This window comes from Planococcus citri, chromosome 3 (genome assembly GCF_950023065.1).
Source record: "Planococcus citri chromosome 3, ihPlaCitr1.1, whole genome shotgun sequence".
Taxonomy (NCBI): domain Eukaryota; kingdom Metazoa; phylum Arthropoda; class Insecta; order Hemiptera; family Pseudococcidae; genus Planococcus; species Planococcus citri.
The window spans coordinates 40,249,230-40,493,022 of NC_088679.1; the positions used below are offsets into that span (position 1 = coordinate 40,249,230).

Consider the following 243,793-nt stretch of genomic DNA (forward strand, 5'->3'; position numbering starts at 1 on the left):
GCAAATTGCAGAATTTGAAACTGACCTTCCTACTGGAAGAGTAACATTCAATGCCAAATATCATTTACGCAAATTACTGGAGAAGAAAGAACGTCAAGATTTACCATCTATCACCAGCGAAGATTTAATGAACTCGAAACTTGACCTACTCAACAATGTTTACACTTCTGTTGATAACGTTGTTTGGGTATCGATCGATGGCGCATGCGCTAATAACGGTTCAGATGACGCTATCGCTGGAATTGGCATATGCTGGCATCCTGAGGGTAAACAAAATGTTTCCGAAAGAATCAAGCACGAAGATTATTCACCTACTAATAACTTAGCTGAGGCTATCGCTCTACTTACCGCAATGAAAATTGCTATTAAGCAAGGAATTACTCGATTACACGTAATTTCTGATTCCCGGTACCTGACATCAGCTGTAAATGATACTTTTTCTAAATGGACAGATAATGACTGGAAAAACTCTGCAAAGAAGCCGGTTCATCATCAAGAAATATTTAAAGAAATCATTCAGCTGAAATCTCAATTTGACTTATTCGAACTTACTCATGTTTATGCGCGAGAGACTGATTTTGGTAACTTCACCGCTGATAGACTCGCTCGTAAAGCTGTATATACTACCGAATTTGACATCGCAGCAGCTGAGAAACTTACGAATCATCAAGCTCTTATCAGATATATCAAGGAGCAGCGTGAGCTAGATTTTCAATCCCGGGAGCAAAAACATAATAAGCGTTTTGGTGACCCGCGAATATTTAAACCAGGTGAACTTGTTATGATAACCAATCACAGGCTATCATCCGCAGACAAGGGAGCTTCAGCTAAACTTTTTCCAAAAAGGTTTGGGCCATATGTAGTGGTGGCTCACGCGGGGAAAAATTGTTACGAAGTTCAAAAAATTGCTGACAAGACTGATAAGAGGCTTATCAATGTACGTCAAATTACGACCTACCTCAACCTACATCATCTTAAGCAGCTACGTGAAGAACCAAAATTGCGCTCCAAATACGATGATCGCTCCTTACAGAAAAGAATGAAGCAATTTGCTGAGCATCGAGATTTACTGGAAAACTTCATTAAAGAGCTAGAAGCTCCACCAAAGAAGAAAACTCGTAAATTCAGCGAAATGAACGATGAGGAAAAACTAGATCAATTTACTCAGATTCGCAAGCGGTTTCGTAAGAAAAATAATGACTATGATTCCAAGCAATTTGATGCTGTTTTATCTCAGGTAGTTCCAGATGAAAAATCTCGTGAAAATATTCTACAGCAAGCTAATTTGCGATATAATATGCGCAAGCGCGAAAATATCAATTACAACGAAGGTACTGACGCACCTGAAGACGGGCCGCGGACAGGTAGAAGGCGTTTTAAACACGTTAATTCTTTGATTCTGAACCTGCTCGACCATGAGCAGCGAATGAAATTCGTTGAGTTGTTATCCGAGCTTCCTGATTGGTCGCAAATGCTCTCCGACCCTCCGGTCCTAACATGTTGATTATTTTTCTACCTACCTTGCAAGTTTCATTTCAAAAGCTGTTCATTATATTTTTGAACCGACTTCAGCTAACATCTCTTGCTCACGAATGTCCCAATACAAATAAATATTGATTCTACCACTATTTATTCTATTCATTCTATTGATTCGTACGAATTTACTCGTTGCTGCAGACCTGTGTAAATATCATTTCATCTAAGAAGAAAAATTTTAATTCATTCTATTATTTCTATTTTTTCTATTATTTCAATTTATACCTGGAAAAATGTACCCATTGGACAACTGTTATCCGCTTCGCTACGTAAATAAAGCCGAAAATATCATCAGAATTCGTCGCTTTGATGGCAGCTACCAAGATGTTTTTCTCCCAATTACATGGGATAATTTAGAAGACAAATTGGTCAGCGAAAATTGCGATTACGGGCCAATCATGCCGCCAGATTATCAAGACCATTACACTTACGCTCAGCAGCATTTCTACATAAGCCGCTACATTTCATTAAGCAGGTACGACGGTATGCACATTATGCATTGTTTCATTAACGGCTGGTGGCTGATTGGCGACGGCATCGCGCATGCAATTGCAAGATATGCTGTCAAAGAAGAAAAAAGAGTTATAAAGATGTGGGATAATTCAAAGGTGTCCGGTACGAATATTTCAGCGAAGCGTTTGATGCATAATATCAAGCATCATAAAATCCTAGTTCCAAAAAGAATCATCCTATCTATAGGCTGCCATGATATACTGAAAGAAACGTTCAATAAATGTTGCTATAACACAAAGGAGCTGATTGCTTTTCTATTAGATCAAGGCGTCGAAGACATTTTAATTCTACCTAATATTAATTCAAATATGCTACCAGATCATTCGCTACGTGGGAAATTTCGAAAGTGGCTTCGTACCGATTTAATTGAAATGGACCCACAGATTTTGAAATATGCAACCAGCCTTGAAGAAATTTCAGATAGAGCAGATCCTTTCTACAAAGATGGAGCTGGAAATTATTATTCAAACCCGCTGATCTACGCTGAAATGGCGTACCGTATCGTAAAATTCACTCAATCTTTAGAAGAAGCTAACCAACTATGAATTCGACCGATATTTGCGTAATTTCCGGTTGATTGATATTTGTTCAATTTATTCATGATGTACATAACGTATATTTTTTCCAGACAGAGAAGTGTCATTTCATTTCATTTTATTAATCGTGTATTATTTCTATTTTAATCTATCAAATAAAATCAACAAAAATTCGACCTTGTACATATTTCTTCTATTTATATCCACGAACCGAGCTACGCCTAACCATCATCGACAAGCAAATCTTTGCTTAGTATATGAAAATAGACAGTCGCAGACCGATAATATACATACAGAGGGAAGGGGGTTGCGATAAGAAGCAAGCTTCGATTAACAATGATCCTTATCGGTTCCTAGAAAAACCCAGCAATAGCAGCGACAGCCTAAGCCTACACATCAAACCTACCATTTCATCATTCGACTTTTGCTTCTCTTTGTGTTTAGTGCGTACATCTCTAACGTGGTGAAATTTTTTCTATTCTTTCAAAGTTTAATTTCGTTCTTATTATTTCTATAATCGGTAAGATTTACGCAGTGCTGTATTTTCTTGGTTCGTCTACCCTATTTTTTTTTTTTTTACATTTGTTCGATCGTTTAAACCATTTTGAAAATTCCAGCTATTTGTTTACGACCTCATTATGATCAAGGTGGATAATACGACGTATTGATTGGAGAATTATTTGTTCTATAGAATCGTAAGTACAAGTGTTGATTTCATCATTAATAATTTGCATGATTTACCGATTCTGCTGTAAAACACACGTACATTCGTACCTACCATCTCACCACGTGCTTTAGGCTACCTAGACAGCCATTGTTTTAATATTGAAGATAATTACGAAATTTTCACGTGCTATTTATTCTATTTGTTCTATTTGAAGTAAACTTTCAAATTCGGGAAAGAATAAATCAAAATTCAACATTTACTTCGGTTCTGTATGTGTGTTTTTACCTGCTAGCCTAAGTACATTGCTGTTTTCATCGTCAATTTACTAATCTGAGTGTTTCATCGCAGATTTTCGTTGATTGGTGAACCGAATTGTTTCAAGAATTTATTCACGATATGATCCAGCTTTGTTTTGTTACTGGTACGACATATTGATTCTATCTCAACGATTAATCCTGACAAACGATTAATTCTATTCATTCTACTTTGTTCATCTAGCATAATTGTTTCAATTTACGAAGATATTAATTTGTTTGACGATTATTGAACCGGAATTTGCGGAAAGGTAAATTGACCAGCAATTTATTCATATTATTTCTATTTTGCTCGTGAAACTTGTACTTACGCACTGCTATTTCTCCAGTTTATTCGTTCCGCTATATCGTTGGCTGTTTTGCTGAGATTTGTTCGTTTGTTCGCTACGATTCTCGTGAAAAAGGTATTGATTATTTCCATTAATTCTATTACTTCTATTAGTTCTATTTTTTCGATATGAATATCCATAAATTTATCACATGGAATGGCAATCAATACTCATTCAAGAAGCCAAACTCTACCTCCATGAGATTGAGACGATCATCGATAGACAAGATCCGGCTGAAAATAATCTTCCAATTCTATCGCAGAGTTTCCATCTCGAAATCTTGCTGGGATTAATTCCATATCTAGCTGATAAGCGACTACGAAAACCATACCTCAAGCGACCGAACTCTCCGAGCTTTAGAAGAGCTGAAAAACGACGTTAATGATTTGTATTAATTACCATGTGTTACTAATTCTATCGATATTTTCGCAATTATCATTTTTTCTAAAATAGATAAATACAGTTCGGTGATTGATAACGCTGGTTACGTCATAAAAAAATAGTTCAATTTTCAAGCCAATCAGAAGCTAGTATTATTTCTTCAATTTTTTCTTTTTATTTTTCCCGACGACGAGATTTATTTTTTATTTATTATTTCAAAGAATATGTATATTATTTCTATTTTCTAGTCATTTGTTCATTTACAACGAGTACAATCTTTTAGTTGAAACCTGATTTATTATTCTATTTATTCTATTATTTCTATTAATTTTGAAGAAATGGCTGATTTACATGAAAATACTTATTCATATTTATTCTATGCTGCAAATGAGCAAATCAACATTTGGTACCAAAATTCTATTTTAGCACTGTGGAATGCCAGCATTATTCATTCTAGCTGCGAAAATTCAGAAAAATTAACTCTACCTAAATTTGACTTGGGAATCTACGATATCAATTCTAATAAATTTACTCAAACACCTCGACATAGTAATTACAAATACGCCTGTGATGGAATTAATTTAATCAAATTTTCAGATATTAATTCTAATTCGTTCAACATTAATTCTAATAAACTGGTAGTTACGCAAGATACTCGAATTCTCAGCGATTATGATTTATTCTTTGCATGCAAAAATATTAATCTTCAACATTTATTAATTCCTCAGTTCAAATTAGTTCAAGGCGTACCAGGCTGCGGGAAAACTACCTACATTTTAGATAATACCCAAAGCATTGGTGATTTGGTTTTATTCCCAACGAAAGACAGTGCAGAGAATTTTCGCAGGCGTTATAATGAGAAAAATGGATTTTCAATTGATGAAGTTATTCTACGACGAAATTACCGAACTATTGATTCTTATTTGATGAGCCAAAATACATCTCACTACTCCCGAATATTTATTGATGAAGCTTTCTTAATTCACTTTGGCCAAATTATATTTGCAGTAGAGAAAGCTCGAGCTTCAGAAGTAATTTTAGTCGGAGACAGACATCAAATACAGTACATCAATCGTTCGCCATTACCATCAATCCATTTTCCCTGCATTCCTGAGTACTTAATTGCGGAAATAGAATTTTTGAACATTTCATTTCGATGCAGTCTTACCACCACAGCATTATTATCAGAATTTTATCAACACGGAATGCTGTCTACTTCACAAGTATACGACGAAATGAACCTGCATACGTTGAAAAACGTCAATAATTTGCCTCATTCTATTGATTCTCATTACCTAGTATTTACGCAAAACGAAAAGCAAATACTAGCCAGCAGAGGATTTCCTGTAAGCACCATACACGAGTACCAGGGAAAACAAGCCGAAAATATTATATTAGTTCGATTAATTCATCATCAGAATTCAATTTATGATAGCCTACCACATATCATAGTGGCTTTCAGTCAACACACCAAGAAGCTAGATTATTACACAGTAAATAATTTGGACCTACCTTCTTCATTGATTCTGCATTCACGTAAATTGACTCTGCACGATTTCAATGCGGTATGTATTCTTCCCATTGGTACTCCTAAATAAAAAAAAAAAAAAAAAAAAAGATGTCTAATTAATAATGAGTTTTTAAAATTTTATTCTCATACATGGAAATGAATTTTTTACATACGTTTGAATATTTCCAGTTCATATCTTTCTATTGTATTTTCAAGTTTCAACTTTTATTTACGAAAATACCTGATATTCTTTTTTCATTTTTCATACTGTAAATATTTTTGTTATTTTTTACTTTAGCTACTTTTGCATTTTTCACTTACTGTATTTTGTAACTTTTTATGCATTTTTCTACTTTGTATTTTTTACTCTTGAGTTTAATTTTCCACGTACCTTTCTTCTATCTTTATCCCTGGAATATCTTGGTTGAGTTGTAGGGATTATTAATTCTATTACTTCCGGTACACACTTCACAAGCACGTAAATATGCTACATAATTCGGGGCAGTGGGCGCGGATGATCATCATTGATTCTATTAATTCTATTGATTAGCGGATTAGCGGATAGGTTGGGCACGCAGATTACTGATGCTGAATGTGAAGATTATTGATTCTATTGATTCTATTCTCCCGCTTCTTTTTGATTTACGTACCATATTTCTCCCTTGTTCATCTGTCACCTAAATCGGGGCATTTGTAGAGGGAGAAAAAACAGCTTTTTCTGCTACCTAACTAGGAGAAAAAACATTTCTTATATTGCCCAACCTGACGCGAATATTCAGCTCGCGGATACTATCAATAAGTGGGTATTTCCGCGATCTCATGACATAATATTTAACCAATCATAGCCCAGAAACGCGCGCATCCGCTGCCTCTGCTGCTTGGTCCAGACTCATTTTTACCCTTAGCTCATAGTTGCTAGTTCCACTGTACAGTCAGTATCCAATGTAATACCGAACTACCTGGTCAGCTCTCCTAGACTCTCCGAGGCTTGGGGGCTACCAGTGTGGATTCGGGGGTCAGAATACTCATTCTACTAATTCTATTCGTTCTATAACGCAGTGGATAAAACTAGCCAAGTACGTGGAGCTCAGGGGTCACTATTTACGGAAGTGCCTCTTATTTACGTGTCCAATTTAATTGGATAGGGAATCTTTTCACACTGACTTGTGATACTCCCTATAATTATTAATTCTATAAAGTCAGGTGTATTGGAACTTCCGGAAGTGTAAACCATTCAACAAGCAATTTTTAATTAATTTCTGGTATGGTTGGAATTAATTATATTATCTTCCCAACTCAACACAGTCCCAGGTATTTATCCCAGAGTTGGCGCGATTCGAATCGCGTGAAAGAATCGAGAAAGAATCCGATTCTCACGATTCGAATCGGATTTGAATCGCGGTTCCCCAAGTCAAAAGAATCGGGAAATGCAGGAATCCGATTCCCTTTTATAGAGAATCACACCGCCTCGATTCCCTGCGATTCCTTGCAGATGTTTTTCACGTGTTAAAACAGTGAAATGTACTGTTTTTAATGACTTTTAAGTGATGCATTTGCATTTTGTAGCTCGGGACTGATGACATTTTTTTAAAGGTTAGCTGTTGTGTGAAAATATCTTGAATCATCGATTCTATACAGTGAAGGAATCGCGCAACGTAAGAATCGGATTCAATTTAATGGAGAATCGCGCCTTCTCGATTCCCTGCGATTCCCTGTTCACAGCAACAAACGAAAGAATAGAACATGCAAAATGAGCATATACCAAGTTGGGGAAATTACTCATTTCATTTCAGATTCATTTGTAAAGTCCTGAAGTTGAGAAAAATTAGTATTTGGGAATCGGAATCGGAGGGAATCGAGAACCGCTAAAGAATCTGATTCAGAACCGGATTCGCTTTGTGAAAGAATCGAGACTGGAGAATCGCGATTCTCCCAAGTATGAGAATCGTAATTCAGGAATCCGATTCTGACGAACCAAGGAATCGCGCCAACTCTGATTTATCCTTTTTCTTTTACCAATTTTTTATCCAAAAAATACCAATCCGAGAATAGGCTACGAATTTGTAGTAATTCTCAACCTCCCTTTCCTTCTCCAATAATTACTCTCAAGAGATATCAACTTCATGTTGTTCTTTTCTCGTAATTTGAGATAATTAGATGTACTTGAAGAAGATCTGTGTTCTTATTTACGTATTTAATATTCGTTTCCCAACATTCAAATTCGTCCTATGATAATATTGGTTGTGCGGTCACTTGCCCAGAGGAAATAACAAGGAGTAAATTCCCAATTTACAAGTTTTTATTTATTCTGGACCAATACCCAACTCGTATTTAGGGTTGGACCCCCGTGAGGTTCTCGGTCTGAACCAATGGTACTCAGAGGGTCCTGATCATGTAGAGAGATTCGTTACTTTCGTCAATCCTTTCCTAGAAGCTCAGGATCGAAGTAACCAGCACCCCAGTTATGCATAATCTCCCCCTACAAAATTTCAAAAAATGAGTCGAACTACTTTCTTATCTATTCGCACAGCGAAAGAAATCGACATTTTGTAATAACTACCCACAGGGTACTTTATTAATCAAAATTTTTCAACAGCAATCGTCGAAGTACCATCGTAGTCGCCACTGACTTGGCATCATCGCAACCAAGGCGAGGTAACATTCCGCCAACGTTTTATTTCAACGTCGTTATCTGTATTCGAAGAAGTCAATTTTATCATCCGACGATAATCATCTGTATTTTGGTTCGATAATACATTGTTTTCGATTGATTATTTTGATGATTGTTGTAATTTGATTACATGTAAGTTTATTCGGTCACAGACTGATTAATTTTTGTTTATCTATAAGATTTTTATTTTCGAAAGGACTGATTAGATTTAGTTTTATTTTGTAAGATTTGACAAATTTGTTTTTACGATGCGTATTTTTGGACAGTTGTTTTATTTTTAAGATTTGTATTCTCGACGCATCGATACAGTCCTATTTTCTATTGTATTTTGTAAACTTTTTGTAAATTTTTAGAAGTTCTAAGTTTTTTGTAATTTTTTCACACTCGAGTTACGACACGACTCACTACCACAGGTAGACGACAAGTACCTTCAACTTTGATGCACAGCATCCAACTTTCGGTTCGCTTCTTCGACTTTGTCTTTTCTATCCGTTTTGATTCGGGAGTTTAAAAAAATTAGTAGAATAGGGAAAAAGTCTTTATTTTTGTATTCTGTCGCTAGATAGTTCATACTTACCCGATGTTTTCAACTTCGCGTATTCTGTCCTTATTCGCTGCTCGTATCTTCGGATGCGACAGCGGGTGGTGCAGGGTCGCGAAGGGGAGCTTTGGGGGTATTGCTACGCGCACAGTGGGCTAAATTTGGATTTACTCTGCCTCGAATTTCCCACAGTGGAACACCACGAGGGGCAGAGACTGCTCCCACAGGGACCAGCCTTACAGCTTCGACATATCTTTCTCTCTCTTATCCGTGCTTTCCACGACTGGTTATACTCATTGAGTAAAGCCACGAAGGGGCATATGATAGAGGGGAGATATGCCGGACCTGTAAGGGTTATATAGGATTAAGTACTAATTACTAGAGACTAAGGATACTTTTCGGCATCGTGTGCTGTCGAGTGCTTTCGGCTACCCTCGTTTGACTTTATTCTTTGTAATGATTCAAGTTCCCTGTTCCTGTTGATGAGATTATTGAGATTTTGATATTTTTAATTTTAATTATAATATTCGAATATTATATTGTCTTTTACATATTCTTCATTGTCTTTCTTGTAGAATACAATAATTTTTTGTTGCTTAATAATATACTTTGGGTTAAATGCCTGGTGAGCAGTTGGAAATCTGATTATTAGATTTTTTTTTTCAACTTTGACTTTGACTGATCATGATGTGATATCAATCTTCTTTTGAAAAACTTCCAAGTTCCAAATGTTTGTACAACAACGTCACTTCTGTTAAAGTTTTACATTTTCTTCAAATTGAATTCGAAAGACTAGTATCATCACAGCTGTTTTTTCTTTATATTTGGTAATGTTCGGATTGGAAACTAAGTTGTCTAACAAGAGTACAAGACTGTCGACGAAATATGAAACAGATTAAAATTCAAAAGAAACAGGACTAACACGAGTTTTATCATTAAAATACGTATAATATTTGTATTAAATAATATGATTATGAAAAAGAAAGATTTGAACAAAAAGGAAACAGTAGTTTCATCTTTGATAAGGAGAATATTTCATTTTCATGGAGACAAGTCAAACGAGTGTAGCCGAAAGCACTCGACAGCACACGATGCCGAAAAGTATCCTTAGTCTCTAGTAATTAGTGGATTAAGTATATGTGTTGGTAACACTGATCACGCGTCGCGACACAGGGCTACAAGCCCACGGAGCGGCGCTGCGGCCGATTGTTATATTGTTGAGGTATGTAGTGATCGGACGTGTCGACGCGGTATAATCTCGGTGGTGTATCATAGCCATAATTGGCAAGAGAGCGTATTATATTAGTTTTAATTGTGTTTTATTGTTTAATTAGTTTAAGTGTAAGTATCGTGTTGATACATATAAACCTTCTTAAAAGGTATTTAATTGTGTTTATTCTTTATGTGTTTAATACAAAGTATTCACACGTGATCTCTTTTACTTATTGTGTGATATAATTGGTATAGCCTCCAGCCGGGGTAAGTGATATATTCTTTGAGTATTCAGCTTATGCAAGTATCATCTAGTGGTACTTAATATCATTATATTTACAATTCAAAAATGAATTTTTGAATCAAAAATAGCCTATTGGTAACGGAGTAAAAATAAAGACTACATATTCGTAAGAGAAAACAGTTATGCGATCATCAGGGAAAGTCTTCAAGGACATGGCCTGGGCGGTGTTCTGGTCCCAAAAAATGAGTTAAAATTTGAAATCTGTTTCCCTGTACACCCTTCCTCACGCTCTAGCGAAAAAATGATAAAAATCAGGGACCAATGTGACCAGGGAATAGGTAAATCGCTCCCAAAATTGGATGGTTTTACCAAAAATCATGCATTGTGACTATGCAGTATGCAAGTTGGAGAAAACGTAAATAGTTCCTGTTTCTTAGTTAAGAGAGGGGAACATAACGTCGGTTTCCAATACAAGGGTGCTATGTCCACTTTCATTAGTTTTGAGTAAATCGAAAATGAAGTTTTCAAACAGTGGCAAAATTTTAATCAGAGCAAGTTGATATTTGAAATTTTGAAAATTATGACAATTAGACTGTCCTAAAACGGTTATTCATTAGAATTAATTAAAATTAGGCGTTTTAATACTTGAAACATTGATTTGAAACAAAACGAAATGGACATTAACCTCTTTATAAAATTTTCGGCATTCTTAGCAATTTAGTTGGACTGAAAGGACCGCTTAGTAAATATTTTAATTTAGCTCTTCTTAAGGAGGTCAGGAAGTGGATGGTAAGTAATTTAAAAATTTTAGGACGTAGTTTTCAGACCATGAGGATCAACTTCGAATGGTTGGTCTCGAAATGCCAGCTGAGGATCATTTCACTATTGTTACCTACCTCTCGATGCTCCTAGAATGAATTATTCCTACTCTACACCGTCTCGTTGTCTCATTCGTGAGTGACACTGAGATGGCAAACGTCGTGAAAGGGTTCAGGGTGATTGATTTTATCATATTCTTGACGGAATAAAAATGAAATTTTAATTTTCTCGTTATTAGGATATTCGAGCCATTCCAAGTAATTAATTTATTTTCAATCTCAATTTAAATCTGCGAAATTTAAATAAAATTCTTTTTAAAAAAGAGAATTAGAAGAGAGCAGGGATAAAATTTGAAAGATTTTCATGAAATGTGTTGTACTTTCAAACGTGTGTTTCATCTTTTTCTCATATTATATTGACCCTATACACGACCGGAAACCCTCTTTTTTTTTCATATTGTTCTTATTTACGCACCTACACAATGTCAACGTATATAGTCTCAAAGAAATATAATTAGGTATCTCAAAAATTTCTAAATGGTCTCACAAAAAACATGTAGGTATCTTTTGTAGCCGCGACGACAAATTTCACATTTTATAAAAAACACGCTGCCATTTCACCTGTTTTATATATTCGAGTTCTTCTTACACAATTTGAGAGTGAAAAAAATGTTTACGTGTAAGAAATTCGAAAAAATTTTCACGACGACGTTCCTAATCGTTGGAGGAAAAAGAGATAACAAGCGTTGAAAACTAGTATGGGGTTCCAAAAACATGCCACAATCAAGGTACTACAAACGAACAGATGAAATTTCAGCCTTATTAAGGAAGTTATATGATTCAGCCGCTTTAAACATCCTTTTACTATTACGTCAATATTGAAGGAAGGAAGACAGAAATAAACGAAAAGCAGATGATTATCGATTAAGAACATCAATTCCCTTGTCAGCATAGCTGGAAGGTATATGCGGAGAAAAGGGATCTTTTATTATGACAATTTTGTGAAATCGACGAATGAAAAAAAGAACACGATTTTTCTGATTAAAATGCAGCTCATCTTTTAAAAACTTATAGGTATACTAACGAGTTTTGACGTTACGTTTTCGTGTTCTCGTATATTAAAAAGAACATAGCCATCGCATCAACACAGCAAAACACTGCATCGAGAGTTTTTAATTTTTGTCGCTAATTTGCTCGATCATCCTGCTAGAAGTATCTTCCATCCGGAAGTATATGCGGGGGAAAATAACAAACTGTGTTATAAAACTTTTTTCATTAATAAAACAAGTTTTTAATGCTTAATTTGCTTCTCTCTTGGCACAAAGAATTTGCATAATAAAGTAATTAGGATGCTCTTAAAATAAATTTATCAAAATTCTTTAATGCTTTTCAAAACAAAAGATCGGTTGATATAAACTTAACGCGATTGTTTCCACGGAAAATAATTTTCATTCGGATTTATTATCGGGGAGTTGAAGTCGTATTGTTCTCATAGTATAAAAATAGGTACCTATATCTGTTGCGATTTGGGTTCCGAAGCAGAATTTTTATAACTGTTATAGACAAGGCTATCTATCGCAGATACTCGAATCGATGGAAATTAATGAAAATAAATAATTATAATGACGATGTTTACCTACTTCGAGTATAGGTATAGTCTTAATGAATCATCAGTATTAGGTACCTAAAAAAAGTACCTGAATATTCTTTTGATATTTTCAAAATTCATCCACGCATACGTAATCTTTTTAGAAATTATGTCATGTTTTTGGGTAGGTAAGTAGGTAGGTAAGTAAGTAAGTAGACAGGAGCTGGGTACCTGACACTGTGGAAGGTTGTAGGTATAGAACTGTAGATGATTTCGTTTGATACAAAAGCGAGCAAACAAACGTGCGGGTTTATTTTCAACGTTTGAAGAATGTTTCTACTGGTGAACATTTTGGCTCCGTAGGTTCCATTATGGATTATTCGTGTACATTGTCAAACACATGTAAACTAGTGACTTTTTTTCATCGGATTTCATTCAATGAATAAAATCTACCTACTCGTATGTAGATCGAATATACGTGAGTGATTCGAGTTCCTCTTTTTACCTGCTTCCTCTCTCTAGGGTTTTAGTTTTTATCAAAAAAACAGCGAACACATTTTTAGCGTTGTCGTTAAGTTATAAAGAGGTTTTCCAATCTGGATTGGTTTTAATTCTCGAGTGACGATGAAAAAGTGAAATTGAGCAGGGTGCATCGGTTTTATCTTCGATAGAAGAGCGTTTTTCTAATTTTAAAGAACATTCATCTGTTGCTTCAGTAAGTGATGGTATACTTGACGAGAATACGAACTTATCGCAAGGGCTTTCAGACTACTTTCATCATTCTTTGTTGTTATTTATATATTTTTCAAATTACTTATTGGTCAACTCTTTCAAGTTCTGGTGTAATTCAACACCCGAATTTCAAATTTGTTTTCCATTACCTACCTGCTTACTTCGGTAGTATATTTATTATTTTCCAGTTAAAAGTTTTATGTAATACCCGCGCCTTTTGATTTTTAGCCTCGAGGTGGGCTACGTTTCTATTTCGAATAGGTGGTAAAATAATAAAAAGTGGGTATCCAACACGATTTGGGGTATTTCATTTTCTTTCTTTAATTTCAAAAAACCCAACTTCGAAAACTCGATGTTTTATAATTTGTTCTTTGTTTCAGAATTTCCTCCAGACAGCGTTCAAATTACAATATATATCTAAGACATTTTCGAAATTCAATGGAATTTTTCCACGTTGGTAAGTACCTAATTCTACAGATAATACGTATTTTGTTGTTTTAAAATTTTCAAAGCATTTAAAAAATCCTAATTAACTCGGCAGCTCAGATGACCTTAATTAAAATAAAATTGAGAGAATATCGGAAAACCTTGAATATTATTGGAAAAATTCGACTACAAGTCGAAAATTTAAGAAGGTCGCGTACCCGTTTTCTTCCGTTTTCAAAGGTTTCAAAGGTAGCATCATTGTTTCATGGAAAACATCAAATGTTCAGTTCCTTATATCGTAGAAGATGATACACCATGTTTAAAATTTTTTTAAATTTACAAAATAATATCCCTAAATTGTAAATTAGAGTCCTTCATGCATGAATAGAAAAATTTAAGTTGCTACGTCTCGAAAAATTTTAGCATTTTATGGGTCATTTTTTTTTTTTAGAATCTCAAATAGGTATATTTATTTTTTACACCCTCAAAATTACATATGTGCTCCCGTAGAAAGTATTTTCGAATTTCGAAATCCCATTCCACGACTTTTGTAATCCTCCAAAGAGGACTTTTTTTTTACACAAACCCATCGAAAGATTCAAAAATAAAAATGTCGTTTTGCTTTTCGTACGTAATAAGTATCGGGTAGATATCACGTACCTAGGTAGGTAATTTAAAACGTTGAATTTTTTACAACCCATTAATTGCTTTAGGATCAAAGTAGGTGCAACGCTCGTTGTGCGTGTACCTAATTTTCGAAAAAAGCCACGATCCGATTCACCGCACCGTTTCGAAGTCAGCGATTTATGACGCTTACCTAAAAGTAACCCATTCAGGTACCTATACCTACTTATTTTAAAACTGTGTTAAGTGAAAAATACAATCCAACCGGGCTTATTTAAAACACGTCATTAGCTATCGCAGCACTTGTAACCGCGCGACGCAGCTCAGGCGAGAGCCGAAAAAGTAAATTAAGCTTAGGTTTGCTTCGTCGTTCATCTATACTCAGTTGTTATTAAGATAATGGGTCCTAGATTCAATGCTTGTAAATTGGGTTTTAAAATGAAAACGTTTCAAGATGCTAGAAATAATGCAACTTAAATACTTACCGTAGTAGAATACAACGCTACGTACCTTCCTACTATAATACAGATACAAATTCTGTCTTGCTTTTCATTTATATGTTATGTACCTACCATAAACGTTATAAATTTAAACGTATGCAAAATCTTTGTAACCATAAACAGGCGTTTATGTGGAGTAGATGTTGGAAGGTTGCCGAAATCTTTCTTACAGGTGAAAAATCTTCTGTATGTGATACAGTGGGTGGTAAATTGTTGTTTACGAGATTTTTCCCTTTTAATTAAACGGCGAGGCTTCGTTTTAGTATCACTGCTTCTTACGTAGTTAAGTATTATTTTCTCAAATTGTAAAATACATGTTGTAAATTTATTACTCCCAGTGCCCTTAGGATATCGTATACCTCTAGCCGATTAAAAAACCAATTTTTCTGAACCCAGTTTGGTATAATTTGGAAACTGAAACGGACTTGCGGTAATTTTCAGGGTTATTTTCTAGCCGCCACGTAATAACGATGTAAAAATTTTCAAGAGATATAAACTTCTTTGTGAGAGGCAGGTACTTCAAAAGGTACAAAGCTTATGTTAATAAAATGGAAATTTTATACCTTTATTATATCTTAACATAAGATGTACTTACTTATTTGAAATACTGCTCGAGTAAATTAGGTACCTACCTAGCTAGAAGTATCAAGTATCTCGACGTATTAGTCTCGTGGAATTTTTGGTCATTGCCACGATGGTGGGTAGCTGCAGGGTAAACTGTAAACGTAGGTTCACCAATTATGACACCCTGTATTCGAATCTGCTATGTCTACGTAGGTACTTAGATAAAATTCTACTTTTCTTAGCTACTTCTTACCTACGTTATCTTTACAGAATTTAATTTTTCGCTGCAGTTTCATGTAGTACCTACAAAGCGGTTTCCTAATACCCAAATTCACGGTATAAGATACCTAATGATAATAGGTCTACGACTAATTGTGATCTTTGGTGAATTAATTTCTACGAGAACGCTCACAAAAGGAATAATAAGGATTAAAAAGAATCGACTCGAAACAAAATTACTCTTTGATACTGGAATTTGTACTTCATAACTTCGCTATAATACTGTTACGTATATTCTGAGGCGAAAGAACGTCCTTTCTCTAAGAAATACCCCGTATTCGGCTAATTTTTTGATTTTCACGGTCTAAAAATATTTACATATTTTTGCGAACGCTTTTTGTCAATTTTTTGATACAGTTGAATATATTTGCATAGATATTAGTTTCAATACCACATGTACTCGCGAAATATCGACGTATATTATATTACAATTCGATATACGTATATGAGAAAAAAGGAATTATGTCGAAGAATTCGTTTGTAATGAAATCCGTATTGTGTATGATTTTTGCATAATTCGCAAGTGATGGAAAGAAACATATCAATCAGTAATATTTTATAGAATTGATTTTCTTTTTCGTTATGTACGATGTTGACTCTTGACAAGTTCTTATATATTTTGAAAATTCAATATCCAATGTACCAGTGCATTTCATAAACGAATTGGTAATAGATACGTTTATATACTTGTACTTATCCTATTCACTCGTATGGCCATGCAAAGTTTGCACTAAAGGGTATTTGAAATCTTCGTTTTGTTGAATATCTAATAAAAAATTTCAAAACAGAATAGGTAATGTTATATTACAGAACAATATCTGGGAAATCAGTATGCAAGCTGAAAATTGACATAATATGTAACCGAGTTACCACTGAAAAAAACCTCGAAATAAGCATGCAAACATTATTTTAAGAAAATTTATTTTTTAAAATAACGTTTCCAAAATCAATACTTAATAAAAAAGAAAATAACAAATTTTGATCGAAGCTTAACAATATCAATTCCAATCTCCCTACACCAATAGGTACTTTTTTTCAAAATTGTTTCGAAAATCTAAAATTTTATTTATTTTTTGTTGTAAAAATAAGCATAAAAATCTCTTTGGAACTAGTAAAATAGGTACCTAGTACGTTGTGTTGGGGAGGGAAGGGGGGATTATTCCAATATGTTTATGAAAGGCTAACGCAAATCAGTTTTTAAAAATCAAAGCATACCTATAGTCACCTACGTGTAACCTACCTCCCTCCTCAAACGATTAATGTACGTATTTCCAGGTTTCACACCAACTTATAAGTACGTAGTACGTATGTATGTACTAGAGCTGAAAACGGTTACGCTACCCGCTGACCGGTATCTGGTTAAAATACCGGCTAAACCCGCTAGTGGTTGTATCGGGTTGATTCGGATATATGATAGATAGTAGCGTATAGCGAGTACAACCCGAATTTTTTGCACTTGGTCTGCGCACGCACCCCAAAATTTGATAATGCGTAAGTGGGAGGAGTTACGCTTCGACACCTGTCGTTCGTATGTGTGATTGACGTTTGACATGATTGATGACAATGATGATGTCATGCCGGTACACCAGCTACGCATTCAATGCGCTACTAGTTATATCCTGAACCAGTGCGACATTTTTTCAATTCGCTACTCGCTACTACTGAGTAGCGAGAATTTACGATATGGATACGATAGTTACCCGCTGTCAGCAAGTACCATTTTCAGCTCTAGTATGTACCTAGACCTATGCTAAAATAGGTACGTTAATAGATTTGCATAACCAGTTCGCCGTAAATACAGCCAGATTCATTCATATCAATATCTGCTGAACTATAGTACCTATGTATTACTCTTAACTTACTTACCTAATTTACTTCACATCATCAACTTAAACCAAAATGATATGGGTCCTCCCCAGTGTTGAAAACCGTTTGGAACCACAACAGTTTGGAACCACCACAACCGCTTTTTTAGGTCAATTGAAACGGGACCCAGTACCGAAAGAACAACCATATAAAATGATTTTGAAACAATTTAGAACCATTTAGAACCAATTGAGTTTTTTAAGGAAAGAACAGCCAGAACAAGAACCAGAACAAGTTTCAAATAAGAAGAACCATCAGAACCCTTTTCAGGAATCGGTTCTTTTTGGTCCTCTCATCATTGAAACTTCGTTTTTTTTACCAAAGTGAAATAAGAATTCATGTTTTTCATGCAAAATAAGCGAGGTAAAGGGGAATTTTCACAAATTTTCAATTTTTTGCCAATTTTTTGCATCTGGAACCATTTGGAACCATTTTTTAATTGGTGAACAACCAGTACCACCAGCAAAATATCAAAGGAGGAGTAAAAGGAACCACCAGAACCGTTTGAGTTTGAGAAGAACTGAGAACCATTTTGGAAGAACAATGTGAAAGGTATCTTTTGGAACCAAAACAAAACCGTTTCAAAGCCACAACTAGGAACCTTTTGAGAACCGAAACCAGAACCACTTATTTTCAAAGATTCTGAAAACCACAACCATCACAACCAATTCAAATCCAAACGGTTCTCAACACTGGTCCCCTCCGATCTCGCTTGAATTTTGTTTACAAATTTCTTTTGACGATTTGAGTAGCAATTTTCTTGCATTAGATTTCTGATGAGACTATTAAACGTATGAAGGCTAGGGGGTAGGTGCCTTATTTATAGGTATATTATGGTAGACATTTTTTTCCGTTTTTTTTTTCGCTCCCACTTCCTGAAGTTCTTACCTCGGGTGAGAAAATCACGCCATGAAATTTTCAGCCTCCTCGGTGAAAAATAAATGGTGCCGGTGAGTTTCCCAATTTTACAATAGGTACAAATATATGAAAAAATCGAAGCACTGTTATCTTAAAAATAGTAATGATCAGCGATGGTTGATAGTTTAGAACTTGAATGTGTTAATGGTTTCTCTCATAAATATCACCTAAGGGGGGACATTTATTCGACTCCTAGCTAGCTCAGATGGGAATTCTCTTGAGTAATCAAACTGATCTCTAAGTCATTGAGTACATAAATAATCAACATTTAAATACCATTTATGTACATAGGGTTTATTCTGTCAAGATATTTACTACATTCACGTTATTTATAACATATTGTGATATGTTATTTATTCACTAAAAAATATGCTCTATCTAGACAAATAGGACAGTACTTAAGGTACTTTTCCTGGCATATCATGGCAATTATACTTGAAATTGACACCTTACTAACTAAGCAATTTACAATAGTTATGTATGCAAAATAGGTTCATTAATGTGTAAGTGAGGAACCCTTGTTCCATCCCTTACGGCGAATGACGTCATCTATTAATTATGAAAAAGCTATAATTAATACAGTGGAGACACCACCATGTAAGTACCCACTTACCCAACACTGCTGATCATCTCTCCACCTCTTTTCCTTAGCCTACCAGGAATATCTTGAAATGGCCACAAAAGGTATAATTGTCGGATTGTCACCTTGATGTACTAATTAATTAATACCAACGATTACGATTAAATCAAAATATCATCTTAAACACACGCGGAGTGGGTTAACTAAAAATAATATTACTTAGGCATACGCCTATTTTCATATACAAATTACTCCTTGACCACATACTTTGACGAGGATCTTGCCACGGCTGATTGCAAAAACCAAGTGAAGATACATTTCTATAAGGTGCACCGGGGGAAGTTGGAATTCGGGGTAAGTTAGAAAACTTGCTCTAGCGCCTAGAGGTTTATATCTGACAAAGTGCCACTAAAGGTGACTTGAGGGTACTACCCCTACTTCATCACAGCATACAAATTTTCGCGATTCAGTTCCATTTTAGATGTCTTTGGTTCAATTGTATTTTGTTGTTGTTTTGAACTTATTTTGAATTTGGTCTAAAATACAGACTTTCTATTTCTTAGTTTTTCGCATATAGCGGACGAACCGTGCGTCCTAGTGAAAATCTGATGAGAGTGATCTCAAAGAGAATTAAATTCTCTACAAGTTTGGTTGTATGCAATTTTTCTAGGACGCTCGGTTTGTGATCTACGCCTCTGCAAAGTTTAGCCTGTTCTGACTTCCCCTCAATTGGGGTAAGTCAGGACAGTTTATATTTTATTCCACTGAGCGAAAACTACTGTGTCAATCGCGCTCAAATTTTTACCATAGGTTAAGAACCCTTATGGGAACCTACATAATAAATTTGATCCATATTGGTTCATTAGAAGGGGAGTAACAGCTGGTCAAAGTTGAAATTGCGAAAAATCATTCTGACTTGCCCCGGTGCACCTTATCTAGAAGCTCGTGCCGCCTTGACTATAGAAATGTCTCATTCACACCCAGGCTATTATTATAATATTTTCCCTTGTTACTGGTAAACCCTTTTTACTAAATAGCAATAAATCACATCGCGTAAAGGGTTACCCTAAGATCTATCACCTAGCAGGTGGAGGCAGATTGAACGACAACATTTTTAAAATTGTGAACTTTACTGGTTCCAAACACCTCAGTCCAGTTTCTACTTTGGTGAAATCAACTTATATGTATGTATACCAATTTTAGACCCCTATCTCCACCCATGATGACAAACCTGCGGATTAGAAAGAAGAGCTTTCATTTATAGCTACCTACTTGTAAAAAAATATTTGTTAACGCCCTAAAATTGTCCGATTTCACGAGAAAAATTTCTCCTAGGTACCATATTAGTAAAAGACGTCGTGCCAGGAAACTCCCTCCCCCCTCCCCAGTTCTCAAAATATTTATGAGAAAACTGAAAATTTTGAAATTTCTACATTTTTTTACCCTCTAATCTTAAGATTTGGCGCATTTTTATTAGAAAAACGGGTAATAGATATTGTATTTTCTGTAAAAATGTGGATTTTTTGACAATTTACCTATTGGTAAAAAAGTGATACTTTTTCACAATTATTGTCCAAAAAGTACAAATTTTTTACAAGGTTTTGTAAAAAAAAAAACACGAAATTTTTAGCAGTTTTTAGCCAACAGTAGGAATTTTTTGTAATTTTTCGTCAAAAAAAATTACATACGATTTTTATCAATATTTGACAAGAAACAAGACTTAATTGGCGAAGTCGACAAATAAAGTTGATATGGTGCAATCTGCCTCCACCGCTTAGGTGATTATTCTCATAGTACCTCTACGTGATTCTATTTATAACTAATACGTAAAGGAGGTACTGATAACGTGGGAAATTATATAGGGTATGATGATGAGGACATACTGAAAGTCAAGGCAGCATGAGCTTTTTACTAAAAGTATGTACCATCAGAACTCCCATCTGAGCTAGTGAGGAGTCGGATAAATCTCCCCCCTACCTAAGGTGATATTTATTAGATGAACCATTGAGGCAGTAGTTACTACATCTCCCTTCAACACCGATCATTCTTATCCCTAAGACAAGAAGGTGAGACTTCTTGCAATTGGCAGAAAGCGAGAGTTGGACAATTTAAGATTTATTGATTTTTGGTTGATTTTAAAACAATCAATAAAATTTAATCAAATAGACGTAGAGAGCTGAAATTCGGCGTGCATCCTATTTTTGAACCATAAAATTGATTGGAATCGGTTTTGAACTGTTTTCAGCAGTGCTGGAGCCTCCAGCAAATTTATAATAGTTGAAATTTCCATAAAATTTTACCAAACCAAGTTGGAAAACTATAATTCACTCTGTAAACCTATCCTAATTTCAACATACTGATTCGACTAGAGAAGGTTTCTAGCCATTCTTAAGGCTCTAGCGACGTTTTGGAGATTTTAGTTTTCCACAAAAACGCACATGTATGCTTGCGACTGATACTTTTAGTGACCCACTTGTCCTGTTACGGAACACCTTTTAAACCACACTTGCGGCCTTCTAACTTGATCAAATGCAATTCGAATATGTGCATACGTGAGTCCATTCACCTTATATAAAAATACGTTCGTACATAAAAGTTTGAAAATTTTTGTACAGCTTGTAGGTACATAGTACGTACATTGACATTGGCCTTGAAAACTGACAACGAAAAATATAAGGAAAAAGATAAAACCAATTTAAAAAATCTTTTGCTAAAAGATGTTTAGGAATAACGTCGAAATCAAATTTATCAACTTATAAAACGAATCTCGCGTTCAGAATTTAAAAGAAAGAGAACGAAAAAATATCAAATAAAAACTTCTTCAAAATATACCTACCTACGTGCGAAGGATTTTTTAGTTATCAACAGCTGAGGTGCGAGGGAGAGTACAAGGAGACGTAGGTAGAAAACATAAAAACTGGAAGTAACGTGGTAAAAGGGTAGTTGAGATAAGTTTACTGCGAAATTTACGCCTGAAGTGAACAAGTCTCATTCTACGGTGGTTTTGAATATTGTTGAGGTACGTCTACGTATGTGGCACATTACATACCCGGCACAGGCAGTCAGGCACCACGTAGCATACGCGTGGTTCTTCATTTTTGACAACGATGAAATATATACCTACGCCAAGTTTACTCTCTACTTATCGTTATCTATGTCAAATAATCAACCGCACATAAGAAAACATTTAAAATTTATCGTTAGATGTGGCATTTGTTAAACACGGTATATGAATTGACTTTTGCTGTTTTGTTTGCGGTTACACGAGTACCTACCTACCCTACCTATTCTCAGACAAATGATGAAAAATTTTTGAAATTGAGAATATCACCTAACAAATATCTCGAACAAAGTTACGGAAAGTTCTCGTTTATCGCCTTAAAAGTAATTTTAGCAACGTACCGAATAAAACATAATATCGTTTTTCTTCTAGGCACCTACCAGGCACCTACTTGCAAATGATAAAATGTCTGAGAAGACCATTTTTAATAATCTTATTTCATAAACAGTTACATCCTTGTACATTATACAATATACAATGTAAGCTCGCAGCATAAATTTATGTACCTAAAATTTGAAAATTTCTCATCATGCGAAGTGACAGCAAAACTTGATAACGTCGTTGTAAATGAGAAAACGTAATATTGTCAAAAAATAAAAAATATATCGCCTCGAGACTTTAATTAGGTAAGTAAGTAGGTCTATTTATTCGATTCGAGGAATAAAATTCATGAATATTTTAATCGAACTAACTGGGAATTTTGTCGATCAAAGACAACTCTCGTAACTTTTTTTTCCTAAAGTCATTCAAGTACGTACTTATCCCAGCTTTCGTATTACTTAGCAATTTAACAACCTGTTCTTTTTTCTCAGGCTAAAACAAAATGAAACAAAAACAAAACTCAACTTTTAGATAAATACAAAAGAAGTTGCTGAAAAAAATTGGGCTTCTGTTACTTACAAATTTTTTTGCTGCTTGATTGTACGTATGTTTTATCATATGAAAAAAAGTATATCAACTGCGAAAGTAATCACGTCGGATCTTCCTTCCTTGCTTCACATTCTTCTTTGAAATGTTACATTGTTAGAAAAAAACTACGATAAACGTATTCTCAAAGATGTTATAAAAAGGATAACGTTTTCAAAGTGCGCGCGTAGCAAAAACTTGTTGTTAAATTTCTTGGGTAATTTGAAATAAAAAAAGTTTGTCAAGTCCTTACTTTGACTTTTTCTACGATCGTGCGTAGGCTTTATAAGTAGATAGTGGGTGAACATAGTACCTATAATATACCTAAGTATACATACCTGGTACCTGGTGCTTGAATGTATTATTAGGTTAACTTGAACCAAAAATATTTCCATTGAAAAATCGTCACAAGAGTCAATTGATGGTGATGGTATATCGAGAAAATTTTTTCGTTATGTACTACTGATATTGCATAGATATCTAATTAGTATACTATGGTCAAATTGGCCACCATTGATATTATGTAAAATTATGTAGGTAGTATGTACGTCTCACTATTTGACGAAACAAATGATACGTGAAATATTAGCTTTATTTATTGGTTGTAAATTACGGTGATTTTACTCAAAAATTTCACATATCTATATCAAAGTAGGTACCCATTCATAAATTGTGTTTTATTTGTCGAACATTCATTCGATGCACGATAAACGAGACGAATTAAAGCGACCTAGATAGGTAGGTACTACATATTGAAATATGGACATTGGTTTTGATATTTTTAAATATTATATGTTTGAAATATTTTCCTCTCACGTCTCCACTTTAATGGGATACATACTTTATTCGTTGCTTTTATCGCTATCAAAATTTTCCATTGTCATGTTCAATTTTCGTAACGTAAACCTTGATTTATTTCACTACAATACTAAAAAATCCGCTATAATGCATTTTTTTGGAGAATTTCCTGTAGGTACCTACCTTATAAAACAAACGAATGTTGCTTATATTTTCAAGCTAAGATTTTGTAAAATAGGAAACTTCGTCTGATTGTTGTTTACATTCGTATACTGTGTAGTGTTTGTTTTCAAGTTAGATCAGTATCATTGTCGTTTTGAGGTAGGTAGGTAGAGGTACATATAAACCTATTATCCGTACGAGTAGATACATTTAAATGATGTTACTCGAGATTTAAATATCAATTTTTGTCAACGCTTTCATATTGAGATATTGTACATCCATATTATGTGTATGTGTATTTTTGCTCTTGATAGAAAAAAATGTATCAAGATGATTGATTGCGCCGTGATTATGTTTATTGAAAGATTTGTTTAAAATGTGATCGATTTTGTTTGAAGATGTGTCGGAAAAGCTTTTAGCAAAAAGGGTTCGTTTTGACGAGTAATTTCTAAATTGATTGAGTTGATAGGTCATGCCAATAATGTGATTGTACTGGGTGTTTTAAGGTAGAAGTAAGGCGTCTACCTGGTAACTATGCAACACGTATTCACTTTACGTGTGTGTAGTTGCCTAACCTTCGAGCTGCTAAAACAAGCGTATGTTCGTTCATTAGAAAATTTTCGCTTTCAATTTTGTTTTCCAACTCTTCAGTTTTTATTACCTATATGTTATTGATATTTTGTGTGGTGTAAAAAGTATTTTAATAATAAGGTTTTAAACTACAAGACAATATGAGTAAAAAAATTTATCTACAGTTTTATGAATTTTGGATAATTTTTAAAACAGGGTTTTTTTTTTACAGTGAATAATTAAAATAATTTACAAAAGTATTCACTTTTTGCCAAAAATAGCAAAAAGTGCCGTATTTTGTCAAAATTGCCAAAAAGTATTGTTTGTTACCAAGAATTGCTAAAAATTAAAAAATTCCAAATGTTTCACTTTTTTTCAAAAATTGCCCAAAAGTCTCACTACCTTGTATTTTTGCTTTAATTGTCAAACATTTTACAAAAAAGTCGCAACGAAGCTTCACTTTTCTGGCAAAAATTGCAAAATCCAAAAGTTACCGAAATACCTCTTGTTTTGCTAAAAATTAAAAATTGTTGTAATTATCACTATTTCAACAAGAAATCCCAAAAGTCACATATTTTCCAAAAATTGTTCAAAAGTCACAATTTTTTGCCAAAAATTCTCACTTTTATTGTGTATTAAAAACTACCTACTACTTGTGTTTTTTTTTTACATTTTTAAGTAATTGAAAAATGTTTCAATTTGTTTGGTGATTTTTACTACGTTAAATGGTTACTTTCTCAACTGTTTCTGGTTACAAACGTTTTTTTTTTTTTTTTTGATAAAAACTCTGCATAACTTTTTAAATGCACTTAATTAAAAGTGTGAAATGAACGTTGCACCTCTACAAAAAATGATGAATTTTTTTCTTCAAGAGACATTCGATAATTCATAATAATGACAAGGGAGACATCTATTTAAAATTTCAAAGAAAAATAGTGGATTAAAGTGTAGGTACCTACTAACTGTTCTGTGACGTGACGGTACTGAGAAGGAACTCCCGAGACCATTGCTCTTATGTTCATGGTACCTAGCATAAAAATTTAGCAAAATCCCCGTCGATTGGAAGGAGTAGTAGCGTATAAAATTCAAAATTACTGTTTATGGAATTGTGAAATTGAAAGACCAAAAAAGGTTATGGGCATTACAAGTGGATGCGAAGGACGAATTTGTCCTCGAAAGCATTTGGGTGGGTTTGTTATTTAACTACGCGTAATACATATATACCGCCGAAAAACCTCTTCGTAAAGTGAGTTATAGTTTCAGACCCCCCCCCTCCCACCAAAAAACCTAAAACCTCAATCCACATGGGGCTAAACAAAATTCTTGTTATAAATTTGCAAAAAAAAAAAAACGAAAAATGAAAAAAATGACATCTCTAAAACTGGGTCCTGTGGAGCTGAAACTATTCACAGTGATTGGTACCTACTTACCAATCGACTCGAAAGTTGAAAGCTTTGGTGAACAAATCCACTCTGCTAGTCTAGCCATGGCTTTTATCAACCCCAAAATTCAGACTTGAATGGATAGTTTTCTTTCATGTGCTCTCTTCTCATACTGAATCACATTATGCTTGAAGCCTGAAGTTCGAATTTTTCAAATGAAATATTGGAATCTACATAGGTACTTACTATTTATTGGAATCCATAAAACTAAACTTCATGTTCAATCACTCAATCAGGAATTCGGAAGTAGATTTGGGAAATATGGTGAAGTGGTGCTGCCAACCATGATGGTGAAGAAAAATAATGATTTTGTGTTGTATGTATGTAGGTAGATGCATCAAAATTGTAAAGTTTTATCTCTGAAAATGTGCTTACAACTAGATCGCTTCGAAATTAAAATCAGATTTCCGGAAAGTGCACTTTTTTGCACACTCATCTCAGCTTACAAGTTCCTAGTTCTAAAATAATTTGAAAAATTTCACAGAAAAGGAATACCGGTGTCACTTCTTTTCGTAAAATTTTTTTAATGAATTATTGAAGTTGAAAATCTTGACATTTTAATGGGTTTTGTCTTGAAACAAAGACGCTCCGTTGTATTCGTAAGCTTCTACTGAGGATTGCAAGTACAAAAAACAGCTGAGAAGTACTTAATTGTTTTTCCTTTTTAGTTCAAGAATTAATTAAAGTCATAGGTATACAGCGTAGGTAATATACATCACTTCTGAGTTTTTTCAAAGTTTTGTTTTTGTATGCAATTCCAATTCCAAATGTCGTAGTATCCTACATTATTGTACCTACGACTTCGGCGATTATCTAGTCATAATACCCATGTTCTTATAGGATCAATTTTGAATAAATTAATTTCATTCCAATTGCTGAAATGGCATTTAATGCAGCAGTAAATTTTTTAATGGAAAAGTATTGGTAGGTACTCAATTGTCGCGTATTTATAAAAGTTAAAAGCAGTAAAAACTTTGGTACCTGCTGATATTTTGTAATTAGATATTCGCTTTTCCCTGGGGTAAAAGTTGAAATGAATTGAAAATTATGTTATTTCAGCATTCACTTGTTCGATGTCGCATGAGTAATAGGCAGGTACGAGATCCTCGACATTTTTTATTACAAAGAGTTAGGTGATTAATTTAATGGTAAGTTGATGGGTATCTACGTTTGTCTTTTTATTACTCGTACCGATGTACTGATTAACTGATTATTTTATTATTACACTGCTCAGTTTATGCGCGTGTATTTTCTTTCTTATTCATCTGAAGCAGATAAGGTACGGATTATTACGAGTACATTGCCATAAGTGCGGTTTCCTAATCAGTTTTGGTCCATCATTTATTAGAATATGGATGGGGTATTGTTCATTTTGTAGTATGTTAAATGTTAAGTTGAGTCTACTGTGTAATGATGTGTTAATTTCTACTACCTACACGTACCACCAAATTTCACCGTTTGAATATTTAAAGACTGCTTTACGCGCTTTTATACTTAATCAATTTGCGATTGGTAGAATTATTTAGTTTTGGGAAATGGAGATGTTTTCTTTCGGAAGTTTCCCATGATGTGGGATTATTTCAATTTTACTTAGATATTTATTACCTAAGTATGCACGAGCCAGTTCTCTTCGGATGATTTTCAAACAAGAATCGGTTTATTTCTATTCTCAGACTTGTCTGATGTATTTTAAATCCAATATGGTTCATTGAAATATTATGTACCTACTTTTCAGTTACAGAGCTATTTTTATATTTTTACGTCGAATTGTAAGATGGATAGTTCACTGATTGAAAAGATCTGAAAAATTCTTCTTCAGTTGCATAGAGTTACGTACCTAACACCTACCCAGTCGTACTTTTGCGTCAGATTTCAAAGAAATCATATTATGCAAAGTATGTTTGAAAATCGATGAATATACTTATTAATGATAAGGTACCTAGCTACCTACTAGATATCTACCTATTTTAATCGAGCACCGTTTATACACCTCAATATTGTACCTATCGTTAGAATAAATAATATAATTCTCTCAAGACACATATCGAGTAGGTAGTTGGACAACTTACATTTAGTAAAAGTAGTAGATTGGTTCTGTATACCACCTGCGTCTTGAAAAAGGAAACGATTTTTATGCATTTGTGTAACATTAGGTGGACTCGTGATTTATGAAACTATTTCCATGTTTTGGAAAGCTTCCATTTATTGAATTTTTAGACATTCTAATTCGTTTACGAAATAGAACACTTAGCTCGTAAATTATTATGGAAAAATATATACACCGAACGGGAATGCAATTTCATAGATTTTTTATTTTACATAAATACATCATAAAGAAAATATCAATCTTCGTATAAAATCTGTATAAAATTATACGTTCATCTATCGCAAAGTGAAATTTTCACGTCAAATACGACGCAGCAATGAAAACACCATTCGTCGTTCGATAATATTACATGTGGCGGAAATTTCACGAGGAATAAACATTTTTTTTTGAAATGGAGATTTTTTTATTGTTTGTGTTTATCTTGACAAAAGGAAAAGCGCAAGTAGGTGTAAAATAGCATTTTTGTGATTTGTAAATCTATAAAAAAGCAATATTAAAAGTGTAAATTCCGCGACATCGAACGTAGATATCTGTCTTGTACATGGCAAAATGCCTCAATGTTGTGGTTTCATTTCACTAAAACGTATTTTGAAATGATATCAAACGTTTCGCATATACTTGAGCGTACTTACCTACATTTTTCATCTTCCGATTGACTATATAGGTACCTACTGGTACGTCCTAGGTATTGAGAACAATTTGAAAGATTTGAGTCGAGACCTAACCTCGCCGAAAATTTTATAGGTACAATTTTGTTCTAGGGAGATAAATTTATTACATTTTGTTGCCAAATAAATGACGACGAGATTTCGAGGAATAAATCTAAAAAACAGGTGCTTCTCGGTATAATTTTCAATTAGTAAACACGACTTGTTGCTAGTGTAATAAAATTAAGCGTACTGGGTGCAGTAAAATTTAATACTTTGGATGATTTATGTGTACAGGTAGGTTGGTAACAAAAGTTAATTTTTTTATTTTGAAAAATTCGTTTCGATTTGAAATTTAAAGTCATAGGTAGGTATACATATACATACCTACCTATCTAAACACCATCAAAAAAAAAGTAGATGAAAACTTAATTTTTAGTTGCCCAAATGATTACATATTTATTGTACGTGTGATTCCAAAGATTCATAAAGAAAATAAGAGTGTTGATTGAACAACATAATTTTAAAAATTCGTTCGCGATATATTAATGTTTCAAACTTGGTGGAATTTCTTTCATTTGAAAACTGCTCGAAAACACCAGAAAGGATATGACTTAAAGGGAGATGATTTTCAATATTTTTAAGAACGTAACGAAATCTTGACCAAATTTCCAAAAGCGTTCGGTTGAGATTTTCGCCGATGATAAATTTCTAAAGATACTGTCATGTACTCTAGAGGTCTGAAGTGTTTATAAATGACCGTTATTTATTCGATTATCGCGCTAAAGGCTGTAGATTTTTATCGCTAAAATTGAATTGAACGAGTAATACTCGAATACATACATCCGACGGTATCGTTTTATTTATTAACTTTGTGTTGTTTAACAATAGCCCCGACATCGAGAAATACAAAGTTTTACTTAATTATTATAAATAAAGTGTATCAGTACCGCACTGTTTTCAGTGGGACAAATGACACTTTACCGTTCAGTTTTTACTTACCAGTACCACACACCTTTTCAGTGAAATAAAACGGAAACACAATTCTTACGTATATTTATTCACTCTTGTATTTTTTGAACATTATTTTAACAAAAAAAAAAAAAAAATGAATACGTAACGAAATCAATGACGCATTTTTAACAAAAAAAATATAAGAAAACGAAAAACAAAACATCCTTGCATTATAAATACCACGAATGAGAAAACGAGGAGGAACTCAATAAAGCTGAAAAACTATGAATACGAGTACATAAGTACCTATGAAATCAAGGACGCATTTTTAACCTAAAAAAAAAAAAATGAAAAACAAAACGTCCTTGCAATGAATACCATGAATGAAAAAAGTAAAAAACGATGACGAACTTAATAAAACTGAAAAACTATGAATACATATTACATACCTATGAAAACGACACATTTTTCACCAAAAAAAAATGAAAAAAAAAACATTCTTGCAGTATGGAATACCACGAATGGAAAACTGACGACGAACGTAATAATCAAAACTGAAAACTATAATACATAATTACAACGACGCATTTTTAACAAAAAAAAAAAAACAAAAACATCCTTTCAGTATGAATACGAATACCACGAATGAAAAAACGACAACGAACTTAATAAAACTGAAAATATGAACACGTAATTACATACCTACGAAAACAACGACGCATTTTTAACAAAAAAAAAAAACAAAAACAAAACATCTTTGCATTACGAATAACATGAAGGAGAAAACAACGACGAACTTAATGATTAATAGTTACATGACAATTTTTGAACTTGTACAATACCGGCGTTTTGTATTTGAATTTCTTTGGTTTTTGCACCACAGTTTCGTCAGAAATAACCTGTGATTGTGTAATTTTATATTCATCTTTGACTATATAAGCACTTAACTGAGAATCATTGATAACAGTACCTGATTCATTCTGATTGAAAATTGAATCTATAGTTACATCGGATCCATTTGGAGTCAAAATTGGAATGAATTCAGGGTTACAAACGTTATTTTCTATTTCAGAATCTTTAGTTTCATTTTCATCTAGATTGAAATAAGGAATATCTTCGATACGAGCAAAATCAGAGTGTACAGGTACAGATGGTTCCGTAGATGTGTGAGTAGACTGTCCGAGAACTGCAGATGCAATGATATTAGCTGTTTTGGCTTTGTGTTGGATTGACTCATTAACGTAACGATTCGGAGTGCTATCGCTCTTCCAGCCACCGTGGAGTTTGATAGTCTGAGCGTTGGCTCCCGCATTGGCTAGTATTGAAGTAGACGTCCGACGAAAGGAATGGCCTATACATAAAATAGTACAACAAAATTAGAATTTCAACAATATTTTAACTATTAAGTACTATGTTTGTGTGACGTGTTCTGTGGCTCACCTGTATATTTTCCCGCATCCGGTAGACTCAAGTATTTAGCAATTAGTTTTGGTATGCCTCGGAGTTTATTAATACCGATTGGTTGCCGACTGCACGTTCCTTCGTGATATTGAATAAAAAATTGGTCTGTTTTTTCGTTTGTATTTGGAGGACGCAACTCCATGTACTTCCTAACCAAACCTAAGTATTTTCCTTGGATCACAAAGCTTTTTTTTGCGTTGTTTTTCGTGTTTGAGCTTGGTATATTTACTAATAAAAGATCGCCATGTTGCTGAACGTCGTCTACTTTTATATCATGCAATTCACACATTCGTAGCGCACCCATAAGGCCAAAAACAAGCATCACCTATCAATAACAGTACATAAAAATTATTGTAAAAGATATAGAATATGATCGTTCATAGGTGAACTGAATTTACTTACTTTGATTGCCAAGTATTCAAAATCAGTTGCAAGTTCAAGAAACGTTTTCACTTCTTCCTCAGATAATGGCTTAGCTTGAACAGGCTCATAGCCCACAGATTTACGTTTAAGAAGAGACTTTACTTTCGAATAAGTGCCAATATCGATTTCATGATTAAGCATGATCATAGCCTTCAAACGGGAGTACATCGACCAAAGAGTACTTGACTTTTTTGTAGCAGATAGTTCGTTGAAATATATTAGCAATGTTTTCTCAGAAGTTGGAGGCCACTTCTTACCTCGCGCCCAAGAGAGTAGATTATCGTAACACAACATGTATTTTTTTTTTGAAGCTACCGGCAAGAGTTCTTTCTCAGTTTTCTTAGAAGCTTCAGCAAGGTCCGGCGGCGTTAGAACAATTAATTCGTTTTCATTATTAACATCCATTATTTTACGTAATTGAACAACAGAACAGGTGAACAACTTTTTTAAAAACTGAGCACTTGACAAATTATCAATCGAAATTCGCAAAATTAAAACAAATCAATCAAGAACAGACAGAACGTAAACTCAACCAAAATGCACCGCCAACACATGGAAAGAAGCAAGTTACGGTTAGTTCAAATATTGTAGCAGTGTTACCAATTCAGAAATAATCATGTAACAACTAAAATGATACGACCAAGGACCAATTTATTGGTATGTTTTAAATTATTTTGGGCAATTTTTTTTAATTAATAGAACCTCCCTTGAAACAGTGCGGTACTGATACACTTTTTATTTATATTAATTAAGTAAAGTGCATTACTTAGCAAGCGGAACAAGTGTACGAACACTTGTCCCACTTGTTAAGTAATATACTAAGATTCTTATTTGAGCACTGAATAAATATTTTTGTAATGCTTTAGGGACTTAAAGGTCGTCTTCTTTCGCCTCATTTATTGTTTGATTCAAATAGCGAAAATAAAAGTGTGTACCTACTCGTTTAAAATAAAACATGTATCCGCTACGCAAAAAATTAGCCTACCTAGGTATACCTACTTGGGTATTAGTCTTCTTTTATGCAGGTATACTCGTACCTAATTAACTACCTGTACCTACGTATTCTACATACTTATTATCAATTTGTATTTTATTTAATAGGCATAGTTTTGAATTAACGAAGGATACTCTTTTAAACTTTTTCTTTCCAGGCAAAAAGGCGAAAGAGCCATAAGCTTTCAAAGTAGGTCGCTCATTTTTTTTGGCGCAATTTTTATTAAAATTATTCTGGAACACTCCTTTCTCCTCACCTCCGCAAAGTACATTGTTTATCGTAGACCATACCTACTTACTTATCTGTATTTTTATAATTGCTCGTAGATTTTTTTTGGCATCAGATTATGTCTGTATTTTCATTCATTAAATTAATTTTCATGTGAATTTTTTTATAATTTTTTTGGAATTACTGAATTCAATTTTTTTCAAATCAATTTGAAAACAGTAGGTATAGGTTGAGTAAGTAATGCTGTGAGATTAGTACGGTATTTTGAAAATTTTAGATTCCAAATTTGTCTTTATTTGTGTTATTTTATGAAATTATTAAATTACATTAAATTACATTTTTTGAGATTATTAATCAATTGTAAATAGGTATGGAAAATTTTAAAATAATTTGAGTTTGATTTTTTTGGAATTATTGAACTAATTACGAATATTTTCAAGATGAATAAGAAATCAGCTAATCTGTAAAGCAATCTGAAAAATTTCAAAAAAAAACACTCAGTTGCTAAATGCATTTTTCCAACTTAGCTATCTAATTTTGCGATTTGAGTAGGTGCGAACATAATTGGCTAATTTACTTGAATTTTTGTAGAGCCAATCATTCGATTTCTTCTTATTGAAATTACTTTCACATTTGACGTAAACATGTAAATCTTTTGTCTACGTCGACAGAAACAAAAATAACTCGAGTCAGTAAATACGTACGAGTAGCTTCAAGGTTATCTATTTGTACCTACCTAAACATCTACATTCTATGCTTTTTTCAACTCAGTTCCGTAAAAAGGAAATACCTACACAAAATTTTTGCTACGTGATTATTTTAGTTCACCAAGACTCGATCTAGATGTGTAATTTCATCCGGAAGCTTTTGGAAATGGTGTAGGTAGTAGATGTACATGTTAAAGACTCTAGCAAAAGTATTACATCGATTGCTTTTTCAAATGTGCTACCACGTTATACACTAAATTCGATTCAGAGGAATAAAAATAACCGTGAAAAGTTATACTATCGTTATGGAAAAGGATATTCAACGAGTGCAGGTTCAAGTGAAAAGTTAGATAACGATATTGGTGTTTTATCTTTTTAACAAATCATAGTGTATTTATGTATTAGGTTTTCCGGGCAGCGATTTATTTTACGATAAACGGTCGAGTTTTTGATTTAATGTATTGACAAAAATGCTCTCTTCTCGTTATCATAATTTTTACTATAACTTTAACCTTTTACTTATACTTATCTGTATACTGAAAATTACATTATATCCAGCGTATACCTACCTAAAATATTTTCACGTTAGGAAAGTTTATATATGTACTTGAGTATTCAAAAGCAATGGTTGAACTTTTTCCAGGCGTTTTCACATTTATTTTAGTTAATATAAAAGTTATTTTTATATTAAGGATTTAGTGTATAGGTAGGTGCGTGCGACATGTGTTATCGCATTTTTCATGATGTTCGAATCGAAATCTACCTATTAAGAAATGTCCTTCGTAGCTTTTTCATAGGGATTTTTATTGGAAATTTCCACTTGAATTTTTTTTCCAGTACCCAAGTCGAAATTGACTTATTGATTTTGGTGGCCGACCAGTTAAGTAATCCTAAAAAATGTTCAGCTTTTTTTGGTGAATCTTGGGTTGGTTTTACTGACCGTGATCTGTGAAAGGTTAAGGTCTTATTTCGTTGAATAAGAAAATTACTGATAGAAATTGGAACAGGCGACGAAATAAGCAGCTTTAAAAACAGATGATTTTCAAGAACGATTTTTTTTTCTTAGACGCAAGGTTGATTGATGTTTTTCTACGAAGCAAATTATTTTGGCCCATATTTTTATCCGTTTATTTTTTCAAATATTTGCCTTACTGACCAACGTGCGAACTTTAGAATATTTTCTCACTTCATCATACGCAACACAATCGTACACAATTAACTCAAATCTAAATCTTGAACTTGAACTTATTCAAATGAAAAAATAAATAAATAAAAATAATGGATTATGCGATTTAACAACGCTGTTTTCAACGATAACGGCTCATCATTTGTCTCATAAACACTTTTTCCTGCACTTCAAATTTCATTTTCAAGTAAACATTTGTCAGACGGATATGCCTTAATGCTAACAACACTTATGTAAATAGGTAATTTAACCCTTCCGGCACCGTTCGGTGATGTGGTTGGTAACAATGACGTGGTCAGGGTGCCAAATAAGCCTTCCAGCTTCTTTGGCAACTGGACCAACTCGTAGTTCGATTTCGCGAGTCTTTGTGCTTCCAAGTTAATGTGTCCTTAAACAACGTGAGCTCTGGACCACAGCTGAAGGGGTGGGGGAGGGGGTGCCCAATTCGTACTAGGCGGTAAGGGTTTTTTATTCAACAATATATTTACACTTAAAATCTAGTATTAAGACTAAATCCATGTTTTCATTCACGTTCACAATCGCAATCCTAGATTCGAGAGGGAGGGGGAGGGGAGACAGGTTGTCTATCACGACTCATAAGTCATAACTCCCTAGGATACTTGAAGAGAAGACATTCTTGAAAAAATATTTTTTTTTTACTCCAACCACTACTCAATCTGTTTAGGGAAATATGGCCCCTTCCTGTCTGACCTTTTGAGGTCACTGACTTACCTATGTACCTGTCCAGCCTTTCGCGGTTGTTCAAGTGCCTGTCTGGCTGTCAAGGTAGTTTGTCTGCCTGTCTAGCCTCTCAAGGTCATTGACTCGTCTGTCCGAAATTTTGAAGTCACTTATGTACCTTCCTGTCTAGCTTCCCAAGGTCGCATGTCTGTTCGTCTGGCCTCCAAACGTACAGGAACCATTACAATACCAGAAGTGTTTCAAGTCGTTTCATAAAATAAAGTTTCAAAACGGTTCCAAAACATGTAGCTCATCTTCAGTGACCGGAAAATAAATGAATTCAAAAATGCATCAGCACACTAAATTTCAGGTTCTGAATTTCATTTTTCAATTTTCTATAAAATTAAAAAAATTCAACCACGAAAAACGTCCAAATTTTATTCAATTGAAGCACCAAACTAAAGTTGAGTTTGTACTTAATTCGTTTTTGACTTTTTGAATCGATAGTTAGAAAGTGGTTTTACTCTCTCCATAAACTCTCAGAAGTCATTATAAGGGAAATGAGGAAGTACATTTTACAAAACCATCGAAGGAAATTCGTAAAAAATGAGCGAAATCGAAGAATCCCACTTTATTTTTAGTTCAAGATGTTATAACTCGTGTAGGTAGGTACCTACTTTGTGAGAAGTGTTCATTTAAATTTGTTTCCTACTCTGCCTTACTCATATGTATTTATTCTGAATTATAGTACTTATGTAGTTATATTAACGATGTATCGAATATCAATGTGAGGGAGAAAAAACTGTAACTCTATAGGCGGCGAGGCCCGTTATAAACAGATTACACTTTTGGCACGTTGGATTTTCGTTATGCGTTTACGTGATCTATATAATTTGGTGAAAACATACGTGCTAATATATTAGTTTCAAAACACATAAAATACATTTAATCTGCAAGCAGCTCGTTTGATATAAAAAAGAAAAAAGTTTTTGTCATTTTGATGGTCAAAAAAAAAATTAAAACTTTTGTTCTTGCTTCGAAAATAAATATCTATTACCTGCGTAAAAATTTCGTCGAAAAAAATTAATATCTTCCAACAGTTGTTACGCGTTAACTTTCAGTATTAACGTAACGAATAAACTGTATCAAATGTTTTATCCTGGTGTTTTCGCAGCAACTTCTAGTTACCAAATCCAAACCTTCATTCAATGGATAATAAATTGTCGAATGAACTGGCACCACGTTGAAAATTATGTGCATGTATCGTTTAAACAGGTGTCTTCGCTCTTCGCACTTCTGCTACTTTCAGTTCAACGAATTGACTTGTCCTAATGTGAAAATAAGTGATCCCTCGAATGAAGGAATCATACTTAGGTACTTGTTGGAAAAACTTGAAGCTTGTTAAAATGGGACCTTCGCTCGTAACAGCCATTTTATTATTAGGTAGTTAAACATTGTATAATCTCAAAAGGCATTACGTAATTTATCTTTCAGCAAAATTTTCTACTCGTTTTTTCATTAAAAACCCATCGTACGTTATAAGTTGTTGAAAGCTGAACAAATATTTGAAATAAATTACCGTCATTATGAGCTTTTTTTCGTCTTTTGCGTCACCTACCTTTTTTAACTGCTGTCAATTTTTATCAATGGTTTCTTAATGTGAGAAAAGAAACCGCATACTTTCCTTAGGTGCGTACCTACTGTTAAACATGAATAGATACCTAATCTAAATTTAGGTAGACATGATAAGCGCTATGTCCATTTATTTGTAGAAAATTGTACCTAATGAAAATTTTTTAAAAAATGTTTTTTTTTCACTTTTCTTCATTCCCAACAATTAATAGGTATGTACTCACTACTCCCACATATGAATTCGAAGTCAGATTGACTTCGAAATCGACCAACAAAGTCGTATTTATTGGCCAAAAAGTAAGCTAGCTCTTATAAAAAGTCGAATTAGTTCCGCGACATTCGATTTTATTTCTACTAATTTTCCCCGAAAATTGGCGTCGATTATTGGCCAATTACGAGTAAATCTAATTTAATAGGCTTTATTATTAACAGTGGCCCACACATTACGCAAAGATCAGGCGAAGCGTGGGTGAGTGACATAATACCCTTGAAGATGGTTGAAGAAACCCGACCTGAAAATTATATAGGTACCTACGTAGGTACTTATTTTTGATTTTTTAATTTTTTAAATCATCACGAAAAAAACATTTGTAAGTTGTAAATAAATTGTATAAAAATCAAAACATTTGCTAAAACTCAATCATAAAATAAAACCTATCGTCAAGAACTTTGAACTTTATTTTTATTGACAGCTTGGAAAACCCCAGCTTGTTAAAATCCTATTTTGGGAATGAGTTTAAAAAATAAAAACCTATGGCCTTTGCTGTTTTTTTTTTTTTTAATTTCCAAAAGACAGCGTTGAATTTTAAATCTTTCCTGTTTTATTTTTTATTTCCAAACATTGCGAATGAATTTACTGCGAGTTCAACCAGTCTTGAGGTATAAGTCTTCATGGTTGGTACGTTTGAGGATACAGGGTACTGATTATATGAGTTTGAGTATAAGGGTATTGCACGGCGCCTAATTTTTTCAATTAGATCTTTCTAAACTCCCTTTCCTTCACCAATGCTCGTTCAGAACACTGATGAGATAGAGCTCGGTAAGAATAAAATATGTGGAAATGCATGTTTTTTTTTCGTGATATCTGATCACGATAACAACGAAATAGTTCCACTTTTTATAAAAACTCCTGCACTTTGAGCTCTATTTCATCTTACATATTTATCATACCTATTAGAGGATTTCATCTGCAAAATGATACGTGTAGTGATAGGTACTTTGTATTAAAGACATGAGACATAAGCACAGTTAGCTAACACATAAATAACTCCGTTTTTTTCCTTTTTTTTTTTTGAGATAGGTAGAAAAAATACAGCCAAATATTGTCTGCAGGGTATTTTTATATTTCAGTATTACCTACCTACCGTTCTTTTAGACGAAATAATTTCAAATAATCCTGTCAGAAAATTTATTCGATTGATTCGCAACCTCGCCTGAAGAAATCAAACGTCATAATATAGGAAATCGGGAAAAAACAGGATGGAAATAAAAATGTTATACATTTAAAGATTCGTTTTCATCATTACTTTTTAATCTCATTGATGAATTTTTAACCAATATTAATTGGCAATCTGTTTTCTTTCTGTTTAGTATTGATGAAATAGGAAATGCTATATACAAATTTTGATGTAATGGAAACGATTGTTTGTGTAATCTGATGTCATAAAAAAGGTGAACTAAGTTTGCATACTTGATTCAATAGAGTTGAAACTTTTAAATTACCGTGGAACTTTTAAAATAGATTCGTTTTTTTACTCGAGGAATGAGAAAAAAAAGAATAAAGTTGTGCACAGGGTGTTCTGTAATTTCTGTGTTTCAAATTCATAGAATGACAGTCTGTATATAGGTACCTAGCTATATAATATGTGATGGTTCATACATGTAGATATTTGGATGAAAGGATTAATTTTTATACCTACTGAATAGTTGTGATTATGAGGGATCAGCTTTCTAATATGCTTTAAGAGTGAAGGAGGAGGGCGTGAAATAAGTCTATAAAAATCGCAATTTCGAAAAGTACCTACCTATAGTAGTTATGTAAAAGTATGCAAGTGCCTTATACTCGAAAAGAATCGTTGTGGGTAGATATGAGCCGTTGAAAAACAGCTGCTCAGCTGAAAATTTGAATTTTAGTATATTTTTATACTTCCGTTTATTTTTCTGGCTCCAGTAATCTCTTATGAATACTTAATTCTAAAGAATACGGTTTTCAATTTTCCCAGTAATATCAATGCGCATGAGAGATACTCTTAGGGTAAAAGCCAATGTCCTTAGATCCATGCACAGGATGTTCAAAAACTCACAGACTTTCTTATGTAGGTACTAACAACAATTCGAATCAAGAATAAAATCGTATATTTCAATTTCGCTCAATTTTTCACGATTAAGTATTTATTTTTCGATGTTCTAGTGAAATATCAAAAGTTGGAATTTAAAAAGCTCTGAATATTCGCATGGTAAAAGCTTGACACTTGATGATAGACTAAATATTTGTAAATTTGTTGTGAGGATCTTTTTTAAATTTCTTGTTCAACAAATGAATAAACTAATTTCCAAAATTAGATCTTAATATCTCGTGCAGAAGACACTTAATCAAAATTCCAAAGTAATTAAAATAGGTACAGTACAGAACTTACAGAGCACCCTGTTATGTGCTCGCGTACATTCGCGTCAGCTGTAACAAACAATTACCCATAAAGTTTGGTAGTTACTTACCTGTTCGTGACAAAAAAAGTTCATATTTAAAATATAAATCATTTGTTCGTGAGAGATAACTTACTTTTCGCAATCGACCATAATACGGATGATTTTGGATAGGTACCTACTTAATTTTTCTCACAATTTTTTTTTAAAGAGAATTATATTTACGCAACTTTTCTTTACTCTGAAAATCGAACAGTCATCGAACTATAAAGATTTCAAAATTACCTCCAACGGCATCTCGGAAAAAGTTTCCCTAAAAAATTATACGCGGTTAATTTTATTGTAGCTACGTGGCGATGGAAAATTTTCATAACGCTTGGCAGAAAGCTTAATATTTCTGTCGTTGGATTTTTGCGCGCAATTTTCAATTGGTTTTTAAGAATTTGTTATGAGCGAGTCGTCGCTAATACTTAACGAACTACTTAGTTTGAAAGGCTAAAATTCGTTTAATAGCTTCTTTTCCTTTATAAAATTATACTTTGAACGCTTTTGGTGGATTTGTCTATAATCATTAATTAGGAGGGAAGAACGTAATAAGATTTTTAATCCGACCACTGAAGATAATTATGGGTATGTTGCATACTTGCCTACAACTTCAAGTTTACAATAAACGACTCCATTAAACTTTTGCCATATAATTTACGACTTTTATGTATCATGCTAAAGGCTGTGGTGGCTAGTGTTTTGTTGATTTCAACGTTCTTACGGTTTGTTCCCTTCGGCTTGATTCGAGTGAAATTTGTACGAAATTTATTTCAAATATGGTCACACTGGTCGGACATAAAGTAATTTCAACGTTTTGATTGTTTTCTCGTGTAAATAAAATACAAGTATTTGAGGTTTTGTACTTTCTGAAGCAACGTAGTATTCATGTTTTAACACTCGTGGCAATTTCTAAACGTAGTTACAAGTGAACCTCATGTAACTATTATAGGCTCATATTTACCTCGGTCTTTTTTTTTCAAAATAAGAACCTGAAGGATTTGTACGGCTGTCTAGTGTCTAGACTTATTAGTAAAACTTTCAACCACTCATTTGCAAAACTCGAGACGCATCAGACATTCTGGTTATTTTTTCAAAATTTCTTTGGTGAAAAAAATGTTCTTTTTTTCCTTCTGATTTTCCTCAATGTAAGAAAATAGTGCTAGCAGGTCCACAGCTGAAAAAAATTTTAAAAAATGTTCCTGAAAATTCTCTGTTTCTGTATCAGAAACCCTCTGAATAACTCTTTTCGAGGCATCTTCGTGCAGTCCCGTAAACAATGTTGGCCTCATATCTCGAGTTGAAAAAAGTTTTTTAAAAAAACAATCCGATGGTTTCACGATAAAATAGAACAGATCTGTATCAAATGTTTTGTAATCATTTTCCCAAATTATCAACCAAATGAAATTTAAAAAGAACATGCGGGCTCAGGGCTGTCACCTTTAGCACGTTCATTAAAACCTATCATTGTCAAATCAAAAAACACTTTTGTAAGTAACACAGATCGTCACCACGCGAAAAAGAGTACCAGATATGTATGTTGGTCTGTAATTTTCTTGCTCAAAACACCCTCTGTGTTTAGAATTCAGATTCAAATTCACGACCCTACGTTGTATATGTATAGGTTGTTTTAACAAGAACATTCTCTAGTATAGTTTTTACAAAGAAATGAACCAGCATCGCATTAAGTTTTCTAGTCAAGTGTAAAACTTATTAAAAATACTTACACCTACCTAATACTAAAAAAAAATCACTCGAATTCATGCCTAAATAATTTTTTGAAACATTTCTTTGTTGAAAATGTTGAATTCTGATTGCCTTATGGTGCAGTGATGCTTATATTGGTGAACATTAATTTTAATTGAAAATTATTCCAACCGTAGTTTATTTTCTTTTTAAATAAATGTTTCGCCCGTAACTGGCTTAAAAAATGAATGCAAAATAAATTGTAAACATCGCAGTTGTATTAAATTACATAAAAGAAAATTAATTAATAATAAAAACACGAAAACTTATTTAATTTACTGATAGGAAAAAACTTGATGATAATAATTTGATGTGGCCTCATCATTTAGATGCGAAAAGTTGCGAACAGTAAGTATCACCAAAATTTATAAAATAGGTAGGTACCAGAAAATATAGATAGGTAAGTAGACCTACTACGTAGATTTTTTATTTGTTGTTTATGCAAAACACCACTTCATAAATAATTTCTGATCAATATTCGCAGAACAATTAAAACCATTATATGCTTTGAAAAGTGGGTTGATAGTATAGGGAGATATAGTAGTTAGATAGTCATATTTCAACGATCGGTGTTTTTTTTTTTGTTTTTTTTTTTTCACACCCACCTAAGTTTTTATGGACATCATTTTGGTAGCTATATTTAGCGAGAAATTCGAATAAGGTAGATTGGATCTTGGCAACAAAATTACGTCAGTAGGCCTGTGAATTTGCATGTTTTGGCTTCTGTTTTTTCATCAAGTACCATATTGCTTCATTACCAATTTACCCAAATCGATATTTTTTGTGTTAGAAGATCAATTAAAATTTCAAGCTTCACGTTCAGTAAGTAGCTCTTAATTATAGAGCTAGGTACCTTCGTAAAAATGATTTTTAAATAACTGACATCCAAGTTGAAGAAATGAGCATAAAAAAATTAACATAAATTTACGTAGTGAACATGAAACGTGCTCTTTTCTCAGTTCGAGAGAGCAAGACTATCATTTGCAACTTATGAATAAAAAAGAATACGAGTATAGATGCTTTGTTTTTTAACGAATGATCGTTAAGTAAGTATCGTAGTACCTACCTAATCGTACCCATTTGTAAAATTTACGTACTTATAATAAATTAGGTACCTGCGAGTAAAAAAATACCCAGGGAATGATGGGCGGCGCACGATGCTCGAGAAAGAAGTGGCTATTAACGAAAGAAATTCAACACTGGACTGGATATTTTTAAAGCAGGTATTTTCACCGGGATAACGATTCCGTTGGCGAATCCATCATTCGATTTGACTTGTAAAAGTAATTTTAACTCGTGGGAATGAAAAAATTACATTTTTTGTTGATACTTGTTTTGAAGTAAACGAAAATGTCGAAGCGAATACAATATGCCATTATTATAATTTATTGCCGAAGTCAATCCCTTCTTTTTTCTCTATGAATTGAAGATGGATTATTTCTCACTTTAAAGACGTTAAAGGTAGTTATGCTAGCTTAGGTGCGAGTGATACGAAATTTTGCTATTATACCGGGCCAGATAATTCGGTGAAACATGATTTGGGTTTTGGCTCTATTCGCTTTTCGTACGTATTTTAATGGAAAAAACTTATATAGGAAAGTTTTCATGGCATACTTATTACTTTCCATGAGATTTTACTGCCGATAAGCGAGGCATTTTATTGAGAAACTTCAGTGTTTATTTGCATCGATATGTTTTAAAGGCTGAAGGTCATTCAACAAAATGCCAGTAAATTGGTTTTTAAAAATAAAATTTTGAATTATGAAAGTAGGTACAAGCCAGATTAACCCGTCTTTCAGGTAGAGAAAAAAATTGTTTAAACAATTCAACAAAAATTGCACAGAAAGCTTTATTTCTTATTCAGAAAATAATATTAAGACATTGAAAAAGCTCAATAAGAACTTGCAATATAAGTAGGTAGATATGAAAGCATAATTTTAAAAAGTTGACAAATTTTTTTTAAAAAATTGAACTTTGCTTAAAATTTGCAAATTTTACAATTTGGATGAAATTCTCCGAAAAAATGAAAAAAAAATCAGACATTTCAAAGTAACACATGTAGCCAAAGGAGTGGGTACTTATTTATTCCACCATCTTTATGCACGTAGCAGAGCCTATCCACTATCCACTATATTTTTTTCAGGCAAGTACTATCGTGAGAAAAATAAAAACAACAAGCCAAAAAAAAAACGAGTTAAAAGTCGTTTGAAGTTCTTTTGTTAGAATGTAAGAGCAGTCAAAGGGTATTGGAATGTCTAAAGAAAGCCGCCATTGCCATTTCAATAGAAACCGAGTAGAATAAATTTAACGAACAGCTTTCAACTTGTTTCTCTTTAACTGCCCGTTAAACTTTAGGTTAAATTGTACATTTTTTCGCCATCAAGTACGATCTGTGTGGCTGTAGCAGAGATGAAATGTCGATCAAAATTGTTGGTTATTTTTTTCCCCCAGATATAATTTCATTGGAAACATTTCATGTGTAAACGGTTCTTCTTTCTTTGGATTGCTTCGATAATCGAGCACCATATAACTTGAGCGCGGAAATGAATTCGTAATAAATTAAAACCTTTTGAGAAAGCTTTGAACTGCGGTACGGAGAAAAAAATCTCCTTAACCTCAATAGTGTTTAATTTGTGGTTGAAGAAGGGGCCGTTTTTACCTCTTTTTCTTTCTTTTTGTAAATATTTCGTAGGTACCCTTTTGGGTATATGATGAAGAAGTTTTCGTATTACAGGGCTAAAAATAGGTATAGTATAAAGGTTGGGTGTTATACGCCTACATTTTATTATACATATATAAGTTGAAAGTGTTGTTTTAAACGTTATAAAAGAGAAAGAAAGTTTCTCAACGTGCATCGTGTGGTGTAATTTGGCGTATGTCATCGCTTTATTAATTTTTAGCATAATCTGTCGGTAAACTTGAACGTTTTTTCCTCTATTTGTCAGAAAATTTAAATAGGTACCTATATGTAGAGACGTACATCGTAGGTGTACCTCAACTTTCTTTGTGAAACGTTTCCATGACAGGAATGTCGTAATCTTGGATTACCTACACCAGTATTGTATCCCATAGTATCTTGAAAACCTTTGTTTGGAATTTCGTGAAAGACCATCAGCACGATACCTATATCTCATTTCAAGCACCATACATTCACAATTTTCAGCTTATCATTAATGAAACCTTGGTCAAAGTAGAAAATATCTACAAGTTTGTTGCGAAGGATAGTTGTAAATTATTGCGGACTTTCGCATAATCGGGCCAACTTTTCAAGGCTACTATGAAAAACCCGTCGCGTCGTTTAAATTTTAACCGGGCTGGCAAAATGTTGGCAAAAATTCATACTATTTCACTTGACCAAGTGATCCATGTCAAAGAACACGCCAATCGAGTTTTTAACCCTGTTTAATAATTTCTGATGAAAGCTTTCTCTTGTAAAATAATTTTTAAATGCTCGAGTACATAATTTAGTGTCGAAATTTTGGAGTTAGGTATATTTTGTTAATGTGTGGTGGATCTTACCCACACGTTGTCAAATTTTTTTGAAAAAGTTGGTCCGCATTTTGAAAAATTAAGTGTTTATTGAAGTGCCTACTTAATGGATTTTGTAAGCTACCTACTTATACCTATCTTTTTAACTTGAATCATGAATGCGTATTTCACTATTTTTGGATATTCGTCAAAATGTTTCAGTCATTTGACCGATGCAGTTTTGAAAATCTCACGTAGACTTTTTTTTTTTTTTTCTAGCGAGATTCCAAAATTTATTAACATATTTTTTAACATTTAAAGATCCATCTGTGTCTTCTTTAGCTCCCTAAGCACCTATATTTAAAAAAAAATTTAATTTTTAAAAAGTGATATCTATGGCAGGCTTAGGATACTGAGGAATCAAATTAGAGAAGCATTGTTGGGCTATGACATCTCACGCTCTCGTTTCGCTCGGGCTGCTCGTAGAACCCAACTTTCCTCACTCATACCAAATATGTACTTGATTTTTTCAACATGAATTTTCTAAATCTTCCAATCCCTGAAATCATGAAAATAGGTAAAAATTCTCACAAAAGCATCAGAAAAATCTTCCTTCCCTCTCAATTTGAATTTCCAACGGTCAGTAGATTGCGACAATCTGAACTGAACTCTTAATTCGCTATCTAGATATGTAGCAAACTGAGGCACAGGCCGTAGCCACACCCACTACAGAGTACAGAGAACTGGAAAACGAATTTTATGCGGCAACACGTGTCTACCGCTTTCTTTTAACGGATTTTTTTCAAAAATTTCGCACAAAAACAATCAAAATCTCGCGATGTAATCAATTTATTGCTAAACAGTTTACACCATTTTAAAGAGCATGGAATTTTGAACATTTCCCTCGCTTACAGTACCCATCTAGCAGTTTTAGTTTTAGAGATAATCTAACTCAAAAATTGGATTCAAATAGCTCAAAAAATAAAAACCCTAGAGGGGTAATGTAAGCGAGGGAAATGTTCAGAACTTGATGCTCTTTAATAGTATACTATTTTAATTTCATATGAGAGGAAAATAAATGCTAAAATTTAAAAAAATGGCTGATTTCGAATTTGTAAACATGTGCGGAAAACAGTTACTTTCCTCCCTAGGGAGGAAAGTAACTGTTTTCCGCACATGTTTTGATAGATGCGTTAAAGACGTATTTTCCAAACACAAAACTGTCTAGGAAACTACTCATTTTCCGATCATGTGAAATTAAAATGATATATTAACCACCTTTCTAGCTTTTTCTGTACTTGATATTTTTTAATTATACTTATTTGAAAATAATGGAAAAAACAGCAAAAACAGCCCAAACTCAAAATTTGGGCTCTTTAATTTCAAAATTTTTGCCCCCGCGTATTTCCCCTATATTTCAGAGGCGTTAAGCTGTCGATTTAAAAAAAATAAGCTCTCTAGGTGCCATAGATCAGGCTCAGGACTTTGTTCCGATTTTTTGGGTATTTTTTAATTCATTTTTTTCGTATTTTCCGCGTACTTTTTGGGAAATTTATCTTGCAGCTTTGTACAAGTGAACTCAAGGGAAGTACTTATCCCAACTGGCAAAAACATTTTTAAACCATGATACAAGAGAGTCGATAGAAGGACCTTAAAGTACGCCACCAGTCAAAATTTCTGGCGCTGAAATTCATTTTTTGATTCTAAGAAAATTTTTGAAAATTCAACTTTAGGCCAAAAAGTAGAAAAAATCAAAATTTTACCAAAATGATTTAGGAAGCTGAAATTTTGTTTCCGTCTGTATTCTCAATCTTCAGTTGATTGGTGATCGTATAGAATCGTTCTGGAGCTTACAGTGGATTCAATCAACTCGTGGGGTCGAAAATAGGACGAAAACCAAATTTCAGAATTCTAGGACAATGCGGTAAATTTTTAATTTTTTCTCATTTTTGGCTCTTGCTGGTGGCGTATTTTAAAGAACCTATTCTATCGATTCTCTTATATGTCCAGTTCAAACATTTTTGTGCCAGTTGGGGTACTTTCCTTGTTAAGGACCTCAAATTAGCGAGTTTCGATTTCGATTTTTTTTAAATTGGGAAAGGGGCTGAAGCGGCACTCACGAGTCGTACACCAAAAATAATTGAATTAGGTAGGTACCTACTTGAACTCAGTTTCCTTGGAAATCTGTGTTGTAAATGGCGAAGATCGTCGAGAGCCCTCGTTCCCTTCGAGCAATGTTGAGATCCGTTTTTGAAAATTTGTAGAAATCTCAACAAAAAAAGGTGAATTCGGGCAATTTGCTCAAAATGTTCGTAAAAAACGTGGTAAATGGTAATCGCGATATTTTCAACCTGCTGAGCGCGAATTCGGCATCAGTGTTTTTTAAATGGAATTTTTAATTGCCAAAAATGCTACAATTAAAATTGATGAGAAATTGTGATTTTTTGTGATTTGCCTATCAAAGAGCAGTTTTTTGGGAGGTCAGGTTGAGCATCTCACAAATTCTCTACAAATAATATCAGCTTATTTTTTGGAACATGTTTAAATTTCATCCTAATATTCGTACACTCGTTATCTAAACTTAATTTATTCTAATTATCACCCACCGAGAAACCACATGCTGCGCTTATAGTCTAATTTATGCAGCCTATTACTAGCCAAAGGGCGCTACAAATTGAGAAAACATGATAAGAGTAAAATGATAGTAGGTACCTGCTGAATAAAAACGAAAATTCTACTAAAATTGAAAGTAAGGGAGGCAAACGGAAGTGTAAAATACAAACAAATAAATGTAGCGGTAAAATTAAACAAAGCGATCTTTATCTTTCATCATATAACTTTTATTGTAACACTAAAATAAAATGAAATTGGGAAAATTACAATATTTCTCGCCCTTTCTCAATGTGTAGGACTAAACGTGTTCCTAGTAGGTATCTAAAATAAGTAAATATTCCGTGGAAAATGTTATCCCTTATTCAAAAGCAGTCATAAAAACAAATCATAAATATGACTATGTCGTCAAAAAATAAGTAGGTAGGTACAAATTATTGTACAGTAAGTAATCTGATGGAAATTTTTTTACTTTCTACTTTACAACATTTTTCAAAATTCATCTTCAATTTTGAACTTTTGCAAAGCTTTGACATTCAAAAAATACTTACAAATTAATGCGCAGTACCTACTTTCATTAAGGTAAACACACTGTTATTCTCTTTATCATGTTTACTGTATTACATTTTAGAATGCCTATGAGCCCATCTGCTTACATGCTTATTTAAGTAGGTATTGAATTATCAACTTACCTATTCACCTACGTATTTGCCAAGTCTCCAAAAAGAAGAAGAATTCGTGGGAATAGCTTGTGAGAATAAATTGGATTCGAGCAATTAGATATTTGTTCATTTTATCCTTAGCTTTCAAAAAGAAACGATGTTAACTCGATTATTTAAGTAAGTACTCAATAGTTTTCTATATATATTTTCGTATGAAAGAAGAAAATTTCGAAATCGCTGCGCTTTGCGAAATTCTTAATTGACGTGAAATGAAAATATTTGTTCTCTCTGACGTTTTTTCTCTACTTGAAAATTACATAAAACAAGCTTATGATGAAATTGGAATCTTTGATGTTGAAATAGATGTTCATCTTTTTTTTCGCGTCGCTTGTAGTACCATTTACGATTTGTAAATATTTGTCAAACAATTTTAACGAGCCATTGGCACTTTTTATTTATTTTTTTTATCGACGAAAAGATAAAAAACACCTTGCAAGTAGGTTTGAGGTTTCTAGTTGTTGTTGTTGGTTTTTTTTTGTTGGTTGCTCGCGAAAAAGGAAAGAAACACGTACAAATTCTATTTCATGATCCCAAACCATTTACATCATATTTGTCTGATGTACCTAGTGATGTAGTGATATCCTTTTCTCTTTCCTTTCCTCGCATCCTTCCCATGGAAGGTTACAAAGGCACTTTTTAGAGTAATTCAGAAATCGAAATTGATGAAGAATAGTCAGGTTTTAGGTTTTCCTGGTAGCTCCAGAAATGTCACTTTACGGGATAAAAGAAGCTTTGAGTATTTTTCTGTACAAATTAGTGATAGTAGAATTTTTCTGAAAGAGGTTTTCTCTCAGGAAATAATGCCTATATACACTTCCAATTTGAATTTATGATTCACGTAGGTAGGTATCGCAATCAATTGGGTGCCGGGGGGGGGGGGGTTTAGACTTTGAAAGGTAAAGGAAGTCTTGAGTAATTTTCAACTGAAGTAAGCAATTCTGGAATTTTTTAAAATTATAGCTTTTCGACTCATAAAAAGACCTTACATTTTCCACCGCAATTGTTGTTTTTAAAAAAACGTCCTATCACACTTCATGTAAAGTTCGGTTTATTTTTTAAGTTAGGTAGGTACGATAGTTTTTCAAAATCTGATAATGGCTTCATAAATTTGCAAAGTGGCTGACAAAACCTCATTTATAATCAAATTTGTCATACTCTCCATTTTCAAATGTACCAACCTTTCTCTTTTCAATTTTGATTAGATCTTCCACTTTCAATTTCTAACATAGGCAATAGGTATATTTTTAACTATTTGATTTTTTTCAGTGATCTTAGCCACGTTAAAAGATCTCGTTGTTTCATTCATTGGATTCTTGGACACCCTGTATAAACCTATCTACCAAGGTCCTAAAAATAAGCGTTCGTATAAAACTCGACAATCACAATGAAATAAGTTACGCAAAGTCAACATTTTTTTCAGTTCTACAGGTGCTTTTCATGTAGGTACGTACCTAGCTACTGCAAAAATGCTAGTAGATCACATTTGAAAAGTAATTCGAAGAATTTAAATTAAAATTCGTACAGAAAATACTACGAAAAAGATATTTAACGAGTTGAAAACATGTATTCTTTGATCTTCAGTGAATCTACGTAGCTGGGAAAAAAATATGCTCATTCCCAGCATGGTATAATATAGTATTCCTTCATGGTAATTTTTTCCCTTAAATTTGAGCTATTTGTCTGTGAAATTACGGAGCACTTATTCTCCGGAGGTTTCATAGTAGAGAAGAAGAATCAGCGTTGAAGAATTTGCTGCTTTCTGTGGTATTTCAACTTGTCAGCATTAAAGTTTAGGATAAAAATTAGACTTGGCGCTGTATAAAGTTGGCGTTTATTCTGCGCGATGACAGTGCAGTAAAAATCACTCAATAAACTTTACTAATGAACTTTTTAAAAAATACCAACTTTCAAACTTGGCGATATTTTTCAAATAGTATTATTCGCGTTTCAACGGTTGATAGCTTTGTTTTTCACGTTGAGAAGTTTTCATTTGAGATTATAAGTCCAAAGTTGGTAGGTCTAGGTACTCGCGGTGATATATATCCGGTCGTATTTTCCAATCGAATTAACAAACGAGGTGATGCGGGGTACCTCACCGTTGAGTTTTCCCAAAGCTGATGCACATATTTTGTTGGAATAATATGGGATTTTTTCGCCACTATCTTATCGATCATTGATTTGATACTGATGTTGGTTCATTTTTCTTGAATTTTCCGCGTGCTAGGAACCCGTGTCCGATAAAATAGCACCATTGTATGTACAAAATGTAGTACATATCGCGGTGTGCGAAAGATGTTTGCGGTTTTTGTACACGTCGTAATGTATTTCGGCTAACTATAAATTACCCATCTTCAAATAATTCTCTATGCTATTCCCATTTCTATTGTACGGTTCGTTACCGAACTACTCATTCGTTTTTGTTGCCGCGAGACCGTGTTTATTTACGACTAGGTTACATTCAAATCCCATTGTAATCGAATCCTTCAATAAAGGATACTTTTCCGGCGCACAATGTTGATTTAATACGATCTTGTAGCATTTGTATGATGTGTTGGAATACACGAGTCGTAAATTATGTTAAAATAGGTGAATACACGCGCATAAATACATCGTCGCGAGGAGTAGTTTTTAAATCTATGCATGTACATAGGTACCTACGATTCAGCTCATGATTGTACTGAGCGATAAATTCTGGAGAAAAGTTTTCCACTGATAGTGAGAAGTAGCAGCAGCGACATGGTTCGATTGTTAGTTTGCAAAGAAATTCCAAGTTGGATGCGTGATCAATGCTCTTGTTGCCATTGGCTTCGTCTGTCTGCTAATTTTTCATGCCTTTTGTATCTGAAAACTTGCCAGTCAAATTTCGTGACTAGCAAAGTTATCCGGGATTCCGAGTGCAATTTAAAAACAACACCAGAAGGCAGCCATCGTGCGTAGGCGTCTTTGTATCAGTTCGTCTTTTTAAAATATGTAATGTTGCACGTTCCTGCAACAAATTGGCTATTCTTGTGGCGTTTGAAAGCATAATGTTTGAATTTTGTAATTTTGCACGTTTCGGTGCGACAATCACGGTTGAAAGCATTAGTTCTTTTTAGGCAAATATTATAAAATCAGTCTTAGAATTTTGTATACTTAGAGCGGATCGCTAAATAATTTTGGTGGGTGAAAAAAACCTAGCAGTAGCAGAAAGACGGATTAAGTACAGGGTCATTCCACGTCAATTCCACCAAGAAGTGGTAGGGGGGGGTCAGCAATTTTTTTGAAATTTTTCCTGTGGAAAGACCTTTTGAAGGGATAACCAATGGTGCAAATCACAGCCCTCTAGCCCTTTTCAAAAGTCTGCTAGGGGGTGTCAAAATTTTCAGGGAACTTAAAATATCATCCATTTCGGCAATAGATTACTCGATAACCACGATACCTACTAAAATGGAAGTTTTTCGAATTGTTAGAGGTTTTGAAAGGCATTTTGGCGATATAAAAATCAGTGTTGCCGTTTTTTTTTCGTATGAAAAATTAGCTCGAAAGGTATCAAAACGTAGTTTTCATATCGTTCCGACACTCAAAAATTCTAGAAAAAATGTATCATGGACAACTTTCCATGTTGAACAACATAGAAAAATTGGGATGGTGTTATTGTTCATAAAGTTGATTTAAAATAATTGAAAGTTTGCGAAAAAATGCGATTTTTTGATATAAAACATAGAAAAAAGTTTTGACTGGTAATGTTGACCCATTTGACCCCTATTTTTCCGCATCCGTTGAAAAAGTTGAAAAACCCCTTTCACTGGCTGTGTTACTCAGTTGCAGTGTACGCTTGCTCAGCATGTCCCGATCAGCACATGCTAAAAAAAGTAGATGTGCCCCTGAATGAAGCCTGTCGTTTGGTGACAGAATGCCTCAGACTAACTCCACTTACAGCTCTGCATTGCCTCGCAGGGATCGCACCACCGGAGGTACGTAGGAAGGTGGTTGCCAGAGCAGAGAAAACTAAAGCAACACACACCCCCATGCATCCCATACACCCCATGCATGGCTACAACGAATTACCAGAGAGCAGACTAAAATCCAGACACAGCTTCCTGAGAACAGCCAATGAATTAACTGCTCCTACTGAAGTTGAATGCTGTCAAATCTGGAACACAGCATCAGGTAGCAATAATACATATGAACGAATCATTACCCCAAGGCAACCAACTGAAGTACAGCCTCTGAAAAACCCTGAATAGAATTGGAAGCAGGACAACATGCTCGAAATCCAACTTATACTCGTACAGATGGCATTTGGCTGATGACGATCTATGCGAATGTCGCGAGGTACAAGACGACAGACACCTTTTCAGGTGTTGATTATAATATGGTGACTTCGACGCAGACAAACTGGACCGGACAATTGATGACGAGGGGGTGAAGTTCTTCGAATATTGGGACAAGAAGGGAATTTAGATAGATAGTATTGCCGACCGGACAAGAGAAAAAAAATAATAAAATCAAAATTCGAAAAAATGCACTTTTCAATTCTAAACATCAAAAACAGTTTATATTTATTCAGTTGTCTTATTTTGACCTCTTTCTGACGTATTTCGTGAAAAAGTTGATAAAAATCACACTCATAGTAGAAAAATTAAAATTCGTTTATTTTTTGAATTTTTTTCGAATTTTTATTTTTTTTGCGAGTACCTAGGTAAATTCAACCAAGTTGAAAACCAACAAAACATTATTTTATATTTTTTGCTATTGCTACGTATCTAGCAGAAAGTGAAGGAATGTGGTCCATTTAATTCCTTTCATTCTTTCGCATATTTGGTACCAACCTAAATTTTTTTTATTCCTTACCGCGTATGCTTCCTACAAAAATATGAAACAGCTTGGTAAAAAAATAAATAAATAAAGTTTCGGCACAGTTACGAAAACCAAACCATTAGTACATTTTTGCTAGAGGAAAATTCAAAAATTTTCTATAAAAGTAAAGACTACATTTTATTCTTACAATATGGTCGCAAAAAAATATAGGAAAGTTCCGCCTCGCCTGTCCGAATTCCGCTCGCTACCTAATGTGTTTCTGAACTTTTTTTTTTACTGATTGTGAGGTTGACAACGTCGTTATCTTTTCAAAATCCAGAAATATTTCATTTGAAAAAAATTACCGATGCGTAAAATTTTGTGGTAAAAAAATCAATTTTTCGACATAAATCTGCGAATATTTCAGATACTTGAAATATCTTCCCATATTTGTGTTGAATTTTTGCGTTGAAAATATTTGGCAATGTTACCTGCGCAACGGCTGTCCGAAATCTCTCAATATGCGTACCTATAGTCAGTTTCCTTTGTTAATCTAAACTGTGTTGAATAAATTTATTTTAGCAAATCCAGATTTTAAAAAAATTTGGATTAGAATAGATAGGTACCTATCTGAGTGTTTATTTTCAATTTTCAATAGAATTTTCAAATGTTTTACTTGATATACGTAGTTACTTTAGTATCTACATCCAAGCCCCGGTGTAACAATTTCTCTACCTGTATGCAATTTAAAAATATAGAAACGCCAAATCGAAAAACTTTATTCCTTCGATTCCCAAAATCAAGAAGTCTGCGTAGATACCTACCTCTAGTTTGAATTTCCGCATCGTAATGCGGAAGCAAGTTTAGTGCAATTTTACTTTTGAAAAAGTTGTTAATTTTAGTAAAAAGTCTTTTGAAGGGAATTTGTTTGAAACATACTTAAGCCGAATTCCACGAGTATTATCTCGGGCCAATGTGTGCCCATATGTGTAGCTTAGGTCTATACGATGAGTGTGACGCTCATGCTGCCGTTGTGTAGCACTCGTAGGTATAACTTTCTAGTCTTTTAAATTTTTCCTCATAAATAAGTACGAGTATAATGATATAAATACCATGCGGATACATCAAACAATGTTTTTAATTCTGCTGGGGTGTATATACGTGAAGTAGTTTGAGAACGCCGAAAAAGTTTTCTTATATTAACCTACAAAAGGGAAAGTTTTCCAATTTAAAATTGGTTCGTTTTATGACAATTTTTGGCAAAGGTTGAACATTTTCCATTGTTGTGTTTGTATCGAATAGTAAATAATGATGTATTCAATTACTTTGCGGTATGCTTTTGTCTTTAAGACTTTTTAATAACGTTCGCGAGCACGTGTCCAAAAAGAAACACCAGAAACCAGAATGCTGGTCGTATATAAGTTATAAAGTGTATTTAAAAACGTTTGCTGTTTAAAATCCAGTTTTTGATAAGGACTATTCACTGGCAAAGCACTAGGTACGCGGCATATCTACATATGTAGGTACCTACTTTACTTTTCTCGAATAAGATTCCTACAAAATTATAGATTCTTTCTTCATTCATAACACATTTTTTGTATAAATTTTATAAAACGAATAATAAATGCGATACTTTTGGGAATTTTCGAGATGTCCTTGAATGTCGAAATATCAGTCCGAAGATACTCTCTGTAAAGGTTTAATGGAGCTTTTGCAGCTCTCTACTATATACTCGTAGTTCATCGTTCGCGTTCACTCTAACCTTGTGCAAATATAAACACCCAGCTTTTGTCGGAAAAAATCATTTTAACTTACAGCACGCTTGCTTTATAAATATTCATGCTTAATTTGATAATGCAGGTCACTTTAGCGAACTGAGAATTGAGAGGTGTCTGTGCAATATGGATTGCACAACGAAACGTTTAATTTTCATTCTTGTTGCGCTTAAAGTTCTGCTAAATGTTCACCTAATAGATTAGTTATTTCCAGTTAAATAAGATATTCCAAACGTGTATTCTAGATTGGTGGATTAATTAATTTATATTGATTTCGTACGAGCGATGGTAAAATTAATAGCGTATCTTAGAATTATCCAGATAAGCTCATCTAGATTATATCGTGCAAGATGACTATAAATTTCTCAAATGATATAGGTAGGTAGTTATAGATATATGAATCTTCGTTTGTGTTGCTTTTTTTTTTTTTGGTAAAATTGTTCTTATTTCGTTTTCTTGTTCCATTTAAAGATTTTGATAGGACTATCTAATATGGTGAACTTTAAATACTTAGCCTGTTTTCCTTTTTATTCGTTCCTTTCGCGATAATTTCGTCTTGAATTATTTTATTTTAGAATAACGTTCGGACTTTTAGATGGCATCATCTATTACGTCGAAATAAAAATCAACCAATTAAAACGAATTTTTGAGGCCTGCCTAAGTCTAACGATGTTTCTGTTTACATTTTACGTACAATTCTACGGTATCAATTACGCTAAGGGAAAGTAGTTCAATTTTGATGTTGTTATACTGATTCGAGTCACTGTCATTCGTTCGTTAGAATAGGCCTATCTTGTACAAGTTCTATGTTTTTGTCTTCATTATAATACTGTGGATCTCTTGCTCTAACATTGGTATTTTGCCTCGATTGCTTGTATATACAATATGGATAAGTGGATATGATAATCGTATCTTATTCATATACGGTTTATCTCTCAACTGACGTGTTTATGTAAATTAATTATGTGTATTTACGTCAGTTCGAGTGTTCTAATAAAACAAAAAAAAAAAAACGATTACCTACTCAACTTCAACATTGAAAATTTTCATAAGAGTAGTAGTCCAGTCATTTTAAGTTTTTTATTCGGACTAATTCCTACAAAAGGTTTTTTTGCGGGATACTGTAGTGGAAGGGGTCCTATTCAACATACTAAAAGTCTCACCCCGTACCCCGCGTGCGACGCGTGCTAGAGCGTGAAAAGTGTCCCGCCGCGGCGTTTTTTGCGATTTTCTCGCGAGGAGTTCATTTTACGTCAAAAATAACTTCATTTTTGTGTTCTACGTCAAATTTCCGAGCTAGTGATATGTCAACTGTCCTTCTACCCCCAAAGGGGGTGGGGCTAGAACCATTCAAAAAAGGGGGGTTTCCTGAAAAATACATAAAGACTATGGGGGCCTAAGAGGGGTGAAATGGTCTCCAAAAGCGTTCGAGTTGATATGAGCATGGAAGATGGGTACCATTGAGAAACTTCCGCGTGAAAAATTTCAGATCCACATCCCCTCCCCTTTTTGAGGAACCCCCCTTTTCTGAAATTTCAATAACACTTTTCTCGGCCCCATTTCGGCCAATTTTGAAAATTTTTCAGTATGTTATGTATATCCTTGGTAGGTATCCCCATAAAAATTTTCAACCCCCTCCCCTCATATTTACCCCTCAAAATAGCGTTTTTCAACTTATTCTATGCTTTTCAACAATAGTAAAACTTGAGGAGGCCAAGTGCTCTGGAGAGGGCCAGATGCGTGTAGCAAAAAATCTGACGTCATATTCGTGCTCAGCGGTATCGAATCATAAGAAAACGACACCCTGTTCATTAATATTTAGTTATTTTCCTCAAAATTACCATTTCACCCCAACCCTCTCTAAGACACGTTTTTACACCATTTTGAGGAGTAAATATGAGGGGAGGGGGTTGAAAATTTTTGTGGGAATACCTATCAAGGATATACATAACATACTGAAAAATTTTCAAAATTGGCCGAAATAGGGCCGAGAAAAGTGTTATTGAAATTTCAGAAAAGGGGGGTTCCTCAAAAAGGGGAGGGGATATGGATCTGAAATTTTTCACGCGGAAGATTCTCAATGGTACCCATCTTCCATGCTAATATCAACTCGAACGCTTTTGGAGACCATTTCACCCCTCTTAGGCCCCCATAGTCTTTATGTATTTTTCAGGAAACCCCCCTTTTTTGAATGGTTCTAGCCCCACCCCCCTTGGGGGTAGAAGGACAGTTGACATATCACTAGATCGGAAATTTGACGTAGAACACAAAAATGAAGTCATTTTTGACGTAAAATGAACTCCTCGCGAGAAAATCGCAAAAAACGCCGCGGCGGGACACTTTTCACACTCTAGCACGCGACGCACGCGGGGTACGGGGTGAGACTTTTAGTATGTTGAATAGGACCCCTTCCACTACAGTATCCCGCAAAAAAACCTTTTGTAGGAATTAGTCCGAATAAATCTTCCCATATCATCTAAAATTCCTGTACTATAGTACATACCTAGTACCTACATGTACATATACTAGTGTTAGTGTATGTGATTTTAATTCAACGGCCATACGAAGTGTTCTGATGTTTGACATACCTAGATGTGTATTAGGGTGGATCGCGAAAAAAAAAGTCAGAGGATTTTGACCAAATTCAGCAGAGACCTTCACTTTGAGTTGAAAGTTATCCACAAAAAATGTCAACTCCTAAGGTGCCTTTGGAGAGAAGATTTGGCCTCTCAGGGATAGTTTTCGAAAAAATGATGGTTTTTCGCTCTTGTCACTACACAACCTGCTTTGGGAAAAATAGCCCAGTTTCAAATAAAAGTATTTGAGATTCTGCGTCGATCTATGCTATTGCCGTCAAAATCCAAGACCACTTTTAGGGTTCTGCTGAGCGGTTGAAAATGTGCAAATCGCTTATTTTTGCATAAATTCGTGTACCTATTGAAAATTGTTACCTTACAAATATGTCGCATTAATCATGCCAAAATATTGAAATATGTCTATATCATATCTGAAGCTGAAGAAATACGAATTTTTGAACACAGAAGTGTCATTTTTTGTTATCATTTTCAACATTTTAAAAAATCGAAAAAATTATGATTTTTTTTTTTTCTTTAAAATTGGCAAAAATGATTGAAAAATTTACACGTCTGCTTTCCAAAATATTTCTTCAGTTTCAGGAATGGTATCTTTCTATATTTTAGCATAATTAATGCGAAATAATTTCCAAAAAATTTGAAATGATTAGGTTTTTTTAGAAAAAAAATCAAGTTTACTTATACGTACCTACTACCTACCTACCTAATTGCCAGGTAAATTATCAGCAACTGATAGGGGGGATATTTTGACATGAATAAGTTTGTTCGAAGGGTAGGAGGTTCTGTCCAAGTAGCGCTGACTTCTAAAAACTGTTGACTTTTTCATACTGTCAGACTTTTATGGCATTTTGTTAAAACCATGAAAAAATGGATGTTAGGTCTCCTCTCGATCAAAGGAAAGTTTAAAATCATGGTACGGTTTTTGCTTCAACTTAGATTTTTTTGAAGTCAGTATCACATGAACCCGAATCACGAGAATTTCGAAGGAATCCCCTTCACTATTTCCAAATTTTTTAAAAATCTGATATAATATCAGAAAATGACGAATTGTTCCTAAATTTTCAAAAAAGTCGGTTGATTTTCTCCAATGTTTTTAAAACCTGACACAATTATGCCAGGAAGTCAGCCAATTGCTTTTAGATCTTAAATCAGACTTTTGGGAATCTTGGAAAAATTCAATAAATTGCCATGTCGCACTTACAAAAAAGAATTTCTGGTATTTTGTCAGGCTTTTGAGAACTGGAAAAAATCGCGTTGGGTTACTATCAATGACATTTTCGTAATCAAGCTTCAGTCAGAAAACATATCCACGATCGATTCAAAACTTTCTTTCTGAAAAGGACTTTACCTCCAACGAATATCTCTTTGAACTTCAGAGAGGGGGGTGAGGGAGTTTAGACGAGATCATTAGGGTGGATCGCAAACAAAAAAAATATATCGAAGGATTTTGACTAAATTCAATGAAGGCTTTCATTTTGAGTTTAAAGTTATCCAGAATTGTTTCGCATTAATTATGAAAACTTCAAAAAATATCACATTTGTGAAACTAAGAGAATATTTTCGAATATCCTACAGTGCTGTAAATTTTTTGGTCATTATTAACGATTTCAAAAAATTGAATTGATAAAAATGACAAAAAACAAATAGGTGTTTCTTCCAGTTTCAGAAATGATACCGACTCACTGAGTTGAGATAAGTACCTATATACCTAGCTAGGTATGCTTTAATTTCAACCTTCGTCCTTCATGAATTTGTTTTGCGCTAAAAATACATACTAAACTATCCACGATATTTCTAAAACGAAATGTTCAAATAAATTGGTAAATAGAAATACATCGAACGAAATATCTTCAGATTTCATTCAAATGTTACGGTTAGGTACAACTTTACCATGAATTCCGAGCATTCTTTTTTCGATTGCGATTTTTCGCTCGAATGTGTAAAATACTGTCCCTAATTTTCGAGTTAGGTATTTCATTTAGTACGTTGTATGTACATTATACGGTTTTTTGCGTGGTCGTTGAAAGAATTTCTGTTCTCTGTGATTTTTCAGATGTATTAAAAGATGATGCATGCTCGCAAATAGATTCCGAAATGAAAAACAATAATTGGAGCCGAGTTGAAATTTTACGAATGTAACACGACGACACAGAACCGAAGGACTTTCCGAGATCTAATTACAAAATTACTTACATAGTTCGTGAGTATTTTATAAAAGAATGGATTTTTCGCGGTTATAAGAAATCGTCTAGCTTAATACGAATCAACGTTGCGTGTAACTTGTTAGCATTTTCTTTATTATAAGGTTTAATTTGATTTTTTTTTTCTTCAGGAGCGTTTCAGCATTCTCTCAATGAAATATTAAGAAGATACGGCTCGCTGGATAAAATCTCCACTTTGAACAGATGCAATATTTGAGTTTAAGGCGTTCTTTGACAATTGATTTATTTTTACTGTTGGTATTTTACCAATATAATGAACTGTGTGTGGTGAATTCGACATCAAATTATTCAACGACGTCGATAGAAGGTGAGTAAAGTAATCAGTAACCTCGACGCGTAGTGCGTAGGTATTCTTAAATGGGTAGTTATCAGATCTCTCTAAAAATAATTACGTCAGAAATTAGGTATTGATTTTGATTTCGCGCGTTTAACTGTAGATGTTTTATGCCAGACTATTGGATGGTGTTTATGTGCGGTATAATAAGTTCCTTGATATTTTACTTACACCTATCTACATTTACCTAAGTATATTTATTTCAGAAATACGTAAATTCCCTTGTAACATTAGTAAGGATGAAGAGGTGTTTCACTGTGATGATTCGAACTGCATTCGGCTGAAGAATCGTTGTGATAATGTTCGTGATTGCGACAACGGCGAAGATGAAAGCGTTCAGAATTGCGGTAAATATTACGCTTGTCTTTCTTAAGTAATGTTTTATGGAAGAAGTAAGGCTTTTCAATTTATGTTTGCCTAATCCTCCAACCTGAAATTGCCCACATTCTCGACCATATCCTGACATTCCTTCCCACTAAGAATAAGTTATGGAAGGTACACTTACTGTTCATATTTGTTCAGAGACACTCACAAAGGAACCTCTCAAACTTGCACTCTTCGATTTGTACGAAACAAAGCTAGATCGAAAGAGCATGTTCTAAAACTCCCGTAACTATAATATTTTAAGTTCTAAAGTTCATTTTTGAACTTTTAGTAAATTTTTTAAAATTGAAATCAAAAACTCAACAAATTGTTTCAAGGGTGATTTTTGAATTGTTTCATGAGATATAATTTTTTATTCAAGCAAAGTGAATCAATGTGAATAATTCCTTTAATTTAACTCTCACACAACAACGAGTACCTAGTATGTACCTATCTGTATCTAGTTTTGTACTGTTCTGGTGCCTCTGGCAATTTTTCAAATTTCTCCAGGAATTTCAATAAATCGCTTTGAAATGGCCAAAAATGAACTTTAGAATGTATAACTTTGGTTGGTGCTTATTGGGTATACCCCCTCAACCGTTTTAAGTGGTGACCGCAAAATTCCAGGAAGTGTGAACTCAAAAGGTAATTTTTGACCATGACCAATTTGTAAATTCCAAAAAAATGGGGGAAAATCAAATCTTCAAACAAGGCATACCACGAGCGACTTTTTCGAAAAGATTTCATCTGGCGTGTCTCTTTGATCGTAGGACTCGGGAAACAGTCGTATTTTTACCTTTTTGAAGCCTCGAGCGAATTTTCAAATTTCTCCAGAAATTTCGAAATTGTTCTGAAAGTGTCAAAAATGAACTTTAGAATGTATAACTTTGGTTGGTGATTATTGGGCATCCTTTCAACCGTTGTAGTTGATTACCACGAAGTTCCAGATGCGCGTGTTCAAAAGTCAATTTTTGACCTTTCCAGAGAGATTTAAACTTCCTGGAAAAATTTGAAAAATCGCTAGAGGCTTCAGAATAGTGCAAAACTACTAGGTAAGTAGTTGTTGTTGTATGAGAGTTGAATTGTTCACTTCTCTCAAGAAGGAAAAAAAAGCATTATAGGTAAGTATGTACCTCATAAAACAGTTTCAAAAATTCGCCACATGTCCAAAAAAGAAATTTAGAACTTGAAATTTTGGTTACGGGAGTTTAGGACAAATTCTCTTTCGATCAAACTTAGAGTATTTCCTGAATTTACGAGTAATTTTGAGAGTTACTTAGACACTTCTATCAACACAATATATCCACCAAGCAGTAATACGTACGACGTGAGGTTTCGAAATTTTTACGAAACAAAAAATTGAAGACATTTTGCGTGGTAGTTTTTTGGTTGACTTGCTTTGGAATTTACAATAAAGAAACCATTTTAGAAATTTGTCATTTTTGTTTTGTTTTGTATGTCTATGTATTAAAGCAAAAAAAAAAAAAAAAAACTGTAGGCTGAGCTGTTTACGTCTACTCTGAAACATCTCACATGTAATAATGACGCTATTGAACTGACATCAATGTACGAGTACTTATTGCCTATCGTTTATCACCCTATCAATGTATTTTTTTGTGTACTCAGGATGCCTGCCTAATGAATTCCGTTGCAGTAACAGTTGCATCGATTTGTTAAGCAGATGTGATCGAAATACAGACTGTCCCAACGGCGAAGACGAAGAAAATTGCGGTAATTTCCATATTTATTTTTCTCGACTATAGGTAGTATACCTACTCATAGATATAGCTTAATGGGTCTATAAAGTATAGGCTACCAGTTGGTTCGATTTTCGCCATGTCAAATGATAGCTAGGTAGAGGTACTAGAGGTAAACTATACATGTACGTATAACACATGTTCCGCAAAGGGTTACGTTTCATTATGATGGAGTGATTATAGGCAACTCGTATTACAACGTATTGTAAAATACGATATGCTTAGTGGTTTCTTAATTGGAGAATAAAGATTTTCCAACAATTTATAACGTCCTATACTCCTACGAGAAAATGTTATCAATTAAAAATTGAGTAATTGGTATAACGTGATCGTAAAATTTTGCAAACGTGCGAAAATTATTCATATTTTTTATACCATAAAATAAAATCTCGCTTAAATTACAGCGTTGAGAGTGAGGTTTTTCAATATTAACTACCTATAATTTTTTTTCTGTTCCTAAATTTTAGCTGGATTACTTATTTCGTACTTAGTTATTTTTTGAATCGAGTACCAAAAAAAATTGCGATAATATATGAATAGGTAATGAATTTTGCGTAAAAATTATTTTCTCTGGAGACCTAATGCGGCTCTCAAGCAGCTTTTTCCGACAAAGTACCTACGTAAAAGTTGTCAAAATAAAAAATTCAAATACTGCTCTGTTTCGCTCTTTTAGTATTCGTGACATTGAAAAAATGTTTCGGTTCAAGAAGGTACTTAATTAATGTGTACTTAAGCATACCTTGCACGTTTTGCGACAAAAAATATTTAATCTTATAGTAGGTAAGTAAGTAGTTAGGTACCTATATAAAGGTACAATGAATTTATGTATCGCCTTCGATGATTTTAATTTAACGACGAGGTAAATTTTAATCGACTTGGAGAGTACACGCGATCACGATTGGAAATAAATATTCCTCATTGTCTTCCAAAAAACAACAAATTTTAGTACCTACCGGTAAAATGTACCTACGTATCTAACTAAGCCCATCTACTTGTACCTATTGAAAATTTATATATCGAGAAAATTTTCAACACGAAACCTTAACCATCGATTTAAATGTTTCAGTATTTCAAACGAGATACTCCATCATTTAAAACAATTTTGTGCCGCTATAAATTACCTTTGATAGGTTATCATAGTAATAACTAATTCACGTTTGCGTTCAGATGGTATCATTATTCACGTAGGTGTCTATCTATCCTTTGTAAGCGGGCATCTAATGATATTGTATCCCATTCAATGTACCTAAGTAATTCTTTGGTTAAAAAAAGACCCTTGGTTTTTATTTTATTGAACAAGAAAAAACTTATACGAAGTATTCACTTCATTGTAAGTGTTATTTCCTTCCATAGTAAGACATGAATGGGCTATTATCAAATCTCTCATTCAAAAATTACATATATGTATTTAAAAATTAAAAATATTTTGAATTCTTACATCTTTTCTAGACTGCTAAAAACTTTAAAAAATAAGCCCCCTGATGAATCAACTTGAGATACTCACCTGGTTTAAATTTTTAAAAATCAAAATACTGCGTACAGTACAAAATTTTTAAAAATTTCTCATAAACTGTTAATTTCTTCATTTAAATTTTTTCTTATTTCTAATTTTTTTTTTGGTGGAAGAAACAACAGATAACTCTGAAACGATTTCAGCTTCCTCGTTTGTAAGAAAAACAACAGAAAAGTAGGATTGACGTTTTCTATTCTCGCAAAATAACTAATATTTTGCACCGAAAAGGGAGGAGAAATTTCACGTATAGAACAAAACTGCAATATTTTGCGGAGCCAATTTTTGTTGAAAATGAGAACGTGAAATGTTTACCTGGTTATTTTGCGGACGAAGTAAAAATATTATTTATTGCATTGACCTTCTCTCTGTTAATCAACGCTGAAGGCTGAAAAAATGTTCGTGACAATCACTTGCATTGTTTGCTTTACACGTCTTACAGCCTTCGAAAACTGCATTTGATACGTCGCATCTACCTACATGTTAATAAAATTGCCTAACTAGTTTGCCGTAAATACGAACGAATACGATACATAAAATATGCCCGTATGTAGAAGTAGACAGTAGATATCTTCAAGTCAAATCGGACCAAAAATGAATTTTGATCTGATCTGTTAATTTTCCCAATCAGCTCTTGACTACTGCTCTAAAACCAGTGCTCAAAAATAAGCATATTGAAAACAAAAAAAAAACACAAAAAAAAATTACAATTTGTTAAACAAATTTCAGAACTTTCCTTTTTATCTTGTTTAAACAATAACAAGGTATTTGGGTGCTTTATAGGCAAGCACCTACGTTTTGAAAAAATACGTATTTCGGTGTTTTTCGAACGAATGAAAATATTGTAACGCTGAAAAATGAAATCTGACGTTTTCAATTTGAAAATGATAAATTCACACGCTTATTGTAAAGTTAGGTCTATATTAAAAAATAGCTAGAGAAGGATAGGACGAGAGAGAAAAAGGCGGTAGACGACGGTATTTTGAAATAAATTACCCCTATTTACTCACGTATTCGATGCGTTAGATGTTTCTTATTCGAATACCTAATACGTTCAAATGCCACGCTATAAAATAATAAGGAACTTATACCTACCAACCGACTATACTAAACGGGAAAACATTTGGTGATATTTTAATTAGAGAAAAAATTAATTTTAATCTTATTAGAATTAGTAAAAGAGCTGGAATTAATTACGCAGATTCAACTCGACTGTACCATCAATAAAATACGTTGGTGGTAGGTAACTTGAGTACATTTTGTTGAAAAAATGTTCCCCTAACAAAAAGAACATCGCTAATGGCACCGGAAAAATATAGCCAACAAACGCGAAACGGTGTATTATTTAATTAAACACACAAAAAATCACAAATGAAACCATTTTGGTTAAATGTAAGTATAACTTGATGGATGTTTAAAAATTAAGTTTATAGACGAGGCTACGTTTTTGTTAACCCAGTTACGTGAACCATTCGGAATTAATTTTTCTTCTTTACATTTTCATAGTGGATAAAAAAAAACCTACGAATTGTAATTTTGTTCGTATAAAAGGTTGAAAATGATCGACAATGAATTTTTTCACGTTTTTATAGAATATTTCGATTAATCTAATTTATATTCAACGATATGGTGGTGTATTTTGAAGGTATTGAAACTTTCGCCACGCCAGTTTTATGTATAATATATTTTCTCAAAAAAAAAAAAAAAAAAAAAAAAATTGAAAAATGCTTATCCATCAACGAACGGTATTATGCAAGTTAAACCCTTCCAAACTGATAACCCGTTTTAAATTATTATAATATGAATCGAAATATATTAACTGGATAAAAAATGTGCCTATATGATTAACGTAGTTTACCATAACATCGTGACAAGAATTCTTTCAAAAATTTTTCATTTTGCTACGCTAATATTGCAGCATGAAGCTGAGAAAGCTGCTGTTTTGTTTTTGTTTATTGAATTTGATTTGTATTTTAATGTACAATGGTATAGGCACAGCGCGTAACCGTATAACGACGCATTTTCTGAAAATACCATTTTGTCCGCTTTTAATTTTCAAATTAATGTCACGGAATTAGCTGTTTATTGAATTCTTTCGCTTAGTTTTCCTGTATTAGCACAACTTTCCTTCGGTTTGAAATTTAAAGCAATAAAATTTAAAAACTTTTCCGCCAAATCTGTAGCACGCAATCTTATGCAAAGTTGCAAAATTTTAATACTTATTTGTCACCCAATACGTCCCACGAATTTCTATAAATACGAAATAGGTACCTACCTACCTACCTGTACAATGTTTCGAGTAAATGGAACAATGGAAAAATGATATTTACAGCTGTCGCTTTTGAAAATACATTTTTGGTATTTGCCATTCTAAACGTTTATATTTCTTTGCGATTCTTTTACAATGTAGGTTTGCATTCAAGTTTGACAAATTTAATCATGTGTATCAAATTTTACACGCTTCAATAATTGCAGCGTTTAAAAAAAACTTGCAAATTGTAACGATAACTAGGTTTTGGAAGAGTAGGTATGCTTGCTTATTTATAATTTTCTCAGAAATTTACCAAAAAATCTTTTACCACCTCCGTTTAGCGTGAAGGGAATCGTCTCCCCTTTTTAATAAGTTTCACGTTTCACAGGTAGAATTTTGACCAGTCAAAAAAAATGAAATCCCGCGTATAAGGAAGGGTGTGTAACGATTTGAAATAAAACTATGCACTCTCTTTATCGCTCTATGTCCAATAAGAATGAGCCAGTAGTATCTATTGTTCGGATTAAAACTCTATAAAAATTGAATTATGTTCAAAAGCTCTTGTACGTAACCAAATTTCAACAACTCTAATTGATTTTTCGATTTTTGGCAAACTTGATATTAACCTCTTGAAAATAAATGTCATCATTTTCCAAGAATCTTGAACAATTCACTGTGAAAAGTACTTCATATTAAAACATTCCACGAAATAAAATGGCCTTATTTGTTTTTTTCTAGACATTCTGGTTCCAAAAGTCTTACATTAAGCCCTCTCCAAAGACTCGAAATACATCATACTCGTGCGTTGCAATTTCACATAAGAGTAATTCTCAAAAAAAGGGTAAAAATTGTGTACATGGCAAATTTCTCAAAGGTTTTAGCATGAAATTTTTTTTGTCCATTCAAGGATCATCCCCCACGCATTTCACATACCTATGGTATTGAGATTTTTAGCCACTCCTTTCATTGGTGTACATTCGATTTTATACCCCAAATGTCCTTCGACTTGGCTGTCACATGCCATGTTTTTGAAAATAAATGTTATAAAGTGTCATGAACTTTATTTTTTTTTTTTGGAAAAATTGACACATTCTCATTATTATAGAACACGAAGGTCAATTATTGTGCAAATTGAAATTGCAATAAGTCCGTAGGAAGCTCACATTTCACATTTGAAAACTGTCACACACTTTTTGCGCAAATTTTAGAGCAATTTTCAGTTATTTTTGGTAGCTTCCCAATCCAACATTTTTTTCTGGTGAGGGGCTGCACTGGTTCACTGTTCTTATAGAAATGATACCCCGCACCGTTATTTTCAAAACCTATGCAATGGCTCGTTCTGATCGTACTTATCTCTGAAAATTTGATATTTAGAAAAATCTGTGTCCTTCGGCTTGCGTTTTTATTTACCCTAATGAACCCGCCAAAAACGATAATTGAGAAAGGGAAGTTATTCTACATGATAAGTAAACATTTATTACGTGTTAAAAATCAAATAATGTCCAGTAAGTAAGGCTAGAATCGAAAAAACGTTGAAATTGTCCTTCGGCTTGTGCAGCGCTCATTTGTCCTTCGACTTGGCCAGATTTCAGACAGCTGTACTTTTATCGCACTAGTTGACATATTACACGATAATATTAGCAAAATTTGACATTTTCCCCCTCCCTACGCCTCACCACCACCCCTACCAAAAAAATTAGTCCAGATTCGAACTCTGCGGCCTGAATAACATAAATCGACATATTATACGATAATATAAGCAAAATTTGACATTTCCCCCTCCCCACGCCTCACCCTCCACCTCTACAAAAAAAATAACTCCAGATTCGAATTCTACGACCTCGAAAACATATCAATCGACATATTACACATCGATGAGGGTCGAATCCTAATTATCACCGTTTTAGGGGTGTCAGGGCCCACAGTGAGGGGGTATTGAATTGAGGCCAACACTAGAAAAGGGATCTGGGACACCTATACAAATAATTCCCACTTGAAATTTTCCACAAAAAAAAATGATTTTTGTTTTTCAAAATTATGCACATCAAAATTGACCTTATTTTTGAGAATTACCCATAAATTAAAAATCTTCGATTTTTTTTACCTGTGATGAGTGCAATTTTCCAAATTAAAAAAAAATGGCTTTGATGAAAATGAATAAAAAAATCAAAGATTTTCACGTACCTACACGTGTTACACAATGTGAATTTTTTATAATTGTACCGCTGAAAGAAGTGACCGAAAGTGTCATTCAAAAGCTGAAAATTCTATTTTTGTCCAGAAAATATGCTTGAAAAAATTTTCATAAATAGCCGGAATCCGAAGATGAGATCAAATCACCCAGTTTACTCGTCTACAAGTGCTCTTTGAACGATAAAATTTGACCTTTGAAAACCTCTTTCTTTTAATTTTTTTTTTGCCTCGTACCAATATTTTTTTTACAAATTTGGAATACCGTGTTTCTTCATTTACCTATCTTATCGCTCATATCTGCTTTGAAATGGAAGAACAGGAGGAGGGGGAAGAGGGTCAAGATGAATGAGACATGGATGATCTTTTTCTGAAAAACTGTCAAAAAATAACATTGAATTTTTGGGGTGGAAAGGTTTGTAAAATAAATGTTACATATCATTTTGACAAAGATCTATCCGTTGAAAAATAAATCAATTTGAAATTTTTTATTAGTAATCATAAATATTTTTTGTCAATACCTATAATTCCTAAAATAAAACACGATTCAACGTGAGCCTAAGCGAATAAAGCGCAAAAATATTGAATGGAACCCTCTCACTGGTTCGTCTAATTGTCATACCTTTGAGAAATAACGAATTCACTCGACTGTAAATGTTTACAGTCGAATTGTAGGTGTCTTGAAATTACTATCATCTACGAGTACCTAACTATACATATTGCTCAAAATTCTGGTATAATTTCACATCGCTCACAGATACATACGATGAAAGAACCGTAACGAGTTATATAAACTTATGAAATATTTTTCTTGTAATTTGATGAGCATAAGAAGCAAGCATCGTTACTAACTATTTTTTTAGATAATAATTTTTTTGTTTGAAAATTTATCATTTTTTTCTCCAAATGTGAACTTACAAAACTGCTAGTGAATTCTTCAATCTGATTCGATACACGTGTAAACTTTCAGTTCCAAGGATTTATCCAAGTCGAATAAAATTATCCTACTGCACTCGTGGTGTTTTCGAATTCTTTATAAAATGTGTGCTTACTCGTGCATTTTCACTGATGAGCAATGAGCAATGAGCATTGAAATTTCTAAGCTTTTTGAACTAAGGTGTCGGTGATTTTTAAAATATCATACAAGTATATTATTATATTTTACAATCGCTTCAGCAATTAACCTTTTGACTTTTCATTGAAAAACAATTATTCTTTTTCTTGGAATATCTGATACATGTATAGGTAGGTACTATTCAGCTTTACAACTGTCATGATTTGTACTTATTTTAGGGCGTCCATAATTTTATAGATGCTCGGATGTGGGTGAAAGTATGATTAATTGAAATGAGAGATTGGTTGTCCACATAAACGCAACTGTGATTGATATGCCCAAAAACTCGAAGGAAATGGCACTTCTTCACCTATACCTACCACTCCATTACTTAATACGTATCATGATCATGAATGAATGAATGTGGTTTCATTCTACACGAGTCTACCAGTGCCTACTTAGCTGATTAGTACCTGACCTACCTAATACATACAACATGCCGAAACCCTAATGTGCCCAAATACATGTTATTATTTCATTAATTTTTTCTTATGTATTGTGCCCAGTTTACATATGCCTAAAGCTCTTTAATACAAGTATGGAAATAGAGTATGCTCTTAAGAAAGTCATAGCATTTTACGTATGTGTTACGTACTGCGCATGGCAGGTTGGTGTCGTCACGCGGTGGAGGTGGGCGGAGCAACCATTGCGGTGCAACGTTGTACGTGAACAGCTGATTTGATGCTTGCTCGCGCACTGCGCAGTACGTAAAACTTACGTAAAATCCTATGACTTTCTTAAGAGTATAATCTATTTCCATACTTGTATTAAAGAGCTTTACATATGCCCATGGTAAAAATCAGTGTTGCCACTTTGTTATGCACCAAAAATTAGCTGAAAACGTTGAAAAAATGATATTTCTCTATCGTGTCTATGCTAAAAAATGCTGGAAAATGCAGTTTAGAATCAATAAAAAGTTTCAAAATCATGTTTCATTTGGTGGTGAGGGGGAGGGGCAACGCCAAATTTTCATCATCATTATACTACGTACATTTTATCCTGGTGGGAATACGCTGGGCTTGTTTGTAAGTTGGTATATTATATATAAATTGAAGATGATTTTTTGATTCGCTATCGTTATATTTTCACTCTCGCCTATTTCAGTTTCAATGATGCCAATACTTATCCGCAAACGTTCGAAATGGCGTGTTATTTCATAGGCCTATCGATGACGTTGAATTTCAGCCGAAAATTATGTATCCTCTTTTCGCTTGATTAGAGTTGATAATTAATCTGTTTTATATTCCAGGCACGTATCAATGTCCAACTACGCACTTCAAATGTGAAAATGATTTTTGTATTCCTATCGAATTGACTTGTAATTTTGTTGACGATTGTGGCGATAATTCGGACGAATACACCGAATGCTGTGAGTATCTATTTATAGTATATACTTTTGAAATTATTGTTTTACTCGTAAAGTAGACGCTCGCGAATTTCAAAGCCTGCGAATGATAGTCCTCACTGCACGAGAACAAATTGTTTTTATGTGTTTGTGCCATTTACACCGTATGCGTGTATACGTATAGGTAAAGGTACTTTCTTTATCAATACGAGTATAGTACATAAGTATGTATTGTAGACTGTATAGGTGCGTGTATGTAGTTGTAATAGAAAAATGAGTTGCAGTGTAAACTCTGTACTATCTAGGTGCTGTGTAACGTTAAACTTTCGTAACTCGAAACAAGGTTTTATAAATATCATATTTTGAAGGGGAAAAAATCAGTTCTTTTACTTACCAACTCGAAGTTGGTACCTACCTACATCGAGTATTTGATAAAACATTATACAAATATGCCGGTGCCCAACGACTTCTTTTCATCTTTTCCCTTAAAAATTCCGTCAAGTTTTTTTTGCTAAGGTCGCAATAATGAACAAAATTCTAGAAACAATTTCAAAAGACGTTCAACGTTATCGTCAACAACGTCACCTTTAATGCTGCCGATATGACGTAATCATTTTTTCTCCCTAATTTATTCTAAATTTTTTCCATCCGATGATCTTATGCCAATGATTCCAAGAATAACTCGAACGCGTGTTTGTTTTTTTATTTTTGTGGAGTGTTTTCTGTTTGTTTCTTATTTTCTATTTTAAAAAATACTGGGTGAGTTTTCGGTACCTTTTCTATTTCGAACTTAATCATATCAATTCATTATTCGATTTTGAATGGCTGCCAGTTATTATTTTTTTTAATAAGAAAAATTGACCGTATGTTATGACGAGATAGGTAACGAAGTAGGTGTACAGTATGACACAGAAGTAGTGCCCGGTGGCTTTTATTTCTAAGTGGAAAGAGCTAGAGAGATGAATGAAGCGGCGTTGAGTAAGGAAAAATAAGGGCTTTCAAAAGCAACCTTTAAAATTTCAGGCCCACGCACAGGGTGTCCACAAATTGAAAAACCGGTTTGGTCAAAAAATTCAAACTGGTTTTTATTGGCGCAATGTATTCTACACACTGAGGCGACAAAAACGTGATATGAATTTTTTGAAACCGGTTCATTAATTTGCAACCAGTTAGCAAAAAATACCCAAAAATTGTAGATAGAGAAAAAAGTTTGAAACAAAAGTTGTAGAGCGTGAAAAATTACACAATTCTGTCTAATCACATTTTGAAACCGGTTCATTGGTTCGCATTTAGCTACCAGTTTTTGACAATCACCTAAAAATTGAAGATACAGAAAAATGCTTGAAACAAAAGTTGTAGAGCGTGAAAAATTGAACCATTTTCACTGATCGGATTTTGAAACCGGTTCTTTAATTTGCAACTAGTTATAAAAATTACCTAAAAATTGGAGATCGAGAAAAAAGCTTGAAACAAAAGTTGTAGAGCGTGAAAAATTACACAATTCTGTCTAATCACATTTTGAAACCGGTTCATTGGTTCGCATTTAGCAACCAGTTTTTGACAATCACCTAAAAATTGAAGATACAGAAAAATGCTTGAAACAAAAGTTGTGGAGCGTGAAAAATCAAACCATTTTCGCTGATCAGATTTTGAAACCGGTTCATTAAGTCGCAGCAAGCCATCAAAAGTTACCTGATTGTAAGTTAATTAGCCATTTTCAAAATCCGGTCAGCAAAAATGGTTCAATTCTTCACGCTCCACAACTTCTATTTCAAGCATTTTTCTCTGTCTTCAATTTTTAGGTGATTGTCAGAAACTGGTTGCTAAATGCGAACCAATGAACCGGTTTCAAAATGTGATTAGACAGAATTGTGTAATGTTTCACGCTCTACAACTTTTGTTTCAAGCTTTTTTCTCGATCTCCAATTTTTAGGTAATTTTGATAACTGGTTTCAAATTAAAGAACCGGTTTCAAAATCTGATCAGCGAAAATGGTTCGATTTTTCACGCTCTACAACTTTTATTTCAAGCATTTTTCTGTATCTTCAATTTTTAGGTGATTGTCAAAAACTGGTAGCTAAATGCGAACCAATGAACCGGTTTCAAAATGTGATTAGACAGAATTGTGTAATTTTTCACGCTCTACAACTTTTGTTTCAAGCTTTTTTCTTGATCTCCAATTTTTAGGTAATTTTGATAACTGGTTGCAAATTAAAGAACCGGTTTCAAAATCCGATCAGTGAAAATGGTTCAATTTTTCACGCTCTACAACTTTTGTTTCAAGCATTTTTCTCTATCTTCAATTTTTAGGTGATTGTCAAAAACTGGTAGCTAAATGCGAACCAATGAACCGGTTTCAAAATGTGATTAGACAGAATTGTGTAATTTTTCACGCTCTACAACTACAACTTTTGTTTCAAACTTTTTTCTCTATCTACAATTTTTGGGTATTTTTTGTTAACTGGTTGCAAATTAACGAACCGGTTTCAAAAAATTCATATCACGTTTTTGTCGCCTCAGTGTGTAGAATACATTGCGCCAATAAAAACCAGTTTGAATTTTTTGACCAAACCGGTTTTTCAATTTGTGGACACCCTGTGCGTGGGCCTGAAATTTTAAAGGTTGCTTTTGAAAGCCCTTATTTTTCCTTACTCAACGCCGCTTCATTCATCTCTCTAGCTCTTTCCACTTAGAAATAAAAGCCACCGGGCACTACTTCTGTGTCATACTGTATGTAGATTTTTCATTATCCTTAATTCCTTATTCTTCGACTAAGCACCGGTGTGTTTCAAATTAATGAAACAGAGATGGAAAAATTGAAACGTTAACAAAAATAGAAAACAATTCATTCAAGTACGTAAATTCTTTTGCAAATGTGTAATTTATTTTATTTTTCTGCAGGTACCTAGTACCTACCTTCTACCTCTACTGTACTCATATACATATAAACATCAAATAGGTACGAGTATGTATATAGGTACCTACGTATTGTTTTCACGATGAAAATTTTAATCTAAAAGGCTTCGCCGAAAGAAATGAAAGTCTATTCGAATTTTCTTACGTGCACATACAGAACAACAGGCTTATTATCAAAAAAGCAGTACAGCTTTTTGAAATTTATTCAACAACGTTGAACTCTTTATTCACAATTGCGTCTAAATCGTGTACATACCTACTCGTATCATATTATGGTATGTTAAAAAGTTATCAAAATTCAAAGCATAAAACAAACAAGCCGAAAATACAAGAGCCAAGTTCATGGTTTGCGTAAAATTGTATTATTTTATGAAACTTTTCCACAACAAAGTTATCTCAAAAAATAAGCTCCGTTAGCTTTCAAATTTCATTTTCATGTTTATGTTTCCATACTTTTTTCGCCGCAGAAATCCATTTACCGGTCAAAGATATGTATTTAAGAGATAAGAGCATTTAGGTATTATCTTCACTCGGTGTAATATTTTACCGCTGCAGAATCACCTTTTATGTACTATTTTGTGGACGAGCACATCGCTCAATTTTCGTTTGATATCCTATTTCGAAATGGAATTATGTTAGTGGTGTCGTCGGTGCTGCTAATGCAGTTGAATCTTTTCTAACGTCGTGGTGAGATGATTTCCATTAATTTGGGTTAGGCTTACAATTGGAGGTACGGTTACGTACATATTAGGTTTTAAAGGTGTTGTGTGCTAATTTGACATTCTAGTGTGTGAAATAGCGAGAAAAATTTTAAAAATGACGTTTGGCGAATGTGTGTAATGGGTAATAATTATTATCTCACTAATAGTATGTTTTATCGAAGGATATTTTTATTTCTTTTCGTGAATCAACGAATTAGAAATACAGGAGAGACCTAAAATCGTTCAATAAAGTTGATACATATGTTTAATACTTGTCTGAAATATACTCGTATTTCATTCGTAAACAAGGCTTCCTCGAAAAAAAATCGAACTGAAAATGGAAAATTTTATATCTATACTCTATTTTTTGTTATACTCCCTGATTTTTTCTAAAAAAAATTTACGGTAATTTTCTTTTCATTGTGAATTTTTCATCACAAAAAAATCTGTCTGGCAAATTTTGGCTAAAAAAAACGAAAAACAACGAAATTTAAAACTTAACTTTTTTATACCTATATTACGTATACCTATCTGGAATGTGATTCATTTTTAGTGTGCGTAGCACACTATTGGTTTCGCTTTGAGAAATGAAATTTCATTATACATGAATGTTCTCTTAAACTATCCAACCGTTTTTTGTACCTATTGGACACCATTTGAGAATCATTAAGGCGGAGGGAATAGATTATTTTTCATTCAATTCGGATGGGTAATTGCTGAGTAATTGCAATTTTAGTTCATTATTTTAATGCATAAATTCCTAAAAAAGGAGAAAGGGGACTTGTAAACCACCTGCCGCTCATTGTACCCTGCTATACCCCCAGCCTTATCCCTTCATCATTTTATAAACACCTGCGTTGCATTGTACCCTGTTACACCCCCAGTCTGCCAGCTGTGTATTTCAAGTGGGAGTGGCTTGGTGGGGTGTTTCCTTCTAATTTACTTGGTTACCTCCGGCAGTAAAACAAATTGGCAGTTCATTTTATGTGAAACCTTTGTGAAGTATACACCATTCCAGTTAGTATCCTATATAGCTTGTGTCTGTTAAGAATAGTGTTACCTATATTGTTCCTGTGTTGATTTAATGGTTGCAGCTTTTCAGTTCAAATAAACAGGTAATTATTACATCTTCATTATTGTTTTTATTATTATCATTTTCTGTTGTTTTTTTCAGGCTAGTTCAAATTGAGTTTCTAATCTGGTGCTTTTTTAATTCAAATTTATTAATTATCTATTTTTTTTTTTTGTTTTTTTTATACTAGTTCAAATTGAGTTTTAAATCTGGTGCTTTTTTAATTCAAATCTATTTTATTTTTTTTGAAATTTTCATTTGTTTTTTTCATGCTAGTTCAAATTGAGTTTCTAATCTGGTGCTTTTTTGATTCAAATCTATCATTTTTTTGAAATTTTTATTTTTGTTTTTTTTCAGGATAGTTCAAATTTGGTTTCTATTTTTTTTGTTTTTTTTTTGATAATTTCAAATTGAGTTTTTAATCTGGTGCTTTTTTAATTCAAATCTATTATTTTTTTTTGAAATTTTCATTACTAGTTCAAATTGAGTTTTTAATCTGGTGCTTTTTTAATTCAAATCTATTATTTTTTTTGAAATTTTCATTTGTTTTTTTCACTTTTTTAATTCAAATCTATTTTTTTTTTTTGAAATTTTCATTTGTTTTTTTCATGCTAGTTCAAATTGAGTTTCTAATCTGGTGCTTTTTCAATTCAAATTTATTAATTATCCAGTATTATTATTTTTTTGAAATTTTTGTTTTTGTTTTTTAGACTAGTTCAAATTGAGTTTTTAATCTGGTGCTTTTTTAATTCAAATCTATTATATTTTTTTTTGAAATTTTGGTTTTTGTTTTTTTTCAGGATAGTTCAAATTTAGTTTCTAATCTAGTGCATACTTAATAGGTTAGAAATTTATCATTTTATTTATTTCTTTTAATTCAAATCTTATTTTTTTAGGCATTTTTTTGAAATTTTTATTTATTTATTTTTTGTTTTAGGCTAGTTCAAATTGAGTTTCTAATCTAGTGCATACCCAATAGGTTAGAAAATAATTATTTTATCCAATTTCATAAAAAATTCAAATTCTGTTTTATTTTTATTTTTTTCATTTTTTTTAGGTTAGTTCAAATTGAGTTTCTAATCTAGTGCATACTTAATAAGTTAGAAACATAATTTTTTCATCCATTTTTTTTTAAAATTCAAATTTCATTTTTTTAGGCTAGATTAAATTGAGTTTCTTATCTAGTGCATACCTACTTAATAGGTTAGAGATTTATTTTATAATTTTTTTTTCATTTTTTATTGAAAATGTTTTTTTTAGTTGGTGTTTTTTTTTGTTTATCAATTTTCAATGAAGTATTTAGTTTATTTTTTCAAAATTAGGAATTAGACTCAGGTATGTTCACAATGTGCACTCGTTTCTGTTTTTTGATTCATTTACTAAATTGTTTTGTTGTTTTACAGGCTAATTGGTTGGAGATGTTAAAGTTAACACATAGGGACAAATGAAGCCAACAAGTAGTGGCATACCTAATTGAAGCCAATAAGTTGTGGCAATGTAGAGGCAAAATTAAAGCCAATACATAGGGACAAATGAAGCCAACAAGTAGTGGCATACCTAATTGAAGCCAATAAGTAGTGGCAATGTAGAGGCAAAATTAAAGTCAATACATAGGGACAAATGAAGCCAACAAGTAGTGGCATACCTAATTGAAGCCAATAAGTTGTGGCAATGTAGAGGCAAAATTAAAGTCAATACATAGGGACAAATGAAGCCAACAAGTAGTGGCATACCTAATTAAAGCCAATAAGTTGTGGCAATGTAGAGGCAAAATTAAAGTCAATACATAGGGACAAATGAAGCCAACAAGTAGTGGCATACCTAATTGAAGCCAATAAGTAGTGGCAATGTAGAGGCAAAATTAAAGTCAATACATAGGGACAAATGAAGCCAACAAGTAGTGGCATACCTAATTGAAGCCAATAAGTTGTGGCAATGTAGAGGCAAAGTTAAAGTCAATACATAGGCACAAATGAAGCCAAAAAAAATGAATGGCAAAAAAATGTACTTTAATAAAGAAAACTGAAAAAAACCCAAACTGAAAACCAAAATAAATTCTATCAGTTTAGGTTTTGGTTTTACTCACACTGCTTCATTATTTTTGTTATGGTTTTTTACGGTTTTTAAAAAAACCTATGAAATTTAGGTTTTTGTTTTCAGTTAGGATTTGAAAATGGCTAAAAGTATGGATCTTGTTCGGATTTCGGTTACAGTTTTTGTTTTTTTGCGGTTACGGTTAGCACCACTGTATGCATCGGTGAAATATTCTTTGAATTGGTATATTATGTTGATGAAAAATAAACAAACTTTTTCGAAATTATAACATCAAATTTGATATTTATTACGCAGAAATTATACTTTTTTTTTGAAACAGTTAAACAGGTAAAAGAATTTACAGATAAAATAATTACAACTATTAATTTTCAGAAAAATGAAGAAATCCTGCTGTACCTACATGGTACGTGGCGTATGGATGACGCCCTCCGTGAGTGGGAGTATTCCCCATCATCCGACCTGTATTAAAAGTAAAGTTAAAAACTTGAAAAAAAAATTAGTTATTAAAATTGGGGAAAAAAAAGAGCTGGAGAATATTTTCATGTTTATGGCACTCAAGTAAACTGTTTTCTTCATGAACATTATTATATCAACAATACAAAATAAATAAAAGAAATATGGTAATTTTTTTTTTAAATTGATTGGCAAAAACTCTCTTGTAATCAGCGAATAGCTGATGGCTTGTTTTGCTATAAATTCCAAAAAACCTCATTTTCTTTAAAAATTATTGTTCAAAAATCTTATTATTTTCTGTTTTTGGCTAAAATTTAATTCTTATACTGAAGAATGAAGATGAAATTATTGTTCCTAGTAGTAGCTTCTTTGCTAACATATTTTACTAAATTTTTGTTTGTGTTTAGAATACAAAGGTTGTTTTTTTCTGTTTATAATTTTTGTTTTTCATATTTTATTCAGTTTTCACAAATAATATATGTATTTACTTTTGTTTACATTTAGCATTAAATAATTATTCTCAGTTTTGTTTTCACATCTTATTCAGTGTTTACAAGTACCAATATGATTATTTTTTGTAAACTATCAGTTAAAACTGTACAACTGTATACAGCTACGCACACTTTGCAGCTAAGCTGTGCTTAGCTGTCTAGTTTCATGGCAGGTTTGCTTTTTCGATATTTTGAACGAAAAATGAAAGTTGGTTTCCATTTAAAATTATTGTTTGCAAAACAGAAAAGTCTTATGAAGAAAATGACGAGGAAAAAAATTGTACAACATTTTCCCCACTTATGAGCAAATGCGTCTGTGTTTTTTTTAGAAAACATTTTTTTGAGATATTTCGAGGAAAAATTGGAAACCTCAATTTTATTGAACAATTTTCTCAGGACCTCTCTACCTTGGGCTCCTTCTATTAGAAAGATAATTTTCTATTTTGCATCATCTCATGTGAAAGGAATACGATTCGGTATTCAACTTTCACTACAAGGCCTACGCCCGCCAATGATCGATTTTTAAAATTCATGACTGGCCTTAGAACTTTTTCCTCCAGCTATATTTATGCTGTTGATCATCGAATAAAAACCAAATATTCCCGATCTTAAAGAAACTCATTTTTTCCCCTAATACCTACTTACCTTCTCGTCTTGAAATACCTTTTATGTATCTGGCAAATATGTCGAGATTTGCTATTTTTAGAAAAAATTCCTAAAAATTTGTACAAAAAAATTCGAGGTTTTAGGTTAGTCTCGTAAGTTTCGTTCCATTTTACGTATTCCTTTGAAAGTCTCTAAAATTGTTATGCATATTTACTGAAACGTGGAGTTGTGAATTTTTTCCATATTTTACTCGAAGGTTTTTGCGTTAAGGTCTACAGTTTGCTAACTGAGATGAGAACAAAATATTTACCGGTTATCATCATGAGTGATTAGAATTTTTCAATCACGAGATGTTGATATTCTTTTCAAATAAAACGCGAAGAATAATAAAAATAGTCAATTTTAAGCATCGTTGAAACAAAATGGAATTAATTTCCACAGCCAAGTTTAAAATGTTAGAATTTGTTCCATTATTTGTATTTTGCTCCAATTGGCAATTTTTTTTCGTTGGGCTCCATTCTAACTTGAGAAGGGACCTCATGTAAATTTCGTTTCGACCAAATACCCTTCCTGAACAATACTTTGTAGCTATATTAAATTTATGTTGAGCAAAATTATGTTTGTACGATAAATTTATAAGGTAACTATGTACTAAGTAGATAACCGATTCTTCCCTTATAGTTAGTCATAAACATGTTTAACACTGGGCGTTGAGCCTTCAATTCAATAGACGTCGGTAGACAAAGCATGTTCATTGGTAGGACCCTGTTTTTCGAGCTCTTCGTAGTAATTTTTTATTTTCTAGTTTTTGTTCGATTGGAATTTTCTTTAAATGTAGGTATAGAATATTAAGGTTAGGCTACATTCCTGTGGGAAAATGTTTGATTCTTGTACATAAGATGAAAAAATGAAGGTTTTGAATCAATCGATGGTATATGTTGAAATGGCCAGTAAATCTCCTGCTTATCACTAATTTTTTTTGCCACCACTTCCACCAGTTTTGAATTTACGAAAGCAAGTCTGCGAAACTTCTTCTGTTTCGTCAAATTTTCCAGCAAGTTGATTTCTTGCCTTAACTTTTGGGGAAAAAATTTTTCAATAATTTTTCATTTTTTTGTGTCTTTGAACGAATGTAGGTACTTAAGTATTTGCTCGAGTTTCGTCTAGTTTTATCAATTTCCAGCGATATTCTTCTCAAAATGAACAATAATGCTTACTTGAAACTGAAATACTGAAAACATTTATAAAACTGCGAATGGTTCTTTAAATTGAATGAGAAATAAGTGTTTGAAAAATTTTGTCCCAGTAGGTATTACATTTTGTATTGAACTTGGGTAGGTACTTGACTTTTTAGATTTTCGACACTCGTAAACTTGACAAAAAAAATTTAGGAATTATACAGGTAAAAAAAGATTTTCAACTCGTCTTGTAAAACCTTGAAAAATGTAGATTGAAAAAAGTTATACGTATAGTAGGTAGGCAGATACGTATTCACGGTGTAGAAATAATTGCGGAAATATTCGATTGCGGATTTTAATGAATGACGAGTTCATTGAAACGAATTAATATAACGTAGTTAGGATGCGACTTATTGAAGACAAGTACAATGACGAGTGAAATTCCCATATACCTACCTATCGTTTCCGAAAGACGAGTAAAGGTATCAGTATAAGAAGAACGAGCGTTTCCTGTTCCCTTCCTTTTAATATACCCTGGTGTAGGTATCGTTTCATTTCGGAGGCATCAGGAATAATAATTTTAAAGTTAGAGTGATTTAGATGCGTTAGATTTTAGTATTTTCGCACACTTACTTAGGTGTTATTACAGTTGCGTAGGTATAGAAAATACCTTACCTACCTATACCGTCGTCGATACGAGGATGGATGGATAGATACGAGTAGATACACGAGCACGAGTTGTATTTGCACGGATGTAAAATCGTGTCGAGGACAAATTTCTTCGAGTACCTACCTGTGCTTCATCGTTGAAGCAATATGTACGCAAAATCATAATCCCCGTTCAACTAGAGGATTACATTGGCGTCGAGTTATTTTGAAAATGATCTCGTTCCATCGAAAACGTATAGTTTTAGATATTTCGCGTCGTTTTGCTCGCGAATTCGAAGAGCAGTAATTGAATGATGTGCGGTGAAAAGTTCTCAACACATTTAGCTTACATGTATAAGCATTTTGTGGCTTGTGGCATTGTAAACAATATCATTTCACCAAAATTTCCACCGATAAAACGTAATATATCATGTTGGTATAATGGAATTTTTACCGCATGTAGGGACTCTATTTGGCGAGGTCAATTTCACATTAACCAATTTTTTTTTTTGCTGAAATTTTAACCAAAATAAACAATCGGCTCTGTAACCCTACGATAGGTATCTGCGTCCAAAAATATTATTCGTTTTATCGTAATTTTATGTAGGTGCTTTAGCACTTAAGCCCACGGTCGATGAAATTTTTTCATATAAAGAGCAATGGTAATTATGATCAAGTAAGTAAGAATAGTGAAACAGCATTCAACAGGGATTTTCAAATCAAATAATGAAAATTTGTCATTACATAGTCCAAAATCATCGTGATAAAATTTTTAGATAGGTGGGTATTACCTACAACCTATATTCTTAACCTTTTCGAGAGAGTTTTGCCTATCTTATGGAAGTATTTACATTTTTTTGTAATTTTTCAATTTTTTCGTTCGAAACATTCCCAAGAACTACCTAAACGCATTTTTCCTACGTAGCGTGGATAGATTTGTACTTACAATCATGATGATTGATGAGAATGTGGGCTTATAGAAATATACAAAAGAATATCTATGATGTTAGTATCAAATTTGCCCATAGGTAGTTAGGTGTGTCTACCTATGTAGTTCATTTTTTTTTTCGACAACATCAACCAGGTATCTAAGGAAAGTATTCGATTAATTTCACCCTCCCACATCCCTTTTTACTTATATCTATGTATCATTCCTTCCGTGGGTTGCTGGAAAAAAATCTGTCTGTCTAAATCTTGTCCACCTTCACCTATTTTTGAATTTTTTTCCACCAAGGTTAACAATTGGTTGAAACGAAAGCAGATACCTGCGTTATTTGGTAATTTTTGAAATTCTTTCACCGATTTTATTTTTAGTTAGTAGGTAATAGGTATACTTGACGTCAATATGCAGGGTGTCCCAACTTTGAACGGAAAGCCAGCGTGTGGTGATAGTACTCGGCGAGACGAACAAAATTCGTTATGTACCTACACCAGTAGTCTATCTTGTGAATTGAAGGAGCCACGTGCTCCGCAAAACTAGAAATTCGCTAATTTTGAAAGGTTCATCAAAAATAAGGAAATGTTTAAATCATTCAAACGATGCCCAAAACCCATAGTAGCCTACTCTAGTGGACAAACAGAAAATGTTATTATGACAAATTGCCTATCTTCGAAATTAAAGGGGCAAACTTGATTCAAAATTTCCAAATTTGACTTGCCCTAGATTTTGAAAATTTTGAATTTTCAAATCGTGTTTGCGCCTTCAATACTATGGGTTATTGAAGTCATTTCATTGATGCAGACATTTTCTTACTATCTGTGAATTTAAAATTTTACACCATTTTTGGGCAAAAATTGACCAATTTTGAAAAATTTGCCAAAAATGAGAAAATGTTTCGATCATTTAAGTCACTCTGTAACGGGAGGAATTGGCGCATTTTCTATCACTTAGGTGACAGAAAATTGTTCTGCATTCAGCTATTTCTCATCTTAGTTATGTAAAAGCGCATTCTGGCGGTTTAGTTAAGTAAGAGCGCCATCTGGTGGATTAGTTCTCTCTTTACGAACGTGTTGTGAGAGCTCCGAGCCACACTTCAGTCATCCACGGACTCACCAAGCGTAGCTTGGGTATTCTCAATAGATAGGTCGAGGTTCGGATCCCTATCAGTGTATTTGATGTACGGACTACGGAGCATACACTTTCCACCATCAGTGTAGTTGACGTATGGATCCTACACTTTCCACCTATCTGTAATATGAACTGTTTTAATAACATGATCTATTACGTAATTGATTCAAATACAAGGAGTTCAAGGTGGCTCGGGTGTATGTTAACTATCATCCTTATTAAAGCTCTAAATAGAGTCATGGACAATGGACCTGCCCTATTCGTTGACCATGCCCTTCCTCCCTGGGTGATGCATTAGCACATTATCTTGAATACCTGGTATTCTTTCCTATTTATCCTTTAGTAACGTAATTCATTTACGTAACATTAAATAATTAGACTATGTATATAAGGTGCACTGGGGGAAGTTGGAATTCGGGGTAAGTTAGAAAACTTGCTCTAGCGCCTAGAGGTTTATATCTGGCGAAGTGCCACTAAAGGTGACTTGAGGGTACTACCCCTACTTCATCACGGCATAAAAATTTTCGCGATTCAGTTTCATTTTAGATGTCTTTGGTTCAATTGTATTTTGTTGTTGTCTTGAACTTTTTTTGAATTTGGTCTAAAATACAGACTTTCTATTTCTTAGTTTTTCTCATATAGCGGATGAACCGTGCGTCCTAGTGAAAATCTGATGAGAGTGATCTCAAAGAGAATTAAATTCTCTACAATTTTGCTTTTATGCAATTTTTCTAGGATGCTCGGTTTGTGATCTACGCCTCTGCAAAGTTTAGCCTGTTCTGACTTCCCCCAATTGGGGTAAGTCAGGACAGTTTATATTTTATTCCACTGAGCGAAAGCTACTGTGTCAATCGCGCTCAAACTTTTACCATAGGTTAAGAACCCTTATGGGAACCTACATAATAAATTTTATCCATATTGGTTCATTAGAAGGGGAGTAACAGCTGGTCAAAGTTGAAATAGCGAAAAATCATTCTGACTTGCCCCGGTGCACCTTACCATAATGGCTTAATGAATAATAAAGCAGGTATAACAATACATAGTCGTCTGAGTTATTTCTATTTCTTATCATGCATTCTATATTTATATCTAATTCATGTCCCATTACCAAAGAGTAGGTATTGAGGCGGTAAATCGCCAGTGCCTATCTGTTGCAGATATAACTAGGTAAGGTTCACTTCCTTGAAGTAGGGTGGAACGTGAACCATGTAAGAGTATTTGGCATGAAGTGCCAAAAAACCATCTTTACAACTCCAGTAACTCATAGCATTTGAGTAGACGTACAAAAAAAGTTATTATGACAAATTGTCTATCTTCAAAATTGAAGGCGCAAACACGATTTGAAAATTCAAAATTTTCAAAATCTAGGGCAAGTCAAATTTGGAAATTTTGAACCAAGTTTGCCCCTTCAATTTCGAAGACAGGCAATTTGTCATAATAACATTTTCTGTTTGTCCACTCGAGTACTATGGGTTTTGGGCATCGTTTGAATGATTCAAACATTTTCCTATTTTTGATGAACCTTTCAATATTAGTGAATTTCTAGTTTTGCGGAAAACGTGGCTCCTTCAATTCACAAGATAGACTACTTGTGTACATAAAGAATTTTGTTTGTCTCGCCGAGTACTGTCACCACACGCCAGATTGCCGATCGAAGTTGGGACACCCTGTATTTTCGGAAGCTTGCCAAATATTTTATCTTGAAAATTATTGATACGAAAAATTTGATGACCAAAAATTGAATTTAGATATTTGAAATTTTTTCAACGTGTGTGTTGGACTTTTTTTTGATACATACTTAATACCTAGAAATTTTTTCTTAAAAATTTCCGTTTCAGTAAGAATTTGTAGTACCTACTTAATAGCTGTTTAAAAGTTACTCTATCGATAGATGAACAAAAGTCTCTCCTGGAGTCGTTTCAAAGTCAATTCAAAGTAAAATTATAAGTACCTACTTATGGAAAATATTTGAATTTTTGAAAATTCACCAATTATTTTAAAAAATTGAAACGCTACTTTTTTTGAAAAAATTATGAGTATTCAAACTTATCATTTCATTATCATTCGAATAATTCTAATTTTATTCAATTCCAAGACTTGAAAATAGATTACGTAACGCGTTTTTCATCTCTACGAGTTCTACCACCAGCTGATGACTTGCCAAACTAAATCAAAACACCGGCCAGTTCCAGTTTATTGCTTAAAACGTAGTAAAAGTGAAAAGAACAGTAAATTGTTAGCCTACCTACGTACGATAGTTAGCTCTTATTTTGATTTTCGACACGTGTTTGTCTTCTCTTCATGTGGCCTATAGCCTATACCTTACTATACTCAGATACTTCGTAAATATACTATACACGTATCGTTTGTAAACGAAGAATATACCTACGTACATATACCTACTACCTATGCTTTTACTTATCTTCTATAAAACGCTGATGAGACGCAATTCATTTTTCACGCCGCGGCCGTTTTCAACTTATTATACGATAGGTGTAGCGAAAGTGTTTGTATTTATTTTAGCGAATCATTTATTAGAGCAAGAGCCTTTCGTCGTGTTTACTCGTCCAGCTTTTTGTTTGCACTCATTATGCGGCTTTCTTTTCGTCTTTTTCTCGCCGTTCTCATCGTGATTGAAGTTCTTCTTTTCGCTAAAATTGTTGAATTTTTCTTTTTATAATTTCAGAAGAATATCGAGAACGAATTTTCAGGTTTTTTTTTCGTCTACTTTTTTCCCTGAAAAGAGAAATTGCCGAAAATAACCTTATGTAAATTTTTAACCCTGGAATAATGAGAACAAAATTAAGGAGTACATTTTTACAAAATACACTTTTTTTGGAATTTTATTCGAATTCATCCTCGTTTTTTAATCGATTATTATTTGCGTGTATTTTTTGTAAAAATAATCCCACGAAATTACGAAAATCTTTAGCCCGACCCTTTTGCTCATACCGTGAGGATTACTTACAAATTTTTGTCAATAGGTTAGATTAATATGTATTGAATTTGAACGTGAAAAAGATTAAAGTTATATTATGATTTCAGCTCATCGTAAATGTTATTTTCCGGAATTCCGTTGTCAAAGTGGACAGTGCATTAGACCAGCTTACCTGTGTGATAATCAGTCTCATTGCCATGACAATTCGGATGAAGAAGAATGTTCTCCAGGTAATAATTTGTGTGTTTTTACGTAGATACTCGTACGTACTTTATAGCAAAGGGAATAGGAAAATGAATTTGAGGATTTTTGGACATATTCTATTTCCTGAGCCTAGGAATAAGGGAATTTCATCTTTCTTACCCTTTAAACCCAAAAGAAGAAAGGATTTTTTAGTTTGATTAAAAAATTTACGTCTTTCTTAATGTAGGTAAGTTAGCTACCTATATACATTGACAACTGTTTTCAAAATTTTTTCCTCTAAAGTGTACATATTCGATAAGGTACCTTACCTACATTTTTACTAGTACTGCAGCATTATTGATCTAGCACACTAAAATCTTGACAAATCAAGCGTATCGAGTGTTCTGGTCGTAGTTCGTCGCTTTTTACTTGTATTTCGCGAAGCAGCAACCCGAACAATACAAATGTAAATAAGTTTACCAACATTGAATTCAATGAGGGCTAAATTATTGAATATTGATTAATGCATACAATCTCCAATTTCACAAAACTTGTGTAGGTAGATAGGTACATGCTGGATTTTCAAGTAGAAAATGTGTTTTTTTCCTTTTACACTTCTAAAAATGATCTCCACCTACACGTAAGTATTTTTTCATTCAAAAAATTCGCAAAATCAGCCAAAAAATTGGAATTTTTCTTGTAGTAGCTAGGTTTATCATGTTGCTTTAGTTAAAATTTGGCTAACTGAAAACAACCAAATTTTAAACTGCCGAAGTTGATTTGAAAATTTTTGAAATTCTTTTTAAAATGGCGATCCTGGTACATATAAAAAGTATAAAAACCTGAAAAACTTTTTTTTTTTGAGTACTCAAAACTTCTGTTAAACCCTAAGTGAACATTTGAATAAATTGTGAACATTTTTAGATTGATATAGAGCCTTCAGCAAAAGCTGACTTTTTCCCAGAAACGTTGAATCGTTCCCAAAGGCGTAAGTAGTGATTAACTTTCGCAGATGAAAATTCAATTCTATCATAAGTTCGACATTCTGGATTGAATTGAATTAGGCAGGTGAGTCGCAAATTCGAGGTTATACCGATTGAACAATTGATTTTTTTATGGTTAAGGAATCCAAATTTAAAAAAAGGACACAGGTTTGCTTTATTACGAGTACTTTTGAGGCTCCCAGATTGATTAAAAAATTTCCATAATTAAATCCGGGAAGTAGGGGTTATTTTAGGTGGTAGGTACAGGAGGTTTGGAATTATTTTGCGCAAAATTAGTGATTTCAGAATTTCATCAACTCCTCATGTCGAAGAAATTTGTGACAGCGATTAAATGCTCATCTGTCGAGACGCGAGTTTACATATTTCAACGTCTTCTGGGGCGATTTGAAATTTAAAAAAATAAATATAGGTACATGATGGACTCCTTACCACCATTTTCAAAAATTCTTGAATAATCTAAAAGTCAGTTTCAGCTGCTCTTTGATTTTGAGATTTGTACAATTATGCTCCATCAGCAATGAGCCAATTTTCAGCTCAATCGGATTTGAGGGTTGCAAGATGTCCCTTGTGAGAAACAAGTTTGTTGTGCAAAATTCATCGGCACATTTTTTAAGGTGGCTTGTATAAAATCTGGAAACACTTTATTTGAAGAAGTAGCTAAACCATGTTTGGGTTTTGTTCAAGTTTATCTTTTAACTCATTCTTCAGATACTCTGTTAGTATGATTAGGTGGTTTTATATCCTCCGCCCCTCAAAAATAAAATCCTTTCAATAGATTTAATAAATTTGACCAGTTGACCTACTCAAATTTAAATTTTTTGAAAACTCTAGAAATGATTTTCATGCTATTTCAGATAGTTAGTTCTATTCATTCCTCCGTAAGTATGTAGGTACCTAACTAGCATGGAACTTCGATTTTTTCTCCTCAGAAGCCAAATAAGAATAAAAAACACAGTTTTTATTATAAACTGATAAAAATTTCATTTTCTGCTGATTTGAATTCTTTTCCGTTCGATTTCAAAGTTGGAAAAATGTTTATGCGTCAAAAGATATTTTTGAAAAGTTTTAATTTTTTGTTTCAACTTTCATTTTATAGTATTATAATGAAATTGTTTTGTTAATTAAGTGGGGAGGTCAAATAATTGCAGAGTAGATAAAAAACGTTGGCACTGGACGTGTTTTTTTTTTTACAAAAGAAAACTTTTAAAATGTTATAATGAAACGTAGATATATCAACTTGGTTGTATTCATTACGAAGCCTACCGTTTAGGATGTTTGAAACTGAGAATACTATGTGCCTACCTAATTGTACAATTTTTTTTTGCACTAATTTACAGAAAATTTTGTGGAATGTGGCGACGGTTCCTTGGTGCACAAAAATTATTGGTGCGATAACTGGACAGATTGCCCTGACAATCACGCCGACGAATTGAACTGTAAGTACGGTGAAAAATTCCAATATTTCTTTCCCCGGTTCCTATAGGTATTTTTTTAGGCTGTGTGTCGATTCAAACCATCTCTAAAAAAAAAAAACCTCCTGCAGTTGATAGACGTTCTCTGGGCGTAATACTAAAACGCTTTGTACATATAAATTTCGTATAGGTGGAGAATGCACCGGTGATGATAAATTTCAATGTTCTAACGGCAGATGTATCAGACAAGCTAATGTATGCGACGCGTATTGTGACTGCGTAGACCAAAGCTCGGGAGATAATAAAGCTTCGAATTCGACATGCGAAGACGAACAAGATTGCGAAGAATTTTATACTTTTGAACAGGGTAGGTATGCTTTAAATGGGATTATAAAGAAACGCTTTCAAAGTAGTATAAGAGAAAAGCTCTTATTACAAGTGTTCTTTGCGTGCTTTTATACTCAATTAAAGAAGTCATAATTGTTGATTCGAGAAATTTCGTGAATTAAAAGCTTCCGATGGTGGAATAATGCCGAGAAATAATACGTGATGTGAAAGCTTCTTTGCGTTCGTATGCGTTTGAAGAGTAAATATATACATGCGAGGCCTATTTTTCATAAAGAATCCTTCGTAACCCTTCGAAAAGAAATTTTACTCCGTTAAATGGGATAGCTAAGTTAGATAGTTGTCGAAGTATGCCAATTCTAGTGTATATTTTTGATAAAATCGTAGAATGAAAATATCTATTATCTATTCAATTTTTTCGTCGGATTTTCCGCTTGCTAATGTATGATTTTTATTTGTCAACTTTTCTAAAATGAAAATCGTTTCATCAATATTGTACCTACCTAATGAAACACGTACCTAGTGATACTCGTACCTTATTTAGATACCTATACTTAGCTGCACTTACCTGAACTGAAGTTTGTTACTTTTCAGCTATAAAAACTTGTCGTGTTGGCATATCTATCAATTGTATCCGGAAATTCAGTACTCACGACACGAGGAAAGTGAAATATCGATGCATCCGCGGAGAATACATTTGCGACGGTGAAAACGATTGTCAAAATGGAAATCCAAGTTCCGACGAATATGGTTGTAGTAAGTTTCATGCACTGTATATACTTTTCCGCGTACCTATTTATGCCTCGTTTCCAGCTTCCATTTGCTCAACTGTTATTACACTACTTATTTGACATTTTAATTTATTCGACGTTTATGATTTATGAACGTTTGTTCGATTCTCGCTGCTCAAATCAGGCGTTAAATTGCAACTGATATCATAGCGAATAATGTATTTTAAACTCGATTCGATACAAACTGTTCTAGATGTGACCGATCCTGAAGCTGACAAATATTTTCGATGCGAAGATGGAAGGTTTTTGCCATCTAATGTGCGTTGTAATCACGAAATAGATTGTTTATCCGGCGAAGATGAGGATAATTGTACATTTACGTCGGGTATGTTGCTCTTTTCTTCTATATTTTTTACTTAATTTTGGTTAATTTTTCTGTCGAGTGCGAATACTCGTAGGTATTTATTTGAAATTTGATTTTATCCAGACGTAGCTTGTGTAGAAGGTGAATATCATTGTAAAAATCAAGAGTGTTTGAATAAGAATTTTTTCTGCAACGGTATCTTCGATTGTTCAGACAGAAGCGATGAGACGAGATGTCGTGAGTATTACATATTTGTGCTTGGATTTAATTTAGTTTAATAGGTATTATTCTAATGTCACATTATGAAATGAGTCAAGTACCTACCTTATGCTTTCAACAGACGATTTAGAATGTCCTCATGGTTTTCAACGATGCGTACACGGAGGTCAATGTTTCAAGATTAGTCAATGGTGCGACTACCACGTGGATTGCCCAGATGGTTCTGACGAAGAAGATTGTCGTAAGGATTTCTTCCCTATTTTTCCACACTTTTTATAACTTACAAGGGAACTTCTCGCGATGTCCACCTCTGATTTGAACAGAATCGCAATTTTTGGAAAGAGAATAGTCTGAAACCCCCATAACCAGAATTTCAGTTGCCCAAATTAATTTTTCGGTTTTTAGCGATTTTTTGAAAATTCAAAATTGACTATTTTTGGTGATGTACTTACTCTATTAGTAAAACATGTATTCTTATTCGGTAACACTACCTAGTTCTGAAACGAATATCAACTCTTCCAAACCGAATTTCACTATTTTTGGCTATTCCGGAGCTCCCAGTGCGATTTTAGATTTCACAAGAATTTTTAAAATTTCTCCAGAAAGCAAAAAAATCCACTTGGGCAGCTAAAAGTCGAGTTTAGACGTATTCTGGGCCTGTTTATAAGTAGGGTTTATTCCCATTTGAGTCGACTCTTTCGCGGAAATTTTGAGTGCGCTTTCTTGACCTACCTGATCAGAAAAATGCACTCGAGATATGCACCTGAAAATCGATTCAAATGTGGATAAGTCGTCGTTAAAATAGATCGAGAATATGCCACATTTCGATTTTTAGCCACTCAAAATAATTTCCACGTCTTCTAGTGCAATTTTGAAATTCTGCGAAATTAAAAATTGCACTGGAGACTCCAGAATGGCTCGAGATTGCAACATTCGAATTTGAAGGATTGATTTTAGACAAGGTACAGCCATTTGTACGAATTTCAAATATTTTTTTTTACAAACAGAAAAGTTTTGATATTTTAAATTTTCTCCTCATAAATAAGTAGGACCTAATATGTACAGGGTGCCCAGAAATATCGAGTACCCCAAAGAAAGTTTTTCATTAAAAATATAGGTTGGCAACGTGAAATAGATGCATATGATTGGTGGAATGTTATCTCTCCAGTCCAACAACCAATCATGTGCTATCATTATTATCATTCACTGTGACCAACCAAAGTATTTTAGTAGAAAACTTTTTTAGGGGTGCTCGATATTTCTGGGCACCCTGTACTTAGTAGTTAGGTACCATATTCTGGTCAAAAAAATGCATTTGAGATATCTGCCTGGAAATCGGCTAAAATTGGGATAAATCTTTTGAACAGGTCGAGGATAATTCACAATTCGATTTTCAGCTGCCCGAGTGAATTTTTACACCATCTGAAGAATATTTTAAAATTCTATAGTGAAATCAAAAATCGCGCTAGGGGCTTCAGAATTGCCACAAATGCTGAAATTGATTTAACTATACCGGCCTTAATCTATCCTTTTTGTAGAATAAGTTTACATTCGTTCAAAAAAGCATAAATCACCGAAAACAATCAACTTTAAATGATTAAAAGTTCGCCAAAAATCGAAAAATCAATTTGAATAGCTAAATTTTGGTTATGGGAGTTTTAGATCATGTTCTTTTCGAGTATCATAGTCCGGTTGAATCTGAGGTGGGAACCTTGAGAGGTCCCCTTGTTAGATGAATCTCAAATTCTTTTTTTTTAATGCATATTTTACAGCAATAGAAAATTGTACCGAGAGCCAGTTTCAGTGTAGAAATGGACAGTGCATTGATAAGTTCGAAGAATGCGTCAATACAGGTTTTCCAAAATCCGGATGTGCTGACGGGTCTCATCTGACCACTTGTGGTAGGTACAGAATAATATATATAATATAGGTAATTAGTACAGGGTGCGCAGAAATATCGTGTACCCCTAAAAAAATTTTCTGCTAAATGTTTTGGTTGATCACAGTGAATGATAATAATGATAGCCCATGATTGGTTGTTGCACTTAAGTGATAACATTCCACCAAATCAAATGCATCTATTTCACTTTGCCAACCTATATTTTTGATTAAAAAAACTGTCATTGGGGTTCACGATATTTTTGCACACCCTGTACCTACTCTTACTCACGTATATTTCTGTTACTTACAAATGTTGACTGGTTATTGTGTGGGAGACTCTGTAGAAAAAGTAAAAAACAATATCTATCCATCACAAAAATTTTTGAAGTTCAAGTACTTACTTACACTGGTAGCAAATCATGGAAAGGCGAGGTCAGAATATTAAGTTTATGAGAATAGTTGCGATTTTTCCTCCTATCCAGTTTTCAAAAACATTGAAAAATAATCACATCACAATACCTATTATTGTGGTTTCCCGTGGTGCATAGATGCAGAAACTAATAATCTCGTCTCTTCAAATCCCATACCTAATCATGTAAACATGTTTACTCTTACATAGTCCGCATTCGGACAGCTCAAAATTGATCCACATTAGGTCATTAGGTCAGCATTCAAAAAAGTGATCTGCGAGTATAATCTGTTGAATTTTGAGTGATTTCATTTGCCAATATCATCAATTTTTTAAATTTACCAATTTTATCGATTTTCATTGATTTTGCCGGAAAATTTCCAGTTGTCCGTTTGTGGATCACTTGTAGGATGATTTACATTCAATAAGTTTTTGAGACACTGTTTCATATTTAATGTTTTGGGCTGTCAAAATGGGACTCTTTGTGGTCTGAAAGTGGATCAAAATGCTCATTTTTGGACACCCTGTAGAGGTACGAAAAAAAAAACAAAAACAACACAATTGCATTTCCCCTTCCCTTCATACCATCCGTATCATCCTCAAACATGGGTCCCAAAAAAGTGATCCATAACTGCAGGTACCACACTGAAAAAAATGATTTTTGAAATCATGTACTCATCACCTGAATTAAAGCAATGAGTACTGTACAAAGCGGTATATTGCGCTGTCATGTAATGGTCCAAGTTACTTGCAGAAGAAGTGCATTGTTTCATGTAGTGAGTACTTGATGGTAATGTATAGGTTCCCCCCTTGGAAATTCATGCAGTCATTACTGCGAATTACTGCAGTGGTTGTTGTTTAAAAGAAATGTCATGTATTAGGTACATGATTTCTAATTAATGCAGTAAACGTTACATATCAGAATGGGAAATATACTGGGTACTGTTGCTAGGCAGGCATTGGGTACAATAATCATTTTAGATAAAGGGCTTAGTACATTAAAAAATGTACAAAATGCATTATCTGGGACTCAGTACATTACGTAATGTACTGAGTCCCAAATAATACGCATTTCCAGCTTCCATCAACGTAGTCTACAAGTTAGTCTTGTGAGCTCTTGTGTGCAAAGCTAACGTTTTCAATATTACATATGGTGTTACTTATTGAAAATACTTAGCACTTTCCTCTGTTTTTGTTGATTTTCAATAAAATTGGTGATTTTTAACGCATATACGAGTATATTTTTTGTTGATTTTTACTGTAATGTAAATTTTCCAAGTGTCTTGGTCAATTTTCTGTGAATTTTTCAAGTGTTGTGGTCAATTTCCAAAGTGTAGTACGTAATGTGAATTTTTCAAGTGTTGTAGTCAATTTTCTGTCCATTTTTCAAGTGTTGTGGTCAATTTTCAACGTAATGCGAATTTTTCAAGTGTTTTGGTCAATTGTCTGTGAATTTTTCAAGAGTCTTGGTCAATTTTCTGTGAATTTTTCAAGTGTTTAGGTCAATTTTCAACGTAATGCGAATTTTTCAAGTGTTTTGGTCGATTTTCTGTGAATTTTTCTAAGAGTCTTGGTCAATTTTCTTTGTATTTTTCAAGTGCTGTGGTCAATTTTCAACGTGATGCGAATTTTCTAAGTGTTTTGGTCAAATTTCTGTGAATGTTTCAAGAGTCTTGGTCAATTTTCTGTGAATGTTTCAAGAGTCTTGGTCAATTTTCTTTGTATTTTTCAAGTATTGTGGTTAATTTTCAAAGTGCGGTACGTCGCTTTGCTCGAGCTTGTTTGCTTGTCTTTCATTTAAAAATTGAAATTTTCATTTTTTAATTACTACCTACTAAGTATTCAAATTCGGCTCATAACAATTTCCTTCTCGAAATACAAATTTTTGAAAGCTTTTCTTCAAACTTGGCTTGGGTTTCTGTATTTTTTTTTCAAATTGAACTTTGAGAAAAACCTATCATTCCATTACTTAAAAAATTATCGGGTACTAAGTACCTATAAAAAACGGTAGTGAATACCAGGAATCCGGGAAAATCGGGATATAACGCCATATCCGATAACTATTACCTTCTTGTCATGTAACTGGATGATTTGTGATGGAATGTAACCATTGCTGCATCTTCCCACCAGTAATGCATTCAGTGCATGCTTTAGGTATCCATTGTAATGTAATAGATACCTTAAAGCATGCAATGGATGCATTACTGGTGGGTAGTGCTCTACTGATAATGCAATGTAATGAGTACCTGATAGATTGCAACTACGACATCATATACAGTAATGGTTACATTCCATCACAAATCGTCCAGTTACATGACAAGAAGGTAATAGTTATCGGATATGGCGTTATATCCCGATTTTCCCGGATTCCTGGTAATCACTACCGTTTTTTACACGTACTGGGTACCCGATATTTTTTTCAGTGCAATATTACTGTACTGCCGGTTATTGTGCCAAAAATATCTCGACTTCTAATATCTGCACTCAATTTGTTTCTGTTGACAGAAAATAAGGTTTGCGAAAAAGGATTTTATAAATGTTACCGAGGTCCTTGTATCAACGAGAGTTTAATATGTAACGGGAAAATTGACTGCAAAGGAGCGTGGGACGATGAAAACAACTGTCGTACGTAAATTAGCAAATAAATTCGAATTATGCTTGCATAAATCCCATGCAATATTCACTTTATAAACGACAGATACCTGCTGATGTTTTTGTTTTGCCATTTTAATTTAATAACAGCGTTCGAATGTGCCGAAAGCATGCCAGCTTGTGAATGTCGCGATAAACATATAAATTGCACAAATCTATCGTTGACGTACGTCCCAAATAATATTGAAAAAGAAATAACCTGGTTGTAAGTATTAAGTTTACATTTTATTATATTTACTTATGTTTTCAATTTTCATACCGTATTGTTGGAAGTAATACCTACTTACCTATCTACTTACTTACTTATTTCGTCAAATTGAAACTAGATTTTTGTTTCAGTCATTTGGGTGGAAATGAACTTTATCATGTTTTGACGAATGAAACATTTTATCACTTCAATCGTCTTTTGTACTTGTAAGTATTATTTAATTTCAATCGCGTTTCGTGGAAGTTGTGAATTTTTTCAATTGCTCGAGTACACCTGAAATGTTTCTTTTACCGGAAGCACTCTTTGTTTTAGCAATTTGCATGCTCTAATTTTTATAAATTAAAAACTGTAGATATTATATTCAAATCATCTTGGAAGCGAAATTTAATTTTAATTTCTTCCGGGAAAAAGTTTCTTGTTTTTGAATGAGTTGTACTCGTCGTCGAAATAATTATTACCTAACAATGTTTATTCTGCTTGCAGAGATTTGAGCAATAATAATATAACGATGTTGATACCGTACATGTTCGAGAAATTGTGGAGATTAAATACGTTAAATTTACAAAATAATAATATCGAAGTACTCGAAAATGGTACATTTTATGGATTATCTAAGCTGAAAGGATTGTAAGTTGGCATTTTCCCTTTATCACGACGGAAATTTTTGACTTGCTTTGAAAAACGAATCGTTTGGAATTTTTTCACAGACACTTGGAAGGTAATAAAATACGAGTATTGAAGTCAATGGCGTTTTATGGACTTTCATCGTTGAAAACACTGTGAGTACTTATTTTTAGACTACTTTTACACGTGCTTTTGCTCATAGTACCTACCGAGATAGCCTACGTCTACGTACCTATGTTTTGAATTAAGCAACACGTAATTTTATTGCAGGAGTTTACAAAATCAACGAATAGAATACATACAAAATGGAAGTTTCGTTGGTTTGAAACGATTAACAACGCTGTAAGTTTTTTGTCGTTTTTAGAAGATTATACCAGCTGTTAAGAATTATAATTTAAATTTTTTTGATAATTCTAGTAATTTAGCTCACAATCGAATTACAATATTAAGAGATGAAAATGATGTATTCATCGGTATGCCGAGTTTGATTCATTTGTGAGTACCTATTATTTTAGATTTCTAGCTACGGTTTTTTTTTCTTATTTTGTGTGTATCAAACGTTATCTTTTATTTTACAGAGATTTGAGAAATAATCCTATTATATCAATTGAAGCGCATGTATTCAAAGTTACCAATAATTTAAATTATCTGTAAGTTGAAGTATTGAAATCAGATTTGTACCGATAACATGCAGGATTACCTATTACGGAGTCGAGGGTCCTCCATAATATCGGGCATCTCAGCATCTGCCAATCCACAAAACTCGTTGTCAGCTATGGGCAATATTATTGGGGACCCTGGACCTACTTAAATGCTTTACAATACCTGGATATATAACGTGAAATGTATTTAACAGGTTTTTGGACGAATTTCGATTTTGCTGCGTTGCAAAGCATGTGGAATTCTGCTACCCTCCTCCAGACGAATTCAGTTCGTGTGAAGATCTCATGTCAAATATTCTATTGAGAATTTGCATTTGGATATTGGGAATTATAGCCACATTTGCCAATCTTCTGGTCATTGTGTTTCGAACATTGTATAAAAATACCAACAAGGTGAGAGATTATGATATTTTACTAATTTTTACTATAGGTTGAGTAAAATACTTGGCTTAAATGTTCGGTCAACAATTGAACATCAAGAATGTATTGAGAACTGTTTTGAATTTTTAACGTCTTTATGACTGAATGTGAATCTCTTGTACTTATATTTTTCTTTGAAACGCCGCAAATGGTCTTGTTCAGCTAATCCTGAGATAGCAAACATACGCCTTCATGAATTCGCAGTTTCGCGAAAAATGACTTCATGTCGAAAGAATTGCATACTCGGTTTGCCGTAAATAATTCATCATCCGCTGTATTTACGGCAAACAGAATATGCAATTTTATTAACACCGTCAGTCAAACTGCAGCCTTCTGCGGGTCTATAGCTATTCCCGAAAAACTGACGTTGATCGGAAAGTTCACCTAACACCAAGAAAAAATCCATGACACAACAAATGTACCTATTTATTAAAATTAATTCAAACCATTAAATTTAATCAGTTTTTCTTTTTATTTGACAAAACAACAGGTTCATTCGTTCCTTATCAAGAATTTAGCTCTGGGAGATTTACTTATGGGAATATATTTGCTGATTATCGCGTACGTAGATTGGTATTTTCGCGGAATGTATTTCATTTTCGATTCCCAATGGCGTTCAAGTGCGTGGTGCAGTTTTGCCGGATTCATCAGCACTTTTTCTAGTGAATTATCGGTGTTTACATTAACAGGTAATATAAAAAATTCCTACGAAATAGTGCGTGGATTAAATTCAGAAAATTTCAAATTGATTAATATTGTTCAAATTTTTCAGTGATAACATTGGATAGGTTCCTTGTGATAATATTTCCATTCCGAACTCACCGTTTAGAAATAAACAGAACTAGGTTTTTAATGACTTTAGGATGGGTTCTGGCTGCTCTGATTTCAATAATACCGCTTCCTTTTCTTCGAATTGAATATTTTCAGTAAGTTTACACATCTACATATGTATATCCGTACGTAAAAATATAGGCAGCAATATCGCGGGTTTAACGTACCCTAAGGTGATATTAAAACTAAAAGATTGATTACTTTGTTAGCAATTTCTACGGTCGTTCTGGTGTTTGTTTACCATTACACATAACTCCCGATAAGCCGAGCGGATGGGAGTATTCGGTGTTTGTTTTTTTATGTAAGTAACCTTTAGATATGCTCAATATCGTTGCAAAATACAGCCTACATAAACCATCTACCATCTCATCCAAAATAATATCCGTTTATAAATAAAACGAGAGTAATTACGAATATCAACACGTGAAAATTTCAGTTCTGAATTTCCTATCATTCATGATAATCGCCGGAAGCTACCTGTGGATGTATTTGGCGGCCAGAAATACTCACAGAGCTGTTCAACGTGAAAGTCGTACGTCAGATTCGGCGATGGCATTTCGTATGACCTTATTAGTTGCAACAGATGCTGCTTGCTGGTTTCCGATTATTTTACTTGGACTTTTATCTTTGGCTGGATTCACAGTCCCTCCACAGGTACACGCTACACACGTGGGCTTAAATTTCGTAAAATTTGTGATTAGCGACGTATATTTTACAAAGTGTAGGTACACAATGTACATATTTGTTTAGGTTTTCGCGTGGGTTGCTGTGTTTGTGTTACCATTGAACGCCGCCTTGAATCCGATACTTTACACATTGTCTACCGCCCCCTTCATGAACCCAACTCGCACGAATTTAATCACACTGAAGAGGACTTTGTCGCGAAACGACAGAAGAAGCTATTACACATCTACTGCTTTGCATTACAATAATACGCACGAATGTTCGTATCAGTTTTAGTAATTCGTTTCCAGGTTCATCATACTAATTTTAATCAATTTTTTTTTAGGTGTAACTGCCGAAGAGTTTTGTTCAGAGCCATCTACTCTCAACTGCAGATCGTGGAGAACAGTAGACACGATAGTAAGGGAGCACGGCGAAACGATGCCATTAAAACAGACCAAATTGTGCGTACAAGACTGAACGATGGGATTTTGAACAATTACACATACCTGTGCGTCAATAATACGACAGGAATTTGAAAGCAATTGCATGAGAATTACGCCGATGATGACATTTAAATATCACTTGGGGAAGTGAGAGCTCATTTTTATATTCATTGTTACCGTTGAACTAAAAGAAGAGTTGTAAAAGCTATAAGAAGATTTTCTTAAAAAAAAAAAAAAAAATTATTTGAATGACCGAGCATATAGCCAAGCTTGTTTTTTATTGTATCGGAGTTTTAAATCACCTTATGTATAGGTACCTACCTAACGATGGTGGATTATATGTTTTGTCGAAATTGTTTATACGAGTGATTAAATGTTTATTTACAAAACAGTACCTACTTTGAATTTTTCACCAAAGATCAATAAAGAATATTGTAGTTTTTGAATAATATACACACAACAAATCTGTTTATCGGTTGAGAATTTCAACGTCGGTAAACATAAAGTAGGAAAAAAGAAACGTTTATTTCCAGAAACGAGCCAAACCATAAGTGGCCTCGGTCCTGTACGCAAAATTCAGCTTTATGTCAAAAAACTCAGACTTTTTCGATTTTTCTTTTTTTATCGATATTAATAAAACATAATGGAAAACATTGAACCCGAGTGGTAAAATCTTCAAGTTGAAAATTTTCGTCGAATATCGAAGATATCTTTGAGAAATGATACCAACTTTCATTACTATAGGAATAACCCATTTTTCCAAAATTTCGAAGTTATAAAATCGGATTTAAAAAAACAAATTGAGATATTTTCATGATATTGAAATTTATAATTTGTTATCACAGCAACATTCTGTCCCCGAGCAAAACAATATACTACAATGTATAAAATATAAATACAAAAAAAATGAGTTTATTCTGTGTTTTGAATTATAAAAATCGTTCACACAGGCAAAACAGTAAAAATAAACTAAGTATAAAAATCTATTAAAAATATTTTTAAAGGCATCGTTTCATAAAAAAATAAATAAATAAAATACTTATGCGCTTGAGCCACATGATTCTATTTCACTCAGCATACATTTTTCGTCATTTCTGTCAGGATCATCCCATTGTTCCAACTCAGTGGATCCAAATATCACAAAAATAAAATTAGTAAGGACCAATACAGAAGCCATGATCCAAAAAACCAATCTCCATTCTTCAACGCTTCTCTATTGAAAAGAAGTGTTGATGAAAAATTATGCTTTCAAGGAGGTATTGTATCAAACTCATCGACGAGTGATCGGAATACTTACATGAGTAGTAATTAAGCCGACAAAATAAGGAGCTAATACACCCGCAATACACCCAACTCCATTGACTACGGCCATAATACTGCCAGCGTAATTCGGACTTACATCTAAAGCATTGATTTTTAAACTACTGTACGAAAATGCCAAGGTACCCATGCCAAAAATGAAACACAGACTGACTGTGGTCTTTGTTGCCATGTACGAAGCGCAGAGCATTCCAATAGCAGGGCCAACCGAACCTAATTTTGAAAAATCCATTAAAAAATATAATTACCTACACTGATTAAATCAGAAATTCTAAGTACACGGAATGTAAACATACTGATTGTGGTGAACATTTTTCTTAAAACATCTTTTGAAAGAATTTCATTCCTGGTAATCCAATCGTTCAGAAAACTCGAAATAAATGATGCAACAATCACAGAAAGATATGGAAAACCAGACATCATTCCGGTCTAGAAAATCACTTTAAAAATTAATCCAAATTATGTATTAAGTATTATTAGTAAATAGAAAAAGTAATTTATACGCACCTCGGCTGGGTTGAATTTCAACACATCGTTTACGAATTTAGGAAGGTCAGCGATTACCACATAAACACCCCAATCGTGACCGAATTCTGCGATCACAAGAGCCCAAATGGGTACCGATGTTAATATGTGTTTCCAAGGTGTCGTTTTCAAAGTCTAACAATTTAAATGAGAAAATTAATTAGGTACATATCTGTATTTTAATTCTTATGCATATGCGCAAGTAATGCAAAAATATGAATCTAACATAAACCAAATGAATTTTTCAAACATGAGTAAATAATAATTAGTGAAGTGAAAAAAAAATCATGGCGCAAGATTATCTTTCAAGCACGAGGCATCGCCACATGATCTTGAGATAATCGGAAAATGATAATCTAATTTATCATAATTTGAAATATCTAAAGCATGCATAATGTATATAATGTACCTACTACGTATAGGTACTTGAGTAGGTTTCAAATGCGATAATTCAAAAAATAAACAGATGATTACTTTTTTTCTCTGAATACAGCCGAGTTCTTTTTGTAAATACATTTTCTCCTCTTCTGATATAAATGGATGACTCAAAGGATCATTGTAGCATAAAAATTGCCATAAAACATACCAAATAATACCACAAGATCCAAATACATAAAATACTAATTTCCAAGCACACCCTGGAGCATATTCTAAAATATACCCTCCAACAATATTTGATAAACAGGTACCGATTTGACTGCCTGAATAGTGAAAAACGATCAATTTTATTCATCATAATAAAAGTTTAAATATGTAGAAAAGCAAATTTACCTAAAAATATAAAGGTTGACATGACACCCTTTTCTCCCGGAGGTGCCCATTGAGCCAGTAAAATATAAAGAGCTGGAAAGACCATGCCCTACATAATTATTAAGATTTAAGATGAATCTTGAAAAAAAAACAAACGAGGAAATAATTGAATAAACGATAGGTACTTACTTCGCCAATTCCTTCGACGAAACGAATAATCATTAGAATCATTGGATCATTGTCAACCACCAACGGCGTAAGTACGGTAAAACTGGCTGTACATAAAATACCCAAACCAAAGGTATATTTACCGCCAAATTTTTGCGATAGAGAACTTCCAGGAATATGAGTAATGAAGTATCCCCAATAAAAGGCGGATAAAATTAAGCCTTGAGTTTTTTCATTCCAATTAAATGTTTCACACTGTCATTAATTCAAGAATATTATGCCTACTTAATACGATGCTTTGCTAAATATTTCAATAAAACAATTTATCTTCCTCACTTTATTCGAAGAGCTATTGAATAATTCCGTTCTAGAGGAATGTGTCGTATTTGAAGGTGTTACCATTCTTGTGATAGCCAAACTTAAACAAGATCTCATTGAATAAGACATCATTAGACCCAGCATGGCCACAAACGTAAATACATATCTGGCAGGAACATGTGCTAAAAATTTTTTAAAATAAAATGAATAAAAACGAGAATGTTTAAAAATTACCTAATTTTATAAAATATAGGTACTTACCAAAATTAATCATTTCGAAAAAATTATTTAATTTTTAAAAATAGGTACTAAAATTACAGAAAATATATTTTAAGAAACAATACTGTTGAGATTTTTCCAAAAAGAAATTATACTGTCAAGAAATTATAGTACATTAAGAAATTTGGTTCTCATTAATCAGACTCAGTTTCAAGACTTGAATGTGTCAGTATAAGATGATTTAATTTCTATTGAAACGCAGTATAATATATACGCAAATTCTAACCATTAAACGACATCATTCAACTTATCATACGTATCTTAACAACATTATGCTGATTAAAATTATTATCTATCTAATCTTTAATCTGATTAAATTTCTTCAAAAAATTGATTATCAATAGACTGATGATGTTTTGGAAAAATTGCTCAATATTTAATTAAACGTGCACAAATTAAGAATTATACGAACAATAAATTCATGCACAGAGGCCCTATAGTGTCAACCTGAAGAGCGTTTTATTAAACGCGAATTCATCGCTGGAAAAAAAAATGCAACTTATTTTGTACGCCGACGAATATAATTCGTACGATATTTAGCGATCAATTTCTACGAAAAAAATACATGATAGATTCGAAAAATGTTAATCGACCAGTTAATACGTTTCGTTCAGCTTTCAGATAAAAAATTAAAAGTTATTTCTTCGGTGATTTTATCTCAAACACATTTATTTTAAATTAACATTATCATTGTTACGGTATTGGTATTTTCATAATACATTCGTGTACGAGTGGAATTATTTCAAAAATTATCCCAACATTGCTGTATTAAAATAATTTGAATACCATTGGTCATAAATTAATTAATAAAATTTAAAAAATCACATTATTCGTTGATTTTACGTTTTTTGCGATTTTTATCAGTTTTTAAAGATCGTTTAAGATTTGCAGGAATATACGTCCGTTGATCTTTACTAACATCCAATGACATGAAATCCAATGCAGTGCTGATGAGTTTTTCTGTAGTTTTACTATCGATGGCAGGTGGTTGGAAAGCTCTAACATTAGTAGATTCGCGGTACAAATACACATCGTTTGGCTCAACAGTTTCTTTAGTTTTATCTGCGATATTATACAATATTTCATCTTGATTTACATTATCGTCAATTTTTTTAGATCGATTTTCTGCATTAGGCGGTAGAGGAATTTTTTTCCAACAATCTACGATCACATCATTCAATAACTTGTACTGTGAATGTTTCTCATCTGGTAACTAATATAAAAACAAATATGGTTAAGTAAGATGAGATTATAACGAAAAAAATAAATAAAAAAATAACCAATTTTGTTTTTACCTCGATTCCCAAGGCTGAGCAAGGAAATCCTATTATTTTATTGGTAAGCTGTCTCATGTTTGGTAGAATAATCACAGGTTTATTTCCAATTACAGCCAACGAAATTATTGGTTTGAGTATCACATCAGGTTCCACATCGCCAGCTAATATGCACGAGCTAATTCTTGAATTTTGAATAGCTCTGGAGACAGTATTTAAACCAAATTTTATGATTTTTCTGCAATAAAATCAAATTGATTACATAAGTTCTACGTATCGTAATATTTAAGAGAGCAGAATTTCAGGATTAACCTCTGTTGCAGTAATTCTTCAGATGGAGGGAACTGTTGGAGATATTCTTGAGTTTGTTGTATCCGTATTGATTTTGGAGATTTAGACAATTTTCTCCACGGTATTTTCGTTTTTGGTTTTTCACGAATGAGTGTTCTAACGAAGAAATATAGCTATAAATTTTGAATATAATGATATTACAACTAAGTACATTAAACTTACGACGAAAGAAGTTTTGCAACAGAATCAGAATCTTCAGCACTTAACGAGGGCCTGTACAACATAAGTTACAAATTAATCGTATTCGTATCTATAGTTTGTTTATTTAACCGTCAATACTTGCGGTATAAAATTATTAAAAATGTATCACCGAAACAGTCAAATTCTTCAAAGTAATCGTAAATTTAAATCACTCTTACCAATATTTTCCAAAAGGACTGCATAACACTATTTTACTGGGTGCTTTATTCAGCTTCTTTTTGCCTTTGGAAATAGATTGTTCTTGCTCTTTCAAAGTTAAAGTTGTCATTTTAAGAATGACACAACGCACATATTTTACCAAAATATATTTCCAACAATGAATTGGTCATAAATTAAAATTAACCGGCATAGACGATACTAGGAAAAAATGGCGGACAGCTTTTATTGGTTCTTATCAGTAAAAAAGAGGCCAATTTCGAGCCGATGTCGCTTCTTATCAGTGAATTGCGGGCCAAATATCCTGAAAAAGTACTACTTTTTGCTTTTTTTTCCGCGGTTAAATATAATTTTAGATTAAAATGCAGCAAAACTGAAGTATTTTCGACGGAGAATTCATTTTTTCTGGTCAGTTTTCTAAAATTTCACATATTCAAAGAGAATTCTTCGAAAAGTGCCACTTTTACGCGATATTTGGCCCACAATTGATGAAAAATGTACTGATAAGACCAAATCCGCCATGTTGTGACGTCAGTCTAGTATCGTCTATTTTAAGAAAATTTCAAATTTGCTGATAAGATTATTTTTTTATCAAAATCAAAATTTCGAAATTATTTTTTTCACAGGTAAGAAAATACAGAATCTCACAGAATAGAAAAATTCAAAATAAAAAAAAATAAAAAAATAATTTTCTCGTCAGTTTCTTGTTTTCTCCGTTAACGGCGCTGTAAGATCTCACAAACAAAGCCCGCCTAAAAATTTGTTTTCATTCGGGCTAGTACGAAAGTTGCACGCGAAAAACAGTGTAACCACATTACGGCACTGCTTTACGAGCATCCTTTCGCGTATTTTATTTCGATTTAAAATTTTTTTCATTGCAATTTTTGTATTTTGGTAAAATAGCTGTTTTCAGTGTTGGGGGGCGTTGTGTCCGCTCACCTCGGCTTCGCCTCGGTTGCGCGGGTCGCTTTGTTGTTCATACTATGTCTGTTAACTTCCCTCGGCCTTCGGCCTCGGTGAGTACAGTTTTTTTATAAACAACCGCAAGTGCTACATACACGGTAAATGTCCAGCCTCCGTCTGAACTCACCAAGGGGAGTAATGCTCATCGAGTGAAATATAAATTTTAAACGGCTCGGCTTCGCCTCGCCTAATGCGCACACTATCCAAAAAAACAGTATTCGTGACGAAAAAGAAGGAAAAAATAAAATAAATTCACATGATCGTTCAATAATCAATTTGAAAAAAATTTGAATCGAAAAAAAATTTTACAATATTTCCGGATCCGGCGGGGATCGATCTCTAGACCTTCCGCACTGTAATCCGTTTCTTTCACCACTCAGCCACCAACGCTGCTTGCCGGTAAGCGTTTTCGTTCGGTATACAAGCTGGCAAACAGCGACGAAAAGTACCCCCCCACGCGCGCGTATACATGTACGCGTACGCGCTCGCATACGGCATACTGTTTTTCGCGTGCAACTTTCGTACTAGCTTCATTCGGTCCTTTGGCGCTTGAACGACCATCTTGATTATTGTAACGTTACGTTTTTTAAATTTACGAATTATTTTTGTGATTATGGTTAATTAACTGGTTTGTTTTATTTGTTTTATTAATTGTATCATGGAGGAAGTGTACTAAAATTGGTATCATCAAAAATCATATACATACTATTCATTAGATTTAAGGGTAAGTGTTTCACCCTAATTAATTGCAATGGTAAATAGTAAACACAACGGTATTTTGATTCAAATCAATGGTTTTCTATCAGTGGATTGTACCGCTATAATATTTTTGAAAGTGATACTCCAAAATATTTGCTATACCAATAATAATTTATAATTTATTATATTTACGGTGCTTCAATACTTATACAAAATGCTCCGGCAGTGAATGTATCCTGTTGTGCTTAGCTTGCATTGCAAAAGTGTCATGTATATCACAATAACATTGTTGATTAGAATAATTCATCTTACCGAAGTTCTGCATTATAGTAATAATTATTGAATTTTATTTCTGAGTACTGTCGGAAGTAAATGGTCTACTTTCCGGCAGAATATGTGAGTAATATGATTTCTAATCGCGTTTCAATAATGTTTCAGATTAACATAATTTGAAATCATGTTCTATTCGGATTTTGTACTATCGAAGAAGGGCCCGTTAGCCAGAATTTGGCTAGCAGCCCACTGGGATAAAAAACTGACCAAAGCTCAGATTTTCGAAACAAATATCGAATCATCTATTGAAAGAATCTTGAAACCAAAGGTACGTGATACTACGAGTATTTGTTTGACAATTACAGAATTATCGTTGAGGGGAATCAAATATTAACTTTCATTATTGAATTTCAGGTCAAGTTAGCGTTAAGAACGTCTGGACATTTAATGTTGGGCGTTGTTCGGATCTATTCTAGAAAAACCAAGTATCTCTTAGCCGATTGTAATGAAGCCTTCGTCAAAATCAAGATGGCATTCCGGCCTGGTATGGTGGATTTGCCGGAAGATCACAGGGAAGCAGCCGTTAATGCTGTTACGTTACCGGAAGTGTTCCATGATTTCGATTCGGCTATGCCAGATCTAAAGTAAAAATTCTGTTTGTATTCTAATGATGTACACTGAAGAGTCTTTTTTTAATACATTCACTTTGTCCGATAGTGATGTGGATATCGAAGCTCAATTCACATTGAATCAATCACGAGCTGATGAAATTACTATGCGAGAAGATTACGGTACCGTCGTTCCCTTATCAACTGAAGACGGTTTTGGCAATGATTTCGATCCATCTATACGTGAATCAATGGGCGTTGGATTTGAACAAACGTTGCAACATGTACGTTCATATACGCTGTTCTATGATTTTCAGCGTGTTGTTTTCTAACGTTATTTTCCCTATTGTCATATAGGAAAGTTTATTCGGTGAAGGTATAGGCGACATGGTCAAGCATAAGGGAGGTCCGTCTACATTAGATGTCGACGTAGCCCTAGGAGGCGCTGTACCGATGGATATAGACATTTCGCATAAAGATGCATACGACGTAGCTGGTATGGTTTCAATGATTCGCTTCTGTTCGGTAACCGGTAGCTGGTATTAAATGAACATATTGTTTGACAGGAGGTTTATTCAGCGGAGGTCTCTTCGAAGATACGCCTATGCCACCTCCTCCAGTTATCGATAATTCTTTACAGGGACATGAACCCTTACACGCAGACGGAGCGATACCTTCGACGTCGAAACATTCTCCATTTGGCTCGCCGATGATACAGCGACCTGACGGACCTGGTCCATCTTCGTTGCGCATCAATGATGATGATGATTTCGATGACGATCGTTTTATGGCTAGTCCCCCTGGTGGCAGGTAAAATTTGACAATTTTAATTTTATTTCGAAATGTGATTTATTCAATGTAACAGTTTTCTTTTTTTCTTTTAACGCAGCACTGACGGATCTCGACCACCTTCGCCGATTCCCGCCGCGCAGCCACTAGATGTAGGCGTTACAGGAGCTGAACTCGATAGGCCAGCTACTGTCGAAGACCAATTACTTGGACAAGTTGAAGGAGCCCAAGCAGTACCTACTTCTATTGAATCTCAAATCGCACAGGAAGCGGAACAAGATAAAGAAACTGAACAAAATGAAAATAATCAAAACGCCGAACAAACAACTTTATTACAAAACGAAGAAGAAAGTTTTGCTTTAGCCCCGGTCGACGCATCTGCTTTAAGAGGTGTGTTTCTTAAACATCAAAAGTATTGATACATACGTATAGTATTCGTTGAATCAATTCTCATGGATTTTTCCATTTTTGCAGGATTACCTAAGACTAAAAGAAAACGTAAACTTATCGTTGACGAAGTTAAAAATATATCGGGAGAAGAAATGAAAGCACAGTTGAGCGATACCAGTGATATTGTGATTACTTTGGATCTCGCTCCGCCAACGAAAAGACTAATGCACTGGAAGGAAACCGGTGGCGTTGAAAAACTGTTTGCTTTGCCTGGAAAAAGTATCCCTTCTACTAACTTATTCAAGGTATATGTAACTAACAGAAGTTGAATCAAAAGTCGTGTCAAGTATTTGTTTCAAACGTTTCCATTCATTTTTAAATAGAATTATCAACGACATCTGACATCTCGAGCTGCACCCAACGATGAACCAGAGGATCACGCTGTTCCAGAAGCTAATCATGAAACTGAAGGAATGGCACCGCCACTTCCTCCGGCTCAAACTAATCGTCGTGGAAGAAAACGTAAACAGCCTATCACCGATGAAGAACCAGTTGCGCCAGTTGATCCACTTACAGCTCAGGTAAAAATATAATACTATTATTATGACCACGGCTGCTCAAACAGTTTCATTAATAACTGTGTTTTCGACGTAGGAAATCAATAAAAAATCAAAAATGTCTCCGGTACCGAACGAAGGCGCACCTGATCTCGACCAATCAATCCGTCTGCCTACGATCACTGAAGAATCAGTGAATGAAGAAATGCCACCTCCTTCGGTCACATTACCAGGACAAATGGATAGTATGCTCGGAACTAGTGAAATACCAGAAATCCCTGAAATGCAGGATCCCATGTTACCTGCGCCTCCAGCGTATCCAGGAACACCCCAACCATATTCCGATTTACAGTCGCAGTTGCCAGATATTCCCCAATTTCCCGAAACTTCTCAGCAACAGTTGGATAATATATTACAACCTCTGTCCGTTCCTCCGCCCTTATCATCTGCGCATGATATCTCAAATGCACCTCTTGAGGTAATAATAAATGATTTAGAATTTTCAAATTAGTTTTAGATCAGTGTATTTTTAAAATTTAAAATTTTTGCAGAATGATGCGTCAATTAGTAATCATCCGGGAATGGAAAATATGGGATACGATGAAAGAGATCAAGATTTACAAAATCAGGTGCGTAATTTGGCGTAATTACTTTTGCTATTCAATTTTTTGAGTCTGTTCCACTAACTTGTTTTTCTATTTCATAGATGCAGAATGCGAATCTGTTTCCATTTAATACTGATGATAACGACCATGCACCTATCACTCCTGGTTTACATGCTGCTGGTGGAGCTACTCCATGGCATGATACCGATTATGATAATCCTGCTTCAATCGGCCCAGTACGTAGAATACGTGGACTTTTACGTGCACCATTTTCGTAAGGGCAAAGAATAACTTTTCCCTTTTGCTTTCTTAGATGGAAGAACGTGGTGTTGACGAAACAGTCGAACAATTCGAAGAAAGGTTACTAAACAAACGAGCCGGACATTTGTACAGTTCGATTAGAATGAGAATTTCAACTAGTGTAACCACTTCATTTAGTGATTTAATCATATCGAATCCTAAAAAACAAGTAATATTTGCAAACTTGTCTCTCGAATATCTTTCTTCATCGAGTGTAAAACTAGTACTAATTTCAATTTTTTTTTCTTAGGTCGCGCAAAAGTTTTATTCTTTATTGGTTTTGAAAAAACATAGGGTTTTAGAATTGATGCAGAATGAACCATACGGAGTTATATTGTTGACCAAAGGACCAAATTTCGACGATCCAAAGTTATAATAGATTAGCTTAGTGGTAAATAAGGAAAAAAATATTATGTTAGTCAGCCAAACTTTTTTTTTCTCGATTATTGTTGTTCTTTTTTTGATACATTTATCGAAACATGTATAGTTTTCTTATTTTTTAATACTCAAGCAAGTTATAAGTTGTTAATTTTCCATCGCCAGACGTTTGTGGAATGTACCATTGTGGTTCTTTGTTGGTCTCGAGCTCGTCAGTTTTCCTCTTTCATTTTACTAAGTTTAAACTTCTGATAAACATTTTTATTTTAGTTAGTCAAACAGTCATTGTTTTTGATTTTTTTTCTCTTAAGTTTTACATGTGTTTCATTTTCGGTTAATTAAATTAAGCGTTGAAAAATTTAACTGTTATGTAAATGTGGATTTTACCTTCACTGTAAATATAATTTTAAGTTTTGAATCATGTTTTGAATGTTTATTGAGGTGGTATCTTTGTTGAAAATCTGAATCATGAGAAAATATAGTTTTATGATTTGACTTTTTCTACATTTCTCACTTTTTGTTTCTGCAGTTTGGATTGATAATGAAAGAGTTGGATTTTAATTGTTCGATGTTCGCTGAATGAAAGTTCCTTTCTTTGCGAAGTTATACTCGTGCGTTTCGAAATTTAAATGCATCAGTTGTTTTAAGTTCACTAGATTCCATGAATGTTAGCCTTTGTCCCTGATGGAACCATGGAACATACTGATTAAATAAGTGACTGAAAAGGATTAAAGTACTCGATTAGAGTTCATTGTTTTTTTGGATGCACAGCTCTATTCATAAATTTTGTCAGCATTTTTATCGGAAATTCCGAATTGGCGCCAAATTCCAGGGAATTGGCGCTTCGAGTATTCGAGTGTTATTTGACTATAATCGACCAATCAGCATCCATTTTATTATCAATATTTACTTTCCCCCTCCAGCCCCTCCTAGTTTGTCTTATCATTTTAAATTTTCCGCTCATTTTCATATTTTGAAGTTGAAGTTTTTAGTTTTAAGTTTATTTCAAAATCAGGTCTGAGAGAAATGAAATTAGTATGCACCATGATTTTTATCCTCTTTTGTACTGTATTAAAGTAATTTTTAGAAATTAGTCGTTCAAATATGCATGTTCGATATTCGATAAACATTCTGTATCAAAATTGATTCAAAATTTGAAATTGAACCATTCCACAATGCTCGTCAATACTCATAACAATCCTATACACGAGGACAATAAGTCGAGAATACTCTCTTCAGAAGAATGGGATCGGTTGAAATACGAAATAGAGAATTCTTTTATTCCGAAGAACACGATAATTGAATCCAGACCATTTGAAGTGGACGATTTCATCGGTGTATTGGATAATGTTATGTCATGCTTTGAAAAGCTCTCTGTATTCTCACTGATACCTCCAGAGGATCTTTCTACATCTTCGAAAAATCGTTACGAATGTATTAGTTATGCTATAATATTTTGTGGAGAGCATTCTTCAAAGAACGTGTGGACTGATGATGATTGTGTGGCTGCGTCTCAAACAACTTTAAAAACATTAATGTCTGCTTGTTCGTGTAAAACATTGGACGAATATATGATTAAACTAGATCAACAAGAAACACTCCGTGGCGTTAATTTACTTACTTTTATTCTACCTAAATTATCGAAAGAAGAATGGAAGTATCATCCGTCTATTACATGTTGCCTTACTTGGCTCCTGAGTCATATTGAGGTGAAAATTATCTACATTTTGTTGTCCCATTGAATGATCTTCTGTGAAAAGTTATTATTAATTTTTTTCTCTTTTTTTCACAGTTACCAAATATGAAACATTTCATTCAGATTGTCTTACCAATATCTTTGAATATTTTGGAAGATTATGCCACCTTTAGTAAGCAAATGGGTCTGAAATGCTTGTGCCATATCTTGACGAATATTGTAAGTGTATTGAGATTCAGAATGAAATGATATAATTAATGTACTAATGTTCGGAATTTTCAGTCTGCAACGGAATTACAGTGGCATATTCAACTGGAATCATTACAAAATATCCTCAAAAGGTATCTGTATTTTAGAGACTGCGAATTAATCCTTCTCGTGATAAGTTGTGCTTTAGATGTCGCGGAGAAATCTCAACCAAATATGAAGCTTACTGGTGTTAGTTTAAAGGTTGGCGAAGGTTTTAAATTTTTATCTTATTCAAATTGAAACTTTGTTTGATTATATTGTTGAAATTACAGTGGTCATTTTACGACGAAATACTGAATATCGCTCTTCCTTTGATGGAATTCGAACAAGACACAGAAAGAAGACAATTGTACGGAGATTGCTTGTGTTTGATTGCTAATTCAGTCAACGTTTCAGCTATCAGATGGCTACCAAGATTTTTAAGAATAATAGAAGACTACAGTAAAACTGAAATCACTGAAAAACACGCTATGCTGGTGTGTATTGTGTATCTGTTTGTTTGAAAATGAATGTACCTACCTTTTTCCACTGTGAAATTTACTGGTAACTCCTTTCCAGGCTTTAAATTTATGTCTTCGTTGGTGCTGGCCAGTCGCATACCAACACTGGAGAAGGATTAACGTAATTGCTGGAAGAATCATTTTTAATTCAAATAAAACCGAAGTTATTAAGGAAGCTGAAATTTGTATTCGTTCGTTGAAAGATATTGCACCCAAGGATACTGCTATTTTGGACGTAGAAACAATAAGAAGTAGAAAAAAGTGAAATTTATTCATTTTTTGTATATCAATCAATGTGTACTTTTTGTTACCATGTATTTTACTGATTCAGTAATTTTTTGTAATTTTTTTATTCAATGAATAATATTGGGGAAAAAATTGTGATTGAATAGCGTTAGAATTTTTCATTTACGAATATAAAGTACCTACAAACAAAAAATCATTTTGGACGTAAATGGTCCGTATTCCAGTTTACGGAGTAAACGAGTGAAGTTGATTCTTGATAGGTATTCCCTCGGAATATTTAAAATTTAGAATCTGTTTCTCGGTTCATATCATTCCAATATGAGTAATTTTTCATCGCATCATCATAAATTTTCTTTTCGCGTGCCTTACAAGGTTCTAACATCCGACACGTGGACAATTATATCATTTATAATTCGAATAGTTGACAAATTCTTCAACTAATTATGATAAGTTGACAATAACGTACAATATATGTATGTATTTGATAAAAGAACGTTTTAAAGATACCGCATTTCAACGAACAAATCTGATGCAACATGATACATATATTTAATTGAAAATTTGCCAATGTGCTAATATATGTGTTAATACATCGTTAATAAAAAGTCGAATAAGTCATCAAAAGAAGAAGGGACAAAATATTTCTGAGACTGAAATAAACGAGCAATGTTACATCATTTATAGTTTGGACTTGGGGTGGTGGGTTTTGCTAAAATGGAATTTCCGGAGGGTTTCTCGCTGACTGGCTGACTGCAATTTTCAGTTTGTCCTTGGATTAAGTCGTGAATGTAACGTACCAAACTTTTCTTTTTCAGATGCTCCGGTACGAGAGTTCTAATATTTAGTTTCCCACAAAATGATTTTTTAAATTTTAATTTACCTACTGGATAAAAATTGCTGTCATATATTTTGATTATTTTTTTTTCTAAATTCATTTTCGATTGGTATAGTTTTTTGGTTCATAAATATTTCGAGTGATTCTTTTTATCGATGAGCTATTTTAATTAAAAAATCAATTTCAGAGGAACTGCTTGATACCCATTATAAAATGATTTAATTGAAAAAAGAAGTTTAATTGGGGGTCGATAGTGGAAATATAAATGTAAATATTTTCGATATTTAGATCAATTATCGATTAGAAAATGTTGCAGAAAATTCTACCCAGATAAAGATTTGAGAATTAATTGAAATATAGGCCCAGTTTAATTAGAGTCTGGGCATTCATACAAACGTGTTGCCAAATCTTTAGTTCCGTATTCAAATCTTTTGGCGACCGGCAATCATCAAAAGAATGCCAAATCCTTTTTTATTTTCCGATGAATAAGGTACTCGTACGGTAGTCTTAATTCGAGAATTTATTCATCAGCTGCTTTTGAATTACTACACCTTCTATTATTCTGGTGTAGTTCTATTGTTCATGGAATGAATAGAAGAGTGGAATAAAAATACCCTCAGCCATCTCAACCTTGAACATTTCTATATTTTAAAAATTTCGCAATATTCATCTGCGTAGCTTAGTATAGGTAGGTAAGTATTATATCCGAATCAATTATTTTTCGTAGGTACCTATAGGAAGATTGTAAATTTTCATCTGCATTCCATGATCGTAAAACACACTTACGACGTATGTACATACATAAGATGAAGTAGGTACTCTATGCATTACCAAACAGACGTAGTTTTTATAAAATTCCTGTCTACACGAGTTTGAAATTACTCGAGTTTGCAAGCACAGCGCATTACAGATATAAGTACCTCTATTTTAAATTTTTCTGAAAACGTGTTTTTTCATTCTCGATAGTGTTTATCGCGAATAAGGTAGGCGTCTGCTGACTGTTGAAAATATAGTGTGAAATTCATCGCAACAACAAATGAAAAAAAAAATTGTAAGGATTGTAATTCCAAAAATAAAATATCAATATACCTGTCTCGTTTATTTAATGATGAATTACGAGACATGTATGCATCCCAATCCCATTTAGGCGAATAGATTTTCACTGCAAAGGCGTTTATGGAAAACAAGTATCGTAGCGTAGGTGATTTCAGTAGGTTCTATTTTGCCCACATACTTTCCATTATATTACAGAAAATTGACGATTTTTGGCATCTCCATAATGGTGTTTAAAGTTGAATCAACGAGACAATATTGCGAATAAATTTACACAAATCGTATTCGTTGTAGTTTTTTCAGTGATATTCAACGTCTGAAATATTTCCCGCGTTTAGCACGTGGATGTCTGAAAGTCGCACCGAGAGATTTATGCGTTATGTGTTCAAAGTTGGTAACATTGGAAGAAATGCGCTGTCGTTTTGCAAACTCGAATAAACTTCAACATTTACCGGTATATGTGTCAAACGTGGAGTCTATTGTATGTTGTTCAGTCTGGAAATTATTGCTTGACTAATATTTTATTTATTTTCTATTCCATTAATGTGAGATTACATTAGTTATTAATTAGTGCCAATGAAGAAAATAGGTTAAATCAGTCTCCAATACAACGTATTAATCGACAGCTTTTTTCAGCCGATTATCGAACGGAAATAAGGTACGTGAAGTTTACTACTATTCCTATTTGCCATGTTTTTTCAAATGATATGCACGTGTTTCCAACTTCGCCGGTTGTGATTACGTTTAAATTTAAATTTACGATGCATACGATTCGACATTCGTCCAGCATTTTATTCTATACCTACATAATTCTTTCTCATGATGGTTTTAATGATAGGTATTATAAGGTATTAAATCGAGGAGTCCTTCTGTTTTATTTATATTGATTGGGGAAATGATTACTCATCAAGTTGATGTTATAGATGTTACTTTCAGCTTAATGCCGGTTCCAGACTATGCGCGAATCACCACGAAAAAAACATGATTCGCGAATATATCGCGAACTGCGAATAGTGTGTAGATCACATTTCGCACCTGTTCGTGGTGATTCGCAATCATCACGAATCAGTTTTTTCACGTTTCGCGTTTCGCGCCCGATCTCTCGACCGGGCGGTTTTTAGACGAATCGTCAAAGGGATTCGCGATTCGTTGACGAATTTTCAAGTTCGTTCTTGTCAAATGTACATATATCGACGAAATACGAATAGTGTGTAGAGTGCAAATTCGAGGTGTTTCGTATTTCATCATTTTTATCGCGAATCCTTCACGAATCTCAAAATGCGAACCACGAAACGCGAACCGCGCATAGTCTGGAACCGGCATAACGCTTTAATTTGGATTACCTACGTAGGTAGGTACGTTTCGCCTTAAGTTGGTAGGTAAAGGATAATTTCGACTTTTGAATAAAAACATTTTTTTAGGTAATGAGTAATGACTAGCACAGCTGTTTAGTTGAAGTATGATTTTATTTGCCTAATAAATTTTTCTAATATTTTTTTTTACATTTTCAAAATTCGTACTAAGTTTTGTGTCAACATTAGCAAATATTTATTTTATGACAAGTCGATTTTCTTGTCGCTTCGTTAGTAATTTTTTATACCTATTTGAACAATTCATTGACTATAGAGTGATCGAATCCGGGTATTACCTCTACCTACCAAGGTACTTTTAGATAATTATTATTCAACGATAATTTTTCGCAAAATTATCACCGATACACCGATACCGTCCGGTGATATAAACATTGAGTAAACACGTGATAATTTTTGTCAACTTGAAGATACGTATTTTATCGAAGTAATCAATCGGCATTGGTACCTGTACCTTTACCTACTAACCTACCATTGTTATTTTTGTATCAATGATCAAGAATTTGAAAAATCTTTTCGATTGTTTCATTCATCCCTAATTTCGTAGTATTTCAGGTACTCGAGTTGACAGATAGGTTGACTTTTTTCTCTAATCTATTTTTCGAATCGAAGGTTTCTGTTTCTCTCTGTGGGAGTTCGGTTGTATCCTTTTAACTTGACGCCACAAGTCGCTGAATGAGCTTCGTTTGTGTTCTTCTCTTTGAATTCCATTTTTTTTTTTTTTTTTTTTTTACTTCCCTACCTAATGAGAGTATGTTTGCTCTCGACAATGTGTTTAGTCGTTTAATAATTAATATTCATAACCAGAACCACGCGGTGCCATGTAATGTGCTTGACAAAGAATTTAGCTTCAGTTTATAATTTACTTTGACATGACGAGCCATTCGGTATTGATTTTTCGTTTCGCGGAGGTTGAAATTGTGCAACAAATGAGCGATTTTGTTTAATTACTGTAATTTTATAATCCTCGGAGCACTTGTTCCATTCTTGTCAAATTTTTCGCCTACTTGAACTGAAAGTGAATTCAAGCTTATTTCTGTTCGAAAGTACTCGAGCTATTTTTAACTTGATCGATGAGGTAATTCCAGGAGTGTTGCTTCTATAGTACATGTTGGTATAATACAAACATCAGTAGGTAGGTAAAGTCAGGGACCATATATCTATGCATGGACTTTTGATTTGTGAAATTTGATTGTCATTTTTGTGCTTAAAAAGTGGCGCCTTTATCGATTTATTTCCTTCAAATGGGAGTTTAACTGGACATTGTGTGATGATTACGAAGTTTATTTGTACCGGATTTTATCCCACTCTTTGTATAATCTATTTTTGAAAACTTTGCGGTCTCTGATAACGGAACGACTTGCGTTTACACGTATGAACGTTATCGCATAACGTGTCTGTTTTACTTATTCAACCGCACATGCATATGGTTTAATATTCGTCAACTTTGCGTGTGGTAATAAAGTTCCTCGAGCAATTTTTAAATTCAAATTTTTCGCCGCAATTTCTTCATCAATATTTGTCTGAAAAAAGGCAGCTCAAAAGCTCATTTTTGTGCAGATGTTCACTGAATTAATTTTTGGACATGAAGCTCAACTGTAGGTAATTAAACAATTACAAATTTTGGAAATAAAGTATTCGATATATTGTTTCTGTTGTAAGATCCTGCGTATTCATATTATTTTGTATTTGCAAATTCTTTGAAATGAAAATACTTATTTGATGAAATATTTTCATTTCAAAGATTTTGCAAATTTTTCATTTTTTTACTCATTTTTATCAAAGTAAGGTTCAAGGTTTCTTTTTTCATTATTTTATGGAAAAGGGCACTGATCACAGACTAAAAAAAAATCGAAGATTTTTCAAACTTGCAGAAGTGCTTTACATCAGAACATGTATCTCAATTGGTCCTTTTTATAAGGAACTTGTCCTTTTTTCAATCTTATTGGTCCTTAAAAGTCCTTTTTTCCCAGAAAGTCCTTTTTAGGTCCTTATTTTCATGATTTTGCCTCGCCTTAAAAAAAATTTAATTGTACCTATAAAAAAGAGAAAAAATTGTATAAAAGTTGAAATAAAATGCAGTAGAATAGCATGTTTTACATTTTTGACGAGGCTGCTCATAAGAATAAGAACGATGGAATTTTTTTCTATTTTTTTTTTTTTTTGGTTTTGTTTTTTGTACCATTAACCATTGAGTGTCCAAGGCCACGTTTGCTTTTTTTCTAGTTAGAATTTGAAAAAAAATCAAAATTCAAATTTTGAAATTTTGAAGCGTAAATATAAAAATAATAAACTCCTTCATCCGTCACATCAGAAAACATCGTTTTTATCCCTCTCGAAGTACTAATTTTCTCGAGCTTTTGCACTTGCTTCTCTCGGGCCCGTTTGTTCTTTTTTGGTTTTGAATTTAAAAAACAAATTATCATTCGAGTTTTAAAATTTTGAAGCAAAATAATAAACTTCTTAAAAGTAACTCATCACGCGAAAAAAAAACATCGCTTTTTATACCTTTTGAAATACTTACTGGTTTTTGAGAGCTACTAATAGTTTGCTTTTTTTTCATTTCGTGGAAAAAAAATCATTTTCGAATTCTGTTGTTTTGTGCCTCTTGGAATACTAATTTTCGGGAGTTTTTGCCCTCGCGCGTTTACTGTCGCTTTTATCTTTTAAATTAAAAAAAAAAAATCATTCGAATTTCAAAATTTTAAAGCAAAATGGTAAACTTCTTATAACTATAACTCTTCACACGAAAAATTATCGTTTTTTATAGTTTTGTTTGCCTGCGTATTTCATTCTTCAAAAATTTTGAGTTGGAAATTTCAAGGCTAGAAAAAATTTACAAGTTGGCATTTTTATGCCCCCCCCCCCTGAAAAACGACTTCGGTACGGCCCAGTTAGAGTTTTTGTTTCCGATTTCGAAGCGGTTGGTATCTTTTGTTTCAGTTTTGTTTTATTTCATCGATTTTTTTCTATTCAATTTTCATAATCTATTCGGAATAATTAATGTTTTAGTTGTTAGTTTCATAAAAATATTCCAAATGAAAATAATTTTGAAGCTTTTTTTAAAATTTTGTATGGCAAATAAAATAATTGTGTTGATATTGGCCCAAAACACCTGAAATCGATAATATTAAGGTCCTTTTTTAGTCCTTTTTTTTGGTGAAAAATGTTCCTTAAATTCCTTTTTTTTTTTCAAAATTCAATTGAGATGCCTGTCAGAAGGGTGGTCAAGAGTTCTCAAGATGGCACTACGCTATTTTGTAAATAAAAATGAGTTTTTTTTAAATATTATTTTTATAGCCTTACATGAATTTTTAATTGTTAATGAGCCTACTTATTTGTTCCCATTTCCAATCATCAATTCATGAGTACATGTCTAAGAAATGTTTCACCTCCCTGATTTCTGAACTGGATACTCAGAAAAAAATTTCTCATTATTTAAACACAATTTTAATACCCACTTTCTAACTTTATTTGGCATTCAGTTCGAAAATTCCTGAAATTTATTTATCACCCAAAGTGTAAGGTTGACATCAGTCTATATATGTACCTTCCTATTTCATTTTTTTTTTTTTTTTTTTTTTTTTTTACCATAAAGTCGAATGAAACTGTAGATAATTGTGGAACGTACGTTATGTAAAGCTGATAAGGTTTACACGTCATTTTAGCGGTAAATTCCTGAAAAAAAATTGTTATAAATTTCACATGGATAGTTATAAGTGTGTCTCGATAAAAACCATTTAGTTCAATGATTTTACTGCGTAGGCTGTGCTTGATTTTTTTTATACAAGTATTTGAAAGTTTTGTACTTAATAACTTTTGAAGGTTTTTTTAATGGCCATAAAATAATCCAATATGAATAAATGAAAGAAAAACCAACACGTCGTGTAATTATAATAGATACCTTATCTACGTTCATTAGCTTAAGCAATTAATTAATTTGTTGAAGGTGTAATCATTGTGCTAAACAGAGGCGACTTTGTGAGTTACTATTCCTTTCTGTTATGATTATCGCGCAAAAATAAAATCATTTTGTGGAAAAGATATTCCATATTTCTTAGTTCTTGGTATTTTACTAATATCCATTAGTATTATCTTCTTTGTGGTTGAAATTGGAATTTTTTTTTATAAATGTAATAATTTCATGTTACTCAATTCAAGATTATATATGTACTTAGTTTTCCTCGAATTTTATGAGCGATGAAAATGGTTTTGGGAATTAGGAAAATCCACCAATTAGGTTAGAACTAAGAGAAAATGAGAAATTTTGAATGAAACTAAAACGATGACATTTTTATTGAAATTAATTTTTGATCATCTTGCGAGTCGGAAAATCAGCGGAAAAATCATTGATCAAAGTGACTTTTGCGAAAAAGATTTTTTTATCTTGGCGATATTTGAAACAGAACCAAAAACGCTGACGAACGTCTCGAGTCGCGGTTAATTGATAACGTTTTGAGTGAAGTAGGTATTAGATTTTACGGTGCGATATTTCAATCTTTTCAATTGCAAAGTAATTAACTCTCGAATAAACTTAACGTCTCGAGACGGTCAAACTTGGTCAAACTTGATGCGTTAATTTACTTTTCGTTTATTGTACTGATTTTTGAAATTGTTACTTTTTATTATGCCGAAAAGTAGTTGCGTCAATTTAAACGTCTATCCAAAGTTTAATTTATAATTTAGTCTTTTCAATGAAAACGTCTCTGGTATAAGAAAATTTTCACTTACTTATATGTCTATGTGCTTAATTGGCACGTACAAATGGTCGATGTCAGCACTCACCACTCAGCACACGAATATTGCTACGAAATAATCCAAAATGTTGCGTCATGGTATAAGTAATTCCGGTCTCCGGTCCTCGTGCTCCGGGTGCATTGAAATTGAATGGGTGTAATTTTGAATTACCAGTGTTACCACGTTTGTTGAATATCAATTTACTTCTTACGCCCGCCGGGTTGCCGTGCTTCTCGCCGGTTAGCGGTTACCAAGCACCGGTAAGTTGCCATGTGCGTCGCCTCGTCGGTTTGACTTTGATTTGTTGCTTTTTTTAAACGTATTTTTGCGATTAAGAACTGGTTTTGTTTGACGAAAAATTTTCAGTTTCATTACCAAAGACGTCAGACGGTCAGACAGATTCGTATATAAAAACGTCATAGTTGCAAATTAAAACACAAGGGACTCGAAAGAATCGAGCTTTTATGCGACGTAGGTAATTTATGTATATTTTTCGATGTTCTCTTTTCTTTTTACGACGCAATTTCGATTTATTCTCGCAAATCGACAAAGTATACGTACTACTGATTCGCATATGGTGACACGTGGTACGAGTATTTGTGTAGGTATAATTTTACAAAATACACTTTTTCTACTGTTTCAAACCCATGTAAGTAGGTCAGCTGTGATCTTAATTATTCTACAAAGTGCTATAAATGAAGACCTACATCGGATGCGATCGTAACTAGGCTTTTTAAAATCTTTCTAATTTCAACGAACGCATTATTAGCCTCGCTAACCTTGACTAACCCTCTGTAATTGACCTACAAATATGAACTTATTACTTTCCAATATCGGATTTACCGATGAAAATTTGTCTCGGTTTGATTAATTAACTTTGGCTGTTTCGAATTGAGTTATGTCGCGTAGTGGCAATCGGGTCAATTGTTTTATTATAATGGGATTGCTTTTTCATCGCGAGCTTATGAACTTACTTAGTATATACTCGTAGTCGTATAAATACTAAAGAAAAAAAGGGGCTCCAGTGATCCAATAATTGGAATAAATGATTCATTAATTCTTAATTCTGGGTGTAAGATGATCAATTCCTATTTAGGTGTCTTATTTTTGGAGAACCCATTTTTCCGTCTAGTCGTCGGAAAATGGATCTACTTATAGGAAAGCTTTTTCGTTACTATTTTTTTTCTCCAGAAAATACTTTTTTTTACAATTCGAAACCGCGTTTCTTTTTCAAAATGGCGAGTACTGGGCCATTTTTTACCAAGAGAAATCATTTCTAGCTCTCAGACTTTCGATTTTGATCATTTTCCAATGGGTTCCTCCTGCTGAGTAGGATGGAGAACCACCAACATATCATTTTAGAGATACCCCCCTCCTCCTCCCACCATTATGGTGTCTCAATGTTTCTATTCTACTCCAATTTTTCGTCAAAATGCCAAACTTTAGTGCCCCATAAAATCTAATCGGTTGGGATTAGCTTTTGTAGAACAATTTGCGTAGTTTAAAAAAAATAATGTCCAAAGGAGTCGGCCCTTCAGTGTTGGGATATCTTCGAAACGGAATTTCCCATTTTGGAACTCGTAAGTTTCCATTTTTTCCCACTTTTAAAATTCCTCTTTTTCCCCACATTTTTTTGAAAAATTTTTTATATCCTCTTAGAATGAATGATGAAACGAAACTTTTCAAATATTAAAAAAAATATATCAAACAAACAAGACTAAAATCTAAAGCCAAAAGTTTCTTCCATCCCTGGAAAAATATGGTCAAGAACAGAACATTAACAAAGGATCAAAAAAATAAAAATGTAAGAAAAACGTGAAATTAAAACAGTTTTTTTGAATGGATTTTGATTTTCATATTTCCCAAATTTTCCCCCTATTTTGCATTTTTGACTGTGAATTTCCCATTTTTTTCCTTTTTCCCACGCTTCCATTTTTCACCTCGAAATCTCCCACGATATGGGGAATTTCCCACAATATCCCAACACTGCCGGGTCCTTCTCTATTTTTTTTTTGTAAATTTTAGAGAATTTAAAAAATTTAAAGAACTTGTTCCTAACGAGTTTTTAATTTTTTCATGTTATATGTAGCTTAATTTTTTTTTTTTTTTTTTTTTTTGAACGAAACGAATTAAACGAATTAGGCTGAGTCTCCAAATAATGCACAACTGCTTTTAGCTATTTCAGAGTTTTCATTTAGTTTTCAGTTTTCTCCACAAGTTTCGAAGTGCTCGCTTTAGATGAGCTATAAAAGTGAACATTTCAAAAATTTTAACTACCCGAGTCTCGCTTTCCATCCAAGAATTACAAGAAGTCTCTCTTTTTGTCAAATTTGCCTTGAAGTCTCATTTCTTGACAAAAATCACTAAAAACTCTGTTGTTCCCGAAAAATGCCACAAATTCTCACTTTTTTGCTAAAAACTGCCAAACGAAATAGCTTCGTTTTTTAAACAAAAATTGTTAGAATGTATCACTTTTTACCAATAATTGTCAGAAAGTCCTGTTTTTTTCTGAAATTGCCGAAGTCTCGATCGAGTTTCTTTTTTTACATGTTTTGCTTACGTTTTATAGTTTTTTGGATACTCTCAACCTTCTTTAGTTACTAAATTTACTTTTTGTGTTGAAAAAAATTGAGTAGGTACCTATATGAGCCCTGATTGAGACATCTTTTTCATGATTTTGAGCCTTATTTCGAAATTTCAGGTGAGGTTCCATGAATGACCAAAAATTGGCTGATTTTGAGTCAGAGGGTTGAAACGAAATGAAATTCATTTCAGAAAAAAAAAATACAAAAATGAATCTTGAATCTTGGCATCTGAAATTTTGCACAAAAATTCCAAATTTTTTTTCCTAATCAATTTCGAATGCTGAAATTTAATCATTGGTGACTATAATCGTAATGTGATGAGATAATTTTGATATTTTATTATGACGATGAATTAGGAATTATGAAAAGACTTGGCAGTTTACATGTGAAACTGATAATGATGAAAGTTGCATGAATCAAAAAAAGAGACCGAAAAAAAAATGAATGAAACCTTGAACCTTGAAAAAATGTCTATCTTCACTTTGTTCATTAAATAGGTATACTGATCAGTCTATGTGTCAGATATCAGATATTACTCGTAGGAATCACGTGTCTTTCTCAACCGTTTATTCGTGTTTGGTTATACCCAAACAGACGGATTAAGAAAAAATGAGAAGGGGGTGAAGAAGAAATTACCAAACAGACTGTGTTTCATCTTTGAGCCGACAAAAACCAAGCAACGTATACAAATTCCGAATGATGTAATATTTCTGCTACTCAAATGCGCATAAGTATCTCAACAATGTTCACTAAATTCTCAATTGACTTAATTTGAGAAAAGCTCCAAGTAGCTGACTTACAGATGAGGTAAAAAAAAAATCATTGATGTCACCAGCTAAAGGTTTTTTTTGCGAAGTCAGTCCTCATCTTATGGATTTTCATTTCTAATTGTTCGCCTTTTCTCTTTTTAAAAAATAATTTAAACCTTCGTAAATCCGTCACTGATATGATTTACACGATGGAATTTCTATGTGAAGTGCATATGGACAAATTAAGTAGTGCATAATGTTAATTACGCGGTGCTTGGCCCGAAGCCATGGTAATTCCAAGTTCGCGATATTTTCATAATTTTTACGTATGACCGAAGAATTACTTATGCAACAAAATGATGTTCGTCATTTGATATGTACTTATTTTGTTGTATCGTACAATTGATAATACATTTGATACCTACGTTTACTTCTCGAAATTGTTTTCGCTCATTTTTTTATCATCACTTCGCTTATTTTTCAATTGAATCAGTTACGACGTCGTTCATTGCGTTTGAAACTTATCAAAAGTTCTTCCTACTCTTTCTCTTTTTTCGGTATTACTACTCGTACTTGTGGGTACGTTTGACTTTTTTTTCTGAGTTGTCTTGCGGTTATTGTTATGGTGCTTCTGTATCCTACGAATAATGTAGGTACGCGACTATTTTGCTAATAGGAACGTGACACAAATCGTAATATATTTTTAGATCAGTTTTGATAGAAGTGTTGTAAACGTATCGGTACTGAAGTCTCTTTTAATTAGATGTAAATTCATTAACTGAGTTAATTCGATCGTGTAATGATAAGATACCTATTTACAATTTTTTTTTGCTAGATTTTCAATCAACGTGTGTAATAATGATGAAAATGTAATATTATGTTATAGATTGACGTAGGAAAACCTGAATTGAACGATTTTTACCAGGAAATTACAAAATGGTGAGTACAGAAATGAAATTTTAATATGTAAATAGGTGTAACTCAAAGCTGGAAAATTTTGCTACGTGGTTGAGACTTTTACAAAAATGATGACTTTTTTTAGGAGAAAAATGACGAGAAAAATTTGCTTGTCGAGTTTGAGAAAATTGATCACGTGGTCTTGGTATGAGGAAATTTCATTTTCATCGATAAATGTGTGTTTTATTTTGATCATTTACTCGTGATAAAATTGTTTGCTGAAAATTCTACACTCCATTTGTTTCGATAAGTATCGTCATATTATGTTTTCAAAATTGGCTGATTAAAATGAAGATCGAGTTGTGGAAATTGATTTTTTTAAATAATCTGTTGAACTTTTCAATAAAATAATCTATTTTATGAACGCAGTTTACAAAATACGAATGGGCATGAAACGTATCCGTGTAAATAAACTTTTAGAATTTTATGGGTACTGCATAGATGTGTAAGTGTAAGTACTGTTTCATGAAATCATGATAGGTATATATTTCAAAGCATAAGTTCTTTCACATTTATCTTATCATTATGTAATGAGCTACCATATACACATTTTATTTCAAATAATAGGTAATAATGTACCTAGTTAACGAAAAATCAACCTTTACTAAATTATAATTACTTCGTATCTGTAGAATGAATATAATGAGTACCTACCTATATGTTATGTATACATTTTATTTTGACCTTGTAAATACATAGATACCATAGATATGTCCAATAATCAAATTTTACTTTTCGCAGCCCATCGAAAATTTACACACGAATTTGTATTTTTGTTGGCCCTGTAATCAGCTCATTAGAATCATTCAAGGAAATAATTACTTATCACGTAATAAATTCATTCGCACAATTGAATGTGCCGCAAATTCATCATTTTAAAACGATAATATGTTATTCACATGATTGCGATAAAATACGTAAAGTAACGATAACACTAATTAAAAAATTACCGCTGCAACCGTAAAATTTGCAAATTGTTATGGTTTGTTTACTTTTCTTCGAAACTGGTATTTTGTAGAAGTGGAAAATTATATTTTTGGAAGCATTTGATATTTATCGCATATTCAATAAATTAACATTTGCAATAATCTAATTTATTAGCTTCCGAAATTATCTATAAAATACCTATCTACCTACATACGCAAAAATACTACATACTTAATTATAATCAATTAGAAAATGAATCACGTTGGATAGGTACCTAGGTAGAATCCTAACTTCATAGCTCATCTCGTAGCACTTAAATTAATGTTGAAATTGTTTTCAAATGTTGAAAAAAATTGTTCAAAGCAGAATTGAAACTGCATGAAAATGATATAAAAACTAGATCGAGCAGGATCTGCTTAGTTCCTACTTTGGATTGGGCTATTGATTGAACCTATTTTATTCAAAATTAGAGAATTATGTCCTATAGATTTCGAAATTACATTATATATGGTTTCAAGAGGTATAAAAACAACGTTTTTGACTTTTTATAGAAATTGTTGCGTCAAAAAACAAACTCGGCTGATCAAGAAACGTGGATTTTGATACCTCGTTCGAGAAATCATAGAATTTTGAATTATTGGTCTTCATCGTCCTCAAGTATAGAATCAAAATAACTTTAGAAACGGATTCTCGGAGGCCAAAAATGAAGTATAATCAAAATTTTTGAGAAAATATCGCAATATCTAAAGAACTGGATTTTACTGATAATGTTTTGCCTCAAAATGACGAAAATTCCGCACTAATTTTTTTTTATGTTCAATATGACTGCAACAAAGCAAAAGCAAGTGTTCATTAAAAACGTATATATGTACTCATTTTTGAAAAGTAGAGACTGAAATTTTCAAAAATGTATTTGATCCCTCGAAATGATTGAAAAATAAAGCGATGAAAGAGGATTGAAATTTTTGAAAAACTTGAATTGTAATTTTCCAAAAAATTTGGTAGCATTTTTCATTGCTTCAGATGTGCGAAGTAAATTGATCCAAATCATGGTTTTGTAGTATGTATTTTAATGTGAGTGAGAGATCTGCGTTTTTGATACATTTTAGTTTAGTTTTCCCATTCATACTCATCCCCCCCCTCCATTTCGATTCAAATTTACTCAAAAAGAGTACATACGTCTATCTTTACCACAAGAGGATTCAAATTCACATGTGTAAGATTTGGTATCGTCCGAATCCTTTAAGATAGTGATGTTGGTGTTTTTTGGTATTGAAAGGGTTGAGGAGGAGGTGATACATAGAATTCAATAATTTTGGTACCCCTTTATGCTTTCGAGTGCTGATTTTTGTGTACTGAGTTAAGACCAGAATTGAGCTTCAGTATTTTGCACGAATTTTCTAATTCTAAATAGATAGGAATTTACAAGAAAAATATTGATATTTTTAGAAAGACACTTGAGCCAAGAGTTTATGATTTTGGCCTTTGGGCAATTTCACTAAAAGTCTGTATGACAATTTTAGAATAATCCACTGATTTTCAAGTTTTCCAAATTTTTTTGATGACATAAAAATTGGTCAAGTTGTAGGAATCATTTAGTTGATTAAATAATAGTTTTCTAAAAAAAAAAGAGGAACAATGTTTTTTAAATTGCAAAATAAGTACCTACCTACTTAATTTTTAAGATAGAGATTTTTTTCAAGAACGCATTCTGACAGTTTTAACAAATGGATCGAATTACTCAATTATCAAATTCAAACGATAAAATGAAATTAAAAATTTGACATATGTTCTTAGCACTAAATCATTTTACTCGTATTGATCGTATTCGAAATCACGATTTGAAGTAATTTTTCATCAACTTGTCTAGTTTTTTTATTAACTCAATCGAACACGTAATTATGTAATTCACTCAACTGACAAATTTCGCATACGCGATGATACGATAAATACCGATGTAATTTATGAGACGTGCCCAAGTCGCGAAATTTTTTCCCATATGGGTTATGGTGGGTTGCTTATACAATATACATACATAGAGGATTTGCGAAGACGACGAGCCAATTAAATAACGATAATGAAAACCAAACCAAGTCGCAGGATGACCTTGTAAAGAGTTTAGATTTACAAATTTATTCCCGATCCCGAAATTTTTTATAGGAGTTGAACGTTAGTGCGAATTTTTACAGTAGAAAAAATTAACTAGTGTGAAAAGTTAACGACTACATACGTGACGTTACAATATATTTCTTAAATTTTTATGTGAAAAAAATCTTCGTCTGAGTTCGTGTAGTCTCTCGAGTCAAATTGTCAAGAAGGAAACAAAGGGTGAACAATTTGTCAATATTTCTACGAAAGTTTTAATTACCTAGTACGAAAATTATGCGCTATGCAGACGTATACCTAATGAAGTAATGGACCATCTCTCGTCTGTTCACTGGACACATTTTTACTAAAATAGTTTTTTAATTAAAAATGATGCTGTGTATGCAAACATACAATAATGAACCATCTCTTGTCTGTTCACAGGATACAGTAAAAAATGATGATGCCTCTTCGGAGGTGGAATCTTTCATTCCAAAATCGCAGAATGAAACAAAGTAAGTGTACCTACTACGTAATTAATTTGCATTTGCACCTCTGTAATTAAATACGGATAAGTAAATACTAGATGCATATTTTTACGCCAACTTGGCGAATTTTAATTTATTTTTATTCACACGAGTTCGGAATATCCATTGCAACGATGTCAGTTTTTTAATACACAATGCTATGTAGGTCATTTTCAGTTTTAACAATTACCTACGAAATTTGATGCGTTTGATTCCTTTGGCTTCATTTATTTAGTAGGTATAAGTATAGATAGGATATATTCGTTGCTATAAGAATGAATACAATGATCCTTTAAGCTCTTCAGGAAACAAAAATACGGATAGATAAGTAGTAAATTTCATAAAAATGTTACCATTCAAGCCAAACCAAAAAAAAAAAAAATTGTGACTCGAGCGCCATTACTTGCAACTTTGTAACGACGATTTTTGCGATTACAACGATAAAATTTCATTCTTCGTTGTCTTCATTGTCTTCGCAGTTACGATTTACGATAATAGGTTTTTTACGCTTTGAACTTGATTTTTGCATTGAATACCTTGAACCAGCTTAACATTTCAATGGGACTATTGTATTAGCAGGTCATTAGTACATAACACTTATTGAAGATGTAATTTTTCAATAAAGATGCGATCAATATGCTCGAAATTTTATCTAAAATTTGATTGCGCGTATTTTGATTGATTTTTTTTTACGTTTCTACCAGTTACTCGTTAATCGTAAATTATCATTTGAAATGCTAGGTTCAGATCAGCAATCTGATATTTCTGGTTTAGTTTAAGTACAAGTAAATTCCCAGTGCAACAAGTATCGTTTTTATGAAAACATCTTTGAAATATTTTATTTTTACTAATATTGTGTTGGAAAATGATGAGAATGAAGTTGGTCGAAGAGACTGTGTAAGTTTTCATTCAAAATGTGGTTAACTTTTTCGCGTTTGGTGTCCTCTTTATGTTTTTTGATTTCGATTAAGTGATTTTTTTAAACGAAATAATATCATCATCTATAAGCTGTGTGGTTCCTACGTCGTTCGAATTGTACCTAGACCTACCAGAAATAATAATCCTAGTCCCGAGTCATTCATCTTCTTAAATGATGTGAAAATACTTTAGAGCAGCGATTAATTACCAATGTCCCATTGCATCTGTTGTGCATCATGTGCTTAGAAAGAGGCAGTGATTGGCAAAGGAAGAAAAAGTTGAAATTGAGTCGTACAAAGGATTTTTTTAATTTTTTAAAAATCACAAGTATGTTAACTGGTTATTGAAAAATAATAATTATTGCTTATGCATCGAAAAGTTGCTCAAAATTCATCAAAAGTAAGTAAGTAGGTAATTGACTATTAAAATCTAGGTAAAGATCTAAAGAACTCCATAATTTGGTTTTCAATATCTCATAAATAACATTTATTTTTAAAAAATGCAGGCAACATAACTAATATAAAATTGATTTCGTGTTGGTATTTCTGAAAATTTCATCAAAATACTCAAATTTTTGTGCATCCAGTTCGAGTTTTCAAAAATATTTTGAAAACAGGCGATTCATTTCGATTTAAAAAGCTCCATGAATACTCTCAAGTTTATGCTTAATTTGACCTATTTGAAGCACATCGTATTAAATTTTTAAATTTCGCATTAAACAAATATGTTGTGAAAGATGATAATTTTCTCCACATCTCATCAGTTTAGTGAGGTAGTGTTATGTTTACGTTTTAATTACTTTGCTCAAATGACGAGACGAAGGAGGAGAGTAGAAATTCATTTCATCATGTCCCAAAAATTTTGATGGAGCAATGAGTGACCAGACATTCGGTCATTTTCCTCGCCTTGCTGTTGAATTGTCTTTTTATTATTGTTTTTATAGAAAAACCTGAATTAATATTAAAAATAACTTTCAACTTTGAATTTGAAAACTATTGATGTTGGTTTTCAATTTTTCGAATTTGTTGTCAGAGATTTTTATTTTAAAATATTATGAGGTTTTGAGAAAAGTTGTAAAACAGAATTTGAGAACCCAGTGAATAATTTGTAATTATACCTATTTAGGAATCACTGAAAATCATTCAAGTGTTTATTTTAATTTACATTGAATGCGGGTTCTAGTTGTTTATGAAAAATTATGAATTTTATTTAGTATGTAAATAAAGTTGGTGAATTTTTTTCCATTAAAAAGAAAAAATGCATTCAAATCGTTTATATTATAAAAATTTAAAAAAAAACCATCGAATGTTTCAGGAAAAGTAGGAGAGGAAAGGTAATTGATAAATTGAGTATTATATGTATAGTTGCGTATTTTATCCCAATAAGGTTAACTTTCATGTTTCTCTTATCGTTATAAATTAAATTAAAATTATACATAGTAAAAAATTCATAGAAAACAAAAATGAGCGAATAAATGAAGCTCATTCAAAGAAAAATATTTTACCCCGAAAACCAGTCCGGTATTTTTTTATCAACAAAAAATAAATCATACGATTTGAAAATTTTTTATAGATATCTTTACTACGGCCGCGATAAGATTTCCAATAAACTTAAACTTAATTACTCAAGTTTTTCATCAAGCTAACGATTAATTTTATAGGAGAAAAAAACCACCAATGCCAAAGAAAGATGAGCAAGGATACGTGACGTAGTTTGTCGCGCAATTTTTTGATCTATTTGTAATCTGATCGCATCGCTTCTTCGAAGTTCGATGTGGTAAAAAATTTTTAAGAGTAAATTAAACGAAATGAAGCGATAAAAGAACGTTAAAATAGGTCCTTTATTAGGTAGTAATTTGATATGCGGTTCGTATATCGAATAATAAAAAGCTCTTTATGGAATTTAATTCTAAAAAAAGAAACGAACCTCAATAGAGGTATTGTAGGTACGTGGTATTTATTATGTTTAGGAGATTGATAATGGATTGTAATTTTTCAGACACAAAATCTGCGTTGCTCCGGCGAAAAAAGAGATGGAAACAATTCATTTAGATGGATCAACTAAACCGTACGATCCGTTTGATGAAAGAAGACTGAAAAATCCTACTACGTAAGTAATATTGAACATGGATTGCCTGTAACAGGGTCTTCATTTTTATATATGATATTTTTTTTAAATTCAATTGACGAATTGTAAGTAGCTGGTTGGGTGGGGGGGTGGAGACGAGGATGCAAAATGATATCAAAAACGTGGTAAAAATGTGATCTTTTCAGTCCATATTGAATTTTACGATACTCAAAATTTCAGAATTGTGGCAGAAAAAAATATTTTGGAAAAGAGTTTATGAAATTAATTTCGATTTTAGCTTGATGATTATATGTGTACTTCTACGTCAAAAGGGCCCATTTGGTCGGTGCCGAGAAGGGTGTAGATTTTATTTTTCAAAAATCGGTACAATCTTCCAAAGTTTTCCAATTGATTTAAATGGCGCGCGAAAGTGAAGCTTTCATGGACAGCTTCACACTCAAACACTATTGGAATCCACCGGAGAACATTGGAAGCTTATTTTGATTTTTGAAAAATAAAATCTATACCCTTCTCGGCACCGACCGAATGGACCCTTTTGATGTAGAAGTACACATATACTACGTTTTTCAGCTTGAAAATCCAAAATATGGAAACTTGGATTTTTGGAGTGGAGGGGAAGGGAGGAGCATACAGAATGTTAGCTTAACAAGTTCAGTTTACCACTTTTCTTTTTTGAAGTCATTTGACAATATGTAGAGGTACCTACCTACTTGTTACAATCTGTCAAATTGAAAAAAAAAAAAAAAAAAAAACGAAATTCGACCCATTTTATTCTCACAATAAAATATCATGAAGTGGTAATCATCGATTGGATTAAAGGTTTGTTTGTGTATAAAGAAATGACAAATAGATAATTTTCAAAACTGAAGAGGTTGTATAAGCTCGAATTTTAAAATGAGCCATAAAATTATGATAACTTTATTGCCTTTGGATTCTTCTTATTTAAAAGCAATCAATATTTACCTAATTTGAAAACATTTCAAATCATGATCATCATGGATCGTTGACCCTGTGAACTGTTCAACCAGTGTGGGGAATTTTTTAAAAAGTGATTGCCAAGTTTTGTACTCGTAATTAAAGATTTCATTTTTGAGTATTTTTAAATAGCAGTTTCCTAATTTCCAAGTTGGTATGTAATTTCAAAAAACCCAAATATGTATATGAAGGATGAATTTTAACTCTATTTAGAGCTTCGAGTCCATGCTGTGGACGAAATTATTGCCCATGGTCAACTGCGATCACTTCTGATCACTCCCATTTTCGGTCAATGTAGGCATAAAAGAGCTAAATGATGGTGAATGTTGAACTTATAGACCATTCAAAAATCTGTATGTGTTTCAACATTTTTGTGCCTTTTATTTTGTAAAATTACTAAAAAATGGATCGACTTCTTTCTCCTTCTCGACAATCCTTTTTTCAGTTTAATCATAAAGTGCGAAGAAGTGAATTTTAATCGCTTGAATTAGCCCTTCGGTTCGGTGGAATTAAAGTGAAAGTTGTATTGAAGCATATTTATACTACTTCTTTTCTAGATAAAAGAACACATTCCCTTTCAATTAGGTATTAACGACCTTTGAAATCTATTGTGATTCCCAAGCTCTAACTAAAAGTCTATAACAAAGTTTTCTGGTTTTATGACGTCACATTCATTTAGCAAGGTATTAAATTTAAGTGAAATTTGATATTGATTCTCAGTTCTCACCCATCTAAGACTATTTTCATGTTAAATTTTACATTTGAATAAAAATTTAAGAAAATTTTTCATTTCGACAATTTAGTGGGAATGATTTTGTGTTCAATAAGATTTTTCGATGACAGCAATATTTAAGATGTTCAAAACTTGTGTTTTGGTTTGATCAAATTCTGATTTTTTTCACCACCCTGAAGAAATTTGATTTCCAAACTGTGGTATGAAAGGAGGGGAATGTAAAAAAAAATTTTCCCAATCTAGTTGAGTTTATACCGTGCTATTTTAAATATAGGTAGACCTAGATTTTCTACCTAGTATGTGCGGCTTCGACGAGTTTTTTTTTCGTCGTCGCATTGTATGTATGTCTACGTTAATCACCTAATCAATGTTTGAACAGATTGATAAACATAATGTACTATATGCGGATTTAATTATTCAATTTTATTCGCGGAATTTCTTTGTTCTTACCTAATGTACCGGTGTCATTAGGTCGAATATGGTAATTAATAGGATGTGATGTGATACGTAAATGTATGAAGGAGGCATTTAAAAAAAAAACGATCCTGCATTATATGGAAAAGTTGCCGCGTTCTTTCAATAATTACCTAGCTGTATTTTTTGTCGTACATACTGCATTTTTTTTTTTTCATCTTTTCAATGATCACTGTTGCGATGTAGGTGCACTTATCGCTTTCGCAGAAAAAACCACCATACTAATTATTCTAGTAGCGTAAATTTGACCGTTATGTCGCCGACTAATGGTCAGTTTGCGGTCACCAATCCCACAAGGCGAAAGAAAATTTTAATCCGGTCTATAAAATTTATTGCACAGCTGTGAGGTTTTTTTCCTCTTTTTATACTGGCGTGGCCACTAAATCGAGATACATTTACTTATGCATGTACCTCGACGACATATGTGTATTGTGTATGGAGTACCACGTTCATTACTCGTATTTCAATACGAGTTAGTAGATTCTGCTTGTAAGTTAGGTTTACCTATAGCTACTCTTAGACTCTTAGCCACCTTTGGTGGTCTTTTCGAGTGGAGTGGAAATGTCGTGGTAGTTTTCATCATAGACAGTCGCGCTATGATACGGCCTATACTTGTCTATAAATATTCTTACCATTTGTACTTTGCTATTGTATAAATGAGGTTATCGACTTCGGAACTTTATACCGACAACAAACGAAATTATCGATAACATTGAAATTACACTCTTTATAGTTATATAAGCTGAAAATTCACGTTCTACCGTGTGTTCTAATCGATAACGTAGTCAAATTAACACTTCGATAAGTTTATTAAATTTTTTCCCCAGACGAGTGGATGAATGTAGTGTATTATATTAACGTTAGAGCGCATTAGCGCTACGATTATTGGCATCGCTGCCAAATGATGTAAATAGTAAGATGACGTGTGTATTAAAGTATTCGTTAATTAATATGTTCGAGTATTTATTCAATACATAATATTGGCGACGAGAAATGGTGAAGAAAAAAAATGGACGAGACGCAGCTAAAGACGTTTATTGCTGCAATGCAAAAATCGCATCAAGAATCAACGCAAAAGCTTATCAATGAAATGAAAACGCAATTTCAAGCTCAGCCACAGCCATCTGTCTCCGGTACCAGTGATCAAATTACCAGATTCGAAAAGTTTAACAGTAAGGTAGAAGTATTTACCTCGTATATAGAACGTTTCAAAAATCATCTCAAGTTAATTAACCTGAAAGACACTGATAAACAAGCGAGTTTATTATGTGAATCAATCGGAGCTGAGCATTACAATCAGCTAGCGGCGTTTCTCGGTCCTGAAAAGCAAATCGATACACTTCCATTCGAAGATCTTATCAGTAAATTTACCAGTCTGCTTCAATCGAAGAAAAGTCCAGTATTGGCTCAACATCAGTTTTTTCAATGTTACCAGTCTGAGAATCAATCAATTGCCGAATATGTTGCCCAGCTTCAAAAGGCACTAATCGAATGCGACTTTCATGTTATGTGCAAATGTACAACGCCAAAGAAGCTGTCGATCTCAGATTCGTTTTTGAGACCACAATTTATTCGAGGAATTCGTGATAACGCGATAAGAGCCGAACTACTCAAGCTGAATAAGACTGAATTCAACGACTACGTTACCGAAGCTATGACATTAGAATCTTCGAAAATCGAATCGAAAACGCTTGCAGAGAATCAGTCAAATTCAACTCCAAGTACCAGTACTCAATCGAATACCAGTGAATCTGTAAATAAACTCAATCAACACCAGTCCAGACAACGCAGCAACGATCGCAATTCTAAACGTTCGACTTATCGTAGTAATTCGCGTCCTTCAAATTACCATCAAACCCGTTCGAAATCTAACTCGGATCATCGAAGAAAGAAAGTCAATTTCCGAGAATTGGGTATCGACCAGTGCTGTCTCCGATGCGGTTATGATAACCACCTCGTAAGAGATTGCAGACATCCGCCAGAAAAGTTCAAATGCGATCTATGTTCGAAAACCGGACACGTAAAGAAGGTTTGCATTAGTTCGTTGATAAGAGAACATCATAAAAAGAAATCTGAATCAAGTGTCTCGTACGTCGCATCCGATGATGATACTATATATTCTATCTACTCAATCCACGATGGTGAAAATCGAATAATGATACCTGTGCAAATCAATGGTAAAAAGTGCACTCTCGAATGCGATACAGGCAGTAAAAAAACGCTTGTTTCGGTTCAACATTTCAAAAAGCTCAAGTTTAAGGAAAAACTCCAGCAAGATAATACTGTATTTCGTGATTTTACTCAGAATATTTTCAGACCCTTGGGGTACTGCAACGTTAAAGTAAAATACAAAGATCGAGAGATAAATGAAAAGATGTACGTTACTGACAAATCAACATCGTCTGTAATTGGCCTTAATTGGTTACTACCTCTCAAGATTGTTCAGATCGATGATATTCAACTCCTACCTGATGAAACCGTAGATAAACCAGAAACTCAACAAATCATCAATGAATTAAAAGCACAATTTCCTGAAGTATTTGAGCCATCAATTGGAAAAGTAGCCAACTTCACAGCACGGTATGAATTGAAAGAAGGTACTATTCCAATCTATCGACCAGCTAAAAAAGTACCTTACGCTTTATTACCTAAAATTGATAAAGCTATCGATAATTACGTTCGTCAAGGTATCTTTACGCAAGTAGAAACATCCGAATGGGGTACACCAGCTGTATACACAGAGAAACGCGATGGTTCGATTCGCATTTGCGGTAACTACAAAATTACTATCAATGATCGAGTTCAAGACGTACGTTATACTATTCCGCCTGTTCAAGATGTTTTCATGAAACTTAAAAATGGCAAATATTACTGTAAAGTTGATATTCGTGATGCGTACCTGCACTTATTAGTAGATGACCTGACTGCCAAAATTCAAGCTTTAACGACACATCGAGGTGTTTTTATTGTTCATCGACTGTTTTTTGGTGGAAAACCAGCACCTTCAATTTTCCACGAATTCATCAAACAAATAGTACAAGATCTAGAAGGCACCGAAGCATACTTTGATGATATAATTGTCGAAGGTGAAACTATCGAAGAGTGCCAGGAACGATTATTCAAATTATTTCGAAGACTTCAAGAAAAGAATCTACACGTTAATGAAAAGAAATGTGTATTTTTTAGTACTCGCATCGAATACCTGGGTCACGTTATCACATCCGAAGGTATCGCTAAATCACCTGAAAAAATCAAAGCTATCAAGCAGGCACCCAGACCAAAAACCATTCGAGAACTTCGTAGCTTTCTTGGAATGGTAAATCATTATCATAAATTTATCGACGATGCTGCAACGTTATTGAAACCTCTGAACGAATTACAAGAAAAAGAACGTGATTACAAGTGGACCAACGACTGTGAAAATTCGTTCAACGCAGCTAAAGAAATTCTTGCCAGTGATCAAGTACTAGTTCCATATAATATCAATCTACCAGTCATACTTGAAACTGACGCAAGTCCTGTGGGAATTTCTGCGATCCTATCTCACAGCTATCCAGATGGAACGACTCGACCTATCGAATACGCATCCAGAACACTATCGAAAACTGAATCGAGATACTCCCAAATAGATCGTGAAGCCCTTGGTGTTTTCTGGGGTGCTAAAAAGTTTTATCAATATCTATATGGCCGGAAATTTACGTTTATTGTTGATAATAAACCTCTTCAGCAGATTCTGAATCCAGCCAAAGAATTACCTGCGTTTACCAGATCAAGAATGTTACGTTATGCTGTATACTTATCTCAATTTGAATACGAGATAGTACACCGATCTGCTAAACTTCACGAACATGTCGATTATTTGTCTAGAGCACCTGTCGAATGTTACCCTGTCAACGTTATTGACGAGTGTACGTTTTTTCAAGATCAGCTCATCGATAATATCAGCTTAATATCAACTGTCGAAAATGCCATATCCAGAGATCAACTTCGAAATGAAACCAGAAACGATCCAGAATTATCCAAATTGATACAAGAATTGCAAAGTGGTTCAAACAAGGACAGTGAATATTCGTTGAACGATGGTATAATTTTCTACAAGAATCGTATCATGATACCAAAATCGCTTCAATCAAAAATTTTATCAGAATTACATGGTGTTCATTCTGGAATCGTCAAAATGAAGCAAGTGGCTCGAAATTACGTTTTTTGGCGTAATATCAATAACGACATCGAACAAATCGTTAAAAGCTGTAAAGATTGCGCGGACATCGCTAAAAATCCGCCTAAAGCGCCTATCCACCAGTGGGAAAATGCTACCAGACCATTTCAACGTATACATATCGACTATGCCGAATATAAAAACCAGCATATTTTCGTAATTTTCGATGCCAAAACCAAGTGGATAGAAGCCTATCATTCGAAAACGTATCCTGATAGCAAGAAGACAATCGATTTTTTGCGCGAATTCTTCAGCAGATTTGGCCTTTGTGAAAATCTGGTGAGCGATAACGCTGCTATTTTCAAATCATCCGAGTTTACTTCGTTTACAAAAGCCAACGGCATTCGTCAAATATTCAGCGCTCCTAATCATCCTGCCACAAACGGATTGGCAGAGCGGGGTGTCCAGATCATAAAGCACAAGCTCAAGAAAATGTCCAATATCGATGTACCTGTCAAGGAGAAATTAGTCTCTATCCTATCTAACTATCGAAATACTCCGATCAATGGTCAAGAATCGCCTGCCGAAATGGTTCTTGGATACAAACCAATCACCTGGTTTAAAACCTTGAAGCCCAGAGCTGCGACAAAGCTATCTACCAAGCCGATTTTAAAAATTCGAGAATTTAACGTGGGTGAAAGAGTACAGAGTCGAAATTATTACGGTTCTGCTCAATGGCAATATGGTACGATCATCCAGCGGCTAGGAAAATTACACTATATTGTTAAATTAGACAATAATCGAGAAATCAAAAGGCATATCGATCAGCTACGAAAAACAAACGTAAAGAAAGTTGTGTTTGAAGATACGATTCCTATTGTAGGTAGAGCTACTCATCGACAGCCAGAACAAACATCCGATACTGCTGCAGAGAATCCGGCTACTACCCAGATACAACCTGAATCAGCCACTCCTGTGGTTGTACCTCGACAATCAACTAGGCAACGTAGGCCTAACGTGCATAGTGATTACGTATATTACTAATCGATTATTATCCTTACGCAATTATACGTAGGGGTGAATGTAGTGTATTATATTAACGTTAGAGCGCATTAGCGCTACGATTATTGGCATCGCTGCCAAATGATGTAAATAGTAAGATGACGTGTGTATTAAAGTATTCGTTAATTAATATGTTCGAGTATTTATTCAATACATAATAATGAATACGATGTTATTCGAATTCAAATAAATATTATATAATGAGTAAAATTAATTATCAATTCCAATATCGTGAACAGTTTACTGCAATCAATTGTTCGGAATTTAATGCGTACCAAAGAGTAGAGGAAATTATTATCAAATTCATTTAACCGTAATATTTTTCCCATGAAATGATATTTTGTATACTTTTTTAATACTTATAAAATTTATAACGCATTTTCCAGACAGCGTTAGCATATTAATTGTCATTGTTTTATGTAGTTCACGTGTACGATCGTCGTACAGTATGATAAAAAAAATTACGTCGAGTGTTTTTATCGCCAGATAATCATGTGTTTGCATGTACTTTCAGTTTCAGTCAAGAGGCTGAGGCTATTTTGACTACCTATTTGTTATATATTCAGGGATTATAGTTGTTTTGCGTATTAGATTGGTGTCAGTTTTAAAAAATTCAATGTTTTCATAGCTCTCGCAGATTTCATGCTATTCAGCTCAAAGAATCGCAGGAGCACTACATGGAGAAATCAGTTTAGTACAAATTACTGCAAAATTTACAAATTGTGATGTTGCCTCCTGGTCACCTTTTTTAAAAAATTTACTACAAAAGAATTTAAAAAAAAAAAAGATACCAACTCACCATTAAAATTCTTTGCAGTTTTAAATTTTTCGTTGTTAAATTATTCCTATATATTTACGTTTTAAAGATAGGTACGCAATTCACCGGAGAACTTTTTTGCTCGTATCAAAAAATGAAACTGGAATTTGTATTTGTGATTGAGAAAATTCGTAAACTTTTTATAACATGCAACAGCTGTATTTTTTTTTTTTTTTTTTTTTTTTTTGAAAAATCTCATGTACATTTTGCAATTTTAAAATTGTGAGCTTTTTTTGTTCATATCAAAATGTTATGTTGGAAATTCAACTGTTGACTCTTCTATCTTTGAATTGGAATGTTTCACTAAAACTAGTAGAATGTTTGGTATAAAGTCAATCTGTTGAATACATTACATGGATAAAAGTTTATTTTGAACGATAATGTAGTGATAATGCTTCTGAGCATTCCCCGCAAGAATGTATTTTTAGTATAATTTCTTTTAGCGTCGACAGATGCCCCTTTCACTGTCGTAATAGGCAACATGATACCCAAACTTATTCATTTGACATAATATTCAGCCGTACGAGTATTTGCGTCATTCCAGCTATTTCAGAAAACACCCGAAATAAAAACTACCGTAAAATGATTCGCTAATACGTGAAATTTCGCGTGACAACAATATATGTATAAAATGGGTCGGTTTCGGTTTATCGGCTGCTCAAACGGTTGCCTACGCACGTGATTAAAAGGCGCAAAGTGTATCGTACGTCACGATATCATATTTACCGTGATACTTTTTCTAATTTCTTTTTTTTTCTTTTTTTTTTACAGCGACATGGAAACCATGACTCATTTATTAAAGGCTTCCCTTGGAAGTGGAATTTTATCAATGCCATACGCTTTCAAATGTGCCGGATTATCTATGGGATTATTAGCTACCGTTCTAACTGCATTTATTTGCACTTATTGTTCCTATATATTGGTGAGCATTTTTTTATTTTTAGCTTTACTTGATCGAAGTTTTTTTTATTCTTAATATAAACTATATTTTGAAAATTTTTCAGGTAAAATGCGCTCACTCGCTGTATTTTAGGGTAAAAATCCATACTATGTCATATGCGGACGTAGCAGAGGTAGCTTTTGCGAATGGACCAGCTGCTGTAAGGCCATACTCGAAATTCTCGCGGTAAATATCCAGTTGATTGATGTAATTGTAGGTTTATTGGTCGTAATTACTGGATACTTGAGAATTCAACGTATAGTTATTGGACCACATCCTTATTAACGCAAACGTCGGCAAGAAAATCGCCCGTTATTGAGTTAATAAAATTTGTGGCTATTTTTTATCATCTGTACGAATTGATATTCTATTCAAATTTATTTATACCGAGTATCTTATGGGAAATACGTATCAAGTTCTCGTTTTGTATGGAATGATTTACATTTCAATTGATTTCATGTTATTTTTGTCTTTCTGTCACAGGGTGATGGTAATGATCGCTTTGTTCGTTTCTTACTTTGGAGCTGTAAGCTGCTATACTGTTATCGCCGGGGAAAACTTCCAAGAAGTTAGTATTCGATACATACTTAGATTGATAAAAACATGAAAAAAATTAAGAGGTACTTGATCGATGTAAATGGATTTTAAAAACGAACTATTATCTGTGGAAGTATCATCGAAATTTGATTTGTTAACGGAAGGGCTTAGTCGCTTTGTCGACTTAATTGCGAAATTGTAGGCTTTATTCGAGTTAAAATTTCAAGTAGGTAAGATTATACTCTTAAAACTGCAGATAGAATTTTACCAATCGTTAAATTAACGTATTTTGATAATTTTTAATGCGTATTTCATGTTTAAAAATTATTTTTCTCAGTTGCTATTTTTTTTTATCAGAAAAAAGTCGTAAACTATGCGGTAAAACTTGCGAGTCCGAATCGATGGCAATGAATTTAACTAGGTGGTTGGTGATTGAGGACTCATTATTTGGAAGTTGTGGGCTTAACAAGGTGTTCCAAAACAATTCGCTCAACATATGTCGATGTATTGAAGCGATTCTGCATTTTTTTTAAATATTTATTTTTGGAACCTGGAACCGGTTCAAAAAATAACTTCTGTAAAGTACCAATTTTCTTTTAAAAATGTAAAAAAAAAAAAAAAAAGATTTCACACAAATATTTTATTCAATAAGAAAGAAAAGTCGAAAGCGTTTTCAAAAACGAACGAAAATGTACAATTTTTGTCTCAAAATTTCGTTTTTAACCAATTTTTTAGAAAATTGATGAATTTTTGAAAATAAAAAATTTTTGAAAATAAAATATCTACCTACAAGTATGAATTTGACTAATTTGAAGTAAGCAGGAAACTGAAATTTGGTTGCTCCTACCTTATTTTGCAAGCTTGAAATTTTTTTTACCTCTCGTCATGCCAGTTCCTAAAGTCGTTACCTCGGGTGCAAAAATAATTTTAATTTTTTTGTTTTTCTCCTTTCTGAAAAAAGTAGTGGTGAAAACCATTCCCTCCACCTATTGAAAAAAATCAAAAACATGAAAAAAACAATTTATCAAAACAATTTTCATTTAAATGATCTTTTTTTTATGACGAAACTTCTTTGGCCCATGAAGCTATGTTAGCCTCGTAGCATGGAGCTCCTAAAGTTTTTTTAAAAAAATCAAAAAGATGGTAAATTGTTTAAATTGTTGAACATTTTCATACCAGGACGGATTTTGGTCGCACTAATACACCATACTGGTCACATTGTGTAGAGGCACTCAATCTCAAAGCTATTTTTAAAAAAATATAAAATAAATAAATAAGAATAAAATAATTATGATTTTTTAAAAATTTCAGTTGCAGTCTCCAAGTCGGTATTTAAACTTTTTTTCCTGAAAAGTTTTCAATTTTGAAAATTTTATCAAATAGTTTGATTTTTGAAAAATTGAGGAGCTCACCGGCATTAAGTACTCATTTTTCCTAAAGCAATTGAAAATTTTATGGCGTGATTTTCGCACCCGAAATATAAACTTAGGAGGATTGGAGCAAAAAAAATCTGAAAAAATTCCATCTAGTATAAATAAGGACCTTTTGGAGGTGGAATATTACTATAAATGAATTCCGTCTCATTTAACCCAGTGTTCGGGCTTTTGAAGTATTATGCTATTCATGTATTTATAAATTATTCTGAAACTCGATGTTCAAAGTTTGATAATCCATATTGGTATCAGTAAAATTGATAAATAATCTCTTGCATTTGTCAATTTTTTAATTTATCTGGAGTAAAGTATAGATATAGTTTGTTTTGTAATTGATTGACATGTTTCAAGTACCTGATGAATGATGAGAATTGTTACAACTCGAGTACCTACCTACATATTGTATTGAATGCATATCTGTCTGGTACATTAATAATTATTTTATTGTGTTGCAGGTTATCGAACATTATACTAAAGTTAACATCAATATCAGATATTATATTGCATCCGTGCTGCCAATTTTACTACCATTGGCATTCATTCCAAACTTGAAAGCACTGGTTCCATTTTCATTCGCTGCAAATGTTCTGATCGTATTAGGTTTAGGGATCACTGTTTACTTCTTGATATTTGGAACGGCTCAAGAGGTGGCCATTAGATATTTACCAGAAAAATGGGCAGATCTCTCATTCACTTTCAGTATTACTGTTTTCGCTATGGAGGCTATTGGATTAGTAAGTACCTACACAAGTCAAAACATCCCTTGTAGACTGGGTGGTTTATACCTACCTACTTATGCATACATTTGCACTTATGACAATCGATAAAGCCAGAGTTATATTAATGGATGGTTTTGTTATTTTTTTTAGATGATGCCTTTGGAAAATAACATGAAAAACCCTACTCATTTCACGGGTATTTGCGGAGTATTAAATAGAGGAATGACTGTCGTTTCGTTGATTTATATCATCATCGGTGTTATCGGATACTTGAAATTCGGCGATCGAGTTGCTGCCAATATCACTAAAAATTTACCTATCGAACATATGTAAGTATCTACGTGACTTATTTCAGAGGGAATTAATCAAACCCTATTCATTCGAATGAAGATTGGTCTATTCTAATATCACATGTTTATTTTATAGTGTTGCTCAAGTAGCCAAAGTTTCAATTGGAGTTTCTGTGCTGTTATCTTATGTACTTCAATTCTTCGTGTGCTTGGAAATCTTATGGAATTTAATTAAGGATTATTGCGCCAAATCGGAAAGATTGTATAACAGTCTGTGCCGAATCGGTTTGGTTTTCTTTTCAGGTAAATACACTAATTTGAACGATACTGCTGTTTGAAGGGGTCAGGTCATGTCGTGTTGCCGTTTTTTCTTCTCAAATGATTCTGTCCGAATGAGATACCTATAAATTATTTTTAACGGATAGGCAGAAGTACATCTGTCAAAAAAATGAACTCTACGATTCGATATATTTTTCAAAAAATACCTCTACATAAATTTGTTTGGTCTTTTTGAAAGTATTCTGCTCAAAATGTAATTCTCTTTGCTATTACTGTTGGATTTTAAGAGAAAATTGTCGGAAAAAATAAAAAATGTTCAAGTCCTTCGATTTTTGAAATACTTATTTTAATAGATGAGCGAAAAATTCGGCTGAACTCCGCATTTTTGTGAACTTTTTTTTTTTTCGTTATTATTTACCTACTTAGTAAGTATACTGTAGGTATATTACTAAATAGAATATTTTTGATTTATTTTACAGTATTATTAGCCGTTGCTATTCCCACAATCGGACCATTTGCATCGTTAATTGGAGCATTATGTTTCTCTTTCTTGGGAATCATATTCCCTGTGTTCATCGACGTAGTCACGTATTGGGAGAAACAATCGAAATCCACATTATTACTGCGTAGCGCACCTGTGCTTTTATTCGGTGTGTTAGCGTTGTGCTTTGGAACCTATACCAGCATGTTGGATATTATTGACTTGTATTCTGGAAAAAATTTAAATACGACGATGGCCAATAATGGTAGCGTATCTGCATAGTCGTAATATCAAGGTATATGATACTGCTTGTTTTTTATATTGAGACTTTTTCCGATTTGAAATTTTTGTATACCGATACCTACGTAAATTATATTTGAACTAAAAATAGTTTATAGGATTTTACAGAATTTTCAAGATTTTACTTTTTTAATATGTGTACATTTGCAATGTTTTTAATGATAGACTTTATAAGTCCAAGTATATGAATAAAGTAATTTTTAATAAAGTTGATGTGTTTTGATCTTATGAAGGGTCATTTACAGAAAACGTGTTGACTAGTAGGTAGTTGATATTGTAGAATTTTTGAGGTGTACAACTGATCGAATAATTTTTCAATTATTAACATTCCTTAAAGCATGAAAATTTATTATAGGTAGGGCTATTCTTTCAAGACAAATTTATCAAAAGATTGCTTCAATATGTACTCTTGATCTCGAATCCAAAGCTGTTCGCATATCGAATTCAGAATAGGTCCAGCTCTGGATAAATCTGGTTGGGTAGACGAAGAATTTGATAATTTTAGTATATTCAGTTGCCATTTCGTCTCGAATTCTTTTATTTCAGAAAAAGATATACCAGTATTCGAGCTCGAGTACCTAGGAAAAATCAATTGAGTTAGATGTTGCAGTAGGTATACCTATTACCTACCTACGTATTGACATTTATGTATGTATGTATGTATTATTTGGAAGGTATTATTCTAATTTACTCACTTGGTACCAATGACGATTATTGCCGGTTGATTAGGCTCGTTTCCTTTCATTTTTGATATATTTTGTGAAACTTCATACAAACTAGTGATATCCTCGAAAGAAAATATAAATACGAGAGCATCGGTTTTATCCAAGCAAGCCTGAAAAACACAAAATTATCATTTCATCATGTAAATAAAATATGTAGGCAAGCCGATAAATTTGCCAACAAATGAGAAGCTCAAGTGGAAATGCTACTTGCTCAAATACTTACTGGTAAAATGTGACTAAATTTTTTCAAACCACTTTCTCCAGCTTCCCAACATTGTAAACGGAATAAAATAACTTTATCCCAGATTTTCGTCGGCCAGTAGATGTTGGTTTTATGGATACCGTGAGAGTCATGATGAGGTGCGCTGTTACCGGCTAATTCGGCGACAGTTTTTGATTTCCCCACACCTGGTTTCCCGATGAAAAAAAGTTTATAAGAAACTTCTTCATAATGTGCAGAAATTGATGGTTTTTCAAGAATACCTGTCAAGAAAAAATTGATGCAAAATGTACGCTATAAGAATCTTGTTTTCTTAACATTACATAGGTATACATTTATAAGTTTTTTTGATTATTTGGTTCAGTTTTAGTTAGGTATATGTATGATTAGTAAATTTAACAAAAAAACTCACCAAAAGATTTTCGTTTGGAATTGGTGCAGAAATTTTTGAAAATCTGTTCCCCTTCGGGCGAATTCCATAAATTAGTTTTTATCACGGTAGTCATTAAAATGTTTACATTTTTCCACGAAACACCTCTTGGTTTATTAACAGACAAATCGAGACTAAAAAACACTACTAAAACACCTGTGACGCCTACCTGAGTCTTGCAAGAAATCATCTCTAACCAACCGTAACAAACCGGTTTTCGGACATCACGAAGTACATTCTGTATTCTGAACTCTATTTATGCCGCTAGTATCTCTCTACCCGCACAAATATAATACTCAGGTACTTATAGCTGCATTGTGTAACAGCTTAAGATCTTCTTTGGTATTCGAATTTCTGAGCTAGTCAAACATTTGTTCCTTGAAGATTCAAAAAAAAAAAAATTTAATGAAAACCCTTTCTGCAAAAAATGGGCATGAACCTCTATTTTTTCATTTATTTTTTTTTGCAAAAATCGAAGATAGGTATTAGTTGACTGTTGAATAGACTACAACATCGTCCAAATTGCTATCAAAGCTCATGTATTGTTCTCTCATGCTTAGGGCTATTAGAGTTGCATATAGGTACCTATACTTTCGCAATTTTTGATTTTTTGAAACTAAATTTTCAGCGTCAGAATTTGCTTTTGTCATTTAGCTCGCATAGGTAAGTATCGAAAATTTGAGTTCAAACAATTGTTTTTCGAGTTGCATTATCGCTGTTAGGTAGGTCACCAAAAAATCTGGTAGGTCGAAAATTTTTTTCCGACTCAATGATTTTGCAATTGCATAGAGAATATTTTTGAAAAGGTTTCCATTTTTTGAACATTATTCTTGCACATTTGATTTTGGTTTTGTTTCTTTCTTGAACGATTTTTTAATTTGCATACCTATCGAGTATTTTTGAAGGGGTTTTGTCGAATCGATTTTTTGAGAATTATTATTGCTGTAGGTATCTTTTGAGTTTGTTTTCGTTGTTGATTCACGTTTTCTGACTAGTTTCAACCATCAAGCCTTTGAATAACGATCCGGGTGACTATTTTTTAGGCTCGATCCTCGACCAACAGCGACTACAAATTATGATGGTGCAAATGGCATAAATATATTTTGTTGTATTGAAATTAAAAAAATTTAAAAACTTCAAAGCGCAAATTTTCAACTTGATTCGCACCAGGAACTGATGACTTGCACTTTTTGATGAAACCCCAACATTACAACACAATTCAATAAGAAAATAAATACTCATCAAAAATGATTGAATGCATTTTATTAATCCGGTTACACAGCAAACAGCGACAATATCTAATTGATTTTTTAAATTAATACAAAAAACTAAAAAAAAAAAAATGCACAGGAACTTATTTGTTTACTTTAATATACAGAAACAGATACACAAAATAAATGACATATGAAAACTAACATATTAAGAAGAACATTGAATGTACAACGTTTGGAACCCTGCATCAGCACATTGAAAAAATATGGTATCTGTTAAGACATAATTTTAAATTTAATCATGATGAGGTAGTAATAAACGCGACCATTTCATTTTCATTCCTATTCTATAATTCAAAAATTATGAAAATTTACCTATATATTTCAATAAATTATAAATAGTTACATTATATGTATGTATGTAATGAATTTCAGTCTTCAATACGAATAGGGGACATGTTAAATGGGAGATGATAAGTTTTTTGTATGATATGTGATGAACAGCACGAATACTTTAATTATAATTTGGATATACTTTTTTTCATCTCAACTTAATGAAAGTTTCACATTCTCAAAGGGGGAAAAAATGCTTATTTCCTCATAATTTTGACAATTTTTAAAAGTAAAACTACTGCGAATTTCAATTTATTTTAATATGATCAAGAAACATTCAAATGAATACGTAACGGTGACAGTAATGACAAAGTGACCAATTTTTGATTATAATTCATTTTATACTTGAAAAAAAAAAAAAAAAATAGAAAAATCGTTTGAATTTACAGCACAGTAGAGATACAACAATTAAGAACTAATTACTTGAAAAAAATTGATCGATTTCTTTGGGTAGGTCGTTAGAATACGTTTATGTAATCAAGATATCAATTAAAAAAATATGTCTATCGATGGCAAAATGTTGAATCATAAAAATGTATGGTAATTAAATAGGTATACAACACGATTGGTTACTTTTCAGTTCCATTTAGCTTTTTAAAAGCAAAAAAACAATTCAAAAATCTAACAGCTTAGGTACATCATTTAAATTTCAGCATTGAGACATTGAGTTTGCAATTTGGAGAAAAAAAATGAAACAACGAAAAGTAATAAATTACTACAAAATAACCAATAAGTATAAAATCTTCTCGCTACACAATAATAATGCAAAAAGGAAATAAATAAATAAATAAATAAAACGCAGTCAAATAAATCCAGTAACATATCTAATACAAAACAGCGGGGGAAAAGAGGGAGAACGCTTAATAATAAACACGAAATGGTAACAAAACAACGAATTTCATAATAAATGATAAAAAAAAAAACAAATGATAATGGGGAAAACACAAAACAAACAAATTATACAAAAGAAGAATCAAGACAAAGAAGAAAAAGAAGAAGAAGAAGGAGAAAAAACGCAATGATATATTTGGAAAACACTTTTAACTTTTAAGCCTAAACCACAATGGGCGATTCTTGGTAATGATGATAATGATGATGGACGTGCTCGTGGATATGATGATGTTCGTGTTTATCATTCGAGCAAGAACGACCTTTTGATTTTACCTCTTCTTTCGAAGTAGTCTTACTGTTATTGTTTAGATTATTATTGTGATTCTTACGATTACAATATTTAGTCGGACTGGAGAATTCCTGTTCTAGCCATCGAACGACCTGCTCATTAGCTCGAGCTTGCTCTAATTCTCTATAACGATGTTTTAATTCGTGCGTCGTCGGTTGTTTGGCTTTTTTTTCATCGTTAATGGTGGCTGCAACGTATCGATTATTGGGTACATCGTACGAATGCGATCTTTGGTGTAGGTGCCTAGGATCGATGTTTTTTAATTCGAACGAATTTAGGAACATTTTACCACATTTGTCTTCTGGTTGAACAGGCGTTTCCCAGTTATTCACAAACTGGCGTGTTACTGGTTGCGGTTTGTTTCGATGACGGTAGTGCGATTTGTAATAGGTATTATTTGCGGTGGGTTTTCTGTAAGGGGAAAAATAGTACGATAAGTATGGAAGATGAAAAATCAATTTTTTTAAATATATGGGTAAGTTTACATACGAGTAATGCAAACGGAGCAATAGACGGAAATTGACTTTACGTACCTAGCGGTTTGAAAACACAGATTATTTTTTTCCATGTTCGCTTGAATTATTTGGAGTAATTCTTGCCTTTGTAATGAGCTACTTCGTTTTTTATACCTCGAGTAAATAGTGGTAGGACTGGTATTAACAATGGCTGGATTATGTAATCTGAAAAATTGAAGAAAATTATTATGTACACCAGCTCCATAGTTTTTCAAGTTCTTATTCTATTTTAAGTCAGATTCAAACCCATAAGTTGATCAAGCAAAATTTCATATAGGAGTGGAGAATAAATGAGTAATTTAAAAATTTGATTAAAAAATGAACGAACGAGAATTTTTCAACACTTTTTGCCATCTTCAAGAGAAGAAAAGAAGACATTAACAATTTTTTGCCAAGTTTCGATATGAGGGGAGGAGGGAGGGGTCAAAGTTTGAAAACTTTCAAAGAGGAATGGAAAACCAAAAAAAAATCAAAATTTCAAAAATGAATAAATTTTAATAATTTAAAATTTGTCCAAACATAAAATTTTTTATGAATAGTAAATTTGTAAAATTTATTAGTTTTTTTTCCAATTAGGATTAGTCGAAAATAAACTGAACCCAATTTTTGGCAGCTAAGATGGGATTTTTTTAAATTTCAAAATAGTGTTTTGAGATAAGTACCTATTATGTACTTACCATAAAAAAAAATTTGAAAAATTTTATGAATTTTCTGTTTCTATAAGTTACTTATTTCAAAGGCACCATACTAAGTAGATTTAAAATGAGAAATCGTAAATTTTCACACTTTCAAAAATTCATACAAATTTTAGGAAGTTGAGAACCTCCCAAAACCACTGGATTTCGACTCGAATGGAATACAAAAACTTGAAATTAATTCTTCTTAAAAACGAACACCTCTAACGGCGACGATGATGATGGGGCTGAGCACTGAGCAGGGACGAAGGAAAAGTTTCCAAAACTTAAGGAACCAAGAATCACCCTACATAATACGCAATATGGTCGTACAACTGTTAGCAAAATGCTTCCAAATGTCGTCAAACTTACTTGTTATTGAGAGGAACTTCGTCGTCATCGTCGTCAGAAACATCCGCTTCGCGATCTTCGCTCAATCCGGAACTACTAATGCTATGTCTACGTCTAAGTTTCTGTTCCTGCCTATGCCTTCTTTCTCTTGTTTTTGACGAATTCAAATCGTTTCTCCATCTATTGCAATTTGGCGTGAAGCCAGTAGACGACACATCGGGCGTTTTCGTAAACGTCGGCGACTCTTCTTCGCTACTTTTACATGCTTTCTTCTCCGGAGACACCGTTAATTTTACTTTGATCGTTTTACTGCCGTAGTGAGGAACTTTTATAGATTGGCCTAAGGTTTCGTAAATGGTTTTAACCAAGCCGGCTATATCCTGAAACATAAAACCAACCGCCGAATTAATTAAAACTCGTCGTTTTTCTAATCTTCATTAACCTAATTAACCCCGTAGTAGTATCTACGAGTACGACGATGTTACTCGTTCAAAACCAAAGAATATAAACATTAATGTAGCCGATAAACTGTTTAACCTTTTTAAAGGCTCGGTACGTGTGTCCAGCGAGTATACCTAATTGTATTTCTCGCTGACTCATCGACACTGTCGACGGAAATTTTTTTCAATAACTGAACAACATATTAGACGCTTTACTTAAACGAGTAAACCGATGGCGGCGTTAAAAATGATGTTTTCGCCTGCTTCGTTTTTCTACTCACTCCTCAACGTTCGTTCTTTATTAAATGCTGTAAAAGCTTCGTTTTACCCAAATGTTTGGCATCCGGTGTGAGAACGAGTATTTTTTTTTCCTTCGAGTAGTTCTATATTTAAAACTAGTGTATTTGGTTAATAGAGCATCGCGTATTTCATCGAGAGTATTTTTTCTGTTTTTACATTTTGCGTTAAAAATTTTATTGCCGATATTATTCGTGTATATTTTACATAAATGAAAAACCTCGAGATTTTTATGTACCATTTTTATTCGCTTCACTGTGCGAAGTACAATGTTGTAAGTTGTACTTGTGCTTGGTGAAAGTACCTACCTACATTTCATATAAAAAATTCTATTGCTAGGTATATACCATACTTTGTTTTTATTACGAATATTATTAGGAGCAATTATCACGCTAATGAGTTCCTTCGAATAAGTTGGAAGAATAAATCTGGGAAAAGTCGGGTAATATTTTACGAGATTCTTTCGATTTATGTATTCATTTTTGTCATGTTTAATTCAGTTGCTCTGAAATTGAGTCTGATGTTTATACTGTTTTTACGCTCGATCAAACAGATAACAGATAGATACACTGAAATCTGCACATATTCTTTAACAAGCTAATCACGTAATGTAAATTAACGCCACGAGTATTGCGCCGGAAGCTATTAATTGGAAATAAAACGAATCTGAATCTTTCGTAGAAATTTTCCTTGGGGTTTCCTTCATAAAAATTTCAGTCCTATTACTTGCATAGTATTTTTATGGCATTGCAATTGCAACCTCTCAATGTGCATTACGTGGTTGGAAAATTCAAAAAGATTAAACAAATAGGTAGTCAGTAGGTAAGTACAAGTCCGTAAGTACTTGATGACGTACTTTACACTGGTAGATGATTTTTTACTTTATAAATTGCATCCCAATTGGCACAAAAAATGTTGAACCGGACAAAAGAGAATCGATAGAAGACTTCAAAATACAGCAGCAGCTAAAATTTTGAGTGCTGAAATTCATTTTTTGATTTCTAGCAAATTCATTCAGCACCAATCAACTTAGATTTACCACCTGTGTAAACCCTATAGATCGGAGTAAGTGCCCAAGTGCCAAGGAAGTAAACATTTTCAAAATATTTTCATATTTTTGAAAAAAAAATCAAAATCTGCTGAAGGTTGCAGAACGGTTTGAAACTGTTACTAATCATCTTGGGAGGTGAAAAATAGCGTACAAAACAAACTTCAGCTTTTTTCAATCACGTTTTTTTTGGGGGGGAGGAGGGGGGGGGGGGTAATCACGTGTTTGCAAAAAATAATTTTTTCATTTTTTTTTGTTTTCAAAAAGAATTACTTAGGTACAGGAGAAAATTTTGAATTTGAACCGGAACAAAAAGATTTTGAAAATATGCGACTAAATCGATCGAAAGAGTCGGGTTACAAATATGGTAAATCCGAGTTCACTGTGCTGAATTATTCCATTCTCATCGTCCTTACAACGTTTTTTTTTTCAATTCATTTTTTTTTTTTTTTTAAGCTGGAGAATCCAAAATTTCGTTAGAGGCTCTAGAATAGTTCAAAACCTCACCAATCAACTCGGGAAGTCAAAAATGAGGTAGGTACAAACCAAATTTCAGCTTTCTTAGGTTAATTTTGTAAAATTTTGATTTTTCCTCATTTTTGGTCCAAATTTACAGTACATTATTTTTTAAAAGATCACCAAAAATCTAAAAATGAATTTCAGCACCTGAAATTTTGCCTAATGGTATATTCTGAGCTCCTCTAACAAATTTCTCTTTGATGCAATCAGATTCAACTTTGCGGAATCTGAAATACCACAAACTTAGTTATGCAAACTTGAAGCCCTTAATTTTGTTCCTACACTTTCCAATGTCTGCAATCCAATTTACACTCGTGTAATTTGAGTTACATTACCAGGCAAATCATTTTTTATTTGTTACAGGACACCAGATATATTCAACCTTGAATCAGGTAAATTAAAAAAAAACAGAAAGAAAGAATTCACACATCTCACAAACGATGTACTGACCTACAAAAGGGGAAAAAACCTACCTACGTTAAAGATCGTTGTAAATTTCGTTTAAAATATTTTCGCGACTCCTCAAACAACAAGACAACAAAATAACGAGCAGAGAATTCCACATCCGCACCAATATGTCTCGTGAAAATACACTCGGGTTAAGTGTAGTACCTTCTAGACAGGCATCTAGCCGACAATGGACGAGCGGAATTTGTGACATTGTCAATCAAATAGCACGTACAACGGGACGTAAACGAACCATAGATGCGATAAATTCGCCGTCTTAACTATAACGGTGAAAATAATTACGTAAACGAGAAGATAGAACGCTTTAGGAGGTTTGGGTGCTGCTCGAACATCGAATAGATAACATTGTCGAAGACAATTGGATGCCAAGTTCATTAAAAAAAATCTAACCATTACGAAACGCTCGAAAGTCGAATTTTTTCTTCATAAATATCGTTTGAAGTATTGCCAACCTAAATCGCGCGCTTTATAAAAAATAACTAAATTCGGCCAGTTAATAATTTAAGTAAGTTATATCCTTTCTGCGAAACGAGAAACTCTTTTGTAGTTCAAACATCAAAAGAACTGTCACCGAGACTTTTAACCTAAATCTTTCTCGAATCTATCTCTTTCTCCCTTGCTCAAATGAAAACAACCACCACGAGTTACGATGATTCTTTGATGATGTTCAAAAAGAAAAAAAAATGTGAGAAAAAAAAATACGTATACTTCTTTACGTAAAACCATAAGTTAAGATATAGGTAACAGATAAATGGTAATTAATGTACTTGAAACGTATACCTATGCAATTTTTCATTTCCTTTCGTATGTTTTGTTATGTGTTATGTGTATTTAAAATTCAACTTTCAAAGTTGTACCAGAAATTGCAGAAATGAAAGGAATTGCTAAACATCTGAAGAGAAACCAAATCTTCATATTTGAAGCAAAAGTTTATTTTAAAAATAACTAATAAGTAATAATGATGAAAAAAAAAAAAACCTAAAACTTGAATGAAGAACTATTTCTGATTTTTGAAGTAAGTTGATAAGTTTTAGAAGTACGAGTTAAGAGTTTCATTAAAAATACCTCTCCCTTCACTTAAAAAAATAAAGTAAAAAAATTTTCAGTTTCCAGTTATTTTTCCAAATCCTCACTCTGGAAAAAAGTATTGATCAAAATTTAAATTTTCAAAACTAGAAACTTTCAATTAAAATTGCCATTATTTTTGGTTTCAAATTGGTACTTAAAATTTCAAACAACCCCCATTTAACATTTTCACAATTTCCATCTTTCAATTAAATTCCTGGTTATAAATCTTGCACATTTCTGATTTTAAATTCATTCCAATTTCCTCGTCGTCGTTTCGCGGCTCTTACTTTTTATGAGGTTAAAAATTCTCAAAATTTCTCCATTTTAAATGGGCGGAATTTCTGATTTTAAATCTTAAAAAAATTGAACCTATTTTCGGTTTTGATTCTTCAAAATTACCTACTAATGTGAAAAATACAAGAAAATTTCAAAATTCTGGTTTCAAATCTACAAAATTTTCAATTTAAAATTTGAAATCAGAAATAAAATTTCAATTGTTCAAATTACAAATTTCGAAGAAAATTTTAAAATTCCAAAAATTTGAAAAATCGAGGATTTTGTAAAGGCACGTTAATGGAAAACAGTAAAAAGTAAGTAAGAAAATTTTAAATTTCAAAAATTTTGGTATCAAATCAAAACTTCAAGTTTTATGCCCAAATTTGAAATTGAAAATTTTGCAGATTTGAAGTCAAAAATTTTGGGTTATGTAAAATTAGGATGAAACTGGAAATTTTCATTTTTTAATATTTAAAATTTCCAGTTTCATTTCAATTCTAAAGTTTCAAAGTTTCCTCCTTCAAATCTATATAAAAAAAAATCTACGAAAATTTCCAATTCCAAATTTTTAAAATTTCAAAAGTTCGAAAATATCCTATTTTCAATTTTCAAATTTTATACGAAGGTACAAAATTCTGGATTATTACACTTCCTAAATTTCCAATTTCAAAACTTCAAATCTCAAATTTGTGAAATTCCTATTTCAAATTTTCGAAATTTCAAGTTAAAAAGCTCAAAATTTCCGGTTATGATTTCCAGTGCCTACTTTACTTCCAAATTTTACAATTACATTTTGAGCTTAGATTCTTGTGAAGCCCAGAAAGCTTACCCTTGGACCAATTTTTCAAAATCTCCAATTCATGGGACTCTATTAGAACACTCAGAAGTACATACTAACTAACTCAAAATATCTTCTTTTTTTCGCTCACTGTATCTTCTTTATAACACCAAAACATACTATAATAGGTCTATGAATACATAACCTTTCAACACACAATTTCATAACCATTTTCAAACATCAACTCATACTCAACTGTCACATTACGTGAAAAGTAGAAACACTCCGATCGGATATATCTGTTCTGTTCTGTATTCATACACGAAACGATAATTTTTAAACGAAGAGTGGACGAGTGGTCCGGTCCTATCATCCTATGTGCAGCAACTCAACGCTATTCATTGACTAATTTTACTATTCCGTACAGAGCATGCGAGCAAAGTACTATTTTGTCGGCTACATTCCGGATTCCACTACGCAGCAGATACACTTTAAATTAAACGCACGTACAACTTTTTACCAATCGCTTTAAATAATAAATCAAGCGATTTTGAGAGTGAAAAAAAACACCGACAACATTTTAAACCATTCATTAATTCGTTTATGCGAAATCTACGAGCTCGCGAGTTTCTATATAATATAAAGACGACGAATCAAAGAATGTACCTACGATACCTCTATACATACAGCACACTACACAGTACACAGATACACATCAAACGGTAAAAATCAAGTCACCGTTATTATTTGCCAGCGTAAAAGTCGCTGTTTTGAAATTGATTTCGACTCGTGCGGTTGAGTTTTGGATATGGGCACGGGTAGTGCGAACTGCAAACCTTTGATGTGTTTACTTCCAAAACCCAAAATAAATTCGAATCAAATCAAGTTTTTAAAAGCGTTATAAATTTAAACGTTTGTGTAAAAAGACTTTAAAGCGTTGTTTCGGACGATTAAGATAACGTTCGGTTCGTGATTCTTTTGTTAAACTTTTTAAAAACATTTAACACAAAATTTATAAATAAACGCTTTCTAGGATATTTACTGTAGAGTATAAGTTAAGCACACGCCACAGCCACAGCTCGTATACTTTATGAAACATCCGACAGCTCGAATAGAGTGCTGAAAAAATATGTACTACGCGGAGGAAAAAAAGCTCGTCTTTCTTCGAATTCATTTTTCAAACATACCAACGGATACTTACATCTTTGGTAATTTTGCCATGTCCGTCTAAATCATACAATGTAAACGAAAACTCTTGTCTTTGACCGGATGTTTGATCAGGACTGCACCCTTCCACCGAAACGTCGCATTCTAGTTCCTGTCAAATAAAAATATACCTAATTAGAAAATACAGCTTTTTCAAAAAAGTCTAGGTACAATTTTCACAAAGACACGATTTCACTTTTAGCTGCCGACAAATGTTGGCTTTTAAAGCAGAAAACTAACAAAAACAACGCGAAATTAATTTACGATTCAAGAAAGGCGACAAAAATGTTGAAAATTTGGAAAAATTTATTCTCAACATACTGGGTATTTAATTATCTGCGAAGACACGTAATTACCTATTATTTATTCATTTTTAGATGAATTTAAATGATTTTTTGAGCCACTTTGAAAGAGCAGAATTTCGGAGGGCGCTTCAAGAAGAAAATGGAAAAATTTGGTAGATAGGTAGGTAGGTAGGTACATCATAAAAGTTGTAGGCGACGAAACATTTTTCAAATATCACCTTGCAAAAGAAGTATTCCAATCGGTAAACAACTATTTGGATCGAAAAAAGCAAAAAGTGAAAGAGCTCCCAAAAATAGATACCTACATCATTAAACCAAATTTCAAAAACTGTATTTCTATTTTTCATTTTCGACAAACTTTCGAAAATTCAAAGGCTCTTTCTTCTAAGAAAAACTCAAACTTCGATCAAATTGGGGTAATAGAAGGTATTATACGTAGGAAGCTGACATTTGATTTGTGTCGTCTTTTTGACCTCCCAAATCAATTAATTGACGATTTTGAGCCATTCTGGAGCCGTCTGCGAATTGTTTGACTTTGCAGTTATGGAAAAAATTCCATAAAAAGTACCAAAATGAAATTCAGAACCCATAAAACTAGCATACGTACTCTTTTTGTGACCATTTTGATCGATTTAGGAACAAATTTTTAAGATTTGTCTTGGCAAGTTCAAATTCTAACTTCCTCCAGCACTTACGAGCATTTCACATATTTTCTATTTGAAATTTAGAAAACTCAAAATTTTGTATTTTATGTAGGTAATTCTATTTTATTTTTATTTTTTTGAAAACTGAAAATTTTTAATATCCAGCTTCACAACAGCTCTAAACCATCACCAATCAATTTTGAAGTTCAAAAATAGGGTCTGAATCCAACTTCAGCTTTTTGTGTTGATACGTTCAGAACGAGGGATTTTCAGCATTGCTCAAAAATCTATTTAGGTAGGTTACTTATTGCTGGAGAAAATTATCAGATTTGAACCATCAGGAAAGAATTTCGAAAGCGCCTAATTCAATCTCAAAGGCCACAAAAGACGATAGGTATACTCATTACTCACGATTACGGATGCTGAATTTCATTTTGACCCTTTTCATGGTAATTTTTCCCAAACAAGTGATGAGATACAGATCAAAATTCAGCATTTTACCTCATTTTGGCTCAAAATTTTCTCCTTGAGAAACTAAATCTAAATTTTTCAAAAATTCACCAAAAACAAAAAAATTTTAATTCTCTTCAACCCCAACATATAGGTGCAGTTTTGTTTTAATCAGTGGGGGATATTTCTGATCGTATATAGCGTTGATTTTTGAGTTTTCTCTCTCATTGTTAGACTCTCCTCCCAACTGGCATTAATGTTGAAAAATATGTATATTATAGTCTTTGAAAATGTTAGCTCCGGAAGTGTCCTTGAAGGGGTAATATGGGTCTTTAAAGAGGAGGCATATTCGAAAAAATCGTGGTTTCTTCTCTTTAACCCCTATCAATGTGTTGTAGGGAAAATAGCAGAGTTCCAAAAAATGATATTTGAGATTCGGCATTGACCTAAGCCATTACCGTCAAAATACAAGCCTACTGAGGTCAAGTATACTGACACTGAGCGGTTGAAAATTTGCGAAACGCTTATTTTTGGGTAAATTCATGTTCTGAAAATTTTTTCTTCTCAAATATTTCGCATTAATTAAGCCAAAACATCGAAAGATGTGGTTTTGGAAACCGGAAAAATATTTTGGAATGCAGCGGCGTCTGTTTTATCAACCACTATTGCCAGTTTCGAAAAACCGAAAAAATTTGAAAATTTTTTTTGACTATTTTTTTCGGCTTTATGAAATTTGCAATAATGGACAAAAAATTATCTCCAATACGTTCCAAGAAAATACTTCCTCAGGTTCAGAAACGACACCTTTCAATGTTTCGCCCTAATTAAAGCAAAATATTTTTTAAAAAAAATGTCAAAACACGAATTTCACGTGTTCATAACTCGACAGTCGACAGCCCCTTCAATCCAAAAGGTGAGCAAGCATACCTACTCGAGCTTAGCACGAGTTACCTACCTGCCAGATTGAAGTCGGCAGGTCACTTATGAGACACCCAGTACTTATTTATATAAACATTCACTCGTAAGTCATCTGTGCAGTTATTCGTAGAAACACGTTTACATAGATAAGGAAGGGAAGAAGGGAGAATGATTAAAAAGTAGTTGAAGCAAAAATTAAATAATATCAAAAGTAGGCTGTTGATAGTCTTTATTATGATTTCTCTCCAGAGTGTCGACAACTTTACCGACTCATTGGACAAAATTAATTTTCAAAATTGGGTACTTGTATTCTCCTTTTTTTTTTTTTTTTTGAGAAAAATTTCCAGTAAATCTTGACATTTGTCACCAAGTTAGCCTGTCTGCTTTTCCTAACAAAATATAGAAGCGAGTCATGCATCATAAGGAAATTTTACTCGCACATTAAAAAAATGGCCTCAGAATCACTCATCGATAAACTCGACACGTCATTCCACCACACCTCACTTTACCATACCAAACCACGCGTAAGCGTAATAAATCCTGAGGCGCCTTCAAAAACACAACACATACAACTTACCATACATGTTATATAATCAACGCGTACATGTGCGTAAGAAAGTCTACGACTATCTTGTATCTTTAAACTTGACGTTTTTTTAAGCATAAGTATACGTAAGCAACTTCGCACCAAGAAATAATAATTCGAGAAAGGCTACATTTTGAACATGATGAAAAAAAAGCAGAAAACGAAAAAATAAGTAAATAAAGGGAAAAAAAGAAAGAATGATAGAATGCACGCTGAAAATTTGTATGTATAAGCTCTCGGAAGAGACAAGCATAGTATAACGCGGAGGATTTTTATACAATTTGCACGGCATGTGTTTAGAAAATGTCAACTGGAATAGAAACTGATTAAAAGACCGACGTCACGAGTATAACGTATATAGTCGACAGAGAGTGATATGTGTCCCGAATTGACCTTCTATTCTCTGCGAGCTCAAAGCAGCCGCAACCAGTTATGTATAGACAAGACACGCGGTTAAAGCAGTTCAAACAAAATTGCCGCTTCGCGTCAACAAGGCTAACAACTTTCTAGCATCCCGACACGAGTACATTTTTCACTATACGTATCCTATCTACGCATTAGGGTTGAAACTATCAAAAAACACATCACCGAACAAGCCAGCCAGCTCCCTAATCTAGCGCGTTAATGAATGCTCCTAATGTTTAATCAATTACACGTTTATACCGGTTTAATAGCGTATACCGAAGGAAAAAAACCTTTTTATTAACGGAAATACGTATATTTAGATTCGAGAATGCGCCTAGGCCTACACCACCAATTTTGGGATAATTTTAGGCGATGAAAAAGAAAAAAAAAAGTTACTAAAAAAACCCTCCATCTTAACATAGTTCTATAGAATCGTTTCGGATCAGATGTGTTGTAATTCGTGTACCTAACGAACTGTTGAATACAATACGTACGAGGGAGAAAATACACTCAGGTCAAAAAAAAGAAGACCTTAACAGCGCATGGGTTCGGACAACTCGCGAAGAACGCGTTAAATATCACAAAAAAACACGCGTACAAAAGAAAATCTACAATCATTGAAATCCTATAGTACAGTACAAGGCACACGAACGTACCCTAGACCTGAACGTATGTTACTTCTATTTGAAAAAAATCGATAAATGAATGTTTTTGGGTGTTGGAGATTTTGACTAAGTCCCGAATTCGAGATTTATGACATTCGTCGGTATTCAAAGGTTCCGAGAATTTTGAATAGTGAAAAAACATCTCAACACTAATAAAACATCCACCCATTCCGCTCATAATCTGGATATTCGTACGAACTTTATTAGGGTAGGTAATAAACTTTTTATTGAAAGATGACGATGCACGTAGACGCATACTATCGCTATCGAGAATAATAAAATGGTCATTTTAATTTTCAAGTTTGATAGATTTATCTGTAATTTGGAGGCAACCTCGTTCATACATAAATGACTAAAATGACTAATACTCCAATCGATAATAACGTTGATGATCGCATAACGGAAGAACAGCATGATGAAATGAACAAACTTGGAAGTAAAGGTCTGTGTTTTGAATGTTCAAAAATTCGCACAAAATAGACAAACTGAAATTTGAATAGAATATTTTTGAGTTTAGCTGAAACGACTTATTTCTAGTCAGTTTTCAATACAGCGATTGGAAATCTAAGTCATTTTAGTTCTATTTACATGCAATTTTTTTGTCAATTTTTCATCTTTGAAAGCCCATTTTTGCTCTAATAAAAACCGAAAAAAAGTCCCCATCACTTGGTGGTGAGCGCTGTGTCAGAGGGGGGGGGGGCAAGACCTCTGGAAAATATGTTCACTGTTCAGGAATAAAGTTTAATTTTTCTGCATAAAATTTAGAACAAAAAAGGTTTTTATTTTTATTTTTTTCACGATGAATTATTTCGCAGATAACCTTCCTTCCTTGAACGTTGAGGACTACTATATTCAAATAAAAAAGCTGAATTTGAAAAATAAGACCAACATTTTCGTGAAAAGTTTGACAATTGAGGTATTTGGTTGTTCGAGTAAAAAAAGCTTTTAAATCATTAAAAATGAAAAATGACCACAATGTAAAAATACCTTTAAGAAGTGGTGTTCAATTACCTTTAGCGATGATTTTAGCTGAATTTCTTAGATTCAACTTTTCTTATTTGAATTGAATTTCGAGGAATTTTATCTGCTGAAAAAAATAAGAATATTTTTTGTTCCAAATTTTATGCAAGTTACTTTTTTTCACGACTATTTTCCTCGTAGGAGCCTTGGGGGAGGGGTAACAATGCGAAAAACTTATTTTTGGAGAGATCTCACACGCCCTTCTGCCGCCCCCCCCAGAGCAACACTCACCACCTAATGGTGAGAACTTTTAGTATTTTCATTACTCACGTTCACTAAAAGATTAGATTCTCAAACTTTGAGCAAAAAATCAACCTGTGTCGCCATATTCCTTCACCCTTTTCTTCAGGCGTTTGATCTTGGCTAAAACATCGTTATTAAGACTGTTTTTACATCAAAATTCATAATCTACCTGTGGCCAATTTCAATCCAATATTTTTTAAACTTTAACCTAAGAAACCATGAGAAAGTTGATCCATTGCTTTGCCCTTGCTTGTCCCTTCTTCATCTCTCACAAAGTACCTAGGTACCTAGATACAAATATTAAAAAATATGGTGTTTGAGAGTTTGTAATTTTCTCTCAGCTGACCCTTTCAAGTTCACAATTCATAAGGGGATACCAAACATGTCATACTTTTGCATGTTCAAACTTTGGGTTCTCTTTTTTCCGGTCAAAATGAACATTATTATATCTACATATTTGGTTCTGAACACGAGAAAATAAACCTACCCCATCAAATTTTGAGAACGATGAAGAGAGAGAAAAAATCGTACAGTCACAAGGCCTTCCCTCAGTCTACGTTTCTGAATTCGACAATCCTCGTTCAATTTTAATTACAACGTAAATAAAAAACCATCCACCAACCGTAGTATAATCATTCTTTCAATTTTTGATTACAATTCGAGAATCGTCTACACCCTAAACGAACCTTTTCTTTACTCGATTTTCATTCAAATGAGGAAAATCTCAGTAGCACACTACGCTGCACGCTGGTGAAATAAACAATGGAAATTGGCTCGACTTACTTCTAAATTCAGGTGTCGTTTTCCAGAGGTACAATTCTGGTCTACGTTTTCCTTCGAAGGAGACGGCGATCGTTGTCGATGCTGTTCGCGAAAACTCTCTTGAGATACGAACGCCGATGGCCTGAGTAACAATTCGGTATCCGATAAGCGACCGTCTGTTAAATCATTTGGCATCACTGAAACATAAACAAAAGTATAATTCGATTCAGTTCGTCAGTTGGATCAAATTTATTATATGGCATCCTAGGTTTTACTAGCTAGGCTTAAGACAGTAATCTTATATAGTTATAGGGAACCAATACACGAATCGTATCGAATAGGTAAGGTATCCATGAGAGATCGTTGGTACGGTGCACTTTATAAATGCTTAATAACGAGTTCCCGCCGCAAGATCACTCGCTCGGGTAAAGTAAAATATCTCGCTTAGGCGTTGTTATATGGAGAGCACAGCACAGCCGACGGCCCACAGTTCAGTAATTATTGAATTGTGTATCGGTATTCGTTAACTATGCAGGCGATCCGAATCCGATCGTGTTGCGAGATTTAAGATAATCTCACACAAATATCTCTCGTACACCAAGGTACCTCTACCTACCTACGTGTAAAGATAAAATTCTGAGAGCAGCAGGACTCACGTGTGCGGATAGCGCACAATACCTACAAAGAAACGAAACTATTTTCCCGAAAAACATTAGTATGTTATCTCGAGACAAGAGCAAAGGCAAAGGCAAAAACGCGCTAGGAACAGATGTTTAGCACGTTTTTTCCCTTAATGATTAAACCGACTGGTGCAATTTAATCCTCATAATTATGGCCCAAATTTGACGTAGAAATTCGTCTTGAAAACTCACAAACCTTCATGTGTAGTAGGTATACTGTATAAGTAAAGTACGAGTACGAAAAAGAAAGAAAAAACCACCCTGAACAACATCCATAATGTAATATCGTTCCAGTTTTCCGCCCTCAATTATTCACCGCAGCAGATACACAATAAAAATACAACAGCGGAATGTTAACAAAAAGCAATCTTAAAATGAGAGAAGATGGCTTTCATTTTAAATGAATGAAAAAAAAACACACATACAACACATAAGAGTGGTTTAAATCTCGCAATGTACAGGATATTCACTTCACACATCCGCATCTGATCAATTTCAAAGATGTTTTCCTTAAACATAAAATCTTCACAATAAGGGGGTTTTATTCCAGCGCGTGGAAATATTTTTTGCAAATGTCTTCTCGTATCATAACAATACGTGAAATCCAAAGAAATCCAGATGTTAGTAATTTTCAACATTGTAGGAATTCGTCGTACAAAAGAGCAGATATTTATTTTTCTTATTTCATATATTTTTTCCCCTTCGTCAGCACGGAGTATTTGTATATACCTAACTGAAGTATGTTCCGATATTGATAGGTACTATAGGCGTACCTTTGATTTACAGAAATGCCTATGAGAAAAAAATAAGGATTGAATTCCTGTTTAATTAGTATTTCCACTTCCATCACAGATTCCCACTCACGTATGTATTGATGGAAAATAGAAAAAAGACCTCGACTCGATCATTTATTAAGAATTTGTAACAGAACAAATTTTTCGAAATTATTAGGTATCTAGTATTAAATTTTTATTTATTTTTTTTTCGATGAGATGTTGTTTAATTCGCTTGTCAAATTGGAAATACCTATCATTATAAAATTTTTCTTGAAAAAAGAATTTCGAAAATTCAACGAAAAGAATTTACAAAAGCCTAAAATTTTTTCATGCTTCAATAAAGGCTATAGGTGGATAAGTATGGTGAATTTGCCCCCGAGAGCTTCAGGGTTGATATTTGCATGGAAGGTTGGTACCCTTGAGCACCTTCCGTCACGAAAGTTTCAGACCCCCAGGACCCCCCGTTTTTGAGAAACCCCCCCTTTTCTAAAATTACAATAAAAATTTTTTTCTCAGCCCCATGTGAACCGATTTTCTTAATTTTTTGGTATGTTGTAAACATCCATAAGAGGCACCCCCACAAAAAATTTCAACCCCCTCCCCCCATATTTCCCCTCAAAATGGCGTTTTTTAGTTTTGTTTGCCCGTTTTAGCAATGATCATGATTCGGCACAAAAATGCGAATAGCATTTTTAAATGTATTTTTGACTCCTACAAAACATATATTTTTTTCAAAAAAAAATTTTTGGTGGGCCGTGGTCAAAAATTGAAAAAACCAACAGAGGGGGTTAAAAATGGATTCTGGTGTAAATCATTGTTTTTGGTAAACAAGGTGTCGTTTCCATATGAATCGAACCCCCCGAACACGAATATGACGCCCAATCTTATGCTACCCTCATCCACACCCCTCCAGCGCCTCTGCCCCCTTATCAATTTTTACTATATCAAAAGTTCAGCTATTTTCGTAATATTGGTGTCGTTTCCAAATGAATCGAACCCCCCGAACACGAATATCACGTCCAATTTTACGATACCCTCATCCACACCCCTCCAGTGCCTTAGCCCCCACCTCAATTCCTACTATATTAAATATTGAGCTATTTTTATAATGTTGGTATCGTTTCCATTTGAATCGAACCCTCCGAACACGAATATGAATTCCAATTTTTTGCTACTCTCATCCACACCCCTCCCCAGTGCGTCTGCCCCCAACTCAATTTTCACTGTATTGAAAGTTCAGATATTTTCGTAATGTTGGTATTGGTTCCATATGAGTCGAACACTCCGAACACGAATATGACGTCCAATTTTATGCTACTCTCATCCACACCCCTCGAGTGCCTCTGCCCCAACTCAATTTTCACTATATAGGTATTGAAAGTTCAGATATTTTCAAAATGTTGGTGTCGTTTCCATATGAATCTAACACCCCGAATACGAATATGAAGTCCAATTTTATGCTAACCTCAACCACAACCCTATACAGTGCCTCCGCCCCCACCTAAACCATAAATGTTTTCACCAACTCTGATCAATCTTCTACAAATATTTACTCGGGTTGTTATTACTTTTAAAAGTATGTTTCGCGAAGGTTGAAAACTCGTAAAACAATGACCATCGCAAGGTTCAAACTTTAACATTCAAGTTTCGAGGTTTCCATTCGTGCCAAAATGACACGCAGCATTATGAAAATAGGTTTAGCATTTCAAATAATAAAAATTGTCGAGCTGGCTGTAGCCTGAAAGGCGATGGATGAGAGTAGAGCTAAATTGGACTTCATATTCGTGTTCGGGGTGTTCGACTCATATAGAACCGACACGAACATCATGAAAATATCTGAACTTTCAATATAGTGAAAATTGAGGTGGGGGCTAAGGCACTGGAGGGGTGTGGATGAGGGTAGCGTAAAATTGGACGTCATATTCGTGTTCGGGGGGTTCGATCCATATGGAAACAATACCAACATTACGAAAATAGCTCAAATTTTAATACCCGTATGCCGTATAGTAAAAATTGAGAAGGGGGCAGAGGCGCTGGAGGGGTGTGGATGAGGGTAGCGTAAAATTGGACGTGATATTCGTGTTCGGGGGGTTCGATTCATTTGGAAACGACACCAATATTACGAAAATAGCTGAACTTTTGATATAGTAAAAATTGATAAGGGGGCAGAGGCGCTGGAGGGGTGTGGATGAGGGTAGCATAAGATTGGGCGTCATATTCGTGTTCGGGGGGTTCGATTCATATGGAAACGACACCTTGTTTACCAAAAACAATGATTTACACCAGAATCCATTTTTAACCCCCTCTGTTGGTTTTTTCAATTTTTGACCACGGCCCACCAAAAATTTTTTTTTGAAAAAAATATATGTTTTGTAGGAGTCAAAAATACATTTAAAAATGCTATTCGCATTTTTGTGCCGAATCATGATCATTGCTAAAACGGGCAAACAAAACTAAAAAACGCCATTTTGAGGGGAAATATGGGGGGAGGGGGTTGAAATTTTTTGTGGGGGTGCCTCTTATGGATGTTTACAACATACCAAAAAATTAAGAAAATCGGTTCACATGGGGCTGAGAAAAAAATTTTTATTGTAATTTTAGAAAAGGGGGGGTTTCTCAAAAACGGGGGGTCCTGGGGGTCTGAAACTTTCGTGACGGAAGGTGCTCAAGGGTACCAACCTTCCATGCAAATATCAACCCTGAAGCTCTCGGGGGCAAATTCACCATACTTATCCACCTATAGCCTTTTTTACTGATTTTGTGTTGAATTTTTTTCAGCGATTGAATTTCTTATATCATTTATATGGATAGTTCGTTGGTAAACTTTTTTTTCATGTCCACGCTACACATCCCTTCAAATATACAATAATTGATTTTTTGTACATTTAAAAATGTAAACATACAGTACTTTCGAATTTTTAAGTAAATGTGCACAAATTTCGTCTTATGTTGCTTTTTACAGAAGTTATTGATCTTGAGAGACTACAAAAACGCTGCAGCACTTTCAATATGTGGAGATGAGTAAAATAAGATGATGAAAAATTACTTAATTATAAACAAGTAGATCTTGAAAATCTCTTCAAGTAAGACTGATTATGCGTAAAAGAGTTCTGAACGTCCCATCTTCAGAGTCTTTAGGATTATATCCCCCCCTCCACCACCACCACCAGATCAAGAAATCAACGAAGTAAGCTTTTTAAAAGAAGAATTCAAGTAAAAAAAAGAAAATTTGTTGTTTGCAGGTATTATCTCGTTTAAATTGGGGTTTCTCTTGGAAAGTGCGTCCAAAAATACATCGCTGGGCCAAATTTTACGAGTTGAACTTCATTTTTCGATTTATTGAGAATTAAAAAATATATATGTATAATATATATACAAAAAATTGATAAAATTGTGGATTGATTTATGTCTCATTTTTGATTATCCGATTTGTAAGTTCTTGAGACTATAATTAGTATCCTTGTTCGATCTAAAAACTGTCCGCATTTTAAAATATTTTTTAGTTTCGATGGGTTGGGGGGGTGGGGGTGGCGGCAAGGAAAATGTCACCTAGAGCGAAAAATATTTGCATCTGACCCAGAAAGGAATGATTTTTGACCTGCATTTGATTTTTCCAAAATTTGCATGGAACCCAAATTGAAGGAGCAATGGTTGGAAGATTTTCAAAAAATATGAGCATTATTAATACGGTGTCCAAGGAACCTTTATGTTGGCAAGAAAAGTTCTGTGACAAACTAGTCTTCAAAATTGAAGGAGCCTTCGGCTCGAATTTTTATGTGAGCTACAAATTTCAACAACTTGATCGCTTTTTTGAAAATGAGCCATTTTGTTATCGATTATTATTGGTTTATCTTCAAAAGTTCCTCACTAAAATAAATATTAATAAATGACTAAGAAATTGAATTAATTTCGAAAAATTATAGAAATAATTGAATTTCTCAAAGTTTTATCAACAACTGGAGTACTGACACATTTCATTTTTTGAGACATTTTTTATTAAAAACTGACAGTAGGGTACAAGTTGAGAGATTGAAGATTTAAAAAAAATTAATATTGGTCCATTCGTTTTGTTTCTGTGATCAATTCTAGAGAAGAGGAGAAGAAACTGGGGAGTGAGGGAAGAAAAATGACCTGCATAGAATCTCAAAGAGCTCATGGAATAATTTGATACCAACCATCTGAATACAAAATTACGGAAAGAAATTTAAAATTTGCAGGAGCAGAGTATTATCTTACGTAGGAACGCTAAAGACGAATGGGAATGGTCTATTAGATGAGTGTGGAGGCGAGTGGGGAATAGCATAAGCTATCTAGAGACAGAGACCGGAGATTACAAAAAACAGTCTACATGTCTTCTAAAGGAAGAGAGATTACTCCGATGGAGCCTTAAAACACATTACAATTGGAATTTCTACTGATTGGATTTACGCACGAAATATTCGCAACCGGTTCATGTCTTACATACTACATAGTATCTAATTACGCTCACACTTCAATTTCCAACTCTCTATCTCAGCAGTAACTCTGCAGTGTAAATCTAAACTCGATTCTAAATGATACCTACTAATTTAGCTTTGGAAGAAAAGATTCACCATGCACATTTTATAATCGAACCCTACAGATATAGATAGGTACCCAGGTACATACATAATAATTAATTAAAAACACGAAAAAAGAAATAAGATCATCTGAATAGTAAAATAAGACTAGGTACGATTCGTCTTGTGCTTAGATAGGTACCGCAAACAATACCAGAACAATACCTAATCATCTGCGAGATAATGAAGTTCACCAATTAACGCAGAAATTACCAAGAGTTGGCTTATAAAAAGAAAAAAAATCGTAGGCTATTGATTAATGAAGGCTGCGGCTAAGACATCGACATCAGCACACCGCACCGCGCCCTTCTGTCAGTTATTTTTTCCACGTTAAAAAATTTACGATCGCGAAGCCTACATAGCTGAATATGTAGTGAATACCACTCGCGCATTTTGAGTGACTATAGCCTTCGAGAATGACACAGGCGGTCGGATCTTAAAGAGAGAAAAAAACGGAAAAGAAAGAAGTAGGAAAAAAAATCCGAGAGAGAGTTTAAAATGAACTGAAACCGGTTTGGAAGATCCGACGCGCGGTATTGTTTGAAGTAATCTCGAGTCTATACCTTTCCACTATGGTTGTAACAAAACCATTTATCAATTTCATCCTCGTCTTTTAGAACAGAGTAACAGAGAGGCAGAATATAGAAAGAAAAAACCGTTTTCAATGTGTTTCCAAAACAACGGAAGAAATTTTCTGCTATCGGTAAATGGGAAAATTTACACCATAGGTACAGAAATTCATCGAGAAGCCATAGTGGAGTATTCTACAATACTAATATTTACTTTCCTTAGCATGGTTAGGTAGGTAAGTAGTAGGCAGCTAGGCACGCATTTATATGTATTATTAGGCGACGGTGATTTCACATGTATTTACTTTCAGCCGCCTTCTAGACTGATAATCAAATACTAAATCGAGAGAGCATATCGATAACCATTGTTTTACGTTGGCTAATATTGAATTACCTAATCTACCGAATGACGACGACCTTTGAAAAAAAGAAGAAGAATGAAATGCCGCCATACCATCAGTGCTCTTGCTCTACCTATTCATCGCAATGGTACAACGAATGCGAAATATAGGTACGTGACTTTCTAGCTGAAAATGATATTTTTTCATTTAATAAAACAAACAGCATCGTCATCGTCGTCATCATCATTTCCCAGATGAAATCCTATTCGAGTACAATACTCTTATAATGTAGGTATATTTATCGAGTAAACTTGGGCGAAACGTGCGAGAAAATTTTTAAAATTTGTTTATCATGTAAACAGGACCTTAGAACGCGATGTAGATACATGTTGAAAAATACATTATCAGATTTACTTTTTCTTCGTCGGTCGCAGCTCGCTTGTTCGGCTGCAGCACCGTGCGTCTCTCGTCTCTCTGCTTCGTGCTACTACGCCAACAGAGACGAGTAACACTAGCAGCATAAAAGCCTTCTATTCTAATAAACAAATGATCCGACATAAATCTATTCTCAAATAAATCGATATTATCTTAGCCGACGATAGATCTACGAAAGAGGTATCCGTCGTCGGCTTCCACAATTAATACCCAAATAACTCGACTCTATTCGATTTTTAGTCTGTTGGACTGGCTCCAAACATAAGTAAACCTATATAGATACCTATAGACTTACACCCAAACAAAATAACACTCCTTCTCTAATAACGTAAGACATTTCGAGTACCTCGAATACAACCGTTTCCCCCTTTTTAAATCACCCCGACGACGCGATGTGACCCACCAATCTACCATCCACCAAATGTTGTAAAAATGTTTTTTCGCGTTGAAAAAATAAAAATATAACATTTCCCCTTTTTTTTTCTTTTTTAAATAGTCGCAAAGTACTATATCTAATGTAGCTTCTTCGTGAGTATACTAGCTACAGCTAGGTTATTTTATAGCCACATATACGAGAGAAAATGAGAAGGTATAAAGTTACTCGTTGAAAGCGCCATTATCGACTTGGCAACATATGCTTGCTCGACTTTTTTGAGGTTCTTGTTCGCGGTGCACGTACGTACTACGTAGGTTCAATCTGTATAAGTCAAGCCTACGTTATATCGCTCGTGTCTATCATTATGTGTAGCAATCATCTGCTATAGATGTACCATCATCGTACCATCTTCTTTCGATGCTGTTTGCCCAATACACATCGCTGTTTCTCTATTTTTATCATTAATAATTGCCAAAGTTACCAATTACTCAACTCACTTCATCAATGTAAAATTTGCTTCGAAAAATATATTTTTAAAATACAAGTTCCTGAATAGCACAAAATTGCATTAGATATACCTTATAATAGACCAACACAATCCGAGGTGATGTGATTCTTCAAAAGCGTTCGGATAGTTCCTATTTTCCAACCAAACTTTCCTCAAATGTCAATCCCTTTCATCATTAATTAACATTCGGATCGATTTAACGGAGAACGATTAACAATCTTTGAAAATTCAATGACGATCAAAAAAAATTTTGGAGAGGGAGGGGAAAGGGAGGGAGGAGGAAAATCAAATATACTAATTAAAATCGAATTTTCCACAATTCTAACGTAAGTACATACATATAAAAATTTCTTTTTGAAACGTCACGACCTTTGAAAATATGTACTTGAGACTCCTTGAACCATAATTTTCTTATGTTGAGTGATGAAAGCACTAAACACGAGGGATCAATTTTTTCAATCAATTCATCTGAACAAAGATCACTTCGTCAGATAAACGTGAAACCCCTGAAATTGACTCATAGTAAAAGTAGGTATGCGTAAGCCAAGTGAATATTGACGACAACAATCTAGATTCTTCGACTTGAAATTTAATTGTCTATAAACTCAATGTAGAATTTAAGTTCCATAAATACCCCAGGCACTCACATCGTACAATTTCCTGACACTTCTGCAAAAAAATCTTAATGTGAAAGCCAGGAAAACTAATCAATAAAAAAAAATTGTAAAAAAACACCTGTAGTCATGAAGCATGCACTTTTATTCTGCGCATTTCAAGTCATCTACGTGCAGAGATACGATAGACTAGTTCACCGATAATAGTTATTGATTGATCTTTATTTCAGATACGTAGATATACCTGCAGGTAGATGAATTTAATTGGCAACAATGAAATTTTCAAACATTTCACTGACAATGAGTTTTCTAGAAACCTTAGTCAACCGTTCAAAATTTTTTCCAGCTCAAACCTTGTTTTTTTTCAAGTAGGTACCCACCTATATCAACATATAGTTAAGTACCAGGAAAAAAATTGGGTTCTGTATAATTTTATTCACTATTAGAAATCAGTGTTCGGAGATAGGCTCAGGGCTCACACTATCATCATTACTCAAACTGATTAGTGATTAGATTCCTTTCAATTTATCATCGGTAAAATTCAACTGAAGCTGGTGAAGAAAAAACACGTTGACTTGAGGAAATCGATCGCCTTTAGCGGTAAATTTCGAAAGAAACGCTTTCTAGAAGTCGAAAAGAGAGATTTCGAACGTTTTTCAACTCAACCCTGGTGCGATAAATTAACGCGGACTAATCGTCAAGATAAAAATAAGCGGCTTATGTTCTTACTTAATCCGGTATAACAAAATTCCGCTCAAAATACGACGCACTTTTTAGTTTTTTCTTTCTTCGACGTTCGACTCGAAAAGAAGAGCGAGAGCGTTGACAAGTATAGGTAGACCTATACATTCGTGCAACTTCCACAGTTTCCATCGAGTCTTTTAATTCTTACCATTTCGCACTTTATATTATACCGTAACGAAAGAGTAAAATTCCAATACAATGAACCATTCGTCAGTGCAATATTTCTAACGGTATCAGACTTTAAAAAAAAAAGGTCGTTAAAATCGTCGATACTTTCACATCTTTCGCGATCTCGTGAAACAGGGAGGGAGAGAAAACTCTACCCTTCCCAAGTAGTAATAGAAAAATTGCGGATCAAAATTTCGTCTCACTCTCAAAGAGTCTTCGAAAATAAGGCGAAGGGAAAAAAAGGAAGCGCCTAAGAGTAATGTAACAACAACAATACGAACGCGGTTAAATATTTCACTGATTAACTCTGAAACGTTATGTTACTTTACTACTTAACTTGCAATAACCATAATAATAACGTGTTCCGTATATTAAAGGGGGAAAAAGAACATGATAACAGGCGACGAGGAAAAAGAGCAATGGCCTTGGCGGTCTTTTTCAAAGAACTATGTAACGCCATTGGTCTTTTAAGAAATCTGGAGAAGTAAGAGGTGTGGAATCTCTGAACGATGACTACAAACAAGTGGTACGTAAACTGAACAACGATGACCAAACCGATTAACCCAGAACAGTCTGCAGCTGTGCACGTTTCCTTTACCCTGCCATGCCCTGTCTAGGCATCTTTCAAAACACTTACTACGGACCTGGACCGGCGATAGTCACTCATTTGTTTTTGAAATTTTTTTTTCTTCGATCGAATGATTTTCGAATAGAGACGAATTGATCGTTGCATTTGTTTAATTGACGCAGTGTTACCAATCGCGATAAAATTCAAATAAGCTCGTGCGGCGCCGTTCAAAGCCAACGTTGCAGATGAATTACCGACAATCGGACTCTAATTAGCGATAATTGTTTGTATCTGTTGACCTCTACAACGGCGGAACGTTTTTTTTACATAGTTTACAACATTTATCATAATAAATTGTTCGAATATTTTTAATGGTCGTGTTTTCATTGATAACCATGCGTCAAATTTTACTCGACCCATTAGTCGAATTTGTTCGAATTTCTCGCCAGTTAATCAATTTACTTCACGTGCTGTGTTTTGTGATTCGGCCGAACGTTCTCCTGGGAATATGCTGAGTGGAGCCAGTTCTCGGTGTACCAGCATCACGGTCTGTAGCAGGCATAGGCAGATTGGAGAACTCTAAAATTGACCCATCTAACTCTCGATGATAAAATACATGTAGATAGATGTAAACCAGCACGCACACACATAGATCTGTGTATTAACATATTCCAGGAATATGGTATTTCATAAAGAAAACACCCTCGTGTGACCATTTACTTTATGTAGAGGTTTTGTTCATATCACGTCGAATGTGTCACAAGAAGGTCCGAAGACGTAGGGGGTCAACTGCGTATAATAATCTTCAAACTAGACTTTATGTCTTTTAAATCCCTCCTGCCTCACTCTTTTCTTAGTACGAATAGGGTTGAACATATAAGGGATAGATTACAAATAATGCTCAAAATCATTCACCAACATAAACTATTATGGCTTAACAAAAGTCATACTTTGGTTTACAAAATGTTCAATATATTCAAGTTTAGAAATGGATGTACAAGACTCTCACAAGATTTTTTCAAAACATTTGTATTGTGTGACGTTGGGTTAGGTTAGGATTCGAATCTTGAAAATTGTCGTTGCACTTACTATTTTCTTTCTAATAAATCCTTCAGAAATTTTTTTTGATAGCGCTGAGGCCTTGTTCTAATGTAGTTTAAGAAGAAGGAAGAACACACGAATTGTAAACATGGTTTTAGGACTAGAAAAAGATGCATTAGGCATTTTGAGAAAAGAGAAGGGATTTTTTTCGCTAAATAAGTAAAGTCTCGAGATGAAAAAAATCAATCACTAAACAACGATTTCCAATTCAGTCAACTCGAATCAATCTCCACTTCACTGATTCGAATGAATAGAAATTCTAATTAAAAATTTGATTATTCTGATAAGAAAAAGAAGTAATCAATTCGTAACAGGTAGGTAAATCTAATCCAGCAGATTTGTATTGAGAACAGATAACAGCATGTATAGGCTATCGCTATAATCCGAATAAATAAACTTCTTCGAGTCATTTCAATCGTCGTCTACGAGTACGTTAATAATAAATCTGAAATTCAAAGCACACGTCGAATACCTTTCGTAAGACACAATAATAAAACATACCTATTATTTAATGTCTAAATACTATAGGTACTAATTATCATCATCCAGTTCAGTGTTCATTTGTGTATGGTTGAACGCGCTGCTTTTACGAAGCCCACAACTAGCAAGGCGATGGCGCCAAATAAGTAATGGCCTAGTAACACGGTCACCATCACACACCGAAGGTTAACTATTTTTTCTCCAATTCGTTCAAGATGGCGGAATTTATTCGGATACATTTTCACAACATGTATGGTTCAAATATCTTCGAATAACTTGGTGTACTAGGGTAAAACCAACCATGGTAAATTGTTAGCATTCTATCATCCAGCATGCTAACCTCAGAACGAGGCGTTGAAGTATAGATAGGCGAAGAGAGAAGAGATAGAAAAAAAAACACTTCAAACAGACCGACAATTTTAATATAAAATCAATCCGCCAGATTAAAATCAATTTCATCGTACAATTTTTCTTAATCTACCCAGCTGTTTCCAAATGATTACGATTCCATTAATGGTTTTTTTTCTAGACTTATTTCGAATATCATTAAAATATTTCTCCAAGTTTGATACAATGTCGAGGTTGAACGCAAGAGTAATACAACATTCAGTTCCAATATTCATAAGTAGGTACGCAAGTTAAGTACATACATAGGTACCCTACCTACGATGATACATATTTATAACGCCATACAGGTGATTTTTATGGTTTAGCATATTTAAACCGAGCGAGAAAATTCAATTACTTAAAACTCATAACCATGTAACGACGTAACATATTAATTAGATGACGTCGAAATGATTAATTAACATTATTAGGTATATTAACCGATACGAAAATACTCGTATATCCGTGTTAAAACACCGTAATACTGGCGAGCTTCTGCGTAATTAAGGAAGGACATTAACAGTCCTTATACAATGCAATTTTTTCGCCTTTATTTTTTTTCGCGAATTCGTTAAAATTAAAAAAATTCATTACCGAAAAACATGCTTTTTTTTTAATTACCTCACGCCAGAGAGATACTAAAAATAATAATAAAAAAATCAACAACATAGCACACCAGTACAAATAATAGAAAAGGGGGCGGGGGAGGCGAAAATGGAGGTGCACACCGAAAGCATTTTTTCCCGTAATACATGGTGAGTATTTCACTTAACATGCAGATGCACATAACTCAAGTCTGGCTGTAAAAATTTTTCAAAATTCGTAATTGTACCGTTGAGTTATAGGTTACATTAGTCTGCAACACGCTTCGCTGATGATGTGTTTATTATAACGATAATTGTAGCGCCAATTTAGTGTCACGTCATTACATGGCTCCAACTTAAGTAATGAAGGTTATTCGAGAATTTCAATGATTTACGAACGTACTAATTCATAAACGGTACGATATACGGTGTAGAACGTAACGTGCTACGTAGTACGAGTACGTAATGTACGTTTCCAGTCGTCGTCTGATACGAAAGATCGATTTTCACACTCGTATAATGAAGCAAGTAGCGACAGAAGGGCACACATCTGGTTAAGATTTTTCGTTCTCTAGTAACATAAAATATGGTACTGGGTGATTCGAGCAGGATTTTACATCAATTTATCTACAATTGGGTGCTGAGCATATCTGGAGTTTGCTGGACCGTTTCATTGCGTATACTGTTCAAGTAGGACTGTGAACAAGTATGATAAATGATGGTAGATTTGAGAAAGATATTCAACAGAAACACATTACTGAGAAACTTAAATTCCGAGTTGCTTCTAATCTATAATAGCCGCAGAAGTTGCCTTCATCGTCACAATCCATCGATAGGAGACATAGACCGTGATGCCCAAAGTGTCACAAGTCACAAGTTGTAACTTCGGATACCAAGTGTGTTGACTTGATGGTACAGAAAGCCAGAAAGGTTTAGGTTAGGTTATAGGCTTACAATGTGACCAATTCTTTAAGAAGTATACCTACATAGTAAAAGCAGTTAGTAACACATGCACCATACGAATTTTCATCATCGACAAAATTCCAGTTTTGAAAACTTTTAAGGAATGGTTTGAAAAAAAAATCACTTTCTTGAAATATTTTTATGCGCGTTGAAATTTATGAAATACAGATGATTGATTTTTACATTTGCTTCTGAGATAAATAAAAAAGGTTCTCTCATACGAAACATGGTCTCTCTTCAGAACCGAAGAAGTTATTCAGCAAACAGCAATTATTAATATATTTTTAAAAACTACCTTACTGAATTTTTTTTTACAAGTTCCACAGAATTTTTTAAAAATTGAAACTTGAGACGTGCAAAAACATTTTGTTAAATTGTTATTCTTTGAAATTGAAAGAGCCAGAACATATCCAGAAGTTCAAAATTTATTTTGCCCATATACTGCCTTCACTTCAGTTTTAAAGATAGACTATCCTTATTTGTAAAAGAATATTTTTTGTTCACCTTAATGTTATGCTTGAAAAGTAGTTCTGATTTTTTTGGCAGGGCTAGATAAATAAAAGTTTCAATTTTTTCAGTTTTCAGTTTTTGTTTTAGGTTTTTTCCATTTTTTAAATATCAGTTTCAGTTTTGCTGTTTTTTTCTATGTTGAAAAAAAAATGAAAGTACAGAAAGGGACATAGTTTTTTTCAATTTTATAATATTATTTATACTTTCTGTTGGCTATAAGTTAGGAGCATGTCTCTGTAAGTAAAAAATCCAAGTTTTCAAGCTTTCTTGCTTATGCCAGAAAAAATTATCAATCCTAATTTTAGTGCGCTCCATGAACTTCAATTCAATAGATGATGGTATAAAATAGTATAGGTTGCACTTTGACTTACTCATCATGTTCTACTACTCAATTATGACAGAAATTTGAACTCACCTGAAACAAAAACATAAAATACATACCTAATCGTTAGTGAATTGGCAATCATCTGATAGCTCACATTAATTTAAAATGCAGAACTATAATAATCATAAATCGCTTTCACTGCTTTCACAGATATTGAAAAAAAAATTGTTTGTTTTGGACTTACAGACCTCTGCAAGAAACTGTAAAACAGCTTACCTATACTACAAATATTTCCAATACTTTCAAAATTTATTTTCAAGTTTATTCAGAAATCCGACTCAGATCAGCTTTCATTGCACATTTTGCGTAATTTGTTTTACTTCAGTTTCTGAGTCATCTAGACGCGGAGTTTTTAATTTTTTCAGCTAAGAGTTGGCAATTTGTTCTACTAAAATGACTTTTTACCAAGAAGGGTAGTAAGGCGATAAATTTACACGACTAAATTCGTCTCCAGGTCAATCCAAAACTTCGTTTCATTTAATTTTCAGCGTAGTAGGTACAAACACAGAAAAAAGACGAATTTTTACAACAAAAAAAACTTCCATCGTCCTTATTTCATTTAGTACCTACTCGAGTATTTCTCTAAATGTATTCGAAAAATTACAACCAGCTGGAATCCGGCGATGACTTCTTTTATGGTATTAGTTACATGTTTGTATGCAGTGTTAATTCGAGGCAATATCCAACGGCGATCCTTTAACCCTATTCGTAGAAACTTTCTCTGTAGGGTTGCTACGCGAGATAATTGCTTCGGCTATTTCTCCTATACCAGCCTGTGATAGATTAGTTTTCTTCGAAAATATAAATTACATCGACAACAGACGGCGGCTTCGCGGCTTCGACTTGGCGGTAATAATACGATTGTGCGCTACCGGTGCATAACGTTAGAAGATATAGGTAGGTTGGTAGGTCTGAGATGTGCATTACAATGGAGATGCGAACGTTAGATTCACTGATTGGTTAGATATGTTGTCATATACAACATATACCTTGCCTACATGCAGTAGGTGTCATTTTAGTATGGACGATAATGCATTAGACACGAGAAAGAATATTCGGAATTTGATGACGATGCTTTATCGCACCGGTCTAGCCAATCTGCTAGCGGTAGTTGGTGGGAAGATGAAGATGGATTTTTGTACGTACGTTTCTCTCACTATATAAATGCCATAGTACATACGTTGGGAGTATAAGTTTTTACAACTTGTAACTGTTATAGGTTACCTACTCATTCGAATGATAATTTGATTGCGTGGCAGTTTTATCAGTCATAACATTGATAATGAACTCTTACGTAAGCTTACGAGTATAATCAAGACCTATTTCAGAAAAAAATTCGCTTTTTGAAAATTTTTATCAATGCAACCTTGGCTTATCAATGTGCGCAGCTACATCCGAATAGGGCTGAGACTTCACCAGAAACCTTCAGCAGCTGACATCTCCGAATCTGTAGGTCAGCAACTCGAAAATGTACCCTCAAAGGTCTGTCACATTTTGTAAATTACCTTGCAAACATCTCACAAATTGTAGAAATTATTTTTTAGCTAAGAATTTGTCTCACTAGCGAGTAAATATTATAAGTTCATCAGCGATCGGATACGCTCACTCCATACAATTAGATTCACTTTCATTCTAGCTTCACCTCTGCACACATCGGATAATAATATCTGCTCAATTCGATAGAGACTGATCTCGTACCATACCGCAATGATGTAAAATCGATATCAACTGCAGACCATAATACACAGAAGAACGCCTAAAGTATGATTATTCAATCACCGAAATCTGGGGGTAGAAAAAAAATTGCACGAGGCTTTTGTGCATTTTACGATTAAGCAGCGAGGAGAGAAAAACGCGAAAATTCCAAACTCTGGTATTGTGTAAGTATACATGAGGTAGGTACCTATAATACATTCGCATAAGCACGATAATGTGGAATATTTGTGGATATTTTAAAATCTGTACAATAGCGAGAGATCTGTTAAGAGTACACCCTAAAGCGTTTTTGTAGAACCGGACGGAATACGAGTCTTTTGTGCCCACGATCAACGGTTCCTGTGTATATCTTACACAATACGATTCGCGTACCGTCTCACCCTTCGCCGGATTCGCCCATATTTAAGGCTAATTCCGAGTAATTTCAACAGCGAAGGGTTCTTGTTTATTATTGTTGAGACCTGGCGTTGTTCAAAGGCCTTCCGAGAAATCTAGCTAGTTTAGCTTCCACATCCACATACTTAGAAAGACTTACCATACGAGAAACTCGTCCCATGTAATTGCGGCGGCCGCGAAGGCGAAGGTGAAGGCAGCTGGCGAGTGGCGGTGGATGATATCAACGCAACGTTAGGTTGGAAATTAGCTGGCTCTCTGTTTCAATGCCAATTGCCATACCATGCGTAGACGCGTTACTTTTTTAATATCCGATATCCGTGAAATTAAATTTTCAACCAGAGAAAAATTGTTCTTTCCAGTGGTTTTTCATATATATATTTCTGTATCGCATCCCGCAGCGTTTGTACATTTCGATGCTACTTAATAACGTTACGATGCCGATACACAGGCACCGAGAACCGGCCCGAATTACACCAATGAACAGAATTTCTATTGCCACAAATCTGGAACATTCCCTTTCATTTGGAAAGAACTAATGGACCAACGGCGAGGATGGTGAAACGTATCAAAAATTATGTCGATTATTCTTCGTCTCGAGTGTATCTGGGTCTCTCCTTGTTATTTGATGAAATCTTGGCGGAATTATCCTTTTCCTTCATCCCCGGTCTCACAGGATTCCATGTTGTTTGCGAAGGTAATTTGTTCCACAATAAGTAGGAAGAGCTTCATCATGAAACCCTTAGAATTATTATAATGACAAGAATGGAGAAAATGAACGAAAATTTTAAAAAATTCATTAAAAAAATATCACGATTGCAATAAAATTAATAAGGGCCAATTGTATAATGAAAAATACAAAAATTATCGGCAATTTCGTCATATATTTTAGAAAATCTTTTAAATTTTTGAAAATAGTTAAACAGTTTATTCAAATATTGTAAAATTGAATTAATTTGATATTTAAAAGATGAATAAATTTTTTCAAAACACTTGGAATTTTTAATGTTTTTTTTCTCTTAAAATTTTCAATTGTGTGAGTCTGTTTCAATTTCCTGATGAAGGATTTCAAATTCATGACTGTCTACTAGGGTGGGTAGTTTTTCAACTTTTTTCGAATTTTGATGGACCGTAGCAAACAATTATCCCAAAATGAACTAAATAAGACACAGGAAAAAATTCAAATTTTTTGGTAACCGTTTAATCCCCCCTCCCGGTTCAAGCTCAAAGTTTTGAAAATTTTAAAAAAAAATTGTAAGTGTCGAAAACAATATTGATTGTTTTCTAGCTTAGGTGGTCTTATTAGTGCTCACAATCACGTATAAATAAGAATCTATTGTTCAATTATTATAATTTTACAATCTTAAGGAGACGATTACAAAATTATAATACTTTAAAGAAAACAACGAATATTTTGAGAACTCCTGCATTCGGCAAAAATGAAACTTAAAACTTTTGTAATGGCTTAAAAGCGATCATATACAAATACGTACCTACTTAAAATGACAAAAGATATCATCTGAACTCATCAAAATTTTTCAAAAAAAAAAATTGAAAATTTTGAAAACTTTTGAGCTTGCACTTGGGGGAGGGGGAGAGGGGGTTTGAACGTTTACCAAAAAATTTGAATTTTTTCCTGCATCTCATAGAGGTCATTTCGCCATAATTTTTTGCTATGGTCCATCAAAATTCGAAAAAAGTTGAAAAACAACCCACCCTGCTATTATTCACTTGTTATTCTTCTCGACTGAAAATCAATTTCTTGGTTAACTTGGATGAGAATGAGGATAGGAGGAAGGAACGTTGAGAGAACCGGGAACCTAGGTACATTCTGGTACATAGACAATTAGACATACTAAAATACATGTACTTCCAAATAAGTACAGCAAAAGAAAACTCAAAATGAGATCTCTGTAAGTTGCAAAAATTGCACTAGTTGACAAAGTTGAATCAAAAAATTAAGGAATAATACGTAATATCTCGAGCCACTTGAAAGCTACCATACACGAGGTATAACTTTGTTATCGATCTCGCTTTCATCGAAATCGGACACACATGCACATCGATATCATACAAATCCCTCGTTAATTTTTTTTTTTTCTAATTACAAACATCGGTACCGGATATACATAGAGCCCAACAACAAAGACGAAAGGCACCGTGCTTCATTATCCACAGCAAAGGTACTCGGTTAATCTACCGCTTCATTAGCGACGAATAATTTGGTAATTTTATTCGAGCTCGTAAAGATTCCGAGAAATCAACGCGGCAGAAAGTACAAACAACCACGTACCTATACGTATTTCTTTACGTACCTACGTACGTATTTATATTACCTATATATGACCACAATATTCCTTTACACATCGAAAATACATACAAGGCGATAAAAAGATATCGACAAAAGGAACCCAAAATTACAACAGACGTTTACGGTTTTACGCATACAAAGTACGCATTAAAACGGTGGACCACCCATGCGTCAGCGCATGCGTACGAAACCCCGCATTCTTTGCATTTGAAGTACCGCATCGCCTGGTGAAATGGTGAAATGAAACCTTTGAAAGGAGATCTACAACAAAGTGCAACATGTTGTGTGCCTTTGTCCTTTGCGCAACAACCAATCCGATACACCGGCGGTAAATGTGTTTGCCAACCAGACCATCGTCGAGTCCGGAGTCCTACGCACAGTTATGATCTCGCAACAGGTCACTTCCCCTCCTTTCCGATGATCTTTTAGTTTAGTGCAGACTGAATAGTTAGGTACTGCAATTGATATGATCGGTTTTCAGTGATTCCTTTTTAGCTGGTAATTTCATCTCAAGTTGGACGCGATCATTTCGTCTCACTTCATAGTACCTAGAAATCTTATACTGTATCTCGGCGTCTAGCGGGTACATTCCAAGACGACGGATGATTTCCGGTAAAAGTAAACCAGTTAGGTTTTCATTACCTAGATACTAAAACTATACGCTACCTAACTATTAAACAAAAGAATTCTTATGGGGCGGTTTCCAATTTTAATCAAGTTGACGAATTACCCTCATTTAATGTTTTTAAAGAAGCATTTTTTCGAGTGATTGTATGCATTTCTATATAGGTATGTACCTCAGCTAATATGTACCTCTACATACCTACAAACTTATCACGTAAAAACGCCTAAGTACGAATTTCAGCTCATTTACAAAATAATCAGCGAATGAGTAGGCATAAGTTTTATTGCAAAATTATTAAGCAGACTAAAAGCATCACGAGTACTCACAATCAGATGGATTAACACCAATGTCATCTTTTAAATCATGTATCCAAGTAAAATCGAGTTCGTATTCATAAGTAGATTATCTTTACGTAATAAGCATATTACATATTTATTCATACGTTGGTAAAATTATTCGCATAAATGAAACCGATGTTTGTCTGCATCGTCGTCGCCGCCATATATTACGAGGTATTCGTACTCGTAATTATAGTACGTAAGCGTTTTTTTTTAAAATGAAAACTGACAATCTTAACCAGTGGTTATTTCTGTGTAAAATGAGATTAGTACAGTCTGCGAAACACCAGTACGTTTATTCGTCGCTGAATTGATCTTTTTCATGTTTCCGCGATGTTTCCAGATAAATTTGGAATTCGAGTATCAAACAAGGCACAGGAATTAATGTACCAGGTGGGCCATTTAAAACACTCGTATCAAAAAAAAACCTGATTTTTGGATATGTTAAACAACTTTTAATCTCCTATCGATTGGATTTTTGTTTGCCTTTTCTGGTCTTTTTGACCCCTCTCTACCACCTCCCAAAAATTTGAATACCCGCGAATATTGACTCAAGGTCATCCTCACTCAAATTCTTCAATTTGTACGCCAAACCAAGCCTAAATACCGAATTCGAGCGAATTTTGTTTAAATCAGTACGGCTGATGTCATTTTATACGTATGTATTTCGGCTAAAAAAAAAAAATATCAGACGTGCGAAATATTGATGAATTTTGACTCCTGGGGTCCCAAAACGAATTTTGTGATTGGTCCCACCTTCAAACCCAGTATCACGATAGGCTGTTTGAACCAGCTTACTTGCCTGGAACATACCATATGGTAACAAGAGAAGTTATAACCAAAGCTTTACTCAGAAATATTTTTAAAAGGAAAAACTGACGAAAATTTGATTTCAAGTTGTAAAAATAGGAATACCTAATTATCTACTTCCTTTATTTATGGACGATTTTAATTTCCCTACCCCACACTGAAAATTAGAATATTGTTTTAATTTTGAACCAAAATCATAGATGAGCTGAAGTCGAAGGTAACAATACTTTCAAATATCATTAGACGAATTTCATGATAATAAACGTCTACCAATTCCTCTCACTCATCAGAGGACATTTTAACAACTCACATTTCTTTGAAGATACTACTTCGTTTGACGTCTGAGAATTCATCAAAAGTACGCCAACGACCGGCTGCCGCGTCTGGTCGTTAAAAAATTGCTTCACACTTCACACAGTAAGGTAAATACACTCTTTCGTTTTCGAATCACCCTGTACCTGATCAGTCGTTCCGTTTCGATAGGAATTTAATATTGACCCGTCGCGGCGTTTTCCCAGAATCCCAGCAGACTTGGCGGCGAGATAACACCGTCAATTTCTTAATCGTGGTTTAATTACGAGCACATCTTATCAATACGATAGGCTTTACGTAATCAACGTGCACTCTTCAATAACCAATAACCCGACGTAATTACGTATTTATTCGACGGTTTAATTGAAAACGGTGCGCTATTTCGGAGCCATTCTGACCGTGCCGCGTCATTTCTTACACGTACTCGCTAATTTTAATTTTATGCACATACGAAGTATCACTATACATAGCAAGACACGAGTATTAAACTCGATGCATTAAAAAGAGCGAAAAACAAATCAAGGATATTTCCATTGGTTTTCTATAGTACGCTGTACGATCAAACATTCGCCGTAGAAATTTCCAAATACTTGATTGAGAGAGCGGCGAAAATAAACATAAAAAGTATACAATTTGGAAGTGGAAGTCGTGGCCTTATGTTAAGTAAACCGATTAAGAGCGAAACTAGCAAAATAATTAAAATCAGATAATCGATTTGAAAACAAATATTGACGGGTTATACTTCACAGAGAGGGCAAATATTTGCGATAGGCTGTGCGAAAAAGTATACGATTCAAATTATCTATCGTATGAGTGAGTGAGTATATAATGATATGAATATGAATGATTGATAAGAACACCCATTGATATATACCCGAGCGTATGAGTATTTTATAAGGTCCGAACTATGGACCGAATTCATAACAAGTTTTTGTACTTCGATTACCGTATCGTCAACGGGTATTCTGTATTTTAAAATCTAAATTGCTAACCTATATTTTTTTGCCAGTCAATTACAAGTTCAAGGTCGATATATTATTCTTATTTTTTCAATCGTGTCAAGATATAAAACGGATAGTAGGGCCCGATCGAAAACTGCATGGTACTACTTGGTTCTGCAATTTTTGGTTTGTTGGTTAAGTATTACAAAAATGGTGCGTACTTACATATAAATAGGAATTTTTTGAACATTTTCGAGAATTAATAAAATGATCATGTTTCTGAGTTTAAATTTGAAATAGAAATTAAGCAGTAAGTTTCTCATTTTACAGCATAAATTGAGAAATTACTATTTGAAGAAAAAATTGAATTCCAAAAAGAAATTATAAAACAAGATAGAAAATCCAAATTGATACACCTTCTATACAAACCCAGGACGAGTCTTCTGAAATGAAATTTTTTTGTTAAAAAAATCTGATGCTGCATACAAACAAAACACTACAGCATAAGTTTTCATTTTCATGCTTTAAGAATTCCTCAAAATTCCAAAACGAAATTCGATCAAAATCGAAAACCACAACGTTATTCTATCCTTTTTTTATTCCAATTTGGCTAACAAACAAGGAAACCTCGTCACCTCGTCGTCGCAGTCGTCGCTGAAATTTGGCTCACTAAAAGTTCATGTCACCCACACCTCAAAACCAAATTTTCAACTACCGAATTTGATTTTACAAATTTTTGAAAATGACCTAAAATTGCCTATTTACTGACAAAGTTTTCCTAAAAATGGTAAACTACTAGATAAAAATCTGAAATTTAGTTTGGATACTAAAGTCGACCTCCCGAATTTACTGTGATCATTTTAGGGACGATCTGGAGCCTCCAGCAGAAATTAGTTTTTTCCAGCATACTAGAATCGCTCCAAAAAGCGCTCTAATCAACTTCAGCAGCTGAAAATTTGGTTCTGTGGTGTTGGTGACATCAACTCTAAGTATGTTAAATTTCTGCCAAATCGGAGGTGACGAAGTAACGAGGTTTTCTTGTGAGATGTGAAGATTTTTCCTTGTGAGCTGTCGAAGCTGTTGAAAATAGGGAATGAAATTCGACGTTTAGAAACATTCAATTTTTCCATTGCGAGTCATTTCAAGGGTGCCCAAAGTGGGGGGCTCTAAAAAAAGGGTTCAAAATTACGAACATACAGGGAGCTTAATTCAACTTTTTCATTTAGATTATTGAATACATAACTCAAAACGTTACGTTTGGCGCAAATCGCAGGTTTCCAGTTTGCCAGGGGTTCCCAAAATATCGAAATTACGAAAAATTGGGAAATTAGATTTTTGAGTACCAGCGGAAAATTTTATTGAGCACAAAATTTGGTAGGATGAAGGTATTTCAGGTACTAATATACTGTAAAAAGCTTTTTAGCGGGGTTCAAAGGGATAAGGTCAAAATGGCGATTCCAAAATTTTCCAAAAATTGAAACCCCTCCAATTTCTGCCACTGAGGGTCAAAAATAGGTAAATCACCTCGCGTAACGTTTATCGGGTTCAAACAGATATTTTACGCTTAAAAAGTTTTTGAAAATAATGCTCAGTGGTTCCTAAAATTCTTTTTCTATTCACAACTTTGGAAACCCTTGGAGCCCAAAAAATTGTAATTTTGGGTTAACTAACCACGGATTCGTATTTGGGACATTTATTACAACATTTTAAGAGTAGTCGAGCCGATAACTGTGCGGGGCCCAAAAAATGGCCTTATCGGGCTCCTACTTTCTTTCTACCAATTTGGACGGTTGTTTCCACCTGCATATGTAATTTTGGCTTTGAAAATCAACATATGTAAGTTATACTTATAATCGTGGGCAGTTCACTTTTCTATTTTGTGTAACTTAGATTTGATTTTTTCTTTAGTTATTGTAGTTGCATTGCCTATAGAAATGAATGGAGTAAAACTTGACGATGTTCGTTGACGAACAGTAGTGTGATTCTATAATTTTGGAAAAGGGAAGGATGATAAAGTACACAACACACAGTGTACCTGAAAGGAATCTACCTAGCTGGAATGATGGTCCCTGAAACGACTCGTTTATAGTATACTTACTACAATCGGTTTTCTTACAACTTTACCAATAGTATTAGTTACACATTTTGTTCTTCAACAACGTATAAATAGGTAAGGTACCATTCAAATTTGATCAGTACGAAAAAATAGCGAACCATTACTGATAGCGTATTTAAACTCGTACATACGATACATACACACTTTCTTATCAAACATGAAACTTTTGAACGCATACACGATAGGAAAACCACACGTGTAAGGTATGTACTTAGTATTGGCACTTCTCGTTAAATACACAATACGTTGGTCAAGTTTTGAGAACTTGAAAAACAAAAAAACTCTGGACGAAAATTGAACCCATCATATGCAAAAAACAAACTTGTAAGTTGTTAGTTAGGTAAACCGAATTTTCACCACATTCGGTGAAATTTTCGCCGCCACCGTCGCAGGGTCTTATATAGCTGAGAATTGTTTACCTAGACAATTCGCATTTACAAACATACACAAATCACACTATACACATCCGACACATCCGACCGTTCTAAAAATAATTCAGTCAACGAGATAAAATAATCGTAAGCTGTTTTACGTCAAAACACTTGATTCTTTATGGTTTTTTTATTAGTTTTAGATTGAGCATCAAAAGCGAAACTCGAGGTACCGTCTTTGCACAATGCATCAACTTGGATAAGATTCAATATTAGGCGGGAAACTGCTTTGAACGGTTTAAGATTTGGCGCCTTAGGCGTTGTCAACTCGATAACGGCGCCGCCGCCGACACCGACACCGACACTTTTATGTGTAATGTACGAGTATGTGCTATTTGAACATACCATACATTACGAAACTGCTAATTCCTTATTGCTGATAAAACTATCGACGGGTAAACCGCGAGTATTAACTAGATAATAGCGGACATTTCACTCGACTGTTTAAACCGCGAGCTTGAGTAAATCCTACATATATAGACTATAAGTGTAAGTGTAAGTAGTCTTCAAGTATTGGTCTGGCAGAAGGAACGTATCTACTCGAGACTTGGAAATTTTTCACCATCGAATATCCGAAAATTCGTGTATGTTTTAATTTTACACCACGTTGTTATTAGAAGAGTAAACGATGCCAAAATTCTAACAATCACTCATAATTCAACACAGCTTTATTTCGCTTCTGTATAACACGTAATTATGCTGCTCTAACAACGATGGATGGATACAGACGTGTTTTTCAGGCTAATTAATCGTTAGGTCGTGTAGCAGCGAGTTTCTGAAAATCGTTCGCGTTATGGGATTTCTATAGTTATGGTTTTTTCGAGGAATTCCACTCGAGTAGGTACTGGAAAACAAGGGTTTCGTGTTTTAAAAACACTGAAATAAACACGAATTGTAAAAGGTAGCCCCTTTTTTCAACGTCATTTATTAGATTTCAGATCGAAGAAACTGCAAACGCGAAGATATAGCCGAGAATTTTCTGCTAGGTTATTTACTGGGGCCTGGGCCCTGGGCCCATAACATGTCTTTGAAAATATGTATATTTTCTGTGGTAGGTATCTTTCTTAGGTATAGTTAGGCAATCACTACAATTTTTCAAAAGTTGCCAGAAGCCTAAGAAAACTGAACCAATTCTTAACTGACATATATAACATTGAGAAAACCTCTATGTTTGAATTTTGAGGATTCCTCAGTGATGTCAGTAAGCACAAAAATATACATTGGACGGTGGTATAAGGAATTTCTGGTTTTCTCAACGGAGATAGCCCAATGGGAGTTGAAAGTTGGTAAATGTCTTCAAGATTTCGTACTTTGTTTTCACTCACGAAATAAGCTATACTTGAACAAATTTCTCAAGAGTATCCATTACAAATTACAACTCGTAGATCTGGGTGTAGGGTGATATAATGAAAACTTAACGAAGAATTTCAACATTTTTTTGCATCAATCACAAAGGCACTAGGTAGCAGTGTTGTTAACCCCCCCCCCCTCCCCCAAGGTTCATCTTGGGATTTCAAGATTTTTCATGCGTCCTTAAAAGTGTCCTAAAATCTCAAGAAATCCCAAAAAAAATTCAAGAAAATCTCAAGAATTTTCGTTTTTTTCCCAAAAATTTGAAAAAACTAAACTTAATTAAAATTAGTAGAAAGAGCTTGAAATTCCTTTTCCAATGATACCCATAATGACAAAAAATCTCAAGATTTTTCAATGATGATTCCCAAGAATTTTTGGAAGGAGGGGTTGGCAACGCTGACAGGTGGTATGTAGGTCTACAAAATGAAAGGTGCGTTTGGATTTAGAAAATATGTTATTCGGTACATTTGAGAATTTTTCTGTTTTCGGGTTCATTTAAATTTAACAATGGAACATTTCAACGAAATACATATTATATTAAAGTTGATTCGCGGAATAAATTTCGATTTTTGTAATTTCACTTTTTGATTATCAGATCACAACGCACGTTGATTAACCTCGAAATGTGGATATTCTCAGAACAACGATTTAAACAAGCCAATGAGTACATTTGACTCACGATGACCTATAGAAAACAAATTGTAAATTAATTACTTTTATCAATTTTCCAACACGCTATCAAATTGATGTTTTATTGAACTTGAGAGGGTAAAACGATGTTTTGAGAAATTTAGGTCAAGCGATAGATTAATAGTATTGGAAAGTATCACTATAAAAGCCAAAAGGTACACCATTATTACTTCCTCTAATGCTTATAGTAATAGGTAGGTATGGTAAACCGTCAACTTGAAACGTATCACTATGAAAATCACGCAACTGGTAATTATACACGAAGAAATTACAAGTCGGGTACAAGTACTCTTTAATCAATTGTTGGCTAAACATGAAAACACAAACCGCTTTGCTAAAACTTGTGGTCGTTTGGAAATAAAAAAAAAAACTTCCTCGATTCCTTTCAGGTTTCACAACAAACACATTGTCAAGCTAATGTCGGTAATTGAGCAAACGCCGCTGCTTTTGCTTTTGCACCCCTATCACAGTCAATTTCACTTTATCAAACGATTGAATCCCTTTTATGTCACTTTGAAATAAAGGCTAATCTGTTTAATCACATCACTTTTCAAAATAGTCAACTGCGCTGCTTTGAAAGGGTGCTGATATTATACCTATTGTTTACATGTGACATTATCCTCCTCTTGTCGAACCGCGAAGTGGTAAAAAGATAAAATGTGAGATGATTGTTACTCAATTTAGTCATTCATTCACACCATACACACTATCTGCAATCGTATCAATTGGTCAACAATATGAAATTTAGTAAAACCGTTGTTTTGGGGAATTAGTCCAACTTTGATTGTTCCAAATTGCGGAAAATCTGGCGAGAACTCACGCTGAGATTGATAAGAATAGCAACTTTTCAGAGGCATATGGTGAAAATTCTACTATAAAAATACAAGCAGGTATGCAATAAAGGAAAGCCCAGTAGCAAATTCTCAAAAAAGGAAATCTTGTGAGGCGCTTCTATAGAGATCCACAGTGAACCATTCAGGATGAAATCTTCAAATAGAAATCATTTTGATTTTGCGAGAACAGAGATGTTTGAGATGAAGCACGATACCAATAATTGAAAATTTTAAGTTAGGAAATAGGAATACATATTCCTTCAAGAATGTTTTGGAGAATCCTGGGAGCAAACTGCTGACTGCAGAAACCAGTTGCAAATTACTCCAGAGCAGCCCTTGCAAACTCAACCATGTAGTAGCAAAGTGGGCCATCATTAGCCCCTCGATACTGACAATTCAGCACATTTATAAATCGCATTGGAATAAAAAGATGATACCAACAATTGAAAATGTCAAGGTAGAAATACATATTCCTTCGAGAATGTTTTGGAAAATCCTGGGAGCAAACTGCCGATTACAGAAACCAGTTGCAAATTACTCCAGAGCATCCCTTGTAAACTCAACCACGTAGTAGGAAAGTGCGTTTCATTACCCCCTCGATACTGCCAATTCAGCACATTTACAAATCGCATTGGAATAAAAAGATGACTGGAAGTTGAAATAGAATTAATAAAATACCTGCAAATGATTTATATCCGTGCAGCTTGGTTTTCATCCATCGTACAATGTTGGTTGCCATCTCGTGATCAGGAAACATTTGTACGAAATGTAAGGCACATTAGTTTTCAAAAACACACTTTCAACACACTTATCACCATCTCATTTTAAATACTAATATTTCTCAACGAAAATCTTCCACAATTGGAAAAAAATTTTAACACCAATAAAACAAACAAAAACACTGAAATTGACACAAAAATTCGAACTTCACTTCAAAAAATAGTTACATCGCATCAAAATAGTAAAACTCGCGAATGAAAAAAACCGATCATCAGAGCACACACATATTCACAACATCACTCCACGATCAAGAATTGTATACTATTCGACATAATACATGTGCTATAATGAGAAGCACACAGCCAACAAGTAACGTGGACTCTCTTGGTTGTTCTTACACGAAAGGCGGCTCGCTCTTCTTCGGTATCACTTGGCCTACAAGTTAGTTTGGGTTCGGTTCAGTGATACAACGACCAAGGGGTTACCAAATTGTAAGGAATTTTTTGTCGGCTTCTTTACAAACAAAGCAACATTTTCGTTAATATAGGCGAACTACATATGTATAATACATGCGTTCGCTCTCCCAAGTTAAAACTTGTATTTTCATTTGTGAATATGTTTAGTTGAAAATTTTCACTATACAGTATCGATCTACCTAATTGGTTTGTATTTCAATAAGATTTGTTCATTTTACTTCGCTTATAAACTAAAGCGCAAACGCGAACGAGAACGAGATTTATACAAGAGAATTTATTAACTGTCTGTATCATGTTTAAGTAAGTAATTGGATCTCAAGCAAAAACCGTTAAGTTTTCTTATATATATCGAGGTTATTAAGAATAATTTTTTGATTTATCGCCTTTTCTTCGTACTTTGCATATGTTGTGAATCAGAGTCAGTGAACGAAAAACTCGAAGAAAAATATACGAATTACGAAATATGATATTAGAGTAGGCCTTAATGATCTATTTGGGTACCTGCCTATGTACCTACCTACCTACCTACCTATTTTGGTACTTATGTAGTATGTATGTACGAGTAATGTACCGTTTAGGTTTTAAATCACGCCGAAAAATTCAAACTAATACGAACGAAAATACTAGTTAAGTAGTTAAAATAAAATTTGTCAAGTTTTTGTCAACAATTTGTTCACCAATTACAATTTTTTTGCCTTATCAGCACATAGAATTGAAAAAATATCCAACTAACACGGTGGGATATAACTTTGCATGTTTTATTTTTAAAGTATAGATTAGTGAAAATGTCAATCAGCCAATTTTTTGAAATATTGCTCAATGACAGTATAACACACGTAGTATTTAACCTGTTTTTTTTTTTTTTTTTTTTTTTTGTAAAAATTGACGTAATGGAAATTTATTATAAAATACTCAATACTCGATATTAAAAACTAAAACTCACAACTATCTCACAACTCACCTGCCTTTATGATTATAGTTTTTACTCATGCAAAATTTTATCATTGGCATTTTGAAAAATTTATAGGCAGAAAGAAGAAATTAATTTTGAGTGTTCAATTACCAACCAGAAAAAATGAATGAATAAAACTGATCGACTGATCGTGAAACAACCTAGAACGTATCTTTCAAATCTAATTTTAATTTCAAATTACGAAGTTTTTTCCCACAAGTTTCTTGTAAAACTTTTTTCATTCTTTGATCTTCATTTATATTTTAGGCCAAAAAAAAAAAAAAAAATTGGAAATAGGTATCCAAAGTTAAGCATTGTAAACGTAAATTGGTTTTTGGTTCCTCTTAACTCATTACCAAAATAAAAAGTGTGTTATTGTATAACAATGAAACATTACTAGGTACTCACTAGCTGAAGTAGAAAGAATAAAAAATTTAAATGTTTCATACCTAAAATAGTGAAAAGAAGCCACAATCATGATCTTAAATTTTTAGGAACTGAACTTTTTCTTAATTATAGAGATAAAATGTGGAAGGGTACCTCGGTATTCAGAAGTTGAATGCTTTTCAAGATCCTAATTTCAGTAATTTCCCCGCCAACTCGAATCAGAAAGTGAACTAATGAAGCCGAATTGTTCGTTCCATGAGATTTCATGGTGAAAGTTCAACGACTTTTTTAAACGCTCTTTTTAAATAAATAATTTTAAAAATCGGATCTCCACACTTTTATAGAGGCAAAAGGAGAACTTCTAATTTTCTTCATAATTCCAACTTCAAATAAATGTTAAAATAAAAACAGCTTAAAGCCTCTAAAAGTTATCAAATATGTGTCAAAAAATTGATAATGGCGTTCATCAATGCATGGCTTGTGACATTTCTGAGAGTAGGTAAGGTGGGTTTCTAGTGTCCATTTACTTTTTTCGCCCACTCATCAAGTTTGCTTCGGTTCGTTTCTGTCAAAATATGATCAGTTTAAAGTTGCCTAAAGAAGACTTTTTTTCTCAGTTTCAGCCGTTAATTTGATGGATACATCGGCTGTGACTTAACCTACATTGCTTTTTTCACTTATTGATAAAAGGTGATTTGCAGACATGAGACATGATGATCACGCATTGAATTATACCGCCATTGTACCTACTCATTGTAACGTGACAATGTATGTATTATACGCGATAATTTGTTGCTGGTTAATTGAACAAACAATAGATATGCAAATGAGGAAAAAAATTGATGCTGGTAGTTGACTTTTTTATGTTTCCTCACGTGTTTCTTTTCAAATAAGCAAATTGAATTCACGTCGTGCATATTGTGAGAAAAAAATTGCGCAATAAACAACCTAAATAGATAGAATACTGTTTGCGAAGCAGCCAGTGTACAGTGCACACAGACATCACTGACATCAGCGATGAATTACAAGTTTTGATGAAAATTTTCGCATTTGGTGCGCCCTATAGACTATCATCAACCAGGCTAGGTGTATCGTCATATCGAGCAATTTACATACGAAACGTGACCACATTAAATGCAACTTTAAAATGTAACCGAATGGAAGAGACGAGGAAATTCGAAGGTGAAAATCTTTTCAACGCATCCACAAGATAACCGATCAGCGTTAAATCTTCATTACATATCCATTTAATTGCATGTATGATGGGAAACACTGGAACTGTTCTTCTGGAGAGGTAGGATGATGGTATGGTATAAGATCGAATGAATGAAGGGGCAGCAGGTATTAAATGAAGGGGCAATTCCCCTCCTGTTATTATCTGTTGTCGGCTTCTTCACAAGCTCAGCGAGAGGTCTACACTACGGAGCCAAACCATATCCCCGCGACCCGCTCGAATGATGAACAATAACAACAAGTCTCTCTCCAGATATCCTCTATACTATATCCAGTTTACCGACCGACGTTAGCGCGGTGTTGCTTTTCTTTTTCTCTTGATGGAACCTTTTTTCTTCTCTACATTTTATTATCATCGTCATTGCCTCCTTATTTCCTTTCTTTCTTCATGGATTCGTCTCTCTCTCTCTCCAACTAGTTCTGCTCCATCGCGCTTTTTTTTGTCGGTAACATGACAGACAATCCTGTTTTCCAAGGAAGAACCGAATACCCAAGACGTAAGGCATCGTCAATATTTCCATTATTTTGTGCGTAGCCGTGCGTGGCCTGTTTCTATGCACGTTGTTGTCAAATGGACTTTTTGTCCTTTCCAGAAATTTATCCCTTCAAAACCAACCATCTTTCGATGGTTGGAATATTAATGAGTTTTACAATACCTATTTTACCTATTTACTCGAGTATACTTTACTTACATTTGCCCAAGACTGGGACAAATAAATTTCATTCGTACATAAAGAGTACTCGTGTCTTTAGTGTTGTTGACATCGCGCGCTTATTAACCCTTAAATGGCACAAGGTGGTGAATTTCACCACACCAGTTTTTTCGATGCGTTACGCTGGAAGGAAAGAGCGCTCGGGTGGGAACGACTATTGGTACATGTGTGTGTATGTCTTGCGCTTCAATTCCGCTGTTGAGCATATTGCATACTTTTTTATTTTAAGGGGCAGAAATTTTTTAAAACGAGTGAAATAATAATTATTTTTGAATTTTTTGCCCCTTAAATGAGAAGAATAGGCAAGTTGTTGTACATAAATTAGTAGAGCATGGATACATAAATATTTACCAGGCGGTAGTTTTATTCCAGTCGCTGTCGATTGGCTACGAAAAATTATCACAAAATATGAAAAAATTGTATTTTTTTTCAAAAAATTTTGCCCCTTAAAATATGAAAGTAGGCAATGTGTCAAACATGTCAAATGAAAGGGTGAACATTTACGCACATGTATCAGGTAGCCATGATATCAAGTCACTCGTCAGTCCAGTACAAGAAAATCTTGAAAAAAATATAAGTGTGTCATTTGAGGGTTAAAAAGCTCAACAGTCGACGATTTTATTTATTTTTATGATTTTAAACTGCGATAAACTACCCGAACGTAGATTAGTGGCTAAATAGAACGTGTTTTTTTTAAATTTCAATTTTTTTGTTTTATTTCACGAATTCGTCGTCGTAATTTAATGAATTAATAAATTAAACCTACCTACATAATTAGTACACGCGAGATTTACAACAGCATTATACTTGTATGAGTGAAGAGTAATTCAATAGATAAAATTAAAGTACAGGTATATTTCGAACTCACTTACATTTACTATTACTATCTGGTAAAAGATCTTAACTCTCAAGTTATTTCTGTGAATTTACTGTTCGAAGGGAAAATGCTCAATGAAGTGTGGATTAAACGTAAACAACTAAACATGTTTTAAGAATTACGCATGCACAGTTTTATGGGTATTATTAATGATGGAGGAATTTTCAATTAATTGTTCAAAATACATCGTAATTTATTTGATAATTGCTCGTAATCAAGCGATGATAGCTTGAGTAAGCTTACGTAAATGAAGGTATTGGTTACATAATCGGTGATATTTTATAGTATCTGGCAAAAAACTCTTTTTCGCTATAGTTACATTGATTAAATTGAGTAGGTACATAGAGGTACCTAGGTCTATAACCAACTTCATCAAACATTCAAGGTGACTGAATGTGAGCAAGGAAGGGTCAAAAAAATTATACGTTTCGGTGAAACTATTTCAAAATTTGACATTGCTTACTGATGGTATTAGCACTCAATCAGATTTTGACACTTGTGACACTAAGAGACTGCGAGGACACTATATTAACAATTAAATTATTACAATAATTATCGTGAAAAGCACACGAATAAATATAACTTGCACTGCATCACAATCTCATGCTAACGAAATGCCGAATATATACAAAAATGATTTGTCGGAGAAGAAATGTAGTAGGACCGAAGTAAAGAAATTTGTCTGAAATTAACACAGGTAGGAATTTTGGCAACTGAGGCAGCAGAAAACTTTTTGATCGGAAACAAAAAATTCAAAAATAAATTATTTCGGCAATTATTTCGATTCTTAATTAAATTTGAAATAAATAAATAAATAAATAAATAAATAAATAAATAAAATAAATAAGATCTGGCCCAAAAACAAAATTTGATCAAATTTGGATAGAACGCTGAAAATTTGGATCATATTCTATTTTCCAACTTACAAACCGATTGATCGCAATTTCAAGCTGTTTTAGAGCCTTCAATAGATTATCAGATTTTTTAGTTTAAAAAAAATCGTCTGAAAGAGTTTTTAACTGGTAACTTCCAATATCCCCCCTCCATCTGTCGCCAAAGTAAGTACTTCTACTAACCTAAGTATAAATGAAAAAAAAACAACAACAAAAAATGTTGTTTATATCCTTTCTGCAATTTTACTAAAATAAAAAAAATACTCCATACATTAGCACATATGTTTCATCTAACGGGTACCTTGGAACTTTCCATTCATTAGATAAACCACTTCCTCTCGTTCCCTCATCAGTTATCTCGAAATATTAAAAAAATTAATTTAATTATTACCGACCAGCAACCCTCGATGCAATAAATTACATTACAACAGCTGACGAATCTAGATGTACTCGTAAGAGTTAATAAAATCAACGCAAACGATTATTAAACCTTTTAAAAAAGCAATTAAATAAAGTTTTTCACAAAATCTCAAACAGAAAGTAATTTTAATGATATAAAAACGCCTAAAATCTTTTCGTTAGCCCGTTATACGTCGCATACACTCGTAAGTATTTTTGATAGGTCTACATTCTTTAACATTTGGCTAAATCTTTCGAATCAGGAGTGTTTCATTGGTGAAAATTTTCACTGAGATTTTAAAAAAATCGGTAATAAAAATTTTACTATCGTTTGAGTGATAATTTTCATCAATATACAAGGTGTTTCGAATAAAATGTGTTTTTTTCCTCAATAGATGATTGCGATTGTTACGAGACGATGTAACGTTATGTAAATGAAGATATTATTACGCTTTATTATATTTTAACCGCGAAAAAGTTGTAAACGCATGATACGTTCGTAATTTGGTAATCACTATGCTGAGGTGAAGCCCAAGTTAAACCACGTTATGTTTTTAGTATAATGGTTTGGCGGTTAACTTTCGCCGGAACTGATTACGTTTGATACGGAAGGTTGATCAAAGGAGTGCCGCGCGGCTGCTTCAAAAAAAAAGAAAAAAAAATTTTAAAACTCAGCTCGATCCTGTCACTTTTCTCTACCTATGGTACATTCAGCCTTTATCGTTAAATTGCGTATGCTCGACGGTTCTTATTGACGACAATGTCACTCAATTCAATATGTTACATTTAATTAATTTCGTGTTCGCTGAATATTTTTTCCAGGGGTAAAACATAGCTGATTAAAAAGACTGATTCAAAGACGAGTAGGTATTACTACAGCGATGGAATCATTGTGTACCTAATCTTCAAATCAGAAAAGGCTTTAATAGGTAAACAGATATCTAGGTACACATATACGTATGTATTAAAGTTTTGTTAATATCATTTTAATTTTTGATTTTTTTTTCAAATATTTTTTTGTGTTTTTCTGAAATGTCCTGAATTCCACAATTGTACAATATTGCTTATGAAAAATTCAGAGTCCGATGGCAGAAAATTTTTATACAAAAACTGCAAATTTCTTTACACCATCGTCATTTTCACAGACTGGACAGGCAACTCGTATTTCACCAATTGAATTATTGATCCATAAATAAATTGAAAACAAAAAATTCCAGAAAGCTCAAAAACTTTCCATCGCTTTAGTTTTTGCTTCGGTACGAATACAATACGCTGAACAGGTGATTTTTTTCTAAGCGAAAAGTATGTATAGGTAGGTACGTAGTTTCACGAGGACTGAGAAGGAAACTCGCATGTTTCACGGTTAGTTGCAGTCAGATTCTATTTTTATTGCGATATTTTCGCATCAGCTGAAGAAATTTCTTCGGCAAACTTGAAATCGCGTCATTTGTTACCCGAATAGTCAATAATGTCATGCCACCTAAACAGCAAGAAGTCTATCTACACCTTTTGGCTTTTTTATGTTCTTTCAATAAGTAAGGTAGAGGTACCACATATGCATGTGGCTATATTTTTTGCTCTATCAATACTTACCTATACCTATATGCATGCATGTATAAAAGCGCCGCAAATAACGAAATAGGTAATACATTTAGTTAGTCGTGATGCGTCGTATGTATTTGCATTTATTTAATCTCGTATGCTTATATTGTCGACCGCATTTGGCAAACGTTTAGTCTTGGCTGACGGACGTGGACGGTTCTACCTTCACTCGCACCTGTACACGCGATTCTTTGATGTTTGCCGACTTTTATAACACGTTAATGTGTTGTGTCTTTATCAATATAACGATAATAATTAATTATGGGTTAACGTACCAAAACACATCGCACGTTATTGTAAATAATTTAGAAAGTCAAACATAATAAGTGTTTGGTGTTTTATTGAAATTACGTTTATACCTACGTATCGAAAAATGCGTGGAATTTCAAAGTTATCAAAAATGCACACAATGCGACTTGATTTGCACTCCGTTCCAGGAAAAATTTCGCAAATGTTGGACAAAATTAGAGCCCTGTGCAACTCCTTGTACTCCTCTCACCGTCGTTGGCCAAGCTTTATAGTAAATGGTTGCGGTATTGCGTCCCCCCCCCCATCTCTTTACAGCAATATTTAATTGAAATATATCCTTCCAAAAACAAGGTGTCTTTTTATTTACCTCGATATCTCAATTTTTGATCAAAATACCTCCAACTCTGATTCTGCTTCTAAGATAGCTTGAAAAGTGCTTCCTCTTCTTTTTTTCGAAATTTAGCCCTGGAAAGTTCTTCAGAAAGCTCTAAAAGCCTCTGCTTCTTTTATCGTTTTTAACCTTGCGTAAACAACATGTAAAAGACAACATATGCCAAAAATGGTATCTCTCACGTAAAAAATGAAATTTTATCTAGTGGAAGACAACATATGCCAAAAATGGCATCTACTAAAAATTACTAAACAATTTTTATGTAAAAATTTCTGTAAGATGCCATTTTTGGCATATGTTGTCAAACGTATGCTTCTTTTTTACACGGATGCCATTTTTGGCAAATGGGTTTATGATAAAAGTCTTATACACTCAGGTTTGTTTTATAACAAATAATAAGGCAAAGAAAAACCAAATTTGTCAATTCTAAGGGACATAATGCCATCGAAATGTCAAGTTAAACTGATATGAGAAGGAATCTCTCGCGATTCGTGGTCCTCATCGACTTTAAATTAACCCTTTCGGCTATGAGACAAACTGGCGGATAAAATTTGAAGTGCTTTAAACTGAGTGAGGTCGGTTGCTGCCTAGAACTCAAAATTTGCTGGAAATCGCACATTCAGAAAGTATTCCTGTCACAAATGGCAATAAACCTTAAATTGACTATATTTTTCGATTTATAACACCGAATAGCATTATATCAAAACAAAGCTTTCTGAGGCATCTGATATTTCAAGATGAAAATATTGATAACAAGCATTTTTGAAAATAGAAAAAAAGATGAGCTAAAATAAAATAAGTTTGTGTAAAAAAAGAAATTTTTGAAGAAAAACAAGGCATACGACTTCAGATGCATGGTTATTCAAACTGCAAATGTTTGAAGGTGATTGCTTGTGGGAGGATTAAAATTGATGGAAAAATCTTTGTGTTATAGAGAGCATTTTATGAAATTTTGAAAACTCGTTTCACAATTCAACCTGAAAAGTATGACATCATTTTCATTTTCTGACACATACATTTCTCTTGAGGTGATTTGCTTGGGTGAGTAAGTTACCTCAGAAGATGACTAGGTGAACTTTTGCGAGCATTTGAATTTAATGATAGATACTGTGTCATAATATAGCCCTCAATCTGTTTGTCATAAGGAGATAATAAAAATAAAATACGTACATCATGTTGTGGAAATACTGGAATTACTTTTTAGGAAGTCATCTTACAGATAATGAATTGATTGAGCACAGTCTTTATGACACAGTATCCATCATAAAATTCAAATGCTTGCAAAAGTTTACCCGGCCATTTTCTGAGGCCACTTACTCACCCAAGCAAATTATCTCAAGAGAGATGTATATGTCAGAAGATGAAAATGATACATATTTTTCAGAATTTCATTGAAAATTAGCGTTGAATTGTGACATGGGTTTTCAAAATTTTGAAAAATGCTCTCTATAGCACAAAGATTTTTACATCAATTTTAATCCTCCCGCAAGCAAACACCTTCAAACATTTGCAGTTTGAATAACTATCTGAAGTCGCATGCCTTGTTTTTCTTCAATAATTTCTTTTTTTTACTCAAACTAATTTTATTTTAGTTCGTCTTTTTTTCTATTTTCAAAAATGCTTGTTACCAATACTTTCATTTTGAAATATCAGATGCCTCAGAAGGCTTGATTTTGATTTATAATGCTATTCGGTGTCATGAATGGAATAATAGACAATTTAAGGCTTATTGCCATTTGTGACATGAATACTTTCTGAATTCTGAATGTGCGATTTCCAGCAAATTTTGAGTTCTAGGCAGCAACCGGCCTTACTCAGTTTAAAGTACTTCGAATTTTATCCGTCAGTTTGTCTCGTAGCCGAAAGGGTTAAATATCCTAACGTACCTCCTGCAGTTCCTCAATTTTTCAATGAGATGTGCTTCTGAAATGCTTAGGTAACAAATTATTCTGAATTGTTTCAAAATACTCCATTTTCATCTTTGCTTCTCTCCAGAATGATGATTTAAGCAAATAGGTAGGTACGAGTATTGGTAAGTAAGCAGGAGGACGAGAGGGAAGGAAGGAGATGGATAGATAGATGGGTAGATTAGATACATAATATCTACCTTCTTCGCGGAAACGGAATGCTGACCAGAAATACCTACCCATTACAAATTATTACATATCTTTTCAATACGATTACACGTTCGATGATCGATATTGGTCGTAAAACAAGTTGCATACCGTTGAAAATATTTAGGAGTGTTTAGCCGACGAAAGAATTTTTACAGATATGTGTCGGACGATTTTCAAATGACGATTCGCCGAATTGATTTTTCGTTTTAGAGTACTGCCACCAACCGATAGTTTTTTACGTTGGCAAAAAGGGAGCGATGGAATTCGCCTACGATAAGGCAAATTAAAATAATCGGTTGAATTTTTTTTTTTTTTTTGAAAAGAAAAAAAATGATAAATCCTCGCGTTAAAATAGGTAGAATTACTACGTTAAAACGTTATCAATTATTACCATTGTTATTGGTTAGTGGTTTGTTGGTTTGAAAAATAATCGCGCATACATCTCGATCTCGTGAAGAAAGAACGATTTCACATGCAAGATGCCTAACATACATATATCGCCGCGGGGATCTCACGTTAATCATAAAACAAAAGCGCCGCCATGTACCGGCGCTTTCAATAATTCATGCCGTTGGTTGGCCTCCTATAATATTCTCCGACGTAATGTTAGCAGCAGCCTCTATATTATAAGATGAACGTGGTTACCGGCAGGAAGCTGATAATTAGCGGGCAGGTGCTAGCTAGCAGCATTAATAATATGTTACCGCTTCGCTCGACCCCGCTCCACGTGTCTCGCCCATTAAATAAAAAGAACCGAAACTGAACCGCTCGACTCGAGTATAGGTACGCGAGATGTGAACGTTTACAGATGTTCGGACTCGGAGACGGAGACGTATATAGGCATAATAGTAGGATACCGAAGACGACCAAGCGAAAAGTTGAAAGATTATTCAAAAATTTTTGCACCGCACCGCATCGTATCGGACCGGACCGGCCGTGAAATCCGCGTTGCCGCGATTAAAAATTGATTAGATACAGACGAAATTGTGTCAATGTGGAAATTACTAACGCATTTTTTACGCGTCGTGATTTCCAACACCCTCCGCACCCCCCGCGTTGATTAATTTTTCGCTCACGGATACGCCGATTTTACTTTTTACTTTACGTACCTGCGTCGAAGCCGCCACTGCTGAGGCGAGATTGATTTATGCGACCTTGGGTGTGATGAATTTTCCGCATGTGAAATAAAATTCTGTTTTATAAGCCCCTAAAGACCGTACTTGATATTGAGAAAAAAGTTTAGAAAAAATTGTATCTCAATTCCACGAGAAGCATGAGGGAATATTCTGACGAAAATCTAACTTAATAATCATCTACCTATGTGAGAAAATTCTAGATAAAATTTATTAATAAGGATTGCAAGACACAGCTCTCTATAAGTTTCTACCTATAGTGGCTTTTCAATGGAAAAAGGTTGAAGATGCTCATCAAAATCGTACCCAGCTGAACAGGCATTTTTCACGTTAAACATAACTCGGACCCTTCGAATCCCAGGTTAGGCAAACAAACGTACTTGTACTCAGAACGAGTTGCGTATTCATCTGTTTGAAGGAGAGTCATTCGTTATGGCACTGCCTGAATATTATAATGTATCTCGAGAATAATTTTTCAAATTCTCATGCAATTTTTAAAATGTTGGCCGATTTTTTATTGACGTTTTTTGTTTCAGCAGCAGAAACATTTTTTGGTTTTTTAGGATTCATTTTTTTGAAAATTTGCAACCAAGTTTTTCTAGTCACGATAAGCGTCTTTATAAATCTGTGATTCAGTTCATAAAACATTTCTCTTCAGCTCCCTGCCGTTCCTAGAAAATCTAAACCTATTTGAAAAGGTTTTAAAACAGGTAGGTGTTTTTAAACCTCTTCATCCCCAACAACCAACTAAGTTGAATTTTGTAGATATTCTTGTGCTCTGGCCAAGGCTAAAATAGCAATCTTCTTCTTTCAAAGTCCTGTTTGTTAAAAAAAAAAAAAAAATAGGAGTTTTGAATTTGATATGTATTTGTACTTTCAATTTTCATCCTCCTTCCCTATCAAACTACCATGTCATGAATTCTGTTGCTAAAAATTCCTTCATCTTTCATCCGTGTTAATGAGTCCTCTTGCACCAGTAAGTAAAATTTGGAAATCATCATCAATTTTTTAATCGTTTTCTTTCTCTCTCTCTCTCCAGTCTCTCCTCCCATGTTCAAGTTCTTAATACTTCTAAAAAAAATTTAAAATAGTTGGGTACCTACTTACATTTCAATACCTGCGTTCAAATAAAGCCATCAAGTAGATACTTAGCTGATCTCCATGTTTCAACATTTTTTCATATTAGTATAAGCTAAGTATAAGCATATCCTTTCTTTCTTTCTTTGCAGTCGAGTCAAAAACCTTCTATTATAACTACGTGACATTGTACTTGGTAAACAAAAGCATTCGTATTCAGTTTTGGCGAAGAAATAAAAATGAAATAAGCTATGTAAATTTTCGCAGCAAATGTTCCTTCGTTCGAAATAATTGTATTTAGGATACAGCCGTGAGCAAAATATAAAAAAATATTTTATGTTTTAAAATCGTGCATCCACGTACAACTAGCGCTGATGGAACCATTACTTTAAAATCAAGGCATGATTCGAAAGAATGACTCGAGTCGTTGGAATAGTGCTTGGAAATGGATTAAAAAAAACAATGGTTATTACAATTGAACGAATATCACATAAATTTTTCGCCTTGGAATTTTTCTTCTAAAGCTATAGGTATAGAATATGATTGCTTAACGAGGGAGGGTCAAGAAGTGCCCCCTGCCGATCCAAACCATACATTGCCAACGTATAATAGTGTACTCGGAGGGGCGGGGCAACCTGCACTTGATGCTCGATATTTCTGAAACGTGCCTATTCTGAAAATTGAAGGAGCAGGTTCCTAAATTTGCGAAATTTCTAAGTTTTTGTGACCACAGTTTCAAGTTAAAATTTTGAGATGCCTTGAAAAATTCCATTGCTCGTAGTGCCTTCAATTTTAATGATGGGGATAGGCCACTTTGTGAAAGAACCTTTTTTTGTTCACCTCGGAAAGCTGAACCAGAAACTATGGCTAAAAATTTGGTCTTTGGAAGTTCATAAAATCTCGTCCTTTCAATTTTCGAATTAGCTGTACGTTTCAGAGAAATCATGTAGGTACGTATAATATATGTAAGGTGTAGGCTACTCCTTCGAGTATTCTACGTAAGCAAAGTATCGTTCGGATCGGCGAGGGCACTTCTGGACCTTCCCTCGTAAGTGAAAACCAAAGAGCATAAACTTATTACAGAAATAAACTATGTACCGAAGTTCATAATCGTGCTATAAAAATCACGAACGAAGAATTATCTACCTATTGTTGTGTTATCATATTATTTTTCAGTTAAAAGTGAAATGAAAGTAGGAGTACTATTCCATGATGGCTGATTCTTAAAAAATCATTGGGGAATTAACTCACCTACAGCCATATTTTGTATTGTACTTTGCTGTGCGTTATTTAATTTATGGTTATTTACAGGCGCTAATAAAGGTATATCTACCCAATTGGCAAATTGGCAGTAAAGTTTTACTAACTAGACGTAGTTAGTTACGTAGTCAGGACGTCAGGTACTAATTTGACGGATTTGACGATCGATTTTCTAGAAGATGAAATTCACAAAAATACTACATTCGTGCCTATTACCTACACATAACATAAGACAAGGGGAACTACCTATTATTACGAAACGAAACAATCGAATGAAAAATTCGACAAAGCGATATTATAACGATAAAAGGTTGTTCATCTTGAAAAATGTAAGTATAACAAAGATGGGAGGGATCCCTAAAAAATAATCATTTCAGTAGGTGTTAACTCCGAAAAAGGTGAAACCGAATCCGGTATTAATTTTAATTTTGTGGCTTAATTTTCTAAGAAAAGATAAAATGCGAGAGGAGTCTAAAATAAATTATTGCCTGATTCAGATAAAAAGATACTCTTTAAGAACACCCACCTAAGATCTAGTTTACCATATGGAGCGAATACAGCTCTACGCAACGTGTCATGAAAAAAAATGCCTTTTATTCTTAGAAATAGCTTAGGGTGAAATGGAAATTTATATGCATTAATGAAGGAAAAACTGTACCGACTGTATTAGTTGAGCATTGAATATTCGATATTGAATTCAATATTATTTTTTCAATTGATTAATTTGTCGTATCAGAGAGGAAAATGGAGGTAGGTAGAATTTAATTGAAAAATGGAAGAAAGTGTTCTATGTACTAGTCCATTTGGATAACTTCTACACAGTAAGCCATAGTTATTACGTAGATACCACTCCATATATCTAATTTTTTTTTTTAATGAGAATTTTTTAGTATTAAATTACCTAGGTAGGTATTTATGTAAGAAAATTTCATTTTAAAATTGAAAATTATAAACAAATTTTAAATTCGCAAAACAAGAGTACGAGTAGGTACCTTCAGCCTACCTGGTTTATTTTTTCTTGTAGTTGAAATTAAAGTCTTGGTACAACGGAATGATTTCTCTTTCAACAAAGACATTAGTGAATTTCTATTTGTGATTCTGCCTTAATGTCAAAAAGCTTTTAGTTTTCTCGAATAATTCAACTAAAATAAAAATACAATTTCAAATCCATTGAAAGAAACACAGACAAATTATATGTTTAGGCGGTTGACGGAACAGCAAAAAGCATTTGTTCGGCTATACAACTTGAAAAATAATGATGACGGTACAAAAATTATTCGTAATATTGTCAAAGCGAAGGTAAGTAATTAGTTAAGTATAACCTTTTAAATTTAAAGCACGCGTTTATCTTTTGTTTTTATAGAAGTAAGGGCATTTATAGGCTTACACGATTATACTTTGTCTGAGTCAATACAACTCTCAATATACCTACTTAATGGGAAATGCACTTAATCTAATTTTGAAGCGTTGGTAAAAATGAATTAAAGTGACTCGTAGTTTGTAGGAAGGTACCTACTTTGTGCTTTGTTTGTAAGCCAAGTTGCATTCGTTATAGTAGCAGGAAAAGTTGAATAAATAAAACAATACTCGTAAGAAAAAGAAAAATATTGAATTAGCAGTAAAAACAAATCAAAACTATCCACTTCTTCCGAGAAAATTTACTTCAACTTTCTTATAAAATGTATATTTGATGCTAAGAAATTTTTTTTCAGTAGATGATGAATTATTCGAGAAGCATATAGATAGATACCTTCGTACCTGTACCTACTGGAACAATGTGAATCAGCCTTATTTAAATAGGTATGTTTAAAGAATCATACGAGTACAATGAATTTTATCGAGCTTCCTCCATCTCTTTCTCCCTTTTTACATTTCAATATTCAAGTATAAAACAACTCTTTACATTTTTTCTGGTGATTTTTCAACATTTGAATTTTGAAGAATGCTTAAATTTTTTAGTATTTTAACTAAAATAGGACCAGGGGAATTTTGATTTTTTTTATGATACCTCTCTATTTTGAGAAGAGCTTTTCGTTTTTATTTTCATTTTTTGTCATTTTATTTGGGTATTTATTTTTCAATAGGTACTCATTTCTTGTCATCGTTGCAACAAACTCTCTGAATGCTATTTTTTATACGATATTTTGAGATTTGTAATTTTTATACGTCTTAAATTTATTCTTCAGTGCACTTTTAACAGGACATAAAAATGTTTCAATTTTTTTGGAATTTCAATAGAATACAAAAATATTTTTTTTAGCGCATTATTTAAAAAAAAAAAAAAAAAAAAAAATGCCAATTACGCCGGAAGGATGAAATATACGAGATCACGAAGTCATTGTAAACGAGCTTTCGCGTCATATCGTGGGACGTTATCAGGGGTAATGTTACTATGTATACGACATTAAAAAAAAAAAAAAAACACTTCAGGGTACCTATTTGAATTCAACATTTTTCTTATGATTGCTCAAAGGTCCTAAAAATGATCAAAATTTCGACACAAATTTCAAAATTACCGGAAACTCATCACTTCATTCATAAAATATGAGTGGGAAGGATCGATAGTTACCAATTTAATTAAATTATTGAAAAAAAAAATTATAGAATTGATAGAATTTGTACCTTAATAAAAAAATATTTAAATCTTTTGTATAAAATTTTTAAAAAATTACTAAAAATGTTGAAAAATTTATGATTTAGAAAAAAAAAAAGGAAAAAGACTGAAGCCTCGATCTGGCTTGCTAAATTTTATTTTTGACTTTGTTGTTTGCTTACATATTTTGAACGAGGGTTTTCACTTTTTTAAACTACTTTGGGCTGAAGATTTTTTTTGGGTAGCTATTTCTCTACCTAGTTGGTCTACGTTTTCTAAAAAACAAAACAAAACAAATGATTTGACGAAAAAAAAACTTACCAACAAAACCAACCCGACATCCATTTTTTTCAACGTGGAGCCCACAAGTAGACCTTGTGGTGTGAACATATGACATACATATTAGCAATTTTTTCTACCGTAAGTCGAGTTATAATACTCGTAGTCAAAGACTAACGCCTTGGGCAGCCGTTCACCATCCTAAAGTCCGCACCAATTGTGATATTTTCATTTATTCTTTATAATTACGGGCCGGTATCGGTGAACATCAAAGATAAGCGACTTGATGTCGGCGAGATCAAAGCATTAAGGTAGGAAACATCACGGGCACGAGTATAACCCGACTGCAAGCAGAGAAAATAGTAGGTACCTAAAAAGTTGACATAATATCGGCGGTGTTTCTTATACTTGCTATAAGCCGCGTACATTTCATAGAATTTTCTCTTCGCTTACCTACTTGTGTATAGATATGTATGGTAAGGTACTTGCATAGTAAAATTTGGAGTAATGAAATATTTACAGGTGAGTAAGTTGTGCCCACACGTTCGTTAGGTGCAAGCTTGAAGTAATCTTGTAATTAATATAGGGTGTTTTATAGTAAGTGCCTGTAGTTGATAATGAATTTTCTATTTAAATGAAATGCTACGTAAGATGATGTGGTGAAGTTGTACTATTAACCACAATGTATTCTATTTTCGGGCGTTTTATAAACTGTATTAGCTGGTAACACTGTTGGAAGATGCTGAACGCGTTTAAGATTAAAACCATCTCTAGACAAAAGTGACACGCGGCATCGGCTCAATACAAACGTCAAACGGTTCTATCGTCGGCATAACACTTTGATATTTGTTTCAACAATGGGGCACTTTAGCTGTCGGCATTTTTCAAAGAAACAGACATTATCCCCGCAACTTTTCTCTCGTCATAATATTTCATCTGCCGAAGAAGCATAGAGTTTTTAAGATCCACTGTCATAATGCAGCAATCCCCATAATAAGATAATTTTTTAACGTTTGTAAACGCCGCTATAAATTTTATAACTATTATGGTCACTTATGTCACATTTCGGGTGGGACAAAGCAAAGGGGAAAAAAGTACAAGAAACAGACACTAGGATTGTAAAATTTTCAAAAATTCGCGACTATAATTGCAATGGTTGCATTGATAAGATTTGGTTAATTTTGCTGAAATTGTATAGACAAGGACATCTATCTACTTTGGAAATTTTCAGAGTTTCTCTTTCCTAAGAATTAAACTTCGGTCAGCGAAATTACCAACACCAAAGGTTGATTTAAACGTCTGAAAAGACGTGCTCAGATTCTACAATTAAATATAGGTACCTAACCCACGTAACGTATAATTTCTACTGTAGAGATATCTTTTGCAATATTGATAGGTTTTTCAAAACGCACTTCTAATAACGTTTTCCATCGCGAGCATTGAATTGAATAATAAGAGGGTTTGGATAAATGAAGCTATCAGAAATTTTGAAAGCACTTCAGTCTTCCATTTATAAGAAGAAATCTTCATCTTGTCGTAATTTTTTCGAAACGCTTCCCAAGTATTTTCATTGTGGCAAATTGTAACAAAAAAAGGTGTTTTTCGTGAAGGCAGCAAAAGTGGCTCAATAATCAAAGAACGTATGCGTACCAGGAGGTAGAGAGAGAGAGAAGAGAGTGTCATTTTGTCCTATTTCTTCAAGTTGAATTGGAGGAAGAGGAGGAGGAGGAAGAGGAGGAGGAGGAAGAAGAAGAAGATAGAAATGTGTAGAAATTTTAAATTCTAGTTAATATTTCGCTCTTCCGAATCGATTGGAAAATTTTGAAAAGTTGATAAAAAAAATTGTAGAAAGATAGGTACCATTTGCTTTCAACCTAAATCATCACATTATTGATTCTTATTTGATCAACTAGGTACATGAAATTTTTTTTCGAGAGAAATTTTTCCCAGCTGAGTTATAGTCGTATCTACGAGTAATACATTTTTGAGAAGTCATTGAATTTTATTTCGTGTAAATGAACTGGAACTTCATAAAGTGATATTGAACTATTGTCAGATTTTAAAATTAGATCTTAACAAATCCACTGATTGTAAGTTGTTTTGATTTTTTCAGTGAGTAATTAAGTAATTAAGATATCTCAATGAGTACCCATTAAGCTTACCGTAGTTACAAAGCGAGTAGGTATAGCATTAAAGAAACAAATGATGAGTAACATTTTTTTATTACTTAATGATCTTATTGCTATGTTATGTCGGTAGGTATAAGTAAGCGTACGTACGAGTAACTTTAGATAAGTTGATGCAATGTTTATAAATATCTGCATACTAGATAGGTATATCTGACGATGCAGCAGAAAATTTAACAAAGAAAGCTGGTGAATAGGTATAAATGGGTAAAGTGAGGCTCAGAATTATAATTTACCTATAGTTGAAAATTACCTAGGTAACTAAAATTGCTCATTTTAGCCAATAACAGAGCAAACCCAACTTCTAATCATTTTTGAGTGGTTGTTAATTTGCTAGTTGCAAGTTCACAAAAACGTAGAGAAAAAATATAAAAAAATTTCTGAAAATGTCGAAAAATGAAATGAAATTTTACTAAAATCATAAGTGGCATGAAAATCACTAAAATTACCGAAATTGAAGAAATCCTTGCAATATTTCATGAAAATAGGTAAAAATGGCATAAAACTCTTCTAAAAATTGATGACCCAGTGGAAAATGATTGGATCTGATCAGATCTGGTAATTTCCTGGATCCTATTATTTTGACTTGATCATACCCGATTCCTAAATTGTGAACAACTTGATTAAACAATTTGTCTAATTCATTTCATTGATTTTTGGTATTCACTTTATTAGGGCCTCAAAGAAATCGGAACCTGGGACAGACTGCCGTCTTTGCCCCCTCCCTCCACCCTCTTATTATTACGCGTGTGATTTATTCAAGATAAATTAAATTTTACAGAAATTGGAAACGTGAAACATTATAAATTGGTAGGTAGGTAACGGTAAGAAACCATACCTAAATGTATACATAAAAGTTATCAAGTTATCACGAATTCAACACATTTTGATCGGTTAAAAACAAAAGAAACATTTCATTAGGAATAAGGTGAAGTAAGGGAGGTACTCGTATGTACATGTATATGCTAACTGTACATAAAAGTACATCTATGTACAACACCTACGATAATTTTAATTATTCTACGAAGGTATTAAAAAATTAATTTTCTATCGACCATAGAAACATTTAATTAATGAAATTAATATGAAGTCGGCGTAAATTGAAAATTAAATTAAGTTACATTGTAATATCCGTAGAATACGACGCCCTTTGGGGAAATTTAAAACATCGAAAATGGTTGTAGGTACCTACGTTAGTAGAAAAGAGGTAGTATTCTTTTTTTAAAAAATACACGTTATGTATATATATATTTCGAGTGAGTTAGAAATGATTCAAGCGTGTTATTAATTCGTTATTAGCAAAGTCGGTACGATACGTACCTAGTAATTTAGCATCATTAAGAAGAGAGACTATTAAATATGAAGTTTCCTTTGCGTTTACGGCAATGCATTCTAAATTGTACGCAATCAGTTTTCCAAGTTACCATAAAAACGAATCAATATTCCATTAATTCGTCGCTTTAGGGGTAATTTATAATATTAATTTGAAGGGGGTTTATACGGTACCTACACGTATATGTTTTGTGGTGTGAAATAAAATTATTTCGTGTAGCTAATTCTACACGTTGGAAAAATTTTGTAGTTTTTTTTTGGTAGGTATAGACTACCTAGATAGCATGTTATTCATCATGATCTAGATTTAACATTCAAGTATCAAAGTATTCATAAATCGTATCAAATTCACGATTAATTATTTCCTACTAAAATTTCAAATACCTATAGGTACGTGCATGTACAAAATGAAAATAATTTTTTCAAATCCCATAATGCATAGCTGAAGTATAGAATGCCGACCATGCAGGAAAACACAGTTTGATATATTTTTATTTGTAAAGAATTTTATCCCCGATAATATAAAATTTAAAAGTAATTTTTTATATAACGTCTATACCCTTTGGCGAAATCTTCAAAATGTCGGGCGAGGCGAGAGGTAAAGTTGATTTATGAGCTTCATGAATAAAGGACGACTTTACAACACGCAGTAAACTTTTATGCTGTATGCCTGCGAAAGATAGTTTTTATATTTATCAACTCCAACTTTTATTCTAATACTTACCTATTCGTTTTTTCATTCATTTTTAAAATTATATCATTCGAGTTGTACGTTTCGGTATCAGTAAAAACTATACCTACACGAGTTAGGCTTATCATAAACGTATCCAAGTGCCTTTAAATCAGACGTGATAAATGTTGAGTAACCAGTCCTTATTGGTGAATTGTCAAAAACTTCGATAAAACAACAAAAAACTTGGAACGTTTGATAAGGAAACTGAAATATTTTCAATTTATCAACAAGGCTTCTTCTCCTCAAGTCTGGCTTGCGAGAGAAAGGTCACGAACTAAAGATTTATGATTTTTTGATAATTTATTGTAATAAAAAGAATGGTTCATACGAATAATTATATTCACGTTATGAAGTGAATTTTTTCAAATATAGAAACGCCAATTTGAAAGGGCTAGAAATTTATATTTTCCATATCATCTCAATTGTGCCAAAATTTTCTCCCTAATAAGGTTGTGGCCTGAGGGCAGAAACAAAGAGATTTAAAAAAAAGTTGTCAAAATATTACTTTGAATCATAGTTGAAAAAAAGCAGATTCTGCGATTATTCACGTTTTTCGGTGTCTCTGTCTACCCCCAGTCTGTCTTCTCCATCTAGCTAAATATGTATCATCTCAGCATCATTTTAACTTGTTCAAAATCATCTTACCATTTTTTAAACTAATTTTGAACTGATTTTTTGAACCAGTTCAAAAACGTTTTCATCACGTTAATCGTGCGAGTATGCCATTTACAGACAGAAGGAAATCCTACATTTGGCTGTAATAGATACATTAGCGTAGGTACCTATACATATGTAATTGTTAGGAGATGTAAAATGTTTTTATAGATACAGATATATTCTTTTTGTACTTACGTAGGGTGTATGTAGTCTCCGTATCCGAATCATTCTCAATATGCAAACGTAATTTCTGAAAAAATAAAAATAAATTATTTAGGGTATGGTATATAACGCACTTCACACCGAAATAAAACAATCGTTTTTAATGATCACATCACAATTCACTCAAAATTAAAATTCATCTTTTCCAAGAGTACATATAAAATAAAGGAATATTCGTTTTTGTAGGTAAGTAATGGTTAAAAATGTGGAAAAAATTACGACTCAAAAGTTTTTATACTCCATTTGGAGCGATGTGAAATGCGGTATTTATTCTGGTATTAAAAATTTAACGAAGGGTGTTTTCGCTGGGTTAAATTTCGTTTATTGTAAAATAGAATTTGTATTCGTATTTTGTACGTGCTGAATAATTAAAATCATGAGAGGTCATTCATTTAAAAAATTGCAGCGTTATTCTCCAATGAGTTGGTAGGTAGCTAGATATAGGAATAAAATGTCGAGATACAGGAAGTTTTAAAGAATTTTTAAAACGTAGCTCTCATCTAAGTACTGGTAAATTATATTAAAGTTTAAATCATACATACATTTTTTAAGAGCGATGTTTTGATTTCAGTATAAACATCATTGAAAAGAACAGCATTTTCATTGTGTATAAGAAACACAATTAACGGCATTTTATTCACGGAAAATGCGGAAAGTCTTGTCTCGAAATCAGATACTTGGAGTAAGTAATTTTCGAGTGTGTTTAAAGAGCACTTATGTTCGCCGAGTTTGTAATTATTACGCGCATTAATGGCATCGTTGTGAAATTTATGGGGGTAAACCGAAGGGTGAAGATTTGTATTCATTTTCGAATCTATTCTAACTGCGTAGAGTAGACAGGTAGGTACACGTGTAAAGTACATAACATAGGTGCAAGGGTTTTCCAACAACAACAACATCAGCAGCTCAGTCAGCAGTGTTGAAAATTCGTTTAATTTTCTCGGATAACGATCGGGAATAGGTTTTTCGATCAATTCAATCAACTCGAGCAAGAACCACTTTGGTGGTCATGACTTTAACCAAAATTTAACGCGAAATAAATTCAATAGGGAATAGGGAGAAACTGCCTATTCGAGAACTCGAGAAAGGCGCAAAAAGCTAGGCAAAATAAGTTACCATACCACCAACCGTTACCATAGTAAATGTGACAATTGGATGACACTTTAATTGTATTTTGATGTTCGTTCAAGAAGGGTGGTTACTTTTCACAACTGTTTTCCTTCGTACACACGTCATATAAAACCGTCAACGATTGATTCGACTCGTTTCGTATTTTATTGATTTTTATACGTATTATTCTTTCTTTTATTAATCCCATTACAAACATATTTGTTACGAAGGATTTAATTTTTTCAGCAAAGTGCCACGTATTATTGTTAAGCCTCTATTTGCAGCGTCTAGAAAAACACGACGACGAGTTATTAATATTCTCCAAATGTAACTTTCTTCCTTATATTCTCATACCATTTAGGAAAACTTTCAAATTCTCGTAGTAAAAAAAATGAAAATAACAGTCACAAGCGTACACTCGCAGTATCCTAATAGAAAATTTCTTTTCAGGATTTACTCGACAACTGTAAAAAAAACAATTGCAGATGCTATTATGTTGAATAAATTATTATTTTAGGGCAATCGATGCTGGCTCTGTTGGTATTTTATGGTAAAAGTGCAATGAAACAAAGAAAATATATGTTTACTCAGTCTGGAATGAAGAATTGATATTAAAAATACAGTTTGTTGGGTGTAGGTATACCTACTTCGAAACGGCAAGCAAGTTCTAGAATTTTTTCGAGGGTTGAGTTGAATGGACCATAATTTTGATCTTTTCCGTTCTTTTCTTTGGCTTTATTGCTTTCGCACTAATTCTTGAATGATGCTCCTCAAGTTTGAAACTTCTACATTCTCGGTTTCTCGACTATTAGTAAAAAAAATTAAGTTGTTTGATTTCGTTAAAATTTTGATTATTGAGTTAAAATCTTCTGGTGCTCGGATTTATTTCGATTTTTCAAAAAATCTTGTGTTTTTTTTTTTTTAAAAAAACAACCAATTTTTTAATATTGAATAGATTTTATTTTCTTCGTGTTTTCATTTGCCCCCTCATCCCCCACATTCACAAAAAAAAGTATCTAAAACATTACACAATTTCCGAATCAAACAAAAAAAGTCGAAAGAGCATGTAAAAATACATCACCAAGACTTTCAGTCATTGAATTTAATTTTTTAATTTTTGTTTAAAAAAAATTAAAAGTCGCTTTATTAATTTACATTGAAAAATAAAAAATTTGATAAAATCAATATGAAAATCTGAAATTTGATTTATACTTTATTTTTGATTGGTGGTGATTTTGAGCCTTTCCAAAGCCTTCAGCAGCGTTTATATTTTTATGTGTTGGAAGAGATGCTGAATTTTATTTCATCTTGGTTCTTTTCACGGCAATTTTTCTAAAACTAGACTATCTAAAAATGTGCTGTAAAGCGTAAAAAGGCCCATAAAAAGGATTAAAACCATCACTAATCGATTCGAGAAACCATAAAATAAGATGTAAATCATCCCTCAATTTCATCAAATTTTGATTTTTTTTTTTTACAGAAAATAGACCAGTGAGAATGAATGCGTAGGGTACGTCATCAATAATTCAAAATCAATTTTTGTCCCTCACGGGAAAAAAATAGTACTTTCTGAGTAGTAGTTTTTTAACGGAGTAAAAACTACTACTTCTTAACACCTTCATGGAGAAATATTAGTAGTTTTACATAAAAACTACTACTTTTGTCTAAAAACTAGTTCAAATTACTACTTCGTAAGTAGTAGTTTTGAAGTAGTAATTTTAACTAGTTTTTAAACAAAAGTAGTATGTAGTTTTTACGTAAAACTACTAATATTTCTCCATGAAGGTGTTAAAAAGTAGTAGTTTTTACTCCGTTAAAAAACTACTACTCAGAAAGTACTATTTTTTTTCCGTAAGGGGTAGGGATAGTTAAATTTTTCACTGTGTTTCAATCACCTAATACGGATTGAAAGAACTTTTCTGAAAAAAACAAAATATATTTTTTCAATTATGAATCAAAAAAAAAAAAAAATCATTGGCATCTACCTTTGATAACAAATTTTCTAAATATTGAACACTTGAGTAGGTGTAATGTTCCTACTAGGTATTGAGGATGAACTTATCTCTCACAGATCATTGAACTTTTATTTTTCAAATAATAACCGTAGATGGGGCTTCGATTTCTCAAATTTTCGTAAATTGTTCATCGTTTATTATAAGTACTAAGGTGTTGTTTCAATATAGGTAGGTACCAGGTACCGTTGACAACAACGAAGTCATATGTGAATGTTACGCATAAAAATTGAAAAATGAACACTGCATAGCTAAAATAAAAGCTAGGTACCTACTACCAAACTTTAAGTATGCATAGGTAAGTACGTAGGTACGTCATAAAACCCATTTTAGAACTGTCACACACATATCTCGTCATTCCAAGATACTACTTCGAAGATATCCATAAAAAGCAAACTTCCCAACACCCTCGTAAACTTCTATAACCTGAAGGTTTAAAGTTGAAAAATTCTCTTACGTTGCTCGTTACAGTTTTTATTGATAGTGTTAAAAATATATATTAAAACCAACCAAAATACTGAATTTTAAAAACGAAAGAATCTCAGCACAACAATAACGACAAGAAATTTTATATCGCATATGGAATACTAGGGTAGGTACCTACGAGTATATAACTTTGAGTTAGGAGTAAAAAGGGAATATCTAGGTACCCAATATTACGTATCAACGGATAAATTGTCACCATTTTTTTCACGATTTAACGAGATATATGATGTTATTGAAATGGAAAAAAACGTAAAAATCTTGTTAGATATAAAGGGTCAACTGCTTCTTCACATATGGTGAAAATTCTTGCTGCTTTGTTGGTCTGTTGGGTTTCTTATTTGCTGCGAAAAAATGCGTAAATTGTAACTTATCGTTTTATTCGCATGATTTTCTACCGATTCGTGGGCTTTTTTCAAGGTTTGGATTTTGGCTAGAGGACAAAAAATGGTGTAAATTGGATCGCTTTGTCACCAATAATGAAATTTATTATCATTTTTCGAAGCAGATTTGTAGATTTTATGATTTATGAAAGTACTGCTGTGCGTATACCAGTATATAGATATTAACATCATTATTAGGTAGTCAAAGTATTAATTTAGGATTCCTAAAAATATGCCTGCCTTATGAATAGGTAAGTTTAGTTTTAAATACCTATGTAGGTACTTGACTATTAAAATTTTTTTTTCAATAGTACCTAAGTATTTGCAGATTTTCAGCATTCAAAAATAAGTAGGTATCTAATTTTGCTTAAGTATGTACCTATGGTACTTCAAAATTTACTCGTCAATTCTAATCGTTTTTTGATTATTTTTTTGTACCCGCTCCTCAACATTTTAGTCTTTTTCTCCAGGTCTTTGAAAATTTGGTTTCCATTTGCTCTAATTGATGGCCATCCACAGCCAAACGGGTCCAAACTAAATGCACTTCTAATGATCAATACTCAATTGATTAATACCTATTGTTTCAAATTCATCATTTTTTGAACCCTCCAGCAAGTCAAGGTTCAGAAAGAATTGCACTCTTTGCTTCCTTTCCTTACATTCCTACTCCTTGAAATGGTAAAGTCTTTATGCTAGAAATTGAGTACCTAATACAAAAAAATAATAATAATAAACTATTATGACACTATAGTAACACTTTTTAAAATTTTTCTTCGAAAAATCTTTTATTAATTACATCCTGATTCAATCAAATTTAAAATTAACAACACACCACACTCTTTAATAATGCTGCATATTGCATAATTAATCAATTGGTACCTATCGACGAAACTTCCAAACCATAAGACTGTAGGTAAAAATTGGATGTAAAAGTGATTTTACGACACATTGATAAATATTTTCTAAGAAACGTGCAATTATAGGTACTTACCGAGTGAGTGGTATTCGATGATAATTTTTCATATCTTCGAAATGTCAATTTGCGACTCAGTGAAAGCAAAAATTGCGTGACGCTAACTTGAAAAGTCAAAACACCGGCTTGATTCGTGGAAGCCAGTTTTAAGCCTGGGATATACAATTTGAATAATTTATTAGATTATTATCAGAGAATTGATAAACGTCGAATCGAAAAGCTATAGGTAATTTATAATTCAGGTTTTTGTCGGAGCATCGTTGATATAGGTGGGTACCCAGATTATTTAGCTTTTAATATACATAATAGTTGAACATTTCTTCATCAATTTTTTAAATAGACATGCCGAATAGTTTTGTTTAAAAAAACGCGTGGTTTAGGTAAAAGTTGAAAAATAATATCGATAAACGTATTTTTTATTTAACCTAAATAGGTATTTAATTAGTTTCCAAAAATATTGAATTTTTTTTGAAAAATTTAAAATAAAAATCAAATGATTACCTAATTATTGAGTGAATATTACCTTTATTTAAATAGGTATTTTAATGGGAAATTGAACGAAATTTTTACGAAAATACCGCAACTACAGCTGAACCGCTGAACGCACGTTCGTTTCGCGATAAAAATAAGCACTGAAAGTTTACTACAGTCACATGGGATTTGAAGTACGTACGATCTCGAAATATAAACTTAAGGGTGTGTTAGCGCTTGCGCTTCGGCTTGAAAACGAAAATTTAATCCCTTACAGTTATTTGGTCTGATTATTAAGCGTAAAAATTGTATTAATTTATAATCCGCGCGTACGAGGGAGGAAATAATATTTCGTCGACGAAGGCGAGAAAATTCAATTTTCTATGCATTATTGTACGAGTTCGAAATTAATCGATAATCGGTAAAAATTAACGAAGTAGTCGACTATTCGTTGAAAAGCGTCGTAATGACTCAAATCAAATTGTTGAATTGTTAGCAAAAGAGACCACCACAGTGTAAGAAATAAACCGGCAAGGAAAAAGAAGTGTAAAAATACTTAGCAAGAAAATGTAAGTTAATGCTTTTGTTCAATTGATTGTAACTCGTAAAATTGATTAACAAATGTTCCGTCAAAGAGGTGGGTAAATTTGCAGGTATTTTTGTTTTATTTTAGTGGTAAAATATTCCAGTGATGCCAGCATCAATGGTTATTTTTACGTAGGTAGAGGAAATACCTATATGATGATGCACAATGCAGTAGATATCTAAGTAATAATAAGGTAGGATGACTAGTTTGAAAAAAAATGCCAATTTGAGGAACAAATTGTTTTTGAGATTGCAAATTTTTGTTTTTATAATACATATACCTACAGCATTATAGATAGATACCTATTTTCTCATCTGCTTAGGTACCTACTTTTGAAAAATTTATTCATTAGCTCAACGGACGAACAAATGACATATTTTTGAAGGTACAAAAATACATATCCTTGATTGCAAGTTTTGAGTTTTCAAAACTAAATACACAAAATTTTGAGAGGAAGAAGTGGAGATGAATTTGAAATAAAGGTTTTCGAAGCTTCTCATTCCCTATTCTCAGAAAAATAATCTCATTTTTTTAAAGCTAGCAACTAAATATTTTTTCAACTTTGTCAAAAAAAAAAAAACTATGAACATTGAACACCTACCTGCACCTATACTACCTATCTCTCTTCCTCGATGCATACCTATGATAAGATAACATGTTTATCCCAAGACGAAAAAACGTCCAAGTCCAGAAAAAAAAATTCCACTACACCCCGCCACGGAAATGAATCTAGACGCTCGTTCCTCAATTTAGTTTTTTTTATATCGATGCTGTTTTGCAGAAAGGGCCAAACTGCTTTTTTGATGTCAAGGGCCAAACTGTTTTCATGAAAAATGACAACAAAACAAAAGGGCCAAAGTGCTTCATTTTTAGGGCCAAACTGACATGAAACAGAAAAAAAGGGCCAAACTGCACTTGAATTAGGTGAAAATTCCACATTCTGTCTATCTGAAAGCTGTGTTGCATCATTAAAAATCATTTGTCCAAGTTTGTTACAGTTTTGATACAACTAAAAATGCAACACTGATCACAAAAAGTGATAATTTTTTTATGAAAGCTGGAAATAGTTGGATTATACCCTGTTTATACTGAACTTGGACGTAAATGCGAATAAATATTGTTGGCTACACCAAAATTTGTATTGATACGTGAAGAAGTTACGGCTATGTTTACTGCTAAGTTCGGATGTTTTCCGCTCTTTTTGATTAAAAATGAACAGTAATTTCAAGTTTTCAAAGACTACTACTTACTATTACGTTGCGTATGTACTCAATTAATGGTAAAAAGACTCAGGAACACAATGGTGTGCTTAGTTTCTCTGTAGGACTCACCGAAAAAATTTTATAGGAATTTGAATGGGTCAACGGAAATTTTTCAGTTCCTGTTGGATAGACTAGTGCACTTCGCGCTCCAGTGGTAAGACTAATTCTTGTATCGAGCCGCATGCGTGCTTATTTTGTAGTCTGAAGTCTCAGAAACACGATGGTGTATTTAGTTTTTTTGTACAGCCTGTTGTAAAAATGTTGGACACATCCAATGTGACTGAGGAGTTTTTTCAGTGAAAATTCAACCTCGCTAAGCTGCACCACGATCACTTTTAGTTCGTTAAGAAGATTTTCACGGGTCAAACAAAAAAATTGAATACACCACCGTGTTCCTGAGACTTCAGGCTACAAAATGAGCGCTCACGCAGCTCGTTACAAGAATTAGTCTTGCTACTAGACTTCAATATACTGCACTCTACCCATCCCTGAGCAGGACGATTATTTTCAAACGCTTCGCATGCTTTCAATTTTTTTTCTTGGAGCCGTATAAAAAAACAGAATACACCACCGTGTTCCTGAGACTTCAGGCTACAAAATGAACACCCACTCAGCTCAATACGTGAATTAGGCTCGCCCTCAGAGCACATCGTGCACGACTTTGCGAACAGCCCTCGTATTTTTGACAAAAAAACAATTTTCTTTTAAATTTTCCAATGGAAAATTCGACTTTGTTAATTTTTTTTGGTGTACCTTTCGTGGGGGAAGGTGGGGTGGAGAGCTTTCTGAAAATTTTTCCAATTTTTAGAAACTTGATAGATTTTCGTGCAGTTTGGCCCTTTGAATATTCCTGTGAAAATGAGGTAAAAAGGGCCAAACTGTATTTCACAATACATTTTTATTTTTCCTCTGAACAGAAATGCAGGTACATAATTGAATAAAATTTTTCTAAAATAATGCTCATATTGTTACTTCAGGCCATACCACTTTCATTCTCTCTCTCATTGCCTCCATGTGTGAATTATACCACTTTACTTTTTACATTCACTTCTTGAAAAGCAGTTTGGCCCTTTCTGCAAAACAGCATCGATATATACCTACTACCTATTTATAATTTATCTTCGTCATATTTCCGAATAAATTCCATTAAAATATTATTATTATTTTTTTTTAGAAAATAATATAGGTAGGTACCTAATAAATTCGAGTGGTAGGTACAATATGCAGGATAAATACGATAACAATAAATCAATCCAAAAATCTCTCCAGTTCCTTCTAATAAACTTGCGAGGATGAAAACTCGTTGAATTTAGAATGAAAACAGTTTGACTAGGGTGACTCTGCAGCGCGATGCTTATTTTAATATGGTATTTTCACGAATAATAGGTTAGTTGAACTGAAGTGTTGTGATTAGGGTTAGTAGATGTGGTTATAATATTAAATCGGCAGGAAAAGTAACGATGTTTGTGTGAAGGATCGATATTTTCTACCGCACATCTACTTGAAAGTTTCGCATATTTCCAAAATTTAATTTAACTTGAAAATTGAATGAAAGCGAATGCATTATTTACTTACGAATAGGAAATTATCGAGTTTCGAGTTGAGAAATTCTTTCTTGAAATTATTGCTTGAGAGCCTGGGTACAAATATTACCATAATTTAATCTTTTTTTTGATCGTACAGGTGAGCATGTATCCAGGTACATAAAGTAAATTTTTTAAAGATCCTCATCTACCTTCGTTTTAGATCGAGGTTCTTATTATTAAGTAGGTATATACTGTAATAAGTAAATTGTGAGCCACTGAAATACAATTTTTTATAAGGTGAGATTTCTAAACAGCCTCTTCGAAATGTAAGTGACATAAAAATCTCTTGAAGATAAGAAATGGGGCTAAAATTTCACATCCATTTTTGACACGAGTGAAAAAACTGTATTTTTAATGCCCTCATTTAAAAAAAAGAAAAAAAAACCAGTGAAATAATGAAAAATGCTATTATCAGTTGCATCTCTAGAAATGGTCTATTTTATTTGTATTCATGACTAGCATTCGGTTCAAGATCTGATTTCGACATAAGATTCTCAGACAGTTGCAACTCTTCAGCATTTGGTCTTCTAAATAAAAGTGCAATTTTTCTCGTTTAAGTGAGTCAAAAGTAAGCCTCAAAATCTTAGCTCAAAATAAAATTCAAATACCTATGTAATTTTTGAATTATTTTAGATAATTCAAGTTTCTGTATAAATAAGACACCTGGTTAAAATCTCCATATTTATCACTGAATTTTTTCATTTGAAAAAAAAAATGCTCTACGTTGTATGCAATTAAAATTCTGAATTGAGTGATTCGGTCTCTCGATCAACAACTTTAGGAATGTTCAGAATGGTGGGTACTTCAACTAGGTACCAAAATACCAACGCGTTTTGAGGGTCATTTTCAACATATGTACATATGTATGGTACCTACCTAGGTAAGTGAGAAAAAGGGGAAAAAGGTATTTTTGGGACATCTTTTAAAAAATCTCGAAATGCTGGATTGGGTATCTACAACCCTTGGAATCTTCCACTTTTAGGTCGTATTCTTACTAATAATTCTGTTCTGAATACCACTCCTGGCACGAGAAAAAAATAAGGTATGCGTATTTTTCGAAAACTTGTTTTCCTCACCCATGTCAATGTCGAAATTGGGTCTCTATTCAATTATGATTATTGATTACCTATACTTACATGTTTAGATGTGACTACAAAAAAAAATAGATTTTTCGGTTTTGTCGTTTAATTTTTTTAGAATCAATTTATCCAATTTTTTTACTAGGTACCTATTTTAGAAAATTTGAAACCAGCAGAATTTAAAATTTTTGGTCTGGGATACAAACTTTAGGTAACATTGCAGTGACGAGATATACAGTACGAGAATAAAATACCTTACGTGCTAGCTCTAACTATTACTTATGCGCCTTATAAATTTGTGTTATTTCAAGTACATAGGTAGGTACCTACAACTTACATATACTTATTAGACATACATTAAACAAAGTAATTATAATATATTCTTTGCGGAAGGTAAGTAATTCTTAATCCTTGCTAAATAAAATTTACATTCAAATAAATATCAAACCGAGATACCTACTTAACAGATATTCACTCGTTTCGTTTCCTTTGAGAATTTTCAAGCCACATTTCATACCTAATACGTTCACTGGCTGAATTCTCTCAATTCTCTGTTTTGAAATATGTACTTCGTATCCTTTACCTATACCTACAATTGAATAAAATATACTCAGTCGAGTAAGAATGGCATTAATAAAAATTCATTCCCCTTAATTCTTTCTCTATTTCATGGTCTGTTCCACCTGTCAGAGAAGTCATAATCATTCGCAAGCTTGTAAACTTAATCGTCATCGGTATAGGTATTTTCCGCCAGAATAATTTTTCCGCGCTATCTGTATCCGTCAGTTTTCATCAGCTACATTGTAATCCCTTTTGGGACACGGGAAATATATTCGGCAAGTGAACCAATATTTCTTTTCCAGCGAAAATTTTCAACGAAAACAAGGAATTTTTTTACATGATTTAATCAACGTAGTTTACTCATATCTATCGATTTTACGCCTGAACCTACTTAGGCTACCTTTTTTTTCCTTGACAAAATGCGACTCAAGGGGAGAAAATGAAAATGAAACGAATGAATTTGTAAAATAGAGGTAAACCTACTTATCACTTTGAAAACTAAGAGCAAAAAAAATTCAATTTAATGAATATAAATGTTTGAATAAAATTTTAAATTAACAAGATATCGCCGAGTAAGGCATGAAAAAGAGATTGTTCGGTTTTCTCGTTAAATTTACGATGTGCTGATGAAATCTGAACGTTGATTTTGTTCGCGCCGCGTCGGCATATTCTTTCGTTTTGAGTAAATGTTTGCTTTCGCTCGCAACTAAATGCAAATGTTCATCTGCACCGTGAAAATATTATTGTAAAGCACCGTATTTTCATTTTCGTCGCTCCAAAATAAATATTCATTTCTCATGCCGTAATTTTAGAAATGCCCGATCAATCTCGCGTAAAGTTTTTTTTTTTTTTTTTTTTTTTTAATTACAGACGTGTACAATTATTTGTATCTTTGTGCAGATATCATACTTTTACCTACCAACCTATCTACTGTTTTATTTCATTTTTGTCTCGTGTTTGTAGGATACGTATGGAAATTTAATATTATTATAGAAAAGTATGTGTTTAAAAAAGTGACACTTGAACTGTGCAACCGCGTTTAAATTTCTTTGAAGTTCCATTCGTTAGCTTTTTATTTTCACTTTATTTTCTTTGTTGCAGGTTGAAATAATTAAGCAGTATTTTTCAATCGAATATTCCTGTTTTGGTACGACAATAAAGAACATAGGCTATTGTAATTATTTTTAACATATCTTTTGAACATATGCCACTGGTCGTAGGTATGTATTAATAATGCAGGAGTTATTTAAAAAGGGCATCATGTATAATCCAAATTTTTTTTCGTCAAATGCATTCACCATTCATATTTTACCTACTTACATACCTTATTCATTTGAGTCATTTTTACTTTAGGGGAAAAAGATGGTGTAAATTTTTTTTATGATTTTATTCATCGAAGTACCTACTTCAAGACAGAGTTTATAAAGATAGCGAAATTTGTTAACCTATAAGCAACCTGGGTCAACAAACTGTATAAATACTTATTCGTCGATTGAAGAAAAATAGTCATCGCAAACATCGAACAAAAAATCACCTAAACGTAGGTAACTGAAACCTTATCGAAAATAAGAAAAACTTTTGAAAATATGAAATAATATTAGAAACGCTCGTCTGACACTCGAATAAATGAAAAACTCAGATTTACCTAACCGCTTTGATGTTAGTGCTCCGATTAAAAGGCTCTTGTAGTGTCTTCAAGAACATTATAATGGTTAAAAAAGTAACAAAGGATTTTTATATTAAAAAAGTCTTAATAACGCCTAGATCTCGTATTATTTTTTTTTGTTTTGCGAGAATTTCAATTTCGACAAAGCGAGATTACAAAAACGGCCACAATTGTCGGTTAAAGGAAAAAATTAATCTCTATCGAGTTGTCGAGTAAAAGTGTTTCAGAAATAATTAATCGCCAACGGCAGAATTGAATCATTTTCAGTTGAAAAATAGGAAAAAAAAAGAGTAAAATGTATGGTACCTATTCAGTTAGGTATAATATATGTTTTGTTTAGTGCGAAACTAACATTTCACTGTTTAATAATGGCCCAAAAAGTTGTAATGATATTTTCCCATTAAAACGAAATTACAAATTACGAGCAAATTTAAATATTTCCAAAATGACTTATTCCCTTGGCACCTACGTATTCTTATTTCATTTAGAGCGTATTCCTATTTGCATTCCACTTTTCGGCTATTCAGACAGTTCCATTTCTCTTGAATAACGTTCGCGTACAAATAACTACTTAGCTAGCTTTTGGAATTTTTTCCACTGTTATAAATTTAAACTAAGGTAATTTAAAGCGAAATTTTACTAGCTATACGAGTTAGCTATGGAAATAGGAAACTTTCTGTTCCAAGTTTAGGTAAGAAGGTAGGTATTGATTTCGATATTACATTTTTACACTTTATTTACTTCATCTAGAAATAGATAACCTCGTGTCAATAAATAACTTATGCTCATGATTTTTGGTAATTTTAAATGCGAATAGTCAAGACATTTCAAGATAATCGCAGGAAGTAAAAGAAAATATGCGATTGTACCTTATTGTTATTCTGTGTCCTTACGGATTGGCTCAATTACGTTGAAAAAAATGAATAAAAAATGAAAAAACAAAAAAAAACACAACTATCTAATATTAAATTTAAGTTTTCGTTCAAGCGCTCCAAATTTATGAATTCCATAAATTTTCAACCATTGTTGACACTTGACAGCTTTATATTAAAATTTCATTATAATTTGCGATTTTGAGGATGAACCGTTTTTTTTCTTCCAAGTAGCCAATTTATAAAATTCATAAATTTTTTAAATAATTTTGAAGCGTTCGAACAAACCTAATAATTTTTTAGGAGGAATGTGAAATGAGATTAATTTGAGCAAACACATTTCAAACTCAAATAATAGGTAGGTAAATATTAAATTTATTTTAAAAAAACAAAAAAAAAACTGAAAAGTAACTACATAGCTCAATAAAACAATTTACGTACCTATTAGATTAATCAAACATCAATTTCATTATGAATGTAAATTAATAAAAAACTAATTAATTGAGAATTTTGATGAAAATTTGAAAAATATGATTTTTTGTGATTTTTTTTTCAAGAAGTGTACTTGCATATTTTTTTGAAAAAAAAGATATAGAAATTTATTTCAAAATACATAAATATTGAAAATATATCGAAAGTAGATACTCGGCAGGTATATTCGCTTTTATTTCCAGGAATTATAAAAACTGTGAAAATTGACCTTTCAACATTACAATAGAGTAGCATATCATTAATCATTTTTTCAAATAGAATAAATTTTTTAGAAATAATTTGTCAACTTTTTTTCGGATTTTTTAAAAATTATGTGTCAAACGAACGCATTTGTTTTTTTTTTGGTTTTTAATTTGGCAAGATAATTGGTACCTATATGTAGGGTAGGTATAATATTTTTCAATTTTTTCATCTTTGATTTTTTTGGCCTTGTCTAAAATATTTTAGATATCTTAGATACCAACTTTTAAAATACATACATATCACATAAATTTCTTGACATTTCAAATAGTTTATTTTGCGCTTTGTTCTTTTTTATCAACTATACCTCTGATTAAGATCTTATCTATTCTTTAATTTTCTTTATTATTATTTATAGCTATCTAATTGTAATATGTTTCTCCTCTTTCATCCACCCTCCACCTCACTGCAAATCCACAGGTATATGAGTGACAGGGGAGTGGCGAGATTTGGTAATATTATTTGTGCTCTGTATTATCAACTATCAAATTACACGTTTTTTCCAAAAAAAAACAACGTTAAGTACCTACGTATATCTTTTTCGGAAGAAAAACTCAACTTTGGATAGGGTTGGTATGGTACATACCTTTATGATGCTTCAGCATTCATTCGTACTTAATTTCATAATGTAGGTAGTTTATTATTCTTTTATTCCGTATTGACGAATATCTATGAAATAGTAATATATTTTTCTAAGATACCGCTTCAATTTACGTTTCCATTATTATATTCGATCGATTGCAAAGTTTTCGTTATTTTTAGTGAAACCCGATTTCCTTGTTATTTTTTTTCTTAAATGAAAAGCCATTGTTGACAGAGGAATCGGATTGTGTAATTCTCCTGTACAAACATTTCCAGCATAATAGCGTATACATTTTGTAATGGAATTTTACTTTTCTTCTTAAAAGTCTGTCTACAACACACGCATTTTACTCAAGTTAAGCGAAGGGAAACTTTTAATTCCAACATCATTTTCCGATTCAACAATTTCCGACCAGCCTGTCGTTCACATCCCTTCTATTTTTTTTTTCACCATATAACCCTTCAATTCGATGAGATCTTTATTACGATTAGAAATGGACTGTTGAGGGGCACTAGAATTTCAAAATGGTGGATTTGTTGGCCGGTGTGTCGTGCAAGATATGGTATTATTATTGCGTTATAAGAATTATAAATTTCGAATGAGTTTTCTCACACTTTCGAAAATCGTGACTATTGATTTTAAAGAGAGTTGGTAGGTAATTTGAACTTTTCATGTTTGATGTTGACGAAAAATCATTAGCATCGCATTATCATACAATAGTGATTGCACAATGACTTCTTAACAAACTGTATCACACCTATAATTGAAAAGAATATTTTAATGTCTAAAACATCCATATAAGACGCTATTGTTACGTGGAAATTGAATTGGTGGTTTTCATAAAGTGCCAAAGAAATTCGGATTGGGAAGCACGACACATAATGTAAGCTTTTACCAGCACATATTCGCGCGACTGAATTCACAGATAAATTACATGTAGAAATTTCCAATTAGCATTAATTCATATTTTGAAAATTATGAGAGACTAGATAGAGATAGAGATTGGTGGGTGCTGGGTATAGCTATAGGTAAGTAAGATAGGCTTGGCATAAGACGTGAAATTTGAACTAGGTATATCTCCAATTGCAAATAAAAGTAATTACCTACCTATAAGTAGGTACTATAAGTATTCAGCTTCCAACGCAGTCGTTCGGTGATTAGGTAAATATTCATTATGGGATATGCACCAGGGATTTTTTTCCAACTTATGTGTGTAAGTGGAGGTTCATTTTTAGACAATACGTTTAATATGTAAAAAAGCCGCCGATACGCCTTTGGATATTTAAACCTCTTAATTAACCAATAGGTAGATAAAGTTACAATTTTAGATTTTTAAAGAATTATAATTTTGTCTGCATTATCAGAACATTTAAAGCAATAGATACCTACATAAATTTATAGTCTGTTATTATGCAACTGAACCGTGTACTTGGGTTACGAACCTTATAGCTTCCAGTAAGTAACTCGTTTAGTATAATGAGATAGGTTACTCGTACCTATAATTTTTAATACGTTTGTGAGAAATTTCTGGAAACCAGATATTATTACGTCAAAAATTGTGTATTTCGCTCGTCACAAAAGTTTTCTTAACACCGAGTAAAAATCATTCGAAAACGTTTAAATTATTGGTAGGTACTCATACTCGAGGGATATCACGCGATCATTTTACACTTTCAAGTGTTATTGCTTCCTCTTAATATCATGAAATCATTTAAAACACAATGTTGTAGATTGTTCGACAATATTGAATATGCATATTTATTCGCTTTTCAGCCAAAAATTGAACTCAATGTGAAAGAGAAATACATAAATTAATTTTAATCAAAAATAAATTCAATTATGTATGTAAGTAATTAAAAAATCACATTAAGGTAATACAAGTAAATTACATAAACAATAGCTAAGTGTATTAAATTAATGTAATAGGATTTTAAAACATTGGGAACGTTTAGGAAATCTGTGTGTCAAAATCTATTGACCGATACAAATTTCGAAAAAAAATTGAGTGAATTAGGCCAATTTTATCCGATATGTAACTAAAAAAAAAACAATTAGCCATAAGTATTTTAAAAAATATTTTCAGAATCGCTGCCTCCTTTTAATTTTGAAATAGGCAACTCTTATACCTGTACAAATGATTTGTTGCATTTCTTGCCAATTACCTATACAAATCTAAAGCAGGACAAAAATTTCATAGGAAGGAATCAAAGAAGATTTCATGCGATTAGAAAAATTCAATCTCTGAAAAAATCCAAACACCAATTTTTAAAATATAATTTAACAAGCACAATAAATACGATACCTTTACAAAACTTGGAAGCAATTTTTTGTGGCAAATATTCGAATCACATCACCGCTAAGACTAACATATACATAGATACCAATCCCCTATGAGAATACCTAAATCCTTTCGAGAACTTGCAGTACGAAAAAAAAACACATTTTTCAGGTCAAATACTCGTATGATTCGAGGATCCATTGAAAACGCTGTTAAAAGTTGACTTACAATAGGTAGCATTCGTGAATTGGGAAAAGCCACGTTTGTACGTATATTCTATAATCTTGAATGAACATATTCCTTAATTGCATTAAGAGCAACGTCTTCCTGAACAGCTGAATTGAGAAATAAAACGATAAAAAGTGCAAGTTAAATATAAAATGCGAAAGGGCGATAAGGCTAAAAAAAAAAGGGTGTTTTGAGAATGCAGTACAAGTGGCAAAGTTTACAAAGGGTAACGTGAAATGGAATTTTTAGAAGTTGTTGAAGGATAACCCAACGAACGAAAGGATAAGAAAACACGTTATGATAAGCTCGCAAAAATAAGTGCTGATGGAAGAAAGAATGATGCAACCATGAGAGGATTATGTATTGGCATGATTATAATAAAACGCTTCACTGAAATTCAATGCGATAAACCCATCTTCTATTACGAAAGGATAATGTAATAATACCTAGTTCAACTATAAAATCTTCGTCGAGGTTTATCATTCTTCCATTTAATTGACGGTATGTAGACGTATGTACCATTTTTGGCGAAAACATGACCATTGTAGGCGTACATTATTCGTTTAACAACTAACTGACGAGATTATCTAGGTAACAGGTACCTATCAATGATTTTTGAAAATTTCGAACCAGTTAAAGTTTTAAAAATAATTTAAATGTATCTATTGAGAATCGCAAGTCGACCAATAATAACGAGAAATTTTCTTAACAAATCTGGCCGATAACAAAAACAGTTGCTAACGTTTTATTTCAACCGATTCAACATCAAAGAAAATATCAAATGTTAAGCGAAAGCAGTCATCTCTATTTTGTTCTTTTATTAGAATTCACCTCTAGTCTTGTATTCTTTTGACAAAAAGTATTCACCTTTGTTTCCATATAATATATCAAGTATATACGAACCAACATCAAAACGAGCGGTAACATACGCATACCATCTGTAATATTTCTTTTATGAAAAAAAAAGAAAAAAACTAAAATTTTTCAGCCATAAAGAACTTTTATATTACTTTGTTTAAGATATTTAACTCAAAAGTTGAATAAAATATAAAAAAGGTATTCAAACAAAAAAAAAACTTTCATAAAACGAAATATTTTGCTGTGATTTTTTTTGTTCAACTTTATATATACTTTTATTGCTTTTCTTTACATTTATTATTATTTTTTTCTTATACATTTGTAAAACGAATCAAAAATGAAAAAAAGAGCACACTTGTGTGTTCATCACATCCAAGAAAAACATCACACATACCTCAAGCATGGCCTACTTGATTTCATTACCTAACTTTCTTCGAGTGAACTTTTACATTAGTGAAATTTTTCTTCGCAGTTTTTAAGGCCAAATGGAAAATACCGACAGACTATTACATGTCTATTATAAAATATCGTCTTATTTTACGAGCACATGTGAGGGGACCTTTTCAATACTGTACAAGATCTCTCAAAACAAAAAAATACATTCGTTTTGGAATAGTCTTAAAAATTGACCATTTTTTCATTACTCAGCTAGAATTTGATGTTTTAATAGAAAAAAATTGATCAATATTAGTCTACATATTTTAATGAGTATAATAATATTTCAATAAATACTTAGTATAATAATTGAATCAAAACTGTGATATAAAAAATAAATTTATGAAAAACATGAACATACAGTTTCAAACTTTAAAGACGCATTGAAATGAAAAAATTTCAATTCACAGCCAAATTACTCGTAAGAATGATCCTTAATAAATTAATAAATTGTAATATCTGGTATTAAACTACATACATATTTAGGAATCAATATGGATAGAAAATATAATCCGCATATCAAAATCGTTATTCCGAGATAAAATTGAATAATTATATAATATTTCAGATTTGGTATGTATTATCGGTGTTAAATCAATCTTTGACTTGGGAGATAGCAGTGAAGCAAGACAATTGCAAACTGGTCCTCTTCATGAAGTTTTGTAATACTTCCTCAACGTACCTGAAAATTAAAACGAGGTTAAAATTTATGAACAAGATTTTGTCACGTGTCTAAAAAATAAAAGCGTAAGAGATGTCTTTCATATTTTTTGCAGATTCATCTCCATGAAGATGCAACAAAAATGTATGTATAAAAAGCGAATAATATTCAGATTACCAAGTTGGTAACTTACCTGTTTTCTTCATCATTCAATTCTGGTACAGCATCCAAGGCATCTCTAAAAAAATTCCTGAAAAAAATAAAACAATTATTACCTACTTCATGAATTGTTTCTTAATGCGTAATACATACAACGAATTTCATAGTACATCTAAAATTTATTATTCCACTTACGCAGCGTTTTCCGTAATGAATAATTTGAGCACGTTATGCAGTCCCATTATGTCAATCCTCGCTTGCACTTTACCATTACTGTTGAATTTCGTAACGCACGACATCAATCTGGACAATTCTTCGGCAACGGTTTCCAAAATTTGCGATATAATATGGTACAGAAGTTTAGGCACAAACCTATGAACCTGTAAAAAATTTTGCCTAATAAATCGCGAACCTAATTTTGAATTAGTTCAACGTGACTATAACGTACTTCAGCATAAACAGCAGTAACATTGGTCAGAATTTCTTTCGCGTAGGGTCTCAAATCTGTTGGTTTACCGCACATGCCCCATTCGAAATGCCCTAAATACATAGATGGTTCAATGGTGCCCACTAATGGGTCACTTTTTAATTCAACGTATGTTTCTATCATTCTTTTTTCTAAAACCGACAAAGCGTTGCCACATTTTTGAATCGGTTCGTCGGTAGATGGAAGACCATGATGGCGGAATAAAAACGATAATTTGGGGTAAATTACGATTCTCGTATAGCGACAGTTACTTAGCATAGCTAGTAATCTTTGCTCCCAAGTCTGAAAAAAAAGTGAAAATGTGAAAATTCGAATACAAGATACAAAAAAATAGACAATATTTTCCAATGTAAACGTACTAAATCTGAGGATTCTTTTTCAGAGTACGGCGTCGGAGAGCCAATGAGTTGAGATACAGCTACAGCTTGTTCGTGATCTTGACTAATCATTCCGAGTACTTCAAGAGTCTATATTTTCAAAATACTCGATTAATTTAAAAAGCAGAGCTTTATCTCTCTCCTTAAAAAAAAAAAAAAACATAAACTACCTGAACAAAATTGAGAAATATTCTATTGATCAACGTGATAAACTCTTGCTTAGCGGTGGAATTATTCAACACAGAGGTTTCTTTACTTTCGGTTTCTAAAGCTGATTCTTTGATTCTTTTAATAGATTTAGAAACCAAGTCTTCAAATTCGCTTGGCAATTGAGTGACTGCGCCATGTTCTCCATCGAAATCTAATTGCCATTTTTCTTTTTTTCCCAAAGCTTTTACACTTTCAGCAGTTTTTTTCAATTCCATAATCATCGAGTGAATTCTACAAGTATAACATGACAACATGTAGCGACAGACGACTCAAGATTTCAAAAATGTAGTAGTGTAGAAAATCTAACCGTAAATCAAGCAGTAATTTGACGGTCAGATCTATAGGTTCTTTGGGAATTTCCATTTTTAGTAATGAAGAATACATCGACTGAACCAACCGCACGCAATGCGGTAACCATACTGAAATTGTTTCAGCCAGAGCTGACTGTTTCGACGAAGAGTATTGAGGCCATTGATATTCCTTTTCAACGATGCCTGATAATATTGCTGCTTTTATGAGATTGCAGCACAGTTCGATGATTCGGATCACGTTTTGCTAAACAAGAAAAATATACTTTTAATAGATGTTATTACTTATTAAGTTATTAAATATTTGAAAGATTGCACAGTTGAAACATAAATTACTTTAAATTCTTGTTGTTTGGTTTTGTCAGGTTTGATCTGTAATTCGCCGTTGAAATAGCACTGACCAAGTTTCCAAAATTCAGGCAATGTTACAAGAACAAAGTTTATGATTTCTTCTACAAATGCAATTCTAGGCGGTGTATTGTTCTATAAAACATAAGTAAATCATGTTCAAAATATTGTTCTTGAATAAAAACGACGAGTAAAATATAATTTACCTGAGTATCGAAATGAAAATTACCACTTGGCGTTCGACTATGGTGTTTCTCTGAAACCCCATCACTTTTACCTTTACCTGCGAAAACATAGAAATGGCGAATTATTCGAAGATTTATGGATTTAATACACAGGTATTAGTATAATTTTCAAATCGTTACCAGATTCGACTTCGAATAAAGCAGACTCAGCTGAAACGTGATCTTCACGACAAAGCCAAAGTTGATTAGTCATATACTTATACGTATGACTAATGGCATCCCATCCAGGATCACCTTCTACTCCTAAAACCATTAGGTTTCTAATAATTTTTTTCTGCTGTTCCAGCGTTACCGGCATATCCTCTAATTTTGAACGCAATGAAGTTTTCAAATCTTGTATTCTCTGTTCGACTTCGGACAAAACTTGTTTGAAAATCTATGAGAAGAAATGGATTTATTTTAATTAATTAGCAATATGAATTGTCATCATCTTGAAGACGAAACTAACGTTATTACTCACCGGTGTTTCGAATTTACCAAAAAGATTACGAGCTCTCGTATAATCACTGATCACTAAATCGAAATCGCCGTGTTTTACATTATGTTCGATATTTACTGGTAAGAAAAACAAGAATTTATATCGGGTCACTACAGCAAGAGCGTTTCGAGTAGCGTCAGCTTTCTCTCTTCTCGATAACACATCTTGAAATATTTTTCTGGCCTCGCTCAACGAATCTACAATTGATTAAATTAGCAATGAAGCGATTAGAATGATAATTACCTCAATCAAATTATTAACTAACCATTAATAGCTTTATCAACATTTTGCGTAAGCTCCTCTCGTTTAAATTTATCTTCTTCAAATTTTTCTTTCAACGTAAACAACGTTTCCATTTGTTCCATAACTGAACTAACATTATCCTGCAATACAAAATCCGTACAAATCAGTATAGTAATTCATACACAGATTGAAAATTTTTCCAAATCAATACAAACTTTTAAGAACGAAAGTTGACCCTCTCTTTGCCCCTCAACTTTACGTTTCAAATAAGACAATCCAACTTTGAGGTCATCGAATGAAGTAGCGTGATGATGTTCCAATAGAAACCAATTCGGCTCAAAATTCTCTGCAGCCAAATCACCGGATCCATCGGGAAACATTTCGTGCAAATCATCCTCGGGGAATTTTTTCCTAAAAAGTAACCGGAAATCGGTCAAATGATAATCTACCGAATTGGATTGTATCACACTGCAACGTACTCATTTTCCTCGACAGATAAGCCAAGAGGATCTTCTAGGTGATAGGTGGAATGAGATAACGATCGATGTCCCCAGGATAGCCCTGGTAATGGTGCTTCTTCCACCCAAACAGCACTTTCTTTCAGCGGTCCGATAGTTTCATGATAACCTCGAAATTGTACGGTGCATGTACCTTTTCCGCCAATTTTAGTGGTAATGATTATATCACCTCGACCTTTTCCAGGACCAGAACGAGCGATGATCTTGTTTGTCGATTTCCATTCAGCGGAAAGCAAACAATCGCAGCCACATATCAACAAACCTAATCGAATGATTGTAAGGGTTACATTTGTTTATTATGAGATGAATAAGTTCTGTTCAAGAAGCAATTCTAGCTTACCGATCAAATCGTTCTGTTCTCTGCCTAAATATTCGCCTCGAATTGTCACTCTGGTCCCTGGAGGACCCTCTTTCGGCGAAATTCCAGTTACAATCGGAGGAGGCCCCATCATGAGCGTAGCATATGAGTACTTGGGAAAGTTTCAACTTTTACTAAAATGAAATGCTCCGGTCTTTTCGGCAAACATTAGTATAACGCTAGCATTCAAAATTTTGTTGATTATAACACTTTAATTAAATGAATTTTTATGAAAAATTAGGTAAGAAAAACTAGAAAAACACTGTTGTAGGATGATAAGAAATTTCCTGATAAGATTTACAGTTTGTAGCGTTGTTCTTTTAGCAAGATCCGTTGTTTTTCCGGATATCTGTTTATTGTGCTTTTACCAAAGATTGTCCGATCCGTAGTTTGGCTAGAATTTTAAAAAAATCCAAAACGAAAGTTTCAACCGAACCGAACACGTATTGTAATTTCCATATGAGAAAAAAGAATTGATACACAAACTCAAATCCGTTCTACGGCAACGTCATAACTTCCGGTCTTCCAGAATCCAAATTCTTATACATAATTACGATTTCCAAGCAAAATGAGTAATGACTGAAATACATTCGCAATATCTTCAAATTTCTTTGAATAAATATTTATTGTTGAAAAATTTATTATACAAAAGGATATATAATTAATAGATAATTCAATTACACATAGAAGACGTTTTGAATCATTACAACTGAATTATTTACACGATATTCTAACCGATAACCATAACATGAAATTACAAAATAAAGCCTTTAATGGAATGACATCTTTCAACTTCGTGTATATTTTCCCCAGATATGTAACATGAATACGGAAGCAATGAACAACAACGACATAACTAATACTGGAACTGGTCCACTAAAGTGAAATAGAAAAAAAGGCAATAATTAATAATGAAATGGCACACAAAAATTACTTTACAGACGTAAATTACTTACACTTTTACACCAGGAGAATCGTCAGTGTAAAATCTCCACATACCACCGCTTCCAGCTCCGCCAGCGGCACGACTCCTGCTTGCTGTTGTGGTCGTTTTCCTGAAAATATTCAGGTAAAGATGTAAGTAACCATACGATAGAAAATTAAATACTCTCGAAATAAGACTAATTCATTATCGAAGCAATTTTTTACCTTTGACGCACAGTTGAGCCTCCAGCGATCCTAGCACCAGATGGTTTTGATGGAGATCTGGAACCAGCTCCGACTGAAGTGGCACTAGCTGCAGCTGGCTGTAACATTAGAATTCATCGATTATTTAGTAATCTACTACACGGATATCTTAACAAAATACATGATACATGATTATAGATCGCATTTAAGAAAAGCTTAACTTGGAACACCAAGTTTTCAAGCATTCACTCAAAAATTGGGCCTGTCATAGAAGCTGTATCAACCCAGTTTTATGACAGCCGGATCATAGCAATAAATTCAATGAAATTATGATAATACGTACCATTTTTACAAGTTTTCAAGGAAGGAATACTTGATGAAAATATGTAGGAATATTGTAATACGAATGGAACAATGAATATCAAATATAGCTCACGTACTCGATCTTCTCTCAATGTAAAATGTAATGTAACTGTCTCTGAATTTGGAAAATTGGAATGGAACACGGCTACACTTGCTTACACGCGACACGTATTGACGTTTTTGTTGGAATTTTTTGGAAGTGATAAGGGAGAACAAAATGCATCGACATCTGTGAAAATTTGTAAAAAAAAAAAAAAAAAAAAAAATGAAAAAAAGTCAAGTTGGAATATTTTGAAATAGTCGGGGCATTGAACTATACTGGTGCTCAATTTTATCATTGTTTGTTTTCGAGTTCTCAACACTACTAAAAATTCTCTTCTCATCATTCATTTTTTCTAAAATTGGTTATTCATTCATTCATTTTTAAAAACGCTTACTAAAATTCTAAACATCTGTCTGGGTTAAATCGGAATGATAGTTTGGCATTTCGCCTTAGTAATAAGTAATTTCTTACCGCCGAATAGATTTTTCGTGTCATAAGATCAACATTAATCCACAACTGAAGCACTATCAAGATTCGAAATGGCTAGTATGAAAGGTAAGCATACGCTTTATTCAAGGTATCGATTAACGCGCTGATTAATTTTTATTGTTCGTATATTATTCAACGGTGGATATGTAATATGTACTTATTGAATGTTTCTATGTTTCATGAATCTCTCGAACGATGTTCCTATCTCAGCGTAAGTTGGTTTATTATTCTTTCGTAATCCCTAATACCAACGCAAAGTTCAGACCGGAAATTAATATTTTGATATGTTTTCATTTCAACAGATTGGTTACTCTTGCATTTACGGGATCTATTGGAATGACGTTTGTAATACTGGCTTGTGCATTGCCAGATGTAAAGTACGTGTGTTTCTGATAATGATTGCGCTAAGATTACATCTGACTCATCGTATTGATTTCCAATTGATTACAGAGTTTGGTGGCCCATGATAGTGGTCTTATTCTATTTATTAGCTCCAATTCCTACTTTAATTGCGCGTCGCCAGCAAGAACGATTCGGTAATGCGCAGCAATCGTGTATGGATTTAGCCATATTTATTACTATGGGTCTAGTAGTCTCTTCGTTTGCTCTACCTATGATAATGGCGAGAACAAAAGAACCCACGGTGAGTAAAAATAAGAATCGAGTTGAGTTATTGCGATATTGCCGTGCAACGAATAATTTTACGTGTTTTGTACATAGATTGAATTATCGGCGTGCTATCTTACTTTGGTTGGAAACACTGTGATATACTTCACGTACATTGGATTCTTCTTGACTCTATTTCAAGATGATTACGGTATTTGGAACAACACCATTTAAATGAAGAGTCGATGTTTTTTGGGACATTCAAATATTCAATTGGATACAAACAAAAAGTACATATTTTATCGAAAGTTTTGCATCATTATAATTAATTGTGATTATCATATTAATATCCCAAAGGTGAATGTTCGCATTTTATTGAAGTTTATAACAAGATTAGAATACTTTTTCAATTTTATTTAATTTTTTTTTACCTTTGTAAGTATGTATTGTAGATCGTCGATTGTAATTCTTTAGAAATTGTTTTTTATCTTTGGATGAAACAATTTTCTGGTTGTGCCTATGCGTGCAAATCGACGCGAAAATTATTATTTCATTTCACGATTATATTATGTTTTGTTGTGCTCTGTAATATTTTTTTTTTGTTTTGATAGCTTTGCTTTAAGTTTTTAAGATGAAACTTTCCTATTTTCTCCCTCATTTTATCGTTTATTTTAATTTTTACTCTTGTATATATGACGTTTTATTTAATAATATTACGGTTAGATAAATAAAACACACTAGTGTAAATCCTTTATAGTCAAAAGAGTCGTAGAATTTTGATGTTAGTTTATTTGTTCGTATTGTTTGGTTGCTAAGATCGATTTTGTAATAAATTTTGTAATAATGATGGAGTTCACTTATCCGTGATTTTATCAATTTTTCAATCAAATATAAGTTGTTAAAAAAAGCCTTACTGGATCATTTCCAAATGACGTGGTACCTTAATTATTAGTATTCTGCGAATTTCTTCATTTACAAATTTGAAAATAGGTAATTGGTTATAGTTAATCGCTGTCCCTAACTCCGAACGAACAAAATTAGCTCTATACTTTATTCAATGCATTTTTTACTCAAAAATGATGTTGACGAACTGCATCACGTGCATCCACTTACGTATTACACACAGAATTATTTTAAAAATTCGCAACGCAGCTTTCCCAGGGGAATAGAACTTGAAACAGAACTTCTCACAAATGATCTATTCAAAAAGTTGAACCTAAAATTGATTTTTTTCTTTCATTACCATCACGCCTGAGACTGAGATGCTCAACATGAAAATATTTCAGTATTAAAGGGATTAAACGGCATGCGTTTTTTGTTCATTTTGATAGAGAGTAAAGCGGTAAGTATGCCATACGGCGATACTATGTTAAATGACTTTTTCTAAAGGATCGCCAAGAGACTTGATAAATGAAAGTGTGGCTGCACCGTTATAGAATGTTGTAAAACAGAAAGGTCGTAAAAGGTTGTCGGGTCTTTATTAAAATTCATGGAAAAACCTCGCTATTTTATAGTACGTGATAGAAGACGTCTCTGTATGAACGATATGCCGGTACGACTGTTAAAAATTACGCCTGAATTTATAATTCTTAGCTGTTCGAAAAAATTGAAATTTAATTTTTGAAAACTTTCAGACAGGTTCCTTTCTACCGAATGAATATTTCATCGGTAGTGTGATGCTGTACCTATTTTAAAATGCTGCATATAATAATAAAAACTCAAAATATCGTAAAATTTTATACGATCCACATTAAGAATTTTTAATTAAAGTTTAAACTTGCACTATACCTATAAAATCATTTGTTATGATGGTCATATTCTATCTGTTTTTAATGTAGGTAAAAGATAAGCCCGTATTACTACGCATTTTTTCCTCTATTGATTGCACAAAAGAAAATAAAAAATTAAAATTTTTCGCAAATCAAGTTTTTGAAAATATTTCTTTAGAAAAAAAAAATTGAAAATATAATAATGATGCGCTTTAAAGCTGTGCTCATAGCGAATGAAAACCTTCGCATCGCTTATCTATTCTTTCCATTTCCATCATTTCAAATAATTGAATTGTAATTTCCTTTTGGAAATAAATTTTCCATTATAACAAAAAGCGCTTTGCAATCAATTTTTAAACATTTTCGCGTTTGAGGAAAAAAAATATATATATGTGTATTAATCACGCCTAATAAATCTATAAGAGAAACACCAGGAAATGTAAAATGGTCAACATTGTATACTGTGCGGAATGGAAACGAAATATGACGCTTTCATTGATGGCGTCGGCGCCGGCCTTACAATGATAAAGGGGAAACAAGTAGGCAATTTCAGGGGAGTACTTCTTACTACAGAGCGTACTACATGCGATGGGTTACCTTACTACCACAGTTTGTTATTGGTATTCCATACAATCGGGTAAACGACACTGATTGCCGCCGGCCGGCCGGCTTTTTAATTTTCGCTTTTTCGAATTTACCATAATTTTTCGACGAAGAATTCGTTGATCAGCTTCGCACGTGAACAGGTAATTTTATTCGGCGTATTATTTTAATTTAAATTATCGTATTTCATAAATGCCTAACATTACGATTTAATTATTTTTTTATTACCTAACCTTAAATGGTAAATTACGTAAAAATGTAAGGTGGATGTTTTAAACGATAAAGTTGATACTGCAGGTACGTAGATAATGGATTCCTGCTGGTGTGTGCATAACACGGTTTCAGTTTTCAATCGTAATTATTTTTTAAATTTTCAAATGATGGTATATTACCGTCCGTTGAGACATAGTTTTTTTTGGGATCGCAAAAATACAAATGTAAATCATTATTTAATTTATTAGAAAGAACGAGTAAGTGCATGTTTGTAACTGTAATGGATGAAATTTCTGGATAAAATTTAATTAAATCTTTTTTAAAAAAATATTTAAATTAAATACATATCGAAGTGCGATAGTTATTTCCATTTAGGTTATGTATTTAAATATTTTTCAATTATTTTAGATACAAAAAACTGGATAAAAATATGTTAACATCTAGTCATACACCACATCATGGCGTCTCAAACTTGAATTTGCATCCCTAGTTTAAAAAAAATCATCGCCAGAACCAACATGTACATAGCTCAATTTTATCGAATCCAAACCTCCTCATTTATTCATTGTAGGCAACCACTCATACATGAAAATAAAATTTATTGCATTCTTCAAAAAATTAGGTAGGTAGTGAAAATTTAAAATGGCAGGTATTTTTTTAGAATTGTATACCATTTTTTAATTCTACCTCGAGGTTTGAAAATGAGTGGGGAAGGTTTGTATGTATTATTAAGGTTGCAGTAATTCTGATGAATGCACAAAAGTAAAACAAAAGATGTGCCAAGCGAGTGTTAAAGACATGCATAAAAGAAGTAAGAATACAACCTACCTTTTTTTTTTTTTTTTTTTTTACTTTTTTATGTTGGAAAAAATCATGGTAGGAGGAATAAGTCAATTCTCAGTTCAGAAAAATTGGTAAGGTCTGGTTTTCCAACAATTTTAGGCATACTTTTATATGTATTTTTGCCTACTTTCTTTTTTTTCTTTTTTCTTTTTTTTTTGGAAGGGACACCCAATTTTTAATTACGTATTTTTGTGATACGAGTGGGTTTGAAAAAAGTCGTACCCCAAATTTGATTTTTTAAACAAAAAAGAATTTTGGTGGGATTTTGATTTTTTTTTAAATTTAAAAAATGAAGTGAAGAAGCGAAATATTTTTTAAGAAGAGTCTTTCAATCTCTACTTAAAAGCAATAAAATACACATGGGTAGGTGAGTAATTGATAACTAATAAGTATCCAATTTTTGAAAGTGAACTATCACATCCTCATCATCTTGTAGGTGAATTCCAAACTACATAGGTACCTGATTCATTTAATGGATATTTTAAATTACAGTACAAAACAAAAAAATGAATCAGAAGCCTGAAGTTCTGATAACTTACAATTGGTGGATAATAGCGACTTTTTTTCCAATGCAGAAAAAAAAGCGAGTCCTTTTGGCAACATAATGAACGTCAAAGTACAATGCTTAACATCTCATTTATCTAAAAGGCAGACAGAAGAATATGCTTCGTTCGGTTGAAATACGTTTTTTTTCTTTTCAGTACACCACAGATACTTACCTATCTACTTTACCAACTACCTGCCTACTTATACACTCCGATACTTTCTTTCAATCTATGCTAAACTAAACTCAATACCCAAAGGAAAAAATCTAGGTACTCACAATAAAAGATAATTCGAGCAACTTGTGAAAGACTCATTGTTTTCTTAATCACTTAAGTGTAAACATGAAATGAATCGAGTTGCTCGGAGTCCGAATAAACAACTATAGGATTTAATTCGAGAGAAAATCTCCTTTAGAAAAGGTGTTGGCCGTTTTGACGGAAAATTCACTTTATACGATTTTATAATCACATGTTGAGTGAAATATAGAAGAAGATAAAACCTATCATGTGCCTTCATTCTCACAATTCGAGGTTTAAGTAGCACTATAATAAAATACTTGGGTGGTGCGTAACAATTCAAAATTGTTAAGCTACATATATTAGATGAAATAAATTTCAGCTGGAACAGTTCTTATTGAGAAGAAAATCAAATTCATTTATCCTTCATTCCGAAAAAAAAATCATTAAAAACGAAAAATAAATAAATGAAGGATACGTAATACATATCATTCAAATATTTCCTATTAAATTGTCAATCGGCCGATATTTTGAGTGTTAGCCATGAAATTTTAAGATATACGACCCTTTAATATAGTAAAATTTTCAATAGTAGGTACCCTACCTAAGTAATGAGTTATCAAAATTCTCCAAAATCCTTACGTATCAATATGCTGCAGTTTAGGTATCACTTCTGAGTTTTTTTTCAATTTTTAAATGAGGCTATATTTTAAATCAATTTACAAACCGTGCCTGTTTAATATTAAAATGATTACACTCTCAGAATACCTATAGCAGTTTCGCAAAATTTATTATTTCAGCTCTCAATTTATTTAAACGAAACTCGCATGTATCCAGAATTACTCTCGAAAATTTCCCACCAAGTATATAACAAGTATTTTCTACATCTTAGTAAATAATGCCAATTTCGTGTAGATAAACTCAAGGGTCGGTTATTGGAACAATAAATTGCTCGATAATCGTTTTATTTTTTTGCGTTAGGATTTTAAAAATGACGAATGGTTTTGAAAAATTGTTTTCCTCTACAGTATTTTTATTCGTCAGAATAAATCCATTTTCCGCTATCCTACGGCAATAAAAACTGAAATTTTTCATACAATTGATTTTTTTCTTTCATTACCATCACGCCTGAGACTGAGATGCTCAACATGAAAATATTTCAGTATTAAAGGGATTAAACGGCATGCGTTTTTTGTTCATTTTGATAGAGAGTAAAGCGGTAAGTATGCCATACGGCGATACTATGTTAAATGACTTTTTCTAAAGGATCGCCAAGAGACTTGATAAATGAAAGTGTGGCTGCACCGTTATAGAATGTTGTAAAACAGAAAGGTCGTAAAAGGTTGTCGGGTCTTTATTAAAATTCATGGAAAAACCTCGCTATTTTATAGTACGTGATAGAAGACGTCTCTGTATGAACGATATGCCGGTACGACTGTTAAAAATTACGCCTGAATTTATAATTCTTAGCTGTTCGAAAAAATTGAAATTTAATTTTTGAAAACTTTCAGACAGGTTCCTTTCTACCGAATGAATATTTCATCGGTAGTGTGATGCTGTACCTATTTTAAAATGCTGCATATAATAATAAAAACTCAAAATATCGTAAAATTTTATACGATCCACATTAAGAATTTTTAATTAAAGTTTAAACTTGCACTATACCTATAAAATCATTTGTTATGATGGTCATATTCTATCTGTTTTTAATGTAGGTAAAAGATAAGCCCGTATTACTACGCATTTTTTCCTCTATTGATTGCACAAAAGAAAATAAAAAATTAAAATTTTTCGCAAATCAAGTTTTTGAAAATATTTCTTTAGAAAAAAAAAATTGAAAATATAATAATGATGCGCTTTAAAGCTGTGCTCATAGCGAATGAAAACCTTCG

General features: G+C 33.3%; 12 protein-coding genes across 22 annotated transcripts in view; 5 read left to right on the forward strand and 7 right to left on the reverse strand.

Annotated features, from left to right (window-relative positions):
* The window catches only part of LOC135839225 (G-protein coupled receptor GRL101-like), a 169,608-nt gene extending 70,266 nt beyond the window's left edge, over positions 1–99,342 (forward strand). For both annotated transcript variants that reach the window (XM_065355157.1, XM_065355156.1), the window contains exons 2-30: positions 13,973–14,049; positions 59,741–59,887; positions 60,020–60,216; positions 60,450–60,590; positions 62,233–62,337; positions 70,678–70,797; positions 86,007–86,129; positions 88,424–88,522; positions 88,689–88,865; positions 89,438–89,599; positions 89,828–89,959; positions 90,062–90,175; positions 90,279–90,398; positions 91,930–92,058; positions 94,953–95,072; positions 95,190–95,304; positions 95,439–95,513; positions 95,791–95,934; positions 96,015–96,086; positions 96,202–96,273; positions 96,349–96,426; positions 96,510–96,581; positions 96,788–96,986; positions 97,504–97,702; positions 97,786–97,939; positions 98,054–98,145; positions 98,281–98,498; positions 98,595–98,787; positions 98,854–99,342. In XM_065355157.1, the coding sequence (XP_065211229.1) occupies positions 60,093–60,216; positions 60,450–60,590; positions 62,233–62,337; positions 70,678–70,797; positions 86,007–86,129; positions 88,424–88,522; positions 88,689–88,865; positions 89,438–89,599; positions 89,828–89,959; positions 90,062–90,175; positions 90,279–90,398; positions 91,930–92,058; positions 94,953–95,072; positions 95,190–95,304; positions 95,439–95,513; positions 95,791–95,934; positions 96,015–96,086; positions 96,202–96,273; positions 96,349–96,426; positions 96,510–96,581; positions 96,788–96,986; positions 97,504–97,702; positions 97,786–97,939; positions 98,054–98,145; positions 98,281–98,498; positions 98,595–98,787; positions 98,854–98,987 (3,483 nt within the window). In that variant the 5' untranslated portion in view covers positions 13,973–14,049; positions 59,741–59,887; positions 60,020–60,092 and the 3' untranslated portion in view covers positions 98,988–99,342. The remainder of the gene's footprint in view (positions 1–13,972; positions 14,050–59,740; positions 59,888–60,019; positions 60,217–60,449; positions 60,591–62,232; positions 62,338–70,677; positions 70,798–86,006; positions 86,130–88,423; positions 88,523–88,688; positions 88,866–89,437; positions 89,600–89,827; positions 89,960–90,061; positions 90,176–90,278; positions 90,399–91,929; positions 92,059–94,952; positions 95,073–95,189; positions 95,305–95,438; positions 95,514–95,790; positions 95,935–96,014; positions 96,087–96,201; positions 96,274–96,348; positions 96,427–96,509; positions 96,582–96,787; positions 96,987–97,503; positions 97,703–97,785; positions 97,940–98,053; positions 98,146–98,280; positions 98,499–98,594; positions 98,788–98,853) is intronic.
* Positions 30,554–31,798, reverse strand: LOC135841253 (uncharacterized). The gene is made up of 2 exons (XM_065358124.1): positions 31,437–31,798; positions 30,554–31,347 (listed from the first exon to the last, which is right to left on the reverse strand). Exons 1-2 carry the CDS (start codon positions 31,777–31,779, stop codon positions 30,794–30,796), a joined length of 897 nt encoding a protein of 298 aa, XP_065214196.1. The 5' UTR covers positions 31,780–31,798; the 3' UTR covers positions 30,554–30,793.
* Positions 99,343–99,849: 507 nt separating the features above from the next.
* Positions 99,850–102,495, reverse strand: LOC135840715 (sialin-like). Its single transcript, XM_065357375.1, has 9 exons — positions 102,296–102,495; positions 102,053–102,216; positions 101,738–101,971; positions 101,570–101,657; positions 101,273–101,499; positions 100,781–100,933; positions 100,570–100,702; positions 100,251–100,486; positions 99,850–100,166 (listed from the first exon to the last, which is right to left on the reverse strand). The coding sequence occupies exons 1-9, from the start codon at positions 102,306–102,308 to the stop codon at positions 99,993–99,995; spliced, it is 1,422 nt and encodes a 473-aa protein (XP_065213447.1). The 5' UTR covers positions 102,309–102,495; the 3' UTR covers positions 99,850–99,992.
* Positions 102,496–102,784: 289 nt separating this feature from the next.
* Positions 102,785–104,948, reverse strand: LOC135840717 (uncharacterized). Of its 2 annotated transcripts, XM_065357378.1 has the most exons (6): positions 104,844–104,948; positions 104,298–104,486; positions 104,101–104,151; positions 103,900–104,034; positions 103,609–103,825; positions 102,785–103,526 (listed from the first exon to the last, which is right to left on the reverse strand). In XM_065357378.1, the coding sequence occupies exons 2-6, from the start codon at positions 104,405–104,407 to the stop codon at positions 103,140–103,142; spliced, it is 900 nt and encodes a 299-aa protein (XP_065213450.1). In that variant the 5' UTR covers positions 104,408–104,486; positions 104,844–104,948; the 3' UTR covers positions 102,785–103,139. The 2 variants fall into 2 exon arrangements, with proteins under 2 accessions (XP_065213450.1, XP_065213449.1); XM_065357377.1 differs by lacking the exon at positions 104,844–104,948 and having other exon boundaries at positions 104,298–104,832.
* An 839-nt stretch (positions 104,949–105,787) lies between these two features.
* LOC135840712 (double-strand-break repair protein rad21 homolog) lies at positions 105,788–110,352 on the forward strand. 2 transcript variants are annotated; one of them, XM_065357367.1, is made up of 14 exons: positions 105,788–105,982; positions 106,396–106,558; positions 106,645–106,874; positions 106,948–107,122; positions 107,196–107,334; positions 107,405–107,648; positions 107,728–108,017; positions 108,102–108,322; positions 108,401–108,598; positions 108,672–109,052; positions 109,126–109,203; positions 109,281–109,415; positions 109,493–109,648; positions 109,730–110,352. In XM_065357367.1, exons 2-14 carry the CDS (start codon positions 106,415–106,417, stop codon positions 109,853–109,855), a joined length of 2,517 nt encoding a protein of 838 aa, XP_065213439.1. In that variant the 5' UTR covers positions 105,788–105,982; positions 106,396–106,414; the 3' UTR covers positions 109,856–110,352. The 2 variants fall into 2 exon arrangements, with proteins under 2 accessions (XP_065213439.1, XP_065213440.1); XM_065357368.1 differs by lacking the exon at positions 105,788–105,982 and adding an exon at positions 106,093–106,286.
* A 420-nt stretch (positions 110,353–110,772) lies between these two features.
* On the forward strand, positions 110,773–112,691 carry LOC135840716 (TELO2-interacting protein 2-like). The gene is made up of 5 exons (XM_065357376.1): positions 110,773–111,566; positions 111,650–111,772; positions 111,836–112,003; positions 112,075–112,278; positions 112,361–112,691. Exons 1-5 carry the CDS (start codon positions 111,033–111,035, stop codon positions 112,565–112,567), a joined length of 1,236 nt encoding a protein of 411 aa, XP_065213448.1. The 5' UTR covers positions 110,773–111,032; the 3' UTR covers positions 112,568–112,691.
* A 2,181-nt stretch (positions 112,692–114,872) lies between these two features.
* On the forward strand, positions 114,873–144,786 carry LOC135840713 (proton-coupled amino acid transporter-like protein pathetic). Of its 5 annotated transcripts, none has more exons than XM_065357369.1 (11): positions 114,873–115,094; positions 124,764–124,816; positions 128,291–128,361; positions 131,290–131,400; positions 140,371–140,521; positions 140,604–140,725; positions 141,023–141,107; positions 142,965–143,243; positions 143,379–143,557; positions 143,655–143,821; positions 144,277–144,786. In XM_065357369.1, the coding sequence occupies exons 2-11, from the start codon at positions 124,814–124,816 to the stop codon at positions 144,558–144,560; spliced, it is 1,452 nt and encodes a 483-aa protein (XP_065213441.1). In that variant the 5' UTR covers positions 114,873–115,094; positions 124,764–124,813; the 3' UTR covers positions 144,561–144,786. The 5 variants fall into 5 exon arrangements, with proteins under 5 accessions (XP_065213441.1, XP_065213442.1, XP_065213443.1 ...); XM_065357370.1 differs by lacking the exon at positions 114,873–115,094 and adding an exon at positions 124,383–124,526; XM_065357371.1 differs by lacking the exon at positions 114,873–115,094 and adding an exon at positions 124,389–124,530.
* Positions 144,787–144,909: 123 nt separating this feature from the next.
* LOC135840718 (ciliogenesis and planar polarity effector 2-like) lies at positions 144,910–146,158 on the reverse strand. The gene is made up of 4 exons (XM_065357379.1): positions 145,936–146,158; positions 145,527–145,786; positions 145,274–145,413; positions 144,910–145,156 (listed from the first exon to the last, which is right to left on the reverse strand). Exons 1-4 carry the CDS (start codon positions 146,141–146,143, stop codon positions 144,940–144,942), a joined length of 825 nt encoding a protein of 274 aa, XP_065213451.1. The 5' UTR covers positions 146,144–146,158; the 3' UTR covers positions 144,910–144,939.
* Positions 146,159–147,199: 1,041 nt separating this feature from the next.
* Positions 147,200–218,107, reverse strand: nkd (naked cuticle). 4 transcript variants are annotated; one of them, XM_065354503.1, is made up of 8 exons: positions 217,997–218,107; positions 217,492–217,625; positions 212,486–212,540; positions 162,397–162,572; positions 156,373–156,489; positions 150,299–150,657; positions 149,271–149,417; positions 147,200–149,148 (listed from the first exon to the last, which is right to left on the reverse strand). In XM_065354503.1, exons 4-8 carry the CDS (start codon positions 162,568–162,570, stop codon positions 148,611–148,613), a joined length of 1,335 nt encoding a protein of 444 aa, XP_065210575.1. In that variant the 5' UTR covers positions 162,571–162,572; positions 212,486–212,540; positions 217,492–217,625; positions 217,997–218,107; the 3' UTR covers positions 147,200–148,610. The 4 variants fall into 4 exon arrangements, with proteins under 4 accessions (XP_065210575.1, XP_065210576.1, XP_065210574.1 ...); XM_065354504.1 differs by lacking the exon at positions 217,997–218,107 and having other exon boundaries at positions 217,492–217,899; XM_065354502.1 differs by lacking the exons at positions 212,486–212,540; positions 217,492–217,625; positions 217,997–218,107 and adding an exon at positions 190,710–191,164.
* A 12,813-nt stretch (positions 218,108–230,920) lies between these two features.
* Sec5 (secretory 5) lies at positions 230,921–235,356 on the reverse strand. Its single transcript, XM_065354078.1, has 15 exons — positions 235,045–235,356; positions 234,666–234,966; positions 234,402–234,597; positions 234,209–234,326; positions 233,926–234,140; positions 233,586–233,841; positions 233,427–233,503; positions 233,209–233,355; positions 232,872–233,119; positions 232,525–232,795; positions 232,337–232,444; positions 231,939–232,259; positions 231,686–231,870; positions 231,525–231,581; positions 230,921–231,352 (listed from the first exon to the last, which is right to left on the reverse strand). Exons 1-15 carry the CDS (start codon positions 235,154–235,156, stop codon positions 231,265–231,267), a joined length of 2,700 nt encoding a protein of 899 aa, XP_065210150.1. The 5' UTR covers positions 235,157–235,356; the 3' UTR covers positions 230,921–231,264.
* A 312-nt stretch (positions 235,357–235,668) lies between these two features.
* Sec61beta (Sec61 translocon subunit beta) lies at positions 235,669–236,761 on the reverse strand. Its single transcript, XM_065354081.1, has 4 exons — positions 236,534–236,761; positions 236,212–236,309; positions 236,019–236,117; positions 235,669–235,938 (listed from the first exon to the last, which is right to left on the reverse strand). The coding sequence occupies exons 1-4, from the start codon at positions 236,534–236,536 to the stop codon at positions 235,851–235,853; spliced, it is 288 nt and encodes a 95-aa protein (XP_065210153.1). The 5' UTR covers positions 236,537–236,761; the 3' UTR covers positions 235,669–235,850.
* A 133-nt stretch (positions 236,762–236,894) lies between these two features.
* Positions 236,895–238,551, forward strand: LOC135838447 (leptin receptor gene-related protein). Its single transcript, XM_065354080.1, has 4 exons — positions 236,895–237,296; positions 237,388–237,462; positions 237,536–237,728; positions 237,806–238,551. The coding sequence occupies exons 1-4, from the start codon at positions 237,250–237,252 to the stop codon at positions 237,923–237,925; spliced, it is 435 nt and encodes a 144-aa protein (XP_065210152.1). The 5' UTR covers positions 236,895–237,249; the 3' UTR covers positions 237,926–238,551.
* Positions 238,552–243,793: the final 5,242 nt, after the last annotated feature.

What these genes read in the sequence shown, in the direction of transcription:
- Sec61beta (XM_065354081.1), bottom strand. An exon ending in GGCTCAACTGTGCGTCAAAG is followed by an intron (nt 236,118 to 236,211) that starts GTAAAAAATTGC and finishes GAATATTTTCAG; the next exon opens with GAAAACGACCACAACAGCAA. An exon ending in GATTCTCCTGGTGTAAAAGT is followed by an intron (nt 235,939 to 236,018) that starts GTAAGTAATTTA and finishes ATTTCACTTTAG; the next exon opens with TGGACCAGTTCCAGTATTAG.
- LOC135840712 (XM_065357367.1), top strand. Translation starts at nt 106,415, where the DNA reads ATGTTCTATTCGGATTTTGTACTATCGAAGAAGGGCCCGTTAGCCAGA. An exon ending in TCGGCTATGCCAGATCTAAA is followed by an intron (nt 106,875 to 106,947) that starts GTAAAAATTCTG and finishes TTTGTCCGATAG; the next exon opens with TGATGTGGATATCGAAGCTC. An exon ending in CTTCTACTAACTTATTCAAG is followed by an intron (nt 108,323 to 108,400) that starts GTATATGTAACT and finishes ATTTTTAAATAG; the next exon opens with AATTATCAACGACATCTGAC.
- LOC135840715 (XM_065357375.1), bottom strand. An exon ending in TCAATAGCTCTTCGAATAAA is followed by an intron (nt 101,972 to 102,052) that starts GTGAGGAAGATA and finishes AATTAATGACAG; the next exon opens with TGTGAAACATTTAATTGGAA. An exon ending in GTCAACCTTTATATTTTTAG is followed by an intron (nt 101,500 to 101,569) that starts GTAAATTTGCTT and finishes TTCACTATTCAG; the next exon opens with GCAGTCAAATCGGTACCTGT.
- LOC135840716 (XM_065357376.1), top strand. Translation starts at nt 111,033, where the DNA reads ATGCTCGTCAATACTCATAACAATCCTATACACGAGGACAATAAGTCG. An exon ending in GCCATATCTTGACGAATATT is followed by an intron (nt 111,773 to 111,835) that starts GTAAGTGTATTG and finishes CGGAATTTTCAG; the next exon opens with TCTGCAACGGAATTACAGTG. An exon ending in CTGAAAAACACGCTATGCTG is followed by an intron (nt 112,279 to 112,360) that starts GTGTGTATTGTG and finishes ACTCCTTTCCAG; the next exon opens with GCTTTAAATTTATGTCTTCG.
- LOC135840717 (XM_065357378.1), bottom strand. Translation starts at nt 104,407, where the DNA reads ATGACAACTTTAACTTTGAAAGAGCAAGAACAATCTATTTCCAAAGGC. An exon ending in AGTCCTTTTGGAAAATATTG is followed by an intron (nt 104,152 to 104,297) that starts GTAAGAGTGATT and finishes TATGTTGTACAG; the next exon opens with GCCCTCGTTAAGTGCTGAAG. An exon ending in GTTGCAAAACTTCTTTCGTC is followed by an intron (nt 104,035 to 104,100) that starts GTAAGTTTAATG and finishes TTTCTTCGTTAG; the next exon opens with AACACTCATTCGTGAAAAAC.
- LOC135841253 (XM_065358124.1), bottom strand. Translation starts at nt 31,779, where the DNA reads ATGCTTGTTTTTGGCCTTATGGGTGCGCTACGAATGTGTGAATTGCAT. An exon ending in GGATGCGGGAAAATATACAG is followed by an intron (nt 31,348 to 31,436) that starts GTGAGCCACAGA and finishes TTTTATGTATAG; the next exon opens with GCCATTCCTTTCGTCGGACG.
- nkd (XM_065354502.1), bottom strand. Translation starts at nt 190,788, where the DNA reads ATGTTTCCTGATCACGAGATGGCAACCAACATTGTACGATGGATGAAA. An exon ending in CGGATATAAATCATTTGCAG is followed by an intron (nt 162,573 to 190,709) that starts GTATTTTATTAA and finishes TTTATGTTTCAG; the next exon opens with TGATGCCAAATGATTTAACA. An exon ending in CTGTGTTTTCAAACCGCTAG is followed by an intron (nt 149,149 to 149,270) that starts GTACGTAAAGTC and finishes TTCCCCTTACAG; the next exon opens with AAAACCCACCGCAAATAATA.
- LOC135838447 (XM_065354080.1), top strand. Translation starts at nt 237,250, where the DNA reads ATGTTTCTATGTTTCATGAATCTCTCGAACGATGTTCCTATCTCAGC. An exon ending in TGTGCATTGCCAGATGTAAA is followed by an intron (nt 237,463 to 237,535) that starts GTACGTGTGTTT and finishes AATTGATTACAG; the next exon opens with AGTTTGGTGGCCCATGATAG. An exon ending in CGAGAACAAAAGAACCCACG is followed by an intron (nt 237,729 to 237,805) that starts GTGAGTAAAAAT and finishes TTTTGTACATAG; the next exon opens with ATTGAATTATCGGCGTGCTA.
- LOC135840713 (XM_065357369.1), top strand. An exon ending in CCGGGGAAAACTTCCAAGAA is followed by an intron (nt 141,108 to 142,964) that starts GTTAGTATTCGA and finishes ATTGTGTTGCAG; the next exon opens with GTTATCGAACATTATACTAA. An exon ending in CTATGGAGGCTATTGGATTA is followed by an intron (nt 143,244 to 143,378) that starts GTAAGTACCTAC and finishes TATTTTTTTTAG; the next exon opens with ATGATGCCTTTGGAAAATAA.
- LOC135840718 (XM_065357379.1), bottom strand. Translation starts at nt 146,143, where the DNA reads ATGATTTCTTGCAAGACTCAGGTAGGCGTCACAGGTGTTTTAGTAGTG. An exon ending in TTCCAAACGAAAATCTTTTG is followed by an intron (nt 145,787 to 145,935) that starts GTGAGTTTTTTT and finishes TTTTCTTGACAG; the next exon opens with GTATTCTTGAAAAACCATCA. An exon ending in ATAATCGTCATTGGTACCAA is followed by an intron (nt 145,157 to 145,273) that starts GTGAGTAAATTA and finishes GATTTTTCCTAG; the next exon opens with GTACTCGAGCTCGAATACTG.
- Sec5 (XM_065354078.1), bottom strand. Translation starts at nt 235,156, where the DNA reads ATGATGGGGCCTCCTCCGATTGTAACTGGAATTTCGCCGAAAGAGGGT. An exon ending in AGAACAGAACGATTTGATCG is followed by an intron (nt 234,967 to 235,044) that starts GTAAGCTAGAAT and finishes TCATTCGATTAG; the next exon opens with GTTTGTTGATATGTGGCTGC. An exon ending in AAAAAGAATCCTCAGATTTA is followed by an intron (nt 232,260 to 232,336) that starts GTACGTTTACAT and finishes CTTTTTTTTCAG; the next exon opens with ACTTGGGAGCAAAGATTACT.